The 288,358-nt window shown below is 42.3% G+C and overlaps 4 protein-coding genes and 1 pseudogene across 14 annotated transcripts; 3 read left to right on the top strand and 2 right to left on the bottom strand.

Annotated features, from left to right (window-relative positions):
- The first annotated feature begins 19,161 nt into the window (after positions 1 to 19,161).
- On the top strand, positions 19,162 to 25,749 carry EIF4A2 (eukaryotic translation initiation factor 4A2). 2 transcript variants are annotated; one of them, XM_080657588.1, is made up of 11 exons: positions 19,162 to 19,612; positions 20,401 to 20,446; positions 20,531 to 20,663; positions 20,940 to 21,079; positions 21,844 to 22,012; positions 22,101 to 22,210; positions 22,453 to 22,596; positions 22,909 to 23,046; positions 23,294 to 23,383; positions 23,605 to 23,684; positions 24,965 to 25,749. In XM_080657588.1, the coding sequence occupies exons 1-11, from the start codon at positions 19,584 to 19,586 to the stop codon at positions 25,107 to 25,109; spliced, it is 1,224 nt and encodes a 407-aa protein (XP_080513714.1). In that variant the 5' UTR covers positions 19,162 to 19,583; the 3' UTR covers positions 25,110 to 25,749. The 2 variants fall into 2 exon arrangements, with proteins under 2 accessions (XP_080513714.1, XP_080513715.1); XM_080657589.1 differs by lacking the exon at positions 20,940 to 21,079 and having other exon boundaries at positions 19,262 to 19,612.
- RFC4 (replication factor C subunit 4) lies at positions 25,198 to 42,599 on the bottom strand. 3 transcript variants are annotated; one of them, XM_080657590.1, is made up of 11 exons: positions 42,097 to 42,599; positions 40,506 to 40,648; positions 38,577 to 38,655; positions 33,202 to 33,281; positions 30,815 to 30,934; positions 28,846 to 28,989; positions 28,264 to 28,384; positions 27,460 to 27,585; positions 26,163 to 26,243; positions 25,970 to 26,086; positions 25,198 to 25,887 (listed from the first exon to the last, which is right to left on the bottom strand). In XM_080657590.1, exons 2-11 carry the CDS (start codon positions 40,634 to 40,636, stop codon positions 25,792 to 25,794), a joined length of 1,095 nt encoding a protein of 364 aa, XP_080513716.1. In that variant the 5' UTR covers positions 40,637 to 40,648; positions 42,097 to 42,599; the 3' UTR covers positions 25,198 to 25,791. The 3 variants fall into 3 exon arrangements, with proteins under 3 accessions (XP_080513716.1, XP_080513717.1, XP_080513718.1); XM_080657591.1 differs by lacking the exon at positions 26,163 to 26,243 and having other exon boundaries at positions 42,097 to 42,350; XM_080657592.1 differs by lacking the exon at positions 27,460 to 27,585 and having other exon boundaries at positions 42,097 to 42,350.
- Positions 42,600 to 55,728: 13,129 nt separating this feature from the next.
- On the bottom strand, positions 55,729 to 56,137 carry LOC308241400 (histone H3.3A-like; annotated as a pseudogene). Its single transcript has one exon. The product of its transcript is annotated as a histone H3.3A-like (transcript).
- A 10,083-nt stretch (positions 56,138 to 66,220) lies between these two features.
- Positions 66,221 to 78,364, top strand: ADIPOQ (adiponectin, C1Q and collagen domain containing). Its single transcript, XM_080655630.1, has 3 exons — positions 66,221 to 66,314; positions 74,960 to 75,181; positions 76,094 to 78,364. Exons 2-3 carry the CDS (start codon positions 74,968 to 74,970, stop codon positions 76,612 to 76,614), a joined length of 735 nt encoding a protein of 244 aa, XP_080511756.1. The 5' UTR covers positions 66,221 to 66,314; positions 74,960 to 74,967; the 3' UTR covers positions 76,615 to 78,364.
- Positions 78,365 to 145,653: 67,289 nt separating this feature from the next.
- Positions 145,654 to 257,743, top strand: ST6GAL1 (ST6 beta-galactoside alpha-2,6-sialyltransferase 1). Of its 7 annotated transcripts, XM_080654048.1 has the most exons (9): positions 145,654 to 145,776; positions 170,923 to 171,055; positions 223,567 to 223,700; positions 225,037 to 225,102; positions 227,383 to 228,176; positions 238,179 to 238,276; positions 251,272 to 251,370; positions 252,506 to 252,680; positions 255,157 to 257,743. In XM_080654048.1, the coding sequence occupies exons 5-9, from the start codon at positions 227,570 to 227,572 to the stop codon at positions 255,396 to 255,398; spliced, it is 1,221 nt and encodes a 406-aa protein (XP_080510174.1). In that variant the 5' UTR covers positions 145,654 to 145,776; positions 170,923 to 171,055; positions 223,567 to 223,700; positions 225,037 to 225,102; positions 227,383 to 227,569; the 3' UTR covers positions 255,399 to 257,743. The 7 variants fall into 7 exon arrangements, with proteins under 7 accessions (XP_080510174.1, XP_080510172.1, XP_080510173.1 ...); XM_080654046.1 differs by lacking the exon at positions 225,037 to 225,102 and having other exon boundaries at positions 227,537 to 228,176; XM_080654047.1 differs by lacking the exon at positions 225,037 to 225,102.
- Positions 257,744 to 288,358: the final 30,615 nt, after the last annotated feature.

Genomic DNA, 288,358 nt, shown 5'->3' with positions numbered 1-288,358 from the left:
GTGCTTAAGACCCTGGGCAATTTCTTTTGACCGTACATGATTCTGAGACTGGTTAGTAAAAAGCTCAGAATATTCTTTGACAAATGGAGTGAGGAAACTGAGAGAGAGAGTTACATGGCTGAGAAATTACAGCCAGATGATAAATCACAAGGTCTTATCTTCCCTAACCAAAAACACTTAGGAACAAGTGGTTTACACAGCCCAGACCATGTGTTTGCTCCTCTCTGCTCTGGCAAATTCGAATTGCTTTTTTCAACAAATTTTCTACAAGTGTTCCTGTTTTATTCTTACATGCCCGTGTCCAAAGGAACATGGTGGTACCAATTCCTGAATTTTTGGTTCTACAATATGAATGAGGTAGTTTATCAGCTTTTCCCACACCCAGTTTAGGACTAACCTTTCTCCTATCTGCTAATTTTGTCATCATTTCCCTCATTTGCTATCCAATTTAAGCAGTTTTGTCAGCTGTTTCCTGTTTACAATTTTCTCCAGTGTGTAAGTCTTATAAACAAGATTTTTAGCCTGCTCAGTGTGGCTCAGTGGTTGAGCATCGACCCATGAACCAAGAGGTCACAGTTTGATTCCCAGTCAGGGCACATGCCTGGATTGTGGGCTTGATCCACAGTAGGGGGTATGCAGAGGCAGCCGATCAATGATTCTCTCACATCATTGTTCTTTCTATTGCTCTCTCCCCCCTCTCCTTTCTTCTCTCTGAAATCAATTTATTTTTATTTTTATTTTTATTTATTTTTATTTTTTTATTTTTTAATAAATCTTTATTCAGATTATTACAATTGTTTCTCCTTTTTCCCCCCATAGCTCCCCTCCACCCAGTTCCCACCCCACCTTCTGCCCTTACCTCACCCCCACTGTCCTCATCCATAGGTGTATGATTTTTGTCCAGTCTCTTCATGAACCCCCCATACCCCTTTCCCCCTGAGAATTATCAGTCCACTCCCTTTCTATGCCCCTGATTCTATTATATTCACCAGATTATTCTGTTCCTCAGGTTTTTAATTCACTTGATTTTTAGGTTCACTTGTTGACAGATATGTATTTGTTGTTCATAATTTTTATCTTTACTTTTTTCTTCTTCCTCCTCTTCTTTAAGAATACCTTTCAGCATTTCATATAATACTGGTTTGGTGGTGATGAACTCCTTTAGCTTTTTCTTATCTGTGAAGCTCTTTATCTGCCCTTCAATTCTGAATGATAGCTTTGCTGGGTAGAGTAATCTTGGTTGTAGGTTCTTGCTATTCATCACATTGAAAATTTCTTGCCACTCCCGTCTGGCCTGCATAGTTTCTGTTGAGAAATCAGCTGACAGTCGTATGGGTGCTCCCTTGTAGGTAACTAACTGTTTTTCTCTTGCTGCTTTTAATATTCTCTCTTTGTCTTTTGCTCTTGGCATTTTAATTATGATGTGTCTTGGTGTGGTCCTCTTTGGATTCCTTTTGTTTGGGGTTCTGTGCGCTTCCTGGACTTGTAAGTCTATTTCTTTCACCAGGTGGGGGATGTTTTCAGTCATTATTTCTTCAAATAGGTTTTCAGTATCTTGCTCTCTCTCTTCTTCTGGCACCCCCATAATTCGGATATTGGTACGCTTGAAGTTGTCCCAGAGTCTTCTTACACTATCTTCAACTTTTTGGATTTTTTTTTTTTTGCTTTTTGCTTTTTCGGTTGAGTGTTTTTTGCTTCTTTGTATTTCAATTCTTTGACTTGATTCTTGTGTTCCTCTAGTCTGTTGTTGGGTCTCTGTATAATATTTTTTATTTCAGTCAGTGTATGTTTAATTTCTAATTGGTCCTTTTTCATATCTTCGAGGGTCTTGTTATATTTATCGGCCTTTTCTAGGATATTCTTGAAAAGCCTTATAACCGTGGTTTTGAATTCTATATCCAGTCATTTGTTTTCCTCCATTTCTTTGGTTTGTGATCTGATTCTTTGACGCCGCATTTTCACTGCTTCCCTGAGTTGGTAAGGTAGATTTGTGTGCTAGGTTTCCAATATGGCCCAGTGGGTCTGCCTCCCCAGTTAACCTGAGGTGGACACTCTTGGTGCACCCCTTTGTGGACTGTGTGTAGAGCCTTGTTGTAATTAAGTCTTGACTGTTGTTGGTATCACTGGGAAGAATTGACCTCCAGGCCAGTTGGCTGTAAGGATCAGCTGTGTCTATGCTGGGAGAAGTTCGGTGCTGGAGACAGCCTTATAGGATTAGACTTGCCAAATTGCAATAGCCTCTGTGCTCAGCTTGGATGGGGTGGAGTCTCAGTCTTGGCTTCCCCTCAGCCTTGCCCTTGCGCACACGTGTGCGCCTTCAGACCTCTGCCTTCCCCGGCTCCTGAGTCTTTGCCCGAGAGTCCAGACTCCCCCCACAAGAGCATGGGTCCCCAGGGGCTCGCCTGGAACTGGGGTCCAGTGCAGTCAGAACTGGGGCTCAGTGCAGTCAGGAGCCTCTGACTCCCTTCCACTAGGGAAAGCCTGTGGCAACCTCCGCAGCCTTTGTGTGCACTGGCATGTGTGCGCCTTCAGACTTCTGCCTTCCCCAGCTCCCGAGTCTCCGCCCGAGAGTCCAGACTCCCCCCACAAGAGCGTGGGTCCCCAGGGGCTCGTCCGGAACTGGGGTTCAGTGCAGTCAGAACTGGGGTTCAGTGCGGTTGAGGGCTTCCTTCCCCCTTCCGCCAGAGAAAGTCAGCCAGGCTCTCAGCTGCCCTTCCTCTCTGCGCGCACAAAGACCCTTTGCCGTACCTCCAATTCTCTGTGAGCTTTTCTCTTTCCTTCTAGTTGTAGAATTTTCACTCAGCCAGCTTTCCTGTGGTTCTGGATGGTGTCCATTCTGTCTTTTAGTTGTAGTTTTGAAATTATTGTGCGAGGCAGCAGTTTAGGTGCTTACCTATGCCGCCATCTTGGTTTCTCCACTGAAATCAATTTTAAAAAAAGAAATAAAAATCCTATCTAATAAAAGAGTAATATGCAAATTAACCATCACTTCCCTACACCCACAAGCCACACCCACCAGCCAATCAAGAGCGAGTATCCAAATTAACCCAACGAAGATGGCTGCAGCCATGGAGCAAGCAGGAGGCTTGGGTTTCCCCAGCAATGGAGGAAGCCAAGCTTTCCGCACACCCTGGCTGGCCCAGACCTCCACTCAAGGCTACAAAGTTTCAATTATCCTATCTAATAAAAGAGTAATATGCAAATTGACCACCACTCCAAGACACAAGATGGCTGCCCCCATGTGGTCAAAGATGGCTGCCCTGAAGTGGAGACAAGATGGCTGCCACAAGATGGCTGGCAGGGGAGGGCAGTTGTAGGCAGTTAGGGGTGACCAGGCCAGCAGAGGAGGGCAGTTGGGGGGGACCCAGGCCTGCAGGGGAGGGCAGTTGGGGGGGACCAAGCCTGCAGGGGAGGGCAGTTTGGGGGAACCAGGGCAGCAGAGGAGGGCAGTTGGGGAAGACCAGGCCTGCAAGGGAGGGCAGTTGGAGGGGGACCAGGATTGCAGGGGAGGACAGTTGGGGCGGAACCAGGCCTGCAGGGGAGGGCAGTTAGAGGTGACCGGGCCAGCAGGGAGGGCAGTTGGGGGCAATCGGGCTGGCTGGGGAGCAGTTAGATGTCAATCAGCCTGGCAGGGTAGTGGTTAGGGGGTGATCAGGCTGGCAGGCAGAAGCAGTTAGGGAAAATTGGGCAGAGGCAAGCGAGCAGTTGGGAGCCAGCAGTCCTGGATTGTGAGAGGGATGTCCTCAAGGGGTCCCAGATTGGAGAGGGTGCAGGCCGGGCTGAGGGACACCCCCCTGCCATGCACGAGTTTCGTGCACTGGGCCTCTAGTAGAAGATAAATAAATCCCAACAAAAATGGCGGCAGCCACGGAGCTGGAGAGAGCAGGAGGCTTGAGTTGCCCCCAGCAATGGAGGAAGCCAAGCTTCTACAGCCCTGGCCTGCCTTGGCCTCCGCTCCAGGCTACAAAGTTTCAATTGTAGAAGATAAATAAATCGCAGATACCAGGGCCTCCGCTTGGGTCACCGGGGTTGTGGCCAGCCTGCAAACCACCACAGGCCCCTCGCCCAGGCCACCCTCCGCCCCAAGGGAACCCCCACCCTGATCCGGGACACCCTTTAGGGCAAACTAGCTGGCCCCAGGCCTCTATCCTATCTAATAAAAGAGTAATATGCAGATTGACCATCACTCCAACACACAAGATGGCTGCCCCCATGTGGACACAAGATGGCCACCTCAATATGGCCAGCAGGGGAGGGCAGTTGGAAGAGATTAGGCCTGCAGGGGAGGGCAGTTGGGGGCGATCAAGCCTGAAGGGGAGGGCAGTTAGGGGTGACCAGGCCAGCAGAGGAGGGAAGTTGGGGGCGACTGGGACGGAAGGAAGGAAGGAAGGAAGGAAGGAAGGAAGGAAGGAAGGAAGGAAGGAAGGAAGGAAGGGAGGAAGGGAGGAAGGAAGAAAGGAAGGAAGGAGGGAAGGAAGAAAGGAAAGAAGAAGGAAGGAAGGAAGGAAGAAAACAAAACTTTTACCATTATTTTAGTGAGCTTTCAAGAGAGGGCAGAGGTTAAATATCAATCTTTTAACTTAAAAAAAAATCAAGAATTTAATATACAGGGACATAAAAAATCCCCATTTGAAGGGAGGGCAGGGTGAAGCAAAGGTGGTCATTGATGCCCCCAGGAGCCTAAAGAGTCCACTTAGAGCCACAAACCATTCAGAGTTCCCCGGGAAGCTTTGAAACCTGATTCCCACAAGTTAGCCTCAGGGATCGCCCAGGGGGCTCTCATCCACGTGGGCTCAACAGAGCATTCTAAAGCAAGCATTTTTGCATAATACTCTCCAGATTAGAAAGATAAGTATCATGTGATCTCACTCATGTACAAGCTGATGAACAAAATAAAATGATGAACAAAATAGATCCAGAGACATAGAACCAAGGAACAGACTGACAAACTTCGGAGGGAAGGCGGGGGTGGGGGGTAGGGGTAGGAGAGATGAACTGGGGAATTGATATGCGTATATGCATAGCCCAGGGACAGACAATAGTGTGGTGAAGGCTTGGGGTGGAGGGAGTCAATGGGGAGGAAAAAAAATGAAACAAACAGAAAACAACAAAGGGCACATTTGTAAGACTTTCAACTATAAAGATAATTTTAAACAAGAACAAACAAAACAAAAGGAAGCATCTTGAGATAAAGCATTTAATCTCTGTGCAATCCAATCCCCTGTGTTTTTACCTTTAGGAACCCAAGTCACTGCAAAGGAGGAGGGCAACCAAAGTTAGAAAATACATGTCCCAAATAAAAATTTAGTAATTATGCCTCAATACACATACCCTGGTGCTGTCTATTTCTCAGTGGTTCCCACTGTTCACAAATAAACTTACCTCTATCTTATCAATTAATATAGAAATGAGTATATTGATTCTACTTTTTAAATCTAGGAACCTCATTTAGGTCATGTGACAGATTTTTTTTGTCATTATTTACTTTGTAGTATCTAATAGAGTCAGCAGCTAATCCCAGGTTAGAGATAGGCAGGAAAAGACAGGAAGCTTCCCATAGGAGACTTTGCCTTTCACTTCTTTTGGCATGCCAAGAACTCAGTCCAGAGCATCAGGATGGACTCTGACAACTGCGTTTACCATAGTACCATCTTGTCCAAGAACGAAGTTTTGAAGTGTATTTAGCATTAAACCTATTAGAATCATGTTTCATTTTAGCTGGCAAAAAGACAGCTAGACACAGGGTCTGGGGTTTTCTTTTAATCCACTAATAGAGAGACATCAGATTATATAGAAAGGTAAGTTATATCAGGAATAAAGGGACCAGACTGGTTCAACTACAATTTAAGCAAACAAATTCCATTTTCTACTAAAACCATATTCTGTAGATTGAAGAAACACTGCAAAATTGTATTTGCTTTGCAATAGAAGGGAGATTAGTAAACATGTAAGAAGCATTGAACATCTCAGGGCCATGGCCAGGTAGCTCAGTTGGTTAGAGCATCATTCCAATATGCCAAGGTTGAGGTTCCATCCTTGATCAGGGCACATAAAGAATCAAACTATGAATGCATAAATAAGTGGAGCAACAAATCTCTCTCTCTCTCTCTCTTTCTCTCTCTCTCAAATCAATCAATCCTATATCATAAAGGGCTAATATGCTAATTAGACCAGATGGCAGAACGACCTTCCAGAACAGCCTTCCAGAACGACCTTCTGGAATGACCAGTGGGCAGGTCCGCAGGGCCTTGGTGCCACGAGGCAGCCGGGGCTGCGAGGAACAAGCCCCTTGCATGATATTCGTGCATTGGGTCTATAGTAAATAAATACAATAAAATAAAACATCTCAGAAAAATTTTTGGTGTTTCTTATTGAATCTAAACAGAGACAGGGCCTCATCCTGTATAATAAAAGGCTAATATGCAAATAGACTGAATGGCAGATTAACTGAACAACTGAACAACCAGTAGCTATGATGTGCGCAGACCACCAGAGGGTGCGCACAGAACATGGCAGGCATCGGCTATGGTGGGATGGTGTAGCAGGTGAGCGGGGGCACCAGACCAAGGCAGGGTGCTGGTCACTGTCATCTGGGTGATCCTCTGGTGGTTACTGAAAATTCTTTGCTCCCATGCGCCTCAGTCCTGCCGGGTGCTCGCACCCGCAGCCGGTGCCAAAGCCACCACTCGCACCCACTGCCGGCACCTGGCACCGGTCCTGATCGCTCGGCTCTGTGATCAGGTCGAGTGGCGGCTGGTGGCCCTGATCACTCCTGAGGGTTTCTCCACCTCCCCCTGCTCCTGAGGAGCGATCAAGGCAGCAGCTGCCACTCGCACTGGCTGACGGTTCCCGGCCCCACTTGCACCCACTCCTAGTGCCCACCCCAATCACTCTGCGCTGTCAGTGGGTGCGAGTGGCGGCAGCTGGAGTGGAACTGCTGGCAGACAGGGGACCAAGGGCCGTGGCAGGAGGGGCCAGGCCGGGGTGCGGGATGGACCGAGACCTGCCCCTGTGCCCACTGTAGCCTTGTGTCCCACAGTTCCTTTCAAGGTGCACGAATTCGTGAACTGGGCCCCTAGTAAGTTATAATTAAATAAGACCTTTTGTCCACCAGTCTGGTCTCCTTATTCCTGATATCACTAGATTGTCCTTAACCTACTGTGGAGCACAATGACCTGCCTAGTACTTTGAAATTTTCAAGTACTTGACATATTGGTTTCTTGCCCTTAAGACCTATTAAATAACATTGTAACATATATAATTTATTTTATTTAGATCAAGTGTAAGTGTAAAAATTTAAAAATTACTTTTCAAAGGGATCTTAAGTGAAAAGAAAAACAAAAAAATCTTCATCAAGGAGACACTACCCCATGACTGTCTTCTCCCTTCAGGGAAGGCTCAAAGGCCTTCCCAAACAGAGACCTCAGAGAGCATCAGTTGAAGTCTTATTGATATAATCAGAAATGATTTTCATCAGGAGCAACTGACAGTACTTATCTGGTTAGTCGCAGACTTGTGGCCTATCATTCAGAATTCGAAACTGAAAACAAGATCTAATTTGCCTCTGCTATGGTCTGGCTAATGACTACAGATTTTGGTAGGCCTAAAACAGTGTATCCCAAACTGTCAGAAATTTCAGGTGGAATATATTGACACACAGTATTTATATTAATAGTTATGTAATTGTTTTCATCAGTATTGGAAAAATACAACAAATTAAACCTGATTTCACTCAAGGGAAGTAAATGCAAAGTGACTTTTTAAAAATTCAGAAAATAATTCAGATGATACTCAAATGTGGCAAAAAATGATAGAGCCTGGATAATTAAAGAACAGCTGGATTTATACCGAGAAAGTAAGGTCTGTAATTTGCTGCTTTACTTCTATCTACTGCACCCCAGTTTCAGGTGTACAAACTGAATTTAAGGACCCCTCCACACAGCCCATGCTCCAGGCCTCGCTTCAAATTTGGGCAAATTCACCATACAAAATTCACAAATAACATCAGCAGAAGTAACAACACTATAGCAACTAATGGGGCAGTGAACAGGAGGAAATGCCCTGCCTCACTGAACTTTGTTTCTTAATGTAGTAGGGTTAAGAGAAATTATAGATATTTTATTTTTTAAATGTTCCCTATCATTTTCAAAGCATTGCTTGTACAATAAAAAAATAAGATTAAAACTTACAAGTAATTGTAATTTGTCTTATAGTCCAGATAGTTTAAAACAGCTCCTTGTTAAAAGCATATAATTCATCACCACTTCAGTAATTAAATGAAAGCTCATAAGTCTAGGAAATAAAAATGATCATATAAGCAGTAGGAAACATCAAGATGTGTTCTTTCTGACTATGAATAGCAAGGAGAAATAGACTTTTTTAAAGAAATTAAAACAGACCTAACTGCTTTGGCTTAGTGGATAGAGTGTCGGCCTGAAGACTGAAGGGTTCTGGGTTCAATTACAGTCAGGGGCACATGCCTGGGTTGCGGGCTCAATCCTCAGTGTGGGGTGTGCAGGAGGCAGCCGATCAATCATCATTGATGTTTCTATCTCTCTCTCCCTCTCCTTTCCTTTCTGAAGTCAATAAAAATAACAAGAAGAAAAAAGAAATTAAAACAGAGTATCATCATTATAAATCACTATAGGAAATATATAATATCCATTCTTCTAGTTATTCGCTAATTTATTAAAACATATTTGAGTGCTTATTATATGTTCAATGGGAAAATTTTTGCCACGGTATTTTCGCAGCAAGGCTTCAGGAATCTGGAGAAGGGGCTGATGCATAAATGGATAGAGACTAGACAAGAAATATAAATTTGGAAGGTATGGGGAACCAGGTGGAAACCAGCTATCTAGTGGAGTGACTCCCTGAATCTCTGGACCCACAGCTTTTTATTTACTGGAAAACACATTGGCCCTTTAGGAATGCAAACAGGCATATCAAAGGTAAAGTGTGATAAACAGGAAAAGATTATCAGGTTAGGGGAAATGCCTACAGCTGTTCAGCAGCAGGCTTCTGATGAACTTCTCACATTTATTATGCTAACTACTCTTCTTAGCCTCCAGCATATCCCCATTTTTTGATTTAATAAATTTAACAAGAATGTATGCCATTTGCAGAGCTTTTAAGATTTTTAAATTCAATGGAAAGGATTGAGTTCTTTCATGTCCTTTTAAATTGCTGCCAGAGCCCTGACCGGTTTGGCTTAGTGGATAGAGCATCGGCCTGAAGACTCAAGGGTCCCAGGTTTGATTCCGGCCAAGGGCATGTACCTTGGTTGCGGGCACATATCCAGTAGGGAGTGTGCAGGAGGCAGCTGATCGATGTTTCTCTCTCATCGATGTTTCTAACTCTCTATCCCTCTCCCTTCCTCTCTGTAAAAAATCAATAAAATATATTTAAAAAAAATAAATTGCTGCCAGACATCAAAGGAATCAGTCTGCAGTCAGCTCCTTTCTGGACCAACAGTTCTTTGAGTCCCCTTCCCAATCACTGTCCTCTGTGACATGACAACAAAGGTATTCCAGTTCTGGATGGTGGACAAATGGTGAGCAATGGCCATCCAGGTCCAACCTTCTTTGACTTGGTCCAGGGCAACCTGCAGGACGCACGGCTGATGACTGCTATCATGGCAAGTCATCTTTACTATCCCCCATCTCTGGACTGTTTTTCCTCTGTCTTGTCAGCATGTTGCTTGGGGCCACCACCATCTGTGGCTGGAGTAGTCTGGTCGGTTCCTCTTCGGATCCATTGTTGCAGAAATCCACATGGTCTTGGAGGAGTTTTCTGGAAATACACAAACATATTCTCAACCAAAGGTTAATAAAGGGACCTTTCTATAAACTAGATTCTCGGGATCTTTTCATTTTGCCAAACCATTTTCCTTTGGCTTATTCTGACACCATGGGTGTCTTGCCATCAGCATTACAAGTGAAAAAAAAAATTTTTAAGTGAAAAAATTTAAGTAATTAAGGTTTGATGTAATTTACTTACAGATTACTCTTCTATGCCCCCCCCCTTTTTTATTTTAATAAATATTAAGAGGCTTTTGGAAATCCTGCAATGCAGACTTGATAGCTTTTAATTCAATTCTTATTACAGAAGTATGACTGCTCTGAATTCATTGCATGATAAGCAGCTTTTACTATGAGATGAACCATCAATAAAAAATGGTTAATGCCAGGAATAGGTTCCTGCCTAGTACAACTAAGTTCCTTTAAATATTCATTTATTTCAATTTGCCAATTTAAATCAGTCTGAAATAAGGCTTATTTTCTAACTTCATTTGTCCTTGGCTGTGGACAGTAAATGACACTAATTGAATTTCTGCTATCAGTCTTTGAGTATATTTACATAAGCTTTGTTTAAAGAGGCAAAATGCAAATTACATACTTTTCTCCTTGAGGCCTAATACATTGACTTTTAACTATAGTTCTCCAGATACTTGAAGGGAATTTCCCTTTATTTCCTCCCAGAGTAATTTCTAGGCCACATTTAGAGACTTTGTTTTATAACTTTTTTCTTTCTTTTAAACTGAGCAACAAGCTTGGTTGCTTTTCAGATGCTGATTTATATTGCCATGCCTATATTTTAAGTGACTCTCTTTTTACTTATGGTGACTGATTAATGATCAGATTAATGCTTGCATAATAACCTTCAGTTTACCCTGTAAATAGTAGCAGAAGAGATTTTAAAATTTCTCCTTTTTATTAAGCTTAAAATTTACTTTTAAACAGCATTCTTTTTGCCTAGTGCTCATATGCATACACAGAGGGGTTATGGGAGGTCTCAGGAATGCAAACAAGTGATGATTTCAATGTGAAAGACAAAGAACGTCCAGGTCAACCAAAAAAGTTTGAAGACCAACAATTACAAGCATTATTGGATGAAGATACATGTCAAACTCAAAAACAACTTTCAGAAAGATTAAATGTTCCTCAGCAAACAATTTCCGATCATTTATAAGCAATGGGAAATATTTTAAAGGAAGGGAAATGGGTGCTATATCAACTGAACAAATGACAAACAGAAAACCGAAAAGTCATCAATAAAATGTTGCTTCAATGGCACGAAAGAAAGTTTTTTGCATCGAATTGTGACTGGCGATAAAAAGTGGATTTATTTTGAGAATCCCAAATGCACAAAATCTTGGGTTGATCCAGGTCAACCATCAACATCAACTGCAAGGCCAAATCTCTTCGAAAAGAAGACAATACTCTGCGTTTGGTGGGATCAAGGAGGTGTGGTGTATTATGAGCTTCTAAAACCAGGTGAAACTGTTAATACTGATCACTACCGACAACAAATAATCAATATGAACCATGCTTTGATCATAAAATGACCAGAATGTGCCAGAAAACACAGCAAAGTAATTTTGCTCCGTGATAACGCACCATCACACACTTCAAAACCAGTTGAAGACACGTTAGAAGATCTTGCCGGGAGGTATTAACCCACCTGCTGTATTCACCAGACCTTGCTCCTTCAGATTACCACTTGTTCTGATCAATGGCACATGCACTTTCTGAGCAGCACTTCAAAACATACAAAGAAGTGGAAAATTGGGTCTCTGAATGGTTTGCCTCAAAACAAGAAATGTTCTATTTGGACAGTGTCCACAAATTACCTGAAAGATGGGGGAAATGTGTAGTTAGTGATGGACATTACTTTGAATAAAGCACTTTTGATGTTTCAACTGGTACACATTGGTATGCCAATGGTACAAAATAAATTGAACAAAAGTATGTCAAGTAAAATTTAAAAGTTTCCTTCTCTCTCATTTATGCACTCTCTCTGGAAGAAATGTGTCCTTCTAGGAATCTATACTAATAAAAGGGTAATATGCTAATTAGAACGGGAGACCTTCCAGACAAAGCCATGGTGATGGGGCTGAGGCAGAGGGGGTTAGAGGTGATCAGGCCAGGAGGGGAGGGCAGTTGGGGGTGATCAGGCTGGTGGGGGGCCAGGTGGGGGAAAGCAGGCCAGCAGCAAGGGGCAGTTGGGGGCGAGCAGGCCTGCAGCAGGGGGGAGCAGTTGGGGGCGAGCAGGCCTGCAGCAGGGGGCAATTGGGGGCGATCAGGCTGGTGGGGGGGGGCAGTTGGGGATGAGCAGGCCGACAGGGGGGCAGTTGGGTGTGAGCAGGCTAGGGGGGGCAGTTGGGGGCGAGAAGGCCAGCATCGGGGGGGGGGGGGCGTTGGGGCAAGCAAGTCAGCAGGCAGAGTGGTTAGGGGCAATCAGGCAGGCAGGCAGGTGAGCAGTTAGGAGCCAGTGGTCCTGTATTGCAAGAGAGATGTCCAACTGCCCCCAAGGGGTCCCAGATTGGAAAGCATGCAGGCTGGGCTGAGGGACACCCCCACTTCATGCACGAATTTTGTGCACTGGGCCACTAGTGTCTGAAATAATTATAGATAAGTTTCCTCCCTTCCTTCTCCAGACCTCTCTCTCTCTCTCCACTCAAACACACTACTAATGTGTTTGGAAAGGCCATGTGAGGACACACTGAGAAGGTTCCTATTTGCCACCCAAGGAGAGAGCTCTCACTAGACATAGACCATGCTAAAATAAATAAATAAATATAAATATAAATATAAATATAAATATAAATATATATATATATATATATATATATATATATATATATATATATCCTATCTAATAAAAGGGTAATATGCAAATTGACCGTACCTCCACTACACCCACAAGCCATGCCCACCAGCCAATCAGGACCGAGCATGCAAATTAACCCAACCAAGATGGCTGCAGCCATGGAGAGAGCAGGAGGCTTGGGTTTCCCTGGCAATGGAGAAAGCAAAAGCTTTCTGCCTGCCCTAAACTGCCTTGGCCTCCGCTTAAGGCTACAAAGTTTCAATTATAGAAGATAAATAAATCCCAGATAACAGGGCCTCTGCTTGGGTCACTGGGGGGCCGTGGCCAGCCTGCAAACCACCACAGGCCCCTTGCCCAGGCCGCCCCATGCCCCAAGGGAACCCCCACCCTGATCCGGGACACCCTTCAGGGCAAACCAGCCAGCCTCCACCCGTGCACCAGGCCTCTATCCTATCTAATCCTCCTATCTAATAAAAGAATAATATCCCAATTGACTGTCACTCCAACACACAAGATGGCTGCCCCCATGTGGACACAAGATGGCCACCTCAAGATGGCCAGCAGGGGAGGGCAGTTGGGAGGGACCAGGCCTGCAAGGGAGGGCAGTTGGGGGTGATCAAGCCTGCAGGAGAGGGCAATTAGGGGTGACCAGGCCAGCAGAGGAGAGAAGTTGGGGGCAACCGGGCCTGCAGGAAAGGGCATTTGGGGGGACCCAGGCCTGCAGGGGAGGGCAGTTGTGGGGGACCAGGCCTGCAGGGGAGGGCAGTCAGGGGTGACCAGGCCTGCAGGGGAGGGCAGTTAGGGGCAAACAGGCTGGCAGGGGAGCAGTTAGGCATCAATCAGGCTGGCAGGGGAGTGGTTAGGGCGTGATCAGACTGGCAGGCAGAAGCAGTTAGGGGCAATCAGAAGGCAGGCAGGTGAGCAGTTGGGAGCCAGCAGTCCTGGATTGTGAGAGGGATGTCCGAACATGTTAGGATTGGGCCTAAACGGGCAGTTGGACATCCCTCTAGGTGTCCCAGATTGGAGAGTGTGCAGGCTGGGTTGAGGGACACACACCCCCTGTGCACGAATTTCGTGCACCGGGTCTCTAATATATATATATATATATATATCATATATTCATTTTTAATACAAATAGGATGTTACTAAACAACATGATGTTCTTCAATGAGCTTGTTCCATTTGCAATATATCCTGAATATCTTTCCATATAGGTTCAAACAGATCTAGTAACCTCGTCATTCTATTGTATCAGGATCCAATCAGAATACCATGTTATCTTTAGCAATTATTCTGTTTTTTATTAAACTTTTCATTTTTGAGATAATTGTAGATTCACATGCAATTGTGAGATCATACATGTACTCTTTCCCCAATGTTTCTCTATGGTAAGTAACTACTTGAAAAACTACAGTACATCACAACCTGGATATTGACAGGCATACAGTCAAGATATGAACACTTCCATTACCACAAGGATCTCTCTTGTGCTCCTTTTATAGCCATGCACTTCTCTCCTGTCCCTACCCCCTCCTTAATCCCTGGCAATCACTAACATGTTCTCCATTTCTATAATTTGGTCTTTTCAAGAATGCTATGTAAATGGAATCATGGAGATTTCTTTTTCATTCAACATGATAGTCTAATGATTCATCTAGGCTGTGTTTATATTAATAAACAGATCCTTCCTGTTTATTATTGAGTAGTATTCTGTGCTATAAATGTAGTGCAGCTTAACCATTCACACACTGAAAGACATCTGAATTGTTGCCAGCTTTCGGTTATTGTAAGAAAAGCTGCTATGGCCATTCATGCACAAGTCTTTGTGTGAGCATTTCTCAGATAAATGCCCAGGAGTAAAATTGCTGCAATATATGGTAGTTGCACTTTAAAAAAACAACTACTGCCAAACTGTTTTCTGGAGTGGCTTTACCATTTTATATTCCCACCAGCAATGTATGAGTGATGTAGTTCCTTCCCATCCTTGACAGGATTTTGTATTGTCACCATTTTTTATTTTAGCCATTCTAATAGATGTATAGTGATATCTCATGGTGGTTTTTATTTGTATTTAATTATGTTAAATATCTTTTCATGTGCTTATTGCCAACTGTATATCCTCTTCAGCAAAATGTCTTTCTTCCATGTATTCTGTTCATGTTCTAATAGGATTGTTTGGTTTTATGGAAGAATATCTTTGTTTTTAGGAGGTAGCGCTAAACTATTAGGAGTGAAGTAACACTGTTACCACTGTGACTTTCAAAAACTTCAGAAAAAACTCATAGGTAAGTATGAGAGAGAATAAATATAGTAAACTGTTACAAGTTGGTAAGTGTGGCAAACATTTGCTGTTCATTGCTTTATTATTGCAAATTTTCTTTAAGTTTACAATTTTAAAAAATAAAAAGCTGACCCCACCTTTTATTTTGAAACGGTGGGAGGGCAGAGTCCACATGTATGTGCATTTCAACTAGATCTCCCCCTAGATTTTTATGCATACCAGTTGTGGATGTACTGAAGTACAATAAACATTTTTATTTTAGTCTTTATAAGGGTAGAGCTAGAAAAACTGCCATATTGTGGTTACACAATAGAGTTTGATAACTTTGGATTAATGGGTTTAAACCCAGTCCTTATATAGCTCAGTAAACCCTTCTATGGCCCTCCTCAATTTTCTCCATTTTCTTCAACTCTATATCTTTACCTGTCTTCATGTAAATGGCTTTAAAATGGCAAGATCTTTACAATAACTTTTAAAATGGCTTTAAAAGTTATTGTAGACCTAACCGGTTTGGCTCAGTGGATAGAGCGTCGGCCTGCAGACTGAAGGGTCCCAGGTTCGATTCTGGTCAAGGGCATGTACCTGGGTTGCGGGCACATCCCTAGTAGGGGGCGTGCAGGAGGCAGCTGATCGATGTCTCTCTCTCATCGATGTTTCTAACTCTCTATCCCTCACTCTTCCTCTCTGTGGAAAATCAATAAAATATATTTTAAAAAAAAGTTATTGTAAAGATGGTGGCAGTGAGTGCCACCTTCCAAAGTGCTTCAGTGGACGCTGCCTATATTCAAACACAATCTAACCTCTAATTTCCTCCCACAGTTGAATAATAAAGAGGTGAATAGCACTACTGTTTCTATCTAGCTCAAGGCAATTCTTTTTAAACACTTAAATTATAGATGGAGGGACAGCATGTATTATAGTATTTACTAAATAATAAATGATATTGATGAGTAATAAATGAGTTAAAGATCTGAAACACATACCTTAACATACTTTGGCATATCAATAGCGTATAAAGACACTGCTTTATTATTACTATTACTAGAGGCTCGGTGCACGAAATTCGTGCATGGAGGGGGGGTGTCCCTCAGCCCAGCCTGCACCCTCTCCAATCTGGGACCCCTCGAGGGATGTCCGACTGCCCGTTTAGGCCCGATCCCATCCTAAATGGGCAGTCGGATATCCCTCTCACAATCCAGGACTGTTGACTCCCAACTGCTCACCTGCCTGCCTTCCTGATTGCCCCTAACCACTTCTGCCTGCCAGCCTGATCACCCCCTAACCACTCCCTGCCAGCCTGATTGATGCCTAACTGCTCCCCTGCCAGCCTGATTGCCCCTAACTGCCCTCCCCTGCAGGCCTGGTCCCCCCAACTGCTCTCCCCTGCAGGCCTGGGTCCCCCCCAACTGTCCTTTTCTGCAGACCCAGTTGCCCCCAACTTCCCTCCTCTGCCAGCATGGTCACCCCTAACTGCCCTCCCCTGCTGGTTTGATCACCCCCAACTGCCCTTCCTTGCAGACCTGGTCCCTCCCAACTACCCTCCCCTGCTGGCCATTTTGTGGTGGCCATCTTGTGTCCACAGGGGGGCAGGATCTTTGACCACATAGGGGCAGCCATCTTGTCTGTTGGAGTGACAGTCAATTTGCATATTACTCTTTTACTAGATAGGATTATTATTTAATCCTCACCCAAGGATGTGTTTTCTGTTGATTCTGAGAGAGAGGAAGAGAGATAGAGAAACATCAATCTGTGAGAGAAATATTGGTCAATTGCCTACCATACTCACCCCATATCGACCACACATAGAACCCTCAACCTGGGCATTTGCCCTAATCAGGAATTGAACCTGCTACCCTTCCTTGTATGGGATGATGTTCCAAACAACTAAGCCACACGGGTCAGGGCAAGACAATGCTTTAAATGTATAGGTATCACAAAATGAACTGATGAACTTAAAATAATGTGAGAATCTTAAGGTGGCATACAATATTCCCTGAATGATGAGAATACATGATACTTCCTATAGGATGATGTCACTACCAACATAAAGCATATTCTTTTAAGGTTTTGTTACTGTCTTTCCATGTCATACTGACAAATTTGTACTACCTAATTCCTTGATTCCTCTCCTCGGGTGAACATTGGCTTACAATTGCTAGATGGGTTTAGAATTGTCGGCTGAGGCTACTGAAGAGCAAAACTAAAGTAGGTGGCTCACATGGGGAAAGAATCTGATTTTTAGCATCATTTGCAGTATAAATGACCTCACAAACTCCAGGTGAGCAAAGAAGCATTTACGGTTGACTTTGCGAAGGCTATATAATTTTAGATCTCAAGTAAGTAGAAAAATTTTTCTCAACCATAAAAGTGTGCTTGTACACTGATATGCAAAATTGTGTGTTTAGATCTTTAACTCGTTTATTATTTATTAATGCTATTGAGTAAGCATAAGCAAATGTGGTGAGCACAGCATTCATTAGAAATACATTGTAGGGTTGCAGGCAATGGGGTTCTGGATTTTGACTGTGGATTTTCACTGAATTTTGGATTATAGAGCTTTCTTATGTTAAAATCACTTCAACAATTGTGACCTAAACCAGAGTTTTTAGCCCTTGATTATTTCCTTTTAAGACACTGGAAATCCTGCATAGCATTTAACAGTAGTGCTAAACCTAAAGAAAACACTCAACAATTAGGCGTTAATCATTGATTGATTTCACCCTATGAGTGACTGATTACACCCTAAAGACTCAAGTGAGACTAATCAGCCGTGGGCAAACTACGGCCCGCCGGCCGGATCCGGCCTGTTCGGTTGTTCCATCCGGCCAGTGGAGCCGAAAGAGCGGAGGGTTCTCTTGCTCTCCCCTCCGCTCCTTTACTTTGAATTTATATTAGTTCACACAAACACTCCATCCATGCTTTTGTTCCGGCCCTCTGGTCCAGTTTAAGAACCCATTGTGGCCCTTGAGTCAAAAAGTTTGCCCACCCCTTTAGTCACTAAATGGTTGGTTGGTCACTTTTCTGATTCAGTATTTTCATTGGTTTCTTAGTTCTCAGGAGATTTTTAGTAAGTTTTAGATGAGACAATGGGATCTCTCACGTTCATTCTCAGAAAATGTCCAGTTTTGAACATTACAGACAGATGGATAGGAACCACATCACTAGACTGAGGTCCACCTTTTTATCGTATTTGTTTTTGTCAGTTCCTGGCACAATAATTTTGAAATAAATAAGTTAAAAATACATATATCATATAAGATATGATACACAAATATAGAAAATTAAGAATCAGTATTTCCAGTCTCAGACTTTAGGTTGGTCTTCTGAATTAATGAGAAAATGTTTTCCTGAATATTCGTGATATCTTGCAGCATGAGAAGGATTGTATTTAAAAGTTACATGAGTAGATATGTTGTTTTTACCAACAGGCCTGGGTTAAGATTGCAATTGAAAACCTCGAGGATCCGGCTGTTCTATCCAGTTCTCTTGCTCTCCCCTCCGCTCCTTTACTTTGAATTTATATTAGTTCACACAAACACTCCATCCATGCTTTTGTTCCGGCCCTCCGGTCCAGTTTAAGAACCCATTGTGGCCCTTGAGTCAAAAAGTTTGCCCACCCCTGCAGTCTAGACCTTAAAGAATCATGCAGTTTATTTGAACAGCAAGTGTTGTATTGATCTCACTTTCAGTAAATTAACATTCATTACGAATAAGCAATTAAAACTGTCTTTAAAAACAGACCTATATAGACCAGAATCAAAACCTATCCTTCCAAAACAGCATGGAGTTGTATATGTCAGAAGCATCCACTTAAATTTCTTTATAGTAAGGAAAAATGATTCCTCCTTAGCTATTATCCATTTACAAAAGTTTAAAATGATTTTATCTGGCATTCCTCACAACTGTGAAAATTAAGAGCATTATTTTAAAGAGAGCTAGAGAAGACCAGAGACAACAGGGGAGGAATTGAGTTGGCTACTCCAGAGACGTTTGCAGATGCCACCACACGTTCTCGCTCGCCCTGCTCAGTGCGGTGACCCGGGCTTTCTGGGACGTGCTGGGTGGCCGACTTTCCTAGCAAGACTTTCACACTTTTACTATCTGAATGGGTATTAAGTGCTCGGGCTAAAGGCCAGGCAGTTCTTCATTGTCAAATTACTTTTCCCATCGCTATTTAATCGGGTGGAATCACCCGATCCGCCTCCGGTGCAGCGTGGGGGTGCCTGCCTCTCTGGCACCGGGCGCCGCGAAGGACGAGCTCGGCGCACGGACTCCCGGGGAGGTCGGACCACCTGCACGCATCGCGCCTCCGGCTTCCGCCTCCCGGTCCGGCCCGGCGCCTCCGCTTCAAGGACGCGGAAACCCCGTAGGAGCAGGGTGGGAGGGAACGCGGTCGGTCACCGCTTGCTGCAATATTCTTCCGCCTCCAAGCAAAGAGTGCCAACCTTCCCCCGGCGTCTTGCGATTTCCAGCGACCCTGTAGTATCTTGAAACAACCAACTTGGATTTTCCCACAGACTCGCCTAGGATATTTTCGGAGGTAGGGCTCCCAGGATCACAATTTTGTGGCCAACCGAAGAGCGACGGGAAAATTCCTCCGCAGAAAACGGGTTCCGGCCGCGAGCCTATAAAAAACGGGTGGCACGGCCCCACTGTCTTTTCAGTCGGGCGCTGAGTGGCTTTTCGGAACATGTCTGGTGGCTCCGCGGACTATAACAGGTACGGCGCTTTCCCGCGGTGCCCGCTTGTGAAGGTCATGTGGCGCCATGGGGAGTTGTAGAGGCTGGCGTGGAGGCAGGGAACTGGGGTTCATAGGTGTTTGCCTGGGGTACGGTATCCCTGTGTCCTTCGAGAAGCTTCCATGATGGGCAGGGCCACGGACTGCAGGGAAACGAGTACGGAGATGGAGTGGTGTGGTGGCTTTTCCCGAAGACCCTTTGAATTTCTCGCGCCTTCCGTGCCCGCAAGGAGCTGACGTTTGGTGAAAGCCGTGGCCCAGTCCGCGTTCCGTGCAGTGTAACCGGGCCTGAAGCTTTATGTGCGGCCACGGGCGCGGGTGGAGTGAGGTGGGGGAGGGAGGCCGCGGCACCCACTGGAAACGACCAGGAGGTGCGCCGGGACCGGGCCGGCGAACCGTTGCCTTAGCCCTGGCCAGGATCTGCCCGCGTCAATCACCCGGCTTGCGCATTGTAAGGGGCGGAGCTCGATGTGTGGAGTTCTCGCGAGACGGCCCGCCGCCGAGACAGGAGCGCGGGACTTGGGGGAAGGGCCTGCCGCTCGGAGCTTTTCCGGCCGTCCCCGCTCTCAGCCTTCCCGGCAGGCGCACGGTAGATAAATTGTGTGCCCTCCCCACCAGCTTCCTTTGCTCTTTTAGTAGGAAATGGCCACTTGGCGCGGGGGGGGCGGGTAACCGGACGGGAGAGGTAGTAAAAGGCTTCCCCCCTCCCTGATGTGCAGATGGGGGGCTTGGAAAAGATGTTTTCTAACTGCAGTCTTTTTGTCTGCAGAGAACATGGCGGCCCAGAGGGAATGGAACCCGATGGTGTCATCGAGGTAAGAAATGGGTGTGGATTTTGAAACTATGGAAAGGTGAGGTTGGTCATCCTATTTATTCCGTTTAAAATTTTTTTTTTGTAGAGCAACTGGAATGAGATTGTTGATAACTTTGACGATATGAATTTAAAGGAGTCTCTTCTCCGGGGCATCTATGCTTATGGTTTTGAGAAGCCTTCAGCTATTCAGCAGAGAGCTATTATTCCTTGTATTAAAGGTAAAAGAATTCGTTGGCACTTAAAACAGTGAAGCATTGTTTTACATAGACCTGGATTATAAAAGGGAAAATAGTCTGGGGGACTAGTACCTACTTGTATTCCTTAAAGTGAAATGATGGCAATCATCTTTCGGGACTGACCTGAAATGAAGAGAATACTCATTGCTGATCACTTGATTATTTGGGCATATTTCATGTTCCAAATGGAATACATAGTGTAAACTAGAAGTGACGGTTTGATGTGGGATCGGTAAATATGTATCCTACTTTTTTTAGGGTATGATGTGATTGCTCAAGCTCAGTCAGGTACTGGCAAGACAGCCACATTTGCTATTTCCATCCTGCAACAGTTGGAGATTGAGTTCAAGGAGACCCAAGCACTAGTATTGGCCCCCACCAGAGAACTGGCACAACAGGTATTGATAGTGTAGTTAAAAACAAAAAACAAAACTGCTTGCGTGTTGCATAGGTTTCAGGTTTCACAACTGAAGAATTCAAAACAGTATAAATTGATCCTATCAGAAACCTCCTTTTAACTGTCCATGCATGCAGGGAGTTTTTGTTAAAAGTTAAATAGGAACTGGGTGTGCAAGTATGGCTTACAGGCTTATATAACAGATGGAGAAACTAAAGCTTTCTGTTCAGGGTGGACTAGATCTGGTCTCATTTTTAAGTTTGAATGCAGTTGTGCAACATGAAAACTGCAGTGACATGTTATCATTAGTTTGTGATGCATCTTTTTGCATGATATGTTTTCAAGACTCACTGCTAACATAGGCTTTGAAGTACACATTGCTAATAAAACTAGGCCTTGTTGAGGTCAATGTCACTGCCCTGTGGGAAAAATTAAAGTAGCAATGATTTGTTGTAGCTGTAATTGCAGAGTGTGGTCCACTATTTATGGCTCCCTACACAATGAAGAATAAAGGACATATTTTTAGTTCTTAATCTAGCACAGGTACCTGGGACAATAGGATCCCAAGTTTGACAAGGCACAAAACATTGCAAGGGAATTTTACCTCGAAGCAGTTAGATCAATCTTCATTTTGAGCTTAGAAGTAGTTAAGTGCTATGCATGCATAAAAGCTGTGTGTAGACCAGATATTTGCCATTATGCTTTGGAAGTTTAGTCACAATCTGTAATTCTGTTGGATAATAATTAAGGCTTTTTGCCTTTTAGATCCAAAAGGTAATTCTGGCACTTGGAGACTACATGGGAGCAACTTGTCATGCCTGCATTGGTGGAACCAATGTTCGCAATGAAATGCAAAAACTGCAGGCCGAAGCACCACATATTGTTGTTGGTACACCAGGGAGAGTGTTTGATATGCTAAACAGAAGATATCTTTGTAAGTATTGCTGTCAATTGAGCATAGATTTTTTTTACTATAATAATTTGAGAATTTAGGGATGATAGTATGATTTTATTTTTAACAGCTCCAAAATGGATCAAAATGTTTGTTTTGGATGAAGCAGATGAAATGTTGAGCCGGGGATTTAAGGATCAAATCTATGAGATTTTCCAAAAATTAAATACAAGTATTCAGGTGAGCTTTATTTCACCCTCTCCTGTAGCTGGAGGTCAGGTTTTAATGCAGGAACTGTTACAATACAACTGAAGTGTTTTATTGTCGTTCCCCCTGCTTAAAGCAATTGATGCATACCTATCTCTCTCTAGCACAATTCCATAGCTAGACAGAGACGCTTGGCCTCAAACATGGTTTTTTGAGTATTGTAAAAGTTCAGCTAACTACTTGTATGATAACATATTTATTATTATTTTTTTAAGGTTGTGTTGCTTTCTGCCACAATGCCAACTGATGTGTTGGAGGTGACCAAAAAATTTATGAGAGATCCAATTCGAATTCTGGTGAAAAAGGAAGAATTGACCCTTGAAGGAATCAAACAGTTTTATATCAATGTTGAAAGAGAGGTAACTTGTCTAATTACTAAACATAAAAAAGGTAGCCAGATTTTTGACCTTCTTGTATAAGCACTGTGCTAAAATTGCAGAAACTAGGATTACATCTTGGTTTTTGTAATAATGCTAGCAGAGTACACACAAGAAGAAAAGTAACTGCACTAGATGATAGAGACTGGGGTGGACCTCTTTCTTAATGTCCAGTGTCCTTTGTCTTAAAATTTGGTGCAACATTTCTTCTGATCAGCCTAACAGTGAATTTTTAACTGTTGTAAGTTGGAAACAAAATTTTAATGACTTGCCTTTTTCTTTGAAATATTGTAGGAATGGAAGTTGGACACACTTTGTGACTTGTATGAGACATTGACGATTACACAGGCCGTTATTTTTCTCAATACAAGGCGCAAAGTGGACTGGCTCACTGAGAAAATGCATGCCAGGGACTTCACAGTTTCTGCTCTGGTAAGAGGTGTTCTGCTCTAGTAGTGGTAATTACAGTGTCTTCTCTTTAATTAAAGCAGGATTCAGACTACAATATAGCTGTTAAGTGCTGTGTTGTCGTTCCCCCTGCTCAAAATAAAGTTGTTTCTTAACTATACCTGTCTGCTAGACTCCTGTAGCAGCCAGGGACGCTTGGTCTCATACATAATCTTTAAAATTAAATATTGATCGACTGGTGATTCTTGAATGAAGGTTTGTTAATTTGCAGCATGGTGACATGGACCAGAAGGAAAGAGATGTTATCATGAGGGAATTCCGATCAGGGTCAAGCCGTGTTCTGATCACTACTGACTTGTTGGTAAGTAAATTTTAACTGCTCTTTTTGATCTACCAAAAGTTTTATTTTGGGTGAAGGTTTTTTAATAACCTTTACCAACTTAGGCTCTTTGGGAGAAAAAAGACCACACTCCACAGTGGACTATATCTCTAAACATATAGCCCATTACTATTTTGTGGCCTACATTACATAAGTCTCTAGTTTATCAATTAGGATTTTAATACCATACCATTGTATTTCAGGCTCGTGGGATTGATGTGCAACAAGTGTCATTGGTTATAAACTATGATCTACCTACCAATCGTGAAAACTATATTCACAGGTGAGTAGATGGCACCTTATTACTGTATTGGTAAAATGAGCTCATGTATTTTCTACTGATGGAAGTTACCTTTCAGATAACTCAAAGTCAGGGAATTGATTCAGTAGACAGTGTCAAATTGGTAAGATGAAATTAAAAATTGTACTTGGGAACATTGGTCATGCAGTGGGAAAACAATTGGCAAACATTGCCCAAATTGTGGACTTTCATACCTATGGATTAGATTGTTTTAGTTTAGATCTGTTGGTCTTAGCTTATTTTTGAGCTTTTTTGTGATGCTCTTGTTGCGTCCATGTGCTTTCTTGGTGATTATAGTTGGGATTTTCTTGGTGTCGTCTGGTAGCAAATTTGAGCGGTCCCTGGTTTAGTTATAGTGGCTTTATCCCTAAATAAATTGAATTGTACTTTGTTATATGATGTAAAAAAAGACTTTTTAAAAAATACAGGAGTCGATAGCAGCAGTTGATGACGAGATGGCACTCAGAAACGGCGTTGACGTAATTTAGGACGTGGAATCATAAGCGAAACAGCACACTGTTTGAATAAAGAGCGAGTCGGTATTTATATTTGTTTTTCTTTTGTCAATGATTATTTTATATTTTAAGTTGTTCCAGCCAAGGCATTTTTGTATATTAGCCTATTATTAGGTGTTTTTTATTGTCTGGTTTCTATCAGGAAGGTAGAAAGTTGCTTTGGAGTAAACACGTTTGAGTAATTTGAGTTATAACGTGTGAAACTGAGCAAAAAGCAGTGATGAGTTTGGGTTACCATACCAAATACTTGTTTTCCCACTGGAAAAAGTTGTAAGTTTAGACAATAGTTAACCGTGCAGCATTTGTATTTACAGTTTACAGTTCCAGAAGTGCGCCGATATGGATTATAACTGTTCTTTTTGCTTCATCCCGGTGTGTTTACATCTGTCCCAGGCTGACTTCTGCTCTTGGCTGGCCCACTTTGGTATGGGCTTTTTTTTTTTTTTTTTTAATTTCACTACCCCAAACACAATACTGTCATCTGCTTTAAAAATAATAATGCTCAAGGCACCTGATAAAATCTCGTTTGCAGCCAGACAAGCTTTGAATCCTTTTGGCACTAACTGCAAAGGAAGATTTTTTTCCCTCTAGATATTGATTAGCAGATAGTGCTCCAATTAGAAGCACGAACTATAACCTTGATAAGTAAACACAGCAGCTGATGGTTAACAAGTGGATCATCATGTTCAGTAATCATGCATTCTGTTAGAAGTAACATTCTAATTGCTGTTTTCTTTTCTTACACAGAATTGGCAGAGGGGGTCGATTTGGGAGGAAAGGTGTGGCTATAAACTTTGTTACTGAAGAAGACAAGAGGATTCTTCGTGACATTGAGACTTTCTACAATACTACAGTGGAGGAAATGCCAATGAATGTGGCTGACCTTATTTAATTCCCGGGATGAGATAGTTTTGAATGCCGTGCTCGCTGTTGCTGACTAGGCGATCACAACGTGCATTGTGCTTCTTTCTTTGGGAATATTTGAATCTTGTCTCAATGCTCATAACGGATCAGAAATACAGATTTTGATAGCAAAGCGACTTTAGTCGTGAGCTCTTGTGAGGAGAGTCATTGGCTTTATCCTCTAGAGTTAGACTGTTGGGGTTGGGTACAAAAGATGGGGTCTGTAAAATCTTTTTTTCTTAGAAATTTATTTCCTAGTTATGTAGAAATGGTTGTATTAGATGTTCTCTATCATTTAATAATATACTTGTGGACTAAAAGATATAAGTGCTGTATAAAATCAGCCAATTATGTTAAACTAGCTTATCTGCCTTTATTGTGTTTGTCATTAGCCTGAATAGAAGGCCTTTAAAATTGATTTTTTTTTAGGAAGCATTTGAATGCATTTTGTTTTGGTATTGTATTTATTCAATAAAGTATTTAATTAGTGCTAAGTGTGAACTGGACCCTGTTGCTAAGCCCCAGCAAGCAATCATATCCTAAGTAGGGTTAAACCCCCAGTAAAATTGCCATATTGCACATGTCTTAATGAAGTTTGAATGTTAAATAAATTGTATATTCACTTGAAAGGTGCTTTCATTATTTTATTGTAAAATGGTATGAATATGGTTTTAACAATTCTGGGTTAACTGTTGCATCACAGTAGCACAGAGGCTAATCAATTGCAGATGTTCATCAGCACCATCTGCTAAGCACTTGTCTACATCCTACAAGAAAAAGAAAAGGTTAGATAATTGTCCCTTTTAGGTATACGTATTTTGCTGAAATGTGCAAAAGGTGCCTACTTACAGCAAGTTTTTCTGTAATGATGGACTTCTGTTTATCAGAAAGAGCATCATTTTCTACAACTGCATCATGAAGTTGATTAACAAGCTGAGTTGCTGCATGACCTTCATCTATTAAGTCCTGTAACAAAAAATTACATGGTGTCAACATTTAATTTTCTCTTCCCCAAAGTCAGTAAAGTAACTTAAACTTTTACCTTTACCACAGCTTCTAGCTTGTCAAAAGAACCACTCTGACATGCAGCAAATACTCCATCAACTGTCTCGACTGGTATTACCTAAAAAGATATTTTTTGGTGGGAAGGCAGTTTGGACATTACTCTGCCAAGCTGGTGCCCACTCTCTTCTGTTCCATGCTTGGTTCACCTAACAAACTACATAAAGCTGACAGCTGCTATCTTGATAACAGTCAATCCAGAGTTGAGAAGGCAAATAACTGGAAAAGGGTTTTCTACAAGCCTTATGTTCAATTCTGAGCTCCTGAGAGGTAATCCAGAAAAAATACCGGTATTGGACCTGAAATTTAAATATGCTCTCCAGGTGGCTATGCCAATACATTACTCCAGTCACTACAATGCAATAAGGGTTATACATTATTTGCTTTTAAAATCCTTGAATACATTCTCAAATTTGGGCTTACTGGCTTTAATAGTGGCTGATATGCTAGTGGCTGTCATTTCTCAAAGTAGTGGTTAAAATAATTTTCAGGGAAGTGCCTTTTCTCCAAGTAAAGATGCCTCTAAAAGATTGGTTTAAATAATCCCTAATACCCAGAAAAAAGGGACTAATGCTGTTTATGGTATGAAAATGCAATAAAGCCTGAAAGGAGTATTCAAAGACTGGTGTGGCCCTCTATTTTCTTTAACAAAAGATTTATCTTAAAGTTTAAAATGCATGTGCCTTGTTTATTATATGACCCTTTGTCAAAATAGACTACATTTATTAGAAAAGACATCAGAGGGGGAATGTTGGAGGTATGGGACATCTGTACTAGTTTCAACAATAAAGATCCCTGAAGCATTCTGATACTCCCAGGTTATTCACTTAGTATTGTTCCTAGCACAGTACTTGGCGTATGCTATAGACTAAATGTAACCCCCTCCCCAATTAGTTAAAAAAATCCCTAAAGTATTTTGAGGTAGGCCTTTGGGAGGTGATGGGGTCATGAGGGTGGAGCCCTCATGAATGGGATTAGTGTCCTTATAAAAGGGCCCAGAGAGCTCCCTTCTGCCATAGGAAGATGCAGGCCATCTATGACTTGGGAGTCCAAGAACTAGAAAGGGTCCTCACCACACTGAATCTGGGCACCTTGACCTTGGACTTTCCAGACTCCAGAGCTATTAAATGAATTTCTGTAGTTTGTAAGCCATTCATTCTGGTATTTTGTTACAGCAGCCTGAGTGGACTAAGCACATACAAAGCATTCTGTATATACTTGGGTGAAAATTTTCTAAAAGCCACCTAAAAGAATTTCAGAATAACTAATGTTCTTACCCCAGCAATGTCTGTGATCACTTTATCTGTGACCTCCTTCCCACCTGTTAATCTAGTAGCACTTTGAAGAAATGTAATGGCTTTTCTTAAGTCTCCTTCTGATACTTTAACAAGACAAGACAGTCCCTGAAAAGAAAAAAAAGTGTGTGTGTGTGTGTTTACCTATGATGATCAATTAAGATTTTTTGATCTTAATAAAGTGAAAAGCACTATATTTTAGCCAAGAGTTACTGAGAAGAAATGAAATTTGCATTTTTGAGGGAATATTATCAGTCCTATAGTGGCAGAATTCATGAAGACAGCCTCACTCCAATGGAAGGATAGAGATCTCTTGCCTTTGAAAGAAAATTGCAGAGATGTTCCATACTTCTCATCCTACTTTCTTGATTACATAAAGAAAATTCAAATTATGGTTAAATTCTGTTGAAATGAATAAAAGGCCTATATATTCTATCACTGTACCAGAATTTCATACCAAATAAGTTTTTGAAGTGGAGTTATTAGCTAGGAGACTAAAATCTTGTCATTATAGAGATCTGTTGCTGCAGAATTTGCATTATATGTTTGAAATCTGCCCCAGTTTAGGGTCTCTAATTAAAATACTGATAGATAATAAACTGCTAATAGTAACAGAAAGACTAAATCTGTAATTCCTAGACATTCCAATTCTTGTTCATTTAGCTTAACTTTGCCTGAAGAATTGGCATCAGAAATTGAAGCAACACACATGACTTCTTTCAGGGCCTCTTCATATGCATTCATCAATGTAATTAGTAATTACAAGAACTAATAATTAGTACTTACCTCATTGCTAATTTTGACATGTTCTTTATCAGCAATGTCTAGTAATCGTTGTTGTTGAATTTTATCTGACAGAGGTTTGAAGCGGAATTTAGAACATCTAGAGGTCAGAGGTTCAATTATTCTGTAAAATATTGGAAAAAACAAGTCAGGGTCTAAAGAAGGATTCCCCCCCCCCCCCCCCCCCCAAAGAACTCATTTTTATCAAGATTTGATGAAGGAGATATATTTTTTTAAAATTTATTTCTTTTTTAAAATATATTTTATTATTGATTTTTACAGAGAGGAAGGGAGAGGGATAGAGAGTTAGAAACATCGATGAGAGAGAAACATCGATCAGCTGCCTCCTGCACACGCCCTATTGGGGATGTGCCCGCAACCAAGGTGCATGCCCTTGACCAGAATCGAACCTGGGACCCTTCAGTTCACAGACTGATGCTTTATCCACTGAGCCAAACCGGTTAGTTGATGAAGGAGATATTAATGCAGCCTTGAAACATTGAAAAAAAATTTTTTTTTCTCTCCTTAACTGAGGGTTAGCAAAATAAGGCTGCCTAGCATCTATCTTCAAGGCAATATACATACCGACTGACATAGTTACAGATGAGACAGAATCGGGTGGTTTTAGATTCTTTCTCCATGGTACGTCTTAACGCTGCCTGAGCAGCTGAGGTCATAGAATCTGCTTCATCCAGAATCACAATCTTAAAAGGAGGACATGGCTTCCCACTGATTCAGAGAAACACATAGGAGTGATAATTCACCTATCATCATTACAATCTAATTTTATAACATACTCATCCTCCCAAAGAAAAGCCTCATGCCCAAGAGGAGTTACTCCTCTTCTCCCAACTCCCTCAACCACAGGCAATCATGATCTCTACTTTCTGTCTCCAAATTTGCCTATTCTGGACATCTATATATATATAAAAGCCTGAGTACTGTCTGACCAGTAGTTTTGATGTGCAATGATCACCAGGGGGGCAGACGCTCAACGTAGGAGCTGCCGAGCTATGGTGACTTGGCAGCTGCTGTTCTCGGGTGATGCACTTGGAACCAGAGAGGAGGGAGACTGATTCCCGGGTGCCTCACCCGAGAACCGTGCTCTCGCAATCCAGGAGCCCTCAGGGGATGTTAGAGAGCCGGTTTCAGCCCGATCTCTGCAGGCCAGGCCGAGGGACCCCACTGGTGCTCAAATCTGTGCACCGGGCCTCTAGTTTCACATAAATGGGATCATATGATGTCAATCTAACATGTTGTCTTTTATGATTGACTTCTTTCACTTAGTATAATATTTTCAAGGTTCATCCCTATTGCAGTGCTATTACTTCATTCCTTTTAAATAATATGGCAAATGGATATACTGCATTTTATTTGTCCATTCATTTGTTGATGGGTATTTGGGTCGTTTCCTTATTTTGACCATTATGAATAATGCTGTTATGAACATTTGTGTATATGTTTTGAATAGACATGTTTTCATTTCTTGTGGGTATATACCTAGGAGAAGAATTACTGGGTCATGTGGTAAATCTATGTTTAACTTTTAGCCAAACTTTTCAAAGTGGCTGAATTTTTTTACCTTACAACCAGCAATGTATAAGGGTTCCAATTTCTCCACATCCTTGCCAATACTTACTATGTTCTGTATTTTTTATTATAGCCATCCTAGTGAGTGTAAAGTGGCATCTCATCATGGTTTTGAATGGCATTTCCCTAATGGCTAATGATGTGGATGATGTTTTCATGTGTTTATTAGCCATTTGTGTATCTTTGGAGTAATGTCAATTCACATACCTTGCCCATTTTAAAATTAGGTTGTCTTTTTATTATTGAGTTGTAAGTAAGAGTTCTTCATATATTCTTGATATAAGTGCCTTATCAGATATGATTTATATGCATTGTCAATTCAAGGTGGATATCAAAAATTAGTCATTCACTTCCTATAAATTCTTATGTGTGCTCTGATATAAATTTAAATATATGCCAGGTGAGTGTGTGTGTATGGGGGGTAATGGGGGGATAAGGACACATATGTAATACCTTAATCAATAAAGAAATTAAAAAAAATAAATATATGCCAGGAACCAAAAATTTAATCTTGAAACTTTGCCACCTGAAGAGTAGAGTATAAGTAGTTGGCTAAACATCCCTGTTTAATTTAGGGCAGTCCTATATAATTATTAATAATACCTCCTCTTTCATTCTAAAAAAAAATCCCAGTTTGGACAAGAACTTATATGGTCACCCTACTATGAAATACAGACTGAAGCTTAAGATAGTTGACTTTTTTAAAATAACACAATAGCAAAAGTCAGGATTTTTGTTATGCGTGCACCACTCAACTATCACATTTGATTAATAACTACTTCTTAGACAAAATATCAGTGGAAAACCCTTGACAGCTAAACAAAATTAATTATAATGGAAAGTTTATTTCTGGCTTTAAATAATTTAAATAAAAATATGATCTAACATGAAAAAAGTTGTAAATTTGGCAGAAATACGTATTTTAAACAAATACAATGACATGGTATGAAGAAGAGAAACTTACTCTGAACGACTTCCTGATACAGTTAATTGAGCAAAATTCTTCACTTTCTCTCTAACTACTTGTATTCCGCGTTCATCAGATGCATTTAACTCAAGAACTCTTAATCGAAAAAGTTCATGCCTATGTAAAAATGAAGCAAATATGAAATGTCATAGAGCATGTAAGTAACTGAGGTTTAACCACATTTTAACATTTGCAAATCTTGCAGTAGTTTAAAATCCACCTACTAAACAATATGGGTAGAAGGTACACAATTGCTTCTGTATTTTCTCTTTTGCAGAGACATGCAGTTAACATTCTGGCTTTCTTCCATGCTTTTTAAAAAATATAGGTAAATGATATCACATAATGTATAAAATTTTAAATCAATTTCCACTTTGTATTGTACCATAATCATCTTGCCATCTTGCAACCAATCAAAATACCATTTTTATAGCTATGTGAAGCTCCCAAAATGCCATTTTAATAGCTATGTGCCATTTCATCCAACGATTGTACCACCATTTACTTATTTAGCATCCTTCTATTGTTAGACGTTTAGTTTTAAGTATGTTGTAATTTTAAATAATGCTGCAATACAGTGTATTTTGAATTATTTCCATACGGTAGCTTGCTATAAGGAAAATTACTAGATTAAAACATGAATGGTTATTTTAAAGTGAGTTTTTTTATTTATTATATTTTTATTGATATCAGAGGGGAAGGGGGAGAGAGATAGAAACATCAATGATGAGAGAGAAGCATGGATTGGCTGCTTCCTGCACGCCCCCTACTGGGGACCAAGCCCCCAACCCGGGCATATGCCCTTCACTGGAATCGAACCCAGGATCCTTCAGTCTGCAGGCTGACACTCTATCCAATGAGCCAAACTGGCTAGGGCTTAAAGTGAGTTTTTAAGAAATTAAAAGTAGTTCACTGTAGGGAAGTCTGAGAAATCAAAAGATAATTAAAGCAACTGGCACACCCAAAGCACTATTTTGAAAGGTTCCTTCTAGTAATTTTTCTACATATTTATACATACTTTTAATAAAAAAACTAGATTTAAATTTGTTTTATTTTTCCTAAATATTTTTCCAAAAAGATATCTTTGCTATATTGGAGCATGCTGCGTGGATATCAGACCCAGGCTAATACCTTTTCTAGGTAGAGGGCTCCTAAACAATGGTTGGCTAAGCCAAGACAGAATCTAAGAAAAGGACTCTAGGAAGGTGGTTCACAGAGATTTTCTGCTATACCTAGAATCATACTGTATCGGCGACCATACACTCTGCTTATACTCAGGATGCCTGAGGGTAAGGATCTGGCCCAGCCACTCCAGAGGCAGGGCCTAGGAAAGCCAGTGCAAGAAGGAATTCAAGAGGTGGTGCGGGTCTGTAGCATCGGACACAAGAGATTTGATCATATGAAACATGTTAACGCAATAATTAAGAGTGTGATGAAATTATTGATGTGAATGGAGACAGGCTGGGTTTTCTGGGCCCAAAATCATAATAAATAGTGACAAGCCCTTGCTGGTTTGGCTCAGTGGATGGAGCATTGGACTGTGGACTGAAGGGTCCCGGGTTTGATTCTGGTCAGGGGTACATGCCCAGGTTGCGGGCTCAATCCCCGGTGGGGGACGTGCAGGAGACAGCCGATCGATGATTCTCTCTCATCATTGATGTTTCTTTCCTTCTCCCTTCCTCTCTGAAATAAATTATATATATATAAAAATCATGCCCTGGCTGGGTATCTCAGTTGGTAAGAGCACCATCCCATTCACCAAAAGGCTGTGGGTTCCAATACCTAGGTTGCAAGTTTGATCCCTTGTCAGAGAGCATATGGGAGGCAAGTGATCTGTTTCCCTCATCTCTCTCTCTCTCTCTCCCCCCCCACTTCCTCTCTCTAAAAATCAATGAAATCATATTCTCAGATAAGGATTAAAAAATATATATGTCATGGGGCTCCCTATGTGTAAATATATTCAAACACTGAATAAGGTTCAGAATGAAGGTCACAAAAAATGTAGGCAAGCTAATTTACTGTAGGGGAGGAACTGGAAATGGGCCCACTGGATTAATAAAAAATTCAGAAATGAAAACAAGCCCAACAATTTCACAGAAAAACCAAATGCAAGTTTTTAGAGCAGGGGTGGGCAAACTTTTTGACTCGAGGGCCACAATGGGTTCTTAAACTGGACCGGAGTGCCGGAACAAAAGCATGGATGGAGTGTTTGTGTGAACTAATATAAATTCAAAGTAAAGGAGCAGAGGGGAGAGCAAGAGAACCCGATAGAACAGCCGGATACGGCCAGCGGGCCGTAGTTTGCCCAAGGCTGTTTTAGAGAAAGAAAAGCAGTACCAGAGATTTTCAGTGTCAAGTCTTAAAAAAAAGATACTTCAACTTACCCAAAGAGTTCCCTCGCTGCTGCCAAAATAGTGGATGTTTTTCCAGTTCCAGGTGGCCCATAAAACAGGAGATTGGGGAGCTGTAGAAATTAATTATTTTTAAAATTGTACTCAGGCACAAATAAAGGAAGACTGAAAATGTCTGGAACACTGCAATAATTTCCCCAATAGAGAGGGTACATATCCTATATAATAAAGAGCTAATATGCTAATTAGACTGAACAGCTGGACGAAGCCGGGGGTGCGAGGGCCGGCCAAGGCTGCGAGGGCTGAGCCCCTTGGATAAATTTTGTGCATTGGGTCTCTAGTATCTTAATAAACAGGTTTCTTAATATAACTGGTATCATAGTATTCACAGTTCTAAATCCTGCTTTTCCGTATAATACTACTAGTGACCTGGTGCACGGATTTGTGCACATTGAAAGGAAATTAATGAGAAGGTGGCAGCGGGGTGGAACTGGGCGAGACAGGCCGACACGCCCTGAAGCCAATCTCCCATGGTCCCTCCCTGGTGTCTGTGGAGTGAGCGGGGTCCCTCTGGCAGGTCGGGTCCCTTAGCCTGGCGTGAGGCGATCGGGCTGAAACTGGCTCTCCGACATCCCTGAGGGGCCCTGGAGTGTGAGAGGGCCCTCTGCAAAGTTGCTGTTGTACAGGGTGTGGAATGCAAACGCAAGTGGCAAGTGTGCAGTAAACCAGATTCAGGGCCAACAGTGTCCCAGCAACAACATAACCCATGGCCGAAGGTGGAATTGCTTGGCCCTGGAGGAATTGGGCTCCCTTCTCTCTGGTTTTGAGGTGTGTCACCCGAGAACTGCAGCTGCCAAGTCACTGCAGCTCAGCAGCTCCTGCATTGAGTGTCTGCTCCCCAGTGGTCAGTGCGCATCATAGTGACCGGTCGGAAGGTAGGAGGGACACTTAGCATATTAGCCTTTTATATATATAAAAGATAGATGACTTCTTCCCCATTATGTTTTTCTAGTATCTTAAATTGAATCATATTTATGATTGCTCTATTCCTAATTTACTTAGGTGGAATTTTCAAAGTTGAATTTGAAACCTTTTATTTCAGAACCCCAGGCTTTTGCCAGGTCCCTATCCCACCCCTTTGCTCAGCATCGGGCAAGATTTTATACTTTATAAAGATGTCAAGTTATTTCAAAGTGGACATAGAACAAAGGAGTAATTGGATTTGGCCAATACTGAGGAAAAAGGAGTGAAAAAACATATTAGGGGTTTGAATGAGCTGAGGTTGCAAAAACAGAAACATTAAAAGAACTAAGCATCTATTAAATGCCAGGCAGTACTCCACATCATGATCATGTACTCTGTAGGATGCCTGCATATATCAGGGAGAATTCACTAGAGAAAGAACGATAAGGTTAAATAACTGGTTATCTTCTTTTATACCTTAAGTATAGCTAGCTTGGCTCCTTATAAAGCAGGCAATTGATGTGGTACAGATTAATAAATGTAAAAAATTGGAATGAGCTCTCTTACAAAACTGTACATTCTTCAGTATGTCCTTTCATGTAGGGAAATAATTGCACATAAGAAACTAGGCAGTCGTTTATTTGCTTCTACTCTTGCCTAACCCCCAACCTCCACCCTTTCCCATCCATTCATTCTTCACCCAAATCAATGTTGCTTTGCTTGTTACTTAAAATTATTCACTGGCTTCATACTCGCATGTAGGAAAACAGAAGCAGACAAACAAATCGACTCGTTTACCATAACCTTTAAGGACATCCATGATCTGCTCACCACTTCTCCTACCTTCTAGGTTCCAATTTACAATGACTTCCAATATCTAAGCACTTTATGGCCTGCACATATGCTGTCCCCCACAAGCTAGGGTCTGACTCCTTTATTCTGTTTGGCCAACTCCTACAGCATTACAAGTCAGAAGCCTTCCCTGACCATCCAATCTAAAGTGGGTCTCCTCCATTAGTCACTCATTAGTCTTTGTTGCACTGGATGCAATTACTACTAGCATTTATTTATTATTTAACTGTTGGGTTTAACTGTAAAATACCCATATACCTTACTAGATTGTAAGCTTAAGAAGATCAAGACCATATTTGTTCTTTTCACATCTGTATGCTCAGCATCTCGTGCAGTACTCAATATGTGCCAAGTAAGTAAATCAACATATAAATATATCAATTAGAAGACTATTACTGTTACATTGGTAACAAATAGCTTAAGATACAAACTATGAGATTCACTACAAAACAAAATAAGAAAAAAACATCCCTGGGCTCCTTTATTTTTAAGGTTATAACTATTATTTTGATGCATGCATACTTCAATATTTATAATGCTTCATATATATATGGTGCATTTAAGAACTGTATGTGGATCACTAAGTTATTATGGAAATATAAATCAAAACACAATGAGATATCACCTTACACCTGTCAGGATGGTTATTATCAAAAAGACAAGAAATAACATGTGTTGGGGAGAATTGGGAGAAAAGGGAACCCTAGTACACTGCTGGTAGAAATGTGAATTAGGGCAGCCACTATGGAAAACAGTATGGAGGTTACTTAAAAAACTAAGAATAGAGCTACCATATGATCCAGTAAATCTTCTGGGCATTTACCCCCAAAATATGAAAATACTAATTTGTAAAGATACATGTATCCTATGTTAATTGCAACATTATTTACAATAGCCAATACATGAAAACAACCTACATGTCCATCAACGGACACTGGATAAAAATGTGGTATATATGTAGAATGCAATACTTCAGCCATAAAAAAAAAATATTGCCACTTGCGACAAGATGGATGAATCTTGGGAGTATTATGCTAAGTGAAATAAGCCAGATAAAAAAGGACAAAAACAGTATGATTTCACTCATGTGGAGTATAAAACAAAAAGTAACAAACTAACAAAACAAACTCACAGATACAGACAACAGAATGGTAGTTACCAGTGTCAGGGCAATGACAAATTGGATCAAAAGGGTCAAATATATGATAATGGAAGGAAACTAGATTGGGTGGTAGGCATGCAATACAGTACAAACATTGAATGTTGTACACCTGGAATTTATAGGATATTATTAACCAATGTTACCTCAATAAATTTAATTAACATACACACACAATGGAATTTTATTCAGCCATAAAATTCTAGGAAATCCTGCCATTTGTAACAACATAGATGGGACCGTGAGTGCATCATACTAAGTGAAATAAGTCAGAGAAAGACAAATACTATATGATTTCATATGTGGAATAAAAAAATACTAATAAAAAGAGAGGCCGAGGATTGGGGGAGGGGAAACAGGAAGAAGGCAGTCAAAAGTTACAAACTTCCAGTTATAAAATAAGTAATGAACAACATGATCATTGCTGTATGATATATATGAAAGTTGTTAAGAGAGTAGTTCCTAAGAGTTCTCATCACAAGGAGAAAATTATTTTTTTCTCTCTGTATCTACATAAGATGATGGATGTTACCCAAACTTATTGCAATGATCATTTCACAATATATGTAAGTCAAATCATTATGCTGTACACCTTAAATTTGTACAGTGATGTATGTCAATTATATCTTAATAAACCTGGGAGGAAAAAAGAATTCTATGTCAAATCAGTTCTTAAAATTGATTTCTGAAAAAAAAAAAAAAAAAAAAATCAACTCCTAATTCTACCTTAAAACCTTTTAAAGTAAATGAAGGAATTAATTCTTTTCCTGTATTCTTTAGAATTAAAAAAAAATTACTTCATCTTTAAGTTTTACCAAATTTAGTCTGAAAAGAAACACAAGTGGTTAAAGTTCTTAATTCAGCCTCATAAGTTAGATAGTATAAAGTCAAGAACTGAATCATAATCCCACTATATTTGCTTCGAGTTGAGAATACTAGCAATTAAAATATACTTTGTCCTAAAATCTGTGTAAATATTACTAAGCAATTATAGTTGTATACTATTATATAATTAAAAGGTAAATATTTGGATCATATCAAAACAAATCCTGGTAAAGAAAAATATTTTACGTATTTTTATTATTGTTGTTAATCCTCACCCAAGGATATTTTTTCCATTGATTTTTAGAGAGTGGAAGGGACAGGGGTAGGAGAGGGGGTGAGGGGAGACAGAGAGAAACATTAATGTGAGAGAGACATATTGATCACTTGCCTCCCACACACTGCTCCCTGACTGGGGCCGGGATCAAACCTGTAACCCAGGTACCAGCCCTTGACCAAGAATCAAATCCATGACCCCTCGGTGTGTTGGCTGCTGCTCTAACCTCTGAGTAACACTGGCTATGGCAAGAAAAATATTTTAAATAGTTTTATAAATGTAACTTCTTTCATAATATGCACTGTTGTACTGTAATTCCAGGAAGAGAACAATGGAAGCAAAAACCAAAAGAACCTCTACTTCAAAGCAGCCAGGTTAAGAGGAAGGAAGCCAATCTTGGGAATAAAGCAAAAACTAAATACCACTTTCATCTGTAACTTTTTCTCTTCCTTCACTGAGTTCTTAAAGCATTTTATCATATGAAATTTTAAACTGCTAATTTTTAAAAATTAAATATTTATTATTGAAAGTATTACGTATGTCCCTAAACTGCTAATTCTTTATATGGATTTAGTTTGTCTCTGAATAATCTAAAGTGGCAGTAACCAACTTTTTGGACCTGACGGACCACCAGTGGTCCGGGGACCACCGGTTGGTGACCACTGATCTAAAATACAAGTCACTCAAGGACATTTTATCCCACTCATCACAGTAGGAGACACAATGCTATAAGCAGAATTAAGTGCTCAATTTTTTTGTATTGTAGTTCAAATCGAATCCTAAAATTAGGTGAAAAATTATACTTTCTTTTTTTTTTCAATTATAGTTAACATACAATATTATTTTATATTAGTTTCAGGTGTACAGCATCATGGTTAGACATTTATATAATTTAATTAGTACCCATCTGGCACCATACAAAATTATTGACTACATTCCTTATGCTGTACAAAATTGCCCTGTGACAATTTTATAACTACCAGAGAAATTATACTTTCAAAGAATCTCTTGACTCTTCTTTACAGCACATATCGTTATCTAGAATTCTCTTACTTATTTGGCTTCTATGTTTACTCTGTTGTTCACCACCAAAATAAAAGTTCACGAGCAAAGAGACCCAGTCTGTCTTGCTCAGTGGTCTATACTTGAGTACTATATAACAATGCCATAGGATAGAATTGGAGATGCTCAATAAATACTTGTTGAACTAATCATCCATTGTACAAATAGTCATCATGGGCCCACTGTATACATATCATAGTATTTAAAGGGGCTAAGGGTTATAAAGGAAGAGGGTGAATCTCCCAATGACATTAAACATCATCTGCTACTCACATCAGCTCCTTCTAAAGACTTTTTCAGCACTGCAACCACTTCTTCCTGGAAAGCAACTTCATCCACACATTTTGGACGACTGTAAAAAAACAACAAAGGTTATTTTGTTTATTATAGTAGCCACAGAGAAGTTTTCAAGTGTTCTTTTTGCTAAAATACTGATGATAATTCTCATATTGGTAATGAGAAACTTTCATAATTGGAAGTAGGTGGAAACCCCATTTGTGCCTTAAACAAATACATACTAAAGGACTAAAGTAATTTTTCACTGTTCAGACACATAATTTGCATGTTATACTTACAAAAATAAGCAAAAGGATTTTATTACACCACAAATGCCAAGTGCTTAAAAATTTAAAGTGAACACTTGCCTAGAAATATGATATATATATATATATATATATATATATATATATATATATATACTTATCCTTACCCAATGATATGTTTTTTATTGATTTTTCTAGAGATAGGAAGGGAGGGAGGGAGAGAGGGGGAGAAGAGGAAAGAAAGAGAGAAAGGGAAACATCAATGTGAGAGAGAAACATTGGTTGACTCCTATATGCATTCCGACCAGAGACTGAACCTAGCTATGTGCCCTGAATGGGAATCAAACCTATAACCTTTTGGTGCTCGGGATAATGCTCCAGTCAACTGAGCCAGGGTAGAAAGTATTATATTTTGACAAGATCATGCATTTCAGGTGAAAAGAGAGAACTACTTAGTAACCTCATGATAGGCAACTATTTTGGTTAATACAGTTACATAAATATAATTATTACATTGTTAATTGGTTAATATAAATTTTTTCCATTACTCAACTGCACACAAAAAATGCATATCTATTCACTTCACTAAGGGCTAACAAAATAAGTTTAATCAATATGAAGTATAACATACAATTTTCTTCTTAAATCATTAACTAGTGATTTTAAGAGCTTGAACCCTAAGATTAGGCTTTGTGCTTAGTTTACTAATCAGAAACTTTCTAAGTCATATTTTTCTAAGTACTCGGGTCAGTGCCAGGCAGGAATTTCATGTTAGATAATGTTTTCTAGAAAAAAACCAGTGTATGTTATAAACCAGTTTTTTATTCAAATACTTGCAGAGGCCAGGTAGACAATAAGAGTGAAGAAAGCAGAGGATAAGGCAAGAGAAAAAGGGACTATGATTAACTGAGGAACACATAACCTTTCTAAAATGAGAAGCAGTATCCAAGTCCATCTAACTGTTGTCAGGTGAGAATTTGCATCTAGTGGCTGCCTAATCTCCCGAGGAGCTGAAAATCTAGATTTTTTTTCCTCCCCTTGCATAATATATTTTTTTAATTAAAAAAAAATCTAGATTTTTATGTGAAACTTGCTGTTTTTTAAAGAATTGTCGGTGCCAAATAAAACATGAGGGCCTTTTTGGCCTATAAGTAATCTGCAAACCCTTGGTAATAATTGAGGCTACACTTGGAGTTACAACTACTATTTGTCATACTACTACTTAGCTGATTGAAATTTAAGTGGGACTTCAAGTGTTGTTTTTGCCAAAAACGTATAAAAAACAAACACTCAACAATTTCCACCTATCAGTCATGAAAGGGGAACAGATTACTTGGACTTAGTAGAACTCCTGATCAAAAGCCAGTTTATAAAAAAAATTATGTTTTCTGCAATGCTGTATGTATCCCGGCCCCTAAAACCATAGACCTGAGTTATACAGAAGACCTTAGTTCATAAATAAGGGAATTAAATTAGATCATTCTAAGGTACCTTTCAGTACCAAGGTTCTATGACTTACATCCTTGGGTGATTTTTTAAGGACAACATATAAACCAAGCAAATCATCCCCCATTAAGAAAGAAAAAAAGGGGGGGGGGTATTATAACTGGTTAGAGATGTAATTTATTAACAATTTCAACAAAAACACAAGAGTTCTTACTATTTTTCCACCCATGGAACAGGTTTGGCTTTCTTGTTCTCTCCACTACTTCCGGCAGTGGCAGCTACTCCTCGATCCTTGGTCAATGGTGGTTTAGTACTGATAGATGTGCCTTTTAAAAATGCCTGCATGGTTACTTCACCCTGACCAGGTGCAAGACAGAAAAAGAAAAGCTCTTTTGAAACCATTATGAAGTACCACTTGAAAGTGCACTTAACCTTGTAAAAAGATAATCAATAATTACTTATTTAATAAAGAACATCACCCCATGACCTAGCACCCTCTGAATGCACTGTGCTGAAGGCTGCAGGGACATAAAAGAGGTCAAAGTGCTTAGGGAAATCAGAATATATTTACAGTGAGGAAGTTACAGAATAAAGACAAATCTTATGTCAGAAAAATCTGAGTTCCAAACTTTTTGATAAAGATGATGTCATTAATGGCCAACCTGTACATGGACCTCTATAGCCTCTTCTCTTTCAGTCATGGACCTAGTTCCAATTCAGACTCTGGAATGGGCTCAGCAATTAGGAGTGCTGGGACCACAAATGAGAACCTCCACTTTGAGGCGGGGGGGAGATGCTAGAGTTCCACTCAAGGATCTGTTTTACTGGCAGCACCAATTACTGGCTTCAGAGGCTTTTTTTTTTTTTTTTAACATTGATTTCAGAGAGGAAGGGAGAGGGAGCGAGATAGAAACATCAATGATGAGAGAGAATCATTGATGGCTGCCTCCTGCACGCCCTCCCCTCGCCACTGGGGATCGAGCCTGCAATCAGGGCATGTGTCCTTGCCCTGGGAATAAACCCGGGACCCTTCAGTCCGGAGGCCAACGCTCGATCCACTGAGCCAACCCAGCTAGGACTCAGAGGCTTTTTTTTTTTTCTGGGGACAGTCCTACCATCCCGGAGTCTGTTGTTAAAATGGAAATAGCTGTTTTACCTCATTCGAAGAAATCAAAACATAGCAGAAAAGCCAGAGTTTAAAAAATTCATACAAAATCTCACCCTGAAAATAACCACTATTAACATTCAAGTAAACAGAGGTACATTTTTTAGGGGTAGAAAGGCATCATTAGCTTGCCTGAAAATTCCCAGCGTTAGTGGCAATTCTGTATTTTTCACTGCTATATCCCCAAGGCCTAGTGCACTGACTGGTACATGACCGATGCTCCATAATATTTGATGACTGAATTACCATTTGAGACACAGGTTCCTCTCCTGTAAAAGGAGCTAAGGCCTATTCCATAACTGAGTTAAATCAAAGAACTTTGCAAACACATAGTTCTGTGCTTGGCATACGGATATATACTCCAATAAAATACAATGTAAATATCTGTGAACAGCTAAGGTTTTCAATGTGTTGAATTCCTCCATCCCTGCCACAGGCTACTAAATAGCAATACATCCCAGAGCAGAACTCTGAAAGATGCTGTACTGTGCCTCCATGTCCCGAAGGGGTGGGAGGTAGCCAGGCCGAATCGCGGCCCAGCACCGTGCGCGCTACTACGTGGGTGGAAGGCAGCCCAGGGGCATCACAGGCACAGCAGTGGAGGGAGAAGGCAGCCTTCGCCATCTCTTCAGCTGGTCACCTGTTATTCCCCGCTCTCCGCGCGTGTTCCCGGGCACCGCCTGGGCCTTCCAGCCGCCCGACTCCGGAGCGAGGACGCTGCCGGCTCGTTCCTGGGGTTCCCGGACGGTGAAAGGGCGAGGCGGTGTCGCAGTCTTAGCTCCGTTCCCCAATCTGAAAATATGAGGCTCAGGGAGCCCCGAGAGGCCTGACACGGCGACTGATCTGCCACAGTCAGCACAGCCGCCTCAGTTCCCGCCACAGAGGGGCGGGCGCAGGGCAGGGTGGGAATTCGCAGGAACGTCACTTCCGGTCCGCCACGCTCCCGCCCCAGGTTAAAGGAGCCGTTTCCTTCTGAGGAGACACACAGGCTTTTAGGGATGCATAGATTGGAATGCGAGTGACTGAAGAGGTGGAACTATAGTCCCACCCTGTCCCCGCGCACTCCTCCCACTGGGGACTGAGGCCTCGGGTCTCCGACCGCGACCGACCGGAGGAGACCGGGCGCCGGAACCCGCCTGCTCTGCGCGCCGGGGGTGGGGGTGAGGGTGGGGGTGAGGGTGGGGGTGAGGGTGGGGGTGGGGGAGGGGGTGGGGGTAGGGGTGAGGGTGGGGGTGGGGGAGGGCCCACTCCATTTTCCGGGTTGGAACATGCATGGCCTGTATGTCACTGTGAACTTAATGCCAATGGAGCATCTCGCTGGCATTTCCGAGAGGACATAATTCTGCTTTCAACCTGCTTCTCCCCGAGGACGGAGATTGGGGAGGGTGGAGTCCATCTTTGGCCAGAAGAGGGTACCCTGAGGCTCCCTATTCCTCACTTTGGCCTCCCTTTGGCTTAGTCTTCGCGGAGTAAACCGAGTGTTTCAAGGGCAGAAACGTTTGAAGAAAATGCCTTTCCTCACCCCCTACCCCCTATTTTTAAAAAATGTTTTTATTTTACTTTTTTAAATGCTCACCCAAGGATATTTTTCCACTGATTTTTAGAGAGAGTGGAAGAGAGAGGGAAAGACTGAGAGAAATATCCTCACATCAATTGGTTGCCTCCTGCATGCCCCTGACCAGGGTCCAGCGGGAGAGGAGCCTGCAACCAAGGTACATGCCCTTGATTGGAATCGAACCCAAGACACTTTGGTCCAAAGGCTGGTTAGGTCTGATTTTATTTAAATATATATATATATATTTCAGAGAAGAAGGGAGAGAGAGAAATCAATGAGAGAACCATTGCTGGGCTGCATCTTGCACATCCTCTAGTGGTTATCTAGCTGAAAACCAGGCATGTGCCCTGACTTGGAATCTAATCTAATTGTGACTTCCTGGTTCATAGATCAATGCTCAGCCACTGAGCCACACCAGCTGGGCTGTCCTTTACTGATTTTAGAGAGAGAGAGAGAGAGAGAGAGAGAAACATCCATCCGCTGCCTCCTGCACCCCGACCAGATGGAGCCCACAACTTGGGGCATGTGCCCTGACCAGGACTCCAACAGGCAATCTTTTGGCAACGCCCAACCAACTGAGGCCCATTGGCCAGGGCTCCTACCCCTTTTGAGTGCATATGGCTTATACATTTATTAGTGTCTGCTCCTTGGTGAGAGGGAGGACCTTGCCATGTAGCTATGGTCATCTTCTAGTCCTGGAGCCCTGTCCTGAAATCTGGTGGTGCAGACACTCAGTAAAAGTTACCTGATTGATAATAATGTTTAACCCCACCAGGGTACAGGTACTGTGGGCTCTAGATTTCCACTGCCTTTGCATCACAGTGCAAATTCTGGCCAATCCTGCCTCCCTGACCTCTCGGGTATTGGCTTCTAGAGTGCCACCCAATAAAAACCCCCTATGAAAATCTCAGAATCTGTTTCCTAAGGAATTCAACCAATGAGGGTTGGTACAAAAAGTGGTCCTGGAAAAAGACTCTTAAGATGAAAGTTTGAAGTTGGGTCACCTGCCAGCCTGTTGGTAATGAGAACCCTGGTGGCAGTGGAGCACTGATAGCCCCTGGAATACTATGGCAATTGTTAAACTTCCACCAGCGGCAAACTAGAATGGAGTGCCTGCAGAAGGGAGTGCACCAACAGATGCAGTGTTTCAGGGCCTTTAGGAAATAGTAATTATAAGAATTTTGGAACTGAATGGCCATTTGTGTGTGTGTTTGGGAGGAGAGGTCATTAATTCAGAATGAAAGAAACATTATTAAAGAAAGATAATGAAAAAACGGTGATTAATTGCCAGTATCAGACCAAGTGTGGAAGCCAGAGGTTCTTTTTTGGCAGCATATAAAATGATTACATATCCTGTAGCCAGAGGGCAAACAAAATCTTTGGGCCAAAAACTAAATTATACGATTAGCAGAGTTCCAGAAGAGTTAAATTCTCAACTCCACCATGTCTGCTACACCAAGGTCAAGGCTCTGATTGGTGGGGTATAGTTGGGGAGGATGCTGAGACTTAAAATGGGTCATCAGGGTCAATGCATTTGAAAATCTTACATTCCCTGAACCCTGTTGACCTATAAGAGTAACCCATTCTTTTCTGCTAACGGCTGATGGTCCTCTCTTGGGGATGTATATATAAGCTTGATGATGTAGAGGTTTTTCCCTTCCAAGACAATACATATCTCCCCTTATTCCCCAAACTCCACTCCCAACCACCACCAGCCAGAGCGATAGCCAGGATTAAGTCACAGTATAGCCAGGATTAAGTCACAGTGCAGCCCCACCGGAGAAATGCTGGGCCAGCTAAAGGTAGAAAAGGACTATGCGTTGAAGGAACTGTAGGACTGGGCAATATAAGCTGGCAAAGCAGGAGAGCATGTACAGTACTATGCTGGATGAAAGGGGACAGAACATAAAATTGGAAAAGGGTAAAATAGACCTATGACACTGGATTTAATACCTTGGCAAAGACCCCAGGTGATAGTATTTGGTTGGCCCTTGGAAGCTTGGAAAAAGAAATGATCCTTTTTAAGCAAAGTAGAAATGACAGAACTATGGTGGCAAACACTGGAGGGAGATATAAAAAGACCCAGAGAAGTGGGATATACCATGTAAAGTAAAAAAAAAAACAACAAAAAACAAACACAGAAAACCCCATTAGCCCACTATTGGGATCTATTCTTAGGATACAGGATTCTAGTCCAATGTGATAAGCAATGTGCTGATGAGAGGTCTCCAGCATTGTTAAGAAACTCAGTGTTGGATTGTTCTCTGTAGAACAAGGCTGTGGTAGAAGCTGCTGGGACAGAGCAGGGCAGGGCTCTTAGCACGGTGCCTGGCTCACATGCTTTCATTCATGTAAGCACCATGGTACTCTCCAGTGTTCCTCTAAGAAAGAGGAGGCAGTTCCAGGTTCAGGCCCTCAGTGAACAAGAGGTTCTTTAAGGCAGTTATAGCTACCCAGTCAAAATGACCCTATTAATATACTAAAAATTGCCCTAAAGCCCTGACTGTTTTGGCTCAGTGGGTAGAATGTCGACCTGCGGGTTGAAGGGTCCTGGGTTCGATTCCAGTCAAGGGCACATGCCCTGGTTGGGGGCTCGATCCCCAGTAGGGGGTGTGCAGAAGGCAGCCAATCAATGATACTCTCTCATCATTGATGTTTCTATCTCTCCCTCTTCCTTCCTCTCTGAAATCAATAAAAATACATTTTAAAAATTGCCCTAAAATTTGCATATAGAACATTTACCTTCCTTTTCCATTAGGTGAGAGGAAAATCTGGAAGGAACCAAAACAAAAATATAGTTTGACCATTTAAAATCTGTGTAGGAAGAGCTGCCTCTGAACTAGCAGGATATAGAGTTGTTCCATTCTACCATCTAGTGGACAAGAAGGGAAGAGAGAAATTTAGAACAAAATAGTTGATCTTAGATTTTGTTGTCAACATCTGTAATTTACCAAACACGTGTTTGCTTATGAGTACTAGGGGCCCAGTGCATGAATTCGTGCATGGTTGAGGTCTGGCCTGCCTGCCCCGATGGGAGCCAATCAGGCCAGGCCAGCAGGGGGAAGGGTACATGGGAGGTTGGCTGGCCGGCCCCACCCCGGATCGGGGTGATGGGGGTCAAATGGGGGCAGGGCCGGCTGGGGGAGGGGCGGGGGCAGTTGGCTGGCCGGTCCCCAGATTGGACAGGTTGGCCAAGTAGCCCAGGGACCACTGGAAAAGACAGTTCGAGGGCACACACAGAGTGAGATGTGGTTATTATAGAGCAAATGCTCTTGAAGAGACATCATGGCAGGCCTCTTTGTGACCTCCCACCACTGTCTCACCTTCTTTCTCTGTTCTTCCTTTCCCATATTACCCCCATTCCCCTTCTGATTTTCTTTCTTATCTTGCCCCCCTCTATCCTTGCCTAGAACAGTGCTTTTAAATAACACAATGCAAACTATAAAAGGGCATCACTCATAGTGTGCATTATATTGTGTAAAACTTGTTTTAATGTGCATCTGCATGTGTGTATACACTGGGTCATGATGTATTTTAAGACATTAGGAAAACCCTGCTCCTTCACCCTTACCTATGGCACTATGAGCCAAGGAGGCCATGTGCACCCACAGTCCCTAGCAGGGAGGTGGCATCTGAGTCTTGGCAGTGCTGGGAGAATCCTTCCTCTTTCCCAGTTCAGAAAAACCCTCACCTGGAGGTGGGGAGTGACTCAGGTGACCCTGAAATAATGCAGTCAATTGGCCAAGTGTGTGAGAGCCCCTCTAAACTTGCCCTTCCTAGAGTTCTTCAGCTCATTTATGGCTTTCTCATTGGTTCAGCTACTCCTTCCCCTGTACCCTTGAAGGTGAGTCCCACCTTCCTCCACCTTTTGTTGCTGTTTCTTAAACATTTGTAGGAAAGTAGGGGGATTGAGACTAGCCAACTGTGACTTGAGGTGAGGTCAGATGTGACTCACAGGTGAGGTCAGCTGCAGAGGAGGCACAGAAGAGCCACTGCAGGGTATCAGGGAGGTTTTGCAGAGCAACTTCGTTAGGCTCCTGCATAACCAGCCATGACCTCCTTTGCCTGCACTCAGCAACTGTTGAAGGGTTGTGGAAATGTCCTTCCCAAAGGTGGGAACCTGCTTTAGACCCAACCCAAGCTTGTGAATCCACAGATTGGGATTTTTAAAAATAATTTTTATTGTTGAAAGTATTATATATGTCCCCCTTTTCCCCCACTTAGCCCCTCCAGCCTGCCCCCGCCCCCGCCCCAGGCCTTCAGCACCCTATTGTCACAGATTGGGATTTTTTAAAAGCACATAGAGCCTTTTGCTGCAGGAACAGCACTGGACATGTCTACCAAGTCACAAGAGAGTATAATCTATGCTGGCATGTTTTCACACTTCTTATAGTGTGTGGAGAAGCACAAGAATTGGTTGGAAAGTTTGTAAGGAGGAATCTCCAAAAGGTTAGAACTAGAACCTCCGGGGGGCAGGGGCAGGATGGGGGGCTGGCCAAACAAGTCTGAGGTATTTTACTGGAATCTTTATGTTTAGTCTTTAGACATCCTTGCTTAAAGGACACTATAGATGCATGTGTCTTCTCAAGGATGATTACCCTACTAATAGTATCTAATAGTTAATTTTAGTTCAAGCTGTTGTTACAATAAAAGCCTAAGAAGGCAGGCGAATGGGGCAGTTTGGTTTTTCAAGCCAAGCAGTCCCTTAGCCCTCTCTTTCACAGAAATGTGCGTCAGAGTAATCATTTATCCATCTCTCAGGGTCTGCCAGTCAGCCCTATCTTGTTCCTGTTCTTAGGGGAAATGGTTTTAGTTTTTGCCCATTGAGTGATGTTAGCTGTGGGTTTATCATATACAGCTTTTATCGTGTTGAGGTATGATCCTTCTATTCCCACCTTGTTGAAAGCTTTTATCAAGAAAGGATGTTGGATTTTGTCAAATGCTTTTTCTGCATCAATTGATATGACTATGTGATTTTTATTTCTCAGTTTGTTTATGTGATGTATCACATTAATTGATTTGCGGATATTGTACCATCCTTGCATTCCTGGGATAAATCCTACTTGGTCATGGTGTATGATCTTTGTGATGTACTGCTGGATCTGATTTGCTAGAATTTTGTTGAGGATTTTGGCATCTATGTTCATGAGGGATATTAGCCTGTAATTCTCTTTCATTGTGTTGTCTTTATCTGGTTTTGGTATTAGGGTGATGCTGGCTTCATAGAAGGAGCTTGGAAGTGTTCCTTCCTCTTGAATTTTTTGGAATAGTCTGAGGAGGATATGTTTTAGTTCTTCCTTGAATGTTTGGTAAAACTCCCCTGTGAAGCTGTCTGGCCCCGGGCTTTTGTTTGCTGGAAGCTTTTTGATGACTGCTTCAATTTTTTCCATAGTTATTGGCCTATTGAGATGTTTAGATTCTTCCTGATTGAGTTTTGAAAGTTTGTATTTTTCTAGGAATATGTCCATTTCTTCCAGGTTGTCCAGTTTGTTGGAATAGAGTTGTTCATAGTATTTTTTCATAATCCTTTGTATTTCGGTGAGGTCTGTTGTTATTTCACCTCTTTCATTTCTGATTTTGTTTATTTGGGTCCTCTCTCTTTGCTTCTTGGTGAGCCTGGCTAGAGATTCATCAATCTTGTTTATCCTTTCAAAGAACCAGCTCTTGGTTTTGTTGATCTTTTGTATTGTTTTTTGGTCTCAATGTCATTTATCTCCACTCTGATCTTTATTATTTTCTTCCTTCTGCTTACACTGGGCTTTTCTTGTTGCTCTGTTCTAACTCTTTGAGTTGTAGGGTTAGGTAATTTATTATCATTGTTTCTTGTTTTTTGCAGTAGACTTCTAGAGCTATGAACTTCCCTCTCAAGACTGCTTTCGCTGTGTCCCATAGATTTTGGATTGTTGTGTTTTCATTGTCATTTGTTGCCATGATGTTTTTTATTTCCTCTTTGATCTCTCTGGTAACCCAGTCATTGTTTAATAGCATGCTGTTCAGTCTCCATGTGTTTGATTTTTTTAGATTGTTTTTATTGTAGTTGATTTCCAGTTTTATGCCACTGTGATCTGAGAAGATGCTTGATATGACTTCTATCTTTTTGAATTTGAGGAGACTTTGCCTATGACCCAACATATACTCTATCTTTGAAAATGACCCATGTGCACTTGAGAAGAATGTATATTCTGTGGCTTTGGGGTGAAATGTTCTGAAGATGTCAATTAATTCCATCTGGTCTAGTCAGTCATTTAGGATTGATGTTTCTTTGCTGATTTTTTGTTTAGAGGATTTGTCCAATGGTGATAATGGGGTATTAAAGTCTCCTATTATGATTGTATTGCTGTCAATCTCTCCCTTGATATCCTCCAGGAGTTTTTTTTTTATGTATTTGGGTGCTCCTGTATTGGGTGTGTATATGTTTACCAGAGTTATTTCTTCTTGTTGGATTGCTCCGTTTAGTATTATGAAATGGCCTTCCTTATCTCTTGTTATGTCCTTCACTTTGAGATCTAATTTGTCAGATAAAAGTATTGCTACCCCAGCTTTTTTTCATTTCCATTCGCCTGAAAAACCTTTTTCCATCCCTTCTCCCTCAGTCTGTGTGCGTCTTTTTTTCTGAGGTAGGTTTCTTGTAGACAGTATATGGGTCGTGTTTTCTTATCCAATCCGTTACCCTATGTCTTTTGATTGTGGCATTTAATCCATTTACATTTAAAGTTATTATTGATAGGTACTTATTTGTCGCCATTTTTATTCTTTACCCATGTGTTCATTCTTTGCTTCCTATTGCTTTTTTTTTTTTTTTTTTTTTTTTTTTTTACAGCAGACCCTTTAGCATTTCTTGCATTGCTGGTTTGGTGGTAATAAATTCCCTTAGTCCTTTTTTGTCTGTGAAGCTCCTGATTTCACCTTCAAGTTTGATTGATAGCTTTGCTGGGTACAGTATTCATGGATTCAGACCCTTCTTTTGAATGACTTTGTATATTTCATTCCATTCCCTTCTGGCCTGATGAGTTTCTGTTGAGAAATCATTCGCTAGTCTGATGGAGGTTCCTTTGTAGGTAACTTTCTGTCTCTCTCTGGCCGCTTTTAAGATTCTTACTTTGTTGTTGGTGTTTGCCAATTTAATTATAATGTGCATTGGCGTCCGTGTTTTGGCGTTCATTTTGCTTGGGACTCTGTGAGCTTCTTGGATTTGTGTGGGTTTTTTCTCCCCTATATCAGGGAAGTTTTCTGTCATTATTTCTTCAAACAGGTTTTCTATTCCTTGCTCAGTTTCCTCTCTTCTGGAACCCCTATTATGCGGATGTTGTTTTGTTTCGTGTTGTCCCAAAGTTCCCTTAAGCTCTCCTTTTGCTTTTTAATTTTTTTTTCTAGAAGCTGCTTTACTTGGGTATTTTTCCCTACTTTTCTTCTAGCTCACTGATGCGGTCCTCTGCTTCTCCTGTCTACTCTTAATGCTTTCTATTGAGTTCTTTACAGCAGTGATGTCATTTTTCATTTATTCTTGGTTCTTCTTCATTTCCTCTTGGTTCTTACTCATATTGTCAAATTTGTCTTCCATTCTTTTCAGCCACCTTATGAACATTTCTCTGAATTCTTTCTCTGGCAGGTTGCTTGCCTCCATTTCGTTTACTTCCTTTTCTGGTGATGACTGCTTTTCTTTCATATGCGGTTCTCTCTTCTCTGGGTGTCTGGTTATGTAGTTCGCTCTCTCCTGCATTGATTTAAAGGTACAAAATACAACACAACCAGGTACAACACAGAAGGCACTGAACAGAAATGTATTCATGATATTAATAACCTGAAATAAAAATCACCATCAGAGAAAGCAAATTAGGGGATAGGAGAGAAAGAAGAAGAGGGGAAAAAAAAAGAAGGAGTGCAAAAATGAAATTGGGAAAAGGGGAAAAAAAGTAAGAGAGAAAAGAAAGAGAATAAGAAAGAAGAGGGGAACAAACTATATATATATATATGGGGAGAAAACTCCAATAGAACAGCCACTAATCCCAGCAAATGCCAGCAACAAGTACCTGGAGATGAATACAAACTACAAACAACAACTAACATCAAGTGAGGCGACGGAAAACGGAAGCAAAAAACAAACAAAAGCAAAAACAAAACAAAAAAAGTAAGCAAATCAATCTCACAAACAAGCATAAATAATTGATATAATCAACATTCAAGCAAACAACAAAAGGACAGAGAGAAAAACAATTTTTTGGAAAGTGAAGACAGAGAAGAGAGAGGTGTGTATGGACTTGGAGCAGGGGATTGGAAATTAGATACATAATTAGGGTGAAATTTTAATAGGGGGTAAAAAGAAGGAATAGGGAAAATCTAAATCAGGAAAATGGTAAGAGAAACAGGACAACAAAAGGGGAAAAGTTAGGAAGAGAGTGATGGCATAAAAGTAGAGTTGAGATAGAGTAGAATGATGATAAAAGAAAGATGAAAATAGAATGTAGAACACTAATCTCAAAGTCAAATAAAGAGAAAATAAAATGACACTTTTTTTAGAAGGTAAAATAGCAGTAGTAATAATACTGATTGAAAATAAAAATGTAATAATTAAAAAGGTAAAATCAAGAGAGGAAAAAAATTTCTTAAGTAAAAGATGAAAAGGGAAAAATATAAAAAAATAAAAAATAAAAATAAAATAAAATGTGCAGTAGTGAAGGTCATTCACTTCCTCTACTGTTCTGTTTGGCATGCCTCTTTCCCAGTCAGGACAGTATTGCAGTTCCCTGCGTTCCACTGCTCCTCATTGTTGTAAGCCAGTCCTGATTTTTAAGCAGGCAGTGTGTCTTAGTATCTTTTATTCCTTTATTTGTGATTACACAGGCAGTGTGTCTTACTCTCTTGTATTCCTTTATTTGTGATTACACAAGAGTCAATTTGTGATTCAGCCCTGGTGGCAGTGTTTCTGGATTTACCTCTGGGTCTATAGGTCCTCTCTAGCCTGTGCTTAGATCCTGCTTTCCCTGTGGCACTCAATGCCAGTTTGTGGGAGTGGGCTGCCCCAGAGCTGGTTCTCCGATGGTCACTCCCTGCTCTGATCTCCAGTTTCCAGAAAACAACTTTCCCCTGCAGTCTCCTAGGGTGTCCCCAACTGGTTGATCCTATGTATTGGGCTCAGTAATCAGAAACAAGGATTCAAAGAGGAAAAAGCGCACCCGTGCGAACTCCGGGGCTGCGCGCAAGCCTGCGTAATCCCCTTTGCCCCCTTGTGTCCAAGTAGCCAACACACTCCCCAAATTTTTTAGGCTGTCCTTCTGCATCAGATCAAAATGGGTTGCTTTTTAGAGATCCCCTCTGTTAGCAGCTCTGAGGACCCCCTTTCACATTCATGGATCACGCCAGCTCCAACAGCCATGGATTTTTCTAGGTGCAGACTTCCCCTGGTCCTTCAGCTCCCACAGAGCACGTGTTTGTCTCTCCTGCAGGGACCAGAGACCTCACCTTATCCCAGGCAAAATCTGACCTTTCCGTGGTGGAGTGTAAAGCTCCTCTGAATCCGCGTGTTTGCACCAATTGGGGAGCAGTGCTCTGGGGTTCGCAGCTGTCTGGTGGGTGCCGCAATTTAGATTTTCAGGCTTCCGATAACAACCACTTTCCCCTTCAAGATGGTGTGGTCTCTGCGTCCGAGCCGGTGGCTCCGGGAGGGAACCCAGCAATAGTGGGGGCTGCCCGGTCAGAGGACCCCTGTCCAGCAGTCCCCCACCTTCTCCTGGAGTATAGTTGTCCCTTAACTCTCCAACAGACACTTCCCGTGCGACTCTCAGCTGTTCTTTCTATCTGCTCCAGGACAAGGCTTGGGACACGTCTGTCTATTCTGCCGCCATTTTTTTTTTTTTTTTCGCACTTCACCATTTTATAAACATAGGAAATCCTTCCTCTCTGCTGTTTGGGCTTTGTGCCACTCAGAACCCATTTGCCATGCTGGGTTAGTGTGAGATAAGATTCTAAGGCTAATGTCCCAGTCCACCCTTTTGTGAGTACTCATTCATTTGCTGTAGGGTTTTTTTTTTCTGTTTTTAAGATCTCTTCTTATATACAAGATTTCATATTATTAGTCTATTCAAAAAGAAAAATATGGGAAACAATTATTTAAACTTCCCAAGTATTTATTCTAGAGGGCTGGAGCTACAGAAGTACCCTTGAATAGGCTGCAGAAGCAGCAGCAGCAGGGTCGGGGGCCACTCTCCTTGTAAAGGAAAAAAAAGTTGTACTTTTACACTAAAGCTGTTAGAGGCCAGGAGTTACTGCAGTCCTAGAAACAAACCCCAGGACCTGCTGTCTCACCACATACACATCCACCCTTTCTCCAGCCTCCTGAGAGTTGTCCAGGTTATGTTATTTCTGTTATACTTCTTTTTTTTTTTTTAATATATTTCATTGATTTTTTTACAGAGAGGAAGGGAGAGGGATAGAGAGTTAGAAACATCGATGAGAGAGAAACATCGATCAGCCGCCTCCTGCACACCCCCCATTGGGGATGTGCCTGCAACCAAGGTACATGTCCTTGACCGGAATCGAACCTGGGACCCTTCAGTCCGCAGGCTGACGCTCTATCCACTGAGCCAAACCGGTTTTGGCTCTGTTATACTTCTTAAGAATATATTTTCTATTGGAAAAATAAGACTATTTCATAAAGTTAAAAAAAAAGTTTTTCCAGTATTTGCCTAGGAAGCAAAACCTTCATATATATACTAGAGGCCTGGTACACGAAATTCTTGCACTGGGGGGGTGGGTTCCTCAGCCTGGCCTACGCCCTCTTGCAGTCCAGGAGCCCTTGGGGGATGTCCAACTGCTGGCTTAGGCCCGCTCAGACCTAAGCTGGCAGTCAGGCATCCTTAGCACTGCTGCCACTGCTGCTACACTCACCAGCTGTGAGCCTGGCTCAGGGCTTCTGGCTGAGCGGCACTCCCCCTGTGGGAGCACATTGACCACCAGGTGGCAGCTCCTGCATTGAGCGTCTGCCCCCTGGTGGTCAGTGTGCATCATAGCAACCAGTCATTCTGCCGTTTGGTCGATTTGCATATTAGCCTTTTATTATATAGGATTATTAAAATAATTATGTTATGTTAATCAGGAATTTGATTACTTTGAATGAAAAGATTATTTAATACTGTTTGATAATAATAATCCTATCTAAAAAAAGAGTAATATGCAAATTGAATATACCTCCACTACACCATAAGCCACGCCCACAAGCCACACCCACCAGCCAATCAGGAGTGAATATGCAAATAAACCCAACCAAGATGGCTGTGGCCACAGAGAGAGCAGGAGGGAAGCTTGGGTTTCCCCGGCAATGGAGGAAGCCAAGCTTTCCACCTGCCCTTGCCGGCCCAGGCCTCCACTCAATGCTACAAAGTTTCAATGATAGAAGGTAAATAAATCCCAACAAAAATGGCGGCAGCCACAGAGCTGGAGAGAGCAGGAGGCTTGAGTTGCCCCCAGAGATGGAGGAAGCCAAACTTCTGCAGCCCTGGCCTGCCTTGGCCTCCGCTTAAGGCTACAAAGTTTCAATTATAGAAGATAAGTAAATCCCAACAAAAATGGCTGCCACCACGGAGCGAGCAGAAGGCTTGGCTCAGCTCAAGGCTGGAAGATAAATAAATCCCAGATACCAGGGCCTCTGCTTGGGTGGCCGGGGGGTGTGGCCGGCCTGCAAACCACCACAGGCTCCTCGCCCAGGCCACGCCACTCCCCAAGGGAACCCCCACCCTGATCTGGGACATCCTTCAGGGCAAACCAGCTGGCCCCCACCCATACACCAGGCCTCTATCCTATCTAAGCCTATCTAATAAAAGAATAATATGCAAATTGACCATCACTCCAACACACAAGATGGCTGTCCCCATGTGGTCAAAGATGACTGCCCCCATGTGGACACAAGATGGCCAGTAGGGGAGGGCAGTTGGGAGGGACCAGGCCTGCAAGGGAGGGCAGTTGTGGGCAACCGGGCCTGCAGGGAAGGGGAGTTGGGGGGGACCCAGGCCTGTAGGGGAGAGCAGTTGGGGGGGACCAGGCCTGCAGGGGAGGGCAGTTAGGGGTAAACAGGCTGGCAGGGGAGCAGTTAGGCATCAATCAGGCTGGCAGGAGAGTGGTTAGGGGGTGATCAGGCTGGCAGGCAGAAGCGGTTAGGGGCAATCAGGAGGGCAGGCAGGCAAGCAGTTGGGAGCCAGCAGTCCTGGATTGTGAGAGGGATGTCTGACTGCCCGTTTAGGCCCGATCTTACCAGGCAGTCGGACATCCCTCGAGGGGTCCCAGATTGGAGAGGTGCAGGCTGGGCTGAGGGACACGCCCCCGTCCCTGCTCCGTGCACAAATTTCGTGCATTGGGCTTCTAGTAATATATAGTCTTTTAATCTAATGTATTTGACTACCTTCCCAGTATATGAATTTTTTTCCCAGAAAAATTTAACAGGCTTATTTATATTGTTATAAAGTTGAACTGCTAAAACTTGTTCACTGAAACATTTGGCTTGCATTAATGCTTTATGTCCCCACATTTATATTAAAAAAATTCACACACAAATGAAAATGGAAAAACTGCCAATGCCTGATTTCTGTCCCCTATTTTCAACTTGTAATCATATACTTAGGTACCTTTTGACCCCATGGGGAAAAAAAACTAATGTTCAGAACTACCAATAACAGGAAGAAGAGAAAATTTTTTAAAAGAATGAATGTTTTCCATCATAGTGGATTCTTAAGCACATTTTCCATGTATGCAGCGTGCTGGCTGGATGTCTTTTGGCATAATTGTTACACGTTTAGCATGGATAGCGCACAGGTTGGTGTCTTCAAAAAGGCCAACAAGATAGGCCTCACTTGCCTCCTGCAAAGCACCAATCGCTGCACTTTGGAAACGCAGGTCTGTTTTGAAGTCCTGAGCAATTTCTTGCACCCAGCGTTGGAAGGGAAATTTTTGAATCAGAAGTTCAGTGGACTTCTGATAACATCTAATTTCACGAAGTGCCACAGTACCAGGCCTGTAACGATGAGGTTTCTTCACCCCTCCAGTAGAGGGCGCACTGTTTCGAGCAGCTTTGCAGTCAGTTGCTTCCTCAGTGCTTTATCCCCGTTGATTTGCGGGCAGTCTGCTTTGTACAAGCCATGGTACAGAGACCTCTTTACTTACCCCCCTTCTCCTTAGGCTGGAGCTCGGCGAGCTAGAGGTGGCGCAGGTGTTGGAGAGTGATGGTGGCTGCGAACACCCAGGATTTGAATTTTAAGAAACTTTTCCTTGACCTAGAATTGGCTTTAGATCATTCCAATAGGCTCTGAAATGCCTCAAGTGTTTGTTTTCTCTCTCATACAGGAATGTTTTCTGCTTAAGATACATGGAAAGCTTTGTCAAATAATAATAACTATATTATGCTTCCATTTATAGCTCTAATTGTTATTCTGGAAAACTGTTTTGTAGGAAGGACAAGATTCCATGTCATTTGCATTACTCTACAAAGTATTTGGATTTATAGAAGTACTAGCAGGAAAAATCAGGAAAAACAAAAATTTTATTATAGGGCTGAATGAATAATTATATAGTTTTTGTAACTTTTGTTAAAAGTATTGCTAATTCTCAAACATTTTGTTTTTCAGATATAAGGAAGCATTTTTAAAGCAATTTAGAAATTGCTAATATATACAAATACTAGAGGCCCGGTGCATGAAATTCGTGCACGGGGCGTGTCCCTCAGCCCAGCCTGCACCCTCTCCAATCTGGGACCCCTTGAGGGATGTCCGACTTACAATCCAGGACTGCTGGTTCCCAACTGCTCACCTGCCTGCCTTCCTGGTTGCCCCTAACCGCTTCTGCCTGCCAGCCTGATCACCCCCTAACCATTCCCCTGATAGCCTGATTGATGCCTAACTGCTCCCCTGCCAGCCTGATTGCCCCTAATTGCCCTCCCCTGCCGGCCTTGTCACCCCTAACTGCCCTCCCCTGAAGGCCTGGTCACCCCTAACTGCCCTTCCCTATAGGCTTGATCGCCCCCAACTGCCCTCCCTTGCAGGCCTGGTCCCTCCCAACTGCCCTCCCTGCTGGCCATCTTGTGTCCACATGGGGGCAGCCATCTTGTGTGTTGGAGTGATGGTCAATTTGCATATTACTCTTTTATTAGACAGGATATTAGCTAATATATACAAATTAAAAATAAATAAAATAAATACAAATTGCTAATATATACAAATATTACAAATATATATTTGTAAACTATATATTTCTCTCCCTGTCCCTCCCAATACCTCTTTTCATTTCAATTTACTACCCTTATGCGTTACCTCTCCCAATTCCTCTCTGTACTGTATGAGAGCTAACAATCAGATTTGGTTACATATCATCCCTAAACATGATCAAATTAAAGCCTAGCTAACCTTTCTCTCAGCAGGCAGTCTGGCCTGCGGCAATCTGACTAATACTACTGTACCTCCCACCCCTCCATATAAGCAAAATAAGTGGTGGGACCCCTTTGCTGAAGCATTCCATTGGGAAGTTTGTCGAGGAAATCATGCCCATTTGACGGTCCTAGGGGCCCAAAAGATTATAGATTGGAGCCCACATGGTCATTTGCAAGCCAACCACACTGACATTTTGGTACACTGTGCATTTAACACTAGTTACATCGGTTGTGCAAGCATGCCTGTGGTTTGGACTGAGGGAGGGATGAGTTCCCCATGATCTTGAGTACTAGGCTTGCCAGTTCAGGAAACTTTATGGAGATTAAGCCATATTTTCAGCCCTTTGAAATTGTGGCACAGTGACTACCAGAACTCTCCTGGTTACTATAGTATGACTTTTACTGATAATCATACTGACAATAGCCTGATTTGCACCACTCACCCCTATGTCTTTGTTATGGGCCCCAATCTACTAATAAACCATAGTTCATCTTTTCTAATACAGGTTGGAGAAAGAGCTTGTTTTGTATCCTGCATTACCACCTAGTACTATTGAACTATTGGCCATCAGCACTATTATAATACTTAGGAGATAAGCAGAAATCTTAATACCTGTTAATCTCACCAGGAAATGGCAAGGCTCATCAGCTATCAAAGTCTTAGAAAGAGCATTGAGCCAATTACAGCCCAAAAGATTTTTGGGAATGCTCATTGCAGCCATCATCTCAGCTGTTGTTATTCTTACTACCGCCAGTGTCACTGTGGTGGTCCTTTCTGAGACTGTGAAGACGACCACATTTGTAGACGATATGGCCTATAATGTAACTAGGGAATTCACTCTACAACAGCACATAGATCAAAAAATATTAGCTAGACTACAAGTAATAGAGGCAGCCATTGAATATTTTTGGGAAAGACAGGACACTATAGTATACAAGCAAGTGCTCAATTGCGACTGGGAGCATAAGCATATATGTGTCACCCCCTTAAAATAGAGCAGTAGTCACCATCAGTGGAGTGATGTTAAAAAGCATCTATGGGGAATCTTTCAGGATAACCTTACTGAAGAAGTAAACATGTTACAAAGGTAAATTAAAGAGTCCTTACTTGCTATCAATGAACATAAAAAAACAGACTTCTGCTTAAAATACGATAAAGGAGCACATAGACCCCACCACATGGTTTCCTAGAATCAATTGATACCTGATCGGACTAACCATTGCTGTCATTGTAATTCTCTTTGTTTATCTTATAATCTACAAAATCGCAACTTGAGCAGTGCTTCATGGACCCTAACATTTCAAAGCAGAAAGTTCGCCACCTCCCTCTGTCTTCTGCAGCCAGAAAAACAAAAAAGGGGAGATGAGGGTAAGCACAGGACTTGGTTGGAAAGTTTGTAAGGAGGAATCTCCAAAAGATCAGAACCTCTGGGAGGTGGGGGGCTGGCCAAAGGCGTCTGCCCCTGCCTTGACTTTTCCAGAAAGGTCTGAGCTCCCAGGTGTTTTACTGGAATCTTTGTTTAGTTAGTCTTTAGACATCCTTGCTTAAAGGACACTACAGATACATGTGTCTTCTCAAGGATGATTACCCTACTAATAGTATCTAATAGTTAATTTTAGTTCAAGTTGTTGTTACAATAAAAGCCTAAGGAGGTAGGCAAACGGGGCTGTTTGGTTTCTCAAGCCAAGCAGTCCCTTAGCCCTCTCTTCCACAGAAATGTGTGTCAGAGTAATCATTCATCCGTTGCTCAGGGTCTGCCTGTCAGCCCCAGCAATAGTGCACATTCATACAGGCAGTCTTGATGCAGGTTTCTCAGCAGACTTCTCTGCTTTGGCCTCTCCCATTATCAATCACAAGATATGCGTTTCTCAATGAGGATCTGTAAAACTAGAGCTGGACAGAAGAATCCTCAGGGTTCTGACTATTAGAACAGTCGGGAAACACATCACTTGGATCCTCTGAAAAACCTTTTTCACTGACTAGCCAGCCACTGATTACAGAAACACAGCTCAAAGCTTTTTCCATTCTTTGGACCGTTGTTGTTTTCTGAATCTTTGAAAATGGCCATACTTGACGGTGCTGGCTGAGCACAAAGTGCCCGAACCCCCTGGCCCCACAGGAAGACCCTCTCCACAAACCTCACATCCCAGGGGGCGGCCAGAGGAGCCAGTGCGATGCCAGGCCTCGTGGCTGGTGTTCCCAGATGCCTCCCAGGTGCTCTGGGTGGTCCTCTCTGGCCTTCCATTCAGCCTAGTGGACCCTGTATCTTTTCAAGGCCTCATGCACAGTTGCCACAGAGGAAATGTTGCTGGGTGAATTCTGGTTGCAGTACATTTTTAAAGCCCTTTGAAAAGAAATAAATAAGAAATGACTCTGCTGTGGGTAAAACTTTGGTCATCTTTCCATTTGTTTGATGAGAAAGAATATAGAACAATGAGATCAAAATCTAAAGCTTTTGGAAGAATTATTCACATTTTTTACGGTTTAAAAATATTGCCTGTCGTCCCCTAGAAATGACATGTTCTGGCTGAAGTGTTTGGAGTAAAGCCAGCCTTGATTCTCTAAAATTTGGTGGTATTCTGAATGCATACTAAACACTAACCATGCATTATGCAATATTTAGAGAAAATATAAATCATCTAAATCAGTATGTTCCAGATTTGCCTTTCAGAACCAGTAAGAATTTTTTTTCCCTCAAGTTGCAATATGGGAGAAAAAGAAAACATTTATTCTAGCTCAAATAATTTTTATAGGAAGAAAACTTGCATACTTTTATTAACCCTGTCATTTCTCAAACTCTTCGACTACAGAACTCTTTTCTTTGTGGAATGTCACATGACATGTGTATTAGTCAGCTGCTGTAACAAAGAGGACCAACAATATAATGACTTAAGTTTATCCCTATTTCATGTAACAGTCAAGGACAGGTAGGAAGACTGCTCTACTCCATTGATTTAGTCAGAATTTCCAGTTCTCTCTGGGTTTTTCACCACCCCTAGAACATCATCTTTGTCTGTATAGTCAAAATTGGGTCACAGGCCTATAGCTAATAACGTGTATTATATACTTGAAAGTTGCTGAGAGTAGATTGTGTTCTCACCACACACACACACACACACACACACACACACACACACACACACACAAAGAGAGAGGGTTAACTATGTTAGGTGATAGAGATGTTATTTATCGTGATCTTGGTAATCATTTCACTTTACACTTTATATATAATCATTACATTTTATACTTTAAATATATACAATTATATTTGTCAATTATTCCTCAATAAACTTGGAAAAAAATGTAGCTCTCAAAACACGCAAACAGAAAACCTCCCTCCCTCCCAAAGAACTGGGTCACAGGTATATCTGCATTCCTGTTCATAGGTTAAGAAGAATTTGAAGGATCATATGTGCAATATTTTAAGACTGTCTAGAAGTAGCACACATCATCTTCTGTCAAATTCTAGTGTTGAAAACATTGTCATATGGCAACTCCTAGCTTCAATAAAGGGGCAGAAATTATAGACCCTAATAATGGAGGCAATTTCTCAGCTATCAGTCCATTAATATGTATCATAGTCACCAAACGAGGAAAACCCATATGACCCTACCCATCCAGAAAAGCTGACACTTAGGTACCAGCAGATAGTAGACTAATCAAAGACTGCCAAATGTACTTGAAAGCCAATTAGAAAGCTTCCCTCACTTTCAAAAATTCCACCCTACTAGAATTAGAAAATCCCACCCTGAAAGGATACTCACCAAAGACTGTCATAAGACTTCCTCTTTCCAGCCTGTAAGATCCACTCTCCTTTTAATCCCCTTCCAGTCTCCACTGGAATAAAAGTGATGGCAGTGACCCCCTTTCAACAGTGAGATTTGAATAAATACCCTTTGATTAACTCTATAGGTGGTCTTTGTCCTTTTGACAAAATAATTACAGGTTGGTCAAATAATGAATTGAAAGAATAGGAAATCATGAACATTCTAGAAGAAAAGATATTTTAAAGAATAACTTTGGAATGGGAGGGATCTTTCAGGCAAAACACAAAATCCAGAAGCCAAAATGAAAATGGTAAAAAATTAGGATAAACAGGAAGCACAATTTTTTTGTATAAAATATTTTTAAAGTTAAAAGATAAAATTTCCAAGCATATAACAAAGGATTAATTTCCTTGATATAGAAACACTTTAAAAAATTAATGAAAATAATTCAAGAAAAATGGATAAAGGAAATAAACACAATTTATAGGAAAATAAATACAAATAACTAACAAATATATAAAAAGAAGCTTAGACTAACACATAATCAAAGAGTTTACAAATTAAAATAAGATACTTAAAAATTTATTAGAATGTCAAATTTAAAAATATTTAATGGTATGCAATATTGGTAAGAGTATAAGAGAACAGGTATTCTCATAACATGTTGGGAACAGGATAAAACTATGAATTTTTAAAAGTCAATTCGCAACAATCAAAATTTAAGATGTGTATATGCCTTGATCTTGCAATTGTACTTTTAGGAATTTATTTTATGAGCAAAGATATATATGAAGAGGCATATTCAGGTTATGTGTAGGTTTTTGTTTGGACTTAGTTTTCATTTTTGGGGGAAATAAATGCTTAGGAGTGTGACTGCTGTTTACTTTTTAAAGAAACTGCCAAACTATTTTCCAGAATGGCTGGAAAATTTTTCATTCCCACTGGCAAATAATCAGTGGTCCATTTTCATTATGTTTTTCCCAAATTTAGTATTCTCAGTGGGTTTTTGATCCTGAAAAATTTGTGCTCTCTACTTTCCCTAACTTTAAAAAAAGTCATTTTAAGTCCATAGTTTATGTTAGAGTTCATTCTTACTTAGTGTTGTACCTTCTATAGGTTTTGACAAATGTGTAATGACATGTACTCACCATTATATTGTTCCTGCTATTTTCAATTGTAGCCATTCTAGTAGTTGTGTAGTGATATCTCATTTGTGGTTTTAATTTGTGTTTCTCTAATGGCTAATGATGTTGAATATCTTTTCATGTGCTTCTTTGCCATTCATTTGTCATATTTTGTGAAATATCTTTCATATCTGTTGCCCATTTTCTAATTGGATTTCTTTTACTGTTCAATTTTGAGAGTTCTTTATATACTTTAGATACAAATCCTTTGTCAGATATATAATGTGCAAGTATTTTCTCCCAGTCTATAGCTTGCTTTTTCATCCTCTGAATAGGGTCTTTCACAGAGAAAAAATTTTAACTTTGATGGTCTCATTTACCATTTTTTTCTTTAATGATCACACCTTTGGTGTCATATGTAGAATTTTTTCCCAACTCTACATCCCTGAATTAGTTTCCTAGAGTTGCCATAACAAATCACCATAAACATTGTGACTTAAAGAAGAGAAAATTATTTTCACCTCTTACTGTGTCAAAATATTCATTAATTATTTTTAAGCATGCTATATCCTGTCAACTCTCTAAATAAAATAATTATTCATAAGCTGTGCACCTTTTTTTTCTCTATTAGCTTTGTTTCCTTGGGTGTAAATTCTTTTATTTGTTGAAGTTGTGGCCTATGCCAGATCATGTCTGTTGGTACTTAGCCCTATATCCACTTTGCTATAATCCCCTATGTATTCCTGAAGCTAGGTGTCTGAAATGACACATCCTGGACTCTCTTGTCAGGTCAGTGCTAGTTAGATTCTGCAAATGAAGGACAGTCACACAAGATTGAAGGGGGGAAGAAGGGAGAAGTATTGTGTTTCAGACAGTGCCCGTGGCAGTGACCCCTGCTACTGTTCAGGCATGAGTGCAGGCTTATGGGCTACAGCTCAGGGACTGTAGCTACTTCCTGATGTCTGGGCAACACCATCTCCCTCCCTTTGCTTCTCCAGCCTTTCCAAAATTATGGTAGCAACTTCCTTGATGGATATAGTATTTTGGTATTGGAAGCAGTCCAAGGGGATAGGCTCTCATAGATATAAATGCAAGGTTGTTATCTGAACTGGCCTCCTTGCTAAAAGAAGTGGGTTATTATTAGTTTAAAGCAGGAGGGACAAAAGAGATACTTAAGAGGTATCCAGGGTTGCCTTGAATGGAGTGCAATTGTAGACAAATCTTTGGAAGAGATAAAGGAATATTTTCTGTTCTTGACATTTCTGAGGATTTGGGGATGGAATGGAAGGCTGCAGGGTATGCTTACTCTGCCGTCCTGCTCCAATCTTCTGTATTATTTTTTGAAATGGTGATTATGCTTATTGCTCAATTAAGATTATGTTTTAAAAATCACTACAAGGAAAACTATATGGCAATGTTTAACCATACTTCATGGACAATTGGCCTGCTATTTCAATATCCCAATTCACATGCTGAAGGGATTTGAACAGTAGTCATGATACCCTGGAGGAAATTATCACATTTTTTGATTATTTCATTCTAGTAACAGTTCTGTCCTGGGAAAAAGATTAGCCTCCAGGCATTTCTGACTGTTTTTCAGTTACAGTCTCTAAACCAGTATGCAGCAGCATTGCTTCTTTCCACATGGTGGCCTTTGTAGTAGCTGGCAGATTTCCCTGGGGCCTCAGAATGGCAGACTTATGCAATGTCACTGGCTGACAGTTCGATCCAGCACAAGCTTGGTGAGATTTTAGGGCTAAAGTCATTGCATCCTGTGCAATAGTTGAAGCCTGCAATAACCAGCTGCATTCCCTAAGGCTGGGAAAAAATACTTTTTATGCCAATCTCAAAACTACCCTAAAATACATGCACAAAACTTAGGGTCTCAGAGTCTACCCGGAGGGGTGAAGAACATGCGGTATTACAAAGCCTAAGGATTTTGTAGTCTGATGGATCTAGGTTCAAATCTTGAATCTGTGCCTTGGACAAGTCACTTAACCTCATTGAACTCCAGATGCTTTATTTGTAAAATGGGAAACAATCATAGTTATCTCCAAGGGAAGATTATAACAATTCACTTATTCATTGATTCAACATTTGTTATTGCCTACCTTGTACTAGATCTTATTCCAGGGACAAGGGGACACAATATTGAACAGGCAATGTGCCTGATTTCATGAAGTTTACATTCTAGTAAGTAGAGAAAGATAGTAACACAGACCAAAATAAATAAGAAAATGCCACAATAAAAATGAAACAGTGATGAAACAGAGAGTTGCTGCAATTTCTCTGTGTTTTCTCCTTGGTTCAAACTACCTAGTAAACTATATAGAACCTAATTTTCACAGGCCCCTTATCTAAGCCAGTAGGCCATTGGAGAGGGTTCATGATTAATTTTAATGGTCCAATGGTGATGGAAGGAGACTTGACTTTAGGTGGTTAACACACAATGCATTATACAGATGATGTATTGTAGAGCTGTATACCTGAAACCTACATAATTTATTAACTGATGTCACTCCAATAAATTCAATAATTAAAAAAAATGTTAATGGCTCAGTGTGACTTCTCTGGAAACATTTGCATACAGCATGTCCTAAAATAACATCGTTTCATTCAATGTTTTATTATAACATTGATGAGATGCTGTAGGAACTTAACTTCTGTTTATATCAATTAGACTATGGTAAAATTGGTTTTGTTTTATGTTGCTTCATAAAATAGAACTATATTAGCAGAAGGTCAAGGCCTTGGGTCATACTTTTATTTTACTTTGTTGGTGGACTTTTAGGCTCTGCGTGGCCAGTGGAGGTGGTATTTGGGGGTAGGCAGACACTTTCTTGCCCATCCTCTGCCTGAAAACACTCTGTTTCTGAATGTCTTATAGAATTTGTTACTGGGATCTTAAGCCCTGCTGGGATCATTTAATGCATCAGAAGTTGTGGCTTGCAAGAACCAACTGATCCTGCCCTTCAAAAATATAACATGGATCTGCCAAGAAAGAGTCCAAGGTGATCAATGTTGCTATTTCAAGCCTAAGCCTTCTAGGAACATCAATGTGGATGGCAATGTCTGGTCCTCCAGGCTGCTCCAGCCCAGAGCTAGGTTCCCTAATAGGTGGATTAGGCACATGGTTAAGGCATTGATAAAAGAAAACTCACACACACCTGAAAAGTTAGCTCTCAAAGCCTTATTTAGAATTTTGGAACCAGAAATATCTTGGAAGATGGTATTCTAATATCACATTTTATGTAGGTTTTCTGTTATATTGAATATGAGTTACTTAGGGGTGGGGGAGCCATAATCTTTTGGAATTCAGGGCCTCTAAAGGTCATAATCTGACCCTGTCCCGCACCACCCAGAAACTTACCCTCACCTCAGTTCTCAGAATTAACACACATAGTCTCTCACAAATCTGGGGTCCAGGCTAGGGAGTGGAGGATGTATTTTTTTTTTTTTACTCTATTGCAGCTCCCTCTGCCTGTTCTCCTTTCTGTAGTGCCAACACAGTTTCACACTTCATCATATGCAGTGACCAGGAGTGTGATAGTGGTAACTGGTGCCTCTGACTTTTAGGGCAAATCTATGGGGGCAGGGAGGTCTCCTGGACCATTGGATGATTTCCTTTTACATGAGGAAATTTCTCACGTGATGCAGAAATATATTGTTTTCCTGCTTCTGGTCTTGAACCTTACCCCATCTTCTTTTGCTGTTATAGGAAACAAAAATAAGGGCCAAGGCCTGGGAACATGAGGGTTTGACTGAGTCTCCACTTGGCCTCTTCAGACCAAGCTGGGCTGCCCCAGCTCCCCAGAGTAGAGACCTGGGCAGCTGCCAGGGGCAAGGTGCTGGCCCATTGGTCTCTGGCCCTCACAGGGTTGGCCAATGGAAAGGGACAGCTGTGAGGTGGGGACTGCCTGCCCCATGAGTAGCCGGCTGCTGAGGCCGAGCCATCTCCTCCTCTCTTACATCCTGACTGCAGTCTGTGGATCCCACACCTAGAGGTAAGAGCAATGTCATTAAAGTTTGAGGCTGGGGATGGGGATGGCTGCCCTGCCTTGGAACCTCTGGCTCAGGTGCCCCCAAATTCTTCTGTTGCAGCAGCATGGCGAATAATACAGCAAAGCTCAGCCAGGGTAGCTTTCTTGATTCTCTCACAGCTCTAAGAGAAAAGGGACTGTTCCTCTGGTCAAAATGCCTGGGACCATCTTGAATTTTGACCAGTTCACTCTGTGGCAAGATGTCTTCCCAGAGAAAAAGTTAGGGTCAGTGAGGGGGAGGAATGGTCCAGTGCCAGAGTCCAATTAGATAAAAGGAGAAGGTGATCAAATGATTCTCACAGAAAGAAGCATAGGAAGAGGCAGTTTGGGAAAAGCCTGAGCCCCGATCTCAGACTGAGTTTGAAATCCAGGTCTACCACGTGATTCTACTCAGCAAATGTTATTGAGCAGATTTTACGGGTTCACAAGACACAAAGATGAATGAGACATTGTTGCCTATAGATTTGGGAGTATCTGTGGATATGGCGATATCTAGAGATGTGGGGGACATCTCACAGGGTGATCAAGAGGTTCAAATGAGACAAAGTGAGCAAAGGGCCTGGCATATACTAGAGGGGCTTATGAAAAATCTTATTTTTAGAAGACATTTTCTGATAGAAACAGCTGGGTCTGCCTGGCCTTTGCCAAACTCAATTCTGCTCTCCCCAGTGAGCAGTGTCTGAGGCATCCTGGTTGTTTCCAGCTGTCAATGTAGAGGCCAGAGTGGGAGGCATTTAGATGTCAGGCCAGTCTTTGTGTGTCAGAGGATGTGGGTCCCTCGTCGGGAAGGTTCTGGTTTTCAGATCAAGCCTTGCACAGGGTGTAGCCACCTCTGTCCTGGTGACTTTTTCTTAGGGGAAAGGTTGGCTCCTCCTAACAAGTTTGGGGAGCAGGGGTGCCCTTTATGCTGGCAGAATACGCCCAGAGGAGCATGAGGGTATCTACTTTGTTCATGAAGCAAAACAGTGGAAAGCCAGCTCTGCAGCTTAATTGGCAGTCCTTGTGGCCACCCTCCCAGAATTCTTGAGGAGTTGTAAAGAGAGGCACAGGACTTGGTTCTTGTCCTTTCTAAGGTGGCTGCAGGGACAAACTTTCCATCTACTCCTTGTCAAGTCAGGAGACCAGCGGCCTCAGACAGACACTTGGCAGAGGTCAGGAGGTAGAAGCTCTGGAGACAAGAAACTTTCAATCACGAATTCCTTCATGTGCAGAGAGACTGATGCTAAAAATGTGGTGGATGGATGCTCTGCTTTACTAGTTCTTTGAGAACATGAGTGTATGCGTGTGAGTGTGTGTGTGTGTGTGTGTGTGTGTGTGTGTGTGTGTGTGTGTGTGTGACACAGAGAGAGATTTGGGCATGGAGATGCTGACAGCTTTCCCAGGGCTGAGTGAAAGCTTTCAGGTAACCCTCCTGGGAGCTGAGCTAATGCTTGCTTCTGCCATTTAGCATTAGGTAGCACCATGTGAAATTGCCAGTATTCTACCATTTTTTGACCTTTAAAAATGGCGAGTTCATATAATTCAAACTAAGATTTGTATGATAGAGACAGAGAAGCATCGATCAGACCATCAAATCTCAGAGGGAAGGTAGGGGAGGGCGGGGATAAGGGGGAGAGATTAACCAAAGGACTTATATGCATGCATATAAGCCTAACCAATGGACACAGACACCAGGGGGGTGAGGGCACGAGTGGGGAGAGTGGGCAATGGGAGCATAAGGACACATATGTAATACCTTAATCCAGTGGTCGGCAAACTCATTAGTCAACAGAGCCAAATATCAACAGTACAACGATTGAAATTTCTTTTGAGAGCCGAAAACCGACTTCTGTGCATGGGCCCCCAAGTTTCAATCGCACTGTACGTGCATGCCCGCACGTGGTATTTTGTAGAAGAGCCACACTCAAGGGGCCAAAGAGCTGCATGTGGCTCATGAACCATGGTTTGCCGACCACTGCTTTAATCAATAGAGAAAAAAAATTTTTTTTTAAAAAAGAGTTGTATGATTTTTAAACCAGCATCTTGGTCTCTTCATTCTTCTATATAGGGGAGTCAAAAGCTGGGCTACAGGGAGGATTAAATGAAATCAGATTTAAAAGTGCCTCATGCAATTTATGCTCCAAAGTACTCTTGCTAATTTCAAAGTGTTCTCATGGCCCTCATCTTACATGATCTCATTTGGCAGATTAAGAAGCTGAGTCTGGGAAGCCTTTTGGGAGGCAGTGTAATGTGATGGAAAGCTCACTGGTTTGGAAGCCAGATGGGAATCTCACAGGAATCATCTTAATCTCTGTTTCCCCATCCCAAAAGTTAGGGTTATTTTCCTTGTTTCATGAAGTTCTTATAAAGATTAAAATACTAGTAAGTAATAAGTAAAATGCATAATGTGTAAAAGCTCCTGGTGTGCGAGTTAGTTTTGAGGTTAATCTAATAAATGCATCTCTTTCCTTGCCCTTAGTCCCCCATTTGTAAAAGCAGGGAAGGGGTGAGATGGTTTCTGGGGCCCCTCTTGTCTCCCAGGGGCTGTGTGAACTGTGCTTTACTGCCCTTTCCTGCTGGAAGAGTTAGCACCCGGCGTGGTAACTTCTTCCCCCCATATGGCTCTGTCCCCTGTCAGCTCCAAAGGAGACCTCATCCTTGTATTTCACAAGATTCTGCTCTTGTTACTGAAATTCCAGCAGGTCAAAGTGGAATTTCTCATACATTTTAACACTAGAGGCCCGGTCCACAAATTTGTGCACCAGTGGGGTCCCTTCAGCTTGCCCTGCAGGATTGGGCTGGAACCGGCTCTCCGACATCCCCTGAGGGATCCTGGATTGTAAGAGGGTGCAGGCCAGGCCAAGCAACCCCACTGGTGCATGATCACGGCCAGGGCGGGACATGGTAGGTTGACCAGCTGGGGAGGGACCACAGGAGGGCTCCAGGGCATGTCTGGCCCATCTTGCTCAGTCCAGATCGGCCAGACCCCAGCAGCAAGCTAACCTACTGGTTGGAGTGTTTGCCCCCTGGTGGTCAGTGCACATCACAGTGACTGGTCGACTTGTTGACTGGTCAACTGGTCAACTGGTCAACTGTTTGCTCCCTGGTGGTCAGTGCACATCATAGCGAGCGGTTGAGCAGCCTTAGCATATCATTAGCATACTATGCTTTGATTGGTTGAATGGATGACCGGACAACCGGACACTTAGCATATTAGGCTTTTATTACATAGGATTTGAAAATGAGAGATCATAACATGGCCTTTGAGGACTCAAAGAACATCATGATCATCCCCTTGTGATTTATTTATTTATTTATTTATTTTTTTCTTTATTGATTAAGGTATTACATGTATTCTTATCCCCCCATTGCCCTCCTCACTCGTGCCCTCACCCCCTTAGTGTCCGTGTCCATTGGTTCTGCTTATATGCATGCATACAAGCCCTTGCAATTTTAAAAGTAAACAGCTCCTGTGCATGGGGCCATGAAAGCCAGTGCAGTAGAGAGGAGCCAGCCTTCCATTTCAAATGGCACCTCTGCACGCTTCCACCTGTTATCCTGGGGCAGAGGTTATCACACCTCTCTGGTTCTCAGATTTCTCTTGTGGGCATTGAGTCCTACCTTCTGGTGTTGTGGGGATGAAATGAGATTAAAGAGGTGGTCCACAGAGCTGCACCATAAATATTTGTTTGCTTTCATTCTCTTCACTTACATGTGTGGAACACTTCATACATTTATAAAATACTTTTTATACTTTTAGTCAATTGATTTGTACAATAATAATGTGAAATAAATGAGATAAGGATTAATAATCACATTTGTAGGCAAAGAGCATGGTGTCCAAAAGGGAGTAGGGGCAGGTAAGTCACCCAGCGAGTTAATGGTGGAGCTTAGTCTAGGAGCCAGGTCACTTGCATCATGATCTGGAGGTCTGTTCATGCTATTGGATGTCTCCATCCTATGGATGGAATAGCAAAAGACAGATGTGTGACCCTGAAGCTGTTTTCCTCCTCTGGGTTATGCCTAAGAGTTCATTATTGGGCTTTGGAAGGTCAGAGTTTGATTTCCAGCTCCTCTATGTGTAGTTCGGAGATGTTGGCCAAGTCACTTAACCTCCTTGAAGACCATTTTCTTCATCTCTAAAATGGATACAATCAGAGCTAACATTTAAAAGAATATATTTTTATTGATTTCAGAGAGGAAGGGAAAGGGAGAGAGAAACATCAATGATGAGAGAGAATCATTGATTGGCTGCTTCCTGTATGCCCCAGATGTGGACCAAGCCTGCAACCGGGCATGTACCCCAACTGGGAATTGAACCAAGATCTCCTGGTTCTTAGGTCAATGTTCAACCACTGAACACACTGGTGGGCCAGAAATAACATTTATTGAACACTGACATGTGCCAGGCACTGTTCTAAGTACATTATATGGATTATGCCACACAATCCTCCAACTAATATTCGACTGAAACATGTTACAGGTAAGAACAAATGATTTTCACCTGAGCACCGAGATTATGAAGCATGTGCTCCCTGTTTCTGCCTCATACTGTCTCTCAAAATGGCTGTGAGAATGAAATACCAAGTGAGGTAGGACTTTCTACACAATGAAGAATTAGAAGTGGAACTTGGCACTGATCTTCATGAACCATGTGAAAGGTTTCTTTATATGCACAATTGAGTCTTAGATCATACAGTTTCATTTAATAATTTTAATAAAGAAGTCTTTCAAAATCAAAGTGTAACTATTATTATATCCAAACAAAGCACAAACAATTTTTGAATAATTTTTTGAAACGGCACCTCTGCACCAACTGTCAATTGTTATCAATTACAAAATTATCCACCCAGAATTAGACTGGAAGACAATTTTTGTGTTCAGTAAGAATCTGTTCCTCCCTTCAGGAACTTTCTAGGATCATGTACCCATCTTCCCCCACCCTCCTTTCAATACCTCCACCCCATGCCACTGTCATGGAACCCCACTGTCCCTGTTAGTGGAAAAAATAGATCACACTGAAGTGTTGAAACAGAATGCCATTCCTTGAGCTGGGAGAATGCATTCTGAACAGCTTTGGAGTCAGCCCTCCATTGCTATGATCTCTGGGGCTCTCCATAGCTACCTCTTCCAATTCTCACGTTCTGGACCCTCTCCTCCTGTCTCTCTGTGGGAAAAGAAAACAGTCTTATTGATTCTACCCTTCTAATTTCTGGAGAAACAAGCACAGAGCCTCTCAGAGGTCTTCTCAGGAGTTTTAGTGATAACCCTATAAGGAAAAAGAATGGAGGTGACAAACAGTGGGAAAGTTTAAAGACATATGAAATTTTAAAAGTCTCAGAACAAGTATTCTTCCTAAATACAAAAGGGGCTTGGCTGGTCTCTCTTCCTTGGTTTCTTATTTAACTCAGCTCTTTCTTATCTCCTTCCTCCCCCCTTTCTTATCTTGACATGAGCTAAACCTAAGCCAGGAGCTACTGAGAACACTTTCCTGAGCTCTCCACCCAGTAGAGGGCAACAAAGGTACATGTAGATGGTAAGAGTGAGCCTTGACAAGAGACTCGTAACCACCAAGGGGCAGCATTCCTATCTGTGTTGTGTTGACTCCATCTATCTGTGCTCCGCTCCATCCACCACCCAATCTCATTCTCAATTCTCACTTTACGTATAAGGTCACATTTGAACTTGATATTTGTCAACTGATGCATCAGATCACTAGAGAGAATCAACTTAATTAAATGTCTTTAAACAACTAGTTTTAATGTCTTTAAACAAATGTCTTTAAGAAATCATTTGAGTATTTTAGATCGTAGTTTACACTAAAACAAAATATCAGAGATGGACTAAAGAGTGAAACAGTCATTCTATTATTAAACAATAGAGGAAAATAAAGTAGGATATTTATCAAACCCTAGCATGAATAAGGTCTGTTTAACATTAGAAGCAAAGGAAAATATCAACAGAGTTGACTATATAAAAACTAAAACTTCTGTCACCAAAAAATCAGGATAAACAAAAGAATAATCTGCATACTAGAGAAAAGAGTCATAGCTATGTGATAAAGTGTTGGTATAAAGAGCTCACACAAATTAATTCAAAAAGCACATTGTGTTCTAATTACATAAGTAAAAAAAAACTAACGGGGGTATTATGAATGAGAAAATTAAATTAGAATAGAAAATTAAATTAGAAAACAGGCCTTTAATAAAATGTATAGCTCACTAATGATCAAAGTAATGAGGTATCGTTTCCTTTAGTCAATTAACAACAAAAAACGTTTTTAATGATAATATCCCAAGCTGCTAAGAGTAGTTAAGGTAGGCTCTTTGATACACACACTGCAATTTGGGAATATGCATCAAGAACTTTAAAAATGTTCATAGTTTTTGGTCCAGTAATTTTACTTCTGAGAATATGTCATATAATAATTTGGTGATAAGCTATATGCCTAAGGATATTTGTTACAGATTTTAAAATAATATTTTAAAAATGGAAATAACCCAAAAGTTCAACAAGATGGAAATGGTTACATATATTTTGGCTGTATCCATTTAATGGACTAATGCATACACATTTAAAACAATGATTGCAAAAACTAGAAAAAGACAAGGCAAAAATAGGGGAATAAAATTTCTATGTAAAGTATGTTTCCACTATGTTTAAAAATAAGCAGAGACATTATTAGGATGGAGGATTGTTTTGTTTTCTGTAGTTTCCAAAGTGTTTATATTACTGGTTTTAATGAATGCACACATGTATGTGTATATATGTAAAAGATTAATATATATACATATATACACACATATATATGGAAGATGAGGTTGTTTTGTCATGTAGAGCCCAGGTAATGGGGCATAGGAGTGGATTCCAGACACCATGCACATCTTTGGAGGTATGATTGCCAATCATGGTCTTTCCTGCATCCTTCACAGAGGAGTTTCTCCTAAAGCCAAACCCAATTCTGGAGATTTCATGTAATCTATAAGAGGTAAGCAACCTGATGAAAAATAGTGTCTTTAGGGAAAATAAAATACATATGGACTGTGTTTTGTTTAGTATCAGGTTCTTGGGATTAACCTTTCAAACTAGACAGAAGGTCTTAGTGATACCTGTGATGCAGGGTCCTAGGACTTATTTCCCTCTTTGGTGCTTTCAACTCTCTGGCGTACTTTAGGGATGGGAAGACTAAGACTCTGGCAATCAGATGTGGGAGCTAAGATCACCCTAATATCAAGGCAGAAGCTATGAGGGTACAAGTCCCTAGGTATGTAAAGGACCATCTTCTGGGAGGGGGTTATGGAGGGATGATTCTGAGACAGAGAGACCCTTGGCCACCTGTGCCACTTAAGCTTTTTTCTTGGACTCCTATAGTTCATATTTCAAATATACTCCACACTCCTTGCCTCTTGTCTTCTTCTTTTCTCGTTCCCTTTCTTCCTCCTTCCTTCATCTCTCTGGCTCTTTTGCTCTTTCTTTTTCTTATTATAAAAATATTTATTTACTACCTACTCTATGCTGGTAGTGTGTCAGGCTTTGCCTCCCCCTACACAGGTAGTTTAATGGGCGAGCTAATCAGGAATTACAGTATAGTGAAAGAAGTGCAATGCTGCAGATAAATGAGGCCACTGGGGAACACAGAGGAGGAAGAACCAACCCAGTTGGGGGAGAGATAACCAGAAGGGGTTCCTGCAAGATGACATCTTAACTGTCCTGAAGGCTGCATAGGGATCAGGCATGTGAGGAGATGCAGATAAGGGAGGCCCAGGCAAATGGACAATGTATCTCTTATTGTCTGACTAATCCAAGGCAAGGCTGTGTGTGTGTGTGTGTGTGTATGCATTATGCATGTATGTGTGTGTGTGTATGCATGTGTGTAATATATCAAATGGCCTAATGTCACCCAGGAGGAGGGGAGAGGAAGGAAGAGAATGGGAGAAAAAGGAGGAGGAACATACATAGAAAATAAGGGGCAGGGTAGTAAAGAAGAAACCAAAAGGAGCCAAGAGAGAGGAGTTAGAATGGTATGGAATGGCCCGGCTGGCATGGTTCAGTGGTTGAGCGTAGACCTATGAACCAGGAGGTCACGATTCGATTCCTGGTCAGGGCACATGCCCGGGTTGCAGGCTCGATCCCAGTGTGGGGCATGCAGGAGGCAGCTGATCAATGATTCTCTCTCAACATTGATGTTTCTAGCTCTCTCTCCCTCTCCCTCCCTCTCTGAAGTAAAAATAATATATATTTTAAAAAATAAAATAATTGGATGGATTGATCTGAGTCAACATCCTTGGAAAACTCAAGGGAAGGATTCTTGACAAGTTGACTCTTGGAGCTTTCTCCATGCCTGGTCCTGTGCTCAGATATGAGCAAATTGGAGTAACATTGTTGTGCCATCATTGAACTCACAATCCTATTGAAGAAGAGTGGTTACCCATAAGTAATATGTTAAATATTGCAAATATCAGGGCAGAAAAAGATTGAGGTAGATTGAAATAGAAAAGTCTTCCTGGAAGAGGTGAGTATTGGGAGAGTAAGTCTCAGAAGTGGACTCTGCTGAGGTGGTGTGAGTCTTGCTTAGATCCAGTATGAGTGTGCTGTGTGGGGTCTGTCTCTCATGGCTAGTCCAATTTCAGGGATCAGGATGCTGTTGCTGCCAGCTGTTCTCCTGTTACTACTCCTGCCCAGTCATGGTCAAGATACCCCGACTGGAGAACCTGGAGTCCTACTTCCCCTGCCTAAGGGGGTCTGCACTGGTTGGATGGCAGGCATCCCAGGGCATCCTGGCCACAATGGGACCCCAGGACGTGATGGCAGAGATGGCACTCCTGGTGAGAAAGGTGAAAAAGGAGATGCAGGTAAGAACAAGTTTTTTGGTCTCCTCCATCAGACTTCTCTTGGGTAGAGGAATGCTTCTAGAACTATATAAGGGTATTAGTTATTGACTAAGGTCTAGACAAGGGAAAGAAGCAAAGTTTTTTTTTATGCACTCATAAGCAACCTAAAGTGGATTTTGGGTTGGCCTTCCAGTGGTGACAATAGGTGTACCTGTGAAAAATCAAGTATCCTTGATTCTGCTCTATCTGTATCTCCTTCTCTGTCCCCTTTCCCATCCCCACCCTCATCCATCCCTAGTCCCAATTTGTTCATATTCCTATTTCTATTCATTTGCCCTTAATTTCCATTCCATGCAGTGACATTCAACCACACTTAGTGTTCACCTCCTGCAGGTCGCAGTCTTGCTCCTAGAGAGCTCCTGGTCTAGTTAAGAAGAGAAGCCTAATGCATAAGACTGTGAAAGGTTACTATTGGGAAGTCCACTCCAAATATGCCAAATTTAATGTGAACAAATTCCAAATTATGGAACAGAGAAAAGGTGCCCTTAGAGCAAACTTAGATTAACAATGAGGCTTTAAGGAGGAGGAAGGTCTTAAGCTAGGTCTTAAAAGATGAGTGGACAGAGCAAAGAAGGGATGGCATCCTACACAAAGGGATAGAGAGCAAAAGTATGGTTGGTTGAGACAGTACATAGTTGACAGGTCAATGATGGAGATTTATTGGACATAAGGTTGGAAAGAATTAATGGAAGCCTGCTGGGGAGGATGTGGAAATAGGAGATATAACTCTCCCCTTTGGATGCTTCCACTGGTTCTTTGCTCTGTAAGTGAAGCAGGTTGTATATAGGGGCCATAGGGACAGTGTTTTAGGTTGGAATCAACTTAGGCAGGAGTTCTGTTTCTTGAGGTCACTGAGGTCTTTTTGTTCTTTAGGTCTTGTTGGTCCTAAGGGTGACACTGGTGAAACTGGAGTGACTGGGGTTGAAGGTCCCCGAGGCTTTCCAGGAGTCCAAGGCAGGAAAGGAGAACCTGGAGAAAGTGCCTATGTATACCGCTCAGCGTTCAGTGTGGGACTGGAGACCCGGGTCACTGTTCCCAATGTTCCCATTCGCTTTACCAAAATCTTCTACAATCAGCAAAACCACTATGATGACACCACTGGCAAATTCCACTGCAACATTGCTGGGCTCTACTACTTCTCCTACCACATTACAGTCTATCTAAAAGATATGAAGGTCAGCCTCTACAAGAAGGATAAGGCTGTGCTCTTTACCTTTGACCAATACCAGGACAAGGACTTGGACCAAGCCTCTGGCTCTGTGCTCCTCCATCTGGATATCGGTGACCAAGTCTGGCTCCAGGTGTATGGGGAAGGGGAACATAATGGGATCTATGCAGATAATGTCAATGACTCCACCTTCACAGGCTTCCTTCTCTACCATGACACCAATTAATGACCACTTAACCAGAGCCTCCACTGGGCCAAACAACCCAGAAGTCAAAGAATAGCCCAAGGGTTTTCAGTGTAGTTAGAAGACTGATATTATTATTCAGTTGGAGAGTTCTGAACATTATTCATGCATTTACTCATTCATTCATCAAGTACCTTTTAAAAAAGTTATATAGTTTCTTCTCCATCCTAAAGGATATATGTTCCCTGGCTGCAAGGATCTGGTACATAGTGTCAATTGAAGGATAATAGCATTTACTGGGGAGCTTAACATACATGACAAGATAACTGACACAGGACAGTGCTATTCTGTGCCCACAGTTTCTCCTCAAGTTCATGCCGATCCCCTGAGGTACACAGAAAAGATATTATTCTCCTCTTTTTACATTTGGGGTTCTGAGACCTAGAGAGTTAAGTGAATGCCTAACATCATCCAGATATAAAGTGGTGGAGCTAGAAATCACACTCGGGGCCATGAACTTTTTCTATTATACTGTGTCCTTTTTTAGAAGTACTTGCCCTCCTTGGGATGTTGGTAGGGGGCATCTCTCATGTATCTTACCTGAGGGCCTTAACTCATCATGAGTTAAGTTTTTTTCCCAGGAGAGCTCCCTCAGAACAAGTGGTTCTATAACCAGGTCCCATTTCAGCTGGACCACTCAATGGCCCCTGAACTTCTCTTTCCTCATGCTCTTCTCTCTAATCCAGAAAGCTACCTCCATTTCCACATGCTGAAATATTCCCTGGTTCTCAAAAGCCACCCGGTCAGGAAGCTCCTCTGATATGATACTCTTCCCTGCAAACCTTTCTCACATACTGCACCCCTGTGTTTCTTCATGTGTTATCCTGGTTGAGAGCCCTGGGAGTGGGAGACATCTCAGATCAAGGACAACTTCCCAGAAGTACCACATTTTCTACATGTCTGAGTCCTCTTGCAGGACCTTGATCAATGTCTCACGAAGACCACATCTATTCAGAATTAACTCCATTTCAGCCTCTTCATGTAACTAATTCTTATCAACAAAAATATTGTTATTTTAGGAGCTCTCTGATTTTAAGCACCTAATGCTTGTTCCACTGTATAATTTGAATAATTTTAACCAAGGTTAGGAATGACTGTGCTTTCCAGAACACTTGAAGAATTTTTCCTTGAGGAGATAGTTGGAGCCTGTAATACAAAAACCCATGAAGGAATTTGAAAACCATTCTTTCCTTGAGTAACAACTGGGTTTGGGAAGACCTGGGCCTTCTGAATCTATTCTTGTTTTTTTAAGAATTATTAAAACACACACACACACACACACACACACACACACACACACACACACACAAATCCCCAAAACTCTCTGAGGTGATATGGTAATTATCTTCATTGTGGTGATTATTTCACAATGTATATCTACATCAAATCATCAAATTATACCCCTTAAATATATAAAAATTTTAATTATAAAATATTCCTCAAAAAGAAAAAAAGAATTACAAGTGGTTGATAGTGGTAAATATTTTCTCAGGATGTTCTTCAAATGTTTTAGTGAAAGCAGAATTAATAGCATTCTGTATAAATTAGAAATGGAAAACCCATTTTTTTGCTTACAGTTTTAAATTCTGAATGATTCCCTTTTATACATGCATTGCTATTCATTCAGTGATTATTTCTACATATAAAACTTTGTCTTTTTGAATGCTTTTATATTATTATTTTCTAAAGATAAAGATATCATTCAGCATTAAAAGTAGAAGCATTTGCATCACATGGCTTTTATTTTCATTTTTGGAGAAAGACATGGGGTTCAGAGTGGAATGAAGGGGTAAACTCAACTCAGATTAATAGGCAAAAAAGAAAAACCTTCCGTGGGAGATAACAGTGTTACCTCTTAGGAGGAAAAAATGGTGGCAGAATAGACAGATGTGTCCTGAGCCTTGTCCCCGAGCAGATAGAAAGAACAGCTGAGGGTCACACAGGGAGTGTTTGTTGGTGAGTTGAGGGATAGCTATATTCCAGGAGATGGTGGGGGATTGCTGGATGGGGGTCCCCTGACCAGGCAGCCTCCACTGCTGCTGGGTTCCCTCCTGGAGTGACGGCCTAGGAAGCAGATACTGCGCCATTTTGAAGGGGAAAGTGGATGTTATCTGGAGCCTGAAAATCTACAACTATGGCACCCACCTGACATCTGCGAACCCCAGACACCGGCCCCCAATTGGTGCAAACACACAGATTCAGAGGAGCTCTACACTCCAGCACGGAAAGGTCAAATTTCGCCTGGGATAAGGTGAGGTCTCTGGTCCTGGCAAGAGAGAGAAACATGTGCACTGTGGGAGCTGGAGGACCGGGGGAAGTCTGCACTTAGAAAAATCCGTGGCTGTTGGAGCTGGCGTGATCTGTGAATGTGGAAGGGGGTCCTCAGAGCTGCTAACAGAAAGGATCTCTAAAAAAACAACCCAATTTGATCTGACGCAAAAGGACAGCCTAAAAATTTTTAAAGTGTGTTGGCTGCTTAGACACAAGGGGGAAAAAAGACTGCACAGACTTGCATGCAGCCCCGGAGTTCGCACACTTACACTGGCTCTTTTTTTTGTTTTTGTTTTTTCTTTTTCCTCTTTAAATCCTTGCTTCTGTTTACTAAGCCCAATACATAGGATCACCCAATTGGGGACACCCTAAGACAGTGGTCAGCAAACTGTAGCTCGCCAGCCACATGAGGCTCTTTGGTCCCTTGAGTATGGCTCTTCCACAAAATGCCACAGCCTGGGCTTGTCTATTTTGAAGAAGTGGCGTTGGAAGAGGTTTGGGTTTAAAGAGTTTGGCTCTCAAAAGAAATTTCAATCGTTGTACTGTTGATATTTGGCTCTGTTGACTAACGAGTTTGCTGACCACTGCCCTAAGAGACTGCAGGGGAAAGTTGTTTTACTGGAACCTGGGGATGAGAGCAGGGAATAACCATCAGAGAACCAGCTCTGGGGCAATCCACTCCCACAAACCTGTATTGAATGCCACAGGGAAAGCAGGATCTAGCCAGGGGTGGGCAAACTTTTTGACTCAAGGGCCACAATGGGTTCTTAAACTGGACCGGAGGGCCGGAACAAAAGCATGGATGGAGTGTTTGTGTGAACTAATATAAATTCAAAGTAAAGGAGCGGAGGGGAGAGCAAGAGAACTGGATAGAACAGCTGGATCCGGCCCGCGGGCCATAGTTTGCCCATGGCTGACTAAGCACTGGCTAGAGAGGACCTATAGACCAGGAGGTCAATCCAGAAACACTGCCACTCAGGGGTTGAATCACAAATTGACTCTTGTGTAAACACAAATAAAGGAATACAAGATATTAAGACACACTGCTTGCTTAAAAATCAGGACTGGCTTACAACACTGAGGAGCAGTGGAACTCAGGGAACTGCAATACTGTCCTGATTAGGAAACAGGCATGCCAAACAGAACAGTAGAGGAAGTGAATGACCTTCACTACTGCACATTTTATATCTATCTATCTATTTATTTATTTATTTATTTATTTATTTATTTATTTATTTCATCTTTTACTTAAGAAACTAATTTTTTTCTTTTTCTCACTTGATTTTACCTTTCTAATTATTATATTCTTATTTTCAATCAGTATTATTACTACTACTATTTTACCCCTTTTTTTTAAAAAAGTATAATTTTATTTTCTCTTTATTTTACTTTGGGATTAGTGTTCTACATTCTACTTTCATCTTCCCTTTAGCATCATTTCACTCTATCTCAATTTTACCTTTATGCTATCACTCTCTTCCTAACTTTTCCCCTTTTGTTGTCCTGTTTCTCTTACCCTTTTCCTGCTTTAGATTTTCCCTATTCCTTCTTTTTACCCCCTGTTAAAATTTCACCCTACTTATATATCTAATTTCCAATCCCCTGCTCCAAGTCCATACACACCTCTCTCTTCTCTGTCTTCACTATCCAAAAAATTGTTTTTCTCTCTGTCCTTTTGCTGTTGTTTGCTTGATTGTTGATTATATAAATTTTTTATGCTTGTTTGTGTGATTGTTTTGCTTATTCTTTTTTTTGTTTGTTTTGTTTTTTTTTGTTTCTGTTTTCCCTCGCCTCGCTTGATATTAGTTTTTGTTTGTAGTTTGTATTCATCTCCAGGTACTTGTTGCTGAGATTTGTTGTGATTAGTGGCTGTTCTATTGGAGTTTTCTCTCCATATATATAGTTTGTTCCCCTCTTCTTTCATATTCTCTTTCTTTTCTCTCTTACTTTCTTCCCCCTTTTCCCAATTTCATTTTTGCACTCCTTTCTTTTTCTTTTCTCTTTTTTCTCTCCTATCCTCTAATTTGCCTTTCTCTGTTGGTCATCTTTATTTGGGATTATTAATATCATGAATACATTTCTGTTCAGTGCCTTGTGCATTGTACCTTGTTGTGTTGTATTTTGTGCCTTTAAATCAACACAGGAGAGAGAGAACTACATAACTAGACACCGGAGAAGAGAGACCATGGGGAGACAAAGAAACAGCCCGCATATGAAAGAAAAGCAGGCATTACCAGAAAAGGAAGTAAACGAAATGGAGGCAAGCAACCTGCCAGAGAAAGAATTCAGAGAAATGTTCATAAGGTGGCTGAAAAGAATGGAAGACAAATTGGACAATATGTGTAAGAACCAAGAGGAAATAAAGAAGAACCAAGAAGAAATGAAAAATGACATCGCTGCTGTAAAGAACGCAATAGAAAGCATCAAGAGTAGACAGGAGAAGCAGAGGACCGCATCAGTGAGCTAGAAGACAAGGTAGGAAAAAAATACCCAATTAAAGCAGCTTCTAGGAAAAAAATTAAAAATCAGGAGGAGAGCCTAAGGAAACTTTGGGACAACACGAAACAAAACAACATCCGCATAATAGGGGTTCCAGAAGAGAGGAAACTGAGCAAGGAATAGAAAACCTGTTTGAAGAAATAATGACAGAAAACTTCCCTGATATAGGGAAGAAAAAACCCACACAAATCCAAGAAGCTCACAGAGTCCCAAGCAAAATGAACCCCAAAACACGGACGCCAATGCACATTATAATTAAATTGGCAAACACCAACAACAAAGTAAGAATCTTAAAAGCGGCCAGAGAGAGACAGAAAGTTACCTACAAAGGAACCTCCATCAGACTAGCGAATGATTTCTCAACAGAAACTCATCAGGCCAGAAGGGAATGGAATGAAATATACAAAGTCATTCAAAAGAAGGGTCTGAATCCAAGAATACTGTACATAGCAGGCCATCAATCAAACTTGAAGGTGAAATCAGGAGCTTCACAGACAAAAAAGGACTAAGGGAATTTATTACCACCAAACCAGCAATGCAAGAAATGCTAAAGGGTCTGCTGTAAAAAAAAGAAAAAGAAATAGGAAGCGAAGAAGGAACACAGGGGTAAAGAATAAAAATGGCAACAAATAACCACCTATCAATAATATCTTTATATGCAAATGGATTAAATCCACCAATCAAAAGACATAGGGTAATGGATTGGATAAGAAAACATGACCCATATATCTGCTGTCTATAAGAAACCCACCTCACAAAAAAAGATGCATACAGACTGAGGATGAAGGGATGGAAAAAGGTCTTTCAGGCAAACGGAAATGAAAAAAAAGCTGGGGTAGCAATACTTATATCTGACAAATTAGATCTCAAAGTGAAGGACATAACAAGAGATAAGGAAAGCCACTTCATAATATTAAGGGGAGCAATCCAACAAGAAGAAATAACTCTGGTAAACATATACGCACTCAATACAGGAGCACCCAAATACATTAAAAAACTCCTGGAGGATATCAAGGGAGAGATTGACAGCAATACAATCATAATAGGAGACTTTAATACCCCATTATCACCATTGGACAAATCCTCTAGACAAAAAAATCAGCGAAGAAACATCAATCCTAAATGACTGACTAGACCAGATGGAATTAATTGACATCTTCAGAACATTTCACCCCAAAGCCACAGAATATACATTCTTCTCAAGTGCACATGGGTCATTTTCAAAGACAGAGCATATGTTGGGTCATAGGCAAAGTCTCCTCAAATTCAAGAAGATAGAAGTCATATCAAGCATCTTCTCAGATCACAGTGGCATAAAACTGGAAATCAACTACAATAAAAACAATCTAAAAAAATCAAACACATGGAGACTGAACAGCATGCTATTAAACAATGACTGGGTTACCAGAGAGATCAAAGAGGAAATAAAAAACATCATGGCAACAAATGACAATGAAAACACAACAATCCAAAATCTATGGGACACAGCAAAAGCAGTCTTGAGAGGGAAGTTCATAGCTCTACAAGTCTACTGCAAAAAACAAGAAACAATGATAATAAATTACCTAACCCTACAACTCAAAGAGTTAGAACAGAGCAACAAGAAAAGCCCAGTGTAAGCAGAAGGAAGGAAATAATAAAGATCAGAGTGGAGATAAATGACATTGAGACCAAAAAACAATACAAAAGATCAACAAAACCAAGAGCTGGTTCTTTGAAAGGATAAACAAGATTGATGAACCTCTAGCCAAGCTCACCAAGAAACAGAGAGAGGACCCAAATAAACAAAATCAGAAATGAAAGAGGTGAAATAACAACAGACCTCACCGAAATACAAAGGATTATGAAAAAATACTATGAACAACTCTATTCCAACAAACTGGACAACCTAGAGGAAATGGACATATTCCTAGAAAAATATAACCTTCCAAGACTCAATCAGGAAGAATCTAAACATCTCAATAGGCCAATAACTATGGAAGAAATTGAAGCAATCATCAAAAAGCTCCCAGCAAACAGAAGCCCGGGGCCAGATGGCTTCATAGGGGAGTTTTACCAAACTTTTAAGGAAGTACTAAAACCTATCCTTCTCAGACTATTCCAAAAAATTCAAGAGGAAGGAACACTTCCAAGCTCCTTCTATGAAGCCAGCATCACCCTAATACCAAAACCAGGTAAAGACAACACAATGAAAGAGAATTACAGGCCAATATTCCTCCTGAACATAGATGCCAAAATCCTCAACAAAATTCTAGCAAAATCGATCCAGCAGTATATCAGAAAGATCATACACCATGACCAAGTAGGATTTATCCCAGGAATGGAAGGATGATACAATATCTGAAAAAAAAAAAAAAACATGATAAATCACACAAACAAATTGAGAGATAAAAATCACATAGTCATATCAATTGATGCAGAAAAAGCATTTGACAAAATCCTACACCCTTTCTTGATAAAAACTCTCAACAAGGTGGGAATAGAAGGACCAGACCTCAACATAATAAAAGCCATATATGATAAACTCACAGCTAACATCATACTCAATGGGCAAAAACTAAAACCATTTCCCCTAAGAACAGGAACAAGACAGGGATGCCCACTCCCACCACTCCTGTTTGACATAGTACTGGAAGTATTAGCCATTGCAATTAGACAAGAAGAAGAAATAAAAGGCATCCAAATTGGAAAAGAAGAAGTAAAGCTGTCCTTATTTGCAGATGGCATGATATTGTACATAAAAAAACCCGAAAGACTCCATAAAAAAAACTATTAGACTTAATAAATGAATTCGGCAATGTAGCAGGATACAAAATTAATGCCAAGAAATCTATGGCATTTGTATACACCAATAGTGAACTTACAGAAATAGAGACTAAAAAAGCAATCCCATTTACCATCGCACCAAAAAAATTAATATACTTAGGAATCAACTGAACTAAGGAGGTAAAAGACCTATCTATACGTGGAAAACTACAGGACACTGAAAAAAGAGATAGAGGAAGACATAACCAGATGGAAGAACATACCATGTTCATGGATTGGGAGAATCAACATCATTAAAATGTCCATACTACCCAAAGGAATCTATAGATTCAATGCACTCCCTATTAAAATACCAATGGCATATTTCACAGACCTAGAAAGAACTCTCCAATAATTCATCTCGAATGAAAAAGACCCCGAATAGCTGCAGCAATCCTGAGAAAAGAAGAACAAAGTAGGTGGGATCTCAATACCGGATATCAAGCTGTACTACAAAGCCACTGTTCTCAAACAGCCTGGTACTGGCACAAGAACAGACATATAGACCAATGGAATAGAATAGAGAACCCAGATTTCGACCCAAACCACCATGCTCAATTAATATTTGACAAAGGAGGCATGAACAGACAATGAAGTCAAGACAGTCTCTTCAATAAATGGTGTTGGGAAAATTGGACAGATACATGCAAAAAAAAAATGAAACTAGACCACCAACTTACACCATACACAAAAATTAACTCAAAATGGATAAAGGACTTAAATATAAGACTGGAAACCATAAAAGTACTAGAGGAATCTACAGGCAGAGAAATCTCAGACATATGCCGAAGCAATTTCTTCACCGATACTGCTCCTAGGGCAATGGAAGCTAAAGAGAAAATAAACAAATGGGACTACATCAAAATAAAAATAAAAAGCTTTTGCACAGCAAAGGAAACCATCAACAAAACAACAAGAAAGCCCACTGTATGGGAGAACATATTTGCAAATGTTATCACTGATAAAGGTTTAATCTCCAACATCTACAGGGAACTTATACAACTTAATAAAAGGAAGATAAATGATCCAATAAAAAAATGGGCAACAGATCTAAATAGAATCTTTGTGAAAGAAGACTGAAGGAAGGCCAAGAAACATATGAAAACATGCTCAAAGTCACTAATTATCTGAGAGATGCAAATAAAAATGACAATGCGGTACCATCTCACACCTGTCAGAATGGCAACCATCAACAAATCAACAAACGACAAGTGCTGGCGAACATGCGGAGAAAAAGGAACCCTCGTGCACTGCTGGTAGGAATGCAGACTGGTGCAGCCACTGTGGAGAACAGTATGGAGTTTCCTCAAAAAACTAAAAATGGAGCTCCCATTTGACCCAGTAATCCCACTTCTAGGAATATACCCCAAGAAACTAGAAACACCAATCAGAAAGGATATATGCACCCCTATGTTCATAGCAGCACAATTCACCATAGCTAAGATTTGGAAACAGCCTAAGTGCCCATGAGCAGATGAGTGGATTAGAAAACTATGGTACATCTACCCAATGGAATACTACGCTGCTATAAAAAAGAAGGAATTCTTACCATTTGCAGCAGCATGGATGGATCTGGAGAGCATTATGTTAAGTGAAATAAGCCAGGCAATGAGAGAAAAATACCATATGATCTCACTCATTTATGGAAAATAAAGAACATTATAACCTGATGAACAAAAAGATAGATACAGAGGCAGTAAAGCAACTAACAGACTGTCAAATTACAGTGGGAAGGGTGGGGAATGTTGAGGGGGGAGGGAAATAGATCAACCAAAGGACTTGTATGCCTGCATATAAGCACACCAATGGACACAAGACACTGGGGTGGTGGGGTGAGGGCATGCGACAGGGTGTAGGGAGGCTGGGGGAAGGTCAGTGGGGAAAAAAAAGATATATGTACTAATATATGTAATATTTTAAACAATAAAAAAAATTCTAAAAAAAAGAAAAAAGAAAAATGTTCCTTGCATAATGGGAAATATCAGAACTGTTCTGTCAGAGGCTCAAATGATGTCATTAAAGGCCCCTTTTCTGTCTGTCCTTCCACTCTGTCTTCAACAGAACAGGCTTCAACCTCAGGATCTACACAGTATAGTTCTAGATTCTCCCTCATGATATAAAAAAGACTGTAGCCTTCCAGCTGTCATACATTCTCACTACATAATTTAGCCAAAGGGACATCCTCTTTTTCTGGTAGTTCCCAGGAGGAGAAAGGAAGTTTTCTCTCCTGGAAGCCCCAGAAAATATGTTCTTGCATCTCACTGGCTCTGGCTGGGCTATATGTCCATCCTTGACCGATCACTGGTGTCAGGAGGATGGACTACCCTTATTTAAAAATATATATATTTTTTATTTATTTCAGACAGGAAGGGAGAGAGAGACATAGAAACATCAATGATGAGAGAGGATGATTGATAGGCTATCTCCTGAACACTCCATACTGGGGATCGAGTCCACAACCTGGGCATGTGCCCTGACTGGGAATCAAACTGTACCTCCTGGTTCACAGGTAACACTCAACCACTGAGCACACCAGCTGGGCTGGACTGTCCTTGTTGATTTAAGTTGACCATGGCTCAATCTGGAGAAGGGGTATTTTCCCTAAAGCAAAATCTGAATACAGTTGCCAGAAGTGGGAGAACAGATGATGAATATAAAAACAACATTTGTTTACAACAAGCTGTTAATGTTATGTTTGAGTTTTCTCAGGTTTCTCAGAGAGATGTTGCTGGAAAATTACTATTGATTTTCTCTAAAATTTCATCAAGTAACTAATGTCTGACCATGCTTACAGTTCTGCACCTGGCTAGGGTGGGATTCTCACAGCACTGGACACGATGTCACACTCACTCTAAACTCTGGAGGAGGATCATTTTTTTTTTTTTTTGAAACAGAGAGGGTCAATTTTCATAACACTTTCTGAGAGAAACTGTAGCCAAGAATTTTGGATTAATGGTCCCATGATGTTCAAGTCTAATTGTGGATTTTTCTATTTCTCTTCAGTTCTGTCAGCTTTTGCTTTATGTATTTTGGAACTGTCTTGTTAGATACATACACATTTATTCTTACATCTTGGTGAATTTACCCTTTGTCATTATATAATGTCTGCCTTTATCTCTGGTAATTTTCTCTTTTCTGAAGTCTACTTTATTTGAAATTAATATAGGCACTCAAGCTTTCTTTTAATTATTATTTGCATAGCATGTCTTTTCCCATCACATTAGTTTAAATCTATTTATATTATTATATTTAAAATAAGTTTTCTTATAGACTGCATGTGATTAGGTCTTATTTTTTTATTCTATCTGAAAATCTCTTTCACTTAATTGGTTTATATTACTTTATATGTTTTCTATTTATTCCCTGTGTTTCACTTCTTTTCCTGGCTTCTTTTGGATTATTTGAATATTTCACAGTATTTCATCTTAATGTAGTTATTTGCTTTTTAGCTGTATTTTTTAGTAGTTGCTTTCAGGATAATAATGTATACCTAACTTTTCATAGTCTACATAGCACTAATATTTTACCACTTCAGGTAAAATATAGATGTCTATAACCACATAGGGTCTTTATCTACTTCTTTTATGTTATGGAAACAGAGCCTAAGCCATTAGTTGGACATCCTTAGCACTGCTGTGGAGGCCGAAAGGCTCCTGCCACCACCGTTGCAACGGCTTCTAGCTGAGCAGCGCTCCCCCTGTGGAAGTGCACTGACCACCAGGGGGCAACTCCTGTGTTGAGCATCTGCCCCCTGATGGTAAGTGTGCATCATAGTGAACGGTCATTCCTGGTTGTTCAGCCGTTAGGGTCAATTTGCATATTACCCTTTTATTATATAGGATTATATCTAGATACATTGAAGCATTACAAACAATGTTATAATTTTGGCTTCCAACAATCATACATATTTTAAAGAATTTAAGAATACAAAATATTCTGTTTATTCAGATAGTCATCATTTTTCTTGTGTTTTTTTAAAGTATATTTTTTTTATTGATTTTTAGAGAAAGAGGAAGGGAGAGAGATAGAAACATCAATTAGAGAGAAACATCGATCAGCTGTCTCCTGCATGCCCACTTGATGGGGATTGAGACTGCAACTTGCATGTACCCTGACCAGAATCAAACCAGTGCATGGGTCAACACAACAACTGAGCCACACTGGTTGGGCTCTTGTTCTTTCTTTATTCCTTAAGTTCTACATTTTCCTCTGGTATAATTTCACCTCATCCTGAAAAACTTACTTTCTTCTTCTTTTTTTTTTTAAGTTTGCTGGTGATACTTTTTCTTAGCTTCCTTTCATCTGAAAATGTTTTTATTTTCCCTATATTCCTGAATGATATTTTTGCTAGTTATAGAATTCTGAGTTGACAGTTCTTTTCTTTCAGTTATCTATCTATCTATCTATCTACCTACCTATCTATCTATCTATCTATCATCTTCTATTTTCCCACACTTTGAAGATATTGTTTCACTGTCTTCTGGTCTCCATGGTTTCATGGTTTTTGACAAGAAGTCTGCAGTCAGTTTCTCTTATGTGTAATTTATTTTTCTTCTGACTGCTTTCAAGATGTTTTATTTACCTTTGGTGTGATTATGATATGTCTAGGTATGGGTTTTTTGTTTTTGTTTGTTTTTTAGCTTAATCTAATTGGGATTTATTGAATTTCTTGAATCTGTAAACATATGACTTCTACCAAATTTGGAAAGTTTTTTGACATTTCTTCTTCAAATATATTTTCTGCTGTTTTTTTTTTTTAACTCTTTTTAAAAATTTATAATGTTACATGCAATAAACCTTAATATTTCAAGAAAAACTATTTTAAATATAATAATGTTACATGCAATAAACCTTAATATTTCAAGAAAAACGATTTTAACTATAATAATGTTACATGCAACAAACACTAATATTTTAAGAAAAAAAATATATAAAATATAATAATATTACCAAAACTGTACTAATCTCTCTCTCTCTATATATATATCTTATCTAATAAAGAGGGAATATGCTAACTGACCATCACTCCATCACAAAGATGGATGCACCCACAGCTGAAGCCAAGTTCCCATAAGGAGCCTTAACGAGCAATCAGCAGGGACTTGAGGCTATGCCCTCCCCCACCCAGCAGGGCTTGACAGGGGACCTCAGGCCACGCCCCCCACCCCAGCACCAGGCCAGGGGACCTGAGGCCATGCCCCCCGCCCAGCAGGGCTTGACGGAAAACCTCAAGGTGAGCTTCCCATCCTCATGCTGGGCTAGGGGACCTCAGGCTGCTCCCCCCACCAGGTGGGGCTTGACAGGGGACTTCAGGCCGCACCCCCCACCCAGCAGGGCTTGACAGGGGACCTCAGGCCATGCCCCCCACCCCAGCATCAGGCCAGGGGACCTGAGGCTGTGCCCCTCTGCCTGGCTGGGCTTGACAGTGACCTCAGGCCATGCCCCCCACCCAGTGGGGCCTGACAGAGGACCTCAAGGTGCACCCCCAGTGCTGGGTCGGGGAAACTCAGGCCACGCCCCCCACCCCAGCACCAGGCTGGGGAACCTCAGACCTAACCCCCCACCTGGCGGGGCTTGACAGGGGACCTCAGGCTGCTCCCCCTGCCCCAACACCAGGCCGGGGGACCTAGGCCATACCCCCTGCCCAGTACCAGGCCAAGAGACCTGAGGCTGAGCTCCCCCACCTGGCAGAGCTTGATGGGGGACCTCAGGCCATGCCCCCCACCTGGTGGGGCTTGACTATGGGGACCTCCAAGGCATGTCCCCCGCCCTGGTCTGGGCTGGGGGACCTCAGGCCATGCCCCCCATCCTGGCGCTGAGCCAGGGGCCCTGAGGCTATGTCCCCTGACCGGCGGGGCTTGACAAGGGTGGGACTGGCCAGGTCTGGATCTAGCCCAATGGGGGCGGGGGCCGGCTGGGTCTGGGTCTCACGCAATTTTGAGGCGCATGTGGGTGGGCGGGAACTTGACTCTGGGTCCCATGGTGCGCCCCAGACTCTGACAGGAAGAAGGTTTTCATATACATTTTATTATTTTCTTTCATCTCTGACACTTCTATTATAGAGAAAGGGCAAATAGCAATATTAAAATATTTCCTCTAATTAATCCCCTTTTAATGTGCATGAATTTCGTGCACTGGACCACTAGTATGTGTGTGTGTGTATATATATATATATATATATGATATGCAAATTAGGCCAGGATGCCATAATGGCTCACGGCCAGACAGGAGGAGGTTGTTAGCTCAGGTGAGGCCCGGAGTGGAGACAGAGACAGAGACAGGGGGGCCTGCACGAGCCGGTGTGGCGGCTCCGGCGGCCTGGAGCAGACACAGGCAGGGGGACTGGGAGGGCCTGGGGTGGAAGTCAGACACAGGTCCTAGTTGCCCGTGGCGCCAGTCCCGCCTGACTTGTGCAGCGGCCCGTGGGGTACCTCCTCGCATGGCAGGAGGTGGGGTGCCTCCTCACCCGATTTCAATCACGCTGGGCCTCTAGTATAGTATAATATCGCAAAAGATTTAGGAAATATTAAAAATCTACAAATAACAGGATTACTTCTATTATATTCTAAAATATTTTTTTTCCTCTGGCTCTATTTTTATTCATCAGTTTATGTTGTTCATTATATTCCACAACTGAGTGAGATCATGTGATATTTATCTTTCTCTGACTGGCTTATTTCGCTTAGCATAATGCTTTCCAAGTCCATCCGTGCTGTTGCAAATGGTAAGCATTCCTTCTTTTTTACATCAAATATATTTTCTGAATCTACCTCTTTCTTTTCTCCTCCTGAGATTCCAATGATATGAATATTAAATTAGCAAGCCCCTAAGGTTGTGTTGTTTTCTTTCTGTTATTTTTATTGTGTAATTGATCTATCTTGAAGTTCTCTTTCCTCTGTCATTTCCATTCTGCTATTGAGCTCATCTGGTGAACTGTTAATTTCAGATATGGTATCTTACGAATTAAAAATTTCCATTTTACTTTAAAAAAAAATATCTTCCTCTGCTGAGAACGTTTACCTTTCCATTTATTTCAAGAATGTTCATCTTTTTTACCTCATAGTTATAGTAGGTGTTTTATATTCTGTGTCTGGAAATTCTAATTGGAGTAATATTGAAGTTGGCATCTGTTGAATTTCTCTTCTCCTGAGTATTGGTCAGACTTTCCTCATTCTTTCTGCATTAGGTAATTTTGGGTTGTATCCAGAATATTTTGAACATTATGTTATGAGATTCCAGGTTCTGTTAAAATCCCCTAGAGCAGTGGTCGGCAAACTCATTAGTCAACAGAGCCAAATATCAACAGTACAACAATTGAAATTTCTTTTGAGAGCCGAAAATCGACTTCTGCGCAAGGGCCACGAAGTTTCAATCGCACTGTACGTGCGTGCCCGCACGTGGTATTTTGTGGAAGATCCACACTCAAGGGGCCAAAGAGCCGCATGTGGCTCATGAGCCGCAGTTTGCCGACCACTGCCCTAGAGCATATTGATTTTTTTGTTTTGTTTGCTTGTCTAGCAGGTAATTAACTGGCTTAGGTTCAGAGTACAAATTATGTCTCACCTTCTGTGATACCAATGTCAATTCCGTTTTCAAGCCTTTGTTATGTTACATGAATCTATCTGCAGCATGTTATACCCAGAGTTCAGTCTGGAACTTCAGTGATTCAGTTCCTAAAGCCTTTGCTAATTCTTCTTTGAGTTTGCTCTGCATCTGTACAACTACGCACCGAGTCTGGGACTTTTTGTAGGATTCCATTCAGAATTAAAAGATGTCCTTTTCCAGCTCTTTCCTCTCTGACATTTCCCTGTATTCTATATTCCCAAGAAACGCCCCCTGTCCCTTTACTGATTCTTACGCTCAGGAAGCAAGGTTCTCTCTGAGTTTTAGTTTCCTGCACTATTCTCTTGTTCTGTGTATTGGGGTTGCCTTTGGAGATAAAGCAGCAAGAGAAAAGAAAGAAAAAAATAATAACAAGGAGTATCTCACATTCTTTGATCAGCACAGCCCTTTTACATAAAAAGATGAATTTTATTTGGGAATTTTAGATCCCATGTTGCCTCTGCTGCTATGGCAATGCAGCCTAGTGGCTGGGCCTGGTCTCAGGGCAGAGCTGGGAGAGAAGAGAAAATAAAGCATGTAAAAATAGTACCTATGATTCCTCTTATGCTCTCTGTCACACAGGAGTTGCTTTTCCTGGTATTCTGGTCACCAAGAGATGATTTCTTCTGGAGTTTTTCCAACAGTGCCTGGTAAACAATTCCAGGACTTGACCTGCCCTCAGGTCCGATCCACGAGACAAAAAAGAAAAAAAAAAAACCTCCATAAAACTCACTCAGATTATGGGTTTAAAAATATATATATAGATTGATTTCAGAGAGGAAGGGAGAGGGAAAGAGAGATAGAAACATCAATGATGAGAGAGAATCATCGATTGGCTGCTTCCTGCACACCCCCTACTGGGGATCAAGCCCACAACCCAAGCATGTGCCCCTGACTGGAATCTTGGATTCTTGGACCCTTCAGTCCACAGGCCGATGCTCTATCCACTGAGCCAAACTGGTAGGGCAGACTATGGGTTCTTATTCAAATTTTTACTTTAGTCCTCAATCAGCCTGCTAGTGTTTACTTTTCAGATTTTTTCATGTATTTAGATGATTGTGGGGTTTTTTTTATATTATCCAGTTTGGGGTTGTAATAAGTGGAAAATATAAATTATAGTTGACTTATTTCATCTTGGTTGGTACTGAACATCCCATGTTCCACAATACTCCTGGAGGAAGGAAAAAAAAAGGATTAAGGAATGGCAGGACCCCTAAGAAGGCATAAAATGTACCCCCAAATTGATGGAAGTCAAAGCAAATGTCTAGCCTAGTTGGTGTGGCTCAGTGGTTGAGTGTCAACCTGTGCACCAGTAGGTTGCTGGTTTGGTTCCTGGTCAGGGTGAATGCTACTGTTTCAGGCTCCATCCCCAGTAGGGAGCATGCAGGAGGCAGCTGATAGATGTTTTTCTCACTGATATCTCTCTCTCCCCCCCTTCCTCTCTCTCTAAAAATAAACAAACAAACAAACAAATAAATCCAATCATCTAATCATGAGATACACCATTATTCCATTGTTGAAGAGAGAATTCGGGGGGTACTCAAAATTCCTTGACTAAGGGAGGCTGAGGCCAAGTATGGGTCTTGATTATAACCCCAGCTTCTGATTTGTCCTATGCCTGGAGTAAATTATAATAATACATCCCATTCTGTGAAGAGAATAAAGTAGTCAGCATAGCCACACCAACAGATATCAAAGCAGAAATATTTATCACCAAATTCAGAGAGAGATAGAGAGAGAGAGAGAGAGAGAGAGAGAGAGAGAGAGAGATCCAGAACTCTGGTTCCTACAAGCTTTCCACTTTCTGATTCCAGTTCTTAACACTCAGTGTATCCCTGCCCATGGCTCCCAGGAGACATCAGTTCCTAGATTTTTGTACCATTTCCTTTTTTAACTTAAACTACCTTGAGTTGATTTTTGTTACTCACATTCAAAGAATACAAGGTGTCAGGAATTAGTCTGTGTCTATGTTCAGGGACCATGCTGAGGTCTAGTTACTGAGAATACTTGGTAATGGGGTAATAAAATTAATTCATTAGGCCCCGTGAAATCAAACCTAGAACTCTAGTTTCATTTATAATTATTTTATTAGCAACCAACTTCCTAGCTAGGAAATTTCTTGTGAGCACAACTTTCTTTTTCATTTTTAAATTCTTTATAGATATCATTCATTCATTCATTCAGTAAATATTTATTATCTATGTGCCAGGCATATAATAATTTAAAAAAATAGTAGCGCCTGGCTGGTGGGACTCAGTGGTTGAGCATCCACTGAGAAGTCACCAGTTCCATTTCAAGTCAGGGCATGTGCCTTGGTTGCAGGCTCAATCCTTGGTAGGGGGCATGAAGGAGGCAGCCAATCAATGTTTCTCTCTCATCAATGTTTCTATCTCTCTCCCTTTCTCTTCCTCTCTCTGAAATCAATAAAAATGTATGTAAAAAAAAAAAAGAAGAAGAAGAAGAAACAGAGAAGACTAATAAAAGCTTAATATGTTAAGTGTCTGGTCATCTGGTCGGCCGTTCAACCAATCAAAGCATAATATGCTAATGATATGCTAAGGCTGCTCAACCACTTGCTATGACTGGTTGACCAGTCGCTATGATGTGCACTGACCACGATGGGGCAGATAGTCGACTGGTTGACCAGTCTCTATGACGTACACTGACTACCAGGGGGCAGACGCTCTGACTAGTAGATTAGCTTGCTGCTGGGGTCCGGCCCATTGGGACTGAGCGAGATGGGCCGGACACGCTCTGGAGCCCTCCCACGGTCCCTCCCCCTCTAGTAATAATATAAATAATCATTTTTAAATACTTGCTTAAAATATATTCCTTTATTTAATCCTTACAAAACCCAATAAATTAAATATCATAAACCTTATGTCAGGTAAGAAACTGGTGCTTAGAGAAGCTAAGTTATGGCCTAAAGCCATTACTAATAAACTGTAGAGCAAGGATTCATACTTAGATGGGCCTGACTCTGAAGCTCAAGCTTGTATAAAGCATGAACCACAATCCCACTAGCTTTTTTTTCTTAGTTTCAAGACATTTGGAGGATGGGGTACTTACACAACCTGTAGCAATCCTGTAAATACTAGTAGTGGAAAAACTTGCCTTTGTAAATGAGTCATTAAATTTGCCACATGAGGGAAAGTCTGGTTGTTAAAAAGAAATATGATGAAATGTCTCACTCATCATTCATGGGGACAAGTTCTGAGGACTGCACTGAGGTTCTTTGTGTGATGTAAGAAAAAAAATGGAACTTGCAAAACAGCTTGTTTATGCTAGCTGAAATAGGTTGAGTCAATGTTCAATCGCTTGTTATTAAAATATTTTATGAATTAAAAATAAAAAGGTTAGCCCTGGCTGGGTAGCTCATTTGGTTAGAACATCATCCTGATATGCCTAGGTTGTGGGCTCTATCTCCAGTCAGAGCACATAAAAGAAGCAACCAATGAATACATAAATAAGTGCAATAGCAGATTGATGTTTCTCTCTCTCTCTCCCTCTCTCTCTCTCTCTCTCTTTCTCCCTTCCTTTATTTCTCTAAAATAATAATATTTTTTTACAAAAAAGATGGGATTATTCCTACAAGAGGATTCCTACACTGGGATTAACTTTTTGGGAGCTTTCTTTTGCTCTTTGGTAAAAGTCATATTTTGAGCATTTCTTTAGGTTTGCTTTTCCCACATGTAATATTTCCTTAAATTTCATCAGCCACTGAGTACAGTTTTTAGTGGTGGTATTCTGGACAAGAAAGGAACAAGACAATCAAATAAGGTGAGACTTGTCTTATATTAATCTCTAGTGTTCATGGAGAGGAAACAGTACATTGTGTGGTTTGGATTCAGAAGTGTTTGGCAGGGAAGATGTGGCCTGTGGCAAAGCTGCAGGGCCCCTCCACTCACAAGAGGGCCACCTGGAGTGACCTAAGACACAAACTTTGCTTTTTCTAGAGAAAACAGACCATTTAAAAGGGATAAGAGAAATAGGAAACTTGGGTTACACAATATATTTGTTTAAAAATTGAGATCACATTGAACTGTTTGCCCTGACTTTTCAAATATCTTAAATATTTTTCTATGTCATACAATATAATTTGTAAGTGTGCTTTTTGTATGGGTGCATAATGTTCCAAATATAGATGTTCTCAGTCAGTCTGGGATGCTGTAACAGAAAACTGTAGACTAGGTGATGAAAACAATAGAAATTGATTTCTCACAGTCTGGAGGCTGGGAAATCTGATACCATAGTCAGGTATAGGAGGTCCCTCTTCCTGATTTGCAGATGGCTATTTTCTTGTTGGCACATGGTAGAGAGAGAGAGAGAGAGAGAGAGAGAGAGGTGTGGTCTCACTTGTGTCTCTTTGTATAAGGGCACTGATTCCATTCATGAGGGCTCCACACTCATGACCTAATTACCTTCTAAAGGCTCCACCTCCAAATATATCACATAGGATTTCAACATATGAATTTGGGGGGGACACAAACATTCAGTTCATAGCAGGATGTCACAGAGACTTATTTGGATAATGTGAATACTTAGAAGTGACACATGTTGGCAGATGTGTATATAGAGGAGGCAAAATGCCTGATTATTTTGGAGAATATGTCACAGCCGAAATAACTTGAAAATTTCCACTCTGAGCCAGTTGGCTCAGTATTGATTACAGCAAAAAAAAATGGAGATGAGGAAATGTCTTACAGACACATGGATGTGCTTGAATAATATTATTAACAAAGCAAAACTTTGAAAATCCAGGCTTATGAAAGCTTGGCTGTTTTCTATAATTTGAGCTTGTAGAAAACTTCCTTAATATTCCACTGGTGCACACACACAGCTGTTGACTGGCTGAGGTCTGGCAAAACACGAGTCAGTATTCAGTTAAGAGTTGAAATAGCAGCTGTTTCTCAAATTCACACCATCCTTTCGACTTATTGGAAGCAAGATATTATCTGGTTCATAGTCTTGCTTACTTGGCAGACACATTTATTTCAGTAAATATAAATACATTAAATCTGAATCCTAAAGACAAAGACCTTATTATCTTCCTTACTCATGATAAAATTACACACACATGAAGAAGAAGAAGAAGAAGAAGAAGAAGAAGAAGAAGAAGAAGAAGAAGAAGAAGAAGAGGAGGAGGAAGAAGAGGAAGAAGAAGAAGGCAAAGAAGAAGGAGGAGGAGGAGGAATTCTGGTATTGGAATGAAGGAAAAGTTCTATTGAGTTGCTTTCCCACCCTGGAAAACTTTCTCTCAGAGAATGATTTCATGACGATGAGTCTGTGAGGAGTGGTACAATGCTGTAAATGTCTGTAAGCCAAGTTACTTTCACAAGGGAGTGTTTTCTCTGAAAACTGGAAACTCTGACACAGTCCATGCAATAGCACATTCCCTGTCTCCAGTAATGAACGGAGGACCGCTGAGTAGAACTCAGGTGTAATAGAGATTTAAAATATTTCCAAGTAGTAGTGACCTGATCAAATTTGAGATAAAATATGCCATGATTTCCCAGATATAACAAAGGAAGCTACCGTTACACTCCATCTTTTCCTATTGTAGTGCAGTCTCATAAAAATGAATTTTGAGAGAGAGCTGTCTTTAAAATGTGGAGGAAATTACAGCCTTCACAGTAAAATGAGAACTGAGATGTGAACCTACGGTTTCCTTTACTGTTCTTTAGCTATCTTTCTTGGACATGAACTTCTCACCTGGTTGAGAATTATCTGTTATATAGAGATTAGAGGCCCGGTGCACGACATTTGTGCACTGGGTGGCGGGGGGGGCGGGGATGGGGGTCCCTCAGCCCAGCCTGTGCCCTCTCACAGTCCGGGACTCCTCGGGGGATGTGGGCTTAAGCTGGCAGTTGGACATCCTCCGAGGGGTCCTTAGCACTGCCACGGAGGCGGGAGAGGCTTGCTGCACTCACCAGCCATGAGCCCAGCTTCTGGCTGAGCAGTGCTTCCCCTGTGGGAGCGCACTGACCACCAGGGGGCAGCTCCTGTGTTGAACATCTGCCCCCTGGTGGTCAGTGCACGTCATAGCGACCGGTCGTTTTGCCATTCAGTCGATTTGCATATTAGCCTTTTATTATGTAGGATGAATATTTATCATCCTATATAGCCACTGACATAAGCCAAATACTTTGTGTATATTTAAAATTCTTAAGGGTAAGCCTAGCTGGTTTGGTTCAGTGGATAGAGCACTGGTCTGTGGACTGAAGGGTCCTGGGTTTGATTCCAGTCAAGGGCATGTACCTCGGTTGCAGGCTCTATCCCTGTCCCTGGTTCAGGTGTGGGAGACAACCAATCAATGTTTTCTCTCTCACATCGATGTTTCTCTCTCTCTGTCTTTCCATTTCCCTTCCATTCTCTGCAAAAATCAATGGAAAGATATCCTAGGGTGAGGATTAATAGCAACAACAAAAATTCTTAAGGGTAAATCAAATCATCAAGTGTAATTTTAATGGATTTGGCTAGGGCCTTAAGTATTGGAACTCACTGATATTTGCATGTTCCTCTAAATTTTCTTGCCATGCAGTTAGGTCTGGTCAATGGAATGTGAGTAGTGATGGGTGTCACTTCCAAGCTAAAGTGATAAGGTGTCTGATGTGCCTTCCCACACACTGTGCTCTCCTTCCACGGTGAGAGTGGAGGCTAAATGTTAATGATGGATGATGGTACAGTCATTGGGTGAAAGGAGCTTGTATCCCTGAGCCAACCTTTGGAGGAGAGCCTCCCTAGAGAGCTTCCCAAATTCCATCAGACTATGATTGAGCAAGAAATAAACCCTCGTTTTGTTATGATTTGCTGCATTATGAAATTTTTGTGGTCATTTATTATTGCTGCTAGCATTTCTTATTCCTTTAGAACACAACTTCCCACCTCTACTGTGAACACTCAGATAAACTCAATACTCCATCCACGTTTCCTCAAACAAAGCACAGCATGTTCCTGGATACAGTCCTGGAAAGAAACATTTAATTGTCAAAGAATACACTTGGTATCAAGCTTTTTGTTCAAGCTATCAGTCTCAACTTTCTCATAACTTTGGTAAGAGGATTTATCCTGCTAAAAAGTGATCTTTAAAAAACTTTATGTATATTTTGGGAATATAATAACATTTTTTATTTATGTAATTAAATAAATATATCAATTTCATTGTGTTCTGAAATGAGTACTATGACTTTCAGGAGCTCCTAGATATATTTGAAAAACCTTGTATTCTTCTTAGGACTAGAGGTATATGTAATAAGTAGATGGCCTTGAAAGCTAAAATAGTGATATTGTTTTCATCCATCCATCTATCCATTCAACAAAAAGGTATTAGCTACCTATTATTAGGCAGGATCTGTGCTGGGCACAGAATAGAACTGTGCTGTACAACTTGTTAGACACTAACTACATGTGGCTTTTGAAATTTTTGAAATTAATGTAAATAAAAATGTAAAAATTCAGTTCTTCAGTCACACTAACCACATTTCAAATGCTCAATAGAAACATGTAAATATTTATTGGTCACATTAGCCATGTTTCAAGTGCTCAATAGCAACATGTAAATATTTATTTGGCAACACAGAAAAACATTACCATCATCCAGAAAGTTCTACTAACTTGCACTTCTAGAAGAAAGATAGACATATAAACTCATAATTTCCCTTTAACTTAATAACTGTTTCCATTAAAACTAATAAAATATGGTTAGGAGTTAAGATGGGGATATGCTTTAGGCTGCCAGAGAGGTCAAGGAGTCTGTGCATTGGAGATCATATTTGAACTTGGTCTTAGAATATAAGAAGGGATTTGCTAAACTGAGAAGGTGCAAGGGAGGACATTCCAGTGAAAAGCAGATACAAAGTTTTAAAAGCATAAATAGGTTGATAAGGCAAGGTGAGAAGTTTAATGTGACTGAGAGAAAAAAATCCTATCTAATAAAAGAGTAATATGCAAATTAACCATCACTCTGCTACACCCACAAGCCACGCCCACCAGCCAATCAGGAGTGAGTATGCAAATTAACCCAACCAAGATGGCTGCGGCCACAGAGTGAGCAGGAGGCTTGGGTTTCCCCGGCAATGGAGGAAGCCAAGCTTTCCACACACCCTGGCCGGCCCAGGCCTCCACTTAAGGCTACAAAGTTTCAATTATAGAAGATAAATAAATCCCAACAAAAATGGCGGCAGCCATGGAGCTGGAGAAAGCAGGAGGCTTGAGTTGCCCCCGGCAATGGAGGAAGCCAAGCTCCCGCAGCCCTGGCCTGCCTTGGTCTCCACTCAAGGCTACAAAGTTTCAATTATAGAAGATAAATAAATCCCAGATACCAGGGCCTCCGCTTGGGTCACCGGGGGGCATGGCTGGCCTGCAAACCACCACAGGCCCCTCGCCCAGGCCACCTCACACCCCAAGGGAACCCCCACCCTGATCCGGGACACCCTTCAGGGAAAACCAGCTGCCTCCCACCCATGCACCAGGCCTCTATCCTATCTAATAAAAGAGTAATATGCAAATTGACCACCACTCCAACACACAAGATGGCTGCCCCCATGTGGACACAAGATGGCCACCACAAGATGGCCAGCAGGGGAGGGCAGTTGGGAGGGACCAGGCCTGCAAGGGAGGGCAGTTAGGGGTGACCAGGTCTGCAAGGGATGGCAGTTGTGGGCGATCAGGCCAGCAGGGTAGGGCAGTTGGGTGGGACCAGGCCTGCAGGGGAGGGCAGTTGGGGCAATCAAGCCTACAGGGGAGGGCAGTTAGGGGTGACCAGGCCTGCAGGGGAGGGCAGTTAGGGGCAAACAGGCTGGCAGGGGAGCAGTTAGGCATCAATCAGGCTGGCAGGAGAGTGGTTAGGGGGTGATCAGGCTGGCAGGAGAGTGGTTAGGGGGTGATCAGGCTGGCAGGCAGAAGTGGTTAGGGGCAATCAGGAAGGCAGGCAGGTGAGCAGTTGGGAGCCAGCAGTCCTGGATTGTGAGAGGGATATCCCAGATTGGAGAGTGTGCAGGCTGGGCTGAGGGACACCCCTCCCCCCATGCATGAATTTCATGCACCGGGCCTCTAGTATGCAAGATAAAAGACCACAGACATTTGTGTTAAGAGCAGGCAAAGAAGAGACTGGTAGGATAGATTGTTTAAATTTAATCTTTTGGTGATGGAAAGCCAATCAAAATCTTTTTATAAAAATGTATCTTTATTGTGGAAAGTATTACAGATGTCCCTTTTTTCTCCTCCCAACAAAAATCTTTTTAATCAAGAGCATGATATAATTAGGCTGGCATTGTATTAAGGTAATTTGCTGGCCTTATTGATTTTGAAAGACCAGATTGGAGGGTATTTCTTCTGAGTCCCAGCAAGTGAAGAGAAAAATAGTAGTAATTAAGTTGAAGAGGAAAGACTCAATTCTAGCCATATTCTTATATTGGGATTATAAAATTAGGATATAATTGTAGACTAATTTTTCCTGCTTAATTCAATTAAAGTGTTGGTATGAGACAGATGAAAGAAGAAACATGAGTGTATATTAGGTGAAGGCAGGTGTCTCAGCCTCTAGCCACCGAGAATAAAGACATAGGGTTTAGCACCACCCCTGTCCTATCATACTCAGGCAGTGCTAGAAAGTGGTGTGTATATCAGTTCATTCAGGAAAATCTTCTGTAACCTCCCTAACATTTGGACACTTGAAGTTACAAGAAGGCCACTTCTTCCTAGGAAGTCTGTTTTATTAAAGGAACTCTTTAAATGTTACCTCTGTATTGAGAACCATCGCCTTTTAATGCATTTATTTTCTCATCCTATATTTCCACAGGGCTATCTATATGTTGAGGAATGGTGTTATGCATGCATAACAGGGGGTGAGATATTTGGAATTTATGTAAGTATGAGCCTTTTATAAATGACTTCTAAGTCTGAGGAGTGCCTGTTGGTGTAGAGCTTTCAGGAGTTAATCACAGTTGATAAGAGCCTGGGTCCTCAATGAAGATGAGATTTCTAATTCACTTTTCGGCCTATCCAAGTAAATTTCTAGGTCAATTATGGCTTCTCAGAAATGGGCAGGAAGTGTTTACATAGAGTCAGTTGACCTGATTAACCAGAGGTACTACTTCCCTTTGTCAGTTTAGTGCTGAGCCTGGTTTACTCCCCTGTTGGGTAAACATCCTTTTCTTATCCCAGTTTTCCCTGAAACTCAGCACTTTCCTAATGATTTCCTGTTTCTGAGCAAAGTCTTCCTGAGATCAAACATGAAACCAAGCCGGAGAAATTAATGAGGCCTGCCATGGTGAGGGAATTTGAAGTCTTGCAATATGTCTGGGTTATGGGAAGTTCAAGAATTAGAAGAAGGTTGGATATTCAGGGCTCTCAGCCTGCTACTCATTCTCTCCCCACAGGACTGTCTGTAGTGATGGCAGACACTGAAGGACCCCACGTGCTCCATGAAAGTTTCTATATATAGATCTGCAGAAAAACAGCATTTAAGCCCCTCTTCTTAGGCAAAATGATTAAGATTAGAAATAAACATATCTCATTTAAGAATGTCAGGCAGGCCCTAGCTGGTTTGGCTCAGTGGATAGAGTGCTGGCCTGCGGACCGAAGAGTCCCAGGTTTGATTATGGTCAAGGACACATGCCCAGGTGGCAGGCTCAATCCCCAGTGGGGGGTGTGCAGGAGGCAGCCAGTCAATGATTCTCTCTCATCATTGATATTTCTATTTCTCTCCCTCTCCCTTCCTCTCTCTGAAATCAATAAAAATATATTTTAAAAAATTGAGTATAATGGCTTGGATCAATTTCTGGGGTCTCTGTTCTGTTCCATTGATCTATATGCCCGTTTTTGTGCCAGCTTCTCTGGTACTGGCACAAGAACGGGCATATAGATCAATGGAACAGAACAGAGACCCCAGAAATAGATCCAAGCCATTATATTCAATTAACATTTGACAGTGGAGGCAAGAGCATGCAATGGAGTCAAGAGAGTTTCTTCAATAAATGGTGTTGGGGCCCTGGCTGATTTGGCTCAGTGGATAGGGCACATGCCTGGGTTGTGGGCTCGATCCCCAGTAGGGGCCATGCAGAAGGCAGCTGATCAATGATTCTCTCTCATCATTGAAGTTTCTATCTCTTTCTTCCTCTTTGAAATCAATTAAAAATATTAAAAAATAAAATAAATAAATGGTGTTGGGAAAATGGGACAGATACATGCAAAAAAATTAAACTAGACCATCAACTTATACCATACACAACAATAAACTCAAAATGGATAAAAGACTTAAATGTAAATCAGGAAACCATAAAAATCCTAGATGAAACCATAGACAGCAAAGTCTCAGATATCTCTCATAGCAATATGTTTACAAATACATCTCCTAGAGCAAAGGAATCAAAGGAGAAAATAAACAAATGGGACTACATCAAAATAAAAAACCTTCTGCACAGCAAAAGAAACCATCAATAAGACCAAAAGGGAGCCCACTGCATGGGAGAACATATTTGGCAATGATACATCTGATAAAGGGTTAATATCCAAAATATATAAGGAATTAATACAACTTAACAAAAAGAAGACAAACAATCCAATTAAAAAATGGGCAAAGGACCCAAATAGACACTTCTTCAAAGTGCCCATACCGATGGCCAAGAGACATATGAAAAAATGCTCAAAGTCACTGATCATCAGAGATATGAAAATTAAAATGACAATGAGGTATTACTTCAAACCTGTCAGGATGGCTACCATCAACAAATTAACAAATGACAAGTGCTAGTGAGGATGTGGAGAAAAAGGAACCCTAGTTAGTACATTGCTGGTGGGAATGCAGACTGGTGCAGCCATTATGGAAAACCGTATGGAGTTTTCTCAAAATATTAAATGGCCCAGTGATCCTACTTCTAGGAATATAACCTAAGAAAACTGAAGCACCAATCAGAAAGAATGTATGCACCCCTACTTTCATAGCAGCACAATTTACAATAGCTAAGATCTGGAAACAGCCCAAGTGCCCATCAGTAGATGAGTGGATAAAAAAGCTGTGGTACATTTATACCATGGAATACTATGCAGCAGTAAAAAGGAAGAATCTCTTACCCTTTGACACAGCATGGAGGAACCTGGAGAGTATCATGCTAAGTGAAATAAGTCACTCAGAGAAAGACAAGTATCACATGATCTCACTCACATGTGGAATATAAGTAACAAAATAGATTCTAAGTAACAAAGTAACTAAGTAACAAAGGGGGCCTAAGTAACAAAATAGGGGTGGGCTGGAGTGGGCAAATGGGGGAGAAAAGGGGACATATGTAATACTTTCAACAATAAAGAATTATTAAAAGAAGATTTTTAAAAAAAGAATGTCAGGCAGCTTCTAGTGATTGTCTTTCAGACTGAAGGCTAAAAATTGCTTCAAAATAAATACATTTTTGTTACCTCCTTTATGCCATTGTAATTTTTTTCTGCACTACTAACAATTTTATTAGGGGAATACCTAAGTGTTCAGAAATGTCAGTTTATTTTCCTTATATGCAGAGATTTTTTGTTGTTTATATGAATGATTTGTTACATTGTTCATATTATTGTCACATTATCAGTGTCTAATAGGAAAACTCATGATGAATTCAAACTGTATTTATTGATATAAAATGTTAAGTAGTAAGTTTACTAATCCTTTCTTAAAGCTGCATTGTATTAAAGCCTGTTAAAAGTTCATTTTGTCATGGGGTTAAGAGGAATACTACTTGGTCACCTTATAGCAGTAGAAACAAAAGTGATTCTGGCAGTTTTCCTGAATATTAAACACATGGAAAAACTTTGCTTTGTTTAAATTTGTTTTGACAGCCTCCCAAATCATCCTTTCCTCTTTCATATTAAACACACAATGGCTGAAGTGGTTGTGCTTGTTGAGACTGGTTCTGCTACATAGTCAAGCGGGTGATAGACAATATAAATGCTATGTTGCAGGAAACTTCTGTGGGCATCATCTGGAAACTCTTCCCATTGCCTTTCTTCCTGCACTGATCAGTTTTCTGAGTTACTATATCCTTGGTAGGAAATCTTGAAGGTATTTCATTGCACACAAGATTACCTGGTAGCAATGCAGAGGTAAGGAGCTCCCCCAAGATTTTAGGTAGGCTTACCACACTCAATTTCATTGTGTTCTGAAATGAGTACTATGACTTTCAGGTGCTCCTAGATACATTTGAAAAATGTATTAATTCCTATATTGGAATTATATAGTTAGAATATAATTATAAACTAACCTTTCCTGATGAAAGGTTAGTTTATAATCAATTCTTTCAATAGAATATGTTGAATTTTTCCTTTAGGCCTGACATTGGGTTGCTTGATGAAGATTAAGACATGAGATTGAAAATAAGATATGGTTCATGGACAGAAAGAATCAGTATTCCAAAGAGGTCAATTCTTCCCAAATTGATTTATAGAATCAATGCTATTCCAATCAAATCCCAACAAGGTTTTCACAGAACTGGACAATCTGATTTGGACATGTATGTGGAAGAGCAAAGGGCTGAGAAGAGCCAAGATTCTCTGAGAGAAGAACATGATTAGAGAATCTGTTTTTCCAGATAATGAGACTTATTATAAAGCTATTGGTAATTAAGACAATGTGGTTTATGAAGAAATACATAGAGTCATATATGAACATGGATATGTGATATATGAACATTTTATTCATAATGAAGACTACCTCACAGATCAGTGGGAAAATAATAGATTATTTAATAAATAATGCTGGAATAATTGGGTATCCTATATAATAAAGAGTTAATATGCAAATTGACCCTCACACCCTCACATCACAAGATGGCTGCCCCCACATTGTCACAAGATGGCCACCACAAGATGACTGCCCCCATGTTGTCACAAGATGGCCAGCAGGGGAGGGCAATTGGGGGTGACCAGGCCTGCAGGGGAGGGCAGTTAGGGGCACCCTGGCTGGCAAGGGAGGGAAATTAGAGGACTGGGCCAGCAGGGGAGGGCAGTTGGGAATGATTGGGCCAGCAGGGGAGCAGTTAGGTGTCAATCAGGCTGGCAGGGGCACAGTTAGGGGGCTATCAGGTTGGCAGGCAGAGGTTAAGGGCAATCAGGCAGCCAGCCAGGTGAGTTGTTAGGAGCCAGCAGTCCCGGATTGTGAGAGGGATGTCCGACTGCCAGTTTAGGCAGCCCCCCAGTACATGAATTTTGTGCACTGGGCCTCTAGTATAGATTTAAAAAGCCATGACATTAGGTACTTTCTTTGTATTATACATATGTTAATTCCAAGACAGTTAAAAACTTAAGTATGAAAGAAAAAACTTAAAAAATTTAGAAATATAAGAATAAGAACAAATTTTATAAGACTTTTAAAAGGATTTTTAAGACTTAAGCCATAAATTGGAAGAAATTATTTGCATCACATATTACTAATGATAAAAAATTAGTATTCAGGAAATATAAAGAACTAAAAAATGGTCCTATAAAATTATGAAAATACATAATTGGCTACTAATATATGAAAATATGGTTACTCTTATTAGTATCTAGGAAATTAAAACTAAAATCACAATGAGATATTTTAAAAATATAATGTGTAACAATATCTAACTTTAAACCTCCATGCTAAAAACAATAAAATATGTGGATAAATCAGTAAATCTAGATAATATATGGAGAATACAGAGAAAATAATTGTACTATTCTTTCCATTTATGTTTGTTTTTAGAATTCTAATTAAGTGTTATAATTTTGGAAAAAATGTACCTCATTGCATTTTTTTATGGTGGTAAAATAGGCATAACATAAAATTTACCATTTTAACCATTTTTAAGTGTATGGTTAAGTAGCATTAAGTACATTCACAGTGTTATGTATCTCATTGTGTATGTTTTTTAAAAAAATATGTTTTTATTTATTTTCAGAAAGAGTAAAGGATAGGGAAAGAGATAGAAACATCAATAATGAGAGAGAATCATCCACTGGCTGCCTCCTGTATGCCCCCTACTGGGAATCGAGCCTGCAACCTGGGCATGTGCCCTGACCAGGAATCGAACCATGACCTCCTGGTTCATAAGTCAGTGCTTAACCACTGACCCAAACCGGCCAGTCCCTCATTGTGCTTTTAATCGAGTTTGCTGAGGTATAATTTACATATAAAAATGCACACATTTTAAAAAATTTATTTTTTAGTCCTCATCTGAGGACATGCTTAGAGAAAGCAAGGGAAAAGGAGAGAGAGAGGGAGCGAGAGAGAGAGAGAAACATGGATTGGCTGCCCTCCGCATGTGCCCCAACTAGGGATGGAATCCTCAACCCAAATATGTGCCCTGACTGGAAATCAACTGGTAACCCTTTGGTGCCCAGGACTACGCTCAACCAACTGAGCCACTCCAAATGGGCAAAAATGTACACATTGTAAGTGTATAATGAAATGATTTTACAAAAGTGTATACTCCCATGTAACCACCACAAAAAAATGTTTTATGCCACCAACTTTTGGAGTGGGATGTTATGGAACATTAGCTATTAGGCTTGTCAGGTCCTTGATACAACCCCCTAACAAATGAAAGCCAAGGTTCCAGGGCAGGACTATAAGCAAATCCAATGGAGACCAGGTCCAATGGGAGAGGCAGGCATTGAAAGTGAGTGAATTACAAAGCCACTGTTCTCAAAACTGCCTGGTACTGGCACAAAAACAGACATATTGACCAAAGGGACAGAACAGAGAACCCAGAGATGGACTCAAGCCATTATACTCAATTAATATTTGAGGCAAGAGCATACAATGGAATCAAGACAGTCTCTTCTATAAATGGTTTTGGGAAAATTGGACAGATACATGCAAAAAAAAATGACCATCGACTTATACCATACACAAAAATAAACTCAAAATGGATAAAGGACTTAAACATAAGATGGGAAACCATAAAAATCTTAGAAGAATCTATAGGCAGCAAAATATCAGACATATGTCGTAGCAATATCTTTACCGAGACTAGCTCCTAGGACAATGGAAACTAAGGAGAAAATAAACAAATGGGACTACATCAAAATAAAAGGCTTCTACATAGCAAAAGAAACCATCAACAAAACAACAAGAAAGCCCACTGCATGAGAGAATATATTTGCCAATGTTATATCCGACAAGGGTTTAATCTCCAAAACTATAGGGAACTCATACAACTATAGGGAACTCCAACAAAAGGAAGATAAATAATCCAAACAAAAATGGGCAAAGGACCCAAATAGACACTTTTCGAAAGTGGAGATAAAGAAGGCCAAGAGCAATATGAAAACATGCTCAAAGTCACTAATCATCTGAGAGATGCAAATCAAAATGACCATGATATACCATCTCACACCTGTCAGAATGGTTATCATCAACAAATCAACAAACAACAAGTGCTGGAGAGGATGTGGAGAAAAGGAATCCTCGTGCACTTCTAGTGGGAATGCAGACTGGTTGCAGCCATTATGGAAAACAGTATGGAGTTTCCTCAAAAAATTAAAAATGGAACTCCCATTTGATCCAGTAACTCCACTTCTAGGAATATATACCACGGAATAAGAAATACAATCAGAAATGATATATGCACCCCTATGTTCATAGCACACAATTTACAATTGCCAAGATTTGGAAACAGCCCAAGTGTCCATCAGCAGCTGAGTGGGTCAAAAAATAGTGGTACATGCCCTAGCCGATTTGGCTCAGTGGATAGAGCCTGCAGACTGAAGGGTCCTGGGTTCGATTCTGGCCAAAGGCATATGCCCAGGCTGCGGGCTCGATCCCTGGTGGCGGCCGTGCAGGAGGCAGCTGATCAATGATTCTCTCTCATTGATGTTTCTATCTCTCTCTTCCTCTCCCTTCCTCTCTGAAATCAATAAAGAAATATATTTAAAAAACGCACACACACAGAAAAAACAGTGTTACATCTACACAATGGAATACTGTCCTATATAATAAAAGCCTAATATGCAAATTGTCCCCTTGACTGGGAGTTCAACAGGGAGTTTGACCAGGGGGTGGGGCTGGCAGCAGCGGCAGGCAGCTGGGGGAAGGGAGGCGCCCTGGCCAGCAGCTGGCAGCTGCTAGGGACCCTACCTGTGCACAAATTTTGTGCACTTGGCCTCTAGGGCTGCTATAAAAAAGAAGGAACTGTTACCATTTGCAACATCATGGATGGACCTGGAGAGCATTATGCTAAGTGAAATAAACCAGTCAGAGGAAGATAAATATCACATGATCTCACTCATTTGTGGAATATAATGAACAACATAAACGGATGAACAAAAATAGATCCGGAGACATAGAAGCATTGAACAGACCGTCCAACCTCAGAGGGAAGGCAGTGGGCGGAAGCAGGGGAGATAAGAGATCAAAGAACTTGTGTGCATGCGAATAAGCATAACTCATGGACACAGATAGTAGGGGGGTGAGGGCATGTGCTGGGGGTTGGAAATGGCCAGGGAGAGGTCAATGGGGGAAAAAGGAGACATATGTAATACTTTAAACAATAAAGAATTAAAAAATCTAATTGCAAATGTAAAAAAAAAAAGTGAATGAAAGAGTCAAGGAAACAGGGAAATCAAATCCTAGCAGGAATAAACTTTTGTTTCTTGTAAATCAGACTAATTTTTTGAGGACTCTCCATACTGTTTTTCACAGTGGCTGCGCCAATTTGCAATCCCCCCCAGCAGTGCACGAAGGTTCCCTTTTCTCCACATTCTCATCAACATTTGTTGTTAATCTACCTAACAAAAGAGTAACATGCTAATTGGCCATACCTTTGCGACGCCCACCAGCCAATCAGGAGTGAGAATGCAAATTAACCCAACAAAGATGGCGGGTTAATTTGCATACACAGGCACAGAGCGGCTGGGGGTGGGGCGGGATGCTGGGGGCAGGGTGGGGTGTGGCATTCCACACCACCCCAGCCACTTTGGGCCTCTGGGCAGCGACCGAAGGTGGAAAGGCAGCTCCAGGCTAGAGCGGAAAGGTGCTGCCGGCAGCCAGGGGAAGAAAGGCCCATTCTTGCATGAATCTTCATTTATTGATAATAGTCATTCTGACAGGTGTGAGGTGATATCTCACTGTGGTTTTAATTTGAATTTCTCTGATGATTGGATGTATCATTAGTAAATATCTTCTCCCAATCGGTAGGTTGTCTGCATTTTGTTGATGGTTTCCTTTGCTGTGTAAAAAATTTTTAGTTTAGTGTACTCCCATTTGTTTATTTTTTCTTTTGTTTCCTTTGCCCAAGGAGATATATCAGAAAAAGTACTACTAAGAGCAATGGCAGAGAGTTGACTATGTTTTCTTTTAGGAGTTGTATGGTTTCCAGTCTTATATTTAGGTCTTTAATCCATTTTGAGTTTATTCTTATATATGGTGTAATAAGGTGGTCTAATTTCATTATTTTTGTATTTATCTGTCCAGTTTTGCCAACACCATTTATTGAATAGACTGTCTTTACCCCATTGTATATTTTATCTCCTTTTTCATATATTAATTGATCATATAGGCATGGGTTTACTTCTGGACACTCTATTTTGTTCCATTGATCTGTGTCTGTTTTTTTATTGTTGTTAATCCTCACCCAGGGATATTCTTTCCATTGATCCTTAGAGACAGTGGAAGGGAAGGAATGAGGGGGGAGAGAGAGAGAGAGAGAGAGAGAGAGAGAGAGAGAGAGAGAGAGGAGGAAGATCAGTGTGAGAGAGACACACATCAATTGGTTGCCTCTGGCACATGCCCCAAGGGTGGTTGAACCTGAAACCCAGGTACTTGCCCTTGACCAGGAATTGAACTTGAGACCCTTTGGTGCACCGGGCAATGCTCCAACCACTGAGAAAAACTGACCAGGGCTATTTGTCAGAGTTTTGGGAGCTAGAAGTCTGAGATCAAGCTGTCACAGGTTTGGTTTATTCTGAGGTCACTCTTCTTGGTTTGTAGATGGCAATCTTTTCTTGATGTCTTCACCTGGTTTTTCCTTTGTGTCTATCTGTGTCCCAATCTCCTCTTTTTATGACACCAGTCATATTGGATTAGGACCTACCCCAATGACCTCATTTAACCTTAATTACCTGTTAAAGGTCCTATCTCCAAATGCAATCACATTCTAGGTACTGGGGTTAGGCCTTCAATATATAAATTTGGCAGGGGAGGGGTGAGGAGGTGGGGAAATGACACAATTCAGTCCACAACAATAAGGTACACATACTATTTTCTATGCCTCTAGTAGACTATACAACCAATGATGACCATCTTTGATTCTATGGGGCCTGGCTTGGGGAGGGGAGAACTGTTGGACCAGGAAAGAGGTAAGGAAAAAGACATATTTTGCATCCTTTTGTACCTTGTGAAGTATCCTATGCAGGTAATACCTATTTAAAAATGTAACTAGGTAAAAACAAGGGGAAAAATTAGAATCTCACAATCTTTCATTTTTTGTCTGCATTTTAAACATTCTTTTTTTTTCTTTGCAGAAGATGAATGGTTTATGCATAAAAGCCTGAAAGATCTGCATCTTTTTGTATTTCTCTTGCCTAAGAAAGCTTTTGTTCTCTGTAATCTCCAGCAACAACCTGCTGAGACTTGTCCCACATAAACTATATAATCTATCTTTGAACAGATTCCTTTACATCCACCATATAGAAGGGTGGTAGAAATTCCTCTCAAAGACCCCCTATCTTAGACAGTATAAGCCCTTTAAAGTCGGATCCTATCACTTCCCTGTTTAAAACCCTGCAAAGACTCCGGTTTCACTGAGAGCAGAAGCAAACTCTGCTACAAAGCCACACAACCAATGTGTTCTGCTCCTTGTTCAATGTGACCCCTCAGTGCTCTCTGCCCCTTGCGCACTGGCCCAGACACCCTGGCTCCTGTTGGCCCTGAAGAGACGGCTCCAGAAACTCCTGTCAGAGCTCTGCTGCAGCTGTGGGAATGCTGGCTCCTAGATGTCCAGCAATCTTTAAGATTTTGCTCCATCCCACTTCCTCAAGGACACTTACTAACCTTGGCCATTGTATTTACATTTGTAACCTGCTTCCCTTCCTCCACCCTGCTCACCCCCTCAGTTCTGATCCCCCTTAAGGCTCAACTCCTACGTTATTTTTCTGCAGCATTCACCATCTCCTAATATGCTGTGTGTTTTTGTCTGTCTTCTCCACTAGAATGTGAGCTTTAAAAAGGTAAGAATCTCTGCCTGTCTTGTTTACATGATATCTGGCACATGGCAGGTACTCAATATGTATCTTGAATGAGTGAATAAATAAATGTTGAGTAACAGTGTACCTTTCTTTGTGCCTGAGAAAAGAACTGAAACTGGAAAAGTCAGTGTTCATGTTGCTTGTCACTACTGGAACCAATAAGTAGAGACAAGGATTGAATCTTTATGGGCACTTTATTCAGAGAAGATGGCTAGAGACCTCTCACATCTCATCTCAAGCCAATCTTTTTATAAGAAGAAAAGTGTAGGTAAAGGGTTTGAAATTCAGGAAAAAGTAGGTAAGGGGTTTTGAATTTAGGGAAAAGGTAAATCAGATCTCAGTTCCTGGTAACAATAGTGTTTTACATGCACTAATTACCAAGCCTACTGACAATATAACTGAAGCTAAAATTTTTTAACTTCTTGAGTTCCCCATCAGAACCTCTGTGACCCATGCCTCTTTGCCACTCCTCTTCCATTCTCCCCCTCTGCAGTGAAACACAAGCCGTTATTTATTATGATGAACAAGCGCAAGAGTAACCTCACCTCAAGCGTCAGGCCTCCTGCTAGGCACTTGACTTACTGTCGCTTTAATCCTTATAACGCCTTGTGATGTATGTATTAAAAATATACTCATTTTACCAATAAGCCTTATAAATAATAAGCAGTTAGCTCAGGGTTACCAATTTAGGAAGAGTCACAGGGTTTTACACAGACTTTCTGGCATAAATTGAGACTTTTCTGGAAGTGCCTCTGTCCTTCCCTAATCTTCTCTGTCAGTCACTAACCTGCCCATCACCTTCCTGAAAATAAAGTCTGCTTTGCCCTTTAACAGGAATTCAATGAGTGAGGGTGTGATGGTTGACTGCGAGCTGTGCTCATCTCAGATCAATTTTATGATAGAATCGTATTCCTGCTGGGCCCCTGGCAACATGTTGGTCTCTATATTCTTAAGATGACACTCAAGGAGACTTACAGATAAACATAAAAATAACAACTCAACCCCCACTTCTAGTTTAATTCAAGTTTTCCTGGGCAAGGGCAAATCTGGTTAGTGTTAGCCCCAAATCTGGGTTAGAAAGAAGGTGTCCAAGGCTCAAGAAGGCCCCATCTTGTTAATGGTCAGTGCTCTTAGTTTTAGGTTACTTCAGGTGAGGGTGAAAAGTCAGATACAGATGACAGATACAGATATAGACAGCAGAAAAATCTCCAACATATCTCTTGCCAGTAATGCTGTTATGCAACTTCTTTAAAAGTAAACTCACCTTCCTAATTATGAATGCCTGGGGCTACAGTTACAGATAAAGAGCATTTTCAAAGTCTAAAGTGTTTCCTGGGTTATCAAATTCTGCAGAGGTGGGCAAGGCAGGCTGGAAGGAGAAGGCCTGACTATGAAGACCTGAAGCTGGAGGGGAATGCAGGATGGCAACCACGGAGATGCCTTGTCTAGACCCCTTTCTAAGGAGGCTTGCTACCCAGCTGTGGGACTGGTCAGAAGACAGGCTCCAGTGCTCAGCTCTGTCAAATTCTGCCTCAGCTGCAGAGTATCCTCACAGGTGGCCATGCCCTTTCTGGAGCATCCTGCATCCTGGAACTGAGGGAAGTGGAGGCACAAAGCCCTGGACCGCTGTGCCTGGTCTGAGACACTGACAGACAGCCCTGGCTTCAGATCTCCCCATCATGCTCATGATTTATCAGGCCTGCATCACAGTTCAAGTTGTTCCTGGGCCTGATCCTGCTTCATCCCTCTTCCTTTTATAGATGTTGATCCCTAATACACATAGTGCATCCCAAACTCTATTTCAGTGTCTGCTTCAGGAAAATCCAAGCTCAGACAATGGGTCAGGAGATGGGGAGTAGGACCCACAGTGTATCCTATAGAAGAGGGTCTCCATAGCCAAGGTAAGCCCACATTTGGCCCTCGGGTTGAGTATGGGATATTCTAAGTGGTGGTGATGTTACCGGAAAGGGGACCTGGCCCTGAATGAGTCTGCCTAGGGTGGGGCGGTAGTATGTGGTTTCTTGACTTTGTGTAGGAAAGATTTTACAATATGAGTCCAGGTGACTTTGATACTGTTGTAATTAACCTACTTATTAATATAACAGGAAAAGAGCAAGGGGAAGGCCAAATATTGTGGGCATGCCATTTGTGCAGCTTTGCCAGGAAGCTGTAGTTTAACACTCCCAGGAAGCCTCTAGTCTGCCCCCCACAGATAGCTGGGGGAAAGGGCTGGGCAGGAGGAGAGAATAGACGCATGCCCAGTAAAGTTTGAGTGAAATAGGAAAGGTACTTGCTTCTCAGTCACACCTGGGAACAGGTCATTGGCAGCGTAGGTGTGGCTACAGCAAGCTCAGGAAGATTTGGAACATTTAATCCCTAAGCAAAGGAGTTTGCTCTCCTGGCTCGTGGTGCTCTTGGTTCATGCTCTCTTGGCTCTCACTCCCCTGCATTTGCCCACATGGACCTCAGCCATGTGGACCCCACACACACTGGACAAACGGACTGCAACTAGCCTGATGCTGTACCGGACCCAATTCCAAGATGGAAAGGAAACTCTGGGCACTGACTTTGCTTCTAGCCCTGCTGAAGCCCTAGTTATACTTTTTCCAGGACTGAATTAAAGGAAATGAAACTTTAGAAACTGAGGGATGTAATTCTACAGGAATAAAAATCACTCATGCTCCCATTTGAGTCTCAGAAAATTCATTTTCTTGAGATATTGTAAGGACACCACCCCCAGCACTCAGTGGGGAAAGGGATTTTCCACTTCCACTGATAGCAATTTTAGAGGATGTTTATCAAAGCTGGGGACAGCGAACCAGGAAGTGCCTAGGATAGAAGAAGCAACAGGATGGATTAAGTGGGAAAATGAGCCAAGGCTGGGTTGCTTTGGCTCACTAAGAAGTCAGAGAAAGGGGGCCTTGGAGATAGGGTCAGGGGGTATGGACAAAAAGGGGCAACATACTAAACTTGATAAACTCAGGGGAGGCCTGCATGGCAAACTTACAAACTCAGAGACCTAAAGTAACTACATAGATTGGTCTGAAATTAAACATTTTTAACTAAAACGTTATGGTGGGTACTCAGATTCAGTCCTAGGCTAGAATTCCCTGACAAAACTCAATCTTTACCTTAATTTAGCCTGTCAATTGTCTTTTGCATTTATGGTAACATACCTTTGGAATGTCAAGGTAACTTCCCTTTTTCTAGACACAACCACCACACCAGAGCAGAGACTACAAATCTCCTCACTGTTATTGTTATCATGCTAATAGTTGACTGTTAACTAACTTATACCCACTTATATAAAAGATGTACAGTATAAGTCTATCGTTTTACTTTTTATCCAATCCCAGACGTTTCCCCACCCCTCTTTGCTTTCTCTCACCCCTCTAATCTATCATCAGTGGATTTCATGTTACCCACTTATGTCTCCTCTTTTTTATTGTATTGTGTAAAATAAAGTGCAAAACTGCCACTGTCAGGAGCATTTTCGCAATGCGTAGAGATTTTGCTTCCTGGCAATTGTCATCAGTTTGGCTCAAATAAACTCATAAAAATCCTCCTCAGGTTTGAACGTTCCTTACATTGACAGGGGCTAGCCCAGGACAAGCTGCCACTGCCCAGTGCTCCCTGGTTGCAAGCCTCGGTGGGGTCCCTTAGAGTTTAGGAGATGCATGCATGTGGAGAAAAGGAGGAGGAAGGAGAAGGCCCCAGGAGGGAGAGCATGCTGGGTCCTCCTTCCTAAAAGATTTTAAGGGTGGAGAGCTTAGGAGAGGTCCCAGGGAAGGATCTCAATAGAATATTCATCAGCTTTCTAGGTGGGTCCTACAGGGTCTTGGTCTCCACTGATAGATTGGTTGGCAGCAGGGAAGAGTGTCATTATTCAATGCAGCTGGTCTGGATGTTAGCCATAGGGTTTTGCTGCTTTTCTGGACCTGGAGCTGAAATACAACTGATGCCTAGATGTTATCTCCAGGGTGGAAAAGCCAGGAGAGGCAAGGTTACCCTGGGGGCGAGGTCCTTGTTTTCCCAGTTTTGTCCCTTGTTAGGCACCTGGAGCTTTTTACCCTGGTGACCTTCTATATCTGACTGTAAATTGCTCAGCTAGTTTATTTTGCAGCTATCTGTCTCAGTTTCCCTATTCCACTTGCCAAGGAATTTTCCTAGCTTCTTACTAATCTGCCTCAGGAAGAGCACTGCAATGGCACACAGATGTGCCAGCAGTGCCCTGAGCCCAAGAAGGTCTATCCAGAGGCAGACCTGCATCCTTACTCTGGGAGGACTCTTCACCATCACTCCTGGTGCAGACCCTTACCATTTTCTAGTCTTGACCTCTGTTAGGGTCGCTGAAGGAGGAACGCAGGAGGCCAAAAGTGGTAAGGGATCATAAATTTATTAGATCATCTGCAAACCAGATGGGCTGCCCAAAATGGCGTCAGCAGCCAGGGACCGGGAGTCAGAGGTTTGAAAGGACTGTAGGCGGGCTGAATTCTCTGGGCAGGTCCAGATCCTGGACAAGTCTGGAGAGGAAATGTAATGATGTTAGCAAATGGAATGTGGTCTAAGTGAAAAAGAATGTCGGCTGCAAAATGATCTGAAGGTCAGTTTCCCAGGGGAGGGGGTATCGATTCAATTATTTGATCAGACCTAACAACCTCCCACCAGACTGATTCTTCTGAAACCCTTATCTGATCGTGTTATTCTCTTCAAGTAAAACCCTTCAAAGACGCCATGAAATTCAAGATCAGGCTAAATTAGTTCACCTAAATTATCTATCAGTGCCTTGAGATCTGGCCAGGTATGATTTTCTAAGCTCATGTCTTTGCAGCTCTCAGCTAAGCCAGCACCTATCCACTTCTCACCAGCTATCTAACAGGCTGAGAAGGGGTTTTCCTGTTTGTGGCTTTAGGCACCAGGGCCTACAATTGAAAATAACAGGTGGTAGTACTCCTCCCCTTCCTTCTAAAGACAGCTGCCAATTTAGGTACAGCTGCCTTCCTGGGGCTTATTAAGATGTGGCAGAACCGGCCCTGTTGCCCCCAGCAACCACCACAACCCCCACCCCTCACCCCAAGACTGGAGAAATAGGGGATTGTCAAAGCCAAATAGCAGAGTATCCTGCTGATGCTGAAGGTCAAGTGAAGGTGCCTTGCTAGCTCCTCCCCTTGGGAAGGCTGTGTGTTGTGCCCCTCACCCAGCAGAGTGGCAGACTGCTGGGGGCAAGCAGTAGTGGGGTGGAGGCGGTTGAGCCAACCTGGATCTCCCATCTGGGGGCCCTCAGAATAGTTCTCAGATGAGTGCACAACCGACTCAGCACTTGGACATCTACCACACAGGGGACAAGTGGGCCAGCCAGCATTAGTCAGAGAAGCAGCAGTAACAGCAGACCAAATCACACAAGGGCTGGGCAGGGAGAGTGACATTGTCCCCTCTCCCCTCCCTCCTGGCCATATCTCACTGGAAGTGGTGTTCATCATCAGAAGCCCAGCTCCAGCCTGTAGAAGTGAGTTTGAAGTTTTAAACTACCTTTTAATAAACCCAGAAATAAGGGAATGGGACAGAGATGAGCAAAAGTTTTCTTGTCTCTTAAAAGGGCACGATCATAGGGGCCCTACCCTCATTCATGATCTCCTTATCTCCCCAAAGCCCCATTTCTGAACTATCACATTGGGGGTTAAGAAGAGATTAGAGTTTCAACATAAGAATACTAAGAGGATACAAACTTTCAGTCTCAGCAAGACTTGGACCAGATAGTTTAGTTCCAAAGTCATTATGGGCTTGCCTTCTACACCCCACTGCCTACTGGGCACTTGAAAGTCATATCTTCTGATCCTCTAGGCTTTTGGAGGGTCTTGTCCTGTTGTTTATACCTCCCTTTTCTGATTTTGAATTTCTGTTCTCTGGCCTTCTCACTCCTCATGTAAATATGACTCTCCTAACTTCCACCAGATCTCAGGCTGGTTACTGTTGAGCAGCTCATGCCTGCTGCCTCCATGACTTTTCTTCTTTCTCTAGACAGCTTTCAGTTGGTCAGTAATTGTCTCCCTCAGTTGTTAGTGGGGGTGGATTTATCTATCAGAATTTTCTGAGACTCAGATGGGAGGATACAATATAGTAGAAAGTTTTATTTCCATGGGATTACATCCCTGAGTTCCAAGGTCCCGTTTTCCTTTGTCCAGTCATAGAAGTGTAGCTGGGGCTTTAGCAGAGTTAAAATCAGAGTCAGTGCCCAGAATTTTCTTTCTATGTTGGAGCAGAATCCAATCCAGCATTAGACTAACATAGTTTGTATTCCCTGATACAGTCTATCAGTTCATTGCATGACAGGTCTGCAGGACCACATGGCTATGGAGGAAACATGAGCGAAAGTAAGGAAGCCAAGAGAGAGACAAGAGCACAAGAGAACCAACAGTCACAAGAGAGAGACCTCCTTTGTTTAGGAGATTAGGTATTCCCAAATTTTTGTGCACTTGCAGTTGCCATGCCCATTCTAGCCAATCATCTGTGTCCCCAGGTTTGACTGACAGGCAAGTAAGTACCTTCCCTATGTCACCCCATGATGAGTCTGTCTTCCCTTTGTTGGATTCCTTCCCCCAGTGTCTTTCAGGGAATATGCTGGTGGTTCCCTGGGGAGTGCAAAGTTGCAGCTTCCTAGTGAAGCTGCCCAAATGACATGCCTGTAATGTCTGGCTTCCCCCTTTGCTCCTTTCCTATTATTAATAACTAGCTAATTACAATGATACTATAATGACTCCAATGATAGCTTATAGTATTTGCTGCTATTGATCCTTCCCTTCTTGAAAATTCTGCCTTGCTTCATTTTTGTGACATCCCTTTCTGCAAGGTTTCTCTTCTCCATGGACACTCTTTTTCTGATTCATAGATTAGTTTCTAGCTGGCTTTCTTGTTATACCTTAATGTTGGTGTAACCCTGAACTCCATCCTGAGCACTCTTCTCAGGGCAGTTATCTCCCTTTGTGATACTGTGCTTTCTTGGGCCTTCAATTGCTGTAGCTATGTGTAGTTAGAAATATTTATTTATTAAAAATTAAAACAGAAATTTTGAAATATTTACTTAAAATAGCAGTAGATCAATCACATATTAACACAAATAAGTTATTTTTATGAAAAAACTCCATTTTCAAAACAAAACAAATTAATGAGAAGAATTGCATTGTTTTACATTTTTGCAAACCTTTTAGATGTCAGCTTAATATAAGACAGCTGGATGATCATATCTGCCTCTGCATTCAATCTCTTCCAAAATGTTATTTTGGTTGAAGTATTTGGAGAAAATCCAGCTTCACACTGATAATAGTTAGAAAAGGGAGGGTGTTTTTTTTTTTTTTTTAACAGCCTTCTCAGATAATTGTATGTTGCTTTTTTTTGATACTATTCCAACGTACAACAAATATTAGTTTCTTAAAGGTTAGTGGCAACTGAAACCTTATAGTGAACTTTTTATACTCTCATATTAAAACTAGAGGCCCAGTGCATGAAAATCATGCATGGGTAGGGTCCCTAGGCCTGGCCAGTGATCAGGGCCAATCGAGGCCTTCCGGCTGCCAGCTGGGGCCTTCCTTCCCCGGCTGCTGGCCAGGGCCTTACTTCGCTCTGCGTCACTCCCTGGTGGTCAGCGCACATCATAGCGAGCGATTGCATTCCCAGTCTCCCGGTCAAATTCTCAAGGGGACACTGCACATTAGCCTTTTATATATATATAAATATATTGGTCTATTTTACAATTTGAATGGATCTTTTACACATACATTATTTTGTAAAATTATACACTGGATTTTTTGAAATATTGGTTGACTGAATTATGTACATTTTTCAAATGTTGATGCATTTCCTTTCACAATCAAATAATCACATTTGTTGTTATCACCACTGTGATAGGGCTTCTGAAACAGAGCAGTACAAATGGGATGGCTTAAAAAAACAGAAATTTATTCTCTCACATATTTTAAGGCTAGATGTAAAAAAATGAAGGTGTTGGCAGGGTTGGTTCCTTTTTTTTTACTACAGATGTGAATATTTATTTAGAACAGAAATCACAAATTACAAATTTTATAACTTGACAATTAGCCAGAAAAACATTCTAATTTTATTAACTGTTTGACATATCTCTATATTGCTTTTTTTACTTATTTGAGGGGAGGGGAGTGTAATGAGAACTGAAAGATTCAGCTTTTCCTCTTTCATGGTTGATCAAAATTATTTTTAAATGAAAGGATGCAAAATAAACAAATGTGTCCTCACCCACAGGTACAGGAGCTGTAGCACAGTTTCAACATAAGAATACTAAGTCTGTGCCCTACATAAAGCAGAATTCAGATGAATTCTATTCTGTATGATTCCCATAAACAAACAAGCATGGTGCCTTTGCAACTCTAGGCTCCATTATCAAGTGTATCAAGTTGTGGACCGAATCTTTATTTTGATAGATATTGATGAAAACTAATCATCTCTTATAGCTTCACATATCTAATTATTGGATATAATTAGTTTTCCATAATCTACTCTCTGGCTCCATATTGTTGGAAGACCTCCGGCCCTGCACCTGGTGCTACGAAAGCTCAAGACCATGTAAGCAAAGTGCTAAGGACCCTCGGACCCTCGCTGGCCTTGGCAGGGCCCTGATGCTTATGCTTCATCAGCTTCCTGGAACCTGCTAATGAGGAAATGGAGAGGAAAAAGTTCCGGAGGGACAAATCAGCATGGGGGCTCACGGCTCCTGGTCACACACAGCCCCACAGTTTTTTCTACTAGAACATATTTTACAAGCCTCTTTTCAGGTTTTTCTCATTAAAACGCTCTCTCGCTATCAGGTGGGTACTAGATTTATTGGGGTGATCACTTCATAAGTTCTATAAATGTCAAATCACTATCTTTTACACCTGAAACTAACATAATATTGCATGTCAACTATAATTGAAAAACTTATAAAAACTACCTCATGCTTGTCTGAAATTGTTTACAATTCAGCCAATTTAACTTTTATCGTGGAAAGCATTATAGTTCTCCAAAGTGAGGTTTTTAAAGTAATTTGACCCATTATAAACACCATTCACATGGGTAACTGCAGGCCTGGAGCTAGGAGAGAAGGCAGAGAAGGGATGCACTGTCCAGACCTCTGTCTGTGCTGTCAGTCTTGCCTCCAGAAAGCATGGTTCTATTTCAATTAGCCTACAAATTAAAAAATAGTTTTGAAATAATTTTAATGTCTAGTGCCTACATTTTATTTTACTCTTCTTCATGCTCATTCCATAATTATGAATATTAGTTTTCCTGGGGGAAAAAAAGTCTATTCATAAACTAAAATACCTTTATTTCTTCAGTAAATAAAAAAAAATATAAAAAAAAGAAAAACCACCTAAGTCCTCTGCTAGCACATGTCAGAAAGTCACCATTTCAAATATAAGGAAGTAACTTTCTTAATACATAAATACTATGAGCCCAAGACAATATTGGGGGGGGAGGGGGAGGAAATGATGTATAATTATGTGAAACCTCTCTGTGATCAAAGATAAAGATACTTAATTTAAGTACAATCCTATTATAATATTGTTTTGAGTTACTATTACTGGGGGGAGAGGGGCCCTTCAAGGAATTGCATTCAGTGACAACACTACAGTATAGCAATATGGATAAAATCTTAAAGTCAGCAAAGAATGGCATTTAAGATTTTTTTAAGGTATTTTGCCTGAATAACAACATAATATCTGAACTTCCAATTAAAAATATAAACCTAGCCCTCTCTTCTCTCATTCACTTCTAACTAGACCTTCTTTTATTTATTTTTTATTTTTATTTATTTTTAATATATTTTGTTGATATTTTACAGAGAGGAAGGGAGAGGGATAGAGAGCTAGAAACATCAATGAGAGAGAAACATTGATCAGCTGCCTCCTGCACACCTCCCACTGGGGATGTGCCCTGCACACCTCCCACTGGGGATGTGCCCGCAACCAAGGTACATGCCCTTGACCGGAATCGAACCCAGGACCCTTCAGTCTGCAGGCCGACGCTCTATCCACTGAGCCAAACCGGTTTCGGCTAGATCTTCTTTTAAAGGCAACTATCAATTACATGGGTAGATTGGATATGCATTCACCCATACACCCAAATGGCCAAAAAGCCCAGCGATGTGTAAAACCTAAGAGGCAACGTGAAAGGCTGACCTGGGGGACTGCTTCCCCCTTTCTCATTTTATGAAACAATATGATCACCTTTGAGATGAAAACTTTTGGTTGGAAATGTGTAACCAGGATAGAGTAACAAAACTAAAAGAACACTACATCGTGCTCCACAACAATACTGAGATTATGAAAACAGATAATACTTGTTGAAAGAAGGGGGCATTACTAAAAATAATCTTTCTTCCTGAGTTTTATGCTTCTAAGTAAGAAGCACATGGATAAGCCTTTGTCTTTTCCATGCCATCCGCAAGTCTGCTTTGTGTAGGACTTGGGTATAAGTTTAGATGCAATTATTAGCATATTCACCAGAGCAGACTCAGTTTCTTTCCCTAACACCTGAATACAGCATAAGCATCCTACCATTGCCACCACTGGCTTGAACTTCAGGCTCTCGCATGTTGGATGCGGACCTTTGCAAGTAAAATGTGACTTCCCAACTCTTTATTGAGTGGTTACAGAGGATGTGAAGACTGTTCTCAGGAGTCTAGACGTGGTGTGAAAGACACCTTCCCCCAGCTCTTCAGTGTTTCTGTGGTTTCACGGTGCTGGGCTCTGCATCCTCATTTGGCCACCTTAAACCAAAAGGCTGAGTTTTGGAAATCAAGAAGTTTAGCGTGATTTCAGACCCTCTTGAAAAGGTGATATCATGTGGTTGTTTCCTCCTTTTTTTTTCTCTTTTTTTTCTCTTTCTTTTTCTTGATGTTTCATCTTTTGTCCTTTCTTTCTTTTCTCCTTTTATTCCTTTTTTGTCCTCTCTTTGTCTTAACTTTTCTGTTGGTTGAATCTGTCTCGCTTTCAGAAGACGAAGAAGAAGAGGGAAACACACGGTCATCTGAAGAAAAAGATGTTGATCTATGTTGGGGTTGGTGGTGTTTCTGGCTTTGCTCTTTTTTTCCTGTTTGTTTGTGTTTGCCTTCATTTCTGCTGCTCCTGGCATCTTCAGGACTTGTGTGTGGGGACTTCTTATTCATGTCTGCAAAACCTGTCTGCCATGGTGTAAACTGCAGAGGAAACGACCTTCCTGGGCCGGCTCAGCCCGGCCCGAGGGTGCTGGGGACCCAGGGGAGCTTATGCCCGCCGCCGCCGCGGAGCCCGACGCTGGACCACGAGGTACTCGGTTGGTTCCTTCTTGAGGCACTGAGGGAGAATGTGTTCCATGCCTGTCACCCAGCATTTGGTGGTTGCACCAATCCTTGACATTTCTTAGTTTGTAGCTGCATCACTTTAATCTCTACCGCCACCTTCATATGGCCTCCTTTCATGTATGTGTCTGTGTCTATTTACCCAAATCTCTCTCTCTTTTTTAAATTCTTATCTGAGGATATGTTTTTACTGAATTTAGAAATAGAGGAAGGGAGAGGGAGAGGGAGAGGGAGAGGGAGGGGAGAGAGAGAGAGAGAGAGAGAGAGAAGAGAGAGAAACATCAATGTGAGAGAAAAACATTGATCAGTTGCCTCCCATATTCACCCTGACTGGGTATAGAACTCCTGAATGGAAATTGAACCCGCAACCTCTCAGTGTAAGGGACAATGCTCCAACCAATTGAGCCGCAACAGCCAGGGCTACCCAGATACATATTGTTTAAATATATTTGTATTGATTTCAGAGAAAGAAAGGGAGAGGGAAAGATAGAAACATCAATGATGAGAGAGAATCATTGACTGGCTGCTTCCTGCATGCCCCCTCCACTGGAGATTGAGCCCACAACCCGGGCATATGCCCCTGACCGGAATTGAACCCAGGAGCCTTCAGTCCATGGGCCAATGCTCTATCCCCTGAGCCAAACCGGCCAGGGCCGAAATGTTTTCTTACTCAAAGATACCAGTCACTTAATTTAGGGTCCATACTAATCCAGTATGACTTCCTCTTAACTTGATTATATATGCAAAGGCCCAATTTCAAAATATGGTCATATTCATTGGTACTGAGGGTTAAGACCTACAACATGTTTTTTGAAGGGACACAATTTAACCCATAGCAACCACCTCCTCAGAAAAATATTTAAGAATTGGAAGCTGTCACATTCACAGTGGAAGAAACAGATTTCCATAATTCAAATTTTTGCCTGAAAACTAAAACTTCATCATAAGCAGCAAATACAATTAATAAACACTACAATAAAAACAAGCGATAGCTGTTTTCCTTGAAGTGGCAGGTTTACTTTGCTCATTTTTAAGAAAATGTGTCCCAAATTTACAAGTATGAACAACTTTAGTTTATCATTCATTTTTTAGGCAAAAATGGTATTCCATGAAAAAGCACTTTTTGTTTGAGACAATTGTATTTTTCTGTAATGAAAGTGCTTTTGCCTGGTCGGTATAGCTCAGTGGTTGAGCACTGACCTATAAACCAGAAGGTCACGGTTTGATTCCTGGTTAAGGTACATGCCCTGATTGCAGGCTTAATCCCCAGTGGAGGGCATACAGGAGGCAGCTGATCAATGATTTTTCATCATCATTGATGTTTCTATCTCTCTCTTCCTTTCCCTTCCTCTCTGAAATCAATAAAAATATATTTTAAAAAAAGTGCTTTATGTGTCTTTCCTCTTGCATCATACTGAGTATGAAAAAGGGGTGTACTAAAAAAAAAAAAGAAAAGGGGTGTACTCAAAGGTCAAGATTTAATAAAAGTAGTAATTTTGATTGCTCCATCAAGAATATTTTATTTTATTTATTTATTTTTAAAATATGAGCCCCTCTGGCCAGGCTCATCAAGAATTTAAAGAGAAATTGGCTTCTGTTTTTCTATGAGTATGTGGTATTGAAGAAGGCAAGATTATTAGTGGATGTTATTGCTGAAACACCAGCAGTTTTACCCCTCATTGCTTTTGTATTACTAGTCCAAGTGTCAACATAGTGAAAAAGCCTTACTATTATCCTGAAAATAGTTTTGACATCACAGCCCCCTTCAAAGGGCTTTAGGGACCCTTAAAGGTCTATGGACCATGCTTTGAGAATCACAGTCCACGACAGCTCTACACTGACTCTGCCTGTGTCTTAGGGCCCATCAGCCATCAGGCCTTAGGAGGATTATGGCAATAACCATAACCAGTTCTCTGTCTCTAGAGTTGTCTCTTCCAACCAGTCCTCCACACAGCAGCCAGTGAGCTCTCAGAAAGGCGTTTGTCACTGGGAAAACACTCCTCTGCTTTAAACCCTTCAGTGGCTTCCCACTGAGTTTCAAGTCCAGGCTCCTTAGCATGGCATGGCGTAGAAGTTAATCTCTGATCTAACAATGACTTACCTTTCCCATCTCTTTTCCAGCTGCATTTTCCACATACCATTTTTTAGCCACACCAGTTATTTTAAGCCATCACGCTGTTCTGCTGCCTGGAATGCCCTGTTCCCCTCACCACTTACCTGGCTAAATTGGACTCTTTAAAAGTCAGCTTCTGTCACCTCTTCCAGGAAGACTTTCTTGACTACTTTTTTGGGTTAGCAGGTTTTTCTCCTCTATGTTTCCATGCCATCATATTATTCCATCACTGTATTTTTAATAATGTACTATAGTATCACTGAATAATAATAGTTACCATTATTATAACCACAAACATTTATTTGCTACTTATTATTTGCTGGACATGGTGCCAAGCACTTTAAATACACCATAATTTCTATCATATATATCTATTACTCACATTAAGACTTTTACTTCATCAACCCTAGGGTGCAGAAGGTGGATAAATGATTAGGTGCATGGTTCTTAAGGACTAGAAGATATGAGTTTGCATCTCAGCTTCAAGGTATATAAACTTAAGCAAGTTACTCATTTTCTTTTCTCAAAAATCTTTGTTTTTTACTAAAGTGGTAGACATTATTTAGAAAAGTACAAGGAAGAAAGCAACAAGTGACCTTCAAATATCACCATCCTATATAATAAAAGGTCAGACCATAAGTGTAATGACCAGAATGACCACTCGACCAGTCGCTATGAGGTGGGGGGCCTATGAGGGAAACCAGCTGGCTGGTGGCGGCAGTGGTGGCCAGGGACTGGCAAAGAGCAGGAAAATGGTCCTGATCGCAGGCTAGGCCTAGGGACCCTAACCGTACACGATTTCATGTGCTGGGCCTCTAGTTCAGAAATAAAAGTATTGGTGAGCATGATTATAGATTTTTCCAAGTAGTATGTTAGAATGATACATGAAAATATAAAAAATTATAATCACAGGATTATTCCATATTCTATTGTTTAAAAATAAAAAATATATAACAACAACAATTAGTAACCAGTGAAATTCAAGGGATTGCTGACATTCAAATGTTTCTTCACCACAAGGGATATTGAGATATTAGCAGTTCCTTTAAATCCTTCTAAAGCCTGAGCCCAGCAGGCTGCATATTCACCCAAGGAGGTACTTTGCTTGGCTGCACACAGTTTATTTAAAGAAATAGAAGCTGAATGCCTTGGTGGGGGCAGGGGTGAACACACTCTAATTTACAGGATATCTGCCCTTCCTTATTGTTTACTTCTGGCCATTTCTCATTCTCACTGAGCCATGAAAAAGAGGGGGTGAAGTACATGGGCTGGGGAGACTGGATGTTTGGTTTTGAATTCTGATTCCTTAACTTGCTAGTTTTGAGGCTTTGGGTAGTTTAAAGTTTCTGTGTTTTATTTCCCCTTTCATAAAATGGGGTTAGTAATAAACTCTACTTCATGGGACTATTGACAGGGTTAAATAAATTCATATGTGTAAAGAACTTAAAGTAGTAAGTGTATGGCAAACATGCAGTAATATTTGCTTTTAGTACTTGCTATCTGGCTCCTGTCTAAGGTTATGGAAAAAATGAATTATAAAAACCATTAAGAGTTGGAGTTACTATGTTTCCAAAAACATCATATTTTATTTTTAGACTAGAGGCCTGATGTACAAAGATTGGTGCAAGAATGGGCCTTCCTTCCCCTGGCTGCTGGCACTGCCTTGGCTCTGGCCAGAGCAGCCTTTCTGCCTTCTCATACTGCCCAGAGGCCCAGAGCGGCTGGGGTGGTGCGGAATGCCTGCGTTGTTGCCATGGTGATGACGCAAGCGTCCTGCCCACTCCCAGCTGCTCAGCGCCTGTGTATGCAAATTAACCCGCCATCTTTGTTGGGTTGATTTGCATACTCGCTCCTGATTGGCTAGTGGGTGTTGTGAAGGTACGGTCAATTAGCAAGTTACTCTTTTATTAGTGTAGATACCACCAATTGATGGCTTACTAGAAAACATGAGACTAGCACTATTATACTTCTTCCAACTCCTTCTCCCCTCTTACCATTTTTTGTTGTTGATGTTGTTGGTCAGTACTATTTCTTTGTAAAGATCATGCTGATTATTATCCATTCTTCTCCTATCACTTCCTATTTTATTTAACTTTGCTTTAATATCTACATGGATTTGATGCTCACTACTGTGTTTGTTTGTTTTTTTTCTCACTAGCATTTCTGAGCTTTTTTATTCTGATTCAACTCTTGATCAAGTGGAGCTTATGTTTTCAAGAAGGGCTCATGCATGCATGCTGCATTTCTTGAGTTATTGCATATTTGAGAATGTCTGCCTTTCGCATTTATACTTGAATGACATGTTAATGGGATATAATATGTTGGGGACACTTTTTCTTTTCCTTGGAACTTTATAGACATTGCTTTGTTGCAGTGGTCAGCAAACTCATTAGTCAACAGAGCCAAATATCAACAGTACAACGTTTGAAATTTCTTTTGAGAGCCAAATTTTTTAAACTTAAACTTCTTCTAACACCACTTCTTCAAAATAGACTTGCCCAGGCCATAGTATTTTGTGGAAGAGCCACACTCAAGGGGCGAAAGAGCCACATGTGGCTCACGAGCCGGGGTTTGCCGACCACTGCTCTATTGTCTTCTGCCATTGAACATTGCAGTGGAAAATCTGATTTTTTCATACTCATAGGTGATTGGATTTTTCTTCCTGGATATCTAAAGAATTCTTTTTTCTTGTCTTTTTATCTTTCAACTTAAGTTAATAAGCATATGTAAAAATATCTCATTTTTCTACCAATATTATTGAAAAAACACTACATCATTTTGATTAAAAGGTTGAATTCTTACATTTTGGAGAAATTTTCCTCTATTACATTTCTATGTAGTTTCTCTACTTACTGTAGCTACACTCTTCACTTTCAGGACATCAATAATTCTTATAAGATTGTCTTTGTCATGTATTCTTTAATTGCTTTAAATTCTAAGTTCTTTCCCTCGATATTAATTAAGATTATCTCAAGTCTTTCCTCCATGAAAATAATTTGATGTTCAGCTGCATCTATGCTGTTACTGGTTTATTTTCCTCAGTTATTTGTTAGGTCTGAAGACAAACTTTGCTAAGCCCTTTGTCTCTTTAGCACTTTGACCCCTCCCCCTTTTTATCACATGCTGTTATTTTATCCTTTTGTTTTTGTGTTCTTATTTATAAAATCATATCCTTATTAGAATATGTTTGCCTGCAGAGTGGTAAATTCATAATGAGTATTCCTCTGGTCCTTGATTTGGGCTATATTCTTTCAGAATGGGTTGACAGTTTTCTCTATAGGGAGTGCTTTCATAGCTTCTGCCATTTCTATTTTATTAAGCCTGTGATTAACATGGATTGTTTGGTTTGATAGAGAATGCGGTAACTTCCTCTTGAAACCCTTTTTATCTGATCTAAAACTTAGTTTCTTTCCCCAGAGCTATAATGTGACGGCTGTGAGTTGCTTCTGTTTCCTTTTCTGTAATTTCAGGGGATGGGGCTGCATGCAGCCCTTGCTGGTGGACCTGGAACCTCTGCTTTTCTGAGATCCTGTTAAAGTATCCAGTTTTAGTACCTATGCCACTCATCTGGGTGTGTATACCACTCCCGTGGGCTTGCCCCAACCTAGCACAGTGATCTGGAAACTGCCCATCACAGTCCCCTGGTCCTGTGTAAGTGCTTCTACTCCCAAGTGTTTTCTCCGGACTTTTCTTCAGGTTGCCTTTTTACCCTCTCAGTCATATTCTCTCCAAATTGGAATGGGGGCAGAGAGGCAATTCCTGAAAATTATTAGGATTTTTTCATTTCATCTATTTTCATCCATACTGCTCTAGGGAAGGTAAGTTTAAGATCATGACGGGTGTGATACCCTTCGATACTTTCTCAGACTTGTTTTCAACATTTATGGCGTAAGATTGAACCTCTTTCCTTGTTGCTGCTACCAGTGGATTTCTAAAAGTGTCCTTACTTGCCCTCCGGTGTGGCTCAGTTGGTTGGGAGTCCTCCTGTGGACGAAGAGGCTGCTGTTTTGATTCCCAGTCAGGCCACATGCTAGGGTTGTGGGCTTGATAGTCCATAGGGGGCATGTAGGAGGCAGCCGATCAATGTTCCACTCTCACATTGATGTTTCTCTCTCTCTCCCTCTCCCTTCCTCTCTCTCTTAAAATCAATAAAAATATTACAAAAGAAAAAATAAAAATGCCTTTACTTTGCCTTCATTTTAGAAGGATATTTTCAGTAAATATAGAATTCTTGGTTGCCAGGTACCCCCTGCACCTTAAAGATGTTCTACTATCTTCTGGTCTCCATAGTTTCTAATCAGAATTCAGCAGTGATTTAAATGGCTCTTCCAGTATGTGATGTACCATTTTCCTCTGCCAACCCTCCTCCCCTGCAACTGCTTTCAAAAATTTCTCCTTATTTTAGTTTCCAACAGTTTTGACTATGATATGACTATGTGTGTTCTTTCTTTTTTTAAAATAAATCTTTATTGTTCAGATTATTACAGTTGTTCCTCTTTTTTCCCCCCATAGCTCCCCTCCACCCAGTTCCCACCCCACTCTCTGCCCTTACCTCCCCCCCACTGTCCTCATCCACAGGTGTACGATTTTTGTCCAGTCTCTTCCTGCACCCCCCACACCCTTTTCCCCCTGAGAATTGTCAGTCCACTCCTTTTCTATGCCCCTGATTCTATTATATTCACCAGTTTATTCTGTTCATCAGATTTTTTATTCACTTGATTTTTAGATTCACTTGTTGATAGGTATGTATTTGTTGTTCATAATTTTTATCTTTACCTTTTTCTTCTTCTTCCTCTTCTTAAAGAATACCTTTCAGCATCCTATCTAATAAAAGAGTAATATGCAAATTGACCATACCTCCGCTACACCCATAAGCCATGCCCATAAGCCACACCACAAGCCAGTCAGGAACGAATATGCAAATAAACCCAACCAAGATGGCTGTGGCCACAGAGAGAGCAGGAGGGAGGCTTGGGTTTCCCTGGCAATGGAGGAAGCCAAACTTTCTGCTTGCTCTTGCCAGCCCAGGCCTCCACTCAATGCTACAAAGTTTCAATGATAGAAGATAAATAAATCCCAACAGAAATGGCTGCTGCCACAGAGCGAGCAGAAGGCTTGGCTCTGCTCAAGGCTACAAAGTTTCAATTGTAGAAGATAAATAAATCCCAGACACCAGGGCCTCCACTTGGGTCGCTGAAGGGCGTGGCCAGCCTGCAAACCACCACAGGCTCCTTGCCCAGGTCACCCCACACACCAAGGGAACCCCCACCCTGATCTGGGACACCCTTCAGGGCAAACCAGCTGGCCTCCACCTATGCACCAGGCCTCGATCCTATCTAATAAAAGAATAATATGCAAATTGACCGTCACTCCAACACACAAGATGGCTGCCCCCATGTGGTCAAAGATAACTGCCCCCATGTGGACACAAGATAGCCACCACAAGATTGCCAGCAGGGGAGGGCAGTTGGGAGGGATCAGGCCTGCAAGGGAGGGCAGTTGGAGGCAATCAAGCCTGCAGAGGAGGGCAGTTAGGGGTGACCCAGACTGGCAGAGGAGGGAAGTTGGGGCCGACTGGGCCTGCAGGGAAGGGGAGTTGGGGGGGACCAGGCCTGCAGGGGAGGGCAGTTAGGGGCAAACAGGCTGGCAGGGGAGCAGTTACGCATCAATCAGGCTGGCAGGGGAGTGGTTAGGGGGTGATCAGGCTGGCAGGCAGAAGTGGTTAGGGGCAATCAGGAAGGCAGGCAGGCAAGCAGTTGGGAGCCAGCAGTCCTGGATTGTGAGAGGGATGTCCAACTGCCTGTTTAGGCCTGATCCTACTGGGATCGGGCCTAAATGGGGAGTCGGACATCCCTCGAGGGGTCCCAGATTGGAGAGGGTGCAGGCTGGGCTAAGGGACACCCCCCGCCCCCCTTGCACAAATTTCATGCACCGGGCCTCTAGTTTCATATAATACTGGTTTGGCGGTGATGAATTCCTTTAGCTTTTTCTTATCTGTGAAGCTCTTTATCTGACCTTCAATTCTGAATGATAGCTTTGCTGGGTAGAGTAATCTTAGTTGTAGGTTCTTGCTATTCATCTCTTTGAATATTTCTTGCCACTCCTGTCTGGCCTGCATAGTTTCTGTTGAGAAATCAGCTGACAATCGTATGGGTGCTCCCTTGTAGGTAATTAACTGTTTTTTTCTTGCTGCTTTTAATATTCTCTCTTTGTATTTTGCTCTTGGCATTTTAATTATGATGTATCTTGGTGTGGTCCTCTTTGGATTCCTTTTGTTTGTGGTTCTCTGCGCTTCCTGAACTTGTAAGTCTATTTCTTTCACCAGGTAGGGGAAGTTTTCTGTCATTATTTCTCAACTCTCAGCTCAGTTCCCCTATCTTTAGCTTGGCTTCTTTGAGTTTTACTTATGTTTGTGTGGTTCAGGATCTGACAGAAGTTTGATCAGAGTTTATACACAGAATTTGGATCTATCTCTTTCTTTGGCTCATTTCTTTCCAATATTTCTCCTCCCCTCTTACTTTTCAGAATACTCTGTCCTCTTGTTCTTTAGGCCAGAGGACTATGGATTTTTTTTAAATCTGAGTTTTAGCCATCTCACATGGTGCTGATCTCATCCTGTTCACAAGCTAAAAACTTAGGAAAATAGATAACTCACCTTTACTATTACATTCTTCCAAGATTTGACTCCTTCCAGAATCTGTTTGCTTCTATTTAATTTCTTGTGCCTTCAGGTTACTGTTTTTTTTGTATTTTGTCTAAGTTCATAGTTGTTATCTATGGGGGAGCAGATAAGCTGGTAGGTACTTATTTGTCTATACCTAATGTGAAAATTGCTGAGTTTTGTTCATTTGTTTTTACTGTTTTGCAGTTTTTACTTTTGCTGTTCATTGTGTAAAATATTGGGGGGAGGAGCGAGATCCTTTAATCTAAGTGTCATTTTGCCACCTCATCCAGAAGTTCTCTTGTGCAAATGTCTTATTCTTCGAGCTTCAGATCTATAATCTGTAAAATGGGGTATAAATAGTCCCTTCTTTGTAGAATTGTTGTAAGAGTTGAATGGGATAGTGCAGGGAAAGCTTTTTAGCATAGTATTTGGCAGTTAATAAGATTATTACCATTATCTTTAGTGTCAGTATTGCATCCCTAACACAGAGCCTGATATATAGTAGGAGGTAAATAATGATTGCTAAATAAAGGAATTAGATGCATGAATATGGAGAAGGAAGAGAATGAAAATAAGAAATAATGGAATTACAGAAAAACCGAGGAGCTACATCAAGGTTGGCATTTTCCCCTTGGACCTGGGTTCATAACAAAAACTCAGGCCTGCAGCCAGGTGGCTCTTCCCTCCAGCCAGGCTTCTATTATACAAGGTGTTCTCTCTAACTTGTAGTGACTCATTACGCAAGCTGCAGAATGAGATCAAGCCTTCAGAACTAGGTGAAGAGTCCCCACATCCTCCCTTTTTACATTTTTTAGGAAGCCCAAGGTAATTTTGGGGGATTCTGAAGCTTGAGGGGCACTCCCCTGAATTATGAGCATTGGAGGAAATGCCTGGAAACTGCATGTGTTTGGAGCAGTATCAGAGACCAAATGAAGAGGCCTGGAAATGAAGGAGGCCCTTCATTGTCTAGACATGACAAGCATGTTAACACCTTGACTTTAGGGAGGAATTATTCCTTACACTGGGGGGCCAAATTGCCAACCCTCAACTGGCAGGTACATGTTCCAAAATCATGTTTACCAGGGCAAAGGGGTCAGGTGTGCAGGCATCAGCAGAGGCCATGCTTCCTTCCACTCGTGGTGTCTGTCAGTCACTCTGAGAGGTCAACAGTGTGGATGAGGTCCTAGGCCTGGGATTCTTCTTCACTTGAGAAAAACACAAGAAGATTTTAACAAATATTATTAATTAAACTGTACACCTAAAAATTGTTAAAATGGCAAAATTTACCATGATTAAAAATGAATGTAATAAATAATACATGCCCATTGTAGACAATTTGAAAAATTAAGAAAGATTTAGAGACAAAATTATCTGTTTCTTCCTTATAAATATTTGAAATTTATTTTCTTTCTGTTTATGCACAAATGGATATTTTTTACTTAGTTGAGATTATAGTGTCTATAAGGTGTGTTTTTTCATAATTTATTATAATTTGAGCATACTTGTCTTTAAGTATTGTTTGAAAATGTCATTTTAATGGATCCAAAGTAATTCATTTTATGGATTCATCAAATTGTATTTCATTGTCTCAGTGGCTATTTAAGCTGTTTCCAATATTTTGCAGAAAAAAAATAACACTTCAATACACATCTTTAAGAGATTTCTGAAAGGGTAAACATTTTTCTTTTCTTCCTCTTTTCTCCTTAGATTCTATGCTTTCTTAAATGCTTGGCTCAGGTCTGGTCTCTGCTCGAAAACCTTCCCTGAGTACTCCAGCCTACAAAAAACCCTCTTTTCTCTGAGTCCAATTGCATTCATTTGTTCATTTATTCATTTATCATGTATCATTTGCTAGTATATTAAGTATATATACATATATTTATATGTGCATCAAATATTAATTTCTGCTCTAATAATGTGATTGCTTATATAAAAACTATGGCTAATGCCCACTGAGTACTTACTTTGTGCTCACACTTTTCATTTATTTTTTTAATCCTCACTCAAGGATATTTTTCCATTGATTTTTAGGGAGAATGGAAGAGAGAGGGAAAGACAGAGAGAAATATTGATGTGAGAGGAACACACAGATTGGTTGCTTCCTGCATGTGCCCTGACCAGGGCCCCAGGCCGGGGAGGAGCCTGAAACCATGGTATGTGCTGTTGACGGGAATAGAATCCGGGACCCTTCAGTCCACAGGCCGATGCTCTATCCACTGAGCCAAACTGGCTAGGACTGTGCTCACACTTTCTAAGTATGTTACAAAGATTATCTCATTTCAATACTATCTATGATTCACCTATGGGAAAGCTGAGACACAGAGAGAGTAGGTTACTTGGCCAAGGTTGCCCAGCTATTCCCTAGGTGATCTGGGATTCAGAGTCCATTGATTGCATTAACAGTTATACAGGTTGCCCCAGCTTAACTGCTCTAGGGACTGGCAATGGATCATTAAACAAAGCAAGTACACTTCCTGGACTATGGAGCTTTTCTTGAGCCAGAGCAGCCCTGCCTTGGCTCAATCCTGTTCCTAAGATTTTGCTCTCTATATCCAAAGCCCTTTGTCCAAAATGCTAATAAACTTACTCTCACTTTCACCTGGACTTGCATCTTGAAATGTTCCCTGCATGAGTCAAGAACCTGCACATTCCAAACCATGCTGGGGCAGTATTTACATGATGCCTGGTACTGCACATAATAGCGTAGAGCTGATCTTTATTGTGATCCTTCAAGCACTTTAGTAACCCCATTTCATAGACTTAAAAGAGTTAAGAGGCTTGCTCAAAGCCACCTGGCTAGTAAAAAACAAGGCAGTGATCAAAAAAAGTCTGTTTTTCTTTGCCCCAAAGCCTGCTGAAGCACCCTTACCACATCGAGTTAGCTACTCTCATTAGTTATTTAGGGAATGAAGAGGCCCCTCACAGAGGCCTGGCCTTGTAGTTTTATTAAAGACCTTGGAGGGGATCCAAAAGGAAAATGTCAACTAATAGGAGTAAGTCTATTTCCAGGACATGGATGAACCAGGAAAAACGTACACTTCCCTACCAATGTGATCCTGGGTCCAAATTTGTGGAATGGCTAAGTGAGGAGAAAAGGTTCTGAACTGATTCAATTAAAATCTCTTAATCTATTAAAGAAAATTTGTCCCTATTTGTGGATTTATTTACATAAAACAAAGGGTGTTTCTATTAAATGCCTAATATATATATTTAAAAGAGCATAAACACCAAACTTCTCCTGGCCGGTGTGGCTCAGTGGTTGAGTGTTGACCTATGAACAAGGAGATCACAGTTCAATTCCTGGTCACATGCCTGGATTGTGGGCTTGATCCCCAGTGTGGGGAGTGCAGGAGGCAGTTAATCAATGATTCTCTCTCATCACTGGTGTTTCTAATTCTGTCCTTCTTTCTTCTATAAAATCATCTATAAAATCAATAAAAATATATTAAAAACAAACAAATCAAATCTCATTTAGTTATATATTTAATGAATGAAAAAATTAAGGTCCCAGAAATTCTGCAAGTATCTTTATTTATTTATTTATTTAATAATTCTTTATTGTTGAAAGTATTACATTGTCCCCTTTTTTCCCCCATTGACCTCTTCCAGCCTGCCCCTGCCCCCCACCCCAGACCTTCAGCACCCTATTTTCTTTGTCTATGGGTTATGCATATAGGCATACAAGGTCTTTGGTTGATTACCTCCCACACACCCACCCTCCCCCACATTCCCTCTGAGATTCCACACTCTGTTCCATGCTTCCATGTCTCCGGATCCACTCCATTTATCAGTTTATTTTGTTACTTAGATTCCACATGTGGGTGCAATCATGTGATACTTGTCTTTCTCTGATTGACTTATTTTACTTAGCATGATATTCTCCAGGTCCCTCCATGCTGTCTCAAAGGGTAAGAGATTCTTCTTTTTTATTGCAGCATAGTATTCCATGGTATAAATGTACCACAGCTCTTTTATTCACTCGTCTACTGATGGGCACTTGGGCTGTTTCCAGATCTTAGCTATTGTAAATTACACTGCTATGAACATAGGGGTTCATACACTCTTTCTGATTGGTGTTTTGGTTTTCTTAGGATATATTCCTAGAAGTGGGATCACTGGGTCAAATGGCAGTTCCATTTTTAATTTTTTGAGGAAACTCCATATTGTTTTCCATAATGGTTGTACCAGTTCCTGCAAGTATCTTTAAAACTTTAGAGAAGGAAGAGATCATTTTGGACTCACAGCTTCCTGGAGAAGCTTAGGGTTGAACTAGACCTTAGAGGAGGAGTATGTTCATATAGGCAGAGTGAGAAAAAAGGGGTCATTTGAGAAGAATAAAAAAGCAGAAGCATGTCCTAGTGACAGAAATAATGGGGAGATGCATCAGGTGATCCTCACATTACTTTGTCTACAAGTACAAACTGATGAGCATAGAGGTTAAAGAGTGGCTTTGAAGTCATACACATGTCCCCAGTTCTGCCAATTACAAGACACCCAGCCTTTGTCCAGTTATTTAAACTTGTTAAGCCTCATTTATTTCGGTTCCAAATGCAATTAATGACGCACACTTCATAGGGCCTTTGTGAGGATTAGCTATAGTATAGTTCAGTTCCTGGTTCAGTAATTTGTGGAAGTCATTATTATCTCTCACATCATTCTGGAATATACAGATCATAATCTTAACACGCTCTATTTCGCCTCAGTAATCAATAACTGAGAATTATGATTTCTTCTAGCTCATGAGATCTAAGAAGCAATGAGGCTGCAAGCACTTCACTCTTTGTGCCAAAAATGCTGGAGTGAAGGAAATGCCTTATCAGAGGTCCAGCCTCACACAAAGCTATCTCAGATGGGTGACTTCCTTCTTCACAGCAACAACAATAGCATTCCACTGAGCTTCTGGTCATTCCCCACAATCTCCCCTTATTGCTTTATATATTTTTCTTAGCCCTTTGAAGCGACAGGCTGAAAAGCCAGACTAATAATCCCTGACCACTATGAAAAGTCAGAAAATAATGAGCAGGTCCCGATTCCTCTCAGGGGCCTCATTAGGTGAGGCTGGCCCACAGCAGTTTCTATTTTTGTTTTTTTTTCTCAAGTCTTCATCTCTATATTTTCTGGCTTCCCTGTGGTCCCTTTATCAGCATTAACATCTGAATCAGAAGATGTGGGCCTTAGTCCAAACTCTGTCACTTATTAGCAAGGGTTGGCAGGGTATTTGAGTGTCTAAGCCAGGGGTCCTCAAACTTTTTAAACAGGGGGCCAGTTCACTGTCCCTCAGACCGTTGGAGGGCTGGACTATAGTTAAAAAAACAAACAAACAAAAAAAACTATGAACAAATTCCTATGCGCACTGCAGGCCGGGGACTAGTCGGCTGCTAAGCAGGACAGGCAGTGGCACCCGGTGGGCTGGATAAATGTCCTCGGCAGGCCGCATGTGGCCCGCGGGCCGTAGTTTGAGGATGTCTGGAAACCTTAGTTTATTTATCTATGAAAGAGAGATCAATTGAAAGATGTATAGGAAAGTGCCTTGGAAGTCTTCTAAATGAGTAACATATATTAAAGTGGATAATTAAAATCAAGCAGGTGCACTGTGACCTTTTTTCTTAACCTCACCATCAGAAGAGTCCCAGATTCTGCAAATACAAATCCATCCTGTGAAGTTCACTCTGAATGTGAACTTATGAACTTTGCAGAAGTTCTTATTTTTGGGCAAGGAAATGAGTTTCCTAGTACCCACCCTTCCTGTAAGTTTGAGAAGGGCAACCCAGAGAAACTGGTCAAAGAAATGTGATAGATGGCATCCCTTTGCTTCCTGGAATTATAGCCCACTTGATGGAATCCCAAGCTGATTTGATGCAACTCTTTTAATACAATGGCATATATTTCACAAGTGCCTGTACTCTCCATCCCCAAATCCTCACAAACACACATCAGACTTCTGCCTCAGCCAGCCTGTGTTTCTACCTTCTGGATGGAGTCATTCTGAGGCCTCCAGGTTATGGCCTTGTGATGTTCTGAGGCTTTTTTGGTTAGGGAGGTGCAGGCTGTTATCATAAGCCTCCTATTTGCCAACTGAACTGGATGGTTGAGTGCTTTATGATATCACCAAGGAAGGCTATACTAGATAATGCTGCATCATTCAGGGCCTACACCCTGCACAAAACCTTGCTAGTGCTCCTCAAATGCCTATCTTATTGCCCACATACTTAGACTTTAGCAGAGCTGGTGACTGGTTAATTCACATCACATTTTCTCACCAGCTCCTGGTAGAGAAATGCAGGTTTCTCATGGGAAGCTACCAAGGTTTTGTATTGTACTTTATACAGAGAGGGGTTGGAAAACTGAAGTAGCTTCCCAGGAGACATTTGAACCTTAGGAACTAGTCCAGTGTTGGGGAAAAGTGGCCTTTTCCAAATGCTATTGTCCAGCTCCTTTTGGTCAATTAACTATTGGCGATGTTAGCTAACAAGAAAGTGGCTAAGGTTGCAGCCATATTTTTGCTATCTACAGCTCATAATCCTTAGCCAAAGGGTCCCTCACTAAGGGCAGTCTCAGGAGAGAAGGCTCCCCTGGTCATGGAGTACCACATGCTCAGGCATGGTTGGTGGCTTTTTACCCTGTGGATGAACTTCTCTGGGTCAACCTAGAAACAGCCTTAGAAGTAACCTACTGATTTATGTACAAATCCTGCTGATCATCAACATTGCCTGGGGAGTGTGTTAACAATTACAGATAGCCCTAGCCGGTTAGCTCAGCGGATAGAGTGTTGGCCTGTGGACTGAAGGGTCCCGGATTCAATTCCAGTCAAGGGCACATGCCTGGGTTGTGGGCTTGATCCCCATTAGGGGGCGTTCAGGAGGCAGCCGATAAATGATTCTCTCTCATAATTGATGTTTCTATCTCTCTTCCCTCTCCCTTTCTCTCTGAAGTCAATAAAAATATATTTAAAAAAACAACAATTACAGATAGCCAAGGTTGGAGCCTGGAACCACAAGGGGGGATAGAATTTATACTTTATATAAATTCTGCAGGTGATTGCAAAGGTGAGCCATATTTGCAAACAACTTATTTAGTCCAATTAACTTTATTTCATGAAGTAGTAAAGAGGAATTGCATTGGCTGAGGTCTGCAAGCTGGACCGAGAGAGTTGGGAGTAGAATTCAGGCCTGTTGACTCCTAGATTAGGGCACTGTGTGTTATGTGGCTTTTTTCATGAAACATTAGCTCTCTTTGGGGGAGAGATGTGTAAAATACATGCGGGTGAAGGACAATAAAGAGTGGCATGATCCTTCAAATGCGTAAGTCACCAGAATCTTAACTAGCCCTTAGCTTACTGTAATTAATCAAATGCCTTGGTTAACAATCCAGCTTTACTACTTATTACTTGTGTGACTCTGATTGAGTCACTTACCTCTTAGTTTCCTATCTATAAAATATGATTAATAAAATTAATAGTATCTACCTAATAGAATCATTGCAAGGGATCAATGACAGAATATTTGAAAAGTGCTTGCTTGATGTAGTGCCTCACCTGGGACAAATGTTCAGTAACTGTTAGCTATTATTTGTTCAGCATTAACTATGTGCCAGACATTATACCAAGAGCTTCATAGATGCTACCCCTAATATGCACAACACTTCTGTGAAGCAGGCATTCTTTTTTTTTTTTAATGTATTTTTATTGATTTCAGAGAGGAAGGGAGAGAGAGAGAAACAACAATAATGAGAATCATTGATCTGCTGCCTCCAGCATGCACCCCACTGGGGATCGAGCCCGCAACCCGGGCATGTGCCCTGACCAGGAATCAAATTGTGAACTTTTGGTTCATAGGTTGACGCTCAACCACTGAGCCACGCCAGTTGGGCAAGCAGGCATTCTTGATCAAGTCTTCCTATTGAGAAGAGAAAGGAGGACTGACTGAGTTTGTACCATTTGCTGTATTGGTATTTGAAATTAGGCATTTTGTAACCTCTGTCCACATAGGTGATATGTAGAAATATGTGATGGTGAAAATATCTTTCTGGAGGCAACATTTTGAAATTTTTGAAAATCTTATTAAAGCTTCTTGAGATTGAAGCCTGTCCCTTGTGCATCTTCGTGTCTTCTCTTCATCTTCATGATCCCTGACAGTCTACTCTAGACCCTTTCTTCACCCATAATGTTCAGTTAATGTTTGTCAAATAGAATTAGAGATCATCTCTTCAAGTTGATCAGATGCCTCCTCCCTGGTCATTTATCCTTTCCTCCCCTCATGAGTGCAATGGATAGTTTATTGACCGACTATTTATGCTAGTGGAAAAATTGAAAACAACCTTAATGTCCAGCTACAGGAAAATGGTTGAATAATTAATGATGCACTCACATACTGCTAATAGTTATCACTTACACTATACCATGTATTTGTTCTTAGTTATCACTTACACTATACCATGTATTTGTTCTAAGCAATTTTAATGTGATTAACTCATTTAATCTTTAGAACCATGCTGTGAAGTGGATACTACTATCCTCATTTTGCAGGTAAGAAAAAAAAACCAGGGAGGTTAATTAATTTCCCAATGTCACACAGCTTGAAGATAGTAGTCAGTATTCAAACTCTGACAGCTTGATTCCAGAATCTGTTTTCTCAGCCACTGAACTAAACTGTCTCCCAGAGAGAAAATAAATGGTGTAATAAACCAATAGTAACTTGTCTCAGAGTAGTATTTCCTTTGCCTCTAATAAGGGCTGAAGTGAATGAATACAAATATAGAGAAAATGCTTATAATATACTCTAAATAGGGGAGAAAAGCAGGATATAACATATATACATTATTATCTCAACTATGAAAAGTTCTAGAAAAATACACAGGAAATGAGAAAGAAAATAGGCCAAAAAGTAAATTCTGCTTGTGGCCAATTTTTCCACCTTGCTTCTTTATACTTGTCTGACTTTTCTACATTCCCTAAAGCAAACTTTATCAGTAAAATCAGGGGGAAAAACTATTAAACATAGATTTTTTTAAAAAGCATGAGACTGTATAGAAGCAAGTTTAGAACAAATACCAACTAGTATCAAACACTGGTTCTCCCTGCTGCACTAAGAAAAATCTGTTAATTACAAAGAAGTTTCACTGACCAACATCTTCCTTACACAAAGCCTGACCATTACTGCAGGTTATCAGATAATCATTCTCAGGTCATGGACACACAGTAGGCAGCTTCCACTTTTGTTCTGATCGGTGTCCCTTGAGAGAAACCAATTTTTTGAATCTTTTTGAGATAATTTATTATAAGCATCTTTGATTCCTCAGAGTCCATTTACCCCTGTATTTCCTGCCATTCCTGGTGCATCTGGTCTCCTGGGCATAGCTTATGAGTTCTGCCCCCAGGCAGCAGGGCAGCAGTTTTGGCAGCTGCAGTCTGTGAAATGTCAGTGACATTTGATAGGATTATCTAGCCTTTTGCAGCCCTGGGGCCAGAAATGGCATTAAAAAAAAGGAGGCCTTGGTTTCAACACATAGCACAGTGCAACACTCACTAATAGAGTTTAAGCAATTCACTTTACCCCTAAGCCTCAGGATTTTTAGCTGTAAATGGGGATGATAAAGAACCTTACCTGTGTGGCTCAATGGTTGAGCTTCGACCTATGAGCCAGGTGGTCATGGTTCAATTCTAGGTGGTCACAGTTCGATTCCTGGTCATGTTTCTGTCTCTCTCTCCCTTCCTCTCTGAATCAATAAAAATATATTAAAAAAAAAGAAATTTACCTACCTCACAGGTTATTGTGAGTCTGAAGAGGACTCAAGTGAAATAATGTATATGCAAGCCATTTGTAAATGGATTTATATTCTTGTGAATTCTCTTTATTTATTTGTAGCTTCCTACTTTTTCACACCCTTTGGAGTCACTGAGAAAGGCTAATTAAAATGAATTGAAATGAACTTAATTAACATTAAAATCAAGGAGACTGTAGAGGGAAGAACCTTGATGGGAAGGGAGCTGGAGGAATATTGTGGGGGATTGAGGGATGTTGAGGAGACAGGGGTAGGAAAGTGAGAGGGTGACTGTCAGGAGTAGAACTTTGCAGAAAAGGATGCTGTAGGTGGGTGCTGTAAGTCTTGCTCATGATGTTTGGTGTAACACCATTTTGCCTCCTTAAGAAACCATCAGTAAAGCTTCTCTCATTTTTTCTTGGAGTGAGGTTTGTAGTCATCCCCTTGCCCCCATGCATTAATCTCATGCTAAGATTGGCCTTAAGGCCAGAACAGAAAGAGCTCAAGATGACTTAGTGCACTAGGGTTCTAGAATGATCCATCCTCCCCCAAGTGAGGATTGAATGAGAACATGCACATAGACTGCCTTGCACACAGTACTAGTAGATATTCAGTACATGGTGATTATTATTATTATGAACTGGAGAAAGTTGGCTAATACACAAGTGATTTGATAATGGAAACTTGGTTTTTCCTTGTATTTCCTAGGACAGGGCTGGACACTGAAGCTGATTGGGTGAAGGGCAGTCCAACCACACCTGTGCCCACACAATAGGTCCAGTTCTCTGACCTATCCTGATCACACCGTTGCTCATATCTTACTCTGAGGTCTTGGAGTCACCAGGCCACTGCTTGCTCTACTAGGGGCTATGTGGCTGCCATGTGGTCCTACCATGAGGTCTGTGTTTAGTGTTAAGCCTCTGCCTTCTAGTATCCTCTCCTGTCCCCACTCCATGCTCCACTGGCCCATCTGTGCAGGGACAGTAGGAGCAGTCCCTGGGTGCTTAAATTAGAGATGCTGTTACTCTATTTCTATTTTCTGACTTAGGTTCTATAGACTTACCTGTCTCTAGGTATCTTTATCCTTGAAGCAGATAGCACTGAGGCCCAAGGTTGGACAATAGGTGCTGAAAGCATGCAGAGGAGAACTGGGAAGGCGATCTAAGGGTTTTGATGAGCATCTATAGTGGAGTGAGAAGAAGGGTCTGAGAGGACACTTTCAACTGCCTGCACCTAACCCCCCCCCCCCCAAGACTTCAATAACACCTCCAATTCAAGAGTGCTATGAAAATGTTGTTTGTGAGTAGGTTGTTGTACATTTACATTATAGAGTAGGGCATTATTTATATTAGCCAGTACAGTGTCTAAAATGATGATGGAGAAACTCATTACCAAAAATATTATTTATGGGCAAAGACTGAGGTTGTGAGGGGCTGAGATAGTGTCCAGAGGGAAAGTAGGTATCTGTACTTCTTAAGGGGGAAAAAAAAACTTGTCAAGGCAGGAGCCCCAGAGACAATAGGTATGGAAGCCTCATAAATAGGCTAGGGAGGACAGAACTGTCTCCCAGTGAATGGTTCAGCCTCCTGCCTCTCACGTATAGGTCAAACAGCCCCAACTGACCAGACAGCAAGCTTGAGGGAGCAGCCCCTAAATGGAATAGCCCACAGCTGCTCCCATCCCAGAAGCTTGCCGGGAGTACTCCTACTAGCCTGCTCTTCTTCCTCAGAGTCCCAGGAACTTCTTGGAGTTATCATGTCATCTGTGTTCATTTCAAATCTGCAAGTCAAGAATACACAATAAAAGTGTTCTTTGTTTCCCCCATAATTTGGTTAGAGTGCTGTTAAAGACAACTATGGAGTTAGAACTCCACAACGTTTTACAAAAACCTCTCTGTTTCTGGTTCTTGACACAAAAGTGATACAGAAGAAGAAAATGATGAAGGCTTTCAATGAATGTCGAAGGGGGTTTGAATTCCAACTCTTCCATTTCCGAGGTGACTTCAGTTTTTTCAACTATACAGTGGGGCTAAGACCACCACCTATCTTATGATGAGGAGAGACAACATAATCAGCAGAGTGCTTTTGCTCTGCAAATGGTATGTACTATTTGGGTGTCCCCTTTTCCATTCCCTCTGTCATTGCCATCCCTTCTATTATATTTCCACCAATGGGAGCTTCCAAGTTGGTCTCTGTACTCCATGCTTGCAGTCTCTGCTTCTGCCATTCATTTTTCAGTATGCTGCCGGAGAAATTAGCTTGAAACACAAAGATTCATGTCATGCCCCTACACAAAATCTTTTAATAGCTTCCAATTTTTTTAGAATAAAGTCTAAAACCTCCCCAAATAGTCTTATGAGTTTGTCTGCTTCCACTCAATCACACCTACATTTTACTGTTAGGAGCACTTTCTGTATGCCAGATACTCAGCTAAGTGCTTCAGAGACGATTTCACATAATTCTGGAAACAGCACTGTCATTAATTTCTCATGTTACAGACGAGGAACGGGAGGCTCAGAGAGGCTAAGAAACTCACACCAACACACAGAGATTTGAATTCAGTCTGCTTGCCACCCTCTCCAACTGGAGCTCTTTGTACAGAGCAATAATGTTTCCACCGCAGCTGGGAGGGGCCAGCAGAGACAACTGTAGGGGTCCAGGATCTGGGGAGGGAGGAAGCAGTGTTTGGAAGAGGGTATTGGGATGGGATGAGATGAGGATGCTACTGGTGGTGAGGAGTGGCCACCTTGATTTGGACAGAGTTCTGGGCCTGGGCTTCAAGCACCGGCAGAGTGTGTACCCCAGCCACCTCGTGTGTCCAGAGGACTTAGACTGCCTTCCACTCTCCCGTCCCTGCTCCCCTGCCACACCACCTTCCCTACAAGCTGAGTCAAGAGGGCGCTCTAGAGGCATCTGGGAGATGATTATGGCCTCAGGTGGTCACACCCTTTCTGCCTTAGCTTGCTCAGCATGCAGTTTCCTCTCGCCTTCCACTAGCAGCCCCAGTGAAGGGAAGGAAACTGCTCCCTTCCTTCCGGACCCCCTTACCTGAGGCCGCTGGCCCACGGGCCTGCAGGTACCTTGGAGTGGAAGTCTCACTGTGCGCGGGGATTCGCCCGCACTCCTTCCTTTCTGTCGACCGCGTTGAAGGAAGTTCGGAGGTTCTTGTCTAACCCCGTGAAAGAGATTTTGTTGCTTCAGATTCTACATAAGAAGAAATCGAGGCGTAGAGAAGTTAAGTGACTTGCTCAGGGTCACGCAGTCAATTGGTAGCCCAGCCAGGATTATAGTCCCGTTTATTAGGATGTAAAGAGGAGAGTGCTGGATTCAACCCTCAGGACCTGGGGTAGAGCCAGCATTTGGGGATCCTAGACCCGCCGCGTTGTCTTTCCCCCTTGTTCAGGCCTGCCCTCCTGCCCTCCTCTGGAGGAGGCAGGGTCCCAGCATCACGCGGTATCCTAACCAGGCACCCCTAATCCTGAATCTTTGCTCTCTCGCGACCTCTGGAGGGCCAGATCTGTCTGGGGCTCCGTGTGGCGGGGAAACACAGTCTTTCTGACTATTTGCATAACGGAGACCGTTCGCTTCCCCGCCCCTCCACCACGCTCCTCTTCCCTTCCTCTCCAGTCCCCTCCACCCCTCATCCCCTGCCTCCCGCTCCCCTCCCCCTGAAGACCGTCCTCCCTTTGGGGACTCCGGCGAGGGGCTCCCAGCCTCGGGCTCTCCGGCCCCCGCCCTGGACAGAGTCCTGAGCACCTGGGGGAGGGGAGTCCTGGGTTGGGCCGGCCGGGGAAGACGCCTGGGGCACTGCCCAGCGCTAACAAAGGGAGCCAGCCGCCGGCCGGCTGGGGTGTGTGCAGGCGGAGCAGCCGCAGCTTCCACGCCGCCAGCACGCAGAGTGAGTAGGGGTGCCGCGGGCCACTGCGCAGCCCGGGTGGCCACCCCCGGGAGGAGGGATGCGTAGGGTTTAGGGAGGGAAGGGGAGCGGAGGCCGCCAGGCGCGCCCAGGGCGCAAGGAATCGGTGTCCAGCGCCGCTTCAGCCACCTTCGCCGCGTGCCGGCCACCTTTGGGCCGGGGGTGCCTGTGTTTTTGTCCTGAGAGAGGGACCGCCCTGGTTTCTCCCCCGCTCCATGATCTGGGGACCCACAACAAACCCACGTGCGCTCGGCCACCCGGAACCCTCCTTTCTCCACTGCACTGTCTGTAAGGAAGGGTGGGACGCCCTGCAGCGGCTGGGTTCCTTCAGATCCCGATGGGTAGGTTCAAAGACCAGGAAACTGAGCTTCCCGGCGGGGGTGGGGACACGGGCACCATAACAAACGCACGTGCGCCCAACCCTGGGCTGCCAACCTTGAGGAGCCGCCCCGCGGAACCCGGCCATTGTCTCAGCTACAGCATAGAGAGCAGCTCTGGGGGCGCCACTTGCTGGAGGAGGTCGACAAAGACATTTAAAAGGTACCACCTGGGCATCAGCACAAACTGCCAGACTTAAAAGGGAAAAACGAAACAAGAAAGCAGCTACGAAAAGATTACTGCAGGCTGAGTCTGTCGCGGTGGTGGTGTATTACTTGACGTGATCCGGACAACCCCTCACTTCCACCTCACGGAGGTTTCTTAGAGATGGGGTTGAATTAAGGATCTATGGGTCCCCTCCCAAAAAAGACCGTGCCTGGTACACCCTTGTCCCTGCGCTCTGGTGGGAGGTCGTGAGCACCTCTGCAGCCTGCGGGAAGAACGGTCCAATTTAAACAGCGCCCAGCGTGGTTTCATTTGCGCTTTGCTTTGTAGGTCCATGTGTCTAGCCTGCCCGGGTGTCATTGGCCCCTTTTGACTTGTTATGCATTTTTACTAGAAAGGCCAGCCGAGGCCTCCTGTACGAGGTGGGGGCGCTATTATTTTCAGTTCGATTAGAGTTTGAGAGGAATTCCGAGGTCCGGAAAGAGAGGCCTCTCTGTTTTGTTTCGCTTACATATATGCTCAGCTCAGCTTTGCAGATTTTGGTTAATCAGAACTGTTCAGGCAGCAGCAAGATGTTTGGGAGGGTGACTTGGCCTTTTAGGTGTTGGTGTTGGTGCAGGAGTAAACCCTGAAGATGGTGGGAGTGGAAATGTAGGCACCACGGCTTCAGTGTGCTTGCTGAGCCATTGGGTTGTGGCTTCACCTTGACTAGTGCCGCTGGAGATGGACCTGTCTCTGGGGAGAACTGGGGATCCTTCAGCCCCACACCACTTTCATTGAGAGTCTGGAGAGCATCCAGAGAGCCCTCTTATTTTATAGGTGGAAAGCGGAGACCTGTTGAGTTCAGCCACTTGTCCAAGATTAAACCGAAATCAGGACAGAGCTAGGACTTGAGTGTGGGTCTTCCAGCTCCCACATTGCACAAGGCCAGGCTGACAACTAAAGGAAAAACCAGGATCCTGTGTTTGGCTTAAAAGGCAATGGCTTTAGGCAAAACAGAGTTAAACAAAGAAAGTAATTCAGATTGAAAGGTGCACCCTTCCATTATCCCTTTCAAGAGTTCTTTATTCATTGGAGAAAAGGCTAGATTTAGTAATTCCTTATTCTTCATCTGGCCTTTCATAAGCTTAGTTATTTTTCTCTCCTGGCTGCCCCTCCCTTTAAATTGGAATAGGGCCAACTGTGGAGACTTAGATGTTTTGCCTCTCATCCCTGTGCCAGAAGGCCTTTGTTTGGGCATAAGCATGGGCTGTTGACACCAGCCCGGCTGGGAAGAAAGTATCTCTTAGCATGCTTCTCCTAAGCCACTTGTGGGAGAACAAAACATTGTTTTCATTGATTTTATTTAATTTAAAATTTTTGTGAGAGTTCCATGAAAGTAGCTGCTTATTTTTGTCTTTGGCAGAGAAGAAGTTGGAAAACCCAAAAAACTTGGGAGTCTGGGTTTCCCTAAAGCTAACATGATGCTTTGCCCTGTCCCTGTTGTCTCCTGGCTATATTTGTTTATTTTCTTAGGGTTTCCAGGGTGTCTCATTTTCATGGTGATTCCACTGGACATAAGGAACTTCAGGAATCATCTGGTCAGACCCTTTTATTTTTTAGATAGAAAAACTGAGGCCCAGAGAGGAGAAATTACTTGCCTAAAGACACTCAGCAAGGTGTCTGCTTTTACTGACTCTTTTTTAAAATCCTTACCCGAGGATGTGTTTATCTATTTTAGAGAGAGAGGAAGAGAGAGAGAAACATCAATTATTTGTACACCCCCTTTACCCCTAGAAGGGGGATCAAACCCACAACCTAGGTTGTGCCCTGACAGGGATGGAACCCACAGGTTTTTGTTGTATGGGGCCATGCGCCAACTAACTGAGCCACCTGGCCTGGGCTAGTGCCTCTCTTTGCGTAAAGGAAACTTGCATCAAAGGAGTTTTTGTTGGTATGTCACAGTAAAGTCAAAGTTATGATGGTTGTTATAACAACACCTTTAAGTCAGATAATGAATTCCTTAAGGATTTGAATAGGCTTTGGTTATTAAACAAAGCCATAGATCCCAATGGTAGATCTGGTGAGGTTATCATTGGGGATCAGTTTTCTTTAGTGTTTACTAAATGGTTTACTTTACGCTTGCTCTGGGCTCCCACAGACTCCTTTTCCCAGTAGGAAGCTGCTTTGAGTATAATCATAAAACAAATGGCAGCAAAAACTCAGAAGAGAGAGACCCCACTTAGCCCTGTGCTACTGAACGTCTTGGGCCCTAGTTTCCTTCTTTGTGCAGTGGGGGTACCTTCTGCCCAGGTTCTAGTGAAGTGGAAGATGCTCAGGCCTTAGAGTCTGAGGAGCAGGTTTGGGTCATCCCTTCTCTCCACAAGTGCCTTGAAAACTAGCAAGCTGCATCCACATTGTATAATGTGAGGGGAAGAAAACGCATGTATCTCCTGTGGTTGTTGGGAGTATTAAGTCATGGGACTCACGTTTAGGACTCTTCAGACCTCGTGGCAGGCTTAGGTACTCCCCAGCTTTTTAAGTGGCAGAGAATGATGGGGGGCAAAATAGCCCCGGAGGGTAAGCCCAGTGCTCAAGGAGATCCTACCTAGTCACAAAGAGGTATGAATGTTTGCCAAACTGTTCAGTGGGCTTTGGGTAGTTGTGTTATGCGTGTGACTCTAAGGTAAATAAACTTAGTAAAAAACAAATCAAAAACAAAACCAGAACTTTCAGGCCTAAGTGAGTGAGACCTAGTCATTCCATTCATTCACTTCATATTTACTGACAAGCAGGTGGGTTGGGTGGGGGTGTCCTGTGCTGAGCCTGGAGTTATAAAGAACATGACCCATTCTCTACCCCACCGCCCTTGCTCAGAACACATTTTGGTCATCCCTTAGAAATTGCCTTCAGAAAATAGAGTTCATTTATCTCAATATTGACCTGGGCTTGAGGGGGGCGGGGTCGGCGGGGGGAGGTTCCTCTTTCTTCATGAGTCAAACAAGAGCAGGTGGTAAAATGAGAGAGTGGAAGAGGGAAGGCTTCAAAGAGAATGTGGCTTTCTACAAATGTGAGGATGTGTTAGCATTAAAAAATGACAGCAATAAATCATTAATGAAATTCATAGTAATCTTCTGGAACATTAGAGTCCTGAGATTTTGCTCAGACCTGATGTCAGTGATTTGTTCAATAAGAACTGAATTGGGGGGGGGGGGGAGCATTTTTCTTGCTTGTCTGCATATATACTACATGTGTTCTGAGTCTGCTAGATGTACTTTTCATGGGTAACAGGAACATAGTTTCACATAAAATACTGAGACTGGTGGATGTACTTTTCATGGGCTTATATGTAACAGTAACATAGTTTCACATTAAATACTGGGGTATTTAATGAATCCCCATATGCAATCACTTATCCACATCTTCTTTTCTAAATCATTACTTGAAGGGTCAGGTTAGCCTTCAGAATTAGTTTGGTGATTTAGATTTTGTTTATCATTCTTATTATAAGAACAAAGCATGTCCATTGAGGACAATTTGGAAAAGTAGAAAAAAAGTATACAGAAAAAAATTCCATTATTTAAAGACAATGACTGTTAACATTTGGCAATTTTCCTTCCGGTCTTCTTTTTATGGATTTGCTTTTCTCTAAATGGTTGAGAGCACATTGGATGTACTGTTATCTCTTATCTCTTGCTTTTCTTGTTTAACCTTTTCATATGTACATCAGAGTTTACAACTGCATTAAAGCTGTGCCTTTCATTCATCTCCAAGGTCAGGTGGCGGTATTTCATCTTTTCTTGTGGCTGAGTAGTATTCTATTGCATGTAGGTACCACATCTTCTTTAATCATCTATTGAAGGACACTTTGATTGTTTTCATGTCTTGGCCAGCATGAGTAATGCTGCAGTGAACATAGGGGTGCACATATCTTTGTGAATAAATCTTTTCAAATTTGGAGTAGTTACCTAGAAGAGGGGTTGCTGGGTCATATGGTAACTCTATTCTTAATTTTTTGAAGACCCTCCATACTGTTTTCCATAGTGGCTGTACTAGTTTACATTCCCACCAGCAGTGAATGAGGGTTCCTTTATCTTCACAACCTCTCTAAAACTTGTTATTACTTGTCTTGTTGATAATAGCCATTTAGCAGGTGAGGTGTTATCTCACTGCAGTTTTGATTTGCATTTCCCTAATAGCTAGTGAGGTTGAGCATCTTTTCATATATTTGTTGGCCATTTGTATGACTTCTGGGAGAAGTGTCTGTTCAGGTCTTCTGCCCATTTTTAAATTGGACTAGAGGCCTGGGGCATGGATTCATGCACTGGTGGGGTCCCTCAGTTTGGCCTGGGTGGATCTGGCCGAAACCAGCTCTCTGACATCCCCTGAAGGGTCCTGGATTGCGAGAGGGCACAGGCCAGGCTGAGGGACCCCAATGGTGCATGATCAGGGCCTGGGAGGGACCGCGGGAGAGCTTCAGGGGTGTCTGGCCCATCTCACCCAGTCCCAATTGGCTGGACCCCAGCAGCAAGCTAACCTAGGGTCGGAGCATCTGCCCTCTGGGTGGTCAGTGCACATCATAGCGACTGGTCTAATGGTCGAAGGGTTGGACACTTAGCATATTAGGCTTTTATTATATAGGATTATTTGTTCATTTGGCAAACACAAGCCAACCATTTTTATTTTAGAAGAAGTCTTAAGTCTACAATGGAGGGGGAAAGGCTTTGCATATGGCCTTGGGTTCTAGTCCTTGTGACCTCCAAAAACTTACTTTAACACCCCACTTTTCAGTTTTTATATGTGTTAAATAAACAACTCTAGGGTCATTTATTCATTCATTCCTCACATATTCAAATGCCCATTCTAAGCCAAAGGTGCACAAAGACAGCTCAGAGTATGATGGAGGGTCAGGGTAACAAGAGACTAGTTCAGGATGCTGTGGACCCAGCAGAGGGCAGCTCCCACCCCTGGAGCAGCTGGAAGGAAGACTTCCTGGAGGAGGGCCACTACTGGATAGTCAAACACTTGTTACTTTTTCCCGATTATAATCGACTATGAGATTAACATGTTTGTGAATGATCAGGTAATTTCCAAAGGATAGAATCCTAAAGTTGGAATTACTGAGACACACTTTAAAGGGTATTAGCATTTAAAAAAACTTCAAAGGCTTAGCCCCAATCCTATATAATAAAAGCATAATATGCAAATCGACAGAACTGTGTAATGATCTGTTGAACAACCGGTCGCTATGATGCGCACTGACCACCAGGGGGCAGATGCTCAACGCAGGAGCTGCCCCCTGGTGGTCAGTATGCAAGCGCTGCTCAGCCAGAAGCCAGGCTCACAGCTGGCGTGTGCAGTGAAGGTGGCGGGAGCCTCAGCAGGCAGTAAGGAGTGGGGGGTCCTGGACTGCAAGAGGGTGCAGGCCGGGCTGAGGGACCCCTCCCCACCACACACACACCAGTGCACGAATCTTGTGCATCAGGCCTCTAGTTACATAGAAAGTCCCAAAGTACCTAAGTGTTATATGTATCTTGTGGGAACAGTAGAAATAAAAAGCACAAGTAATTTAGGATTTAATAAGTGATCCCCGGTGTAGACTTGGGCAAGGTCCTTAAACTCACCCCCTTGTCTCACTGGGCCATTGTAAGGTTTAAATAAAATTATAGCTGAAGAGTCCAGGATAGTGCCAGATATACAGGAAGTGCTCAGTAAATTGTTATAATAGGGATTTTTCACAAGTGGCAGAAACTTTTGGTTCTAATATTTTTCTTACCACATAGCAGGCAGAAAGTTAATTAAAATGGAACCTCCTACCAGGTGACAAATTGAGAGAGAAATGATCACTCACATATACATTATTTAAAAAGTCTTACTATGAAAAATTTCAAACATACAAAATGGTGCAATGAATCCCTATATACAGTTTATCCTTAAGAATTACCAAAACTCATGACAGATTTATAAAACTATACTCCACCCAGATTACTTTGAAGCACATTGTGATATCAGCTCAGTCATAAATATTTCACTGAGTCGCATGATGTATATTTGAGGTATTGTACGGCTCCTGGAGCCTGTCTCTGCTCCCATATGGGACCCTGTGTGTGTGTGTGTGTGTGTGTGTGTGTGAGAGAGAGAGAGAGAGAGAGAGAGAGAGAGAGAGAGAGAGCCAGCCAACCTGAGACCTTCTTTTTAAAAAACATTTTTATTGACTTCAGAGAGAGAGAGATAGAGAGAGATAGAAACATTAATGATGAGAGAGAATCATTGGCTGCCTCCGGCTGGGGATCTCCTAACTGGGGATTGAGTCTAAAACCCAGGTATGTGCCCTCACCTGGAATCCAACAGCAATCTCCTGGTTTAAAGGTCAATGCTCAACCACAGAGCCACAGAGCCACAGAGCCACACTAGCTGGGCCCAACCTGAGATCTTCTTAAGTTTTACTGCTCAAGTGAGTTTTCCTGCCAGATCCCGTGTTCCAAAGAGACAGGGTAGCGGGAGCACTGAATTTAGTCAGGAGACCTGATTTGCAAAAGGGCTCCACTCTAGTTGTAGGCTTTTGGCAAGTGACTTCTGAACTTTGAAGCACATTTATAAAAATTTGGTGAGTATCGAATGAGGTAATCCATGTGACAGCTCAGCAGCTCTGCATTAGTAGGGCATGAATTGGACTTGGAACCAGCCTCCTCTCCCTCAGAAGCAGACTGTCCACATGGAACTGAGCTCACAGGCTGATGGCCCCTCCTCACCAGGATGCATTCGGATAGAGTTGTCATGGGTCTCTCCATCCGAAGATGTGGTCATGGCTCAGATGAGTGCCTAGCATGCCAAGCACCCCAGATTTGCAAATCTCTCTCATTTCCTCTCACTCTGCCCCTTACCTCTGATTTATGGCTGAGGGCAAGGAAGCCCAGAAAAGGTAGGGCCTTGTCAACTGTGTCTTTCATCCATGGAAAGAGACAGACTCTCCTGGCCCACTCCAATTTGGATGAGTCTTGGTCTCGCCTAACTCACTGTTGCACCCAAGTAGGATTTTTTGACTCAACGAACAGAAACATGTTGATTTGATTTAGCAATGAAATCAAAGCCCTCTCTTTAATCCACCAGGACTCTCATTATGTGAGGGTCTGCAATGTGACTTGTGTTCTCCTGCTGTCGCTCGCTGGCTGTGTGGCCTTGGGCAGGATGCATGTCGCCCTGGGCATGCCACCTGGGACTCAACTCTCAGCTCTTTAGGCCTTTCCAGCTCTGAGATCATCAAAAGGCAAAGGGTGAAAGATATAGGTCAGGGAACTTCTTCACACACATAATAAATAAAATCTGTTTGCTTTCAGAATCTTCAAATCGGGTAAAAAGTCACCCCCTCACCTTTTGCCTTCATCCCCCCCAATCCCACTTCTCTCTGAAGTGACTGCTGTTTACAGTTAGTTGTGGGTCCTTTAGCCCCTTTGGCAGGCATTTATGTTGTATACATGGTTATGAGCAGATACATTTTAAAAACTAAGTAAATGGATTACATCATGACTGCCACTTTACAAACTTGTCCTTTTCACTTTATCGGAGGTATTTCCATATCAGTGTATACATATTATTTTTTTTTCACAGCTGCATCACATTCTATATTATGGATGTGTTTGCTTCACCAGTCTTCTGTTGATGGACATTAGTCTATTTTCATAAAAATATATTTCTAAGTGTACTTAGACCTTGGCCATGCAGAACAATGGTTGTGTCAGTGGCAAAATGAAGCCAGTCTATCAAGGTTTGGAAAGGGTGGCAAGAGAATGGGTGCTTGCACACTGAAGACCACACCCTGGAAATCTGGAATAAAGGACTCCCAGGAAGTTACTAAGAGGCTGTTTGGATGGAAGACTATTTTTGGAGACAGCCTGCCTGGTTGGGTGCCCTCGGCTGCCAGGGCAAGAAATCGAGCTGCGTCATCACTTCCTCCACTTTCCACTGTCTCTGGCACTTCCAAATTTGTTTCTGTTCTCAGGGTCACTGGGGACCTACTGGGAGGACTGGAACTTGAGTGAGGGAGGAGAGAGAAGCCAAGAACAGGAGTATTTGATCTCAGGCTCTGGAGAAGGGACTGTGCCAGTTCTGCTCTACTCTGTCAGGTGGTGCATACCCATCTGGAGTGTTATGTTTCCTGGGGTCCCATACAGATCATGATAAAATGAAGCACCCCAAAAATGGGCTACTTAGAAACTGAAGTTTCAGACACCATATTGGAGGTGGAATAAATGTGGAAACTGGGAGTTTCTGGCCTGTAGGAGATAAAGTAAGAGCCACCTTCTTCATGTGGAAGAAGGATTCAAGTCACATCAGAGTGGCTGCTGTGGAGGGGAGAACTAGTCCAGGGTGTGGGAGAAGTTGCAGAATGGCAGATAAGGGAGAACTTGCTCAGCTGAACTCTCCGACCATGGAACAAGCTATGTCACAAGGCAAAGGGCTTCCTGTCATGGGAGTATCCAACCAAAGTTGCAAGTGAATGTGTTTGCCCTCAGAGGATTCTGCTTTGCAGAAAGATTGACCTAAAATGCCCCTTCCAACTTTGAGAGTCTAGGACTTTCTATAGGGCAAGAAGCAGAAAGATGCAAAAATCAGCCTGAGTGGGTGGGACAAGTTATGCCCCACATAACTGGAGCACTTTCACGTGCTCTGAAAGGGTGAAACAAAATGGAAACCTTCAAAGGAGGCTCAAACATTGTTTCCCTTGGGTCTTGGCAAGCCTCCTCCTGTCTGTCCTTGGCTTCAATTCTCTTTGACTCTATATTCATAAATTATTTCCACAGGAATAAATATATCGCATACACTTTAGATGACCAGGAAATCTGGCAACCTGAAAAGAACTACATGTCCCAGGAGGATAATTGTACATTTTTTTCTCTCGTTACAGTCTTTCTAAATTTGCATCCATCTCCTGGTTTCCCTAGCACAGTGCTGAGATGCCACTCAGCTTTAATTTTAGGATTTCTCTACCCTTTGCAGCCTCTGGGAGGGTCTCTGAGCTGGAGTTGATAGCACCCACCATGTTAAATGCTTGTCCCTTGTTTTTCTGTGGATGAGGAAGAGCATCTTGGACCAAGTCTTGGTGAGGGAAACATGGCAAGTTTACCATCTTCTGACTTTTGCTGTGTGCCTGGGCCTGAGGAGGCACTGTGTGTGTTCTCTTATCCAGTCCCCACGGCAATATTCGGTGAACTGATGTCATAGCTCCATTTGCAGTTGAGAAAACTAAGTTTCGGAGAAGTGTGATGTCTTAATTAAAGCTGAGTGACGTCTCAGCACTGTGCTAGGGAAACCAGAATATGGATGCAAATTTAGAGAACTACCCGAAGATTCACTGTTGCTAAGGAGTGAAGCTGGTATTGGGTATAGTTCTTTCCTGTATCATGTTATATAGGTTTTCTCACTGCTAATAGTACTCAGTCCTTTGCGTCTGAGAAGAGCTTTGTCCTTGAGTTTCATTGGGGGCTTGGCTGAATTCTTATAGGGATTATGGAAACTTTCTATCATTCCCCTAAGAACATATGAATGGAAAGAACTCAGTGGACAGTCACAGTCACAGGAATAGCAGGACATTTGAATCCAGCATACATTTGCTTATTTCCTTTTTTGGTAAGGGTTATTTGCATCAAGTTTGGTTTGCCCCCCTCCCACCCCCCCTTTTTTTGCGTGCCTTTTAAAACTCTGATACCCACTTGTCCTCATTATTGGTTATGACTGGGAATTAACACTGGTAGTGAGCATGGCCACAGATTGGTGGGTATCACTGCTCAGCTACCTTTAAATGCCTTTGGCTTGTCAATGGAACTCGACATCAACATTGTTAAGGGTTTATCTGGCAGCTGAGCTCCTAGGCTCTTAAACAATTTCTTCTTTTGTAAAGTTTATTTAATATCATTTTGTTTATCAAATATTTATCAAGTGCCTATTATGTGCTAGGCATTGGGAATATTTACATAAACACATACACATCGTAGATATGCACACACATACTCAGTGTGTCTAGTAGTGGGGCCTTGCAAGTTAGTGGCAGATAAATTTCCTCTCTCACCCTCTTCCTCTCTTCTCAGAGTCCTTGCTTCATTTATTTATTCAACAAATGTAGAGTGTGTGCATAGCACAATGCTCATTTTTAGAACATAGACCCAAATATTCTCACAGCTCTGCTCGTTTGAGAGCTTAGTTGAAGGTGGACATACAGGTATTAATTATAATACAGTGTGTTAAATTATAATTTGGGTGTATGTAGAGATTGGGAAGAAGGCACAAGGAGTTTGGGAAAGCTTCCTGGAGGAGGTGATGCCTAAGCTGGGTCTTACAGAGCAGTAGCTGTTAGCCTCTGGGCAAAGGGCTTTGAAGGAGAAGTGGGTGCAGGAGCAAAGATGGGGGGTGAAGAATGGCATGTTGTATGTGTGGGGAGATCACTAAAGGCTGATGTTCCTGGAAAGAAACACACAAGGCAGGAAGTGGTGAGGGATGAGACTGGAACCATTGCATTATCTAATATATTTTCATAACCTCCCTATGTGGCATATACTATTATCATCTCCATTTAATGGATGAGGAAACAAAGGCTGAGGGAGGTTCGGAGATTTGTTCATTTAGACAATGAGTGAGTTGAGTGAGTGAGTTGAGGTGCACGGACTTGAATGTATGCTTGCTCAGCGCCCCAGCAGTGCCTGCAGAGGCAGGTTGGGAAGGTTTGGTTTGCTGGCTAAGGTGCTTGTTCCCTCTGTATCAATCTATCAAGGGTAATACTCTTGCTGAATCCTCTTTCTTCTACCTGGCTCATAGTGTTTTCCAATTTACAGTTAAATTGGAATGAGTGAATCTGGTGTTAAAGCCTCTTCTGAGTCTTGGTTCTAGCATTTACACTCCTTTTAATTCAGAAAACTAGTAGTCCAGAAATCTTAAAAAAAAAAAAAGAAATAAAACCCCAAGCCTTTATGTTCCTAACCATGTATGATGGGAGAGGGAGAAGGTTCATCCACTTTCTTAAAAGTTCCAGGTTCATTTAGTAGCCCAGGCATTACCTATAGATCCCTTAGTTCAGAGAAGCCCTTTAGGGACTGGAGAGGAAGCAATCAATGTGGGTTGGAAGAGTCTGGAGCAGGTAGGCCTTGAGCTGTCCCTTTAAGGATGAGTAGGATCAGAAAGATGGAAGGCCTGACAATGAGTAAAGTTATTCTGTCTGACCCAATGATAAATGGGATGCCTCTGGCTCATTCTCCCCATCCCCCAGGATAATTTCTGCATTGGAGTTAGCTCTTGTGTGGGAGAGGTAGTAAGGGTATCCATTCATTCAAAATAAGGTTTATTGAAAACTAATCAATTGAGAGGACAAAGACAAGATGATGAAATAAAAAAGGACAATTACAGAGCTAAGGGATAAATTGATGATACAAACAACTTCTTTAGAGAAAAAGTTAATAAAGGAACAGCATAGAATCAACTGAAAAGTAAATTACTAATAGAGCAGGAAGGCTTGAAGAAAATTGCAGTATATGCTGAGAAAAAAAATTCATCAGAGAAAATCAGAGATTTAAAGGTTGTACCAGGATGATCCCTCAGAAGGGTAACTGGGGCATCTGTGGAAACACAGGCCACTTCTGCTTATGTTCCATTGACCAAAACATAGTCACATGGACCTACTTGGCTGCAAAGGAGGCTGGGAAACATCTCCAGCTGGGTGGCCTTGTGCCCTCTTAAAACTCAGGGTTTTTCCATTACCGAAAGGGAAATGAGCAAATGGATATTGGGAGCAATTCATCTCTGCCACGAGGAAAAAGTAATGTTGACCTCAGACTTGATCTGCAGCAGAAGAAAAACTTGAGAACATGGAGAAGAAATATTTAGAGTTCTGAGGGAAAGGCAGTGTGACTGAAGATTTTTACACTTAATTAATTCACTCCTCAAGGATAAGGCAACCAGCCATTCTCATACATGTAAGAACTCTAGAATTATAGCACATATGAACCCTTTTTGGGAAAACCTACTTGATGATGAAAAAAATTAATCAAAAGCAAACTTAGGAAGGCTTGGTTAAAGGTGATTTGGTGAGCCCTTCATCTGCTCAAACAGAGCAAAGCTAAGCCAAGGTGGGCAGTAGAAATAGAATATGACAAAGTAAAAAGAATGTAACAGAAATGGAGAGCTGGGGAGGAAGTGGGAGAACACGTAAGTGCTAACTTTCCCTCTCATCTTGACTAAATAGGGTGTTAAAGTCATGACTCCAGCCTTGACTCCAGTCAATATTATTATTATTATTATTATTATTATTATTATTACTATTAAACTTAGAAGGGTCCTAAGGAAGTATTATCTTTTGGTGGAGCAATGTGTTAAAAGTGCAGCTTTTCCATTATTTTTCTTTCCTGTAGAATTAACATAAAATAAAGTTTAAAGATTAAAAAAAATAGCTATTTTAACCCTGGTCAGTGTGGCTCAGGTGGTTGAGCATCATCCCATGCACCGAAAGGTTGCCAGTTTGATTCCCAGTCAGGGCATATGCATGTTAGGGTGAGTGCAGGAGGCAGCTGATTGATGTTTCCCTCTCATATCAATGTATTTCTCTCTCTCTCTCTCTCTCTCAAAATCAATAAAAAAACCTTTAAAAAGAATTATTTTATAAAGCAATTCTATCCATTCTTCTTTTAAAAAATTTATTTATTTAAATTCTTTATTGTTTTTAAAGTATTACATATGTCTCCTTTCCCCCACATTGATCTCTCCCTGGCTACTCCCACCCCCCAGCACATACCCTCACCCCCCTGCTGTCTGTGTTCATTGGTTATGCTTATATGCATGCATACAAGTCCTTTGGTTGATCTCTTACCTTCCTCCCTCCCACCCCTTCCTGCCTTCTCTCTGAGGTTTGACAGTCTGTTTGATGCTTCTGTGTCTCTGGATCTATTTTTGTTCATCAGTTTATGTTGTTTATTATATTCCACAAATGAGTGAGATCATGTGATATTTATCTTTCTCTGACTGGCTTATTTCACTTTGCATAATGCTCTCCAGGTCCATTTATGCTGTTGCGAATGATAAGAGTTCTTTCTTTTTTACAGCAGCATAGTATTCCATTGTGTAGATGTACCACAGTTTTTTAATCCACTCATCTGCTGATGGGCACTTAGGCTGTTCATTCTTCTTTCATGCATTCTTCTATCCTTCACACTTCTATCCAGGTGAAAATGTAGGAACATGGGAAGAATGATATTAACCTATTTTTTGTGGATGGAAGGATCTTAGTTGACATTTAGCTGTGTATAATTTTGTGTGATTTTTAAACAAATAATGAGCTGGTCTTATTTGAATAAAACCACTAAAGCTATTCTAAAATGCACTGTTAAATTCTAATACTCAGTGTGAAGAGCTGGGTGGAACTTTCATGGGGGAAGTTGGCAAGTCAGTTATGTGAACATCAAAGTGTAGGCAGAACAAAACACTTTTTAAATCAGATGAACAATTGGGTGTTGGGGCCAGAGGACAATGGGGCAGGTTTCACAAAGGAGACAGAGTTGAACTGAAAGTTGGAGGATGAGAAGAGTTCTGATAGGTTGAGAATGAAGAAAGGGCATTAGATCAACACACAAAGCCCGGAGGAGTGAAAGTATGCAGCATGTCTAGGTAGTGGGGAGTAATTCATTATGGTTGGAGCACAAGAGAATGAAAGAGTGGCTACTGTTCATTAAGTGCCCACAGTACCAGGTATGACACACAGCTATCTCTAGGCTGCCCAACAGCTTACAGAATGGGTATTATTAGCCCTCTGATACAGATGAGAAACTGAAATTAAGAGAGAGAGATTTATCTGCCCAAAACGCACAGTGGTAAGATTGTGATTTGAACCTCTGAGCTGCCTGTACTCCCAAGCCCACGGTTCTTCTTCTGTACTATGACTTGTAGTGCACGGGAGACATGAATTAGACAACTTTGTGAACACAAAGTATAAACATACAAATAAATGTAAAAAACTATTGTATAGGTTAATTCTTTATAAAAAATAAATCTATTTTATATAATTACATACATGTGGACCTATGAAATAGAAATATATTTTACATGTAGATTTTATAGGTAAATATAAAAGATTAAATTGTGGTTCAGACTCTGCTATCCAGTGACCCCAAGTTACTTGATCTGTACCCTAATTTCCTTATCCCTAAAGGGGATAATAATGGTAGGGCTGTCTACCCCCAGATTTGTTTTTGTGTTCAAATTAGATTATAGATGTGAAAAGTTGAGGAAGTATAAAAGAGCTACACAGAAGGGTTTGTTATTGCTGACGCACTGGCACTCCTTGTGCTTCTGTGAACTCACAGACATCTATTAAAGTGCCCACAGGTGTCTATAAAAACTCCCACAGTCATTGACTGGGTCCCTGTAGACTTGCAACAAACAACTGGTTAACAGGCAGTTAATAGGCAAGAAGCTGTGCTCTCCTGTCTCAGATAACCAGCTAGGGGCTGTGGTGGGAGGTCGAAGGGAGGGAGGAGGCAAGCAGTTGGCTTGCTGGGAAAGTCTGGGCCAGAGAGTTGAGTTGGGATGGCTGTCAACAGCTTGGTGAGTTATACAGGGCAGAGCAGGGTGTTCCAGACATGCCAGGCTACAGGGAGGAATGTCAGAGCTGCCAGGCGAGCAGGCCCTGCTATGTCTGTCTGATAGAGGCTCATGGTCTAGAAAAGGGATGCAGAGGGGGTGGGGCAGTGAAACAAAGGTCAGGGGGCTCTGGAGTAGTGTTTCTTCTCCAGGAGTACTGATGAGGACAAGGCAGGCCCTAGCCTCAATGACACTGGGCTTTGACACCACATCATATGGGGTGGGCCAGCAGCCAGACCTCAGCACTGAGCTAGTGTAGCCTGAGGCAATTTACATTTGCTCCAGGAAGGATCAGGATTGTTCTTGGGTCTGGGATGGGGCCTCACATGCTGCTGGGGGTCCAAAAGTCCTGTTGTGTGTTGGGGTGATGGGGGCGGTGGTTTTTGAGAGAGCCAACTTCTTACTTCTGCAATGATTGGTTCCTTCCTCATCTCAATGGTCTCTCTTCTATGCCTAGACTGGCCTTCTAGCTCATTCACAGCTCAGGATAAGCCCCTCAACTTCATGACTCCATGACATACAAAGGGAAGAGAAGACCTTTATCTCTTGTACTGCACTCACTATGTTATATGAGGGTAGCTGTGTTAGACAATGGCCTCCTGATCATCAGGACACTGACTGGGCTCTCTGATGGTCCTGGGCCCAGCATGTGCCCAGCCCTTAGGAGGCCTCGTGGAGTGAGCTCAGCTCTCCCGATCCACGCTGTCTGCCCACTGAGACCAGGATGCACTCAGCCACCACTGGCCATGAGCTGGTGCTCTCTAGGTAAGGTGGGGCTGCAGGAGCCCATGGTGGGGAACACCTGGGGCTCTGGTGAGTCCTTCTGGCCCACAGGACAGTCCTTCTTCTACCTGTCACCTCTGGCCTTGAGTGAGAGACAAACAGCAAGATGCAATAGGGAATGTTCTCTGGGCTGATCCATAGAGCTGAGCCCTGGTTTGGGACCTTGCTCTTGTTTTTCTTATCCTATTGGGAGCCAGGGTCATGGGAGTGTATCCTAGGTGAGAGAGGGAGGAAGGCAGTGAGGGAGCTCTGACAAAGGCAGTTAGGCTGAATCATCATACATCTAAGCAGACCGCAGGGATTGCTTTTGTCAATTGTACCATGTTGGGAGGAGGCTGGCCCAGGGCCTGAGCTGGGGGTGGTTCTTGACAGCATTAGTAAGAAATCCCCAGAAGATGCTTCTTGCTAGAGGGCTTGTGCTGGTTCCTTTTTTGCTCTACACAATAAACATCTTGTTCTGGCCTGTAAATTTGGAGGAAAGGAAAGAATGGATAGGGAAGAGATGGAGAAAGTCACCACTCCCCCCCGAAATGCTTTCACTCTTGGAGAGTTCTACCCTTATCTCCCAGACAGTTCAGGTGACTTCCAGAGGGAGGGCTGGGGGGCAACTCTGCCTTTACCATCACCATCTTCAGGGGCAACTTTCTGAGAGAGTCCTTGTTATAGCGGGGGGTAAAAAACATATGCTTTGCCACCAGTAGACTTGGGTTTAATTTTGGATGTGGCACTTGTCAGCTGGGTGAACTTGGGAACTTCTCTGACCCTTGGTTTCTCATCTGTAATCTGTGGATCATTTCTACCCCATAGCATTGTGTGAGTGCTAGCTAGTGCTTAACCCAGTGCAGGCATGTAGTTAGCAATTTTTAATAAGTGGTAGTAATTTTTAATGTCATAGCACTTGTCGATGGTTATTCTCAGTTATTGGTCACCTAATGGGCCAGACACTCTGCTAGGCACTGTGGATATGGAGATACACAGGTCCAGCCTCTCCCTGGAGGGGCCTCCATCTAGGAGGAGAGATGAGCATGTGAGATCGGGGCACAGATGCAAGGGAGCTGCACACATTGCTGCTGGAGCAAGAGGCAGGGGCAGGGTGGGGTCGGAGAAGAGGTGAGACCTCCACAGGAGAGGTTTGTAGGCATTTAGGGTGGGAGGTGGGGAGAGCAGCAGGACCAGACAGAAGGAGGTTCACACAAGGATTTGACATTAGATCCACCCATTGTGGGAGGAGACAGGAGCTGACAGTAGGGACACCCCCAGCAGGTGAGCCCACAGGGCTTATGCCCTCTGCTGGTATTGGAGCTCACCCAGTTTGGCTCAGGATAGTCTGCAGACTTTCAAAGCCCAGAGGAGTGAAAGTATGCAGCATGTCTGGGTAGTGAGGAAAAGTTTATAGACAGAGGGGGAAAAAATAACCCTCAAACTATCTATCCATACTAATAAAAGAGTAAGATGCTAATTAGACTGGGAGACTTTCCAGAGACCTTCCGGATATCTTTCTGGACAAAGCCAGGGGCTTGGCCAGCCTGCAAACTGCCCCCAAACAGCCCTCAGCCTCTCACTCAGGCTGGCCACGCCCCCCCAGCGGGGACCTTCATCACGATGGGAGCGTGGCCAGCCTTCAAACTGCCCCAGCCCCTCACCCAGGCTGGCACCACCCCCAGTGGGGACCCCCACCCCGATGGGGGCGTGGTTGGCCTTCAAACTGCCCCAGCCCCTCCCCAGGCTGGCCCATCCCCCAAAGGGACCCCCTACTCTGATCCAGAACCCCCTTTAGGGCAGACCAGCTGGCCCCCAACCATGCACCAGGCCTCTATCTATAAAAGTGCAATATGCTAAATAGACTGGGAGACCTTCTGGGAGACCTTCTGGACATCCTTCCAGACAAAGCCATAGTGGCGGGGCTGAGGCAGAGGCAGTTAGGGGCGATCAGGCCAGGAGGAGAGGGCAGTTGGGGGCAAGCAGGCTGGCAAGGGGGGCAGTTGGGGGTGAGAAGGCTGGCAGGCAGAATGGTTAGGGGGATCAGGCAGGCTGGTGAGCGGTTAGGAGCCAGCAGTCCCAGGTTGCGAGAGGGAAGTCTGGACATCTCCCGAGGGGTCCCAGATTGGAGAGGGTGCAGGCCGGGCTGAGGGACACCCCCCCACAAGTGTATGAATTTCGTGCACTGGGCCACTAGTCCTATCTAATAAAAGAGTAATATGCAAATTGACTATCACTCCAACACACAAGATGACTTTCCTCATGTGGTCAAAGATGGGTGCCTCCATCTGGACACAAGATGGCCACCACAAGATGGCCAGCAGAGGAGGGCAGTTGGGAGGGACCAGGCCTGCAAGGGAGGGCAGTTGTGGGTAATCAGGCCAGCAGGAGAGGACAGTTGGGAGGGACCAGGCCTGCAAGAGAGGGCAGTTGGGGGCGATCAAGCCTGCAGGGGAGGGCAGTTAGAGGTGACCAGGCCAGCAGAGGAGGGAAGTTGGGGACGACCAGGCCTGCAGGGAAGGGCAATTGCGGGGGACCAGGCCTGCAAGGAAGGGCAGTTGGGGGGGACCCAGGCCTGCAGGAGAGGACAGTTAGGGGTGACCAGGCCTGCAGGGGAGGGCAGTTAGGGGCAATCAGGCTGGCAGGGGAGTGGTTAGGGGGTGATCAGGCTGGCAGGCAGAAGCAGTTAGGGGCAATCAGGAAGGCAGGCAGGTGAGCAGTTGGGAGTCAGCAGTCCTGGATTGTGAGAGGGATGTCTGACTGCCTGTTTAGGCCCGATCCTACTGGGGTCCCAGATTGGAGAGGGTGCAGGCTGGGCTGAGGGACACACACCCCCGTGCATGAATTTCATGCACCGGGCCTTTAGTATATATATAAAAGCCTAATAAGCAAAGTGTCCCCTTGGGAGTTCGACCTACTGGGAGTTCAATTGCTTGCTATGACGTGCACTGACCACCAGGGGGCAGTGTGAACCGAAGGAAGGCCCCGGCCAGCAGCCGGGAAAGGCAGGCCCTGGCCAGCGGTGGCAGCAGCCAGGGAAGGGAGGTCCCGGCCAGTGGCCAGCAGCCGCTAGGAACCCTACCCATGCACAAATTTCGTGCACTGGACCTCTAGTTACATATAAGAATAGAAATCTGATTCTACACTAACATTAGAAACTAGAAGACAATGAAGCCATACCTTTACAATTCTGAGAGAAAATTATTTCCAACTGAGAATTTATATCTGGACAAATTATTAATCAAATGTGTGGGTGGAATACTGGCATTTTCAGACATGAGGAGTCTCAACTATTTTAACCCCCTCCCTCTCTATACATCCTTTCTGAGGAAGCTTCTGTAGGCACATTCCTCTAATGTTAGGGAATAAGCCAGTAGAAATGGATGTTCTCTTTAACAGAGAGCCACTAATTAGCTTGGGCTGGAGTAGGTGGACAGAAGGTTCCAGAATGGAGAAGATTATGCTAAGTGAAATAAGCCAGTCAGAGAAAGACAAGTACCATATTTGATTTTACTCATATGTAGAATTTAATGAACAAACTGAACTAATAAACAAAATAGAGACAGACTCAAAGAGAGCAGGCAGACAGTTCTGGTGGTGGTGGTGGTGGGGGGGTCGGGCTGTTGGGGGAAGCTAGGAGGGATTTAGCAAAAAAGAAAAAAGAAAAACTCATGGACACGGACAATAGTGCGGTGATTGTAGAGGGTGGGGGGGGTGGAGGTGGAAGAGGGTATAGGGGGAATAAACGGTGATGAAAAAATATAAAATAAAGAAAAAATAAATCCTAAAAGAAAAGAAAAAAAGAACTGTTGAAAAGTTGGCCGAATTAGTGAGAAGTACTGACAACTAAAGAATGTACAAGAGAGGAATTATCATAACATACCACATGGCTGAGGTGCCAGCAATAATTTATCTGGTCATGATAATGTAACTTATAGTGTTGACTCAATTAAAAAAAATGTTATTGTTACTGGACAGCCCATTGAGTTGGAGGGGTAGGGCTGTCCCCTCCTTTGGCTCTTGTCAATCAAGTGATTTCAGACAAGTGATAGACAGCAGCGTTGAAGCAAAGCAAGCAAATTTATTAAGGAAGCAAAGCAAGCAAATTTATTAAAAATACACTTGGCATAAAGCAAAAGCAGGCAACTCAGCGAGTCTGAGTGCTCTGCCTGGCAAGGTTTCAAGGGGGGTTTTATACACTTTCCCCTATAGGTTTCAAAATTCCCCTGCCCAATAGCTTGAGTAGCAGACTAGGATTCAAAGTCCCCTTCTACCTTGCTGTGGCTGATCTCAGAATGTTTGTACATACATCTGGTCATCTTGTTTGGCAAGTCCTAAGTTGGCTTGCTAGCTTCTTTATTTAGTGGTTGAGGTTAGCTCCTCTTTTTCTCCTGTCCCCCCTTTCCTGCCCGAACAGTTATCTAGTCTACCTAACATTTCCCCCATCAAGTGATATCTATCCTTGGGTTTAGCTGGCACAAGTGGCATTAATTGGGTCTTTTTTCTCTATTTTCCCAGGCCAGGGTGATTTAAGCTATGTATTCTCTGGTTAGGGACGGAGGTATAAACCATTTACTCTCAAATGTCCTTGGTTGGGGAAGATAAGGTCTTTCGATTCACAAGCTAGCTGCAAGCTGCCTAAACTGTTTGGCCTTGTTTAATTTTCTTATCTTAGTTTCCCCTTTCCATTCACCCAGGAATTTTCCTAGCTTCTTACTATCTGCCACAGTACAGCTATATTAAAAGATGTGGCAAGTAGAAGAGGTATGTGGAATGGAGGTAAAAGAGCTAAATCCTCATTTTCTGATGTAGGAAGTTAATGAATAATACTTAACATTGAAAAAAAGAGTCATATAAGCATGCTATTTAGGTATACTGAGGCAACTCTAGACATAGATAAGAGTTGACAGTTATTGCAATTGGGCAACAGAAATTAGGGGTGTGAATGGGCGGGGCGGGGCCTGAAATCATGTAGGTGTACTGCTTTGACTGAAAAAGGGGCTTAGTGTCTCTTCATATATCCAGATGGGCACCACAAGTAGGCACAATAGAAATTGATTGATTGTTTGCTGTAGAAAACATAGTAACAATACAAAGAAACAGTAGGGTACTTTCCCTCCCATATTTTGCATAAGGCCATGGCAGAAGCACTTCCTTTTTCTAGTTCTCTGAAAAATAAATTCTTATATCATTTCTCTTTTTGTCAGAACCTGTGTATTCAGTGTTCAGCTCATCTTTAATTTCAGCTCTATTGAAAGAGCTTGGCCTAGCTGCTAACACTGGCAGGAAGAAAGGCCTTGGGGAGGAAGGCTAGTGTGGGATTCTGGCTTAGTCACTTATCAGTTTTATGTATGGACTCCTTACTTAAGCCCTCTTTCCTCACCTGAAAATAGAGAACTCTTTTGGCCTCAGGATTGTGTGAGGAATAAGTGAATAATTTAGTACATAGAGTGCTCTCCCCCTCCACCCCCCAATTTTAAAATTAAAAATATAAAGGAACACTGTGGTTACCCCTTGGACTAGGATAGGAGTCCTATGATGTTGGGTTTGGGCTCCACAGATGAACCATTCACATAGGGCAAGAGTTTAGGAAGGGGAGGGCAGGAAGTTTTCTGATTTTAGCAGAAGTTCTGACTGTACTTTGGGTGTAGTGTCTTCTGATCTCACTGTAGAGCTCAGCAAATTTGCAGAGACCCAGATCTTGGAATGTTTCATGCACAAGAATCAATAAAAAGCTCTTAGCTAATTTAGCTTCCATCTCTAAACACAATCAGAACAACTGCTCACCTCCCAGATAATGTGGAATAATTGTCCTAGTGTTAACAGGTTATCTTTTACTCCAAGGCTCCTGTGTGCCTTGTGGTGATCACTTATTTAAGCCAAGAACTTGGGGCCAGAGCCCTGCTCCTGTGACAAGCTAACCCATTCTCTGACTCAAAACCTAGCCCTTTAGTAATGGCCTGCTTGGAGGATTCTTACATCAGGGAATGCTAGATCGTGAAATCATTGGGGTGTATGTTCTTGGTTCATTTTATGAACTTGTTTGATTCTTGGAGGTCTCGGTAAATCCTAGTTCTGGTCTGTGGTCAGTGCCTCACACTCTGTACCCCCGAAGGAAACACCTGCGGGAGGCTCTAGGGAGTTAATGAGGCCAAGACAGCCTCTCCCTTATCAGCTCTCTTCCTCAGAATTATCTTCTGATGCTTCTGGGAGTGACAGGGTGGAGGAGAAAGGAAATTAGCAGAGGAGCTGCTGTCAGGGGCCGGAAGGTGGGGTGACAATGCCAGAGGAGTGAGGGCAGCAGGGATAAATAAAGCAGAAGACAGGCCCTGAACATGAGAAAAGAGGAAAGTAAAACTTGGCTTGTTAGGCCTTGGGAAAATAGTGAAACCAGATCTAGATGTCAAGTCAGTAAACCCTTGTGTAATAGGAGGGAGGTCAGGAAGCAGAAGACACACAGGATACAGTGGGGTCGTGCATGAAATAGACACTATTGAAACTGCCAAGACACCCAGGGTGGCTCAGGGGCAAAGGGGATGCAAGGGGACCCTGTAATCAGGAGGAGTTAATATCAACCACTTAACAGAAAGATCTTATAATAGAAGAATCTAGTCTCTACAGCTCTGTTATTGTTGATTTCTCATGGTTTTGCAAAGTTACGCCTAGTTGCCTCATCGATCAAAGCCCAGGCACAACCTTTGGAAGGAAGGTTAAGAAAAAGGGCTTTGAGTAGATACAATGGATGGGCAAAGCCCTACCACAAAACCAAGCAGTGGCTCATGGGCAAGTGCCCTGTTCTCATGCACAGCCCCGTTAGCCTTCAGTGAGCCAGAGCTAGCTGGGACCCCAGAGCTGGTCTAAACCAAGCTTTTCAGACGTTTATTGAAGTGATTCAGGGTATGCTTACACAAATAAAACGTAGGAAGTACAGATAAGCCTCGCAGCCACTAGAAAGTCACCATGCATCTGGTTTCTCTGTGGCTGCACGGTTTCCTGTCTGCTTCACCCCAGGCCTCTGCCCTGTTCTCTTCATAGGCCAACTTCCTCTTCTTCTGCAGGTCCCCACAGCCCCATCACTTGATCTCGTGGATGGCATTTGCTTCTCTAGAGCCCTCACTACCTTTCCTTTAAGCTTTAGGATCTGCTTCCAGCTCACTGTAGTCTTTTTTCATAGTTGTAATTTTGAAAGCCTCTGATTGGTCCAGTGCCCTTATTTATGGGTGAGTTGCTATTAAATGAAAATTCCACGCTTTGACTATCAGGAGATGCCCAAAGTATAAGTGGGTGGGGGGTATGGTAGGTTGGACAGGTAAAGACTTGCCTATTTTAGTAACATTGGAAGTCTGCAAGCCATCTTCCAAAGAATTTAAAAAGCATTAATGGAAACCTCCCACCCCTCCCCCCCATTCCCTCATTAGTCTGGAGTGCTGGGTACAGGGGATGGAGTGGTAAGGGGGCTGGTCAGCTAGGAAGGAGAATGAGACTTGTCCCCAGGGTCTTTGCCTGGATCACAGGGCCACAGAAATCCATTCAGTCTGTTTAGACAGGTTACTTGGTGAATTATCCATCTCTCACTGAAGGTTTGGCCTGGATGGAGTAAAAAGAGAGAAGTGAGAGGCTGGCTAGAGAGGGGTGGAGAGTGGGGGCCTCCTTCCTGTTAAGGAGGCAGGTGGGTCAGCAGCCAGTAGTCCCCACACTCCCAGAGCACCTTGCTCCTGTTCCCCGGGGAAGGCTCTTTGCTGGCAGGCTCCCAGGTGGCCACCAGCTCAACTGTGTTTGCAGGTAGAGGTCTCTTCCTGGCCTGGCTCACTCTCTCCATAGTGACTCTGGCTCCTGGTGTTTTGTTAGCATCAATTATAAACAGAAGCAAAATGCTCAAATGCTGCAAGCAACTCTTTATTTTTCCATCTCACCTGATGCCTTTGTAGTTTGCTCTGATCTGCCCTGAATCTTTGTAAGACCTTGACATTTCCATGCCCTTAAATGGCTCACTTCAGCTTCTGTTTTATTTTATGTCAGCCCAGTGGCACCAGGATGACGCTTGTTTCTCTGTGTCTCAGGATCTCTTGTTCCTGGACACCGCCCTTGTGTATTAACATTCCTTCTCTGTTCCTCAGTGGATTTTTCACTTTTTCCCTCCTTACCAATTCTTACTCATGTACCCTTCTCCCCAAGCTTGATTTGGGGAGCTTATGTTATCATCATGGATCTTTTCTTAGACTTGGGCTGGACTGAGTGTGAGCAGGAAATATTAAAATCCAGACTCCTTGAAGCCCACACTCATTTCCACTAGAAATGTTACACATGAGAAATTTGGAAACTCTTTGATTCAGCAATTTGACTTCTAAAACTGTGTCTTATGGATATAACCATGACTTTCCCCCAGAGACTAAGTTTTACAAAGCACTATTTGTAATTACCAAAAAATGTTGGAAATGACTTAAATGTCCAGCCTTTTGGGGGTGGGGTAAATTTATGGTACAGCCACATAAATTGTCTGGTTTTATTGCATCTTTATAAAAAAACTGGATAATAAAATAAAACCAGGAAGGGTGTGTTATCTGTAGTTATCTTGGGTGGGTGGAGAAAGAATGGATAACTTTTCTCCTCTTGTCTAAATTATATTTTTTAAAATTTCTAGAATGAACATAAATTTCTTTGGCACTAAGAAGAACAATGGCTTTAAAAACAAATGTTATCCACCCAGACAGCTATAATAATATATGGGTTGAAAATTTAGGTTCCGTTATAAATGCTCCCAAAATAAATTAGAAATGGAATTTACATTTGTAACATTATAAACAATATATGATAGCTCACAGGGAGACTTGAGCAACTTCGATGTATTTGTTGATTAAAATCAGTTGTCCACCATGCCTTATCTAAACACAAAACTTGGGGTTTACCCTTATTTTTCTTACCAATAATAGCGAGTAAGTAGCATTAGGATTCAGTGACTGGAGTAGTTTGCTTTGCTTAATCTTCAGTTCACTGTGAAATTACTCAGCTCCAGAAGTGGGGAGGTCTGGGTGAATAGAAGGCCAGTTTGAACCCTGGGGAGGAGATTGGGCTCTTCAGGTGAGGCTGTTCTGGAAGGGGCTCTGACCTAGGAGGAGTGACCAGGGCTGGGAGTGGGAGGGGCAAGGGTGCTTACCCTCCTGCAGGTATTAGCATATGCGCTTCTGGTGCTCCCCAGGCAACTTTGCTTTGTTTGTTTCTTCTCTACAGGCAAGGTAGAGCCCACTGTGCCACCTCCTCAATCAGCAGCCCAGTGGAAAGCAGCTATGGGTCCCAGCTGAAGAGAGCTGGCCTCCTTGACCCTGACCCAGCCCTGGTGCCACGTCTCTGTTCCAGCGCTGAGGTAAGACCCCTTGAGGACAGAGAGGACAGAATGTTTACAGTTGGGGTGGTGGTGGGGACTGTGTGAAAGCCTCCTCCTCAAAGGCTCAGGAAAGAAGGAGCAGTTGTTCCTGGTTCAGTCAAACCATCTGCTTCCACCCCAGCCCATTGGGAGGCAAGGTCATTTGGTGGCCAAAGAGGCTGTGAATTTTCAGAGCAGATCTTTTGTAATCTTAACAGGGAGTTGAATTCACCCAATTGCTGGTGAAATTTGAACTCCAAAGGTAGTAAATTTATTCTCTAGGTAAAACTGCACCTGATTCAGGTGAATGCTTAACTTAGGTGCACCTGTTCTGTTCTGCAAGGGAAGTTGAATTCTTAGGAAACTCGTTCTCTCTCTCTCTCTCTCTCTCTCTCTCTCTCTCTCTCTCTCTCCCTCTCTCCCTTCCTTTCTCTCTCCCTTTCTCTTTCTCTCTGACCAAAGGGAAACAGAGTAACAGAAATTGTGTGTAGGAGGTTATTGCAAAATGTTCCATTAAGCTCACTAAAAAATGTCTTTAATTACCTATATATGTTCTGATTATAAAGGAAACATGTGCTCATAGGACATTTGGAAAACTGCTGATGTAGAAGAAACAACATGCCTGAAATCCTATTGCTGTGAACAGTCCTCCAGGTGGTTTTTATTAAGGTTACTCTTTAAGCCTCTATGCATGTTGACGCCTCTCGCTTGGAGGTAGAGAGGTGAAGCAGAAAGAATACTCAGGAGCAGGAGAACTTGTTTCTAGTCTGGAGGCTCTTGAGAGCAGATTTTTAAATATTCAGGAATTTGGCAAACTGGTTGTTAAGAGATTGTTGGCTGCTTGAAATTGGCCTTGGTGGGAAAATTTACACAGCGGACATGAGCCAGTGCTGCAAACCAGGGCTGTTTTGTTCTGGAGATTCAGGTTACCAGCACATCTCTGGTTCCAGAGCTTGCTCTACCACCAACAGGCTGGGTGGCATGGGCAAGTCATGTCACCAGTGCCTCCCTCTACTTCCCCTCCTGTGAACAGTAGGTGCTCCATAAGCATTCTTTAAATGAATGAATGAGAGTGAGATTTCTGTTCTTGTTATCTCATTAGACAGTTGTGAGGGTCCTATAAGAGAGTGGAAATAAAACGCATTGCATTCTGTGAGGCTCCCTCCTTATGGACAGAGAGGGTTTAGTTGATTGGTAAATCTTTGGTTTATTTTTATTTTATTTTAATTTTTTTGTCAATCCTCACCTGAGGATATTTTTCCATTGATATTTAGGGAGAGTGGAAGAGAGAGGGGAAGACAGAGAGAAACATTGATGTAAGGGAAACACATTGATTAGTTGCCTCCTGCATAAGCCCCGACCAGGGCCTAGGCTGCGGAGAAGCCTGCAGCCAAGGTACGTGCCCTTGACCAGAATTGAACCTGGGACCCTTTGGTCCTCAGGTGGATGCTCTATCTACTGAGCCAAACTGTCTAGGGCTGGTTTATTGAATGGAGAGAAGTCGCTGGCATTTCCCCCGTTGGCTCTTGCTACTTGGGGGAATCTGTGAATTACTGACATCCTTTCATAAGGGCAGATGAAAACTCTCCATTTACTGACCAACATCTGGGGCAAATTTTCTTGCTGGAAAAATCAAGAAGTTGGTCAGAGAAGTGTGAACAGGAAGCCCCAGCGCTACCAGTTGTGAAAGCCAGGACTGAAATCAGATCTTTTGACTCATAAGCTCTAAAGGGGGGGGGGGGGTGGGGGGGGCAGAGAGGTGGGGGTTAGAGGAGGGAGGAGGAGAAGGGGCACTTCCTGCCAAATGTGAAATTTAAACAAAAGCCTCTTTCTTCAAGGCCCTGCTGTCAGCAGATTAGAGCTAATTAAATTAGCATAATGGAGCCCCAGCTTCTGCCCTCTCCCTCTACTTTCTGAACCTCTTGGTTCCTTCTCTTCACCTCTTTCCTCAGTCCTGAAGGAGGGGATGAGATAAGGTAAGGCATCAGTTAAGCATCAGTTGACTCTGTAGAGTTGTAGTTCAGAAAATGATAAAGGACCATAGAGGCTATCTGGTCCTACACTCTCATTTTAAGAAGCCAGGCCCCACAGCGGGTGATTTTCCTGCTTGAGGTGAAGGTCTGTGCTCCTGGGAGGCAGGGAACCAGGCTGGGAGGATGGGATGGGACACCACTCCGGAGGCCACTTGTTCACTAAGCCCTCGCATAGGACTGGTAAGGGGGAATGGTGGATGGTCTCTGGGTGCCTCTATCCTTCTCGGTCCCTCTCCTGCACCTGCTTCCACAGCCCCAATGCACATCACGAGGTATCCCTCTGGAGTGCTAGAAATTAAGCCCCTTTCCTCAACAGGGGCCTGGTTTTCTAAGCCAGTGAAATCAGCTGAGAAGATCTTATTCTGAGGACCTTTAGGTATGTGTATGGGGAAAGGAAGAGTGTTTGAGCTCATGATGGCTCCAGGCATTGTGCTTTGTGTTCTGCCTGCATGATCTCATTTAATTCTGCAATGACCTAGCAAGGTAAGTATTTCTATCACCATGCAGCAGAAGTTTACATTGAGTCTTGCAGAGGTGAAGAGCCTGCCCGAGATTTCACAGCTGGTAAGCAATAGATATATAAACTAAGCCTGTCTGTGACTTCCCGGCTCCTCAAAGTTAGTGAGCACTTTTTACAGCAAGCACTGGCCTACCTGGATTGGAGTTCCCAGGCCAAGTTTCAACCAAGTAGGGCCCCTTTCCCTGAGGAACATCATTCCGTCTTTGAAGCTACCTGAACAGTTGCAGCTTAAAGTGCTTGGAGCTTTACAAAAGGCCACACTGTTCCTTTCAGTCTCAGTGGCTCTTCCGTGTACAGTAAGAAAGCATTGGAGCTGGGAGCATCCAGAGGCCTTTAGTGTAGTTTCCTTATTCCTGTGATGCCCCAGGAGTGAGGTGGCATGCTGGTGGCCTCACATCCCTCAGCCAGTTAGAAGCAGGGGCTTTCTCAGCCTCTGGACTCTCAGTGCTCTTTCCAAGGGAACCAAACATACTGTTTGGTTTTCCTCTGTATTTGGGTAAGAGATTATTCCTTTGGCAAGAGGGATTTAATTCAGTTCATAGATATTTACTGAAAGCGTACTGTGTGCCCATCTAAATATCCCAGCCTGTTTGCCCAAGAAATTCTGGCTCATCCTTGGGTAAACAGGTGTGACAAAGGGAGGAGCTCCCTACATCAAGATTTTATATGACATATACCATCCTGTAGCTACTCAGCTCCAATCTTTTGTAAGAATTCTAAAGGGGGAAATTATGTCTCAAATTGCTCTGTGTCCCAGGGTTCCCAGACTTCTGAAAATAGATCAGTCTGCTAACTGGGGAACAGAGCAGCAAAAGGTGGGTCGGGGTCTTTGGAAGACTTTTGCAGAGAGGTAGGGCCTAGGGAGGAGGCAGCATGGTAGAAGGAGTGAATGGGTAGGCACTGATAAGTTAGGTAGGTGTCTTTTCCAGCAGAGCTGGGGTGGGTCGGGGAGCTGAGTGTATGGTTTTGTAGGCAGTCAGGAATCTTTTCCATCAGTGGCACCTGATCAACTTCAGGAGAAAAATCTCCAATCAGTAGGGCACTCAGAATGTGAATCAGGCTTGAAAGGGTTCTTTGGAAAGCTTGTTGGTTGGCCTCCACATCTTACATCTGAGGAAATGGAGGCCCAGAAAGGAGAATGGTCTTGTCTATGACACAAGTGAAACTGGAATCTACTCTTCTGAATGCCTGGTCAGGGTCCTTCACACCAAACCCTCTGGCTGCATAGGGAGGAATGTTCTAGGGAGCAGCTATAGCCTGCTTTCTGCTTTGGCTTGTCTGGCCCAGTCCCTGTGACAGGTTGGGTTTGGTTGTTAGAGGAATTTGTGGCAGTAGCAACACAGTATGGAGAAGATGTCCTCTCAATAATGCCAGGGATCCTTGGCTTCTCAGCGAGCCAGCCCTTAACCCTCCTTCTTTCAGATCCTTCCTAAACTAGGACTTGCTTAGGCCAGGGGACTATCACCTATGGCTTCATGCTGGGAATTCACCACTGTGGGAAGGCATCACAATACAGAGAAAAGTGCCCCAGCATTGGAGACCTTCGACTGGTTTTGAGCTGGCTTGATCATAGCTGCAAGACTCCCTGGCCTTTCTTACCTGATCTGTACAATGGCTGAACAATAACTACCTAGAGTGAAGATTAATCATCCTAATATATAAAAACCTTGGGTCCATCACATCCACAATGACCAGAGGCTCGACCAACCGGAAGTCAGTCCTGTAGTCAGTGCTGGGTTGTTGTGGTGACCCAGCACTGACTGCTATGGCTGCAAGCGTGGTGACCTAGCACTGACTGCTGAGGGGGCTGCGAATCAGGCCTGGAGAGAGGCCTAAAGAGAGAAACAGGGTCTGATCTGTAGCCTGTGTAGCAGCTGTTGATCAGCACTTGCCTCTCTCTTTGTCTCTGTGCTGGGCCAGCAGCCACGCCTCCATTTCTCTCCAGGCCTCCACCTGGGCTGCTGATCAGCCCTGCCTTTCTGATCAGGCCCCATTGATAGGCCCAGAGACGTTGACTGGCATAGAAACTGACCAATCAGAACCAAATCTGGGTGAAGTGTGAGGAGCCACTGGCTGCCTAGGAGGCGGAGCTTTTGACACTGACTGGCATAGAAACCGACCAATCAGAACCAAATTGGCTGGCAGAGAGGGCAGTTGGGGGCGAGATCAGGCCAGCAGGGGAGGACAGTTGGGGGCAATCGGGCTGACAGGGGAGCAGTTAGGTGTTAATCAGGCCAGCAGGGGAGTGGTTAGGGGGTGATCAGGCTGGCAGGCAGAAGCGGTTAGGGGCAATCAGGCAGGCAGGCAGGCAGGCAGGCAGGCAGGTAGGTAGGTGAGCGGTTAGGAGCCAGCAGTCCTGGATTGTGAGAGGGATGTCTGAATGCTGGTTTAGGGACTGGGCCTAAACAACCGGCAGTCAGACATCCCCCGAGGTGTCCCAGATTGGAGAGGGTGCAGGCTGGGCTGAGGGACACCCCCCCCCCCCAGTGCACGAATTTCGTGCACCGAGCCTCTAGTTACTTATATAATGTTTTCCCACAAATTAGATGACCATTAAATGGTACTCATTTTTTTTTTCATATATCTCTACTGAAGTATAATCGACAAAAACCTATGGGTGTTTAAATTGCACAACTTGATGAGTTTTGACATTTGTATATACTCATGAAATTCTCCCCCAATCAAATTAATGAATATAACCACTACCCCCCAAAGTTTTCTCCATCACCTTATCCTTGCCTCCTGCCCCTCTCTATGTCCTTGCCTCCCATGCCCAGGCTATCACTAATCTGCTTTCTATTACTATTGGTTACTTTGCATTTTCTAGAACTTTCTGTAAATAGCATAATATAGTATGCACTCTTCTTACATCAGTATAATTCTACTGGTATTCATTCATGTTGTCTATATTAATAGTTCATTCCTTTGTTGCTGAATTGTATCCTATTGTATGGAAATACCACAATTTGTTTATCTATTCACCTATTCACAAACATAGGTGAATGGGTTACTCACAGTTTTTTGGCTGTTGAAATAAAGCTACTATAAGCATGTGTGAAAAAGTTTTTGTGAGAACATATGCATTCTGCTCTCTTGGGTAAGTATCTAGGAGTAGAATGGCTGGATCATATAGTAGGGTATGTTTAACTTTTTAAGAAGCTGCCAACTTTCTTGCCAACACTGGATATAGTCAGTCTTTTTAAGTTTAGCTATTTAATAGATGTGTGGTTCTCTTATTGTCGTTTTATTTGCATTTCCCTATAGATTAATTATGTTTATAATATTTTCATATCATATTTTTATTTGCCATCTGCATAGTTCCTTTGGTAAAATGTCTGTTCAGATCTTCTGTTCATTAAAAAAAAATTGGGTTATTTGTTTTCTTATAATTGAGTTATGAGTTCTTTATATATTCTACAGACTAGTGCTTTATTGGGAGATGCTTGCAAATATATTTTCCAATTCTGTAGCTTGCATGTGGTGGGTTAGGGGTAGGGTCACAATTCAGTTGAATAAGTGCTATGCACAGGAAGTACGAAAGAAGGTCAGGAATCTTGAGTGAAGCCAGGGACGCGTCTTAGAGGAGAAGGTGTGTGAATTGGGTCTTAAAGGAAATTATAAATTAGCTAGATGGGGGAAGGACAGTCTAGGTAGAAGTTTGTATGTGCAAAGGCATGGAGATACAGAATGTCAGGTGCATGCAAAATTGTAAATAATATGATTGAAGCACTGGAATTTGAGAGTAGAAGGGTGTGGACTAGAATCTCAGTTGCCCTACTTATTGGCTGTGCACCTCCTTAAAATGTTTTTCTTTTATTTGCAAACATTGCAGATTTACAGAAAGTTGCAAAGATACTACAGAGGTGTCTGGTGCATCCTTTATTTCATTTCTTCCTGTTATATCATCTTACATAATTACAGTACAATGTCAAAACCAGGAATCTGAAATTGGTAAAATGTGTGTATGGTCCTCTATGTCATCTTCTCGAATGGGTAGATGAGTGGTGCTATCACTGCAATCGATACACACTGTTCCATCACCTCAAACAACTCCCTCATGCCACCCCTTCATTGTCACACTGGCCTAGCCCCCACCCCTATTTTTCATTTGTATGATTTTGTCATTTTGAGAATGTTCTATAAATAGAACCATACACTATGCAATCTTCTGAGACACTGCCAAACTCTTTCTACAGTGGCTGTATCATTTCACATTCCCACCAGCAATGTAAGAGAGATTTACTCTCTCCACTTCCTTGCCAGCATTTGGTATTGATATATATATATGTCAACACCAAATGAGGAATGAGGATATTTTTTTGCATTCATTTTTAGAGAGTGGAAGGGCAGGGAATGGGGAGAGAGAGAGAAGAGAGAAACATTGTTGTAAGAGAGACACATCGATTGGTTGCATGTGCCCCAAATGGGGCAGGGTTTGAACCCGTAACCCAGGTACATGCCCTTGACCGGAATCAAACCCAAGACTCTCCAGGGTGCAGGCCAACACTCTAATCACTAAGCAATGCCAGCCAGGGTGATGTGTTGTCATATTTTTATTTTAGTTGTTTTAATAGGTGGGCAGTGGTATCTCATTATGGTCTTAATTTGCATTTCTCTAATGAGTAGTTGTGTGACTCTTACTTTTCTTGTCACTCTAGACCTCAGTCTGTACTTTTTAAATGTGAGAAGCAAGAGGAAATTCTTTCTTCTTCATTGTTTTGGTGGCCCCAGGAAAGTGATATTTTATAGAAAGTATATATGTATTTCCCCATAGATGAGTCAACAACCTGTGCTGATTTTGTAATGTGCTGTGGGGTAAGTTCTCTCCACCCAGGCCCTTCCTGATTCCAGTGTTTCAACATCACAACCTTACGGCTGAGGTGAAGAAGCTGCTAGAGTTGACCCAGGATGATTATTTTCTCAGGGTCAAGGGAAGTGTCTGAAGTGCCGAGGGAAGCTGCCATGACTGCAGGCCTTTTCTACACTTAGCATCTCCTGTTATCTCCACTTATAGATGGAGAGGCCCCTCTAATGCTGGAAAAAATAACAATGATAGCTAGCAATTACACTTATGTGCCAGGTACAAAGTGCTTTTTACATAGTAACTCATTTAATTCCCCCCCAAATCCTGAGTTAAGTACTATTATCTCCAATTTGTGAAAAAAGGGAGAACACTGAGGCACAGAGAGGTCTCGTAGCTAGTAATTGCTGAGTAAGTTGGGATTTGAACCCAGATGGTCTGACACTCAAATCTACCCTTTTAGTCCTTATGCTGTGATACCTCTGTGCTAGGGTGGATAGAACCTCATGTGGCGTGCACCCTGCTGTGAGAACAGGAAAGGCCTCAGGCTCCCCACTTAGGAGCATGTGGGGAAAGGGGAGGGCTCACCATGGGTTCTCTGGGGCATCAGCATGTGTGATGTTGAGACTGGAACTGGAATAGGTGGGAAGTGCTTTCCCAAGGGAATGGGCTGCTCCTTGGAGGCCTGTACTGGGCATGGGCTGTCTGGGTGTGAGTGGGGCTCTGGCTCTGAAGACACAGTTCTGTTCTCTGAGCCTGGTGTGCACTCAGGACGGGCTTACACACACTGTGGGAAGAGACGAGGAGGAGGATGTAGCAGCCTTGACCTTGGGGGACAGCACATGACCGCACTGGTCCCCAGTCTCTCAATCACCTGCCTGTGCAGCAGCAGTAGCGACCTTCACCTTGCATGATCCCAGGGGGACTGAGAATAAGCTCAGATCCAGGCCTTACAAAGCTGTGCCTTCTTTTTTATTGCTTGTTTTTGAGTGTGCACATGATTCAGTCAGTTTATTACTCAACCAAACACAGTGTGTCATCATGGTGGTTTTGATCATTATACAGATTTTTCCTGTGTATTGTATTGTATTGTATTGTATTGTATTGTATTGTATTGTATTGTATTGTATTCTATTGTATTCTATTCTATTCTATTCTATTCTATTCTATTCTATTCTATTCTATATATTATCCTTAAAAAGTTTTTATTGTGGTAAAATGCACCTAGCATAAAATTTACCATGTTAACCATTTTTCAAAAAATATATTTTTATTTATTTCATAGAAGAAGGGAGAGGGATAGAGAGAGATAGAAACATCAATGAAGAGAGAGAATCATTGATCAGCTGCATGTCCCTTACTGGGGATCGAGCCCACAACCCGGGCATGTGCCCTTGACTAGAATTGAACCTGGGACCCTTCAGTCCACAGGCCGACGCTCTATCCACTGAGCCAAACCAGCTAGGGCCCATCTTAACCATTTTTAAGTGTACCATTTAATAGTGTTAAAATATATGTTCTCCAATGAGCTGAACATTTTTCTTTTTTTGTTTTTTTCTTTTCATTATTTATTTATTTATATATATATTTTAAATAACTCTTTATTGTTCAGAGTATTACAGATATTCCTCTTTTTCCCCCCCATAACTCCCCTCCACCTGGTTCCCACCCCACCCTCTGCCCTTACCTCCCTCCCGCACTGTCCTCATCCATAGGTGTATGATTTTTGTCCAGTCTCTTCCGGCATCCCCACACTCCTTTCCCCCAGAGAATTGTCAGTCCAATCCCTTTCTATGCCCCTGATTCTGTTATATCCACCAGTTTATTCTGTTCATCAGATTTTTTTATTCACTTGATTTTTAGATTCACTTGTTGATAGATATGTATTTGTTGTTCATAATTTTTATCTTTACCTTTTTCTTCTTCTTCCTCTTCTTAAAGAATACCTTTCAGCATTTCATATAATACTGGTTTGGCAGTGATGAACTAACTCCTTTAGCTCTTTCTGATCTGTGAAGCTTTTTATCTGACCTTCAATGCTGAATGATAGCTTTGCTGGGTAGAGTAATCTTGGTTGTAGGTTCTTGCTATTCATAACTTTGAATATTTCTTGCCACTCCTGTCTGGCCTGCATAGTTTCTTTTGAGAAATCAGCTGACAGTCGTATGGGTACTCCATTGTAGGTAATTGTTTTTTTTCTTGCTGCTTTTAATATTCTGTCTTTGTCTTTTGCTCTTGGCATTTTTATTATGATGTGTCTTGGTGTGGTCCTCTTTGGATTCCTTTTGTTTGGGGTTCTGTGCGCTTCCTGGACTTGTAAGTCTATTTCTTTCACCAGGTAGGGGAAATTTCCGGTCATTTTTTCTTCAAATAGGTTTTCAATATCTTGCTCTCTCTCTTCTTCTGGCACCCCCATAATTCGGATGTTGGTACCTTTGAGGTTGTCCCAGAGGCTCCTTACACTATCTTCATATTTTTGGATTCTTTTTTATTTTTGCTTTTCCAGTTGGGTGTTTTTTGCTTCTTTGTATTTCAAATCTTTGACTTGATTCTTGCTCTCCTCTAGTCTGCTGTTGGATCTCTGTATATTATTCTTTATTTCAGTCAGTGTATGCTTAATTTCTAGTTGGTCCTTTTTCATTTCCTTGAAGGTCTCACTAAATTTATCGGTGGTTTCTAGAAAATTCTTGAAAAACTTTATAACCGTGATTTTGAACTGTATATCCAGTCGTTTGCTTTCCTCCATTTCTTTCATTTGTGACCTGTTTCTTTTTCTCCACATTTTGGCTGCTTCCCTGTGTTGATAGAGTGGCTTTGTGTGCTAGGTGCCCTGTAGGGTCCAGTGGCTCCACCTCCCCAATTACCTGAGGTGGACACTCTTGGTGCACCCCTTTGTGGGCTGTGTGCACAGTCTTGTTGTAGTTAAGCCTTGATTATTGTTGGTATCACTGGGAGGAATTGACCTCCAGGCCAATTGGCTGTGAGGATCAGCTTTGTCTATGATGGGAGAACTTCTGTACTGGAGACACCCTTATGGGGCAAGACTTGCTTCAGTGGGGCTTTGGTGCTCACTGAGTCTGCCCTCTGAGTGTGTCTCTTATGGATGTGATGAGTTGTAATCTGGATGGTCCCACTCTGACCACTGGGTACACTGGCTCTTGGATCTCCAAGGAGGTGCTAATTTAGCCTCTGCCTGAGGCCACCCAGCAGGAGTTATGGAGAGATCTTCAGATTCCTCTTCTTTGTTTGGGGTGGAGGTGCCCAAATGAGGCCCAGCTGTGAAGCAATGGAAGCTGCAGTGGGCCCTTGGGCCTTTTTTTGGAAGTTCTTGAGCTCTCTGACCCAGCTGCAGTTTGTTAGGTAATTTTAGATTGCAAAGGGCCAGACCATTCATATGCAAAAGCCTCTGTGCACAGCTTGGGTGGGGCGGGGTCTCAGGGAATCAACAGGGTGGAGCAAACAGCAATGGCTGACCCTCAGCCTTGCCCTAAGAGGCCCCCATATCTCAGTGTCCCTCGGTAATTGCTGCAAGCACCTCTGAGAGAAAGCTGCCCTTGAGTTCTGCCCGATGCCAGACAGTCCAGTTCCTCCTATATGAGTCTGGGTCTCCAGAGTCTCACCCAGAACTGGAGTTCAGAGCAATCGGGAGCTTGTGTCTCCCTCCTGATTGAAAAGACAACCGTGTACTCAGTTGCCAGCCCTTTTCAAGCACGCAGCTCGGTACCTCTGCACTTTTCTTCCCCACCTCCTCTGAGTATCAGTGTGCTTTTCTCTTTCCTTCTAGTTGTAGAATTTCCACTCAGCCAGCCTTCCTGTGGTTCTGGATGATGTCCGTTTTGTCTTTTAGTTGTAGTTTTGAAGTGGTTGCGTGTGGCAGCAATTTCAGGTGTTTACCTATGCCGCCATCTTGGTTTCTGATCGATCTGAACATTTTTCATCTTGCAAAATGGAAACTGTTCTCACTAACAGTTTCCATTTTGCCACTTCCCTCCGGTCCTTGCAGTCACCATTCTGCTTTGAGGATATGCTTTTATGGATTTTTAGAGAGAACAGAAGAGCGAGAGATATATGGATTGGTTGCCTCCTGTATGTACCCTGATGGGACTGAACCTTCAACCTAGGTATGTGCCCTGACCGGGATCAAACCTGAAACCTTTTTTTGTATGGGATGATGCTCCAACCAGCTGAACCACCTGGCCAGGGCTCATTATACAGATTTTAAAAAACAGCTTTATACTCCATGACATTAACTTGTTTTAAGTGTAAATTCAGGTTTTTTTTTTTTTTTTTTTTTTAAGAAAATTTACTGACTTGTGCAACCATCAGCACAACGTGGTTTTAGAACATTTCCATTATTGGTGGGGTCATCCTTCCATGGAAAAGGCAAGAAAATTACTTTTCATAAAAATGGTTCCATAATTATTTTTTTCTGGAATTAGTTATCTGCTACCAGCAGGAGGATCTCATTAATTTAATTCACTTAGTATTTACGGGGAGCCTGCTGGAGCCCACAGCTGGGCTAGGTGCAAATGGAAATAAAGAGATAACCAGGTGGAGATGGCTGCTTCCCTGCAGCTGACAAACTTCCTAATGTAACGTACTTGGGTGTCTGGGTCTCCTGGCAGCTGCTGTTTTTTACTCTGTGGCTCTTAGCTGAGTCCCGGGCAAGGGCCTTGCTTTTGCAATATAGGCATACCTCATTTTAGTGTACTTTGCTTTATTGCATGTCACAGATGTGTTTTTTCTAAATTGAAACATTCGCTTTCTTGTTGTGGTCTGGAACTGAACCTTCAGTATCGCTGAGGTATGCCTAAATTGGTATTGCACTGACATTGGCTGAGCAGAAAGGGAAGTGTACACTCCAAAATCTGCAAACAGCTCTAGGCGTTGGCAAGCCTGGATGCAGATTAGGGAAGAGAAGAAAGTGGGTATGCTGTTAAAGATACAAAGATTCAACAGGTGCAATTGGAGTGAGGGTGCACTGACGGAAGAAAGAGCTGGAGCAAAAGCAGGACAGCAGGCCAGGGCAGTGCAGGCAGTGATGGTGCAGTAGGTGGCATACAGCTTAGGGGCACATTTGCATGTGGTGGGTGTTGCTTGGAGGCGTGGGGGTGAGGAGGGAGCACAGTCTTGTGTGCTAGACTCAGAAATTTGGACTTAGCGGAGCAAACATGGAAGACACCATTTTAAGTCTCCCAGGAAGGGCATGGTTATTCAGAGCTGGACTTGGGAGAGGAATTTTGCAGTGAGGAGAAAGAGGGAAGCAGGCACGGGTTAAGAGGGTACCATGAGGGTGCTAATATTCGATAACATGGACCTGACTTGGGCAGGAGTGGTGGGGAAAAGAAAGAAGTGTGTGGGAGAGAAGATTCTGCCAGGTAAGAGGAGAAAATCTCTCTGTTCTGACCACTTCTGGGGTTCATACCTGCTTTGCCCACCTGCCTGTTGCACTTCAGCAAACCCCTCAAACTCAGCCTGTCAAAAGCCAGACTCAACAGCTCCCCTCCCCCATGCTTTTCCCTTGCCTGGCATGCTTTTCTTTCCCCTCCATTTCTCTCTTTATCCCCCTCCTCTTGCCAGGAGGAAAGAGGAGCCAGAAAGAAGCTGAGCACTGAACACTGTCCCCATGGAAGGCAGTGCCATGGAGGGCTGGTCAGAAATTTTCAGAGAGGGTGGCAGGCAGTGCCAAATGCCAAAGAGGTTAGTGAGGATGGGCACTGAAGAATGGCTAGGGACTCAGGGCTGGTACTAGCATGAGGCCAGGTGTCTTGGGTTCAACATTTAAAGAGGCCCTCACAATTGGGTGCCAACCTGACTTGCACAATCCTGAGAGTGAGGGCTTCCTTAATTTTGCACCCCAGGTACCTTCCTTGCCTTACTATTCTTGGATTATGTGTCTGGAGAGAACTGGTAATTTGGGGGGGGGGTGGGCGATGCTGGTGACCTTGGGGAAAGCATTAAATTCCAAAGGGCTAAGGACCGACGACTGTGGAACTGCTTCTTCAGTAGAAAGCCTCCCCAGGGAAGCTTCCTGAAGCTGCATGGGGGCACACTTGTCTCTCTCCTTACCCTGAGATAGCCTCTTAGGATTTCCACAGACTATCTAGGGTTTCTGGAACACCGTTAGAAGACCACCGATCCATTTCAACCCCTCAGTTTACCACAGAGAATTTTGAGACCCAGAGAAGTATGTGACTTGTTCAAGGTCACACAGGAAGGTGTGACTTTAGAGGTCTTTCCTTTCCTTTGATGTATTATCTTCAATTGTTTGACATTCTCTTTTTGTCTCATCCCCCATCTCTATCCCCCCTCACTATAAGAATTAGAAACAGAGTTGATACTTAAAGTCGGATCTGTATTTGAAGACCAATTCTCGAATTCTGAGAAGTCCATTTACTGAATGCTACCTACATTACTTTAGGGGATTTTACATAGATTATTTCAGTTATTTCTTATAAGAACCTTTCAAAGTACATGCCATTATCCTATTTTTCTGATGAAGAGACTGAGGCTCAGGGAGAACATGTGACTTGTTTAGGTTTGCCCAGTTACTAACTGGTGCTGCTGGATCTGAAACGCGTGTTCTTCCTCTATACCCCATGTTTGCTCAATCTTTCATATTGACTGGGTGCCATTGTGCCAGGCACTATATTTTGTGCTGATACAGTATAAGCAAAGGAGACTAAAATCCTCCTGAGACCTACCCCACTTGTCCCCATGTCTGTGAGGGAGATGGGCTTGCTCTTCATAGGTCTCTGGGCTACCTGTGGTGGCTGCTGTGTTTTTTTTGGTTGTTGCTGAGATGAAACCCACAGCCCAATTCACTCCTCAGCCACCAAGTCACATGGACTCCTTTCTCTCTGCCCCGGCTCTGAACCATTTCACTGAAATCTCCCGTAGGCGATACAGAAGTTTATGATGCAAGACGCATGCCCCCACATCCCCTCAAGCAGGTCTGATTCAGTTCCACGATTTAGCCCTGATAAAGTCAAGTATTTTGGCCTCCTCTGCCCCTAGCCCCAGTGAGAATTTGGACCCAGTGTTTTCACTTGTCACTTTAGACTGTTTGCCAGAGTTTGCGGAAAAAGGCCTGGATTATTAATGCTCTCGCCGGGAACAGCTGCGCCTTGCCAGGTTGTCATATGAGCCCTCTGAAAAGCCCTGAGCTGCAAGGCCCACACGCTCCCGGGCTCACTGGCTCAGGTGGGAAATGTGATCCTGTCCTACAGAAACTGCAAACAGCTCAGGAGGGCTGAAGGCAGCTTGGGAGGGGTTGATCAGGGTCTCACCAGGAATTTGCAACAGCAAAGTGGGCATCTGGGAGGCTGATTCCATCCTGGTGCTTCAGGGGCTTCTGCAATTTTCGAAGGTCTTTCTAATCTGCCGGCCCCCTCCCCCAAAGATAATAATAAGTTTAGTAATATTTAGAGATCCACTACTCCTTACCCTGGGTGCTATGCCACTTGAAATACATTACAGGCATACCTCAGAGATATTTCAGGTTCCGTTCTAGACCATGGTAATAAAGTGAGTCTCCCAATAAAACAAAGAGCAATAAAATGAGGAATATCTATAGTTTAATTCTCAGAACAAGGTAAACAAGGCTTGTTACTTTGAGTTAATGGGTGAGTAAACAGCCTCTGAGAGATTGAGTGAATTACCCAAGGTCATGAAGGTAGAAAAGGGTGGAGGTGGGCTTTGAACCCAGGTTAATCGCATGCTCCTTTCAGGACATTGTAAGCCACCAGACACAGAATGATATTTTCCCAGCTCATCTTCAGGTTATCCCTGCAACTGTCCTAACTCCTTTGTCTCTCATCTTTACTTCTTCCCAATACTCTGCAAACCTGCTCTGGAGCCTGGTATTCCAGTGAGGACTTGACTAGAGTTCAAAATCCACCAGGCCAGGTGGTGAGGTGGATGGTGGTGCTACAGGCCAACCCAGGGATGAGGAAAGATGGTCTCTCATACCTTCTCCTCTATCTCTGGCTCCACTTCACCTCTTCATGCTCCATCAAAGCTCCTTTTTAGCACCAGGAGCTCAACACTGAGTTTAGAGAAAATTATCTAATAATGTCACTGGTTTGCGTAGAAAACCTCTACCAGTCCCAGTTTCTTGCAGGATAAACTTGGACTAGAAATACTTATACCTGGACCAGACAGTTCTGCTGAACCCCATTTCCCATCACTGCAGCTCTTACACCCTTATCCCTTAAAGCTTCTCACCATGCCCTGAGTACAATAGGCCCACTTTCATGACTGAGCCTTTGAACTACTTTCTGTTGCACATGCCTTTTTCTGCCTGGCAGACTTTTGTTTATTCTTCCAAATCCAGGATGAACATTGTTTCTGACTTCTATCAGAGTTGATGCCACCTAGCCCTTAGATCTTAATGCCTTATGTGGATTTCCACCCATCATTTTATGGGTCTTTCTCTTCTAAGGCCTCAGGAGCAGGGATTGGGCACTATTTATTTCTATAAAACCTGTACTTGGAGCATATTTGTGCGAACCAATGAATGGGGACTCATTAATAAAACTGTGCACTAAAGTATGAATCACAGGTGATCCCACTTTAACTGAAATGCAATGTTGAGGGACTTTAGAGAAGGAGAGGTGATAGGCTAGGACTGTGGTGGTATTGATTGTTTGACAGCACTGTGCTGACAGCATTATTGCAAATGAGCTGAGCGAGAGAGAGAGAGAGAGAGAGAGAGAGAGAGAGAGAGAGATGACTGAAGTAGTAACACAATGCCTTAAAGCTGGGGAATGAAGCATGGCCTGCCCTACCTTCTAAGCCAGCCTCTCAAACTTTGTTCCTGCCCTGCCTCCCAGGAGAGGAGCTCCTTAGGGCATAGCTGGGTGCACACCTGTAGAAAGAGTAGGAATTGTGGATGATCCCAAAAGGAAGGGGAGAAGGGTGGCATGTAGAAGGAGTAGAAGCAGAAACAGGAGAAAGTCCAAGGCCAGCTTTCTTTCCTTACTGTAGTGCTGGAGGCATCTTGCTGGCCAGAACTGCTGCCTGATGGCTGCTCCTGAGGATGCAATATGAGCTGGGTCCAAGCATGAATTTGGAGCCAGGACCTGGATATGTAGGTCATTCTGTACTACTGGGCCTCCTGCCCACTTAATTATTTCTTCCCCTGGTATCAGCACTCAGGCCTTGGAGATAGTAAGATCCGAGTTTAAATCCTGGTCTCAAGCACTTTAATTGCTAATTGTGTAGCACAGAGCAAAAAATAATAGGGATGCTATTTTTCTAGGGTCATTAGGATCAGTGATGATGACCATATTGACAGGACTTGTGCTATGTGGCTTATGGCATTGTATTTATTCCTCTATAGGTAGATGCTGTTATTATGAATTTAATAGAAGTTAAATAAGTTCCCCAAGGTCAATAGTGAGTGAATGATGGACCCAAGTATGCTACATTGGGTCCACTATGTGACTATGCCACCAGTTCTCCAATTTGCCTGATCCTAAGAATCACCTGAAGCTTCTTGAAAGAGCAATTGCCAGGCTCAGTCTTAGGTTCTGATTCAGCCTGGTTGGGGTAGGGCCTGGGGAGCAGAAGATGTAAAGGCTACCTAGAATAATAGTAAAATCTCAGAAAACACTATACTCTGCTTTTCTTGCCTCTAAGTTGTGGCTCCTATTTGTCCCTCAGTAAATATTAGCAGTGAGTATTGTAGTATAATTTTATTGAAAGGATATTTTATCATGCAAGATTTTTATCTTTTAAAGTACATTAGTCTTGAACTAGATCTTAAAGGTAGAAGTCAGGGGAAGTAGATTCTGGACCAGTAAATCTACATTCTAAAACTAAACTCAAAACTATCTGCAAATGGAGTGAGTTGCCTTCAAAGCTCTCTGCCGTTTGTGGTCAGGCAGTCAGTGACACCACATATGGGTTGTACTGGTCCAGGTGTTAATTCTTTAAAGGCCCAGTGCCTGGCTATGCATGCATGCATGACTTGAGGAGGACTTCGGTATATTAAGGTTCCAGTGGAAGTGGAGTTGAGCCACTATGCAAAGTAAGGAAGGGAATGATGGTGGGCAGATATATTTCTATCTCTTATCCATATTTCTGGGTCTTCTTCCTTTTTCCTTAATGTCCACCCTGTGAGCATATAAATTATAGAACATAGTCAGGGAATATTGTCCTATCAGAGCTTAGAGAAAGGCTTGACCCTTACCTTGGTTCATTGACCTTCTGTTTGCAACTTCAGCCTTTATGACAAAACTCAGCAAGCTTTCTTACAGACTAAGAGCAATCTATAAGGCTTTGCTAAAAGCTGAAGGAACCCTACTGAATTGCTGGTTGCAGGTTCGATTCCCAGCCCTGGTTGGGCACGTGCATGGGAGGCAACCAATCAATGTGTCTCTCTCACATCGATGTCTCTCTCTCTCCCCCTTTCTCTCTCTTCCTCTCTCCCCTCTCCCTCCACCCCTTCCACTCTCTCAAAAAATCAATGGAAAAAATATCAAGGAAAAAATAAAAAGGAAACTTGCCTTAAGCCAGTCCTTCAGATCCTCCTCTTCCCATTCTCTGCCTCTCTGCTTTGTTCCCCTTATCATTTAGCATCTTCTGAGATACTAAATAATTTACTGATTTTATGTGTGTTTCTTGGTCTTCCTCTGCTAGAATGTAAAGCTTTAAGGGCAGTGATCTTCATTTAGTTTATTTGCTGTTGTATCCTAAGCACTAAGATTTATGCTAATGGTTACATTAAAAGCAGTACATGTAGAGTAAAGTTTCTGTATAGATGGACAGTTAAAAAAGATAGGGTGTGGAGTCTGGGGGAGATGCAGGAGGGGGCTGGATGCATTCTGTGTGTTGTGGGGTACAGAGTGAGTGGAGCCTCTGCTGAGGCTGAACCCTTTGGGCGTGGGTATTTCAGGGCTGGCAGGAAGCTGGTCACAGAGGAGGCTGATGGGAGGGGAGAGGGACCTGGAAGGGTGCCTCTCGGGTTTTAGGGAGGGAGTTTGAAGAAGGAGAACTGAGAGTCCTTACTGAGACTTTTAAAGTAGAAATGTAATTGCAGTGAAATGATGTGGGCTGACATCACTTGTTTGAGGAACAAATAGAAAATGGGGAATTCAAGTGACACTGTCATAAGGAAGGAGACAGGTTGTTGTTTGAGGAAGTGATTTGTTTTGAGCGTTTTTTTTAGCTGTTAAAAAATCATATTTTAGGTGTGTGTGTGGGGGTTGGGGTACGGAAGTGACACAGTAAAGGGAACATTTGTTTTCCTCTAGAGCAGTGGATCTCAACCTTTCTAATGCCCCGACCCTTTAATACAGTTCCTCATGTTGTGGTGACCCCCAACCATAACATTATTTTTGTTGCTACTTCATAACTGTAATTTTGCTACTGTTATGAATTGTAATGTAAATATCTGTGTTTTCCGATGGTCTTAGGCGACCCTGCTAGCAGTTCTCAACCTGTGGGTCGCGACACACAGGTTGAGAATTGCTGCTGTAGAGCCTAAGACAAGATGTGGTCTTGTCTCTGTGTGCAGCAGGCATAGGCTCTGGGGTTAGACAGGTTGGATTTAAATCCTAGCTCTACAAGACCTTGGGGAAGAGGCTTAACTCTTCATGGAAAGATACTCATTTTTACCTACAAAGTGCAGGTGACTTGTATCTACCTTGCAGTGTTGTTGTGGTAATTGGGTAGAGATAAACTGCCTAGTGCAGCCAGATGCACAGTTCATGTTCAGACTGTGGGTGTTGATATACTGAGAACAGTTTCAGTATTTAACCATAAATATCTTTCAGCATTGTAAACATGGTACATGACCATGATCAAAAGCATTCACAACAAATACTTGAGGCCCACTTTTTCAGGAATACAAAGGCAAATTAAATATGGTCTTTGCCCTTAAGGTGCTCACAGTCTATTATCTATCAGGTCAGATGGTTCCCTCTGCTGGTCAGCACTTAGGAGGTGAATCCTTTGCTAATCCCCTCCAACACCACCCATCCCCTCTAATCCCTTCTGGGTATGGTAGAGCATAGCTCCTGGGACAGAGCATGGCTGTTCTCCCATACCTGCTCCCCATGATGCCTGGAGCTATCATGGGCTGGGACTCTGACCTGAGTGTCTTCGTCTCCCACCACACCTAGCCTGGGGTGGGAGGCCCTTTGCAGGCACTTAATAAATACCTGCCCAAGAAATCGAAGTAGCTAGTTCATAAAGGAATTACTCTAAGGCCAAATTTCTTGTGGTCACTGCTAGGCTGGCCTTTGGCAGAGCACATTCTTTGTCACCTCACTTTGATGAACACCCAGTCTGACTCTATTATTAAATTGCCATAATAAAACAATGGACTTTAGATTTAAAGAAAAAAAATGGTCTTATAGGATTTTTTATTTTTATTTTTAAGAAAGTAAAGGGATCTTCTTAAATAACTGCCTTCGAGGACTCATTTGCATGCAGGGGTAGCAGCATGCTAAGAAGTGCTAGGCTTGGGGAGTGAGATTTGAATCTTGGTTCTGTTCCTTTCTAGCTGTGTGGCCTTTGCCAAGTCACTCAATTACTCTGACTTCAGCTTTCTCACTTGAAAAATGATCAACCCATGGAGTTATTCAGAAGACATAAGATAAAATAGAAGGCACCTGGCACAGAATAGGGGCTCAGTAAGCTATACTTACAATAATGGTGAGGATAAGACACTAACAACTGAATACGAGGCTCTCTGTGCTCTGTGTTACTGCATATAGGTAGACATGGCTATGCTTCCTCATCAAAGAGTGTCTTTGTGACCTGAACTACCCTGCATGCTCTGTATCGGCCATGTATTTCTATGGTTTAAGATGTGATTATCTTCTTCCCCTAGATATTTCCTCTACTAGAAGCCTTGTGTAGCTTCACCCCAGAGAAGCAGCAAATGTGCACACAGAGTGGAATGTTAATTCAACTCTACCGACTTAGCACCTTTTTAAAAAGGGAGAGATTGAGCAAGTAAGAGAGTAATTGAAATACAGGCATTCAGTTTAGTTTAAGGCTTGCACAGTGCAGGTGGGGAGATATGAATTAGGGGTTCCTTCCATCTCTGCAGGGTGAGCCTCTTGACTGGATGTGAACTATTTGTCTTTTTCATGCTGCATGCAAGGTAATTAATTCTTGTACCCAGAAGAACTCATAATTCCCAGGGCTGGAGGAAAACACAGCTGTGTTGGACTCACTGAGTGAACTTTTGTATGTGTTCAGGGTTGTATAAACAGATGATATATTCTGTATTTTATGAATGATTAGAGGTAGGAGGCCCTACTGTTTAATTTTCTCTCATGCACTGCACATGATTATTCATGCAAAATAATATCTTACTTTAGTGGACACACACTCATATATATATATTTCTTTTAAAAGTTTGTTATTTTAAATATATTTTCAATTGATTTCAGAGAGGAAGGGAGAGGGAGAGAGAGATAGAAACATCAATGATGAGAGACAGTAATTGTTTGGCTGCCTCCTGCATGCCCCTTCCTGGGGATCAAGCCACAACCTGGGTATATGCCCTGACTGGGAATTGAACCGTGACCTCCTGATTCTCAATCACTGAGCCATGTCGGCTGGGCTAAAAACAGTTTGTTTATTGAAATCAAGACTCAAATAAAGTCCCTACATTGCAATAAGTTGACATAACTTTTAAAATTCGGAAAAGCTTTTAATCAATCGTTTCCCAAGGGAGGTGGATTTTGGCCTGGACACTGATTTTGTAACTAACCATTGGGTAAGGTGTGGCTCCGCTGTCCATGTACACACACAGAAGTGGCCTCAGGCCTACAGATGCCATCTCTGCATAGGCACTTACCTACTGCCATCACTCACCGTCCCTCTCAGAAACACTCATTTTCTGATCTCTTGTCTTTTCATTCTTAAATGAAAATGTGACCTGTAGAGACTGGTCTTTAAATATTTGAATACCAATCTGAAAAACAAGTTTAGCTGCAGAAATTCAGCTTCAGATCTTCACCCAGGAAGCTTTGTGTATATGCTTTTCCTGGGCCATGCAGGTGGAACATTGTGTTTTGGTGAAGAGTTTGCAGTTTAGCTTAATTGGAAATAACCCAGAGCCTATTTAGGAATTAGGAATTAAGAAGAAACACACTGTGAGGTAGAGAAGCCCACCCTGCCAACCACAGGATGGTGTAGCTTTTTGCTTTTCATGCTTGTTGGCCTTGGAAGGAGGAAAATATAGTGTAGATGGTAAGGTGGTAATTCCTGGATAAAAATAGAAATAGGATGTTTTGAGACAGGGCTCCTGCTCTCATAAGCCTCTCTGTGCAAATAGCTGAGGTGTATGCAGTTGGCACAGGTGGTACTTAAACTCCTAAGAGCTTACTGCACACATCCCTGAGTGGACTTTGGGGTGAGCCGGGAAACCTAAAGCAGCAAAGGCAGGAAGGCAGTGGTGCTCCATCTGCAGGAAGAACTCTCAACCAGGGGTCTCTCATGATAAGCTTCATAGTGTTAGATGGCACACTGTACATCATATGCTGATGTTTACTTTGGATTGAATGCTATAGCATTCCATGCTGGTTCATATCTTTTCTCCTGTCTGTTTTGCAAAGGCCTCCCAGAGTTCTTCCTGTTGGCCATTTCATACATCTCCCTCACCACCACCTTTCTGCTTTTCCCAAGCAAGGTGCACCCCCCCTCCCTCTTGCTCCCTGGTGCATTTACATTTACTCAATTCCTCCATTATTTTTTGCAAGACCATCTCTACTATTGCACCTGGTGCTCCCTAAGCTCAATGCCTGGTACACAGGGCACATTTAGTCTGTGAGGTGGTTTGAGGGGGTTTGCCTGCAGCACTCTGCTTTGGCTATGTTGCGGGGGGTATTTGAGAAGGATGAGGAAACTTGTTTTTAGAGGCATGAGATCTGGAAAATACTTAACAGTACAAAATGAAAGGCAGAGAATATCAGAGGAGGCAGGCAGTGTAATTGGACAACCAAGGCATCCAGGCTGCCTGTCACTACTTGAGCCAATTAAGCAGAGACATGGTTGAATCATATATGAGTGTTTATTCCAATAATGCTGGCAATATGGGAGAGCAGCAGGTCATCCACAAAAATCTGCTCTGCACCTCACCATAAGCCAGCTGCTTATGTTAGGTAGAAGGACAAAGATTATGTGGGGAAGTAGGAATTACAGGCATGGGAAAGTAGGCACGTGATAATCATTACAGGTTACAAGTCATGTGGGCTAAAGGGGTGGTGGGGGGATGGGGGTGTTACAAGAGGGTGAGAGCAGATGCCTTCTGGACTAGATTGTTTCAGCCATGAGGTTGCAAATCTTTCCATAATGATAGCAGTTCTTGGGAAGGAGGATGGACTGCATTCTGATGTTAGTTCCCATGTCCCAGGGCATATAACTCTCAGCCAGGTTAGAATGTGCTTTCTAATCAGAACAGAACCATCACAGTTAACAGAAAATGATTAATATTTCTTATCATTGTAGCTGGTCCCCAACATTCTATGTCTGCCCCTAACAACAGGACTGCCCAAACTCCTAAATGAGCAAAATATACTACCCGTGTTTCCCCGAAAATAAGACAGTGTCATATATTAATTTTTGCCCCAAAGACATGCTAGGTCTTATTTTCAGGGGATGTCTTATTTTTCCATGAAGAAGAATACGGTACACATTTATTGTTAAATGAAAATAAAGGAAATTTATTACCTGTATACGGTACGGTAGTACGGTAGTTGTCAACACAAACCAGACAAACTGTGAATCCTACAGTATCAAGAATTTACTCATTTATTCAATGACAATCATGTCATCATCTTCTGGAACATCATCATAACAATCCAATTCCTGAATTTCCTGGTGAATTTCTTGTGACTCCATTTCTTTCAGAATCAGTGGACCAAATCTCTCATGTTTAGCAATAGCACTGTCTTTAAATGAGTACTTCTTGTCAAGGTAGCCTGCTCACAGTGCATTTGCAATGCAACTGTCAGTGATTTTCTCCCATGAATTCTTCACCCAAGTCACAACTTCTTGCAGTTTAGGTTTCACAAAGTTTCCACACTGATTTCTCTCCATTCTATTTTTAATGTAGTCATTAATTTCCATATGCAAATTTTCTTTGAATGGCTTGTTTATTGCAATATCAAGAGTCTGGAGATAGGCCGTCATTCCTGCGGGAATCATTATCTGATCTATTTTTCTTTTGTGAAGAAATGTCTTCATGTCTTTAGTGCGGTGAGTGCTGGCTGCATCCCAGACTAGCAGACCTCTTTGGCTCCCTCGCATAACAAGCAGCAGCATTAAATCGACCCACTTCCTTATAACTGCTTGTGTGGCCCAGGCTTTTTCAGTTTCAAGAATAAAAACGCCCAAAACACATTCAATCTTTTTCTTCTTGCCCTTAGAAATGATTAAAGGTGGGATTTTAGTGCCATCCAGACGAATTGCCAAAATACAGGAAACACGTGCACTTTCGTAAGCAGTGGAGGGAATGTACGCTAAGGAGGCACCCCGCTGTTCAATTGTTGTTTGAGATGATTGGCCCATAAACACTGCAGTTTCATCCATAGCAATCATGTTGGAAAGATTGTATTTAGAGAAGTCAGCATCATCAATAAAGGACTTCAATGCAAGTGCTCGCTTAATAACTTGAGTATCTTCCAACCTAAACAATGTTGTACCGGTAGATCTTCTTAAAGACAGTTCACTTCGCTGAAGGAAATTATCCAGCCAGTGTTGTGATGCTTTGAAGTCTTTGGGGGCTATGTCAAACTGTGGTGCCATTGCAAGGGCAAATCTTGAATCTGAGCCCTATTCACAACCAAAGCCTTTGCTCTCCTGTCAACAACCCATTCACAGATCAGGTCTTCCAGCTCGGAAAATAATGGTTGCCGACCTGATCCACACTTGCGCTTTTTAGCATTTCCCTTGTTCACTTGTTCAATGAGGTTACTATACTCTGCTCGCCATTTTCAGACCAATCGGATACTCAACATCTTCTCTTTGCAGAAAGCAGTAAGATTTTGGCCCCAAGAGTCTTCCACGATTCCTTTCTTGTACTCCATGGAGTAGCTTTTTCTTTTTGCGCTCATTTCTAGGGGTGAAAAAAAAGGAATTGGGGTATCAAGGTGGGGGGAGGGGGATCACTCAAAATGACACAGGGGGGATCAGAGGGGGGAATCAAAATGGCACAGGAGAATCAGAGGGGTGATTACCATTTTAGTAACCCCTTTTGATCCTCCTGTGTCATTTTGATTGCCCCCTCTGATCCTCCTGTGCCATTTTAAGTGATCCCCCTCCCCCCACCCCTGTGCCACTGAACACCTTCACCAGACATCCCCCCTACCCCTTTATCAGACATTTACCCCCTGGGGCCTGCCTGGGGACTGTCACTGGGCTTGCTGGGGCCTGGATCTGGGCTGGAGCAGGGTCTGCCACTGACTGAGAACTTTCAGTCATCATGAAGGCGGCCGCGAGCATCAGGTAGTGTCACCAGAGACAGACCAGCACTCACCACCTTCGCTGCGTTCCGTCCGCTCTAATCCTCCTGTTCTTCTACACGCATCTGCGAAAGGCTCCTCCTCTCTCCCGCCCCGCGCTTACTGCACACTCTGACCTCCGCTCCACCTCCACACAGCAGTGACGTCAGGACTCTGCATAACGTCACTGGTTGCTAGATGCCAGTCGGGGCGGCCCTAGCAACCAGTTTACGGTAAATTAATTTTCATTCTGAGACAGACATGGGGGCCTTATTTTCGGGGGATGCCTTATATTTCATCCAGAAGGAAACATGTAAGTAGGTCTTATTTTCGGAGGATGTCTTATTTTCGGGGAAACACGGTACTTAATCCTGGCCTAGATAGTCTTTTATAGTTTATTAAGCTTTTTCATACCCATTCACTCATTCCACGAACAGGATATTATTATTTCCTGTTTTGTAAATGACAAAACTATGGCTCAGAGGAGTGAAATGACATGCCAGTGGCTTCCTAATTAGTAATGGTAGGGCCAGGACTAGAGCCCATCTTCTGATTCTAAATCTAGTTTCCTTTATACTCTTTGTCACATGTCTAAGATTGATAACTAGGGGCCCAGAAAGAGGAAGGGACTCACCTGGAATCACAGGTATAATTAAAGACTTCAGACACTGTTGACAATGCCGAGCACTCTAGATGGCCTGTGAATGGTAAGGGAAAAAATAGAGAAAGAACTAACATTGAGCAGTTACTCTGTTCAATGGAAAAGAACACCAACCACAAAAGTGGGCTGCAGGTATAATTTGAAATTTTTATAATACATTAAAAAGCAAAAAAAGCAGATGAGATTAATTTTAAGTGTTTTGTTTAACTCAATGTATCAAAAATATTATTTCCTTTATCATGTAATCAATATAAAAATTATCTTACATTCTACTTTCCCCCATGAAATGTTCAAGCTCTGGTGTGTATTTTACATGTACAGTACACCTCAGTATGGATTAGCCACATTTCTAAGACTTGATAGCCACATGTGGTCGTTACTGTATTGGGCAGCACAGTTCTAAGTGTTTTATATTTCATTAATTTCAGCAATCACATGAAGAATTCTTTATAGCACTGCCTAATGGCTGAGGAAATGAAGCCCAGAGAGGTTAGGTAACTTGTCTGGGGTCACAAAGCTGGAAAGTGGCAAAGCTAGATTGTGACCCTGGTCTGTCCCTGGTCTTCCCATTCTGGTGCACTGCCAGTCTTGAGGAAGGGAGTGTGCTTGATCTGGACCTAGAAGGATGGTTGAATTGAATAGGTGGAAGTGAGTGGCCTTGATGATGTGCTAACATTCCTGAAGGTTTCAGCTGCTGCAGTGTTGACAGTGTTCTGTGTGGCGGGGAAGGAGTCTCTGGGGCAAAGTAGGGGTAGCCAATTTCCAAACCATTGTTATGGTTCCTTCTGGGAGGTAGCAGGGAGATCAGAGTGTATTAAAGGAAACCATTGTCTTCAAACCCATATGCCAAAGTTCAGGAAGTTCTTTCACAAGACAAGAGCCTCTCATGGGACTTGAGGCCATTAATAATGCCTTCCTTTTAGAAGTTATGTGAGGATTTAGGTTGTAACACACAGAGAAAGGTCAGCTAGCCAGCCAGGGCCAGGTTGTGAGGCACTTAGTAAATGTTTCCCCTCCCCTAAGCGAAGGCAGGCGATCCTTTGGGGGAGGCCAGTTTTATTCCTTTCCAGGAAGACTCGGATAGTACTCTAAAAAACAATTGGTTCTACAATTTTATTTTATTCACAAACATTGCAATAACAATAAAGATACACTTTTAAAATTCTGGCATTCTGACACAGTAGCCTTCAGTTTACAATGTATCCTTGCAATTATTGTCCATTTGTGAAAATAATTGTTTTTAATATAATTTAGTGTGGATGAAGTTGATTTTGTTTCTCATCCCATCACGAACATTTTCCCATCAGCTGCCTCCTGCACACCTCCTACTGGGGATAGAGCCTGCAACCCAGGCATGTGCCCTGACTGGGAATTGAACTGTGACCTCCTGGTTCATAGGTCGATGCCCAACCAATGAGCCACACAGGCTAGAGGCCATTTCCCTATTTTTAAAATGCATGCATATGCTAATGGCTTCGGAGGATATCACTGAATTCTGTATCAGAATTTATTTGTCCCCATGGCTAGATATTTAGGTTGTTTCAAAATTTCTTGACATTATATTTGATGCTATAGCCCAAAATCACATGCTTGTGTTTCTTTTCTGTCTTTAACCATGACCTCCTGGTTCTATGTTCAACCACTGAACCACACTGGTTGGGCTTCAATTTAGTTTTATTTCTTGTCTAGCCCTGTAAGGAGGTGCAAGAAAGGCCTGCCTATTTGGCCACCATTTTCTCTGTAATAATTATATTCTTACTGAGCTCCTATTGTATGCTGAACATTGTACTGGGAGCTTTATAAATATTGTTGCAAGTTCACATTTTCAGGATCTGTGTGAGTCCCCTACATCTTCTAAGAAGCCTGGCCACATACTGAAGTCAGCAGCATGACATCTGATAGAAGGAAAATCTGAGAGGGCACCAAGAAATCTGAGTATCACTTCGGCTCTATCACAAACCAATGATGTGGCCTTCTCTATGCCAGTGAGTCTCAGTTTTCTCATCTATAAAAATGGGGTGGGGGAGTTTGATCAGGTGCTTTCTAAATTCCCTTCTGTTTCATACCCTCAATGGTCTACTCCAATTCAACCTGCTCTGTTCTTTGCCTGAGTTACTTTTGGATTGCAGGTCAGAATTATATAGTTTAGTAGCACTGTAGTTTCTGAGTGAGTCTTATCTCTTAGTGATACTCTGATCTCCCAGCGACAAAGACCATATCTTGTTCTCGTAAATCAGGGGTGGAGAACGTCTGGTCTGAGGGCCATATAATGTCCCCAAAATCATTTGGTCTGGCCACCCCAACGCATTAGGGGTGAGTTAAATAAATGCTTGACCAAATATAGCAGGCTAATTTTTAAGTTGGTCATTTTGTATGGCCCTCGAATGATGTTATAAATAACCAATGGCCCTTGGCAGATAAAAGGTTCCCTACCCAACTTAAATACTTCCTAAATCTGGGCCTGCCATTTTGGTGAAGTATAAGGCTATTTCCCATGTGTGAGATCCTGAAACATCCTGGGTGCAAGTATTTATCCTGGGACAGTTATTTCCAAGCCTAGATTGTCAATCTTCCTGGTATTAAAAACTGAGATTAGTTGTCAGGGCCACTTGCAAATAACTTGGACTTTAAATGTGATTACGTTCTACTCATTCATTATTTCCCTTTTTATTATTAGTGCCTTTTGTGTCCAAAGACATCTTTGTTTACTGCACATTTATGAAGATATTACTTTATATTTTCTTCTAGGAGCATTATAGTTGAACTTTCACATAGAGGCCTAGGATCCACATCAAATTAATTATATAGCATGAAATTGAGGGCAAGGTTTTCTTTTTTTCATAGATATTGGGACAGTAGAACAAGTTACTAACAGACTTTCCTTTCTCTACTGAGATTCATTGGTAGTACTATAAAAAAGTAAGTTAGTATATATGTGTGGGCCTATTTAGGGATTCTGTTCTTTTTCATTGGTCTATTTGTCTGTCCTTATACCAATAACACATTGTCTGGATTATTGTGCTTTTATAATAAGTTTGGAAATTTAAGCCCTTTAATTTTTTTTTAATTTTTGGTATCTTTTTTAATTTAAAAACAAAAAAAGTCCTTTAATTTTGTTCCTCTATTAATGTAGTAGTCAGGGTTCTGCAGAGAAACACAACTTACACACACACACACACACACACACACCAGTGTGACAATAGAGTGTGTTTGTGTATGTACGTGTATGGTAGGAGGTAAGGAGGAAAGGAGGGAAGGAGGGAAGGAAGGGGAGAGAGAGGTTGAGAGAGACAGACAGACAGAGATTTATTATAAGGAATTGGTTCACACAGTGGAAGCTAACAGGTCTTGAGGTCTTCAGTCAGCAAGTTGGAGACCCATGAGAGCCAGTGGTGTAGTTGCAGTTTGAATCCAAAGGCCTGAGAACCAGGAAAGCTAATGGTATAGTCATAGTCCAAATGCTGGCAGGCTTAAGACCAGAAAGAGTTGATGTTTCAGTTCAAGTACAAAGGTAGGGAAAAAAAACCCACAAAAAACTGATGTCCCAGCTCAAGGCAATCAAGTAGAAAGAGTTCCCCCTTACTCATAAGAGAGTTTTTGTTCTATTCAGGACTTCAACTGATTGGTTAAGGCCCACCCACATTCCATAAGGCAAATTGCTTTACTCAGTCTACCAATTCATATGTTAATCTTATCCAAAATACCCTTACAGACATATCCAGAATAATGTTTGACCAAATATCTGGGCACCTGTGATAGAGTCAAGTTGACACATCCAATTTGTCATCACAATCAAGAATTGACATTTTCACTAAATTGAACCTTCTAGTTCATGAATATAGTATATATTTATATAGTATAGTATATTTAGGTCTTTAATTTCTCTCAATAAGATTTTATAGTTTTCAGTAAAAAGTCTTTCCTGTCTTTAATTAAATTTACTTCTTGGGCCCTAGCTAGTTTGGCTCAGTGGATAGAGTGTCGGCCTGTGGACTGAAAGGTCCCAGGTTTGATTCCGGTCAAGGACACATGCCCGGTTACAAGCTATATCCCCAGTAGGGGGTATGCAGAAGACAGCCAATCAATGATTCTCTCTCATCATTGATCTTTCTATCTCTCTCTCCCTCTCTCTTTCTCTCTGAAATCAATAAATATATATTTAAAAAATTTGCTTCTTGGTATTTGATGTTTTGTTATTGTAAGTCCTATTTAAGATATATTTTCCAGTTATTTGTGAACTGGTACTTGTAAAGAATACAGAACTTTTACTAGGAAGATAATTCCCAATCCATCATAAGGCCATGACATTTAGGAACTACCATTCTGGCCATAACCATAAACAAGTACTAAAATATCCATTATCATTGCCAAATAATTTCCTTCCTTTGATCCTTGCAAGGGCTCTCAGAAAGAGGCAGGAAAACTTTCTGTTTTCATATAAGAAAGTTTGGCTCCAAGGATATTATCTAAAGTCCTATGACTGAGGTGGTGGAACCAGGTCCAGAACCCAGGACTTTCCTAAGAGAAAGGTCCTGCTCCTCATATCAAAGTCATTCTGAATAAAGGTGGCCTTTTATAACTATTACTGAGAACACATCTCAAAGGAGCCTGGCTTTATGGAGAATCTCCTGCCTCTGGACGCTGCAGACAGTGTAAAAGGAAGGGAAGTAGACAGCAGAGGCAGAAAAGTAGACTGAGATGACTATATATAAGACAATAGCAGGGGGGAGGGAGAACAGGGTCACTGTTAGCCCGTAGAGCGCATTTGAGTCTATTAGGGATAGATGCCCTGATTTGGAAAGATGCCATTGTGCCAGGGCAAAATGCCTGCATGCAGTGAATAACTTGTACAGTCATGTGGACATCCCAGAGCAAAAACAGTAGATGCAGAAACCTTTATTATTCAGGAATTAAGAATGAAGAACCTAAATTAGTATTTTATATTTTTTTCCTTTTGAGAAATTCACCAAAAGTACTTTCACGGTGATTCAAAGCTACAGGGAAGAGATGGTTTTTCTTTTCTTCCTGTTTGCAACCTTTCCACCTTCTATCCTTTCTCCTTCTCTCTTCTCTCTTCGTTACTCAGCTCTTACTGAGTGCCAGGCCCTAAGAATGCAGAGAGAAAGGCACCTGTCCCTGGGAGCTTGTAAGTCTTACAGACTTCTTTGACTGTCACCAATAAGTAGTATATTTTATAATATTATAGTTACTTTAAAAAAGTATTATTATTTTTTAGAAATAATACTGAAATATTTATGACATGCTGTTTGTAATTTCTTTCAAAATAATCTATGAGGTACAGGAATGGGTAGTAATATAAATAAAATAAGATTGGCCATAGTTGTTGATCATTGAATCTGAATCATGGGTTCATAGGAATTCATTATCGGTCATCTGTCTGTATCTATCTTTCTAATTATTTAAAACGGAAGTTTCATGAAACATGACCCACCCTTATTACATGCAGTGCAATAAATTCTATTTTCTTGACTAATTTAGTCCATTTTTAAAGTTAGGTAGTGATGCTCTAAATTGATTTTGAGATCCACTAATGTAAAGTAAAACATATTTTGAAAGACACCAGTGTAGTGAGAGAGAGGGGGACCTATAACATGTGATTACCACCCACCAGAGAGTGCTACTAGGGTGCCTACAGAGAGCTGTGGGACACAGGGAGGGAAGGACTAAGTACGCAGGGACCTGAGAGTCTGGGAAAACTTCACAGAAGTTCTAGAGCAGTTTGCATGGAAGTTGAGGCATTTATATATTTGCCAAGGTGCTAGGGAGAGAAATTTCAGCTCAATATTGAGGGCAGTGGTGCAAGTGGGAAATGGTGAGGTGGGGTGGGTGAACCTTAGTTCAGTACAGCTGGAATGTGAGGACTGTGGGGAAACAGCAGCAGATGAGGTTACCGACAGCAAAAGTAGCTGTGAAAATCCCAACAGCTTGATTGGATTTTATTCAATGTTTATCAGGAAGACATTGGAGGGTAAACTTAAAAATGACCCAATTCCATTTGCCTTTTACAAAGGCCAGCTATGTGCAGGCAGACCTGTCTACCCTGTGTAGTCATGATCTAGAACACAAAACACAAACCCAAAGGAGAGCAATTATCCTACCATTCTTAACAGATCACACAGACACACAAATTGGGCTCTTTTAAGTATTTACTGAAACAAAAATCACAGTCACTTTCAGAGCCTAGTAGTAAGAGGTGGGCAGAGAGCCAAACTGTTTGCTTGTTCTTCTTCCCTCTGTAGGGTTCCCTCATCTGCAGAGTGAAGTTATGGTAATAATTTTGATTGATAATAATTGCTTACATTTCCAACATAGCATTTTTCTAGGAGTTTACAACTTTTCACTCATTTAATCTTCACAACAATTCTATGTTTTAAGTATTATTATTTTCATTTCATAGATGCAGACATTGAGGTTATAGAAGTAAGTGATTTGGATTGGGTTACACATCCAGCAGCTAGCAAAGCTGGGATTTAGGCAAAGTCCACTCTCTTAATCACCATGATGCTTCTTGATTGGGTTTGACATCATTCCAGCCATGTTCTGAACCCAGATGTTTGAACAAAAATAGTCATGAAAAGATTTAGCTTTAAGTTGGATTCTCAATATTGTCAAATTTGAATCATCCTTAGTTCAGAGGAAGAAGAAAATTTTTCTAGTTGGGAGAAGAAGGATGGCTTCTTGGGAGGAAGTGGTGTTTGTTTGTTTATTAAACCCTCAGCTGAGGACATATTCCCATTGATTTTAGAGAGAGAGAGAGGGAGAGACATTGATGCAAGGGAGTAACATGAATCGATTGCCTCCCACATGTGCTCCGACCAGGGACTGAACATGCAGTTGGGGTATGTGCCCTGACCGGAAATCGACCCGCCACCTTTTGGTGTATGGAATGACACTCCAAATGGGTGAAATTTTGAGAAGTAAAAATTACTGAGAAGGAAGGATGGCAGTACCAGCCAAGAGAAGTAATTTTACTACAACCTCTCTCTACCACTGTTTACAACTAAAAATTGGACAGAATTTAAAAAGCGACTAGACAAGAACCTAAGACGTAATAGCAGGCAGATAGGATACTGGAGTCAAAACTTGAATGATGACCCATAATGGCTTTTGTCACATGGAATACCATAATTGTGTGGGAGGTTGAAACTCTGAGATAACCTCATCTTTTCAGCCAGAGGAACCAGGAAAAGGATCTGGAAGCCAGTCAGTTGGAAAAAGACATCCACTAAGTCTGTGTATGGACTGATGTAAGTCATGAGCACACTACAAGTTGTGCATATGTGGAACAGATCCAAAGAAGCACAGCAAAGGTTTTGAGAACTTAGTTGTTATATGAATACTATATCCAAGTTCCAGATAAACCTATGAGTTGCCTATGTGACAGGCAGACCTAAATGGCCTATCAAAGGCTTTTAAAACCAAACTGAAATCAGCAGTTACAAAAGGTAAGGCAGAACTTTCAATTTGAACCTAAGTGGGTTAATTATTTGCTAAACAAATGAATAAACAAACAAACAAACAAAATCAACATTTTTCAGAGATTTTTAGCAGGGTCCAGAGTCCCACAATGTAATATTCAAAAGTCCAGTATACAACCCAAGTTTACTCAGTATAAAAAGATCCAGGAAAATCTGAACAATACTCAAGGGAAAAGACAGTATGTTCCAACCCTGAGCTGAGTCAAATGGTGCAATTATCAGACAGACTTAAAATAACTATTATAACCATTCTCCACTCTTGAAATGAATGAAAAGATAGAAGCTCTTAGCAGAAAATAGAAACTATACAAATAACCAGATGGGCATGTTAGAACTGAAAAGACAACATCTGAAGTAATAAATTTACTGCATGGACTCAGTGACAGGAAAGAGATGACAGGGAAAAAATGTCTGTGAATTTAAAGATAGATCAATAGAAATTTATAATATTTGTAAATATACTTTTGATATTTTAATTAAAAAATTTTTAATTACAGTTAACATTCAATATTATATTAGTTTCAGGTTGTAAATGTACTTTTTATTGGAAAAACAATGAAGAGTGTTTCAGGATACTGTAGGACAACATTAAAATTTCTGTTGTTATAGTGCCATTCCAGAAGGTAAAAAGAAAGAGATTGGTATAGGAAAAATATTTGAATATAGAATGGCTGAAAATGTCCCAAATTTGGTGGAAGACATAAACTTACATATTAAAGAATCTCAAACAGGATCAACTCAACAATAACTATATAGCCACTTCATAGTTAAATTGCTGAAAACCAAAGATAAAAAATATATATATTGAGAGCAGCCAGGGAAATATGGCACTTAGGCATTAGAGAATTCCATTCAAGTAACTGCAGACTTTTCATCTGAACCAATGTAGGCCAAAGATGGTGGAACAACATCTTTACAATGCTGAAAGAAAAAAAGTATTAACCTAAAATTTTATATCCAGAAAAAAATATTCTTCAAGAGTGAAGGCAAAATAAAGATATTCTCAGGTGAAGAAAAACCAAGAAACTTTGTTTACAGTAGACCTTCTCTTAAAGAAGTGCTAAAGGAAGTTTTTCAGGCTGAAGGGAAATGATACCAGTGGGAAACTTTGAACTTGAGGAATAAAAGAACAAGAGACATAAGTATCTAACATAGTAGATTCACATTAGTAAAAATACACACAAAAAAGCAAAAGTAACCCAAATTATATGTAATTTCATAACACAGAGCTAACAACAGACTACTGACAATATTTTGCATATATTTTCAAGTCATTTTTTTCTGAATAAGCATTTCTCTTTTTAAATTCTTTTCCCTCTCTTTCCCTCTCTTCCTTTCTCCCTTATTCCCCCTTTCTCTTTCTCTTTTTCTTTTTACCCCCTAAGATTATATAGTATATCTATATATATAAAAGACTAATATGCTAAGTGTCCGACTGGTTGCTATGACATACACTGACCACCAGGGGGGCAGATGCTCAACACAGGAGCTGCCGTGATGTGCACTAGCCATTTACAGAGAAATGGCACTGTGGACCTGGCGCCCACAAAGCAACACTTGGCTTCCCCCAAGTGGGACACAGGCCCTGCCACCACCCTGGAGTGACACCCCTCCAAATTGCAGCCAGTGCTGCTGAAACCCCCTTGGCACAAAATGTGGCCCACAGCCCACCCCAGCCTGGAAACAGTGGCTATGGGCACTGGGTAATGACGTCACGTAGCAATGCTTGGCTTCCTCTCCCTAGTGACTAGCCTCCTTGCAGTTTCTTCAGCCCAGGAACATGATTTGCTTTGTAGCCAGGTGGAAACATTTTACACTTTAACCAAATGTCTGTGAAGCATTTTCCCATGCCTCATCTCATTTGATCCTCACATAAATCCTGGAGTAGGTAGATAGGAGACTTGGTGGAATCCTATTTTCTTTTCATTAGCCAAAAAATGGAGATTTAGAAAGCTTAGAAACCTGACCCTACTGAAAAGAAATAAGAAATGGTGGGCCTTGAAAATGACTTCAGGTTTTCTCATTATGCAGAATATAATCAAACACTGCTGCAATTAAATATTTCACCCTTTGTTCTCCCTGCATGATCTACAATAATAATCTGCTTCAAGTTGATATTTACTGCTATGTTGCTGACAATTACCTGAAAGAGAAGTTGGGGTGCTTCACTGGGCTTGGAAAAAGTTTAGCTAAATCAGAAAGCAGGTCTAATTAAGCAAGTTTATTCTCTGTCTATAAAAGGCTAAGTTGACTTGCCCATGAATGATACATATAAAGCTCTCGCTGGTGCCAATCGCACGTGTGCGTTTCGATCTGTCATTGTCAATCATGAATTTGGTTGACACTTCTATTATGGAGAAAGGTCGAATAGCGATATTAAAATATTTCTTCTAATTAATTTCCTTTCAATGTGCACGAATTTGTGCACCAGGCCACTAGTAGATATATAATATTCTTTATAAATTAATATTATATTACAAACACTTTCCTCTTTTGTTAAGAAAAAAATAAATTATTTTTTAAAATTTTAGGTTTGATCATTGTATTTTAGTTATATTTTTAAAAGTACCTTTTAGAGATTCATGTTGGCATTTGTGTGGATGCAATGATATGATGTCTGGGATTTGCTTAAAATACCCAAGGTAGGGCTGGGTGGATATCAGTTAAATAAGATTGGTCATGATGATTTATTATACTGTTTTCTATATGTATGCAATTTATCATTAAAAAAGCTTTAAGAACTCTTTATAAATGTTACTTTTAATCACTTAATCATATTACATCCTGTGGACATCCCATAACATTTAACCATTCCTCTATTGTTGTGAATCAAGGTTGTTTTAGGGTATGCGTGGGCTGAGATGTCTTTTACAGCTTCTCTTGGTTATTTCCTTTTTGGAGATGAAATTACTAAGCTGTTAGAGAATGGACATTTTTAATGTTTTGACACAGTTTGCCAAATTGCCTTTCAGAAGAGATGTTGCATGTTATTTTCACACAAGAGGTATATGAGAGTGCCCTTGTCAGCTCTTTATTATATATATTTTTAACCTCTGTTAATTTTATGAGGGAGAAAATGGTATCCTGTTATTTTAGTGTTTATTTCTTTGATTTCCAATGACATTGAATCCCCAGCTTGCCACTGAATTGGTTCTCACCCTTTTGGGGAAGACCTAGGGGAGGAGAGTAGAAGAAGAGAGATTTATTGCCTCCTTCTCACTCCCCATTTTGGAGATGAGAGGCAAAAGCAGACACAGGTAGCCCTGGGTTCAATCCCGCCTCTACCACTTACTAGTTACTGCCTTTGTGCAACCTTTAGCTCTCTGAGCCTCAGATGCTTTAACTGAAGAAATAGAGTAGGCATACTGTTCTCCACAAGTGAGAGGCAGTAGAGATTCACAGGGAAAAAGCATGATCCACAGTGGTCAATCTGAAGGTGGGACTTTTCTTGTCCTTGAGAAGCTGAGGATACTAAAGGACCTACTGCTCTGCTGCACAGAGGCAGCAAGTTGCTCAGAGCTGGGATCCCCCATCCTGCACTGGGAAGGCTGCCTGCAGGAATTACTGCTCACACTGGGTCACTGCCTCTTCACCTTTCATTCTTTGCTATCTCCCTGCTCCACGGTCTTTCAGTCACTGCTGGGCAATGGAGGCAGCTAACACAAGTCAGGAAATCCATTTTGGGGGAATTAGGTGATTTTGGGGGGATAAATTCTGATTGCTAATAGTATTCATCTGATTCAGTGGAAATGCACTTCACAGTGCTTGGCTCAGAGGATCAGGGTGAACTTCCGGTGGGGTGTTGGGCAGTGTCTCACCATACTCTTTGGAGGAGAATTTAGACCTGGAGCATGATCTTTTCCAGGGAAGCCCAGCCCCATTCATTGCCCCTTCCCCTGGCCCCTCATCTTCCTCCCACTCTCACTCTATGTCCAGGACCAGAGTCCAAAACAGAGGAGGAGGTTGTGATTCTAAATAACCTGTCTGCTTGAATTCCAAGTGAAATCTCACAGTATCCCCGCGCCCCCCCCCCCCCCCCCCCCCGCCCCCCGCCGCCCCGCTACTTTTGATTGGTAGGGAAGGAGGGTTGAAAGGTTGAGGGGGGTGGGTATCCTTTAGGTTATTTGAACGTTATTTGGCCCTGGCTCACAGGTGAGGCCAGGAAACCCCCCAACACTCTCTCAGCTCAGATAATGGGTACAGCTGACCGGAAAAGAAGTATTTCTCTGGAAATTGAGATTGGGTGCCCAGGTCTCTGCTGTCAGCCTGTCCTGGTCTTGCTCTAGGACCACCTCACTGATTGCCTGTTTTTCCCCTGGGCACATTCCAGGTGCAGGAGACATAAGGGTGGGGCTGGGAGTTTGGCCTATTTCCTAAAGTGAGGGAAAATCCAGAGAAAAGACAGCAGGCTTTATTGTAAGGATTTGGGTCTACTGACTTTTCCTGTCTCAGGCAGTGAGCCCTCTGCTCTGGAAACGGGAGCCCAACTTCCCAGCATCTTCCCTGGGCTCTTGGGGGTGTACAAGCTCTGAGAAAATGGAACAATTTTGTGTTTTCATCTTAATGATCATAGAGAAATAATTGTTTTAACAGTTATAATTTTCCTCAATTCATTGTTGAATGACACTTCAATAGAAGAAATCTTAGTCTTAAGTGTTTGCCAAACAGGGTTTCTTTTTGCTCCTTCAGGTTGGGGGTGGTACTTGATCTACAGCTTTATTTCCGATGGCTTTAACTGGTGATGAAGTTAAGGCACTGTCTGGAAGAAATGTAAAATAATTGTTTCATGGCATAGCTTAAAAGCTCCTTCTCATTTATTATTTTCCTTACCCTTCATTGCAACCCTGTGAAGTAAGGCGTATTAAGCCCCTTGCAGTGGGAGGAAACGGGCTCAGAGAGGATAAGTGACTTTCAAGTACATGCAGTGATTAGGCTGGAGAGCTTGGGACCTCACCCCTGTGCCCTGGCTTCAGGCTTCTCCAGGAGTTCAGCCTCCTCAGTCACAGCCCCTTGTCTCTGACTCCCTGGAGGGTCCCAAATTCTGATTCTCTTTGCTGTGGAGCAGCGTGTGAAATTGTTAACACTGAAAGCACCAGGTATCAGTTTTGTTGAGATGAACATCAAGGTTCTATGTTTAGCCAAAGGCAATTATTAACCGGTGACACTCCTGAAAGTTCATCTCTTACTCTCAGAAACGAAGACTTCCTCCACCCACAGTGGCTAAGTCAGGTCCCAACCTCCTGTCCCTCCTACCCTAGCCACCAGGTCCAGGTTTAGGTATTTGGGTCTTGTCTGATTTCTTGTGGTGTTTAAGACTTTGCATCTTGAGGGCAAGGGATGACAGTTACTTCTGGGCCTCTGTTCTGAGCCCACAGTAACCAGCATCTGGTTTGAATTGGTTGAGGTAAATGGATGTGGTCAAAAGGTAAGTTCACAGCTCTGCCATTTCCAGGCCAGCACTGATGAAGGTTTGGAGGGACAGTGGGGAGTCTAGGACAAGCTCTTTCCCTTCGGTAGCCTTCCTTCTTCCCCTCCATCCTCCCAAGTCTGCATGTGATTGGGTCAGCATGCAGGATTTAGCACTTTTTGGATGACTTAACTATTGGGTTGTAGGGAGGGGTGCACACTGGCTTTAGTAGCCAGACATTCCCGGGCAGGTCATAGCACCTTCTCCAGCCTCAGTTTCCTTTTCTATAGAATGTTGAAACAATAAATTCAAAGTTCTCCCATGAGGAAGTTCTCTTGGGATCTTTGAAAATTCTCAACATCCTCTTCATCCTTGTGACCAAGATCTTGTTTACTGACAACAGCCCTAAGGTGAAGCATTTGTTCTCTTGACAGGCAAGAAACTCATATATGTGCCACCATTTCCCCAAATATGCCGTCATGCATAATTGGACAATTTAAGTGATTTCTGTCCTTTAGTGATTCTGTGTATACAGGGCCATGGGCATTTACAAATCTAGTACAAGATATTCATCACTGAGTATAACCTTACGGTGACATGGACTAGCAGTCTGTTTTCTTTGGGAGCTGTAGTTCACAAGCAGTTATTTCCATCACTTCCTGACAAGAGTGGAAATTGAGTGTGAGCCTTCATCTGGGATCGATCAGAGGACAGAACACTCCCCCAAAGAGGTTAATCGTGCTGCCTGTGCCACCTGGTAATCAAAGTCAAGATCACCTTAAGGAGCAGAGAAAGGTGAAAGGTGCACTTTGATGCAATGGCTGTTAACTCTCTCTCTAGTAGTGTTGACTACTCTTGGTCCTATCACAGATATAAATTATTCACATCTCCTCTTTGTTAGGAGCTCAGAATTGATGACAATTTGGCCTGAAATTCTCAAAGACCTGATTGAATTTGAGGCCCTGCCAGCTCCTCAATAACTCTGGGCCATCAGGAGGCAGCAAGCTCCCTGGGTTGTGGAAGAGTCTGTGTTAAGTAGGGATTGAATGCTTAGACCATGTGTTGACTCATCACCCATGGCGACTGGACTGGCAATGTCCCCTCTCCTTCCAGTAAAGTCTCTATTAATGTTTATTGGTCCTGACTAATTAAATCAGAATCTACCAAAGGTTTGGCATCCTACATTTTTAAAATGCTTTCTAGATGATGCTAAAGCCAAGGTAGGATAGAGAAGTGGTGTTCTAAGTGGTTTCTTTTACCTACACTGACATTTATGGCTATAGGACTAGGAGTAGGGTGCACCTCTAAGGACAGACTTGATCAAACTTTTTCTCTTCTACATTCTCCCCCCTTTTCTCTTTGTGTAGAGGCCCAGTTGGCCTTGGGCTGGTCCTAGGAAAGAGACCAAATTGCTAAGGTAAGAGAGATAAATAGTTGTCACCTTGGTGATTTTAAGAGGAGCTCACTTCTATGATTCTGTCAAGAAACTCTGGCCCTGACTTCCTGATGGAAGGGTAGAATAAACAGCCCCTGGCATCATTTTCAGCCCAGGAGTTCCTGAAAGAAATTATTTTGAAGACAATATTAGCAGACATCATTGTTCTCCTGAAAGATAATTAAACTGGGATTGAAGAGAGAGATGTAGGTCATCAGACCTTTGTTATCAGGATTTAAGAGAAAATTCTTAGTTTTTGATCTTTCCATATAACTCTTTCCCTCCTGTGTTATTTGCATTTGTTCCTCCTTTGCTCTTTAGCCCTTGAGAACTCTGGGCAGCCTAATTTCCCTACCCAGCTATAACAGTTCTCCTGTTCTGTCCTAGGGGTGGGGTATCTTTCTGATGTAACTGCTGCTGTGTATTCAAGTGTTTGCTGCGTGCTGAAATGATGAGCAGGTAAAATTTCAATTTTACATTGCTGCTACTCTGATTTTTATGCCAGAATGGGAGTCAGATTCTTCCAGATAAGCTTAAAATGTCTCAATTCTACCTAGTTGGGAGCAGTTGGAAATAGTTTTGTAAGCACTTCTCAGTGTCTAGCCTACCAGTAGAATGTGATTTTTAGGAGGCCAGTTGGGATCAGAAAGTTATGATTATCTTGGAGTAAGTTTCAGGCCATACAAACCGGAATTCCTTTCCTGGTTAAGGCCAGCCTCATTGTGACCCACCAGACACTTTCAGTTTTTCAAAAAGCCAGATGGGAGAAGCACATTTATCCCCACAAACCTGCATAGGCTGAAGAAATCATCAAGTTTCTTTATATCATGCTGGACTTTTATCAACTGACAGGGATGACAATGACAATCTGATACTGGTCAGAAGCTCTTATTGGCAGCAATATTTTGTTTATTTGATAACAAATAAGAACTCAAATTCTTAATTAAATTTGGCTGACAACATCTTTCAGAACCTGGGTATTATAGCAGGGGAAACAAATACAAAAGGTATTTGGTGTGGCTGAATTAAGGGAAGCATCTGTTTTTTCACCATGCTAGTGAAATGCTGGGATGAGCAGAGAACTGTGTGGGTGATAAAAAAAATATATAGCTGAGAATTTTCTGCAGATGTTCTTAGACCAGTAGAAACAAATATTTAAGAAGTCCTTCTAAGTGGCAGTATTAATTAGAGTAAAGCCAGCTGCCATAACAAATAGTCTCACTTCTTAATCACCTAAGCCCAGAAGTGACACATTATTTTTGTTCACATTTTATTGGTGATAACTAGTCATATTGTCCACCCAGATATAGGGTGTGTGTGTGTGTGTGTGTGTGTGTGTGTGTGTGTGTGTGTATGAGTGCACACTTGCTAGAAAATGTAATCCCTGGGTGGGTTGCCACTTTCAACCACAACTCTATATGGCATCTACCATATAAAGAGCACATTTTTGGTGGAGCAGCCAGCCATCCCTGAAATGAGGAAATAGGAAGAGGTATTATTACAGGATTAACTGGCAGCTCAGGTGAAACAAATTAAGAATTCACGATCTTAGGAAAAGTTCATGATCATTTTGGGCGTTTCTGAAATCCAGGACACATGGACCATTTCTCAGAGGCACATGGTTAGCTGAGGTAGTCTCAGGGGGCTATCATGTGTCAAGGTCTTTAGGGACAGTAACTTCGGATCCTAAGGATCCTTAGAAGGGCCCTGAGTAGAGGGACATATGTTGGATAGCACGAGCAGCTTGCAAGTTAGAATAATCTGGCTCACTCTCTAGTGTGACCATTTTCAATGACATCTTGAGCAAATGGCTTAAATTCTTGGAGCCTTGGAGTTTTATGGTTTATAAATGAGAATTGTTAATACCCTACCCCATAGGGTGGTGGTAAGGATTCAATTTGGTAACATATATAAAATGCTAGCGCCCAGTAAGAGCTCAGTAAATGGGCTCATGGGCCTTTTTCACCTAGATTGTTGTAGGCTCTTGATGGGTCTATTTTTCCCCTCTAACCTCCCCCAACCTTCTGCACACCACAGTTGGTTCTCAATGCAGCAGCCAGAATGATCCCTTTCAAACATACATAGGCCAAGTCTTAGAGACCTTATGCCAGCCTAAGGCCCTACATGATCCTTGCTCCTAATTACTTCCCTGACCTCACCTCAGACTGCCCTTCTCCTTGCCCACTATGTTCCAGGCCTCCATGATGTCCTTGAAACAGGCCAGACATAGTCTAGGGATTTTGCTGTTCCCTCCACCTATAACCCTATTCCTTCAGAAATCTGCATGACCCCTCTTTTACGTCTCTTCAGTCTTTGCTCAAATGCCTTCTCCATCTTACCTGCTTTAATTTTCTGCAGAGCAATTATACCATTACACACATATTTATTTTGTTTTACCCTTTATTTACCTCCTCACTCAAAGGCAAATTCTGGCTGCTTTCTGCACTGCTGTGTCTCCAATTTGGATCACAGTAGACAATAAGCATTTGCTGAACGAATGAACTTATTTATGAGTAGTGGTGTTTGTTGTTTTTATAGGGACCACTGCAAAGTGGAGGAGCTCAGGCCTCTCTGTGCATTTTCCCCACTCCAACTCCCTTAGACAACCAGGACTTAGATCCTCTTAGGTATAAAAAAATTGGGAGAACCAATGAACCTGAAACCGCTGAATTTTAACAAGTCTTGAAATCTAACACTCAGCTTAGAGGAAACAGAGCAAAGAGGAGTAAGTTAATACTAAGAGGATTTCATCAGCCAGATTCAGTGTAAATTACTTAGTTTCTTCAACAAATATATGTCATGAAAAAGAAAATTAAGGGAGTGGGGAACTGTTATAAATTAAGAGAGAGTTAAGAGCAGCATATCATGCAAACAAAATGTGTCTACCTTGTTTGAATCATCATTTAAAGAATTTGATGTAAAAGACATTTTTAATAGAATTGATAACAATTTGAAAGTGAATTGGGTGAAGAGGTTCAATAAAAAGAGGAAAAAAAGAAAGTGAATTGGATATTAGGTGCTAATGCATTGTGGATATGTGTGTGTGTGTGTGTGTGTGTGTGTGTGTGTGTATTAATCTTTGGAGCTGATTTATGAAAACAGGGAGGCTCATGATGTTATTCCCTATACCTTTAAAAATGTTTTAAAAAATTAGCCTGGCCGGTGTTGCTCAGTGGTTGAGCTTTGACCTATGAACCAGGAGGTCATGGTTCAATTCTGGTCAGGACAAATGCCCGGGTTGCAGCTCAATCTCCAGTAGGGGGCATGCAGGAGGCAGCCGATCAATGATTCTCTCCCATTGATGTTTCTATCTCTCTTTCTCTCCCTTCATCTCTGAAATTAATAGAAATAAACTTTAAAAATTTTATTGAATTTATTGGAGGACATTGGTTAATAAAATTACACAGATTTCAGGTGTACAATTCTATAATATATTATCTGTATATTGTATTGTGTGTTCACCACCCCAAGTCAAGTTTCCATCAGCATTTACCCCTGCTTTACCCTCTCTATCCACCCCACCCTCTTCTCTTCTGGTAATCACCATGCTCTTGTCTCTGTCTATGAGTTTTTTGTTTGTTTGTTTGTTTGTTTGTTTTGTTTAATCCTTCACCTTTTCCACTAAGCCCCACAACTCCCCTCCCCACTGACAACTGTCATTCTGTTCTCTATCTATGTACTGTTTGTTGTTGTTAGTTTATTTTATTCATTAGATTCTACATATAAGTGAAGTCAAAAGGTACTTGAATTTCTCTGACTGCCTTATTTCACTTGACATAATACTCTCCAGGTCCGCCCATGTTGTCCCAAAGTATAAGATTTCCTTCTTCTTTATGGTTGAGTAGTAGTCTTTTGTGTAAAGGTACCACAGCCTTTTTACTCACCCCTATACCTTTTTGTATGTATAAAAACTTCTGTAATTCTAACTGAATTCTTTTTTAATGATGAGGAGGTGAAAGAGTTCCTCTTACCGAGGAGGAGGGAGGTCTATTTTCTTTTCTCTGGTATGAAGGAAAGACGAGTGTGTGTGTGTGTGTGTGTGCAGTATTTATTCAACCCTCCTGTTTGCTTCTTCCTCCTCAGCGTACCCTTGAGGAGTGGAGTGCAGAGTGGTCTCTAGTGTGGTAAGATTGGGCAGATGCTTGCTGGGGCTGGGGGTGGGCAGCATACAGAAAGGGAGCTGATGGGCTGTGAAATGCCTACTTTCTCCAGGCACCTGCCAAATAGGAAGGCAAATATTTCTATAAATATGCACCTGCTGAAGGTGTAGGTTGAAGACTAGCAGGTGTCTTGTAATTTCCCTCTGCAGTGGCTCTCTTAACCCTGAGTTTGGAGCTCTCCAAAGTGGCCAATTCTGGTCAGAAACCACGGAGTAGCTGCCCTATCTGCAGTGGGAACTCAACACCCCCTACAAAGTTTTGTTCTCCATGTTTTAGCAAATCTCAGGGAAGTGTACTCAGGCATGTCTGAGGACTTCATAATCTTCTCCATCAGTGCCTGCCTGGCTGGGAAAAGATCTAATCTCTACTCAGAGACCCTTTTTGCCACCTGGGTCTGGAACAGCTGGGACAAGCAGTATGAAAGCCCCTTTATCTTCAGGGCTTTGATCTAGGCAGGATTTCCCCCTCCCCACCGTTAGCCAGGCAGCTGGGCTTATCCTCAGGTAAACACTAGCAAACACAGAAAGGCAGGCACTTTGTAACTCTCTTGTGGCTTCCTTTCACTTGCTTCTCAGATTTGCCAACTACAAAGCAATAAAGTCCATCATTAAATTGTCACCACAATCCTGCAGAAGTATATTTTAAAGTATTATTATCCATACTGTACAGATGAAGACACAGATTTTACAGAAGAAGACAAACATAGAACTGACAGGTAGAAAAGTCAGGATATGAACCTGGGCTTGGAGATGACAGAGCCTGAACTTGTTCATCAAAGCGAAGGTTCTCCACCTATTGGTGGCGAAGAACTGGGTTTTCTTTCCCCACGTTCTCACACATCAATAGAATAATGAAATAATAAAAAGAACAAGCTCCTATTTTAAAAGTTATTATTATATTCAGCAGGCATAAAATTACTCTTTCAAATTTCTATAGAAGTTGATTATACTGAATTTTTGTACTTTTCTCATCCTGGATCTTGATAAAGCTTTCTCAGACTAGCACTTTTGAGTAATATTATTCTAAGCTACCTGTTTCTCACAGAATGGTGTATAGTTGGGGCCACTTGCTTCAGAATCACGCTGGGGTGTTTGCTAAATGCAGATTTCTGAGCCCCATCTCCAAGGACTTGGATCAGAATGACTGAGGTAGAATTCAGGAATCTGCGTTTAATAAGTCATTTTAATCATTCTGGTGTGCTCTAAGTCTGATCCTCTTTGTTCTCTGGGCTGCTGCCACCCCTCTCAGGTCATGGATGACAGTGAATTGCGGAATGAGTACAGTGTTTTATTCTATGCCCCACCCTCACGCTACTGGTTTTTTAAAAAATTAAGAACTTTCTTTCTGAAAAAACCTTCTTTCTGAACTCATTTTAGTGCACATCTCCAAAAGTGTACTGAGTGCAGACTACAGGCTGGGAGCTCACCATCAGTAAAGTGAGTATAGATGGAACAAAGTAGAGAATGTAGGGGCACTTCTGTGTGTAGAGGTGGAGGAACCAGCAACAGACCACTGAGAAAGGGTGACCAGTTAAATGGAGAAAAACCAGGAGAGTAGGTTTTGGAAACTAGGAGGAGGAAGTGACCAACTGAATAAAATACTGTTGATAGGCTGAATCAGATGAAGACTGAGTGTGGAGGCCATGGAGGTCTTTGGTGATATAGACAAGTAGTTTCATGGACAAGGGGAGGCCTAAAGGAGTGGGTTCATGAGAGAATGGGAAGAGGGAAATGGGAAATAGTGACTAGAGACAGCTCTTTTACTGTGAAGGGAAGAGAAAGGGCAGGAGCTGGTCAAGAGGTTTTGCAGGAGGAATGGAGAAATGGACTGTATTAAAAACTCATGCAGTGGCTAATTATGCGACTTTTATAAAGTCATATATCTTTTTCAGTTAATTCCTTCAGTGAAACAGAAACAATTATCTACCATAACTTCTTCCTTCAAGCTCTTTCAAACTCTCCCCACTCCCAAAAAATGTTGTCTAAGAAGAGTCTACATTACTCTTGCTTCTTACATAGCTTAATTGGAATACATGTTTTTTAAAAAATGACATATTTCTTATATTTGCTCTATCTATTTTTTGGTTGAAGTATTTGAAAATAGATTTAATCTCTAACTGCTTCACATGTATAGGGTTTTAAAAAAACATAACTACAAATATAATAATAATATCTAAAAAAGTAGCAAAGTGATTTCATAATATCATATACTATCAAATCTATATCCAAATATTACTATTTTTCTCAGTGGGTTTTGTTCAACTAGAAATTCAAGCAAGGTTTATATATTGCATATGATCATTGTATCTCTCAAGTCATTTGTTTGTCATGTGCATTGACTTGTTGTCCTGTAGAATGTCCTGCTTCCAGAATTTGTCTGAAAACCTCTTTATGGTATCATTTAACTTGCTCTTTTTCTGCTATAGTTCCTGAAAACTGGAATTGATTATAAAGGCTTGATCTATATACTTAGTCTACATTTTGGTCAAGAATTTTTCATAGAAAGTGCTGTGTATTTCCTATTGCCTCACATCTGAAAGCACACACTGTCTTAGGTGTGCCACTATCAGTGGTGGCTGCCTCAGTCAAGAGAGTTTCTTTTTTTTCTAAGATAGGAAAAATAATAGCATGTCTATATGCTGATGGACATGATCTTTGAGAGAGGGATACCTATTGATGCAGAAGAAAAAAAGGAAAATTTTCAACAAGAATGTCCTGAAGTAGTTAAGAGTACATAGGACATAGTGGACAAATGTTGGATATTTTAAGTGTTGGATGCATCTAATTCATCCCTAGGAACAAAAGATCATTTGGGCATAAATGCAGGTAGGGTGGGTAGCTGAGTACAAAGACATGTGTATGAAAGTTCTATTCTGGTAGCTTCCTTTTCCTCCATGAGGATGAAGAGAGCTTTCATGGTATGTGTGTAGGGGTCAGATAGTCCCCTAGGAGAGTGGCAGATGAATTGACTGAAAAAGTACCACATGATTTCTGGGAAGCATTAAGTAGCTACTTGTAGTTAGTGACTGTGAACTTGAAGTGAAATCAGTAAGCATCACAGTGTGATTTTCTCTAGCCATGTTCAGCTACATGTTTGCAGGTGTGGAGTGGGACAGAGAGTTGGGTTTAACCAGGATTGGGGTTTATTCAACCATGTGATGAGAGAGCTCAATTTAACAACTGACCATGGAATTTAAGCTGGGTGGGAAGATAAGAGGGGATATAAAGGAAGTAAGAGGCATGAGGTCAGTTTACTCGTTCCATTGTTGGGGTTGGGTATTAATTGGACTCAGCTGCAAAGAAAGGAGTGGTGATTACAGAGGGTATGCCTGAAATCAAGACTACAGAGGGAGAATATTTTTTGTAAATGACAAGATCAGAGATATGGCCTTGGGAGTGAGGGGCTGAGGTCACAATCATTGGAGTAGAGGAGATCAAAGAACTGAGAAACCAGGGGACTAGAATAATAACGCAGGTGGATGTTGATATCACCACAAATTCTGACAGAAATAGGGTTGGAGAGAATTATAGTGATTCAGGACCTAAAATATTCAAGGACCTGGGTAGAGAAGAGTTTGGCTAGACACAGGAGAACAGAGATAAATTTTAAAGGAGTTCTCAAACCTGCAAACAGATAAATGTCATGTAGTTTGATGAAAGCTAGACACAACAGTGGAGTTGTGTTAATCTGTGGGGCCAAGAAAGGCTTCAGAGTCCAGGTGACACTTGAGCTGGTGTGGAGGCTGAGTAGGTGTGCCCCCATGTGAAAAAGGTAGGAAAGGACATTTTATACAGAGGGAACATTACGTGCAGGGCTACAAAGGCATGAAAGAGCATGGACATGTGGAGTGCCACAATTGAGTTACTCGGGGCAAATTACTCATCTTCCCTTCCTTGGTTTCCCCATTCATAAAATGGGGATAGTAATGGTATCCACAGAGTAGGTGATGGTAAGAAGTGATGTGTATAATATTTGTCACAGGCCATATTGTATAATCTTTGGGGTATGTTCTTACTTGATTATTAAAAAAAAAAAAATCCTATGAGATAGGCTCTGTTTTCTTTAGTTCTGTTTTACAGATAAAGAAGTTGAGTGTTAGGGGGTTGAGTAACTTGCCCAAGGTCATGTAATGGTGAGAGGTAAGAGTTTGGACTCTTGGTCAGATCAGTCTAATTCTATGGCTCTTACTCAACCCCTAAGCCATAGTTAGTGCTTAGCACTTGGTAGCTATTATTATCATGGTTACTAAAGTTTCTCACCCCGTGAGTTGAGGATTCTGTTATCACTTCTGCAGCTGGTTGAAGATCACCCCTACTATCTCATGAGCAGCAGTGACTATTTTTGGAAGGCCCTCATTACCTACAATAGATTTAGATTGACAGTTGCACTACTTTTGTTTCAACTGGTTGATTTTTGGAAATCAAGAGTGGGGAGTGATGCTTATCTTCTCAGAGGACAAGTTGTTCCAAGCAGATGCAGTTGATGTGAGGGAGGAAGATCTGGGTTTTCTGTACTCCTCTGATGTCTGTGCTCTGAACCCAGACAAAAGTCTCATGCCCCAGCAGCTCACACCTTGAGGGGATGGCAGTGAACCAGTATTCATTGGCAAGAGGCATCATCCAAAGGTCAAGTGACTGCCCCAGTGTTCCCTGGGAGGCTGCTGAGAAAGAATCTTTTCCATTAATGATGTCTGAGGAAACAGAACTCTTAAGAGCTGGCAACTTTCCCTCCCTCCCTCCCACCAGTCATTCATTCATTCATTCATTCACTCAACAAATTGTTATTAAATGTCTACTATGTGCCAAACACTCATTTGGGCACTGAAGATAGTAGTGAATGAAGAAAGCTGATGAAGTTTTTGCTTATGGAATTACATTTTTTTTTAGGAGGAGACAAAGGTAACCAAATAATAATGTGAATACATGTATCATTACAAACTCCCATGCCACAAAGGAAAGTTACATGACATGAAAAGAAGGATAATGATCAGAAATATTTACTGATTCTGCCAGGAGGCTGCTAAGGACTCAGTTCTCTGAATTCATAAGTAAAACCCCTGAAATTTTTGACAAAGAACAGAATGACACCTCTGACTTTTGCCCTGTGAGTCATTCTTAGGGCCTGCCTGCCTGTTTCCTGGTTATGAAAAGCTGAAATTCCCCCAACTTGAACCCCAGGCTTCAAGGAAGGATTTCCTTCTACTTCATGGGATGAAGCCAGTTTGTGGCCACCAGAGCTTTCTCTTAGTTCTGTTAATGCTGCATCTCCCGGCACAGGTTTCAAGGCCATTTCAACATTGTGTATCAAGTTGATGCACAGGTTGAAGTGTATTTTCAATATTTTTTCTTTAGTTTTACTTAAATTACTCAATAGTTTTACTTTAATTACTCAAATAAAATAATAAGAATAAAGGCAGTCAAACTGAAAGATGAGAATTTATCTCTTGTCAGTTTACTCATCAACAGTTGCCTGGTCTCAACCATGTACATTTTTTCTAGGTATTTGGATGTGCATGACTTATTCATAATGGTAACATTTTCTGTTTCATTTTCTTTGTTATAATATTTAAGCATTTTCTTTCTCATTGGTAGTTAAATTCATACACAATTATACACACACACATACATATTTTATAACTAGAGGCCTGGTGCATGGATTTGTGCAAGGGTGGAATCCCTTGGCCTGGCCAGCTATTGGGGCTGATCAGGGCCATCTCTCCCAGTCCTGATCAGAGTCGATCGGGCTGGCCGGGAGAGAAACCGGAGGAGGTTGTCTGTGGGAGAGCACTGACTACTAGGGGGCAGCTCCTGCATTGAGCATCTGCCCCCTGGTGGTCAGTGCGCATCATAGCAACTGGTCAACTGGTGGTTCGGTGGTTCAGTTGCTTAGGCTTTTATATATATAGACTAGAGGCCTGGTGCACGAAATTTGTGCATGGTGGGGGGTGGAGGGTCCCCTCAGCCCAGCCTGCACCCTCTCCAAACGGGAACCCTCAGGGGATGTCCAACTGCCATTTTAGGCCCGATCACCAGCAGTTGGACATCCCTCTCACAATCCTGGACTGCTGGTTCCTAATGGCTCACCTGCCTGTCTGCTTGATAGCCCCTAACTGCCCCCCCGCCCCCCCCGCCAGCCTGATCACCTCACGCAGCCTGCTGTTCAGTTGTTTGGTCATCTCTCACTAACCCCCTGCTGGCCTGGTTGCCTCTAACTGCCCCCCCCTTCCTGCCTGGTTGCCCCTAACTGCCCGCCCTTCTGGCCTGGTCACCCCCAACTGCTCCCCTCTACTGGGCTGGTCACCTCTCACTGCCCCCCCACCAGCCTGGTTGCCCCCAACTGCCCCCCCCTCCGGCCTGGTCACCCCACACAGCCTGCTGTTTGGTCATTTGGTTGCCCCTCGCTGCCCCCCCTGCTGGCCTGGTTGCGCCACACAGCCTGCTGTTCAGTCATTTAGTCATCCCTCACTAACCCCCCTGCCGGCCTGGTCGCCCCACGCAGCCTGCTGTTCAGTCATTTGGTCACCCCTCACTACCCCCCCTGCTGGCCTGGTTGCGCCACACAGCCTGCTGTTCAGTCATTTGGTCGTCCCTCACAAACCCCCCTGCCGACCTGGTCACCCCCACGCAGCCTGTTCCGTCATCCGTCCGGTTTTTACGGTCGTGGTGGTCCCTGGCTTTTTATATATATGGACTAGAGCAGGGGTGGGCAAACTTTTTGACTCGAGGGCCACAATGGGTTCTTAAACTGGACCGGAGGGCCAGAACAAAAGCATGGGTGGAGTGTTTGTGTGAACTAATATAAATTCAAAGTAAAGGAGCGGAGGGGAGAGCAAGAGAGCCCTCCGCTCTTTCGGCTCCGCGGGCCGGATAGAACAGCCGAACAGGCCGGATCCAGCCCGCGGGCCGTAGTTTGCCCATGGCTGGACTAGAGGCTCGATGCATGAAATTCATGCAAGAGTAGTCCTTCCTTCTCCCAGCTGCTGGCACCAGCTTCCCTCTGGCACCTGGGACCCGAGCTTCCCTTGCAGCCCCAGCTTCATCTGGAAGGACGGAGGGATGTCAGGTCTAATAAGCATATTATGCTTTTATTATTATAGATGGTGGATATACCATCATTTAATTATTTTCCTATTGCTGGGAGCTTAGTTGCTAACCTTAGATTTTTCACCATTATAAATAATTTTGAAATTGAAAACTATTTTTTTACATGTTCCTATTGCCTTATAAAACTCATTCTTTATGCCATTAATCCTCTTTCAGTCCTCAACACACTGAAAATTAGGAAGGAAATCATTTCATGTGAAGAAACCAAAATGTATAATCTTTTTCTTTGAATTATTTATTTAGTTTTATTTCCTAGAAGTATGATAATAGTCACAAGCTTTTAATTCTATGGCCTGAATACTTTCTAAAAAGGTTAAATTCATTTCTACTACTTCTTTGAAATATTCCGATTTCATTACAATCTGTCCAGAAATGAGTATTATTATCATTTTGAAACTGGCTGGCTAATGTACATTCTGTGTATGTTATATATTTTAAATTTACAGTTGCCTCTTCTGTGTTAAGATTAATCATAATTTCATATGCTTGTTAATTGCATTTTCTATTTTGTGATTTGTCTGCCTGCTCATGTTGATTGCCTGTTTGAGAGGCTTTTACTGTATTAACCCTGTGTATACCTTGACTCTTGTTTTCCTTTTTATTACAGTATTTCTCATTGCATAAAAGTTGGGATTTTCATGCAACTGAGACTATTAGACTTTTCCTTGTTATTTTTTTAGATTCCACCAGAAAGAAGAAAGAGCTGACAAATATAGAATTGTTTTTAGCCTTTAAAAATTATATTTTTATAACATTTTCCCCACTCTAAGAGTAATGCATTTACACTTTAGAAATTTGAAATATACAAAAAATGTGTAAGAAGTGAAACCACATTATTCTACCATACAGGTTTTTTTTGGTTTATTTTGTTTTTTGTCCTTTTTCTTTCTCACATGCACATTTTAAAAATTGTATTTTTCTCTATTTGGATAGTGTATGATATACTGCTTATGACCTATTTTTTATATTAACATTACATAATTAAACTTTCACATTTCACTAAATATTCTTTGATAATAAACAAATTTTAAAAGACTGTCTAGAGTTTATTTTGAGATGAACTAAATTCTCTCTCCCCCAAATTGCTATTTATATGTCCCTAAACCAATGACTAAACAATCTGTTCTTCTCAGATTTATCTGTGGTGTCTGCTTTACTTTTCTAGCATGTTCTTATCTAATATCTGTCTATTCCTAGCTGTCTGTGCTGTTCATAGACCCAGGGCACTGCACCTGTAATAGGCTCTTGTCTTTTTTTTTTTTTTTTTTTTCTGAGTCCTCAGGGCTTCCTGGATTGAGCCATAGCCTGGACCAGGGCCTCCAATGGAGACTAGCAGAAGTGCCTGCTATCTTGTTAATTTTTAACCCTGCCCCTGTTGGAAAACAGCTCTAACCGCCCCCTCCTCCCCTTTTTTTTTGTATTTGCAGATGTTTGTTCATCATTCTGAGAAAAATGAGCCTTGGCCTCCAGACCTAATAAAGCACATATCCCTCCCATGAAGAATAGTGCTAGATCCTGAGGACCTGGATCTCCTGCAGCCCCCAGGGATTACCCAGAGCAGGTAAGAAACACCCGGAGGTGTGGGCTCCAGAAGGCAGCAAAAGGGAACCTCCCTGAATAAAAAAATGGTGTGGTAGAATGTACTGATAAGGGTCACAGGGTCTCAATGTTCAGCTACAGCTTTGCTGTTTCCTTCATGTGTTTGTTTTTGGTTGATTCAGTGAGGGATGAGGATAGGTGGTTTGCCTCTGTCTATACTCTATAAACACAAGATTTGAAGTTATTCTGTAAATCTACCTGTGTGCCCAATCCTGCATTTGATGCCACGCGTGCAGTGGTAGATAGCCGGGCAGGCGGTGGAGCCTCAGTTTGGCAGGGATTTTCTTTCTGTTGGTTCAGTGTTGACTTGTTCTCTGTAGGTGATAACATGAGTGTCATTGTATTCTTCTAGAAGTCTGAGGGAGTTGTAAGGATTCATTGATACAGTCCCATCTGCTCAATAATCCTTTTGAGTGCCCCTTTTTTCTAAACACTGCGCTGGGTACTGGGTTTCAGAAATGATCCAGGAGGAGTTTCCCTCTGGCAGAGATCAGTGTGAAAAGCTAGCACTGGATGCCAGAGGACAGAGCAAGAAAGGTGCTAAAATGGAGGTGGGCTCCACAGGAGGTCAGCAGCGGAAAGGTCATGCTGTCTAATGGCCAGACAAATGGACTAGGGGAGAGAGTGCAGCCGTGTAAAGGCCTGGGAGCTTAATAGATTGGGAAATTCAGAGTTTGGTATATTTTCCCAAAGAATTTGGGGAGAAAACATTTCCTACCTTCTTCCTTTACTTTGGGCTGCTTAGGTTAAATTTCTTCAGTCCCTATCTCTTTAGAACAGCTTGAGAGATGAGGTCTTGAAACTCGAAGTGCCTATGTCGAGAAGCTTCAACAGTTGGTGGACTTGGGGTCTCACAGAGGGTGCTGTTCAAGAGAGCCGGGAGGTGTCAGATGAATTTCTTGAGGCCATGATAGGGCACGGATCCTAAAGGCTGAGGCTGTCTTAAAGTTGCAGGTCTGTGTTGTACCTAGAGGATGAGGCTGTTTTAAAGTTGCAGGTCTGTGTTGTGTCTGGCTGTGTGGCTGAATGCCTCTTTCTCGGGAAACTCAACTTTGGAGAGTAGGTGCTGGCAGGAAGCTGAATACAAGCCCTTTCTGAGTCTCAGCTCTCCAGACAGTGAATCAGGGCCCGCCTCCCTACCTTGTGTTTCATTTCACTCATCCACAGAAAAGTTAATTCCCAACTCCACTATTTCCAAATTACTCATGCCACATTGAAAATAATTTACATTTTTTTAAAAATCTCAGTTTCTTTAGCTGTAAATGGTGCTAATAAAAATTTCCCTCCTTATCTCACAGGGCTATCCTGGGTCTCATAAGTGTAACTACTGTGAAAGGGCTGCCTGAGTGGTAAATTGTGCACAGGTAATGACTGCTGAGGTGCTGATGCTAAGGGTGGTTTCCTGTGATTGTCTGGCAGATTGAGTTGTCTCGCTAGTGACCCTGTTTGGTCAACACTGTCTTTTCACTGTCCTTTATCACAACTAGAGGCCTAATGCACGGAATTCGTGCAAGAGTAGGCCTTCCTTCCTCCAGCTGCCAGCACCGGCTTCCCTCTGGCACCGGGACCCGGGCTTCCCTCCAGCTACCAGCAGGCATCCGGGACCCAGGCTTCCCTCGCAGCTCCAGCTTTGTTTGGAAGGTCATCCAGTCTAATTAGCATATTATGCTTTTATTATTATAGATGCCTATCCTTTTAGTGCAAATAAATGTTTAGAATCAGAGAGACCTGGGTTGGAATCCCGGTTCTAACACTGATTAGTTATTGACTTTGGGGAAGCCCTGTGCTAATTTCTTCATTTCCTCAAATGGGGTATTTAATATCTACCCCAGTGGTTCCCAACCTTTTTTTGGCCATGTCCCACCTAAGCACCTCTAAAATCCTGATGCCCCCTTCCTGTGATATATAATTCTTATTATTAAAAAAGTGAACTCCTATTCACGTGGAGGAAGCCTAAAAGACCATTAACTTGGCCTAAACAAGCTTCCAAAGAACATGGCATCCATGAAAGAGAAAAACAAAAGAACGAAAGGACAATTGAAGTACTAAGGAAGAAATCACTAAGAAATTGTTAAAAAAATAATAATAATATGAAGTAATATGAAAAAGTAGCTAACAAAGTTTCAAAACATAATAGAGAACTGAAATGCTTAAATATGTCACACTATATATGAGGCCCCTAGAACCATAAGAAATGCAAAAAATTCACTGTTAATAACTCATTCTCAAATTGCCCCCCTTAAAAATCAAATTGCCCCCTGTGGGGCATGTGCCCCACGTTGGGAACTACTGATATACCCCATCGTGTCATGATAAAAATTAAATGAGAGATTGCAGGCACTTCTTAAATGCTACTTTCCCTTCTCTGGTTCTTCAGCTGTCATAGTCATGTGATTGGCTGTGTTGGGGTCTGAGGACATTGAGTTTCTTAGTTTTCTGATAATGTGACAAGCGCCTCTCCATCATTTCTTGATTTCAAGTTTGAATTCTCTCTCTTTGTAGGGAAGGGATTGTAGATCTGTAGAAGGTTTGCCAAAGCCTGGGGGTGATTCCTTATGCTCATTATGGTAAATAAGTCCATTTAGTTAGGAATGAGTTTAATGTTTTTCAAAAGATACAGACACTGTTTGAGGCCAAAGTGCTTTCATCTTCCATTCAGTTACACAATAAATTCTGGGAAAGCAAAGTAGTTCTTTACCCAGATATAAAAGGGACTATTCAAGGCTCTATTTTGTTAGTGAAATCAATTTCCCAGAACTTTCAGCAATTCTGTACAAGAAGCAGTAAAGAGGACATGGATTATGGAATCAGGTCCACTTGGATTTGGATCTTACTCAGCTTTGTGATCCTAGGCACCTCTCTTAACCTCTCAGAGCCTCAAATGGCTAATCTATAATATGGAGATGAGAATACTGTGGCTAGTGATGGTCGGGACCTCTGCACAGCTCAGGGGATGTCTTCATATTAGACTGTCATATATATATAGTCCTTGCTGGAGTTGTATATCACAGTGGCCCTGGTTTATGGTGACTTTAAATAAAATAACATCTTGTGTGCTTAATTCATCTTTGTGTGCTTCATTTCCTGAATTGGTCACTTATCTGCTATTTTACCAAGATTTCCTATCCTTTATCATGAGGTCAGCCAGCTTCCCAACACTTGATAGCACTCTCACAAGGCACTCCATAAAACTGAGTGTTCTATCGTGAAGCTAACCCTAGCTCTTCTTCTCACTCAGGAGTCCAACACCACTTAGATGCATCACAAAGCTAAGGCACTGACTGTGGTGAGAGATCTCTTTATGGTAGTTTTAGGATTCTGAACCCCTTAGGATTTTAGAGAATTTGGGTTGTTGTGATTTAGACCAGTTAGCCTGCTCTTCCTTTTCTTCTAGTTTTTCAAGCATGCAGGCCTTTATTTAACAGGCAGTGTAAGGCCCTAGGAACCTAATGATTCCTGAGATGTGATTCCTGACCTCAGGAAGTACAGAGTGCGGTTGGGGAGCTAGACCAAGACAAGAGGAAACTAAGATTCAGAGTGTAAAAAGAAATCACAGAGAACACAAACAGGAAGGGAGTGTCTGAGGACTGTTCTCTACATTCGAAACCCAAACTGAGAGGGATTTTTTTTTTCTTTTTTGACAGCTGCAGACCTGGTGGAATTCAAATCTTGTCACTCTAAATCCATTGCTCGGCCTGTCACCCTGCCTCTTGCCAGTCACACTTGTAGATTTCCTTTACATCATTTTTTTTTTTTTTTGGCCTTGTCTTACTTTTTTATGCTTGTTTTCCTGCTCAGAACAGAGTGGCTCCCTTGAATGTATCCTTCATTATGATTCACACCAACTTGAAGAAAAAATTCAGCTGCTGTGTGCTGGTCTTTCTCCTGTTTGCAGTCATCTGTATGTGGAAGGAGAAGAAGAAAGGGAGTTACGATGATTCCCTTAAATTGCAAACCAAGGAATTCCAGATGATGAGGGGTTTAGAAAAACTTGCCATGTGGTCTGGTTCCCAGCCTGCACTTTCAAGCAAAACCCAGGATCCCCACAGGGGCAGCCAGGCCCTTGGCAGTCCTAGGAATCCAGTCAAGACGAAGCTAGAGAGCGTCTTCCAGGTGTGGAACAAAGACAGCTCTTCCAAAAACATTATCCCCAGGCTGCGGAAGATCTGGAGGAATTATCTGAGCATGAACAAATACAATGTGTCCTACAAGGGACCAGGGCCTGGTGTCAAGCTCAGCGTGGAGGCCCTGCGCTGCCACCTTCGGAACCAAGTGAACGTATCCATGGTAGAGGCCACAGATTTTCCCTTCAATACTTCTGAATGGGAGGGTTTCCTGCCCAAAGAGAATATTAGGACCAAGGCTGGGCCATGGGGCAGGTGTGCTGTCGTCTCATCAGCGGGATCTCTGAAGTCCTCTCAACTGGGCAAAGAAATAGGTGGGTTCTTTGGTGTTAAGATTGTTATCTGAACATGAGATTGTTACCTCATTTGTAGTAGCTGGGCACAGACAAGACTGGAGACTGTGGTAAGTCTCCGTGGACTAGCAGAGCAGGCTCAGGTCAGTATTTTTTAATTACCGGTGAGCCAGAGGTGCCTCATGGGCAGTTAAAATGATGGGGATCCAGTCGCCTGCATCTTTATCAATTAGAATAGCTTTATTTTTTATCTGTTTTAAATATTGGTGTTCTGAAAATTTTATTTGAAAAGAGAGTTCTACTGATACAAAGAAGCAAAATGTTATAATTGACATTTAAAAATAATTGAAGGACAGATCTCTACTTTATCTTCAGGGTCTGAAATGTGTAGGTTGTCTCTTTTGGCTCTAACTACCTAAGTAATTTTAAGCTTTTCTGTTTGAAAAGAATAAATTAGAGCAGGAATTATTTTTCCTAGTACCTGCCTGTCACCATGCATAGTTATAGCATTATTGACTATATTCCCCTATGCCAGTGGTCGGCAAACTGCAGCTTGCGAGCCACATGCAGCTTGTGAGCCGCGGTTTGCTGCTCTGTTGACGAATGAGTTTGCCGACCACTGGAATAGGGGCTTAATCACAAAGAACAACAACAGCCTGTAATTATTTGAATCGAGAGTCTAGGTCAGTGGTTGGCAAACTCATTAGTCAACAGAGTGGCAAATCGCGGCTCGCGAGCCGCAGTTTGCTGACCACTGCCCTATGCTGTACTTTACATCCCCATGTTTATTTTGTAACTACCAATTTTTACTTCTTTTTTTAAAAAAAATATATTTTATTGATTTTTTACAGAGAGGAAGGGAGAGGGATAGAGAGTTAGAAACATCGATCAGCTGCCTCCTGCACACCCCCTACCAGGGATGTGCCCGCAACCATGGTCCATCCTCTTGACCAGAATCGAACCTGGGACCCTTCAGTCCACAGGCCAATGCTCTATCCACTGAGTCAAACCAGTCAGGGCCAATTTTTACTTCTTAATACCCTCATCTTTTTTACCCAGATCCCTAATCCCATCTCACCTGGAAACTCTCAGTGTGTTCTCTGTATCTATGAGTCTGTTTCTGTTTTGTTTGTTTGATTATTTTGTTCTTTAGATTTCACATATAACTAAAATCATAGTATCTCTCTTCCTCTGTCTGACTTATTTCACTTAGCATAACACCCTCTAGGTTGATCCATATTGTCACAAATGCTAAGATTTCATTTTTTTAATGACCAAGTAATATTCCATTGTATACACTGAGTGGCCAGATTATTATGACCACCCATCAGTACTTCGTTGGGCCACCTTTTGCCTTCAATACTGTGGCGATTCTTCTTGGCATTGACTCCAGGAGATGTTGAAAGGTGATGTGAGGAATCTGACACCATGCCTGATGAATAGCACTGTCCAGTTCTGTGAGATTTGATAGTTGTGAAACCAGCTGCCTGATGGCTCTTTTAACTTCGTCCCACAAATGCTCAATTGGATTGAGATCTGGTGATGGTGGGGGCCACCTAAACAAGGTAAATTCTCCCTCATGTTCTTGAAACCACTCCTGCACAATATGAGCACCGTGGCATGGCGCATTGTCTTGTTGGAAGAAGCCATCTCCATTGGGATACGCCATCAACATGATAGGATGAACTTGATCAGCAGTGATACTTAGGTATGTTGTGCTATTCAGACATTGTTCCACATGAATTAAAGGGCCCAAATCATGCCAGGAAAACATGCCCCAAACCATAACACTGCCCCCACCTGCTTGAAGGGTTATACTCATGCATGTGGGGTGCATGCTTTCATGCTGTTTCCACCAAAATCTCACTCTGCCATCTGCATGATGCAACTGGAAAAGTGATTCATCAGACCACATGACTTTTTTCCGATGCTCGATTGTCCAATCCTTGTGTTCCTATGCGAATTGGAGATGTTTTATCTTGGTAACTGCAGACAGCAAAGGTGTTCGAACAGACCTTTGGCTTCCATATCCCATATGATGCAGTGTGCGGCTAATTTGCCTACAAATGTCAGGTGGTCATAATAATCTGGCCACTCAGTGTATATGTACCACATCTTCTTTATCCATCATCTGCTTTCATATCTTGGCTACTGTAAGTAATGCTGCAATGAATGTAGCAGTGCATATATCTTTTAAAAATAGTATTTTGATTTTCTTCGTATAAATACCTGGAAGTAGAATTGCTGAGTTGTTTTTAATTTTATAATGACCCTCCATACTGTTTTTCATAGTGGCTGCACCAATTTGCAGTCTCACTAACAGTGCATAAGGGTCCCCTTTTCTCCACATCTTTGCCAACACTTACTCTTTGTTGATTTATTGATCGACATTCTGACAGGTGTGAGATGATATCTCATGGTTTTAATTTGTATTTCTCTGATGATTATTGATGTTGAGCATCTTTTCATATATCTATTGATCATCTGTATGTTCTATTTGGAGAAATGTCTCTTCAGGTCCACTGCCCATTTTCTAATTGGATTGTTTTTTGTTTGTTTATTTGTTTTTGTTGTTAAGTTACATAAGTTCCTTATATATTTTGGATATTAAACCCTTATTGGATGTATCATTTACAAATATTTTCCCCCAATCGATAGGTGTCTGTGATTTTTTTATGGTTTCCTTTACTGTGCAAAAATTTTTTAGTTTGATGTAGATCCATTTGCTTATGTTTTCTTTTGTTTCCCTTGCCTGAGGAGATATATAAAAAATATTTGAAGAGCAAAGGCAGAGAGTTTACTGTTTATGTTTTCTTCTAGGATTTTTAAGGTTTCAAGTCTTACATTTAGGTCTTTAATTCATTTTGAGTTTACTCTTGTATATAGTATAAAAAGGTGGCCTCATTTTATTTTTTTGCATGTATTTGTCCAGTTTTCCCAACACCATTTATTGAATAGACTGTCTTTACCCCATTGTCTATTTTTGCCTCATTTGTCATAGATTAATTAACCATATAGGTATGGTTTCATTTCTGGGCACTCTATTCTGTTCTATTGATCTATGTGTCTGTTTTTATTCCAGTATCATGACATTTTGATTGCTATAGCCTTGAAAATATAGTTTGATATCAGGTAGTATGATACTTGGTCTTCTTTCTCAAGATTGCTGTAGCTATTCAGGGCCTTTTGTGGTTCCATATAAATTTTATAATTATTTGTTCTAGTTCTGTAAAAAATACCATTGGCATTTTTAAAAATATATATATTTTATTGATTTTTCTACAGAGAGGAAGGGAGAGGGATAGAGAGTTAGAAACATCGATGAGAGAGAAACATCGATCAGCTGCCTCCCGCACACCCTCTACTGGGGATGTGCCCGCAACTAAAGTACATGCCCTTAACCGGAATCGAACCTGGGACCCTTCAGTCTGCAGGCCGACACTTTATTCACTGAGACAAGCCGGTTAGGGCACCATTGGCATTTTGTTAGGGATTCCATTGAATCTATGGATTGCTTTGGATGGTATGGACATTTTAACAATGTTAATTCTTCTTATTCATGGTATATGCTTACATTTATTTGTATTTTCTTCAGTTTTTTTTTCTTCAATGTCTTATTTTTCAAGTACAAGTTTTTTATCTCCTTAGTTAAATTTATTTCTAGGTTGTTTTTTTGATGCAATTGTGAATGGAATTTTTTTCCCTAATATCTCTTTATGATAACTCATTATTGGTATATAAAAATGCAACCGATTTCTGAATACTTATATTGTACCTTGCTACTTTACTGAATTCATTGATCAGTTTCAATAGATTTTTAGTAGAATCTTTAGGCTTCTCTTTATATAGTTCTATGCCGTCTACAAATAATGATAGGAATTTTTAATTTCAGTACTGTGGACTACCTTCAGGGGGTTTATGAATCCCTAAAATGCTTGCAAATGTATCTGTGGATAAGGTATGTATAGTGTGTGTGTAAGTCAATCTGTGCATTTTCTAGGAAAAAAGTCCATAGCTTTCAGTTGCTTCTCAGAGGGGTATGCAATCCCAAAAAAGATGAAAAGTAACTGGTTGGAATATATAAATTTGCTTCTGTTGAAATCCTTCATAGTTAATAAAGATAGAAAGTCTATCCATCCTTGTAAATGTGTACAATACAGAGCTACAGGTTTATTCAAGACTTCTGTAGTACCCTTATTTTGAGAGAATGTGTTTTCCATTATTGTGAAATGAATCAGGCTAAAGAAAACGAGCACAGGAAGTGTTGCTCTCTTTCAGCCTCTGGAAGGTACTGGAGCAGGTGAGGTCATATGTCTCCTTTTTTATTTCTTGCATATGACTGCCAGGAAAAATAGTCTGAAACCAAGCACAGGTTCTCAAAAGGAGGAAAAGTAGACCCAAATTGGATGCTCTAGAGCAGAAAGAAGTGATGAGATCACATTTTGTACCTCCCCAAATAGGCAGCACTTACTAATAAAAGCTGCAGAGATAACCAGCCCCACCTCGACTTTTGCTTTTTTGGTTTCTTTTGGACTGCATTCTCTAGAAACTATATGTGATTGGTTTTTGTTCATCAATAATGGAACTCAATCACTTTCTTTCGTCCCCATTTTTGCTCTCTCATGGTAATATTTAGAACATTCCAGGTGTTAGCTGATCCTCTTCTTCATGGCAAGTCATCAATGTCAGCCTGGCTGGGATTGTGTTGAAGTTTAAGGCAGAGTCTGATAATGTTTAGGAATCGGAACTGTGCTATTTATTTTTATGCACTCGTAAAAGTTTGGAGTGATTTAATGTTAATTAAAATAATTTGTAGCCTGTAGTTATAATTTTAAATATGTATTACATGGAAGCACTTTGATCCTAAGACATAAAAAAAATTGCATGGTAGTCTTTAAATGTTCTGCCTTCTAAAGATATATCCTCTGGGCATTTAGTTTAACACATATTTTAAGGAGTTCATTCATTTATTTATTTTTATTTATTCATGGATTTATCTACAATATTAAATAGGAACATAGACTGTAAAGAGAAAAGGGAAAGGAAAGGCCTTTTGTTGAAGGCCTGTGAGTACCAGGCAGCATGCCAGGCCCAAAGCCTTTCCGCTATTCTTGGGATTTGCCTAGCTTGTTCCTAACTAATGAACATATCAGATTGTTTCAAATGACTTGCTCTTACAAATAGTACTGCTGACACGGTTTTGGAGTAGATAACATGTAACTACGCCTGCCCTCCCAAGGGGAAATAACCTCAGGAATGAGACTAGAAGACCAAAGTAAGATAAGTTTTATGGCTCTTTTTATTGTCCATTGCAAAATTGTTTACCAGAGGGATTGTAATAATGTTCTGTGTCTCCAGCAGTCCCACAAACCAGCCAATGGGGGGCTCAGTCATTTTTGATAGGTATACATGTAAAGTATTGTAGATTTGTTTGAATTTTAATTTCAAACAATAGCATATTTTTTAATGTTACAACCAATAAGAGTGATGCTTATTGTGCACCTGCTGTGTATCTTACATGCCTTGCTTGCTCTTTTCATCTTCCCAGCCATCCTGGGAGGTAGGTATGATTATTGTTCCCATTTTACTGATGAGCTCAAGTGTTGAGGCCTAAAGAGGTAATACAATTGGTTAGCAGCAGACTGGGACTTGAAACCCAGTCATTGACTCAAAGGCCCTCATACTTAGTCCTTCTGCTCTTGTGCCTCATAGTGACTGTAGCTTTATAATAAACATTGGTATGATGTATCCCTTGTCAGGTTAAGAAAAATCCCTTGATGTTCTCGCTTACTTGCTCTCCTAGAGGAAAAAAAGAGCATTCAAGTTGAGACAAAAGCAAGAGAAGCAGAGACTTCAGGGCAAAAAGTACAGAGTGTATTAGGGCATAACAGATAATCCTGTTTGGCTGTGATGGGGGTTCTCATGGGCTATAGAGGACTGAGGAATGAGGCCAGGATGATGGCCAGGGCTCAGCTCTTAGAGAATGTTGAATGTCATAATAAGGACTTTGAGTTTCATTTTTTTCTTTCTTTTTTTGGGGGGGTGGGAAGGGGGTGGGGTGTTCATTTCTAAAGTCATAGAGAGACCTAGAAAGTTTTTGAGCAAGTGACAGATGGGATAATATGCATTTAGAGAGATTTCTCCCTTCTCTGAGTCCCCTTCTCTACGGGCAATGCTATATCATCTCTCCCTTATAAGAGACTATTGCCACATCCAGGTGAGATGGGTCAGGCCTGTTCGAGCAGTGGTAGTGGTAGTGGAAGGAGCAGGTCTGATTTGAGAGGCATCATAAGATAGAAGACATAGAACTTGGTATCTAACTAGAAATGACATAGATTGAGAGACAGGAGCTGGAGTTTCCAGCCTGGGAGCTGGCTATAACATATCATAGGGCAGCAAGTTTCTGGTGAGGACAGGTTCTGTCTTGGATGTGCTGAGTCTCAAGTGGATTTCCCTAGGTAGACATTTATGCAATTGGATATATGCTTTTGAGAAGAGTCAGATTTAGGGGTCATTTGTATCGAGGTGATAGTTGTAGTCCAGGAAAGAGGACTGATGAGAAAACCTAGAAAACAGTTTACATATAAAGGACAGGGCAAGAACAGGACCAGGCCATTCCCTCTCATTCTCTACCCGCCCCCCCCCCCCCAAAAAAAAAAAAAACACCCCAAAGGCCAGTGAGAAGAACTGGAGGAAAATCAGGAATGGACCATGCAATGGAAGGCAGAGGGGTATGGCATTTAGGCAGATGAGTTCTTTGGCAGAGTGAGCCCTTAGACTGAGGAGCTCAGAGAGCATGATTATTTATGTCAGGGCTCAGAAAATGTTTTCTGTACATGACCAGAGTCAAAATATTTTTAGTTTTGAAACCATATAGTATTCTTCACAACTACTCACCTCTGCTATTGTAATGCAAAAACAGCCATAGGCAGTAGTAAATGAATGAACCTGACTGGGTTCTAGTAAAACTTTACAGAAACAGAGGTCTGGTCACATTTGGCTGATGGGCCATAGTTGGCCACTGTGACCTACATATCTAATTTCCCTAACCAGAATCTGAATGCAGTCTTCTACAAATCTGACTATATATATAAAAGCCTAAGCGACCATTCGACCGTTCAACCGGTAGCTATGATGTGCACTGACCTTCAGGGGGCAGATGCTCAATGCACAGGCATGGAAACATGGAACAGACTGATGAATCTCAGATGGAAGGGGGAGGGGGAGGGTGGGAAGAGATTAACCAAAAATCTTTTATGCATACTAGAGGCCTGGTGCATGATTCTGCTCTGGTAGGGTCCCTTGGCCTGGCCTGCGGGGATCAGGCCAAATCTGTGCACTGGCCTCCAACATCCCCCAAGAGGTCCTGGATTGTGAGAGGACCAGGCCAAGGGACTCCACCAGTGCATGAATTCGTGCATTGGGCCTCTAGTAGTTATATAATTCATTAAGCTAATTTGAAAATATAAAAAATGTTTGGTCCAAATTGTGATAAAATTTCTTTTACCACAACTTCCAGCTATTTGGAGTTACTATACCTGAAGGCAGTGAATTTTTATGTATTTATGAATTTATTAATGATCTGATTCTGTTAAATCTTCTAGGCAGTTATGTCCTGTGCATAAAATGATCACCAGCCAAATCCTTCCTCTCTTTGGGTCTTCACACTGCTGTGTCGTCTGGTTGAAATGTACTTTCCCTGGCCCTTCTCAGGCCCAGCCAAACTTTGGGTCTCAGCTAGAGGCATTCCCTGAAACATCACCCTATCTGAAGGAGATTTCAAAGGGTCTCTGTTACACAGCTCAGTTTATTTGTGTCATAGTATTAATTACAATTGGTAATTATCTTGAGTACTGGTTGTTGTGCTTCTTTACTGTTTTTCTCCTTGCAGTAGATCATGAGATCTCTGCAGGCAAGGACTTTATCTTTCTTGCTCATAGCCATTGTCTTCAGCACCTAGGACTATGTATTTATTGAAGGAACACAAAATTCTCCTTTGTTATGGTGAGCACCAAGGACCTATTCTCAGCCTCCTGTGCTCCTTTTGCCCTTCTCAATCCACTCTATTCTTTGTGTCTGACTCTGTGGCCTGGGAAATTGAAATTTGGCACTGTGTCAACTGGGCTTCCTCACACTCTGACTTTTATTTGGGGCTGGACAATAGAGGTGCCGGTATGAAACTGAGAAGAAGGTGAGTGAGGTGAGGCTATCTGTCTCCCAGGGTCTCTTGCGGTAGAGTAACCACAGGCTGCTTCTTCCCCTTGACTGAAAGCCTCAGCCCTTTTCAAACAGCCCTCGCTATCTCTAGGTTCTGCTCTTCCTCTTTCCCCTTCAGGGTCTAGAAATCAGCAGGAAGAAGGAAAGATTGGTTGGGGTATTGATTCTTTTCTTGCTGGCAGTACATTAACAGTAGCTGTATTTTAAAGTCCACAGTTCTCAACAGGTGGCCTACTGCTTCTTTTGTCATATTAGCTGTAGAGTTAGTAATGGTTTCTTGCTGTTGCCAACCCTGGGGTATTGCTCCATTCCTTGCCAATTTCCTTAAACTCTACCTACAACTTTGTAAATAGTCCTTTTATTCAACACTCGATTAGTACTCAATTGAGTAATTCTTTCCTAGTGGGACCCTCAACTTACTCATTTATCACCTGTGAAACAACAAAGTTGACTAAGTGAAGTTTCTGATGGATCGCATTTCTAGTATGATTACTACTAGTCACCTGTGAAACCAGGGATTGATTTTGACAAAACTTATTGCAATCGGAGTTGTGTAAAGATGTATCTCCTATTCTGTTTGTAGTTTAGTGTGCCTGCTCTGTAAGCTGATAAAGAAAGTTTGGACTATGCACCTGTCATGCAACTTTCAAGTGCTTCTGATAAGATTTTGTCCAAGGATGGATGATAGGGTTGTTGTGAAAGAGAGGTCTAGATTCCTGAGGTTTTGCAAGAATGTTAGAAGTGAAATAAAGGATGAGGCTTTCATCCCTTAATTCTGTGGGTATTCTCCTTTCAGATCATCTTATTTTGAGTTACATGCCCATATCTACTCCCTTCCTCTTGATGCCACCTTTGTAGATAAACATCCAAAATAAACCCACATGCAGAGAAATAGAACCATGGAGGACTGGGCTGACTTCCAAATCTGTGCAGATTTCAGTGGTGAAGCCAAACTTGCTTGATCAAATACAGTTGGGATGAACTCTCATAGGATTACAGAGGTGTAGGGTTGGGATGAATTTTAAAAGTCATTAGTTCTCTCTCCCAAGGAATTGGTCAATGTCAGTCAACTTCTAAAAGTCTTGCAAACTCTGCTTTAACAGCTGTATAGATGAGAGCCAGGGAATGAGTAAATTTTTTTTAAGATGGTCTGTTTGATCTTGGCTAGATTTAGGACATTGTTTCTTAAAAAGAGCTTTTTTTTCTTTTTTTTTTTTCTCAAAAAAAAAAAAAAGAAAATATGGGGTTTCATTTAGCTCTTCTGTCCCTTCTCTGCCACCACCAGGTTTGTGACTTTTCCTGGGCTTCAGATTCCTAAATGGAACACTTAGGATGTAGTCTTAGATGCCATAGTGAATCCTTCCCATTTGCTGGGCACTTGTACTAGTAGGTTAGACCGAACTTACAGTAGTGTCTTTATTTGTCTGACAGTGATAGAAGTGGTAATGCTAAAAGAGTATTTGGTTTTGCTCCTTTGGTAACTAGAATAGTGATTCCACTAGACCCATTCACTTTTCCACTGTGCCTAAACATACTGGTATTACTGAATGGGTTTCAGGAATGCCATGATGTGGACTTCTTTAGCCCTTGTAGTGACCAGGCAGACAGGTGGTCATCTCTGTCTATGAACTTTACCCAATTGCACCATACGAAAATTATAATTTCTTCCTGTGTACCACAATGGGATAAAGATTGGGAAGTATTATTCTCTTGCCTCTCCCCTTCCTTCTGCCCTCTCTCCCCTACAACTTTTCTCTTTCTGCATATTGCTGGTACTCATCACTTCTTTTTTCCTGTGGTTTACAGATGATCATGATGCAGTCCTGAGGTTTAATGGGGCACCTACAGCCAACTTTCAACAGGATGTGGGCATGAAAACCACCATTCGCCTGATGAACTCTCAGGTAAAATTTCTTCGTGCAGGTAGAGTTGTTTTGATGAATAAGTGAGACAATCCATGCCAAGCAAGAAGTATCTGGCATATAAGTCAGTAAATGTTAGCTACTCTAATATTTATGTGTGAGATGGGTATGGAGGATAGAATGGTGAGCAAACAGACTTGGACCTGTTTTAATCTACTAACTGATACAATCAAATAGTCATACAAAGAAATTTAAAGTTGTAATTGAGAACCATAAAGGAGAGGGTCAAGATGCTAGCAGAGTCCATAAAAGGTAAATTTTCTCTAGTCAAGGAAATCAGGAAAAGTGAGGAGGAAGAGAAGGAGAAGACACTCAAGAACTTTTTAAGGAGAGACAACAGCATAGGGAAGGCTATTTGGCTCTGAGAGGCAGAGAAATAGGGCAATCACTGGAGAATTGAGGGACCCAGGACCAGATTTTGTTATTTTAATTTTTTATATTGGAGAGAATTGAATATGTTTAACAGTCAATAGGAAGATAATCACAAAAGGACAAATATTGTATGATACCACTTATGTGAAGTACCTAGAGCAGTCTATTCATAGAGACAGAAAGTAGGATGGTGGTTTCCAGGGCTTGGGGGGAGGGGGAATTATTGTTTAATGGGCACAAAGTTTCAATTTGGAAAGATGAAAACATTTTGGAGATGGTTGGTGGTGCTGGTTATACAACAGTGTGACTGTACATTTTATGTATATTTTACCACAATAAAAAAATTAACTCAATAAGGAGAAACTACTCAGTAGAGTGAGAAACTGATTATACTAAAAAGAGGAGAGAAGAAAGTGAAGGGGTAGAGGGGGTTGATCCAAAGCCCAGCCCAGGATTAACCCCAGCAGGAGGGAGTCTGAAGGAAAAAGAATGGGTGGGCAGCTTGTAGTGGAAGCATGAAAGGGCTTCTGTTTTCTCTGCAAAGTAAGATGCAAGGCCATGTTGGAGGGAGATTGAGGGGGAGAGAGGTTTCAGCAGAGGAGGCTTAAGCCAAGAAGGTTTGAAATTATCTTTGGGGAGAGTGGAAGAAGGAGTAAATTAGTAGAATTTCCCAGCCATGCTGGAAGTTGCAGAGCATGAATTCAGAGAGAAATCAAGCTCTGTTTGATCATGGGTGGTGTGATTAGTAGGCAGCAGCAATAAAGAGAGGGAGCGTGGAGGAGCTCTGAAAATTCTCTCCGATTGGGGAGGCTGCCTGCTTCTTTGGCATTTCTCCACGGTGTTCAGTGAGAAACTAAATCTCCATCCTACAAAGATTCTGGAACTTTATTTAAAGCCAAAGTAAGGCTTCCTGGGAAGTAAGAGAGACTTTGATCAAATTCCTCCTTCAGCACTTTCTAGGTGAGAGACTGCAGCAAATTGCCTTATCTTTCTGAGACCCAGTTTCCTAGTTGAAAAGGAGAAAAAGAGATGTTACCATGCAGGGTCTTTGTAGTAGCAAATGAGGTTACTAAACATGGAGCATTTCACTCAAAAGCTGGTGCACAGCAAGTGCTCCGAAAATGGTGTGAAGCTCGCCTGTGTCTGTTGGGAAATCACTGTGCCTTCCCACCTCCCAGGCAAATGGGCCTCTTGTCTCCTGGCAGAGATGATCTCCAAGCTTGGGATCACTTGGGAGGCATCCAGAAGAAGGGAGATAAGACTTCTGCTAAAAGAATAATTTTTTTAAAATATATTTTATTGATATTTTACAGAGAGGAAAGGAGAGGGATAGAGAGCTAGAAACATCGATGAGAGAGAAACATCGATCAGCTGCCTCCTGCACACCTCCCACTGGGGATGTGCCCGCAACCAAGGTACATGCCCTTGACCGGAATCGAACCCGGGACCCTTCAGTCTGCAGGCCGATGCTCTATCCACTGAGCCAAACTGGTTTCGGCTAAAAGAATAATTTTTAAGAAAAAAGTAAGATTATGATTCTCATATAGATATAAACATGAAAATAGGTTAAGCAGTCTATTTTATTCATATGAGAGAACAAGGCAGATGTTCTAACCAATTCAGAGGAAAAGTCAAAATAGCTCAAAGGAATGAAACTTTTTTCTGTGAGGTGGGAAGGAGGAGGGGGGCAGTCAGTCGAAACTACTGGGCAAGATTGAGTGAGCATGTCTCTGGTTAACTGCAGTTTACAGGGTTGTAAAACAGCTTCCGGAGAGTTGGGCTCTGATGAAGAGAAGGATGAGATTTAGACAATGCATCATCTCTCACTGAGCACGGCATTCTTTCCCTACACCTCCAGATCGCTGTGTCCCCTCTGCCAGGGCTGAGAGGAGGTGACCACACTCAAGAAAGCCTTTCTCAGTCCTCCTCAGGCACACCCACCCTCCTTCCTCTCCTTCCATAGGTGGCCCACACCTCTGGCTGTTCCTTTAACACTTTTGTCCCAGGCAGCTCCATGATAGTGCTTCCTGTGATACTGATCTGTGGCTGACACCTTTCTTTCATTGTCCTTCCTCATTGTCTACCTTCTCTACCTTGTGTCCTGGTTGGTTACCCCCTGCTATTTTGTGTCTGTTTCTATGAATGAGCAAAGTGAGTCCCACCACTGCACACAGAGGGCAGCTGGCACCCAGAAGTCACTGGGGGAATAGCTGTTGCTTTGGTAAATGCTGCCGGGGAACAGCTCATTCTCTCCCTACATGGGGAGCTCCTCCTGACAGCAGCTCCCACCTCCCTCTCATGGCACAGGGCAGCCTTTTGTGCACCTGGGCTGACACTGGGCAACGGAAAACAAAAGGAGGTTTTCTTATTGAGAAGATAGCTTTTTATAGAGAATGGGCTCAGGCTGTGAAGTTTCAGCACGTCTATTCAGGCGTGCATGTGCCAGGCATCATTAGGAGAGTCAACAGAAAAACCATATATAGCTCACCGTGTGTCTTTAAATAACTTAGATTCTGATTTTAAGTGTAAAAATGTTTCTTGAGACTCAGTTGAGCCCCTGCTGTGCCCAGTGGCTCCATGGGACAAGGCCCAGTGGCTTCCCTAGGTTGGGGAGAGAAGACCTAGGTCCTGTGTGTAGCCATAGTGTGTGCTGACTGGACTTTAACCAGACATTCACAGATCACTTAATGGGGCTTTTCTTGAGATAATAGCTGTTGCTACTTATTAAATACTTCACTGTCTAAGAGTCCCTCCTTTCACAGTGAGAATCCTGCTTCTAAGAACCTCAGCACATTTATTTATTTGCTCATATCTATAATACATCTAAAATGTTTTGTAAATTGCTTCACGCATCTCTACATAAACCATACCTGCTAAAGAGAGATCAGGATATGTTTGGAGTTCTCCTCACATCCCGCCCAAGACTGAGGTAACATGGTCAAATTATATGCACCTAAGTTACCTGGATTAGACCTTCTATTACTCTTCACCAAAATTAATGAATTCATTTGAAATTCAATTGTATTCATTTTGTTTCCATTTTAGATTTTTCTTTTCATCTGTCTTTTTAATATATGCAGAATATAACATGCTTCCAAAATTCAAAACTATTCTAAAAGGCATACTCAGAGAAGGGTCACCTCCTCCTAAATTCCTTCCACCCTGTACCACCACCACTTTGTATTGTTTTCTGATTTATTATTTTGTGTTTCTATTTGTAAAGACAAATTGATATTATACATTTTTTAAATTCCTCTTGTTTCTTACACAAAATATAATGGCCTCTATTCTTTACATTCTGTTTTTTCCCAATATATTCTGGAAATCCTATCAGTTCATAGAAATCTTTCTCATTCTTAATTATAGCTGAATAGTACTTCTTTGTGGATAAGTTTCATACTTATTCTATCAATTTCTTTTGCTTGGCCATTAAGTACTTTCCAACATTTACTTCCTCTAATACTTTATAGTTGCTTTTGATGACTTCCTGTGATGCAGGGTAGAATTACAGGCACCTCTGATTTGGAGTTTGTGGGGGCTTTCAATTTGTGGTGCCCTTTTCCCTGTTAGAGCACCTCTTATCCAGGTCCAGTTTACCGTGTCAGGCCTTCCTTTAAGATTCAAAGCCTGACCACCTCTTTGTTCGTCTTCCTATAGCACTGACTCACTTTGCAACTCTGGCAAATTTGCATATCTGGAAGCCAGAACATACACTTTGTTTTCTTATCACTTACCATTTTTTTTTTATGTTTTTAATCTTTATTGTTGAGATTATTACAGATGTCCCTCTTTTTTACCCCATAGCTCCCCACCACCCGGTTCCCACCCCATCCCAGGCCCTTGCCACCCTATTGTCTATGTCCATAGGTACTGCATACATGCATATAAGATCTTTGTCTAATCTCTTCCTGCACCCCCCCACACTCCCTTCCCTCTTTAACTCATCGGTCTGTTCCATTTCCATGCCCCTGATTCTATTATATTCACCAGTTTATTCTGTTCATCAGATTTTTTATTCATTTGATTTTTAGATTCACTTGTTGATAGATATGTAGTTGTCACTTTGTTGTTCATAATTTTTTATCTTTACCTTTTTCTTCTTCTTCCTCTTCTTAAAGAATACCCTTCAGCATTTCATATAATCCTGGTTTGGTGGTAATGAACTTCTTTAGCTTTTTCTTGTCTGTGAAGCTCTTTATCTGACCTTCAATTCTAAATGATAGCTTTGCTGGGTAGAGTATTCTTGGTTGTAGGTTCTTGCTATTCATCACTTTGAATATTTCTTGCCACTCCCTTCTGGCCTGCATAGTTTCTGTTGAGAAATAAGCTGACAGTTGTATGGGTACTCCCTTGTAGGTAACTAACTTTTTTTCTTGCTGCTTTTAAGATTCTCTCTTTGTCTTTTGCCCTTGGCATTTTAATTATGATGTGTCTTGGTGTGGTCCTCTTTGGATTCCTATTGTTTGGGGTTCTCTGTGCTTCCTAGACTTGTAAGTCTATTTCTTTCACCAGTTTTCTGTCATTATTTCTTCAAATAGGTTTTCAATATCTTGCTCTCTCTCTTCTTCTGGCACCTCCATAATTCGGATGTTGGTACACTTGAAGTTGTCCCAGAGGATCCTTGCACTATCTTCTTATTTTTGGATTCTTTTTTTTTTTGCTCTTCTGGTTGGGTGTTTTTTGCTTCCTCATATTTCAAATCATTGACTTGATTCTTGGGATCTTCTAGTCTACTGTTGAATTTCTGTATATTATTCTTTATTTCAGTCAGTGTATGCTTAGTTTCTGACTGGTCCTTTTCTATTTTTTGGCATTCTCACTAAGATCCTTGAAGATCTCACTAAGTTCCTGGGAGGTTTCTAGAAGATTGTTGAGTAACCTTGTAACTGTGGTTTTGGACCCTATATCCAGTAGCTTGCTTCCTTCCATTTCTTTTATTTGTGACATGTTTCTTTGTCTCCACATTTTGGCTGCTTCCCTGTGTTTGTTTCTATGTATTGGGTAGCTGCTAAGTTTCCTTGAGTTGATAGAGTGGCCTTGTGTGGTAGGTGTCCTATAGGGCACAGTGGCTCAGCCTCTTCAATCACCTGAAGTGGACACTCTTGGTGCACCCCTTTGTGGGCTGTGTGCACAGTCTTGTTGTAGTTGAGCCTTGATTGCTGTTGGTATCACTGGGAGGGATTGACCTCCAGGCCAATTGGCTATAGGGACTGGCTGTGACTTCAGTGAGAGAGCTGCTATGCAGAAGACACCCTAATGGGGCAGGACTTGCTTCAGTGCTCACAGAGTCTGCCCCTTGAGTGTGTCACTTACGGATGTGAAGAGTTGTAATCTGGTATGGTCTCACACTGACCACTGGGTACACTGGCTCTTGGATCTCCAAGGAAGTACAAAGTCAGCTACTGCCTGGGGCCATCCAGCAGGAGCCACAGAGAGATCTGCAGATTCCTCCTCTTTATATCAGGTTTGGAGTGCCCAGATGAGGCTCAGCTGTGAAACAAGGCAGGCTGGTGCTGGTGCTGGCCTTGGGCCTTTTATTGATAGCTTTGGGGCTCCTGACCCAGCTGCAGCTTGTTTGACAGGTTTTACTTAGGCTGAGAAAGGACAGGCTATTCATATGCAAAAGCCGCTGCACACAGCTTGGGTGGGGTTGTAAATTGGGTGGGGTGGGGTCTCAGGGAATCTCCAGGGCGGAGTGAACAGAAATGTCTGCCAGTCAGCCCTGCACCGGGGAGTTCCCAGCAAGAGAACAATGACCGCTGATGGCTGCTAGAAAGCCACCCCTGCATTCCTGCCTCACGCCAGACAATCCAGTTTCTCCCCGTATCTGTCTGGGTCCCCCAGAGCCTTGCCCGGCACTGGAGCTCAGAGCAAGTGGGAGCTTGTAAATTCAGTTCACGGTGCTGGCCTTTTAAGAGAAGCAGCTGGGTCTCTAGGTAGCAGCCTGTGTGTCACTCAGCCCCAATCCGCAGTTTTGTTTTGTTTTTTTTTTTTTTTTAAATATATTTTATTGATTTTTTACAGAGAGGAAGGGAGAGGGATAGAGAGCCAGAAACATCGATGAGAGAGAAACATCGATCAGCTGCCTCCTGCACACCCCCTACTGGGGATGTGCCCGCAACCAAGGTACATGCCCTTGACCGGAATCGAACCCGAGACCCTTCAGTCCACAGGCCGACGCTCTACCCACTGAGCCAAACCGGTTTCTGCCGCACTGGTTTTTACAGCCTGTAGTTCTTACTGCCCGTAGGGACTTCTTTCCCCAGCTCTGGAACCCTGAGCTAGGGGTCTGGTGTGGGTCTGGGACTCCTTGCTCCTCCAGGTGGCCTCCAAAGAGGCGATCTCCCTCCTGGTTAAAAAAGCGGCTCGCCTGGGTGCCTAACCAGCCCATTCTGCACCTCCGCACCTCCTACCAGTCTCAGTGTGCTTTCTTCTTTACCTCTCTAGTTGTAGTACGTCCACTCAGCCAGCTTTCCTGTGGTTCTGGATGACAGTTGTTCTGTATTTTAGTTATAATTTTGATGTGGTTGTGGGAGGCAGCAAGTACAGGCGTTTACCTATGCCGCCATCGTGGTTCTTCCTCACTTACCATTTTTTAAAAAAATATATTTCTTTATTGATTTCAGAGAGGAAGGAAGAGGGAGAGAGAGATAGAAACATCAATGATGAGAGAGAATCATTGATTGGCTGCCTCCTGCACTCCCCCTACTGGGGATTGAGCCCACAACCCAGGCATGTGCCCTTGGCCAGAATCAAACCTGGGGCCCCTCAGTCCGTAGGCCAGTGCTCTATCCACTGGGCCAAACTGGCCAGGGCCACTTACCATTTTTTAATGAAAGCTGCCTCACATGGTCAGAGAAGATCAGACAGACCTTGGTGGGCATCTCAGCTCCATCCATACCTACCTTTGTGATCTTGGGCAGTTATATAACCTCTTAGAACTTTCTTTTCATGCCTATTTGGGGCTAGGAACTATGAGGAATCAATGAAGAGACATGGACTTGGACTGTTGTCTGAGCAATATAACCACTAAGTCTAGATTCTATAGTTAGGATATATCAATGCCTATGCATACACGAATGCCCAGAGAGCATATTAGTTTCTTAAGGCTGCTGGAGCAAATACTACAGATGGGGTGGCTTAAACAATAGAGATTTATTTTTTCACAGTTCTGGGGACTAGAAATACAAGATTGAGGTGCTATCAAAGTTGAGATCTCTTTCTGCCTTGTGGATGACTGCCTTTTCTCAGTGTCTTCCATGGCCTTTCCTCTGTGTGCCTGGGTGTCTCTTCCTTTTCTTAAAAAGACATCAGTTTTATCAGTTTGGGCCTCATCCTTATGAGCTCATTTAGCCCTAATTACCTCTGTCTCCAATATAGGACCCTGTCTCCAATATAGTCACATGGGGATTAGGGCTTCAGCATAAGAATTTGAGGGGCAGGGGACACAAATCAGTCAAAAATGGAAAAAACCAACATAGTCACAGTGGTAAGATCTGAAGAATGCAATTATGGGTGGTTATCATTTTCATATATATATATATATATATATATACACATATATATATATATATATATCTGTATCTATAGGTAGATACGTGTGTATATTCTTGTATTTTCTAACTTTCTGAAGGCAGCATTTATTTATGACTGGAAAAGTCACTTTAAACAGGTTGCTAAAATAGCAACACTCCATCTCTTTGGGATAGCATTTTCCTGGCAGGTGTTCCTTGGGGGCCTGTTTCTCTGGCAATGACTTTCTCTCCTCATCCAGAGGTCCCCAAGGATCCCTGAACTCGGGCCAGACTCTGCATGTGGGTGAGTACAGGCGCATTTGAGAGGAGCTTTATTCTCTCCCAAGTCCCTTCTGCTGCACTTGAAAAAGTGACAGAATGAGATGGCACTGCTGGTCACCTGGGAAGGACCCTAGAGCAGTGGTCACCAACTGGTGGTCTGCAGACCACTGGTGGTCCGTGAGGTCCGAAAGGTTGGTGACCACTGCCCTAGAGGATGGTAGTGTCCTATAAATGAGGCATCTGAGGTCTGTAGAGGGAAAGTGACTGAAGACCACAGAGTGGGTTAGATTCAAAGCAGTTCCCAATACCCTGAGCATTTCGGAGGATTTTTTTTTTTTTTGTATGGAACTCTTTGAATCTCACTCATAGGGCTGCCAGAATTAATGTGGTAAGTTCAGAGCCATGTCTATTTAAGATTGAGGCGGTGGGGGGGGGGGGGGCTTGTGGCTTCTCCCTTTTCTGTCCACCAGATCCCAGCCACTGCTACTTTCTGTTTCTCCTGGATAAAGCTAGCATTTATCTCTACCTCATCTTAGTTTCATGAATTACTTTTTCATTAGCCTTAAGTAGCTCAAGTAGCTCATTTCCCCTTTGGGTGCTGTGAGAACTGAGGGTGGCCCAGATCCTAATAGTGCGCTGGCTTGTTTGAATATCTTGTGGTTTGTGAAGGAAGCCTTATGGGAATAGAAAGAATACTTTAGAAGGAACTGACCTCTGGTCCTGGCTCTGCCTCAAACTCACCTTGAAGCCTCAGAAAGTCTCTCTTCTCTCTGGACTTCAGTTTACCCAACTGAAAAGAAAGGATTTGGATCTAGTCCCTCAAAGATCTTCCTGCTGTGACAAACAACAACTCAAACAAAAGGCAAAATTCTTATAACACTTCGATAATCCTCATCATGTGCTTTCTCTGCAATTTCCTTGCAAGAGCCATGGGTGTCCCATGCTACCCTCCTTGTATGAGGCAGTGTACTGTGTAGATTAGAAGTGTGGATTCTGGGGCCAGTCAAAAGGGCTCTAATGCAGACTCCCCTAAGTAACTTACTAACTGGTTTGGGCAAGTTACTTAGTATCTATATTTCCTTGTTTATAAAAATGGGTATACTGCCCAGCTGGTGTTGCTTAGTGCTTAAGCATTGACCCATGGACCAGGAGGTCATGGATACATTCCAGGTCAAGGCACATGCCCGGGTTGCGGGCTTGATCCCCAGTAGGGGACGTGCAGGAGGCCACGGATCAATGATTCTCTTTCATCATTGATATTTCTATCTCTTATTCTCTCTCTCTCTGAAATCAATAAAAATATATTTTAAAAATGGGCATATTAATAATTGACTTTAGAACTATCATGACAATGAACTGAGATAATACATGAAAATATCTGGCTTGAAATAAGCATCATTGAACGGTGTCTGTTGTTATCTGTGCTGTGAATACAATGTCCCCATGGAAAGAGGACGGTGCTTAAAGTTGGAAGATGTGGGTTCCATGCCTGTTTCCGATGGCCTGTCAGCTGTTGGACTCTAGGCCAGTTGTCTCTTCTGAACTTCAAACCCCCTACAGGCACATAGCATTGCTGTTATCCATTATTGTAAAGGAGGAAACTTTGTGCTTTTCTCTTAAGATTTCTGAAGACAGAGGAGCCACAGATCCTGGGAAAGTCTCAGGGTGCCAGAAGTTGCTGCCACTGGCCTCTTGCTTTATTTACTAAGAAAATTGTTGGAGAGGGGCTATGGCAGGAGGAGACATTTAAAAAAATCCCAGTTATCTCTAATCCTCATGAGTACCATAAAGCACCTGGTGTCAGTGCTCTAAGCAGAGCTCAAGAAAAAACTTGTGCTTTCAACATGCCAGCTGTTTGGGGTGGGGTGGGGAGGTTGAGTGGGGGAGGGGGAGTGAAGTTGTAGAATTTTGTCTTAGAAGACATGTATGGGAGGGAGGCCTGCTGTCCCCTGGGCTCGCTGTCACCAGCTCAGTCTTGCTAAGCCCCATGTGCCAGGATGCCTGCTCTGCCTTTGGACTGCATCACCGAATGCCTGTGCTATGAGTACAATGTCCCCATGGAAAGAGGACAGCACTTAAGATTGGAAGATGTGAATTTCATTTCCATTTCCTATGGCCTCAGCTGTGGGACTCTAGGCCAGTTGTCTCATCTGTGAACTTCAAACCCCCTACAGGCACATAGCAATTGCTTTTCTTTCTATGTTCTCATTTTAGGAAATGGCTCGAGGTCCAGGAGTCACCTTTGACCTGCCCCCCCCCCTTTTTCCTTCACTTTTAACATCCAGTTAGTCTGCAAGCCTACAACTGACAGTTGTAACTATTATTCATTATTCTCCTACTTAGGCTACAGCTGCAGCTTATGTCTGGTCTCCTTTTCTCTAAAAGCTCTACTCCAGAAAACTAGACTATTCAGATTTGTCCTACTTAAAAGCCTTTATTGTTGCCATAATCTACAGGAGAAATTCTGAGCTCCCTTGCATGACCCCTGCTTAAATGTCTCTGTTCCCTTCCAGCTCTCCCAATGTATCCTAAACACAACTGGGTAGCCTGAAACTCCCTAACAAGCTCCTTGCTGAGAATTAGGTTGGGCTGCAAGTGACAGGGATGCTCTGCCTACCACTTAACACTAAAATGTATTTCTCTCTCATGTACGAAAAAAAGATGTCCAGAGGTAGACATTCTAGAGCTGGTGTGGTGTCCAGAGTGTCAGGAACCCAGGCTCCTACTACCTTGTGAGGCTATCCTACCATGTGACTTCTACTTCATGAGCCAACATGACTGCTCCAGCTCCAGCCATCACACCCACTTTTAGCCAGCAAGGGGGAGGAAGGAACAAGGAAGGGCATAACCCTGCCTCTAAGGACATTTCCTGGAAGTCACACTTGCTTACACACCATTGGCCAGAATGTTTGCTTTAAGGGAAGCTGGGGAATTTTTATTTCAGGTAGCCTTTATTTTTTTCTATTCTTTTTATTTATTTTAGATTTAAATCACCTTCCCCATTACAGTTTACATTCAGTATTTTCTAGTCTTTATTTTAGTTAGCCATGTTTTGAGGTAACCATCCGAAGTGTTGGTTACCAAGGAAGAAAGAGAGAATGGATACTGGGTGACACCTAGCAGTCTCTGCCACGCACTCTCACATCTGGAGATTTGTACACGTTGCTTCTTCTGTCTGGGACAGCCTCCCTCTCATTGTCACACTCCCCTGGCTTGGCCTGTTCTTATTTATTCCTTAACACTCACTTACCTCGTGGCCATCCTCGCCCTGGCACCCTGTACAACTGCACAATCCCTGGCCAAGGTGGGCCCACCACCCATATTTCTTGCCTGAAAAATATACTGAGGACAGGATTATATTCGCCAGGCTTCCGGGGCTTCCCTACATCTGGGGGAAGGTATGGAGGCGATGTAGCCAAATGACCTAAGGGGCTTGTGCACATTGCTGTTCTTTGGGTTGTACACAGACCATCTGCCCTCCCATAGCTGTTCATCAATGTCACTGCAGTGACGTTGATTAGGTCTCCGCCTTTGTGATAGTGAGTGGTCCAGGGCAGGTGGGATTATTGTTGTGATTCTTGCTTTCATTTTGAGTCAGTTCTTGATTTGATTTCTGTGATGTGTTCCTCTCAGTTTCTACCTGAGCAACATCATCTTCCACCTGCATTTTAAGGGGAATGTCTGACGGTTGATCTCATATCCCAGTTTTGGAGTTCTTAAGAGGGACATGACTTATTTCACTATAAACCTTTGGGTCCCCATTTCTGTCTTTCTCATTTACTCTTGTACTTCATCTGATGAGTATGAAGGCCTAAGGAGATCACCCCACTTTCTCATGGTCACCAGATAAGTTAGGACAGAGCCAAGAATTGAGCTCAGGTATTTTTGTATCCAACTCTGGTATCTTTCACTTGCCAACACATTTTTCTTATGTTGGTACGTAATTTAATTAACATTTTTGTGCGTAATTTTCTCCCTGAATTTAGATTCTCTTAGGATAAATGCCAAAAAAAGTGAAATTACTGAGTCAAAGGACATACATACTATTTTTTTAAGGAACTAAATGCATTTTGTAAAATTGATCTAGCACAGTTGTTGGGGAGTCTTATGATAGTCACATTTTGCCCAGTGGGCTTTAACTATTGCTTGCAGACCAGTCTGGAAGCTCGGGAACGTGGGGGAGGAGAGGAGCTGTGACTGGTCTCCAGCAGGTTATGTGTGAGCATTTCACCAGCATGGTGAGATTCTCGTGTTTAGAAGTGCATGTTTTTCTATATACCATGGCCTCTATACACAGACTGATGATTTCATTTGGTGCTCAGCCACAGACACAGCCCTCCGTTCCAACGCAGCGGAAATCATTGGCCGTGTGGGACTCATGAGAGGTGCTAAGTCTATCTCCATCACAATCTGTAAACACTGTGTACTGGACTTTATAGGTGATTAAAAGGATTTCTAGGGACTATGTTGATTAAATGAGATCCTGACTTTAAAGCTCATCCCCTTGCCCCTCTTATGGGGTATAACTGTAAGGGACTATCCACAAGCCTTTTTCACCATACCCTCACCCAGTAATCTCCAAGTCTGAGTGCAACTCTCTCTGCTCTATGGCTGATTAATTATGACAGAATGCCCTTTGAGGGCCACACAGTTCGGCATCTTTGCCTTCTTCTCACTGAAGTTAAGTGCTGCATGGAATCTTAGAAGCCTCGTGGGGCTCGGAGGTCTCAGGTGGTCCTTGTGATGTGGGACAAATCAAACATTTACATGTCCATGTCCAGGTGACAGCTTGTCTGTTTCTTTTTGCAGTTGGTCACCACAGAACAGAACTTCCTCAAAGACAGTTTGTACAATGAGGGAATCCTGATTGTGTGGGACCCATCTGTTTACCATTCAGATATCCCCAAGGTAAGTGGGTGTCCCCCGGAAACAGGGATTGAGTCTCCTGTTTGCCAATAGCTTTTCCCGAGTTCCTGGCTGACCTGGGCCATCTGGGAGGACTGGCTGTGCCACCCCACTTCATCTGGACAGCAGTTCGGACATATTACTGTCCTGCACCAGTGCTCCCCATGCTCTGGTCCGCATTTCGTTCTATTGGTCTCCTAAGGATGGTTTGTCACAGGAGGAACAGTGGCTCTTTTGCGCTCTGTGTGGTGAGGTTACTCCTGACGAGCATCAGCAGGAATAGACAGTGGGTTACTATTAGTCCTATAAATCGTGTCACCACCCTTGTCCCACACTTTCAATTTCCAGAATTCTCATTTCACTCTCATAACAACATAAGGAAGTAGACAGAAGTGTGGTTTGTTTCCATTTACACATGAGGAAACTGGAATGTGGAGAGGGAAAGTCACCTCTTTCAGGACTTGATTTCCTAAGCAAAGGGCCAGATCTGTAACATCAGCTCATTCAAGGGAAGAAGACGGGAGTGTCAGGCCTGCTGGACTCAGCCTCTCCAGAATGGCCCTCTCACTGTCATGTGTGGCAGTTGGCCTCTCTCTGACGTGGGCTGCAGTGGCCACAGGAGAATGGCTTTAGGAAGGACAGAGAACACGGCTCTTGGGACACTGAATTTGCAAGTTGGACATAGCAATAGCTGGCAAGCTCTGGTGATCTTTCCCACCCCCACTGCCTCAGTTTCCACAGTTTTGCACTGATCTTTGCCCCCATAAAAATAAAAATGAGGGTGGGACTCGATGGTGCCAGGGACACCTTTCAGCACTGTTATCATTCCCAGATTCTATGATCTTTAAATCTGAAGCTATTCCAGGGTCACCATGCTCAAAATCCCCTGTGAACGCAAGCTACGTGCTGGCTCCCCCTGCTATCAATGAGAGCTGTGATGTGGAGGGAAGTCTGAAATTTTCTCTAATGGAGGGGCCGTGCCTCAGGATTCTGCCTTGCTCCTTTTCTCCCTCCCCACTACCCCCGCGCCCCCCCCACCCCCCGCCGCCGCCATGTCCCCAGTTGAGATGACTGCCTGAGGCAGTGGTGGCACTGGCACACTTCTCCCCTTGAGACAAATCATTTCCTTCTTTTTCAGTGGTACAAGAATCCTGACTACAGATTCTTTGATAACTACAAGAGCTATCGTAAACTGCATCCTGATCAGCCCTTTTACATCCTCAGACCCCAGATGCCCTGGGAGCTGTGGGACATCATTCAAGAAATCTCCCCAGAGGAGATTCAGCCAAACCCCCCGTCCTCTGGGATGCTCGGTGAGTCCATGTCTGGGAAAGACCTCTCGTGTTTGTTTATAGAGGAGATTAGCTTTCTCCTGAGGTCTCATTCGTTCATTCATTCATTCATTTGTTCACCAAACAATTGCTGGGTTTTTGCTGGCTTTGTACACTATGCCGGTTTCCAGCTAAGTTACAGAGATTAATGAGATAGACTTCCTTTTTCTTTAGGATGTTCAGTGGGACAGTTCAGTCAGGTGTCTGAGGTAGCATTCAATTTGTACGAGGAGGGAGTGACCACCCTGGTGCCACAGGAGAGACGACACTATCTAAGTGGACAGTCCAAGAGCTTTGTGGAGGGGTAGCTTTGCATCAGGCCTGTGAGAGGGACAGATTTGGCAGGTGGAGGTGGAGTGAAGCACAGACAAGAGGGGAGGTGGTAACACAGAGAGAACAGGGCTGGGACTCCGTTGAGGAGAGTGAGACACTGACATCAGCCATACCACTTAAATGTGTGCCAAAAAATTCAGGAACAAGATAGTATCTTAACACAGTATCTTTTAAAAATCAAAATGCAAAATTGTATGATGAATGAAATATCAAAATTTTAAATAAAGACAGGATGAATAATAATATGCTGAGCCATAGTGAAATCTGAGGATAAAGGAAGAATCAATAATACTTTATTTAAAATTAAAAAAATTGTTCATGATAGTTGTGGCCCTGAGAAAATGAGCAGTGAAGTTTGACTGGGTTTGGGAGCCATGAATGGAGCTGTGGGAGCTAATGTGGAGTGGGTTGGGGGCGGGGACAGAGTACAGAGGGGCCTTGGATGCTGGCTATAGACTTTCTTCTTGGACTTTCTTCAGTTCTCTTGGCCTTCAGGGAATATCTGCCTTCTCTCCCTTTCACTTTTAGTTTAGCTGTACCATCGGCAATGTCCACAAGGTTCTAGGCTTGGTATGTGCACGGGAAGGGAAGCTCCCTCCTCTGGGCCCCTGAGTGGGCTACTTTCCACCAATGGCCCCAACCACTCACCATTGTGTCATTTGCCTTTCCACTTCCCCTATAAGACTGCAAACTCCCTCAAGGGTGGGGACTATGACCTCCCCTGTTAGATTGCAAACTCCCTCAGGGTGGGGACTGTGGCTGACTCATCCTTTGTGAGTCTGGCACAGGACAGCCCTGTGGAAAATGTTCCCTGAATAAATGAACAAATAAGTGTTTAATATCAGAGGTACTCCTTATAGAAATGGACAAGGCCTCTTCCAGTTTCACATCTTCATATCTCTCTTCAACTTTTGAATGGATACATTTGGGGCTCATCGCTGGAGCCCTTTGAGCAGGAATAGTTGGGGAAGCATTATGGGGAACATATTTCTCTACTGCCCTGCCTTTGCCCATGCTGTTCCCTCCACCACTAATCCTCTCCTCTTGGCCATCCCTCATAGCCAGCCCCCACACCAGTGCTCTGGGAGGTTTACTTGAGCCCTCTCTCATAGGAAGTGCTTCATCCCATAATTTCTAGCACTCCTGGTGTGCCTACATCCCTTAGTTGCAGATGTATCTTTTATCCCCCATTGGACCAGGGGCAGCCAGAGGGCAGAGAGAGGGCTTTCCCCATATCTAATTCTTTTGGAACAAAGTTGCTGCTAGCAGTTTATGGTTTTGCTGTTAGTGAGAACTATTCCATCATAAAGTTTCCCTATATTTATGTTTACAAAAGGGGTCTTAGAGCCATGATCTTATTGCATCCTAACAATAATAATCTGGGTGGTAGGAGGTAGGTAGATAACCATGTTGAGGCAGATGAAGAACCTGAAGGACATGTCCTGCACGAGATGATTGAGCCAGGTGGGGACAGGTGTGGGTGGTAGCAGCAATCTCCTGCCTCTTGTTGGGTTTTCATCTCAGTGTCTGCACTGCCTCCCTGAGCCCTCCTCAGCTCCAATCCTTACCTGAATGAGCAGAGCCCATCAACACAGACCATGGCATGCTCCTCTTCCATATGTCCCTCCTCCCAGCTGAGGGAGGAAAAGTCTTCCCTCTCCACACTGTTTCCTGCAAGTACCATAAGAAACACCTTCTCCCAAATAGCACCATCTAAGAGGTTCCTTTGGGATATAAAAGTACTAGCAAGTATTACGTACATGTGATGGTACTGTCTTCTCAGTAGCCTTGTCCTCTCTCTTCACATAGCTCATTTACATAGATAAATGCATTGATGATGGATGGAGTCTGTCAATCTGCTAATGTTTAGGGAGGACCTGCCATGTGCCCGGTTCTGGCCTACGTGCTAGGGATACAAATGTGCATCAGGCTCAGTGACCCGCAAGGAGTGGCCTGCCGGATTGGCTTACCAGAAGGACTCATGATGGGAATCATAAGAATAACTAGGAAATCCAGATAGACGTCTCCCAAAATTAGGGGTCATGAGCTGTGGACTCACTGGGCAGAGCTCCAAGGAGCAGGGTGGGTTGTCGGGCAGGACTTAGCCTCTTGCTCCCCTCTGTAGGCATCATCATCATGATGACGCTGTGTGACCAGGTGGATATTTACGAGTTCCTGCCATCCAAGCGCAAGACCGACGTGTGCCACTACTACCAGAAGTTCTTCGACAGCGCCTGCACGATGGGCGCCTACCACCCACTCCTCTTTGAGAAGAATATGGTGAAGTACCTCAACCAGGGCGTGGACGAGGACATTTACCTACTTGGAAAAGCCACACTGCCTGGCTTCCAGAGCATTCACTGCTGAGCATGGGCTCCCTGGCCAGGTGCCCTCACCCTTCTCCACTGGGCATTTTATAGCTCGTCTCTTGGCCACCCTGGGCCTGGGAAGACCATGTTCCCGAACAGCCCCTGCCTGCTCCTTACACTCTAGGCCTTCCGTCAGCATGGGCCCTGGGGTTTCAGGAAACCAAGGGCGAGGAACCAGGCCAAGCCTGCCCTAGAGCCATAGAGGTGTGTGAGCCCAAAGCCCTCTGCCACACATGGGCACACACACCTAGCACTCTTTCCAGACAGAGTCTTCCCCTCCTTCCACATGGGTAAATGTAAGACCTACCTTTCCTACCAGGGCTGCCCAAACTGGGGGCTGGTTTTCTCACAAACCAGCACTCCATGTTGCTTGAAATCTGCACTTAGACATTGATTTTATGTTTGAAAGAAATTCTCCCAAATTATGATTATGTCTATAGGGTGGCTCTGGGGAAGGGAGTTGTGGGAGCAAGTAAGTGCTACAAGGTGTAGGAAACATGCTCGATTCCTCCGAAGGAAGTTGCTCCCGAGGTCCATGCCCTCGGGAGAGGCAGTGTCCTATCATTCAGGCTGTTTGGCTGGTCCCTCGGCCTGGGTGCCTATGTGCAAAGGGTCTTGATGAACCCACATTTCTTTCCATATGGAGATGGAGCTACAGAAATGTATAGTCTCCATCCTCAAGTTGCTCACAGTTCAGTGGGAAAGACTGATGAGTAGGATGCAGTGAGCTCAGTGGACTTGTTTGTTTGTCTGTCTGTCTGTCTGTGCACCCTGAGGAGGAGGAGCACACACTGTGTCTGTGGGTCATAGAGGGCTTCACAGAGTGGGGGCCAAGGAATGGGTTTTAGAGAAAGAAGGGAAACATGTCAAGCAGATTTTGTCTGAGTCATTTGAGTTATGTTTTCCTTTCTGCCTTTATTACCCATATTTATTCTCTATGGTCTGCCTGAACTTTCAGGCTCAAATTATTTTTTGAGGAAAATCCCAATCCATGTGTGAGGCAGCGAGTGAAGCCCCATGGATGATACATGAACATTGCCAAAACCCTTATTTCTCTAGGCTCAGCTTGGCCTGCCCTGAGCCTATCCTACTAGTTGGGTTTGTATTGTACACTGTATCCACCTCTTCCTTTTTAATGCTCACCCCAAACCTCCCTCTATCTATCATCTTGTTTTTCCCTTTAAAGTGGCCCTCCCTCTCCGAGAATACTTCTAAGCATTTTCTCCTTTAAAAGTATCCTGACCTCAATATCTTTGACCTTCATGGGCTTTCTGTGAAAGGTCTCTCAGGGAGTAGGGATATGGTTCCCGAGAACTTAAAGTTGCTCTCTGAGGTCAGAACCTTAGAGACCATAACTGATTTTCACAAGATGATCAAATGGCCTTCCCTGCTGCCTCTCCAGCAAGTGGTCAGGGCAGCCTCCTATTTACTAGCCATGCCGCCCTGGGCAAGTTTTCCTGTCTGAGCCTCTGTTTCCACATCTGTAAAATGGGCATGATGAACCTATTTCACAGTGCTGTTGTGAGGGTCACATGAAATGCCTCCCCTGACTCTGTTCCTGGCACCTAAGAGGTGCTCAGTACATGACAGTTTTCTTCTTTCCCTGACTAAGGACCTGCTCTGTGCTCACACCTGGGCAGCACCCTGCTTTGAAGGAGGCCAGAGATGGGGCCCTGTCCTTAGGAAATTAACTGTCCTGTTGGGAAACAACTACTACCTTGTTTGGAACAACCATGAGACTATCTGAGGCAGTGGATGGGGCAGAACATGCTCCTACTCCTTCCTGCAACCCAGCCCAGGCTGATTCTGCTTGAGAACGGGCGGAGGGAGCACTTGGGCTGCTAACTTCTGTGGAACTCTCTTGCCTGCCTCCCGGGGCCCATAAATTCTTGGCTTGCTTTTCTTATTTGACTCACGCAATGCAACCTTTGAATCATGAACACTGAGTGCAGAGGAACGTGTCATTCCATCCTCAGGAGATAGATGTTGGTGTGGACACTGAGACTACACTGGGTAGATGCTAGCTTTTAGTTATTATTAATATAAGGGATCAAATTAATTTAAGTGTGATTCTGTGCTCTACGTAGAAACTCTGGTAAAATGCACACACTGTTGATCTGGTGAGATGTTTAATATGTGTTACAGATAATTTAAAAAATTGGAATGCCCCTGTCTCTAAGGGGTTCAGTCTCCCACAGTAATCATGAGGTCCTCTAATCCTTTCACCAATCAGATAGCTGTTGACATGATTTGGAGTTGAGGCGTCTTCTGAAAAATGCCTAAGCTAATTTTGAATTATTCAAAGCTTATGTAAATTTTTAAATAAATGTGTTTTTTTTTAAAGTTTGTCCCTCTCTTCTTACTTGATAAGGGAACAACTGATTGTTACCTCTTGTCTCCAAAGAGGACACGGCTGGAATCCTGAATCCCTAAATCTGCCCCCACTAGCCCCTCTGCAGTGCTCCAGGAAAAGGAATGGTCACTTATGTGTCAGGATAGCATCTGTGAGATACTGACTCATTTATTGATTTGTCTTTCTTTTGCTTGGATTCACATGACTAAGCTGTTGTTTGTGCAGCACCTTGGGAGAAAGCAAAATAAAAGGATGGTACTTACCTTGGTTTCCAAGAGTCTAAAACCCTTAAAGGAATGATGTTCTAAGGGAATAGCCAAAATGTTTGGATAAAGATCCTGAGGAGATGCAGGAATAAGGGGAGAAGGAATTCCATGGCTTTCCCTATGGGTTGAATATGTCCCTTTAAATTCATACGTTGAAGTCCTAATCTCCTGTGCCTCAGAATGTGAATTTACTTGGAAGTAGAATTATTGCAGAGGTAACTAGTTAAAAATGAAGTCATACTGGAGTAGGGTGACACCCTAATCCAATGTGACTGGTGTCCTTATAGAAATTTGGGGATAGACATGCATGTAGGGAGATCGCCATGTGGAGACACAGGCAGAGATCAGATCAGAGATTTGATCTCAAAGACCAAGAAGGAAATGATAAATGATAAAACCCACACATTCCAACCCACACAGGGGCTGGAATTACATAGACCTTTCACAGGGAATTTTTAAGACTGGTTTGACGATACCTCTCCTACAAGCCAAAGATTGCCAGCAAATCACCAGAAACTAGGGAAGAGGGGCATGGAAGATTCTCCCTCAGAGCCGTCAGCAGGAACCAACCCTCATGACACCTCCATCTCAGACTTCTAGCCTCCAGAACTGTAAGAAAATAAGTTGCTGGGTTGAAGCCACCCAGTTTGTGGTATTTTGTTACAGCAGCCCTAGCAAGTACTCCTGCTTATAACTCCCTACCTAAAATAAAGTCCCCTGGATCTGGAAAGGATAGTGAAAGGGTTGTGGCTGTCTAAGGGCCTAGAGAGAGGGTCCTGTGTCCAGCTCCCCAGCCAAAGCTCTGGGAATGACCTCCTTGGAGGATGTGGCTTCACAGGAATGGGAGTCCAGGCAAATGAGACCTGAGGCAGCCTTGAGGAGATTCCCTTCCTGATTAAGATCATGAATGAAGGACACCTGAGTAGCCAGATAACACCGAAGACTGTACTCCCGACCCCTGCACCCAATTCCTTAGTGTTGTATGTTCCCCGGAACTCAGATGTAATGCCATATTGACTGAGATTGGTTTTCTGCCAGGATCCCAGTAGAATGGAAGCTCAAAATAGAAATGACAGAAAAACAGATTTCTGTGAGTTTGGGAACTGAGATCTGTGCTTTCCAAATTACAGTAGCTCTAAATCTTTCTGTGGCGATGAAGTCTGTGCTTGTCTCTAATGACATCTCTGCTGTAGGGCAGCCTACAGGTGGGCCGGCCCAGCTGAACAAACAGCACCAGCTCAAAGGCTCAGGTCCTGGCATCACCCGAAGCACTCTCTGTGCTTCTTCAGATGTTTGTCTTTACCTCTTGCCAAAGAAAAATCGAGGGAGCCTTAGAGCAGGTGAGAAAAAGCTACATAAAGTTCATCGTACTCCAAAGTCCACTTGCCAAAGGTCTGTCTGAAGGCACAATTAGGTGAATGGAAAAGGAACAGTCATAGGCACAGGCACAAAAATGGCTGAGAGTCTGTTCCACTCAGCAGCTCAGGTTGAGACAAAGACCTTGAGTCTTCACAAATCTCCATGGAAGGAGATCAAAAGGGAAATACCTGCTGTGTTCCTACATGAATACCTCTTTTCCGAACGAGAAGCATCCCATTTTTGGAACATATCTCACAGGGAAAGTGTGGCCCTGGGCAGCACTTAGTAATAAAGTATTCAATGGAGAGTTCTAGGTGGAAGTAAAAACACAGAGAAGCCCTGAGCAGCCTCTTTCACAATAAAGCAATCCACCCATAGAAGATTACAATGCCCCAGGCAGTGCTTACCAAGAGCAGGGAGTTGGTGGTTTGGCCTGCGGTGACCATGCTGATCTCACTGTCTGTTATACTTGGCCAGCAGTGCGTAATCTCAGCCTTTTCCCCCTTCAGCTTCATGCATCTGAGTTATTTCTCATCAGACCATGGTAAATTCCATCAGAAGCCACATAGCAGTATTTCATGTTTACCAGCTGGAAGGATACCAGCGTGGCCAGCCCACAACTCAAGAGTGGTAACACTTTTAAAAACGATCCTTATGTTGAAGTTTCTGCTCTTGCCTAACTAAGCAACCTTTACTTAGGACAGACTCTGTAGGCCATACCTGAAGTTCATTTTATACTCTTGGAATCTAATGTCCACTAATCCTGCCAGCTATGCCTTTGCATCCTCTTCTTTTAGAACTTTAAAAAAGTATATTAAAAGTGTTCTTCATCCATCTATCCATCCACCCAATCACTTGTTCATCCAACTGATAAATATTGGTGTACATACACTGTGCCCCATCCTGGTGTCACTTGATAGAGTTATAAAAATAATAATAATAATGACAACTAGAGTGACATCACCAAGATGCAGCATAAAGACCCTGCCTCTGTACCCACACAAAGGTCAATAATTAGACAGCTGGCCACAAACACAAACAGCTCAGAGAGAGCTCTGGAGTCCACTTAAGAAACCCCGTGGAGCCGAAACCGGTTTGGCTCAGTGGATAGAGTGTCGGCCTGCGGACTGAAGGGTCCCAGGTTCGATTCCGGTCAAGGGCATGTACCTTGGTTGCGGGCACATCCCCGGTGGGAAGTGTGCAGGAGGCAGCTGGTCGATGTTTCTCTCTCATCGATGTTTCTAACTCTCTATCCCTCTCCCTTCCTCTCTGTAAAAAATCAATAAAATATATTTTAAAAAAAAAAGAAACCCCGTGGAACAAAGAGCCTGAGCATAACTGCACAAGAAGAAAAGGAAGACAGCTTCATTTTGCCTGCATCTTCCCATCCCATAAGCTGGCATTGCTCAGTGCCAAGAGGGTGCTTCCTAGCAAGAAAGAGCTCTCCTCACAGAAAAAAAAAGCAGGGTGAGTGACCAACTTCAGCTTTTCAGGGTGCCACACAGTATTAATGTGGTGGATGAGGTCAGAGTTCAGGTAGATTTATTGAGAGGAAGCATTTTTTTTAAACCTACAATTACACTTGCTCATGCCTCTGATGTTCACCTCAGATACATTTCTGTGCACAGAGCAGTGATACGTCTATAAGGTAGAGCCTCCCATTCTATTTGAAGTCTAGGGAATTCCCTCCTAATACCAGAGGAAGAGATGCACTGACCTATTTGACACATTGGTACAAAGACAAACATACTCTTCCTCTGCACAGATGTAGCCTTGCACAATGGTGTGGTTTGGCAAGGGGATTCTAGTAGAGTTTCAGTCCCCATTAACACTCTGGGCCAGACGTCTTTGGGCAACACCCAAAAAGCACAATCACACAAGGTAGCCCTGGGTCTGAGATCATGAAGAGTATTACCTTAAGATTTATTTTTTAGTGGCTGACAAGTAAACATGCTTATCTCACAGTTTGTAATTACATTTGCAAGATTTCATATTTGCTCCCAGTCCAATAAGTTCCATGAAGGTAGGGACTCTGTTTTTACTCATTCACTGAGTAAATTGTTAGTGCCTACTACAGTACCTGGCACATAGTAAGTAAGCTCTCATTATCTGTTCAAGTCTTTTCATAACCATGGCTTCAATACTTTGGGAAAGAGCAAAAGGTGTACCTCATATCTCTCTGATGTGACTACTGTTCAAAAGTTTATCTATGGGAACTCCTAAAGAGAAGAGTGAAGATGACTGGCCATTTCCAAAGCAGAAACTGCTAACTCTACTGCTGGAAGCCAGTTCCAGCATGTGATAATTACAAGCGTTTTATCGAAAGGTTGATGGAACTTGGGGACTCAACAAGGGCTGAGTCACATATGTTATCACCTGTTGAGAATGGCTAAAGGCATTTCCCCAATCCTGAAAAGGATTATTGTTTACTGCCAGACAGCTCAGGGCATCTTAATCTACATGTTATTACCTCCTACTAGCCAAACACCTGAACATCCGCAGGCAATTCCCCATTCTGACAATGCTTCTGTACAAAACCCTACCCTTTGAAGTGTATATCTCCACCTTGCCTTAGGACAATTTGTGTTAATAAAAAGCAAGGGGTCCTGAGACAAGGAGATCTTAGTTCCTTTTAGCTAAGCTCCTCTGACCCCCAAATGCCTTTCAAAATTATATTTCATCTTTGGACTCTTACTTAAGTTACACACAGCCTTTCTCCAGATTGCTGAACCCTTCTTAATGCTGGAACAAAACCCCAGCACTCTACTAGGTAAGGTTACAACTACACTTGTTTCTGGATACAGTCTCATTTAGATAAATTAACAACATGAGTGACTAACACTGTGGCTGACCCTCTACTGATCCCTGTTCTTTCCAATTCTATTATTGTCTCTTCCTCTAATCCATTTCTTATACAACAGCCAGGATGCAAACAAACCTAATGAAGGCATTTTCAGCTCAAAACCTTTCAACAGTTTAATTGTTTAGGAAAGAAGACAAAATCCTATCATAATTTACAATCCTGTATGACTTGGCCTCTGCTAACTCTGCAAGCTCATCTAGAGCTGTTCTCTTTGCTTTTTGTTCTCTGCCATTGCCCTTTCATGTCCTTAAGTCTACAAGGCTCTTTGCTGCTCAGGGCCTTCACACATGCTGTTTCCTCTTAACTACTTGCTCCCCCAATCACAATCATCACATACCTGACTATTGCCCCTCATGTAGTTCTCAGTTAAATTGAGTTCTGAATGCAAATTGAATGCATAATGTAATGTGGATATCCCCACTTGCCCAGTAACTCCACCTCTCAGCAGCCTATTCCTTCCTAGTCCTTGTCCCATTTTGTCCCATTCTATACATCTGTATGATCTGATTAGCCTCTCTCCCTCTCACCACAGACTGTAATTCTATGAAGATCTGTCTGGCTCATTGGTATAGTCTCGGCTATTACTCAGGGGTTTCACATATAACTCAGATTGTAGTGTTTATTGAATAAATGAAAGTACAGTGGGGTTTTTCTCTTTGTTTGTTTTGTTTTTTAATCCTCACCTGAGTATATGTTTTCCATTGATTTTCAGAGAGAATGGAAAGGAAGGGGTTGGGGAAGAGGAAGAGAGAGAGAAAGGGAGAGAAACATGCATGTGAAATACACATAGATTGGTTGTCTCCCCCGTGTGGTCCAGGATGGAACCTGCAACCCAGGTAAGTGCCCTTGGCAGGAATCAAACCCATGACCATTTGGTGCACAGGCCAATGCTCTGACCACTGAGCCATGCCAGCCAGGGTGAAAGTAGTTTTTAAGGACCAGAGAGACATGTTAACATGAGATGGGGTTAGATAATATGAGGAAGTACAAGCAGGCAAGAAAGCACCCCCAGCAACACAGCTAGGGCTGGTCATTCAGGCTCCACAGGCAGCTCAGGAGCAGAGCCGTAGCAGTCTGAGTCCTCTGGCTATGCTGGTGTCTTGGGGACAAAAGCAAGTGTCCCTTAGTGCCTGCTGTTCATTTTTTAGAAACACTCTCCTGCTTCTCTAGTTAAATGTCCATCAAGAAGAACTTTTTCATCTTTTAAAAAATTGTTCTTATAAAAAAGTTAATAGCTTACTGCAGAAAGATTAAATAAAAGCAATAGAACACTAAAAAATCTATCATCCCAGTTATCTAGAAAAAAATGACAGCTTAATGTAACAGCCTTCCAGATAATATATAGGTACAGAAATGATCTTTCTATAACGTGAAACATTTGTAGATACCATTTTGTAACCACAATTCATCTAAGCAATATGTGACAACTTTGGAACTCTGTAAGTTGTTGCAATAACCTTTATATTTATGATCTTAAATCCTCCAATGTTCCACTATTACAAATAATACAAAGCTAGAATAACTGGTCAACAATAAATAGGAATCTAAAAAGAAAGTAATTCATCTCCATAAAACTTAAAATATAAAAATACACATTTGAAACAGGCTATATGTTGTGAAAATGATCTAATGGTACATTCAGATTACTCTTATTTTAAAAGCCAGTGGCTCTGGATATTAATTTTTTTAACCTAATTGTCAAAACTGGCCAACTGCTGTCTACTGAATTGCTTTCAAATTGGATGGCACCACTCTACCATCTCAGACCTTCCATTAATAAGAAATATCAAGTCCTGAACTTGGGGCAAAGAGGCACAATTGTTATTTTTAAAAGGATTTGGATGCAAAAAAAGTCTAAGATTGAGATGTTGAGAGTAATTAAATTATGGCGGCATAGTCCTACTGCAAACAATGTTAGATATGCAAGCAATACTGTGTATTGTGACAGAGGGATTGTTTTTTTCCAACCCTAAGGTGGCAATAGTGAGCAAATATTACAGCAGGAAGCTGGCAGCCTGGTGACTCTCATGATCAAGAAAACGATAAACTGGCCCAGTCAGCATGGTCACGGTTCAATTCCCAGTCAGGGCATATGCCCGGGTTGCGGGCTTGATCCCCAGTGTGGGATGTGCAGAAGGCAGCCAATCAATGATTCTCTCTGTGGACGAAAGGGGCCACATGCTGACCTGACAAGCTTAGGGGAGGCCTGCATGACAGTCTTGCAAACTCAGAGACCTAAAGTAACCACAAAGGATGGTCTGAAATTAAACTTTAACTAAACGCAGTATGGTGGGCAGTTACAGCCTAGGCCACTATCTTCACTGACAAGGTCAACCTTTACCTTAACTGAGCCTATCTGTCTTTTTGCATCTATAATAACATACCCTTGAAATGTCTGGGTAACTTGTAACTTCCCTTTTTCTGGAGCCCAAATGTGGTGGGCACCAGGACAGATGCCACAAATTCCTTCATTATCATGTTAATTGTTCCTGCACCCACCTAAGTATGTGTCCATCATTTTACTTTTTATCCAATCCCAGGGGTTTCCCACCGCTTTGCTTTATCCCACCTCCTTAATCTATCACCAATGAATTTCATGTAACCCACCTATGTCCCTCATTTGATTGCAATGTATAAATACAAATGTAACCTGCCATTCTTGGGAGCATTATCTCAATTCATTGAGGTTCTGCTTCCCGGCATATGGCTCAAATAAACTCAGTAAAATTCTTTACAGGTTTCAATGTTGTTTTTTTACATTAACATCTCTCATCATTGATGTTTCTATCTCTCTTCCTCTCCCTTCCTTTCTGAAATCAATAAAAATATATCTAAAAGAAGAAAACAATGAACTGCATGCTGGCTGAGCACTGACCAGTGTGTAGCTCCTGCAATTTCTACCTTAAATCCCTTCTGCTTTTCTGGAACTTCAGAGGTGGTCTTTGGACATTAGTCCGCCATCCTTCAGAGGTGGTCTTCGGACATTACCCCACCATCCTCCCATTAGTCCACTGGCTTCCTGAACAAAGCAACCTTTCCTTTCGACACAACATCTGTTTCTCAAGTATTAGTTTTGGAGCAGCAAGCAGCTGAACTTGAGATTTTCAATAACAATATTATCCATCAAATGTTTAGAACTTGACAGTAAATAAAGTTGGGGGCATTCCCAACTTTAATCCAGTTCCTCTAATCCATTTCCCATACAACAGCCAGGATGCAAACAAACCTAATGAAGGCATTTTCAGCTCAAAACCTTTCAACAGTTTAATTGCTTAGGAAAGAAGACAAAATCCTATCATAATTTACAATCCTGTGTGACTTAGCCTCTGCTAACTCTGCAAGCTCATCTAGAGCCATTCTCTTTGCTTTTTGTTCTCTGCCATCGCCCTTTCATGTCCTTAACTCTACAAGGCTCTTTGTTGCTCAGAGCCTTCACACATGTTGTTTCCTCTTAACTACTTGCTCCCCCAACCACACAGAAACCTTCCTAAGGATACGAACACAAGCCACCTATGCTTCCTAAATGTGGTGTTCCCTGGTTAAAGTCTTGGAAAATTTACATTTCATAGAAAGTGCCACAGAGTCTGTACCGGGCACATCTCTGCCTTCTGTGAGGCTTTCTGAAGTTGTGGGAGTCATTCCTTGGAGCCCACTAGTAAATAGCAGAGCTCTCTGGAGTGGTTAAAGGTCATAAGTATGCAGCCCTGGGAATCTTTTCACAAGGAGAGGTTTTGTACCAAAACCCTCCTGTACAAACAGAAGTTTTTTTTTTTCAAGGATATAACAGACATCCATGGATTTTTAATGTTTTTGGAAAAACCACAGTATGTTGAAGAAATTCTATGCATTAATAATTTATTTTTTAAGATTTCCCATTTCTAGTAATGATAGCTCAGGTTGTTTATATCAGCCCTATAGCTAAAAACAACTAAAATATTGAATAAAATATTAAGAGATGATAAAATAGTAAGGGATGATCAGGCCAAAAGTAAAGTCAATCTAGAGAAGTAAACAGGTCTGAAGCTCCCTTTTCCCCGATAGCACTAGCTCATCTCAGAAAGCTAGAACCTCCATTTTCATGGCCTTTCAGGACACAGAAGGGAACAGAAAACAGAGCCGTGGGTCTGCAGAGTTGTGGAGTCTGAGAGGAAATCTTCCACTACAACAATCTGGGCTCCAGGATCCCAGAGTGAAGGTGAACAGGAACTGGAATGATCTAAAGAGAATTAAAAAAATACAAGGATCCCTGGGGTTGTCCAGGAAATGTCAAACTTTGAGCAGGTAGTATAGACAGGGTGTGCCCCCAGGTATCTGACTGAAGCAAATGCAAGTACTCTTGGGAGCAAAGTGTTTTCATTCCAGGCCTCACAATTGTTCCTATAAGATAACATTTCACATACCAGTAGAATGACTAGCACACAGTCAAGTACACCCAGAGACTTAGAGTCCGTGAATAAAACAGACAATAGCAGGAGGTCATCAGGAAATTCTAGTGTAGAGCCCAGCATTTTTGTTTTAATAGGTCACTGGGCCATGCTGGTAGGAGGTAAAGTTTGAAAATCACTGCCTCGTACTTTAATCACATAAATATTCATCCAACAGAAAAATGTGAAAGTGTATTAGGTTGGGGAAAGGCCCAAGAATTTGCATTTCTGACAAGTTTCCAGATGATGCTCATGCCAGACCATACTTAGAGAGACACTGGTATAAAAAAGGAATGACTATGGAGGTCAGACCTGTGGTCACCTGTGGGGAGGAGAAGGGCTACAATTTGGAAGCAACATGCAGAAATTTTCTGTAATGCTGGCAATTTTCAATTACTTAATCTTGGTGGTGATTACACAAGTGTAATCATTAAATTATATGGTTGTATTTTAAGGCATAATGAGATCACCAGTTGTCCTTTTACCATTCAATCATGTAAGGCAGATGCCATTGTACTAATCCTATCCACTGTCATCCCTCATTTATAATCAACCTTCAAAGTAAAAACTGTAAAAGCTTGTAAAGTTCCAAGACATAACTTCCTTCACTGTAGTTCCTAGTGTAATTAGGTCGCAAAATAAAATAGCTTTGAAAGTTAAGACACCACGCTAGCAAGCACCAGGTAACAACAAGCAAAAGCATGGAGAGAGGTGCAGGTTCAAGGGCAGGCTAGAAGATGACAGTAGAATAAGAACAGCGTACCTACTGATTAGACTGATTCACTACTCCACATTACTGACCTAGAAGAAGAAGAAATATGCTTATTTTGAGGCATACATTCTCTATCTTTTTTTTTTAAATCCTTACCCAAGAATATGTCTTTATTGATTTTAGAGAGAGAGGAGGGGGAGAGAGAGAAACATTGATGTGAGAGAGAAACATCAATCAGTTGCTTCCCATATGCTTTCCCACCGGGGATGGAACCTGCAACTTAGGTATGTCCTTGACTGGGAATCAAAACTGCAACCTTTTGGTGTATGGGATGATGCTCCAACCAACTGAGCCACTTGGCCAGGGCCATTCTCTTTATCTTAATTTCTACTGTTGTACACAAGATGCCTGGCATTTAATAAACAAATTGAGAACCATAAAAAAGGAAGAAACACCAACCCACTGTCAAAATAAAAAGCAATCTCAGAAGTAACCTAAGTGTTGGAACTAGAAGAGAGGGAATTTAAAATAATTTTGATTAATATTAATCATATATAATAATGGTTCTAGTGGAAAGAGTGGATAACATAAATAAACAGACTAAATTTTGGCAGAGATAAAAATGATATATGTCAAATGGAAATGCTAGAAATAGAAAACATGGTAATAGATGAAGAATGCCTTCAACAGCTAATCAATATACTCGATACAGCTAAGAAAAGAGACAATGAACTAGAAGACATGTTAACAGACATTACCCAAAGTAAAATACAAAGAGAAAAAGTGTAAAAAAACTACAAAAGAGTAATTAAAAAGTTGTAAAATAATATTAAATAACAAAAGTGTATTTGAAATTTCAGAAGAAAGAAATAGTAGATGAAATATTTGAAGAAAGAATGGCTGAATAGTCCAAAAACAATGAAATACTCTACCCCATGATCCAAACAGCTTATAGACAACATGGATGAACCTAGGGGGTATTATGGCAAGTGAAATAAGTCAGAGGAAGATAAACACTATATGATTTTACTTATATATGGAATCTTAAAAAAAATGAAATAAACAAACAAAACAGAAACAGACTGATAGATACAGAGAACAAATTGATGGTTGCCAGATGGGAAGGCATTGAGGGCTGGGTGGAAAGGTGAAGGGATTAAGAAGCACAGATTGTCAGTTACAAAATAGTCATGGGGATGTAAAGTACAGCATAATAATATTGTAATAACTATGTATGGTGGCAGGTGAGTACGTGACTGATTGCTTTGTAAGATATATAAAAGTCTAACCACTATGCTGTATTTCTGAAACTAATATAATATTAAATGTCAGCTATAATTGAAAAAAATTTTAAACAACCCAAAAGTCATAGATTCCTAGGCAGGATACATATCAAAAACACACATTGACACATCATATTCTAACTGCTGAAAAAATCAAAGAAAATCTTAAAGGTAGCCACAGAAAAAAAGACATTACAGAGAAACAAAGTTAAGAATTACAGCAGACTTAAAAACTACACAACCCAGGATACAGTGGAGTGTCACCTTTTTTTAAAAAAAATATATTTTATTGATTTTTTACAGAGAGGAAGGGAGAGGGATAGAGAGTTAGAAACATCAATGAGAGAGAAACATTGATCAGCTGCCTCCTGCACACCCCTACTGGGGATGTGCCCGCAACCAAGGTACATGCCCCTGACTGGAATCAAACCTGGGACCCTTCAGTCCGCAGGCCGACGCTCTATCCACTGAGCCATACCGGTCAGGGCAAGGAGTGTCATTTTTACAATACTGAAAAAAATACTGTTGAGGTCATGGTTCAATTTTGGGAAAGGGCACATTCCCCGGTTGTGAGCTCCATTCCCAGTAAGGGGTATGCAGGAGGCAGCTGATCCATGATTCTCTCTCATCATTGATATTTCTATCTCTCTCTCCCTCTCCCTTCCTCTCTCAGTAATCAACAAAAACATATTTTAAAAAAAATGCTGTTACCCCAGAATACCATATCAAGGAAAAAATATCTTTCAGATATGAAGGAAAAATAAACTTTAAGAGACAGACAAAAAAAACAAAAACCCACAAAAGAACAAAGAAAATTTATTATCAGCAGACCTGCACTAAAATTAATATTAAAACAAGTTTCTCCAACAGAAAAAAAATCTTCCTAACCCTTCCTGCTTCCTCTAGTTTTTTGACTAGAGGTTTCATCAATATCCTAGTTTCTCTGAAGGAAGAGTTTGCATTTCTGCTTCTGATTTTGCTGGTTGCTTTAGGTTGATCTTCAGGAAAAGGAAGACATGGACACCTTATGCCCATCTTCCAACCAGAGGTCCTCAAACTAAACTCTTCTCTTGCTGAGGTTTAGTCTATTGCAGTTTTCCTCTTCCAGTCATGAGAACTGGGGCTTTTGTTGATGCAGGAAGAGAAGAGTAGGTGGGGAAAGGTAGCCAATGAGGAATTTCCAAAGGTGGATATTTATCTTACTGAATATTTCCTTTTGAATATCTGGTGTGGTGACTTTTCCTTGACCTTGGGCCTAGAGATGAGCCCTTTCAGCCATAGCCTGCTTCATAGCCTAACTAGATAAAGGATAATTTTTCCAGGTCCCCTGCATCATTCATGTTATCTCAGTCTTTGTTGTCTCCTTAGTTCCCATCTCATTTGTGAGCCACCTGAAAATTCCCTGCCATCAGAAATGAACTTGATACACCCCAGGCCTTCCCCCTAAAAATGGACTTCAATGTTTCCTACCTCCTGGAAACACCTGAAATGAAACCATACAAATACACTTAAAGGAAAAGTCTTGCCACTGCTGGTCCTGAAGAGATTACTGTGCCACAGAATCCTTTGGCTGCTTTTTAGGACAATGGATTTACCTACATCAGACTCATTGTTGGCATCGGACCTATAAATATGCAAAATTAAAAAAAATCATTAGGGGACTACAGTGTTTCAAGTTCTTTACATACGTTATTGTATTTATTTATTTATTTATTTATTTATTTATTTTTTATTAATTTCTTTATTGATTAAGGTATCACATATTTTTCCTCATCCCCCCATTCCCATCCCAGACCCCTCCCCACGCATACCCCCACCCCCCTGTTGTCGGTGACCACTGGTTAGGCTTATATGCATGCATACAAGTCCTTTGGTTGATCTCTCCCATTTACCCCCACCCTCCCCTACCTTCCCTCTGAGGTTTGACAGTCTGATCGATGCTTCCCTGTCTCCGGGTCTGTTTTTGTTTATCAGATTATGTTGTTCATTATTTCCCCTAGATGAGTGAGATCATGTGATACTAGAAATACACTTATAAGAACAGAAAATGAGACAAGCAATAATGGTTATGCTGAGAGGCAAATGAATCAGTCTGTAGTGAGTTTCTTTCTGGGCCAACAGTTCTTTTGAGTCCCAATTTCAATGTCTAACAGTTCCTTATGTGTACATGTCAGCAATGATATTTTAGTTCTGGATGGTGGACAAATGGTGGTAATGCAGGTCTGACCCTCTCTGGTTTGGTCCTGGGCAACCTGCAGCGACGCACAGCTGCTGACTGCTAGTATGGCAAGGCGTCGTCAGCATCTTCCATCTCTGGACTGTTTCTCTACGTTATAGTATTTAATTTTCACAAAAATCACTGACGTACTAGTATGCATTTTTGTTTTGCATTTGAGGAAACTAAGACCCAGACGTGATCAGAATTAGATGACTAGTGGACAAAGCTCCTGTATCCTGTTTCTGACACAACCCTTTCTCTTTGCTCTCCTCTTTTTTCTATTAATGTTACCCTTTTCTACTTCCTTCTTCTCCTTAGCACCACTCTGTTATCTATACTTTCCCGCCCTCTCAAATTCTTTCTTTCTGCGCTTGTTGTTTCTCTTGGCCTTTTGCCTCCCATTCTCATTTCCCCCTCTCATTTCACTACCACCTCTTTCTCTGTCTCCCTTCAGTTCTTTCTGATATTCTGATGTTGTCTTTCCTTTTTCTCTCCTTTCTTCATTCCATTCTATCTCTCCAGGATTCTCCCTCCCCTTCCTCTTATTTCTCTCTCTCTCGGCCTCTCTGTTAGTCTCCTTCTTTCTTCTCCTTTCTGCCCTTCCTACCTTGGCTTCCCCTAGTTTTTTCTCCCTCTCTGCTGTTCTATTCTTTAATCTTTCTTGCCCAATACCTTTTCTTTTTGTTCTTTTGATCCTCTGTTTTTCCTGTTATTCTTTTCTCTTGACTCTGCCCCTTTGCTTCTCTTTCTTATCTTTTTATCTGTAGATAACTCTCCTTCTGTTTCTCTCTCCAAGTCTCTCCTTCACTCTTTCTAAAGATTCCCTTTTTTCCCCCTCCTTTCTTTGCCATCCATTCTCTGTCCCTTCTTCCCTTCCCTAACCCTAATTTCCCTCCCCTGAAGGCCTGGTCACCCCAACTGCCCTCCCCTGCCAGCCTGGTCACCCCCAACTGTCCTCCCCTGCTTGCCTGATTGCCCACAACTGCCCTCCCCTGCCAGCCATCTTGTGGTGTCCATCTTGTGACCACATGGGGTGGCCATCTTGTGTGAGGGTGTGACAGTCAATTTGCATATTACATCTTTTTAAAAAAATTTCTTTATTGATTAAGGTATTACATATGTGTCCTCATCCCCCCATTAACCCCCCCAACCTCCCTTCACTCATGCCCTCACCCCCCTGTTGTCTGTGTCCATTGGTTAGGCTTATATGCATGCATACAAGTCCTTTGGTTGATCTCTCCCCCTTACCCCCTGCATATTACCTCTTTATTATATGGGACTAGTGGCCCAGTGTACAAAATTCATGCACATTAAAAGGGGATTAAATAGAGGACATATTTTAATATTGCTATTTGCCCTTTATAATAGAAGTGTAAGAGATGAAAGAAAATTAGTAAAATGTATATGAAAATCTTCCTCCTGTCAGAGTTTGGGGTGCACTGCGGGACCCAGAGTCAAGTCCCCGCCCACCCGCGGTACCTCAAAATTGCACAAGACCCAGACCCAGCCGGCCCCACCCCTGTCAAGCCCTGCTGGGCAGGGGGCACAGCCTCAGGTCCCCTGGCCTGGTGCCGGGTGGGGGACACAGCCTCAGCTCCCCCGTCAAGCTCTGCCGGGTTGGGGAAGTGGCTTCAGGTCCCCCATCAAGCCCCGCTGGGTGGGGGGCACAGCCTCAAGTCCCCTGTCAAGCCCCACTAGGCAAGGGGCGCAGCTTCAGGTCTCCTGGCCTGGCACTGGGCAGGGTGCGCAGCCTCAGGTCCCCTGGTGCCAGGGTGGGGGGCGCAGCCTGAGGTCCCCTGGCCCAGCACCAGGGTAGTGGGCGCACCTTGAGGTCCCCCTTCCAGCCCCGCCAGGTGGGGGGCGTGGCCTCAGGTCCCCCAGCCCGGGGTGGGGGTAGCGGCCTGAGGTCCCCTGGCCCAGGGCAGAAGGAGCAGCTTGAGGTGCCCTGGCCCAGCACCGGGGTGGGGGGGCGCACCTTGAGGTTCCTCATCAAGACCAGGTAGGGGGTGCAGGCTCAGGTCTCCTGCCCCAGCCCAGCGCCATGCAACCTCAGGTCCCTGCTGATTGATCCTTAAGGCTCATTAGGGAACTTGGCCTCCCCTGTGGGTGCAGCCATCTTGTGTTATGAAAACCCTGCCTCCGCTGTGGGCGCCACCATCTTTGTGATGATGTGATGGTCAATTTGCATATTCCCTGTTTATTAGATAGGATTCCTCGAGGAGAAAGGCCTCACACAACAAATCAGGTCTGGATTCAGGTCACCAGAGTTGTGTTTTTAGATAAAGTTTCTGTGTGGGAAGGGCACAGCTTGGACAGGAAGAAGAGGCAGAGTTTATCTCACTCTGATTAGAAGCAAAAATAACAATTTTTAGATTCCAACTCTTAACAAAACTGGAATTTTCCCAAGTCATAGAAACCTTTGTTGCAGAGAAAAGTGAGTAGTGATAAGGTGCTGAGGAGGATAAGTAAAATCCCTGTTTAACTGGTTAATTTACCGGCTCATGGTATAATTTTGAATGAACATCTTTCTCTGAGCAATGGGGTGGAACGTGCCCTAGCCTGTGCCACCTTTTCCCCCTCATAGACACTGTGGATATCTCCAGGGCATCAGCAGTGTGTCCAGCATGTTCCCCGAGGTCTAGGATTCCTGCCAAGTAACCAGGAATGTGGGATGGGAGTGGGTAGGAGGAGGGAAAGTTATAAACCTGAAGGTAGTCAGGCAAAGAGAGAGCACTGGTAGAGTTTACATAAAAGTCTCCAATGGAACGGGAGTTGTGAAGCCTTGTGTTCATGCTTTGATGCGTGTTGGGGATCATCATCTCTGCTTGGGCCCCAACCCTGCCTTTCTCAGCCCGGTCTGTCTTGTATAGATCTGTAGAAAAAGAATTCTTTGTTGACACCAAAGGTCTTTGGCATCTTTCTTTGCCATTATCATATTCTAGTTGTTGTCCACTGGAAAACATAGCCACCCTGAGGGCTCAGGGTTGACTGCCCTGACTATTTGTCCTTCTGCATTTTCTGATACTCCCACCCAGGAACTCTCTGTCTTCATCCTTTAGACTTCTTCTGTCTTCAACCCTGTTCACCGTCTGTTTCTCCTGTCATCTTTGATCTCTTTATTTTTGTCTTTCCTTAGTGACCTTTGTTACTTATATATTCTCCCTCACACTACCTTCCTTTAAAAATTTCTTTATGGACTTCTCCTGTTTTTTGTTTTTTTCTCTTTCTTCCCAGCTCTTCTCCATATTCTCCCTTTTATCCCCTCTTGTAGTATCTCTCTTTTCTTCTTTTCTAACTCCAAGATTCTCTTTGCTACTTTATTTCTTAATCTCTGTTTCTCTCTACCAGGCTCTGTGTGCTTCTCTTTTCTTGCTCACATCCTTAACCTCTTTCTTTCTCTTTTCTTTTCCTTAAAAGACATTGTAATGTGAAATAGAAACATGTATACAAAGAAGAGCACAAACTATTAATGTAAACTTTAGCAAATTGTTATAAATTGGGAACCTATGTGACTTCTGCCAAGTTGAAAAATAGGTTATTGCTAGGATCTGTAGCTTTTAGTATGTGCTGCCCTATGAGCCCTTTAGTCCTCATACACCTCGCTTTTGTGACTTTTATTTCCTTGCTTTTCTTTATTGTTTGATCACCTATGTATGCCTCCTAAACCATATAGCTTAGTTTTCTCTGTATTTGAATGCATTCATACCGATATTCTTTTGTATCTTGCTTCTTTCACTAAACATTATGTTTGTAGGATTAATCTATGTTGCTGCTTGTAGCTATAGTTCATTCATTTCCATTGCTGCCTACTTCTCATTGTATGGACATACTGAAAATTATCCAATCTATTGAACGTCAAATTGTAGTGATTAGAATACCTGTTTCACTTAAAAATAAATAAATAAATAAATAAATAAAAATAAGAATTGGATTTGCTGCCCCCTTGTGTTTCACAACAACTATAGCAACAAGATTTATGTATTTTTCTTACTCTTCACAAGTGAACAAAAGGCTCCAAAAACCAGCTAGAGTTTCACCAAAACAGCTTTCTCAAATTACAAGTAGGGGCTGAGAAGACCACACCTATCAGTTGTAAAGGTTTCAACTGAGGGAGAGACTTTAATTACTAGCTCCAAGATCAGCTCTGATGAGGTTCAAGTCATCAGAACAGAAAGGAATTTGGCATAAACAATTGCCAAGATACAGTTGGGAGATGCTCAGGCACCTAAAAGAATGTTTTGTTTTTTTAAAAAACATAGCTTTTACAATATTATTAATTCAGATACCAAGCCCCACTCTGAAAGTAAGCTCAGGAAATTTATTTCAATGCGTATTCCATCCTTTTATCCAACTGACGTTTGAGTGCCAAACATTGTTCTGGGCACTAGAATATAAATTAACAAATACAGTAGGCAAATAGGCAAATAATTGTTGTAGTTAGTGATAAGTACTAAAAAGAAGACAAACTAATAGTAAAGAAACAGAGGGCATTGGGTTGGTCCATGGAAAGCCACTCAAAGAAGATGACATACAGAAATGTGAATCAAGTAAAGGAGCAAGCCATGTGAAAGTGAAGGGGAAGAGTGTAGGTAAAGGGAACTGAAAGGGTAAATGGGTTAAGGTGGGAAAGACTTTAGTATGCTTAAAGAACAGCAAGAAGTTCAGTATGATAACAGCATAGGAGGGAGGCTGAGAGTAGCAAGAGATGAAATGAAGAGATAGGTAGGACATTGTAAGTATGGTAGGAATTTTGGATTTGACTCTGAGAGTGATGGAAATCCATTGGAGAGTTTGAGCAGGGGAGTGGTATGATCTAATTTACATTTAGAAATGATCACTCTGGCTGTTGGGTAGTAGAGGCAGGGTGGTAAAATAGAAAACTACTACAAAACCCCAGCAAGAAATGGGATAGTGTTGGACTGTATGAAATGGTGGAGATTGTAAGAAGTGGTCATATTCAGGGTGTATTTTGAAAATGAAGCCCATAGGACATGCTGATGTATTGGATGTGTGGAATGAGGGAAATAGGGAGTCCAGGATGAGTCCTGATTTGGTTGGTAGTGGAGGGGTAGAGATCAGAGTAGTCAAAGGGAGGGGTACATTTTTTAAGCTCTATTAAGGTACATTAACTTTGAGATGTTTATTACTCATCCGAGTAGACATGTCCAGTGAACAGGTGCTACATAAGTCTGGGAGAGAGAGATTAGAACTAGAAGCATTCATGTGGGAGTCACCATGGAATAAATGGAACTGAGTGAGATTATATAGGAGTGGGTGTAGAAGAAAAGAAGGCTGAGGACTGAACTCTGGGGCACTCAAGATTTAGACAGCTGGAAGAGGGGGTGGGGCCAGCAAAGGAGACTGAGCAGGTATGGCCTGTGAGGTGGAAGGGAAACAAAGAGAGCTTAGTGTTCCAGAAGCCAATTTTTAATAGTAGTTAACAAAAAAAAGTAATAAATGGCCCCCCAAAATGCTATTAAGAGGTCAAATAAGCCCTAACCAGTTTGGCTCAGTGGATAGAGCGTCGGCTTGTGGACTAAAAGGTCCCAGGTTCGATTCCGGTCAAGGGCATGTACCTTGGTTGTGGGCACATCCCCAGTAGGAGGTGTGCAGGAGGCAGCTGATCGATGTTTCTCTCTCATTGATGTTTCTAACTCTGTAAAAAAGCAATAAAATATATTTAAAAAAAAGAGGTCAAGTAAGATGAGATTTGAGAACTGACCAATGAATTTTCCAAGATGGAAATCATTGATGACTTTGGCAAGAATGATCTTAGTAGGGGGTGATGAAATAGAAGCTTGGTTGGAAAGAATTGAGTTAAGACCAGGAAAAAGAGATGTAGAGATTCCAAGAAAAGTTTTCAATAAAAGCCTGGCTTTGTTAGCTGGTGAGAGGCACCTGGGCATCACCCACAGGGCAGAAGACCTGGGTAAGGAAAGGAGTAGACTTTGAGACAAGGGCTGGGGTAGTAGGTGAAGGAGATAATTGCCCTCACCTCTTTTTAAAGAAATATTTTAAGATATGCAGTCTTGTCTTAAGGTTACACACACACACACACACACACACACACACACACGGCTGAAAGAATTAAGGGATGCAAGTGAAATGTAGCTTAGGATGATTCAGAGGTATAGAATTACTGTCTTCAAATATCTGAAGGACTGTTTTTCTAAAAAAGAGGGATTAAAATTCTTTTATGAGCCTCCACATCCAGATAAAAACTAAAAAGACAGGGTTAGTATTAACAATTCAAAGCAAGAGAATTTTTGTCAGTCCTAAGAGTAGAGGAGGTTAACTTGTGGAATGTGCCCCCATTATTAGAAGCAACCTGGCAGAGATGGGAGGCCTCTTGGTGGATATTCCAGAGTCTGAGATGGCACCCAATGATTCCTGCCTCCTGATATTCATGCCCTGCATAGTGACCTCGGACACGAATAGTGCTGACCTATGCAAACAATACAATATTGTGGAAATGAAAGTGTGGTTTCTGATCTTAGGCCATAAAAAACACTGTGGCTTCTATCTCATTCTCACTTGGATTACTCTTTTGGGAGGAAGCCAGTCACCATGTCAAAAGGATGCTCAGTAGCCTTCTGGACAAGAAACTAAGGCCTCCTGCTAATAGCCAGCAACATGAACAAGCCATCTGGGAAGTGAATCCTCCAACCCTACTCAAACCTTCAGATGACTGCAGCTCTGGTCAATATCTTGACTGCAACCTCTGGGAGGTCATGAGCCAGAAGGACTCAGCCGAGCTCTTTGCTAATTATATTATCTCACATAAACTGTGTGAGATGATAGCTATTGTTGTTAAGCCAAGAACTTTTAGGATAATTTGTTATGCAGCAATAGATAGCTAATTGAATGCTATACAAGAAATTTACACATCATGGAACTTAGATCACATACACATTGTAGTTTGCTGAGCAAGATGCTCAATAGCAGAGGAGCCATGTCTGGGAACCATGAAAGATGAGGTTCCCAGGGTTTGGAGGGAGTGGGAAGGAGTTCTTAGAAAGCCTGACTGACATCAGAAAGGGACTGACTGTACTCTTTGGAAAGCATATAGGGATATAGAGTCTACCTAGGTCTCTTTCTTCCCTTTCCACCCTCCATATCCCTCAGCCTATTATTAAGGATAGGAACGCTCTGGGTGGATTTTATGGAGGCAGATATATCAGAACTCCAAGCCCACAACTGAATCAGCTGGTTCACAATGCCAATGACAGGTGGACCCAGGAACTGACATGGGAAAATGTGGACAAGGTAGGTAACATCACTGTGCTAACTTAAGGAGTTGGAGTAGCCTTACGCTGCTCGTCTCTTAAACCCTCTTCCTTCTCTTGTAGGAAAGCACTGCTGAGGCTTTAAAATAACTTGGGACTTGGCAAAATACTGAATGCCCTTCAACTCTCTTCAGCCTCTTCTATCTTGTACAACATTTCTCATCTTCCTGTCCTTCATTTCCCCTCAGGTCCCCTCTTTGCTGAACTGTCTTGGTTTCCTGCAAAGAACATTGTACTTAGAGTAGTTCTGCTTTGTGGTAGCTCTGTGATCTTGGGAGTCACTTTACCTGTCAGGATGCTAGTTTCTTCACCTAAGGAAATATCTGAGAAGGAAAGAACATGATAAAAGACATGCTGTGGGCTTGGAGGTCATATTCAGGAAGTGAAGAGTTTAGATCTGGCTTACCTCTCTAGCATTTCTTGGAAACGTCATCAATCATCCTGAAGTAAATATATCCTTGCTTCCAGATCACTGTTTTCTCTGTCTTTGTATACATGACATACTTCTCCAGATTAGTATTCATCATGACCATTCATTGTACTTCAGTTTCAGCCACCCTGAAAGATGATTATTCCTTCCCTTTGTCACTTAGGGACCTTCTTTTTTATATATACCACTCAGCCTCTAATTCAGATCAGACTATTCCAAACAGACCATCCAAGTTTGGTAAAAATTTGTCCACCTAGATTTGAATTCCATTGTGACAGATAAAATCTTCATTTTATTTTTAACAATAGAAAATTTGGTTGGACAAATTACTTTAGGTAGAGAATGCTCAATGTGTTTCAAAAAGAGTTCAGTCTGAAAACCATTATAAAATTGAGAGCACAGAGCATTTGAGTCCTTGAGGAGGTCCCTTTATAATCCAGTCCTTGCCCTAGCTTGTTTGGCTCAGTGGATAGAGTGTCGGCCTGCAGACTGAAGGGTCCTGGGTTCAATTCAGGTCAAGGGCACATGCCTGGGTTGTGGGCTCGATCCCCAGTGGGGAAGAACAGAGAGCCATCATCAGTCCCAAACACTTCAGATAAAAGGGAGGGAAATGTGCGTGGCTGAGGTGGCTCAGTGGTTGAGCATCAACCTATGAACCAGGAAGTCACAGGTTCGATTCCAGGTCAAGGCACATGCCAGGGTTGCGGTCTCGATCCCCAGTAGGGGGCATGCAAGAGGCAGCCAATCAATGATTCTCTCTCATCATTAATGTTTCCATCTCTCTCTCTCCCTCTCCTTTTCTCTCTGAAATAAATAAAAATATATTAAAAAAAACCACACACACTTGGCCGAGCTCTGGGCATTTCTGAGGGTCACAGACTCACAGAACTAACAGAGCTAGATGGTGAAGTGTGGGCCCAGGAGGTCAGTCACAGCCCCAGGGAAGCCTTCCTGGGTTTGTTGTGAACGTGTTGTTGAGAATGATGCTTTTCGAGGCACCACTCAGTGGCTCTCTAATGAAGACCCATAGGAGAGGTTTTACTTAGGACTCAGCATCAGAAAGGGTGCTCTACCTGAAAGTCTTGTTTGTTTTTGCTGTACAGTCCCCGAGAACCTTCTCAATATTTCCATCTACTTTTTTACTTTGGTGGCTACAAACATGGAGCCAGTTTTGTGGCCAGCCCTGTAACACCTGTATAGAAATACATGAAATTCATTTGTGAACAAACTTTAGTCCTGGATTCATTATTTACAGTTCTACTCTTTTTTTCTTACCCTTTGTTTATTTTTACTGATTAATTTTTTTTGCACAAAATTTCCAAACCTACTTAAAAGTAAAGAGAATAATATAACAAGCCTCCGTACTAGTATATCTATCCCCCAGACTTAAATTATCAAGATTTTGCTATATTTGCATCATTCATTCCTTTTATGTTGTTGTTAATGGCTGGAGAATTTTGAAGCAAGTCCTAAATACCATGCCATTTTACCCTCATATACTTCAGTGTGCATCTCTGAAAATTTTGGACAAGTACTTAAAAATCTACAATGACATTATCACACCTAACAAAATTCTTAATTCCTCAAGACTCATCTAACTCAGTCCATAATCAAATCAAAGACATGTTATCTCAAATATGTTTTCATAGTCAATTTGATTTAATCAGTATCCATAGAAGGTCACACATCACGTTTGGTTGTACATCTCAATTAATTCTCTTTTAATTTATAACTAGTGGTCTAGTGCACAGATTTGTGCACATTGAAAGAAAATTAATTAGAAGAAATATTTTAATATTGCTCTTTGCCCTTTCTCTATAATAGAAGTGTCAACCAAATTCACGATTGACAATGACAGATGGAAACACACACATATGATTGGTGCCAGCGAGAGCTTTATATGTATTACACATGTGCGAGTCAACTTAGTCTTTTATATATATAGAATAAACTTGCTTAATTAGACCTGCTTTTTAATATAGTTAAAGTTTTTCCAGCCCAGTGAAGCAACCCAACTTCTCTTTCAGGTAATTGTCAGCAATACAGCAGTAAATATCAACTTGAAGCAGGTTATTATTATAGATCATGCAGGGAGAACAAAGGGTGAAATATTTAACTGCAGCAGTGTTTGCCTATATTCTGTGCAGTGAGAAAACCTGAAGTAATTTTCAAGGTCTACCATTTCTTACTTCTTTTCAGTCAGGTCAAGTTTCTAAGCTTTCTAAATCTTCATTTTCTGGCCAATGAAAAGAAAATAGGATTCCACTGAGTCTCCTATCTACCTACTCCAGGGCTTCTGTGAAGATCAAATGAGATGAGGCATGGGAAAACACTTCACAGACATTTGGTTAAAGTGTAAAATGTTTCAACCTGGCTATAAAGCAAGTCGTGTTCTTGGGCGGAAGAAACTGCAAGGAGCCTAGTTGCTAGGGAGAGGAAGCCAGGCGTTGCTATGTGACATCATTACCCCGCACCCACAGCGACCTTTTCCAGGCTGGGCTGGGTTGTGGGCCACATTTTGTGCCATGGGGTCTCAGCAGCATTGGCTGAGATTTGGTGGAGTGTCGCTCCAGGGTGGTGGCAGGGCTTGTGTCCCACTTGTGGTGCCAGGTCCGCGGTGCTGTTTCTCTGTAAATGGCCAGGGTATGTCACGGCAGCTCCTGCATTGAACGTATGCCCCCTGGTGGTCAGTGTGCATCATAGCAACTGCTCAGATGGTCGGACACTTAGCATATTAGCCTTTCACATATATAGATAGTTCCCCTCTCCCTCATTTTTCCTTTGCTATTCATTTATTTGAGGCAAAAATCCTGTTTCTTTTATTTTTTTAATGCTCACCTGAAGATATTTTTTCCATTGATTTTCAGAGGGAATGGAAAGGAGGTGGCAAATGGAAGAAAGAGAGAGAGAAGGAGAGGGAGAGAGAGAGAGAGAAAAAAAAAGAGAGAGATGCATTGATGTCAGAGAGACACATCGATTGGCTGCCTCCTACACTTGCCCCTACTGGGGTTGGGGATTGAACCTGAAACCCAGGTATGTGTCCTTGACCAGAATCAAAACCTCAACCCTTCAGTGCACAGGCCAACACTCTAATCACTGAGCCATGCCAACCAGGACAAATATTCCTGTTTCTTACAGAATTTTCCACCTTTTGGACTTTGCTGATAGCATCCTGTGGTGTTGTTTGAGATATTCCTCCATACCCTGTATTTTCTATAGATTATCTAGAGGCCTGGTCTGATTCAGACTTAATTTTTTGATATGAGTATTTTATGGTCAGTGTTGTACAATGCCTCTAGCATTATATCAGGAGGCACAGAAAGTCTATCTGTCTTTCTTTTCGTGATTGAGCCATCCTGTTTCCTCCTTTCCTGATAGGCAAAAATGTTCTTTTTTTTTTTTTAAATCCTTCCATTTATTTTAAATATATGTAAATATTTATCTCTCATGCTTAGATAAAAGGTAGCAAGCTGTATATACATTTCTGCTCTTCAGTTTTTTTCTTTTTTTAAGTTAAGAGTATACACTGGTGATTACTCTATAACAGCTTACAGAGACGACCCCATACCTTTGTTCAGCAACACAGTTCTCCCCTGGGAGGATGTTCCATATTTTATTCCTCTAGCACCCTACTGATCAGCATTTAGATTGTTTTGAGTCTTTGGTTACTGAAAATTGCATTGCAATGAACAGCTTTTTGTGTATACCATTTTTATTGTTGCCAGTGTATTTTAGGCAATATATTTTTAAACATGAGGTTGCTGTATTGAATGGAAATGCTATATTATTTCATTATACCTTTTTGGATGTTTTAAAGGATAGCACATATTTTTATATTTTACATATCTTTGAAAGCTATTTTTCAAGCAAGTTGGGGCAAACACTTATTTTATTATTATGATAATGCCTTATGAGACATCAAATAAAATAAATTTATGATTGTACCTTTATCATTTATATGCATAAGACTCTGTTGTAAAAATTTATTAATCAGGAATTATCCACATACTTTCTTCTCACTCCAGCCCGCCAAAGTGAACACAATAATGCCAGGTCACCCTTCCGTGACTCTCCCCAGTGCTTTCCCATCTCTTGCACTATAAAACAGAGAAAAATGACCTAGGGAGGAGGTAGAAGGGTGAGAAGTGAGGAAACCAAGGCCACAGAGGCTGGAGGTGGGCAAGCTGGTGGAGAGATGGAGGTAGCAAATGGGAGGAGCCAGAGGGCAGAGAGTAGAAAGAAGAGGCTCTTGTCATATTCATCTGGAACGTAACACATGTAGAGTTGGACCTGAGTGGACTACAGCGTCAAGACTTCATAATATGAACACCTTGTATTTAATTCAAGTTTAGTTACAGTTAGTGCTAGTTTAAGATTTAACTCAGCTGTCAGTGTAAAGTCAGTTATGTATGAATTAATATATATGTACCAACCTAGGTACTAACTGAAGCCCATCCACATACCTACAATGTCTCTTTCTAATTATAAGACGAGGCTGAGTCATACCAGATGTCCACTACATCCTAATGTTCAAATCCAGGTCTTCCGGAATGAAACTATATGAATCACTGGCAAAATTTCTAAAAAAGAAAAAAACAACAAAATAGAAACAGAAAATAAAGGCTGACTCTACAAATAGCCAAGGTATTGGCTAAACAGAAACTTTTCAGTGTGGCCATCATCTGAAAAGAAACTGAGGTCGGGCTGCCCTTGGCCAAAGCCCAAGGAGCATCCACTTTTACCCTGCACAGGATTCTCTCCTAGGAAAGGCGTCTTCTGGGTTTGGTCCCTGGTGGCTTAAGGGCTGACTGGAAACCCATTCCCTGGGGATGATGCTTTGTAATCTCTATTTAGTTGATCGCTGAATCCTGGCCCTGAATTCAGGATTCTTTCCTCCAGAGAGGTTCTATTTGCAGTAGCTTGGGGAACTTACAGACCTACTTCCCACCAAAATGTGCAAAAACACACCAAAGACACAATTACCATAGCACTGGGGAATAAAGATGGTGTGGACCATTTGCCAGCGTCTGGGAAATGTCCTACTAAGTGAGATGTGGGGAGGTTCAAAATAAACCTTTCATTTTGAAACAGAATGACAAAGCTAGTCATGACGATGTTGGAAAGCAAATTTGACATTCCCCTCCCTCCTTTCCCCTCTCCAGGCTATGTCAACCCCCTCCCCCATCTCTAAGTCACCATATCCACTGGACACAGCAATTCCCTGGGTGGGAGAAAGAGTCTGTCTTAGTTTCTTCCTGGCATAAGATATAAAAATAGCAAGGCAGAGAAGGAGCCTGGGGAAGGGCACTCAGGGGCTTAGGTTTCTGAAACAACGCTGTCCTTCTCCTCCTTCCCTGCATAAGCCTTGTTGTGCCCACAGAAGTAATGGAGAACTAGTAAGTCAACAATTGTGTGTGTGTGTGTGTGTGTGTCAGGGGTACTCAGGAACTCAGGAGAGCCAGCAAGGAATGGGTTTCTATGTGTTTTGGAAGAAAGAAAAATAAAAAAGATTTTAGATGGATAGTTGCTTTGGTAGGTGAGAAATGGATTGATGAAAAGTTAAGTTTAGGACACTTTGTTTTGTGTTATATAATGTAATTCCCCATCTAGCACTTCTCTGAAAGATGCCAATAAAATATAAATTATTTTTCAATGCCTTTTTGGATTTTGCTTCTTTTTGTTGTGGCTCTGTAATGAATGGCCATAAGGTGGTCCAATCTTATCTCCTTTCATAGTTACACAAATGGGGAGTGGGAGAAGTGAAGGATTCCTTCCCAGTCTGGGTGAGCTATTCCTGCTACGTGTCCACAGGACAACCACTAGGCTCCAGGGTGATCTGAATGAGAGGAACCCATGCCACTGTCTGCTGGAAAATATTGAGCATCTTCTTTCAAATTTGAGCAAATAGGAAAAAACACACAAACCAAACCAAATCAAGCCAAGTTAAAATAAAAACCCAATCCAAATGCATTCTATAAAAACAAGCCACATAAAAGCATAGAACTACTCTAAAGGTATAAAGGAAGTACAAACTTAAAGAGGGCACTATAGGAATTAAAATCATGCGTTAAAAATCTTCTTTCCTTCTTTTGTCTCCAGCTGTTTCTTCCTTTCTGTGGCTCCCTTATCTCTCTGAGTCTTTCACTGTTCCACACACTTTCTATCCTCTTTCATCCCCTCTACTTGCCCTCCCTCCCATTTTTTCCTTCCTCTTCATCTTACTTTCCCTATTTTCCCTTTGTCCCTTTCAGTTTATAGTCCCTACTAAGGATGACATGGTTGACATTGTTAAATCTTCCCCTCATTCTCTATCTCGTGTCATGGAGGGTGTGTTAGGTTCTAATGTTCCAAATCCCCTCAGGCCCTGGGACTCCTGGGGAAATTTCTCTTCCTTGCAGCTCCCTTCCTTTGACTTCATGTCTTACATCCCATTCCCTTGGTCCCATGTTCACTTGTTGAAGATTGTTAAGGAAGGCAAGATGCACCAAGTGTGTGGCAGCAGTGATGTCCTGTGTAGTTTAAGGATGCCCTTTAGAGTGAGTTTCCTGGAAACATGCCCTAAGCTGGAGAGTTGTATGCAGAATTTACTGAAAAACAATCTCAAGGGTTGCACCTGCAGGGAGGTGAAGATAGCAGAATTGGCCAGGCAAGAAACTATCATGCAATGTAGTTTCAACTAAGACTCAGCTGATACTGTGGGGAGTTCTTCACAGAGATAGCCCATCAGAGTTGTCCCACTTTGGTTGTGAAGAGCAATTCCCAGTGAGCCATCAGCACTCCTAGTATTCCCAGCTAAGGAATGAAGGCATCTGCAGACAGGAGGAAATCAGGGTGGAGATCTGGCGTGATATCAGGAGATGTACACAATATGGGTGTTCTATCTTCACCCGCACAATCATCTCCATTCTGCAGCCACAGTGATGAATGAGACAGAGGGAAATCAGATGTGGGTTTGGCCTTCATACAAAGTATGAAGAGATAATGACCCAAATAATAAAGGAATAAGTAAAATATCAAGCAGGGGAGAAATCCTCAGCAGAGAATCTAAGAAGGCTCCTTGGGAGGTATCTTTGAACTGGGCATAAGATGAAGGCCAGTTTTTTTTTTTAAATATATTTTTTATTGATTTTTTACGGTGAGGAAGGGAGAGGGATAGAGAGTTAGAAACATCGATGAGAGAGAAACATCCATCAGCTGCCTCCTGCACACCCCCTACTGGGGACGTGCCCGCAACCAAGGTACATGCCCTTGACCGGAATCGAACCTGGGACCTTTCAGTCTGCAGGCCGATGCTCTATCCACCGAGCCAAACCGGTCAGGGCCAGTTTTGATATGTAGAGATGAGGGACAGGGCAACAAGAATATAGAAAGTGGGAGACATTTTGAAGTACTTTAAAGTCTGTTCAGGTCTTCAAGTCCCAGAGCATTGTGATTAAAGAAGTCCTGATTTCCCAAAGTAAATGTCTTTTCAAGACTCAGGATAAAGTATAGAGTGAATCGAATGGAGTGGGGCAGAAGTCCAAGGGATCTTACCCTGGAGATGTTTTCATGTGTTAATACCTCAAAGATGGTAGGGAGCTGCAGGTGTGCAGGTGTTCCCTGGAGACCTCATGACTTCAGCATTCTGTATTTAATTCAAGTTTAGTTACAGGACATTTTGGAGGCTTGTGCCTTGAGATGAGGGATGGGAAAGCTCTAAAGACTGTAATAGCTGCTGCCTTTAAGTATCTGAAGGGTGTTATAAAATGGGGGAGGGGTGCGGGTGGTATAACACAAAGTTAACATGGGTCCAGAAGACAAATCCAGGATCACTGTAGGAATGAAACAGAAAACAGATGACTCAACTCATTGAAACAGTTTGATAAAAGATGGTGTTTGTCAAAATCAGGCAGGTTATGAAGAAGTAAGTTGACTATAGGAGGAGATGTTCAAGAAAAAGTTGGAAATGTGAACAACGGTAGAGAGAATGTTCTTTCTTTGGGATTGGCAGTTGATCTAGAATCTAGATTCTAGATGAACTTTAAAGTCCATTCCAGCCCAGAGATGATATAATAATGACTAGATTTACTCAACATTTACTATGTACCAAATACTATCCTAAGTACTCTACACATATTATCTTATTTATTTTGTTCACTTTACAGATAGAAAATTGAGATTTAGGGAGATTATGTCATCAAGCCCATTGTCACACAGCCAGGAAGAAGTGAAGCCAAGGAGGAGAAACCAAGATGGCGGCATAGGTAAACACCTAAACTGCTGCCTCGCACAACAATTTCAAAACTACAACTAAAAGATAGAACGGACACCATCCAGAACCGCAGGAAAGCTGACTGAGTGAAAATTCTACAACTAGAAGGAAGGAGAAAAGCTCACAGAGAATTGGAGGTACGGCAAAGGGTCTTTGTGCGCGCAGAGAGGAAGGGCGGCGGAGTGCCTGGCTGGCTTTCTCTGGAGGAAGGGGGAAGGGAGCCCCCGACCGCATTGAACCCCAGTTCTGACTGCAGTGAACCCCAGTTCCAGGCGAGCCCCCGGGGACCCACGCTCTTGTGGGGGGAGTCTGGACTCTCGGGCGGAGACTCGGGAGCCGGGGAAGGCGGAAGACTGAAAGTCCGCTCGCGCCAGTGCGCACAAAGGCTGCGGGGGCTGCCACAGGCATTCCCTAGCGGAAGGGAGTGAGAGGCTCCTGACGGCACCGAACACCAGTTCTGACTGAAGTGAGCCCCAGTTCTGACTGCAGTGAACCCCAGTTCCAGGCGAGCCCCCGGAGACCCACGCTCTTGTGGGGGGAGTCTGGACTCTCGGGCGGAGACTCGGGAGCCGGGGAAGGCGGAAGACTGAAAGTCCGCTCGCGCCAGTGCGCACAAAGGCTGCGGGGGCTGCCACAGGCATTCCCTAGCGGAAGGGAGTGAGAGGCTCCTGACGGCACAAAACCCCAGTTCTGACTGAAGTGAGCCCCAGTTCTGACTGCAGTGAACCCCAGCTCCAGGCGAGCCCCCGGGGACCCACGCTCTTGTGGGGGGAGTCTGGACTCTCGGGCGGAGAATCGGGAGCCGGGGAAGGCGGAAGACTGAAAGTCCGCTCGCGCCAGTGCGCACAAAGGCTGCGGGGGCTGCCACAGGCTTTCCCTAACAGAAGGGAGTCAGAGGCTTCTGACGGCACTGAACACCAGTTCTGACTGAAGTGAGCCCCAGTTCTGACTGCAGTGAACCCCAGTTCCAGGCGAGCCCCCGGAGACCCACGCTCTTGTGGGGGGAGTCTGGACTCTCGGGCGGAGAATCGGGAGCCGGGAAGGCAGAGGACTGAAGGCACACACGTGCTAGCAAGGGCAAGGCTGATGGGAAGCCAAGACTGAGACTCCACCCCATCCAAGCTGAGCACAGAGGCTATTGCAATTTGGCAAGTCTAATCCTATAAGGCTGTCTCCAGCACCGGACTTCTCCCAGCATAGACACAGCTGATCCTTACAGCCAACTGGCCTGGAGGTCAATTCTTCCCAGTGATACCAACAACAATAAAGACTTAATTACAACAAGGCTGTACACACAGTCCACAAAGGTGTGAACCAAGAGTGTCCACCTCAGGTTAACTGGGGAGGCAGACCCACTGGGCCAAATTGGAAACCTAGCACACAAATCTACCAACTCAGGGAAGCAGTGAAAATGCGGCGTCTAAGAATCAGATCACAAACGAAAGAAATGGAGGAAAACAAACGACTGGATATAGAATTCAAAACCACGGTTATAAGGCTTTTTAAGAATATC

Source organism: Plecotus auritus, assembly GCF_963455305.1.
Source record: "Plecotus auritus genome assembly, chromosome: 2".
Classification (NCBI taxonomy): Eukaryota; Metazoa; Chordata; class Mammalia; order Chiroptera; family Vespertilionidae; genus Plecotus; species Plecotus auritus.
This window is presented reverse-complemented; position numbering and strand designations above follow the sequence as displayed.

Coding starts and splice junctions, on each gene's coding strand:
- ST6GAL1 (XM_080654046.1), top strand. CDS start 227,570: ATGATTCACACCAACTTGAAGAAAAAATTCAGCTGCTGTGTGCTGGTC. Junction 251,371..252,505: donor ACCATTCAGATATCCCCAAG/GTAAGTGGGTGT, acceptor CTTCTTTTTCAG/TGGTACAAGAATCCTGACTA. Junction 252,681..255,156: donor CCCGTCCTCTGGGATGCTCG/GTGAGTCCATGT, acceptor TCCCCTCTGTAG/GCATCATCATCATGATGACG.
- EIF4A2 (XM_080657588.1), top strand. CDS start 19,584: ATGTCTGGTGGCTCCGCGGACTATAACAG. Junction 20,447..20,530: donor AACCCGATGGTGTCATCGAG/GTAAGAAATGGG, acceptor TTTTTTTTGTAG/AGCAACTGGAATGAGATTGT. Junction 22,597..22,908: donor ATATCAATGTTGAAAGAGAG/GTAACTTGTCTA, acceptor GAAATATTGTAG/GAATGGAAGTTGGACACACT.
- ADIPOQ (XM_080655630.1), top strand. CDS start 74,968: ATGCTGTTGCTGCCAGCTGTTCTCCTGTTACTACTCCTGCCCAGTCAT. Junction 75,182..76,093: donor AGGTGAAAAAGGAGATGCAG/GTAAGAACAAGT, acceptor TTTGTTCTTTAG/GTCTTGTTGGTCCTAAGGGT.
- RFC4 (XM_080657590.1), bottom strand. CDS start 40,636: ATGCAGGCATTTTTAAAAGGCACATCTATCAGTACTAAACCACCATTG. Junction 26,244..27,459: donor TGATCACAGACATTGCTGGG/GTAAGAACATTA, acceptor ATATCTTTTTAG/GTAATACCAGTCGAGACAGT. Junction 26,087..26,162: donor AGCTAGAAGCTGTGGTAAAG/GTAAAAGTTTAA, acceptor TTTTTGTTACAG/GACTTAATAGATGAAGGTCA.